Below are 283,813 nucleotides of genomic sequence, written 5' to 3'. Positions count from 1 at the left end.
GTTTTAAATAATACATATCTATTAGGAGATACAGATATGCATCTGGTCGTCCTCTAGGCTTATCGTCATCCTAAAATAATATACTGTAAATCAGCTGCGCAGGGTCCAGCGGAGGTTACAGGTCGCACTGCTTTAGAATAACTGATGTATTTACTCTGTTGCTTTTTAATGCATAGTACACTGTGGTTGTTTTTGCTGTGATTTATTTCTCAGGAATGTGATTAAGGCCTCAAACTCAAGGGAGCAATAAGGCCTGTGAACTGAATGCCAAACGTCTGATCTCATCTTCAATCAGAGCGAACCCAATATCTAATTTTCCTGACTAATGTTCCCTATTGATTTTTCTTTGTCTAAGTCCGCTACCTCAGAAAGGAAACTCATGACACAGTAATATATTTGTGGGCCGCAGAATTTCCTGTGCGCTCGAAATATTTCATCAGATTGAAACGCTGATTGCTTTTATACGTGGAGGACAAAAAACGTGACATCATCACTAGCGGGGTAGGTGTCTCGAGAGTCAGGATGAGCTGTAAGTGTGTTTGAAGGTACTTTAAAGGGTCTGAAGAAGTTTGTCCGATAAATCATAAGTAAAGTAAAGAAATGTTTAAGCCATATGAAGCTTTTGTATGTCGTAACCTCTATTTTATTTAAGATACACTATTACTTTTAAACTTGGGAATAATGTGATCAAATAAGCACTATGTGTAAAGGGTCTCGATTCAAATTAACCTCAATGAGAGAAGAAACCCCAGGCAAAATAAAAAGGACTAGAATATGTGATAGTAGACGATAAATAAAAGATCTGTAATCTAGTTCCATTAAACTCTCCTTTACCTACTTTTCTATTAAGGCCGGGCCGCATGATGGGTTCACCGTGTGATGGCAGAAATGTTTAAATGATATAACATTTATACTGTGGTAGATAGAGATTTGAGACAAATTAGAAATGAACAAGTGCCCTTTTTTATTTCAAATGCTGCACATTTGTTTGTAAAATAAAAATATATTTTATGTCAAATAACAAAACAAAATTTTAAATTTTAAATTAAAAATGAATAATACAAATGTTTCTTTGATCCAAACAAACTAAGACTTTGTCTGTGAAATATTAGCATATCCACGTTTCCCAAGTTTGCAGCATAGACTGTATAAAAGATGCACAGCGTGATGCCGCTTCCTACCATTGTAATGAATTGATCGTAAAACTTCAGACGATGGGCGCTGACGCTACTCAAAAACGTCAGTTTGGAGCCTGGGCATGCACAGAAGGAATCGTCAGTGGAGCCGGAGTCTGCGCAGCAGTGAGCAAACTGCCCATATTCCCTGATGACTTAATCGTAAACGAAGAAATCATGTTACCGCACCCCTTTTTTATAACATCTTATAACTAACTAAAACTAAACTTATTCAAAAAATGAACACTTGGACATAAGTCAACCTGAAAAATCTAGAAACGTGGAAAAATACCAGAAAATACCAGAAAACATCTTTGTAAAAAAATGATTTGAAGTGTAATTGGATTTTATAGTGTGGCTCATGTCCCATTTGTTTACATGGAAAGGGCGGGGTTTATGGCCTGTACTGCAGCCAGCCACCAGGGGACGATAGCTTCACTTTTCAGGACATGTGAGGCACCCCTGGTTTGCAGTAAACACAACGGCCCTGCTGTTCAAAACATGTATTGCGATTCATTTAACATCTCAACAGGCTTGAATCACACACATTATAATTGATTTTCAACCGGCTCACGGTGAATCGTTACATCCCTAGTGGTAGATATAAAAGATGTGACTGTACTGAACCTGTTCTGCACAATGGTCTACCATTTTATGACATTTCTAATCTAAATTATGATATTTATTAAATAATGTTTAAAATGTTTAAAAAATATTTGGGAACGATCTCTTACTCTCTTTCTATCCATCCAGGTGTTCCTAAGAAACCAGAGATCAATGGATTCACTAAGCCTGCAATGGAGGGAGATCTCATCACTCTGACCTGTGTGACCTCCGGCAGCAAACCTGCAGCAGAGGTCAGATGGTTCAGGAATGAAAAAGAGATCAAAGGTGAGAAAAGCTCAACGTGTCAAAGATTTGATCTGCTTTTGTGTCATTCTTATGACACTACTTTAGTCATTCCGTAAATACAAATGTTAACGTTACAGCACACTATGATGTTCTATAGAACTGTGTGCTTCTAATTTTATAGCAACCGTTTGGTCAGGGCCCTTTTCTATTCCAACATGACAATGCCCCTATGCAGTGCCAATCCTAGATGTCTGGGGGCCCTATGAAAACCTTTGTGAGGGGCCCTTGTCAATAGTTAAAATTAGATAAGCATAACTAAACTATAAGAAATAAAAATAATAAATTAATTAACTGTAACACTACAGATGGTCAGAAGGATGATGTCACACAAAGGAACTGAGGTGCAAGATGTAGGTTTAATCCAGAGGTACGAACAGGTGAGTAAAATCCAAAAGTAACATCCACAATAAACGAGAAGCATCCAATGACAGGTAAACATCCACAGGTAATTATAACAAGCACGGAAACAGGTAACATCCACGGGAGGGTCAAAGTATTGCAGACTAGGAAACAGTACAACAACAAGATCTGAAAGGGAACGTGTGAACCAGGGGGAAGGTGCAGATGCTGGGGGAGTGGCTGACGACCGAGGAGAGCTCGTTACAGTACCTCCCCATGGTCCGCTCCAGCGGACCTCACGATGGGCTTCGTGGAAGTCTATGAGAAGAGTGGGGTCCAGAATGTCGTCACGAGCCACCCATGATTGTTCCTCCGGTCCGTACCCCTCCCAGTCCACCAGGTATTCTAGGTGAACACCTCGCCGCCTGGAGTCGAGGATGGACTCAACCCGATAGATCTGTTGGGAGATGTCGAGTGGTGGAGGAGGAGGTGGCTCAGCATCAGGTTCTGTGGAGGGAACAAAGACAGGGTCATGGTGAGGTTTAAGCAGTGATACGTGGAATGAAGATGATATACGGTAGTGAGCGGGGAGTTGAAGACGATAGGTGATTGGGTTGACCTGGTGCAGTATGGGGAAAGGGCTGATGTATTTGTGACTCAGCTTCCTGCAGGGCTGCCGCAGGCGGAGGTCCCGGTTGAACAACCAGACCAGTTGTCCTGGCTGGTATTGAGGAGTGGGTGAACGTTGGGTGTCCGCATACCTCTTCTGCCTGCAGATCGCCTGCTGCAGGTGTTGGTGGGCTGAGTCCCAGACCCTCTCCCGAAACCAGTGATCCACTGCTGGCACCGTTGAGGGTTCACCCAACCAGGGAAACATATGGGATTGGTAGCCAAGTATGCACTGGAAGGGGGTTAGCCCGGTGGAGGCCTGACGGAGGGAGTTTTGTGCATACTCGGCACAGCGTAAAAGACGGTGCCAGCCCTGCTGATGATCGTGACAGTAGGATCTCAGGTACCTCCCAATATCCTGTATCTTTCGCTGAGCTGGGCCATTCACTTGCGGTGATATCCAGAGGTGAGACTTACGGTGATGTTGAGGTGTTGGCAGAAAGCCTTTCAGACTCGTGATATAAACTGGGGACCCCTGTCCAATACGATATCCTCAGGCAGTCCATAATTACGAAATACTTGATTGAAAAGAGCCTCTGCTGTTTGGAAGGCTGTAGGGAGACGATGTAATGGAACCAGTTTGCAAGCTTTAGAGAATCGATCGATGGCCACTAGGATGCAGGTATATGTTTCGGATAGGGATAAGTCCGTTAGGAAGTCTACTGCAATATGGGACCATGGGCGATGAGGAATGGGCAATGGCATGAGTTTACCTTCTGGACTTCGACGTGGGGTTTTGGCGACGGCACAAACTGAGCAACCTTGGACGTACTGGGAGATATCCTGAGACATCCTTGGCCACCAGTATCGTGCAGACAGGAACGTTTGGAGGGTTTGCTGACTGCCTGGGTGTCCTGATCCCGGAACGGAGTCAGCCGAGTCGGTGTTCCTGGGGGAAGTAGATTTTATCCTCAGGACCTCTCAGCGGAGCTTGCTGGTCACTTGCTGCTATTTCTTCGTCAATCTTCCATAGGATGGGATTTAGGATCATGTTTGAAGGAAGAATGGGATCAGTCTATGGGTTCAGGATCGGGGTGAAACTGGTGAAAGAGGGCATCTGCTTTATCATTCTTTGTTCCTGGTCGGTAGGTAACTGTGAAGTGAAACCGTGTAAAGAACAGAGCCCACCTGGCCTGTCGGGGATTAAGGCATCTGGCGCTCTTCGGGTATTCAAGATTCCGATGGTCCGTGGTTACAAGAAATGGGTGATTGGCCCCCTCTGCCAGTGCCACCATTCTTTCAGCGCAAGCTTAATAGCCAGCAGTTCTCGATTTCCGACGTCATAGTTTTGCGCCGCCGGAGACAGCTTACGTGAGAAGTAGGCACATGGATGGAGACGCGGAGGACTCCCCTGCCGTTGAGACAGCACGGCACCCACTCCAGTGGTCGAGGCGTCGACCTCCACTTCGATGGGGAGTGCTGGGTCCGGAAGACAGAGTGTGGGTGCAGTGCTGAAGGCTCTCTTGAGTTGACAGAAGGCATTGGGGTTCCAGGACAGAGACTTGGACCGTTGACTTATCATGGAAGTGAGGGGTGAAGCAATGGAGCTGAAGTTCAATACGAAGCGTCTGTAGAAGTTTGCACATCCAAGAAATCGTTGAAGTTCTTTAACTGTATTGGGACGTGGCCAATGTTCAACAGCGTCCACCTTCCCCTGGTCCATACTGACTGAGTTGTTCGTGATGTGGTAACAGAGGAAGTGGATGGAGTTGGTATGGAATTCACATTTCTCTAATTTGAGGTAGAGATGGTGTTGTCGGAGACGCTGTAAGACTTGAGAGATGTGGTCATGCAGGTTGCAGGAGTATATGAGGATGTCGTCGATGTAGATTATAACAAATTGATTGAGCATGTCTCGGAAGATTTCATTCATGAAACTCTGGAAGATAGCGGGAGCATTAACTAGTCCAAATGGCATCACCAGGTATTCGTAGTGTTCAGAAGGGGTAATGAAGGCGGTTTTCCATTCATCTCCGGGTCTGATGAGGTTGTATGCACTACGGAGGTCAAGTTTGGAGAAGATCGTGGCGTCGCCGAGTTGTTCCAAGGCCGCTGGAACCAGGGGAAGAGGATAGGCAAACTTACGGGTGTGTGAGTTAAGTGTCCGATAATCAATACACGGTCTCAAGCCTCTGTCCTTTTTGCCCACAAAGAAGCTGGAAGCAGCCGGGGAAGTGGATGGTCGAATGAAGTTTTGTGCCAGTGCCCATCTCACGTACTCATCCATGGCCTTCCGTTCCTGGACCGATAGTGGATAGATTCGTCTTTTAGGAATGACAGCTCTAGGCAGCAGCTCGATGGTACAGTCCCATGGCCGATGAGGTAACTTGGTAGCAAGTTGTTTGGAAAACAAGCTTAGACGTACTGGACTAGGCACTCTGGTTGGTCGGAGGTTTCCGGGATCATGTTTGGGGTTGAAGGGCTCGGAGACTGGGGAATGGAGGCATCGAGATCGGCAGGATTCTCCCCAAGGAAGGATTTGGATGGTATTCCAGTTAATGTAGGGTTGGTGGAGTTTCAACCAGGCGCGTCCGAGGACGATATCAGAGGTTGAACCCTCCAGAACCCAGAAGGAGATGTTCTCTTCGTGCTGGTCCCCTACTTGAAGGGAGATCGCTGGAGAGTGATAGCATACCCGACCTCGACCCAATGGCTTTCCCAAGATGTTATGAATCTGTAGGTTCTGAGAGTTCTTTTGGCGTGGGAGTCGAGGGGTATTTAACATGGAGTGTGAAATGAAATTTCCTGCAGCACCAGAGTCTATAAGGGCCTTTGCTGAAACAGAGAAAAAGGGGGAAGTCACTATAACATTAACTTGAGTCAAACAACAGGAAGCAGCTGGTTGCATCGTACTCACCATGGGTCGAGGTGGGCGGACGGGAAAGGTAGCTATCAAATGACCTGTTCCTCCACAATATAAACAGAGTTGGTGACGGATACGGCGGGCTCGTTCTTCACGAGATAGACAGGACTGGTCTATTTGCATGGGTTCTGGGTCTGGAGGATTTGGGGTTGTTCGGGTGGGATTGCGTGGAGGAGATGCAGTGAGTTTTGTCAGAGGCACAGCTGCAAGACATTGCGACATGCGAACAGTATACTGGATGAGATTCTCCAAGCCAACTGTGTCATCGTGTATGGCCAGGTGGGTACACACGGTGGGTTCTAGACCTTGGCGAAAGACAGTGATGAGGGCGGTTTCATTCCAACCGGATTTAGCTGCAAGGGTTCTGAACTGGATGGCATATTCCGCAACAGATGCCCATCCCTGCTTTTACCGGAGTAATTGATCTTGAGCTGAGAGAAGAGTAGCTGACTGTCCGAACACTGTCTTAAAGTGCCCAAGAAAAGCTGTCAATGTTTCTGTGAGAGGACCACTGGCATTTCGAAGAATAGTTGGCATTGGAGAACAAACCCCCTGCACTCCTCCGCGACACCGGAATAACGGCTAGGGACGGCCATGGGACTGGACACTGCACCAGGTTGGGGAGGTGAGGAGGGTAATTGAGTGCGTAGAAGTCCAATGAGTTCGATTAAGGGATCCGGGTTCGGTGCAGGTGAGGTGGAAGAGGATGGTGTGGTCATCGTTGTTTGTAGGTCAGATCTACTGTAACACTACAGATGGTCAGAAGGACGATGCCACACAAAGGAACTGAGGTGCAAGACGTAGGTTTAATCCAGAGGTACGAACAGGTGAGTAAAATCCAAAAGTAGCATCCACAATAAACGAGAACCATCCGATGACAGGTAAACATCCACGGGTGACTATAACAAGCACGGAAACATGTAACATCCACGGGAGGGTCAAAGTATTGCAGACTAGGAAACAGTACAACAACAAGATCTGCCAATGAACATGACAAAACACAGGCTATAAATAGTGTCCAGGCATTGATGATCAGGTGCGGGTGCAATCATGGTGAATGGCTGGTGCAAAGGATCATGGGAAGTGTAGTCCATGAGAGTCAATAGTCCGGTGAAAGGGAACGAGTGAACCGGGGGGAAGGTGCAGATGCTGGGGGAGTGGCTGACAACTGAGGAGAGCTTGTTACATTAACACACTTAAATGAATTGAAACTGAAAGACAAAAAACATCAAACTGACAGTAAGAACAATTAAGTATAAAATTAAATTCACATTTTGATTCGCATGTAAATAATCCTTTACCTAAAGTACCACGTGGCTCTGGAACCATCTAGCTTTTTACTAACCAAATGAGTGATTAAAAAAAAAAACATGATTCATATAGTTTATTCAAGAAAGCTAAGCATACGAAAACACATCAGTAATTCTCTAAATGTGATGACACAAAAATTACATATTATCATGGGCAAACGAAATACAGTGGATTGCAGTGGTGTGCATTTTAGCTGAGACTCAGATGAACATTGTACAGCTGGTTTTGTGACTGTAAGTCATTCCCTGTAAATGTTATTGAAGTTAGAATATTAACGTGTATGTAACTTTGGAGACAGTCCCAAAATTCACGACTATCGAATGTCCATATTCCAACCAACTGAATGCCAGTGGACAAATACTGAATTTGTAAATCTGTACTTGCATAATTTGGCAAAACTAAATAAGACTTTGAAATAGTACAAAAACACATGCCATCTTGTTATTTTGCTTCACGTTGTTATCGTATTTTTCTGCTACAAACGGATAGCTTCGTTTTAAAGCCATGGCCAGATGCGTGCACTGCATGATGTCTGAGTATGTCACAGTAATTAAATAAATTAAGTATTAAAAAGGACATTTGATTAATGTAAATGATTCCTGTAAAGTTTGTAACAGAACACTCCGTAGGCAGAAAGTTGAACCCACGTCTTGTTTACATTGTAGTGTTTTTGATTGGGTACTCGAGGGGGTCCCCTGGTGGTGCAGGGGCCCTACGCAACTTGCGTAGTTTGTGTATAGGAAGGATCGGCTCTGCCCCTGTGCACAAAGCAAGATTCAACAAGAAATGATCGATTCATTCTAATGTGGAAGAACTTGACTGGTCTGTATAGAGCCCAGACCTGAACACCATTGAGCCACACACACTCCTCATCCAAACCCATCAATGACTTGAACACAGGGGTACAAAATAAGCCCTTTCAAAACAGTTGCAACAAAGATGGAAACAATATTATTCAATATGGTATTGTATGCTATGTATAGCATTAATGAAATGGGTACAATAGATAAACATGTTTATTGGAAGGGGGCGTCCCAATGCTTACAGTGTACTGTAAATCCATCAGCATATACAGTAAGTGATGTTCTCTCTCTGAAGAACACAGGAGGAAAGAAGTTAAATGCTTTCTTGCAGCATTGCATACCGTGCAGATTAATTTTATGTGGCTTTGTCGCGAGCGTGTGTATGTTTGTCGTACTTCTAAAAATACAGCAACTCTAATTAACAGCGAGACTGTGTTTCCCACGCTGAATGATTACTGTGTCTCTGGCGGACAAAATCTTGGGGAGAAGACTCCACGGTGAGGAACGAGTGAACCCCAGACGATAAAGCAGAACTAAATCGTTTCTCATGTCTTTCCAATGACTTTGTTAGGTGAAGTAGTTTGTTTCTGTGTATTGTTGAATTAAAGTGTAGTGAGGAGAATGAAGTAAAACAACATGTGACCCTGTCTTTGAAAATCATGCAGTTAAAGTCTCAAAATCTAAATATGAGATAGTGAGCGTCAACGTTTGATTTTAAACATTATGATTTGAATCTCTGACATGGCCTTACTCTGTCAATATTAAAGATATCAAGAGTATATTTTTACAGTATGTTTTTTACATTTAAAATGAAAAAAGGCTGGAATGGGGGAATGAAATGAAAAAAGGGGAATGAAAAAAGGCTGGGTTTTCACAGACGTGTCTATGTGTCATATGTGTCTAAAGTTTCAGGCACTACAGAGGTCCATCAGTAAATGAGAGGCAGATCACTAAAAAATGAATATTCTATCATAATTTACTTTTGTGGCATTCCAAACCTGTTAAATTAAAATTGATAGGTGCTGTCAAGATCTGAAACAACAAGGAAAAAAGCACTTTTATGTTCATTACATAAGCCATTATATTCCAGGTGAGAAATAGACAGAAAATGTTATTCATTGAAAATCTCACATCTATTCAAATATGCCACAAGATATGTCACACCATCTTAGACGTCAGTCACAAGCAGTGTTGGGTGTAACTAGTTACTAAGTAATTAGTTGCTGTAATTTAATTACTTTTCCCTTGAGAAAGTAAAGTAAGGGATTACTCTTATTTTTTCTGTAATTTAATTACAGTTACTTCTGATGTAATTAAACTAAATACTTTGTGTAATATGTGTGTGCAATAGTGGAATTGACATCAAAATTCAAAGTCTAAATTTAAAATCCGTGCTTTAATGTATAATTCTCACATTTGTAAAAAATTGGTCAGTTAATAAGAGTACTTTATGTAGTTTAATATTATTTATTTAAATGAATTAAAAGAGCCGTTTCATGTCTATCCTTGAATCACTTAACTAATCAAGGTTGATATAGGATATAGAAAGTAATTAGTAATAAGTAACTAAATACTTTTTGGAGAGAGTAATTTGTACAGTAATGTAATTACACTATTGAATATGTAATTAGTAACTAGTAATTAATTACTTTTTGAGAGTAATTTACCCAACACTGGTCACAAGACATGGAAGATCCAATGGTCCCATTCGAGAGCACCAGTCCCCATTTACTTCAATTGGTGCAAGTGGACATACCGACCTGTCATGGCTCTGCCTCACTTAGTCATGTTTTTCTTGGTCCTGTGGCAGAGCCATGACAAAGCCTTTGGTTATGTGTGGAGAGAAACATATTATTGTCCTTCTGACAATAATATGCGTTCTCTCCAGTGTCTTGTCATTGGCCCCGCCCCTCTCATTTCATGTATTGTCTCCCTGCCGTGTCTTATGTTTCACACCTGCCCTCGCTCGTTATCCTTCGTTTGTCTTACCTATAAATGCCCTCATGTTTCTTTGTCCTGTGCTCGTGTATTGTACTGTGTACGTTCTGTGTACCTGTACCTGTACCTTGTGCCTTGTCTTTTGTTTCGCTCCATGGTTGTGTGCTTCGTGTTTTTCCTTGCTCCCGGATACCATTGTCTTACCTTGTCTAGTTTTACATTTCTTGTTTATTTAAGACGTTGTGTCGCTGGTTGTTTTGTTAGTTTATTTTTGCCCCCCGTGGGAAGTGTTTTGTTTCAGTTTTTATTTTAGTTATAGATCTGGTTGTCCCCATTGTGGGTTTTGTTTTCTCGTTTCGTCATTAAAGTCTTGTGTTTAACCCCTTCACTCCCGCCTGCCTGCAATTGGGTTCTTCCTCCACGCAATCCGTGACACCGACCAACACCTTCCTTTGTGTTCAATGAAGTAAATAATGTCTTTCATAAAGGGATACTCCACCCAAAAATGAAAATTCTGTCATGAATAACCCCACCCTTCAAAGTTGTTCCAAACCTGTATAAACATCATTGACAACCATAGTAGGAAAAATTGCAGTCAAAGGTGCCCTAGAACAGTTTATCTCTTTAACAATATAGGAGTTCACGACAAAATAAAAATCTTATTGTTGAGTGCAAACAATTTCTGGATTAGCCATAGCAACAGAGTTGTAGTTTTATGTTTGTCAGGTGTGGGAACAGCCTGTTCTCCTCATTCACACTTAAGAGTTCGAATGGCTTGTTATTCACTTTATGGAGAGAAACGCTCAAGCAATCAAGCGCATTAAAACACACCGCATCCCACGACACTCCAGACATGCAAATCACGCCACTTTAAAGTCGAACTCTCTGAAAGTGGAGTTGCAGTGGAAGTGGATATCTCTCGATTTGTCAAGCCACTCTCAGAGGCTTTTCATAACTCCGCATTCAGCAAAATCCATCAAATCAGAGCTTTAATCTGCGACCGAAAGAAAGAAATAAGAGCAGAACCTAAAGCCTGCGCTTGAAAGTTTAGCCTCTTATCAAAATCTAGTCAAGGGTTCTCATAATTTTGACTGGGAACTGGATCCTGATTAGACTTGTTATCAGATATAACGTCTGCGGTCGATCCTTCTGGTCATGTGAATTTGCGAGCGGGGCAGGATTGTCAGAGCTTATTTCATTTCATTAAGGGATCAGCGATGTTTGCCATGAGAATGAGGAAAATGTAAGCTGCTTTGTTTAGGATTCTTTTAAGGAACGGATGTGCTTGTGTGTGCGTGGTTGCAGATTTCTGATACGATCTTTATATTCATTAACAATCGCAGTCTCAGGTTAGCACAGATGTATCCTTTAATTAACAGTGATTATTTAAAGCCAGACAACAAAACAACAGATTTGTATATGTGTGTTTAATCTTGGTGGATATGAGAGAAGTTTTGTGGTTGAAAAAACAATGCAACTTTTTGAAGGTTTTTGTATGCGTTTAGATTTCTTTTTAATAAAGCAAAAACTACAGTTTGGTCTTTAACACAGGTAGTATTTCTAGTAAGACTATACAATACTGTACACATTTATTACAACCAAACCATTCACTTTCCACATTTATTGGGCAACCAGGTAGCAAAGACTTTTAAAAACGCGAAAGCATTTTTACCTCACATGAGTTTGCGAGTGTGTCGTGTGGTGAATGTTTATATAATGCTGCATGTAGCGGGTACAGTGAGGTTTTACGCCGGTTTACGCCAGCCCCCCCCCCCCCCGGTCCACAGTCTCATAAACCGTGAAGTTTATGGGCTCTCAGTTGATTGCGAAGTGTCAGACGTAGATGTTTTCATCATGAATGTGTGCAGTGATGGATGAATCCAATAAGACAATAACACTTTTCAAGGATGCATAAAGAAAGTGGATCAGAAATAGACGAAACACACACACTTAGGATGTTTAAAATTTAAAACAAAACATTATAGATAAAAGGAAGGTGGAAATTCCGTCATGTCATTCAATATAGCTTTGTGTGGTTTGGCTGCTCGTCTCGGTTTCATTGTCTTGGTCTCATGACAGACCGGCTTTAAGTAAACTAAAGGATATTGCTTTCTGGCCCTTCTCTCTCTGATTGGTCAGCTGTTTTCCTGTAGTGGCCGCATCTGTACGCTTTTGTGTTTGTGGTGGTTGCGTCGGCATGTTTGCGAGCAGCGACAGCTGTTGTCGGTCGCTGTTTTCTACACTTCTTCAACGCAGCGTGTGGTTGAACTGTGATAAACGCATTTATTTTTTAACCCTGGACTGGGAATAGCAGTCGTGTGATCTTTGGGAATGAAGAGACATTCAGCACGGTATTAAATTTGCACTGGTCTCAAAGAAGCAGAACATGTCACACTTTCTCCCCCCTGAGTGTGCAGCCAAAGACACCGTGTGTGTGTGAAATTGACAGTTATAATGGAATCCAATATCCCCACCTCACACAATATCACATGCCTCACTCGCTCTGCTTTTGGACGCTTTTTCTCATAATTGCAGAAAAAAATCTGTTTGCATGTTCAACTAATCTGCAATATCATCTTCTGCATCAAACATGTGCATTTAAGGTGGGGTGAAATAGTCTGAGACCACCAGTGCAAATATTTATTTTTTAATCTTTCAGATTTTTCTTTAAAAGTTTTATTTAAAGTTTAAAAACATTATTTTAGTATAATTTAGTATTCAATATATCCCACTTTTCTTCTGGAGCTGGTCTGGCATCACAATTTAAGAATGTTTGAAAGTGCAAGAAGATCCTTTGTACAAGGAAGTTAAAGTGGTAGATAATCCTAAAGTGTGGCCTAGTATTTATATTAGAGATGCACCGATATATCGGCCGATAAAAGCAATTTTTAAAAACTGGGTATTGGCCAAAAGTTTGAAAACAGACAATGATCAGGGCCGATATATCCTGTCAATCAAGTAAGAACAGGAAAATGCACTGAATCTGTGATCTTTGTGTAAAAAGTGTCATTAAAATGTTAAATATTAATAGTGGATATGAATTATTAATATTCAGAAAGTTAAGAAATATTAACTTTATCTACCATACGATCGTTATCGGGATTGACAGATATCACTCTGAATAATTGGCTACCGGTATCGGTGGAGAAATTTAATATCGGTGCATCTCCAATTGATATATAATCATGTTTTTTTTCTATTTATTTTTACATTTTCATAGTGGTCCTTTATTTTTCAACATCTCTATCGAAAGTGAATGTGAACATATTTGCAGGTAGCATGAGCACAGGCTTCATTCCCCCACAGCTTTTTCTTACATCATATTGAGAGCAATCAATCAATAGTCATTAAAAATGTAATTCTAAAATGCCTCCCGTGTCTCGGCAGCAGCATGAATAAAACATGGACCATAACGACATTTTCCATCAGCCTTCATCCCAAAACTCTGACACAGCCCCTCTTCCCAAGTCTCAGAGCGGAGTCTACACATACACATGAAGATATAAATATGCTTTTTTAATTTGTTATATTCATGTCATGTGTGCTGGGTGGTTTCAGAGAGTGGGAATATTTCTCGCCCGGTTCCTTTGGGATGATGATAAGGGTGCGAATCCATCCCCAGACCTCCCTAAGGGAGGATAACTCCCCGGAGGAAAACTATGAGAACGTGTAACAGATTAGCTGACAGAAAAATCTTCAGAGCCGATGAAAGAAAGAGAGATTGAGACCGTTCCCTTTCTTTCTCCTCCGGAGATCGTCTGAAAACTCTCATTTCTTCTCGCCGAATACAAAATGACAGAGTAAGGCATCGTGTAATGTTGATTTAATGATTTTATTGTGGTATCTATGTGGTCACAATAGTACAAACAGAATGTGTTTAAAAGGACATGTAAACGCAATATTTTCCTTAAAACAGTTAAACAGCAAGTATTACAGTTGCTATTAGGTTTTGGATTTAAACACTTTTTAAAAACTTTTTGGCCTGTAATATATTTGTTATGGACATAATACAGAAGCAAATAACTTGTTTATTTTTAAGTAACAGCAACTTTCTTTGGCTGGCTTTTCTGCCGTTTCACACTGTTTGGTGAAGCTTGGATCAAGATGCACACCTCCCAAACATCTGCTGAGCACTGGCTGGTGTAAATAACAAACGCCCAGGTGTCAAGATTAAAGCTCACAGCCAAACAAGAGCGAGAGGGTGTGATAAAGAGAGAAAAAGAAAAGTTCTTAGCACTGCTTACAAGACTGACGGCGACCACTGAGTCAGAACACACAGTGATCCTCGCTGTTTAAGCTTCCTCTTTCATCCGACCTGCGGGGGCCAGGAATCAGAGTCCAATTTCACAGCGGCACACGAGCCGGCTAATCTCTAATGTTCGAAGAAGGAGAGGTCATTCAGAAAGTGGGTTCTTCCTTGTTTGTGCTGTTTTTATCTGATCAGTTTTATGATGGCGTTGACATAAAACAAAATGACCAGATTACTGTGGGCGGGGCTTCTCGCAGATTACGGTATGGGGACTTTTGACAGAAGTATAGGCAGGGAATGTGACAGATTATGGGGTGGATCTGTGAATAGATTACAGTGGGTGGATCTTTTTACAGATTTACTGGGTGGGACAGAATGCGATGGGCGGAGCTTTTGACCCTTAAAGCCTGAAGTATAATAAAGCAATAAACCCCGCGAAGCAGTGGGTTACAGTGCATTTTATAACAGCTAAGGGCGTTGTGGCACGAAGCGGAACGCCTAAAACCCCCTTATCTGTTATAAAATGCACTGTAACCCACTGCTTCGCGGGGCTTATTGCTTTTATAAAACGGTTATCCCATATGCATAGCTTTATCTAATAAAGTAGATAAAATGTTATTTAGGCTATGTAATGCGGTCAGCCCTTATAAATCGGGGTATTTTAATAACGGCTTAGAACTCGGCTCAGCCAATCAGAATCAAGGACCAGAACTGACCGCTTTTAAATTCCTTTTTACGCGTACGCGAGGGACAGAGTACAGTGCGCGTGACGCAAATTTCGTCATCAGAATAGTATGCGCGTACTGTACGCGCACTGCCGGAATTTCGCGCATGCGTATTCCATTTCTTGCAGTAATTAGTTTAACCACCAGGTGGCAACCGTGTCCTGGGAACATCGATTCAAGGTAGTAGAAGAAAACCTGACCCCTGTAGGCCTGGAGAGGTATTGCAATATGTCATAATGCGCATGCATCAAAACCCATGTGTACGCGTATGATTTGAAGGAAGTATACTTTGCAAGGCTGTGCGTTGGGCTGTACGTACACTTAAGTATTTCTGTATAAGTATACGTGTATTTCTGTCATCTGTGTCAAGTCCGTAGTACCAGGACTGATAAAACTTTTTTCCAGTGAATGTGCCGTCGCACAGTCGATAACACTGTCAGCAGTCAGTCGGTGTGTGATGATTGATGTGCGTCTATGTGTCTGTACAAGATCATTAACTCCAACCAGCCTGAGACAATCGCATCAACAAATCCCATCTCAGTCTGCCGTATCTGACCCCAGCGAGAGAACCGGCAGGGGAACGACCGTTTGTGTGGATTAGAGAGATAAAACCACTCGGCACCGGAAGGAAAATTGAACGTGGAAACCCACAGTGACCAGATAGAAAGGATATTTGAACAGACAGCGAACCGCAAGGGGGTGTAACTGATATTTATAGCAATTTAAGTGGGGATTGGGAGGCGTTTGTTGAAATAATATTGTCGTTATCGGTTCTCGTGTCTCTGGGACATGAGGATTAGAGTTAGATAGATGAGATGCGCTATCAGTCACTCACTCGCTCTCATGTGGAGAAACTGGTGGAGAGCGGCTCACCACGGGCGGGAGATTACAGTGCATAAATAAACATAAACCCACAATTTTTGGGAGGGAATTGAAAACTGCCGCCTGGAATTGAAGCTTTCAACATGCAAACACGCAGCCAACTGCCGACTTTAGTCACAAACACATATAAACATCCATCCGGCCACTTGGAATGACCACTGTGTTTAGCCTGAAAGCGGTTCATGGTGATAAAGAACAATTGGCTCGCTCGCTCTCTCCATCGGTCTGTTTTGCTCATATCCCTCTCGTGCTCTTTCTAATGTGCTTGCAAATTGCTGTAGTGGCGATGGAGATGAGCTGCACCTTCGTGCCTCCTGTTGTTCTTACTACTCTCCTTTTAGGTGGAAAACAGCATTTGAATTCAGAACTGCTCACCGCTGAAATGAAATGCTAATCTCTCCCCACGTTTCATTCTTTCCTGTTCCCGCTTGCTCTCTGGGCTCACCATATGCTGCGGCTTTCACAGAGTTCCAGGAAAACGTTCCAGTTTAAGAAAGTCTTCTGGTCTTCAAACCGAAATTAGCTAAAATTTTGTGACGATAAATTGTACATAATTACACGTGCCCTGTGTGTCTAATGAAGACTGTTTTAACGTCGTTGTGTGCTTTATATGGGATCTTGCATGTGTGTGGTTGTGAGCGATAATGTTTCTATTACTGGTTAACGTCATAAATATTAATGTAAAACATGCTGACCTTAATTTCAATTCTGTCTGCTGGCAAATCTCTCCCCTCTCACCCACACAGCTTAGTAACTGTAGGAGACAATAGAAGTCGACAGTGATGATAAATCCTCATCGTGCTGGTTTTGTCCTAATGGGTAGTTGAATGGATGAGATGATTCATTAATATATGATAATAAATGGGCATAATTTATTTAGATACAATCCAGATAACGGATTACTAGGTCATTTTCAGTCATCACATCTCTGCTGTCCTTCTGAAACCTCGTATCGCCATATTTCGTGATTTTTTGTCATAAACCATTATTATTAGTCACCCTTTATGTTTGTCACTGGAATTTGAAAATATATAACCAGTAAGAAGTATTAAAAAGTGCTTGCCAACTTTGACAACACAGTATTTAATCATTTAATAAGTACAGTGTTTTTTTCCATTTCCTGAAAACCAGCGAAGTTGGACATCCAAGGTTTCAGAAGGACAGCGCCAATAAGACACATGACACAACTAACAAACTAAGATTTAATTAACACTGTCCAACAGTGACATTTTTAGACCCGAGTTCTCAAAAAGGTCCTTCTAAAGATTAAAGTAATTTTATGGGTGGAGTCATGTGAGAGGAGGCGGAGCCGCCACTATATTGACTGTATTGGATTGATTCTCTGTCAATGACATTATTCCCCCCATCATATTCATATTTGCAACCAGTCTACAAATTGGTACATACAGGGCAAACTGGTAAATAGATATCACCAATTACCATTCTAAAGTAAATGAACTTGATATTACTTCAAATGACAACCCGTGGGTTTATTTTTTTATTATTTTTTTCTAATCACTCAGCTTGCTTGAATTGAAGGTGTACCTCCATGCCTGTGACCTTCATTTCATATCTTTACTCCATTTTATGACTAATTGATTCATTGATTCTTTGAATTACTAGAATTAAACTAAATTCCCTTGTCACCTTGTTTAAGAGCACAACCACACGACACCACTTTTAACCAACTGTAACACAAGCATGATTTGAAGTCGATCTAAAGAAACTTTTAAAGCATGCTGGGAATCTTCATAAGCTCAAAGCGTGAGGTGGAACGATTTCTCACTTCCACATTTAATTGCTGAGAGTGTTCCTCTGCTCTCAAACAAGCTTTCCTCGCTTTGTTCACAACCATAGAGAGTGTTATTCATCTGAATGCTCTTATGAACAGACTAACAGTTTGTTTGTTTGTTTGTTGTATGTCAGAAAAAGTATAAAAAATACCCCCAACCTCATGACTGGATCTCACAAGTATCTCAGGAGTAAGAATGCCCATATAACTGTACTTTTCCCTCTGTGTGTGTGTGTGTGTGTGTGTGTGTGTGTGTGTGTGTGTGTGTGTGTGTGTGTGTGTGCGTGTGCGTGTGTGTGCGTGCGTGCGTGCGTGCGTGTGTGTGTTCTGCTTTCTAAATGATATCTTCTGCATGCTCAGATGCTCCGGAGCGGGTGGCGACACCCCCAGAGGAGACTGATTGACAGCTTGGCAGTGATAGCAGGAGCAATGCTGTGAGCAGTGAACGCTGAGGAGAGCAAATGGAAAGAGAGGGAGAGAAAGGTCTAGAAAGAATGCTTTATATAGGCACCAATTGTGAGGGTTTTGTAGGAAATAACATTTTGCATGTGGTCCTTGTCTTTGAATAAGCAAAGTCTAAACTGAATCTAACGTGAATCTGTAAAGCGTTCCCGTCTAGAGCAGGAAGTGTTGCATAAGCATCATTGTGTTTTTCATTTCATTATTTTTTGCTAAAAAAGCCATTTTTAGCCTATGTGTGAATTTTTTAAAGGCATTGTGTGAAGTTTCTCTTACAATAAGGATTATCACATCTTATGATTCTTGAAACGTGTTGATTGTGTGAGAGTGTCTTATACTACTGCAGTTTACATTTGCTTTGCTGGTGTGTAGAAAGAGTGTGTTTTTATTATTTCAATAAGAGGTAATAATACAGTTTTGGTGACAACTCAAGCATACGTTAATATGCTTCTTTTAAATGCTTTTAGTGGCTTAAGTTTATTTTGTAAGTGCTAGACAGCTGCATGTGGTGCATACGCTTATAAACGTAAAACCCATTAACACGCTGAAACAAACAAAACACAATCTGTTGTTCTATTAATAGGTTTCATGCAATTGCAGGAAAATTAGAATATTTTCTGTCTCACCCACAATACTGTACAGTACATCAAAACTAATTCTATAGTGGATCACATTTAATACAATTTCTATTTCAAACTAATCGAACTAACCCATCATTAAAATAAAAAATAAAAACTTGTGCTTAGACAAGAATCCGAACCATTTTCTGACTATTTTTTGTAGCCTAACAGTCCCAGTTTCACTTTCACACTTTTATGCAGTTTTGTATGTGAGAAAAGATAGGCAGATTTCAAGAACGTTCCAAACTCAGTGATATGCGTCAGTGACTGGAAGTAATGAATGCAACCCAACACTGCCTTCACTTCACTTCACTTCAACTAAACTTTTCTATTGAAACAAGTTTTTTAAAGCGAGAGGTGCATCTTTCTGCTTCACAACTGCTGCATTTCACAATACTTCAAATTCAGACTGCCGCTTTGACTGTACCGTGCGTGTGGATCTAAAATGCATGACAAACGCGTTTCATCTTTGTTATGCAGCAAATGTCAAAGTCATTCTTACCTGCCTTTCCCAGGTGCCAAAGAGGTGAATGCCAGTGGCAGGACGTTCACGGTAAAGAGTTCTCTGAGGCTCCAGGTGGACAGAAATGATGATGGGGTTGCCTACACGTGTAAAGTGGACCATGTGGCCCTGACGGCCACCCCTCAACAGACCACAGAGGTGCTGGAGGTCCACTGTGAGTACAAGGGCCCCAATCCATATTCCATTTTTTATACGTTTTTGAGAAATGTTAATGCAATTTTTGACAAACAATCACTTAAAAATAAATGATGATAAAATAGAATATTTGACCTCTTTGCCATATATTGTATAATATTTCACCACCTAAATGTGCAAGACACTTTCCAATTGAGGCTTCCTTTTTTTAAATTAGCATTATGTCATAAAATCTATTAATGTTATCATGAATTGTTACCCAAAATGTATATTGGGCTCTTTTTCAAACTTGAAATGCGATGGCCTGCAAATAATATAAAGTAGTTTAAGCTTAAAATATGATATGCATTCTAAGATTATGCATGACAATTACACTGAGAAATAACAACTAGTTGGATTTACTTATTTTTTATGTTAATTTTCTTAATTTTTGTACACAGTAAAAAAACTGTGTATATATATATATATATATATATATATATAATATTTCTTAAGTAAATTTACTTAATTTTGTGGCAAGTTTTTGCACGTTATTTTTCATTTAAATTTACTTTTCACCAAATGAACATAAAATGTAAAAGTAAATCCTCCAAGTTGTTTTTTCAGTGAACAGTCAAAAACCAGTACAATCATTTCACTGTTACAAGAATTGGTTTAACTTAAAAAAAACCTGGTTACCTTTACATTTAAGGTTATTAGTTAATACAATGACTTTGCATCAGTTTCATTGAGTCAACTAATATTTTAAATTGAATTAACTCAAAATTTTAAGGCAACCAGCTACAAATCTTTTTTATAGTAAAACTTTCTCTCAAAGCTATAGTATTATATCAATCTGCAGAATTGTTTGAGCTTAAACAACAAATCACTGCATTGCACTGCACTGTCGTCAAATATTTAAACAATAGCAATATTTAAGGTTGGCGGAATGATACCATTCTGGGCAAGCTCTCTGCCTGTCCAGCCTTGCATGGACAGAGCGGGAGCTCAGCAATACATGTCGCCCCACCTGGGCAACCAGAGCAGTTCATGATGCGTAACAGGATTCAATTAAAATTATCTGACAGATACAGGCAGATTTGTGGAGATGGGGATGGAAGTGGGTTTTGAGAGCGGCACGATTAAGCAGCTGATAAGGAGCAGAGAAAGGCTTAAACTTAAACTTAAATAGGACGCAGATTGGTTAACGTTGATTAGCTGCACCTGATGTAATCAGCTGATGCAAGCTTGACTCACGTGACCTGCCAGAACTGACGCTACGCTTGATTTTTGTGATCTTTACACTGTTCTTTTTTATCATTTGTGGCCCCATCTGTTCCTTCAATTTTCAAAACTTTAACTAAACCAATTGAAAAATGTAGATGCCAAATCACTAAAAAGTTCTTAATTTCTTTACTGTAAATATTGTTATCTAAAACAATATTTAATTTCTTTCTGTTTGTCTCTCATAGATGCTCCCCGCGTGGAGATCAAACACTCCCTAACCATCCCCCAGGAGGGGCAGTACCTGAAACTCGAATGTGTATCTAAAGGAAACCCTTCGTAAGCATCCACTATTTATCAGCATCTTGCTGAATTATAATGTTTGCAGAGCTTTGGGAAGATGCATTGCATATCTGTAGTTCACCGAGTAGGAAACAGCCCTGTGGGCAGGCCTAAGGCGAGCGACTTCAAACCATCATGTTCGCATTAATGTGATGATTCAAATGTGATTCTGTTCAAATTAAACAGCTATGAATATGTAACCGGTCCTACTCGCCCCGCTCTGCGCGGGCCTCGAGCCGGCGTCGGTCCGGATGGAAGACGGGCGCTCTAACGAGGAGGCTAAAGACCGCAGTCTCTAGCGTCTGTCGCTAGAGCGTCTCTGTTGGTCGGGGAGTGAGGTTTACACACTGCACAGCTCTCCACTAGCTGGCCTCCGTTACACTCACCCCCCTAAACCTCACTCCCATCCGGGTCACGGCACCAATGTAACCTGTCCCACTTGCACCGCTCTGCACGGGCCTCGAACCGGCGACGGTCCGGATGGGAGACGGGCGCTCTAATGAGGAGGCTACACTAGTGTAACGGAGGCCAGCTAGTGAAGAGCTGTGCAGTGTGTAAACCTCACTCCCCGACCAACAGAGAGCTCTAGCGACAGACGCTAGAGACTGCGGTCTTTAGCCTCCTCATTAGAGCGCCCGTCTCCCATCAGGACCGTCGCCGGTTCGAGGCCCGCGCAGAGCGGTGCAAGTGGGACCGGTTACAAATATATAACCATAAATTGGGGAAAATATGAAAAATGTCTTTTAGACTTTAAGGCCCAATCCCAATTCTATTTTCTACCCCTTCGCCTACCCCTCGCCCCTTCCCCTTGCCTCTTGAAACAAAGTGGCAAGGGGAAGGGCTACAAATTTTCCGCTAAGAAATGGGACACCACTACTACACTGTTATACGTCATCATATACGTCGTTGCTAGCTCGTCACGTCAGAGGACATGTGCCGATGCACCGGGTATATGACATAAAAATATATTTTCTAGTATCGTGCAATCAGTGCTGTCCGCTAGCAAACTTTAGCGATTTTTTTGCAAACGTTAAAAGAACATCACCGTAAATACTAACACAAGATTGAATGTAACATACATAAAAGGAAAAATTGTCATAAAAATCCTTATTAATGGCAAAAATTACTTACATTTATGGGTCTGCTTGCTCGAGTGAGCGGCCATGTTGGAAATTTCTCTTAGCCCTTCGTTTGAAGTGAGGTCCCGAAAAATCTTCGTTTGAAGGGCTATCTGGCCCTTCCCCTTACCCCTAGCCCTCCAACCAAAAGAGAATTGAGACACCACTACCCCTTCACGTGAACGCGCCAAACGGAGGGGTAGGGGAAAGTGTAGGGGTAAGGGGTAGAATTGGGATTGGGCCTAGATATAGGGTCAATATTTTTTGAAGAAAGAAACTGCATAAAATGCTGGTGTCCTGAATTGTTTAGACAACTTTTTGTAACTAATCATAGGCGTAATTTGCGGGTGGATGGGTGGGTCATGTCCCCACCACTTTTTGCCAAAGTCAATTTTGTCCGCACCACTTATTGGAAGAAATAAAAAATACGGAGCGTCTATTTACCGTGCAAGTAGCCCGCTTTGTAAGCAGAGGCTATTTATACTAACTCCGCCCATCAGTTTCAGACTGGAATAGACAAAATGTAAGAAAGGCACAAAAAATTCAACTGTTCCAGTGGCATGGAGCATAAAGCATGTGTTACCTACTTCATGTCGTCGTGGGTTCGGGACTGCTGTTTGCTGAACTTTTTCCCTGTCACATGTCAGATTGTAAGGTATTTATTTTTAAGAAAATGATGAAAATATTTGAAAATGGCTCTTCAAGTCATACATGTACCAAACATTTTGCGCTTAATTGCACTTTAGTGCTATATATTCGTCCTTATTGTTCTCGACATGCCGTTGCTATTGTCTATTGCAAGATTAATTACATTTTGATACTTGATAGAAAACTCCAATAAATGGAAAAAGACACAACTTTGTAGTTTCATGAGTTCAAAACAAAATTTAGAAAGTTCATTGTATATTTGTAGCATATCTGGCATTGCCGTAGTAATAAGTGAAAATAAGAATTTTTTAAAGATATTATTTTTCCATCTGTTTCCCCTGTATACTTGAATGTTTGTCCTTATTAGCAGGGGGTTCCCAAACGTCTCAATCCTTGACCAACCGACACGTAATCTGTGTCAAACACCAAATTTTGAACATGGGAAAAACACACATTCGTTTCAGTAGTTTTTATTTTATCACAAATTAATACGTTTAATTACGTACGGCAACAGCCACCCTTACATATAATAAAGCACAACATGCTTTAAATTATCTATTGATGAAAACATGATATAGTTCAAAAACAAATGGAAGCAGATCTGATATGTGATGTGAAAATTTAGAATAGTGAGTTCAGCGGATTCGAACCTGCTTCACGGCAGTGTCAATATTATTTGTTATGCGTCTTTCGCACTAACATTACACCACTGAAGCCGTCGATAAAGCGGCATAGTTTTTTTTACTGTTTTCTAGAGGAGGAGTCACCTCCATATTTCGCGCGCTTGTGACGCCCATGAATATTCCCAACGAGTTATTACAGAAACAATTTATTAAAGTATCGTTTGTGTCGTCTTTGTCCCCACCACTTTTCAAAACAAAGTTACGCCACTGTAACTAATGTAGCCTTTCTAAAGATTTTAAAAGTTAAATTCCATCAGTGAATAATACTCTCACAGCAGTATTGTCTCACTGCTGTATTGTCCTTTCATTGATTTTATCATTATGAGAGCTTCATTAAACTTTAGAAAAACATTGAAATATGTCCATTATTAGAAGCTAAGAGTCGGCGTTGTTTCACCAGGCCAGACCCAGTGCTATGGACTAAAGATGGAGGAGAACTGCCGGATCTGGACCGCATGATTGTTGAAGGGCGAGAACTTACCTTCACATCACTGAACAAAACAGACAACGGCACCTACCGCTGTGAAGCCACCAATCATCTGGGCACCAATCACGCTGAATATGTGCTGTTTGTTTACGGTGAGTGACAGACAGATTACATTAACATCTCTGTTATGCTAACACATCTCTCGCGGCTGTCTTGGAAAACATCTGCATCTTCTGCTAATCAAACTGCTGTTCGTTTCTGGCCTGCTAATAACTGCTGTTTGGTTTTGAAGCACTTTGAAACACTTTTGAAAGCTGGTTTGATGCATAAATGTCTAGCTTTATATTCAGACACTCTGTAATTATCTCTGTGGTTGAAGATTACACAAAAGGTGTGATGGAGAGACGGGGTAAGATGTGTCTTTGGATAAACGCTGTCTTCCCCTTGAACCTGCAAACGTCTACATGAGAAAAGTTATAAGGCTGTTTATGCTATAAGCTATGTTTTGCATATCAATGTATATTTATATGGCAGACAAATATATTTTTTGTGATAACAATTGTCAAAACAAACCTCTGTCACGCTGATCTTTGCTGACTGAACATGTACAGTAATACGCATGCACACAGTATATGAGTCTGACGACTCATCTATCGAGTTGAAGGAACAGTTCCGCCCAAAAATAAAAATTCTGTCATCATTTTCTCACCCTCCAAATCTGTATATATTTCTTTGTTCTGATGAACACAAAGAAAGATATTTGGAAGAATGCTTATAACCAAACAGTTCTTGGCCACCATTGACTGCATAGTAGGAAAATTGCTTTATAAATGTCTTTGTTCTGTTGAACACAAAAGAAGATATTTAGAAGAAAGTAGGAAAGCAAACAGTTCTGGGGCACTATTGACTGCCATTGTAATTGTTTCTACTATGCTAGTCAATAGTGGCCAAGAACTGTTGGGTTACAAGCATTCTTCCAATTTTTTGGGTGAACTGTCCCTTTAAATTACATCATCATTTTCACAAATTCCTTGTCATTTTTAAAAACTTGCAAAAACATTTTCAGGCCCCCAAAACACTGTAAACTGAATTGCCAAAACACATTTGTTGAAAACCATTGTGTAAACACCATCTTAGTAAATTGTTGTTTTATTTTTTCATTTATGCAAACTGTCTTTGAATTGTTTCAACATATCCCTTCACATGACACAGCTTACCCCTAACATTCACATTCCCTGTTTTCTGCATTTTCTTGTCGTCTCAGTTAATAGCGGACATCCTAAAATATCATTAGCTGTGTGTTTCACCTCTATTTCTCCTTGCCTAGAGGACAATTTACACAAAGCATGGCACAGCTTACCCCGTTCTCTCCACACCACCTAGATTCTCTGTGTCCTTCCGTGACTCCTTTAAAAGCGAACAGGTTCCACTCCCCACTTAACACATAACTGCAAAGCACGATGGGTCTCTCTACACCCTGAGGTTCAGAGGCTACGCTGCGTCCACATCTGCCATCTCTTTCATCAGAGCCCGCTGCGTGGTTACGCTCACAGGCTCAGAACGGATATGACTGTGGGCATCAAGCGGATGAGGCAGACAGCATCTCTCCATCACCACCAACCTCCCCCCAACATTCCTCTGCCTTCTTGACTCTCAACCCCTCCAGGCACCAAAACACTTCCTCGCCCTCTCAGTTCCAGAAGTTTCTTCTCTTTCTCACTTTCTGTCCTCCTGTCTCTTCTCCCAGGGCACCTTAAGAAGATTTAATTAGCCGTTATGGTGCAGTGTAGGGGTCCAGCCATTGGCTCATTGAAATGTCAAGACTCTGTAACAACAAGAAGAAACCAAAGCCCTTAATGATGTTGATGCTATAAAACTGACACCTTCTCCATAGGAATAAAAAGCTAATTGGGTGTCACAAATATAAAGCACCTTGTCTGAATTAATTACTGTCTTTCTAAATGGCAAAACATGATGCAGTCCTTCTACTAGTGATTAGCGCAAAAGCAGAACAATATAATGGTCGCCGTCCTTGATCGCCCGATCGTTTTTCTTTTATTGTGCCCACTGCAAACGTAATAAATCTTCTCGTTCAATATGCAGCCAGTCACTTGATATTCCAGGCAGAGGGGTCGCCATGTGAGTTGGGTACTTGAGAGAGGTATAGTCAATATTATTTTCAAATCTCACCCTTAATTAAAAATAGGCCATGACATTTAAATAAGATATTAGAGCAGGGCAATAGTATCTAGAGTGTTTGAACATGTAATAACACTTTATTAAATCACAGTATCCCCATGAAAAATCAAGACTCCAAATTTCCCATGATGTGCTGAATGGTACATTTTATTAATACATTAAAAACACTTTTATGTGTATATATATATGCGATAAAGTATGCCACAAGAACCACCTAATGGAATTATGATTATGATGACTTTCCTGAACACTCTTGTTTTTTTTGTTTTTTTTGTGGGGGTGTGGTTACACAAGGCGTTTCAGGCAGGTCTGGGTGAGCATTCGCTTTTAGATAGAATGCATCTTTTGTTCCGACACTTTAATTTTTGCAATTGTACATGTCTAATACATGCATGGGCAACTTAACACACCAAGACACAGAATTATCTTTAATTAATAATTTCTTTACAGATTGCAGGGTTGTAAACATTTCTCTGTGAGGTGAATCGTTTATCTATATCCCTGGGCAATAATCTATTGATGTGATAAACAACTTATGTTTATCTAGTAACAACACAAAATACCCTAGAGACCGCATAGCAACAAGTTAAAACCAGAACACTTAAAAGGAGAGTTCACCCCAAAATTTTAATTCTGTCATCATTTACTCACCCTAAAGTGGTTCCAAATCTGTATAAACGTCTTTGTTCTGCTAAACACAAAGAAATATATTTGAAGAAGAAGAAAGATATTTGACCAAACAGATCTCAATCGACATTGACTCCCATAGTATTTATTTTCCTTACTATGGCAGTAAAAGGGGGATGAGATTTGTTTAGTTACTGACATTGTTCCAAATATCTTCCTCTGTGTTCAGCCGAACAAAGAAATTGATACAGATTTGGAACCACCTGAGGGTGAGCAAGTAATGACAGAATTAGAATTTTTGGGTGAACTAACCCTTCAAGCCCTATTTAAACCAGCGGCTAGCATTGACAGAGCAATGGGAACATAGCGACTACTAGTGTCATGAACAGCATTGACTGTTGATGACACGAAGTGGGCGTGTCCACCGATGTGACAAATTTCAACGTTTTGCAAATGATGAACGACTTTCGGGAACAACTACCAATGGAAGTGAAGTCAGTACCACATATCAACACTTTAAAAACCACTCTGAATACCTTAGCAACCATATAGCAACACCCTAACAACAACCCTCAAAAACAAAAATGGGCCTGCTGACCTGCTGTTTACTATCTGATCCTGAGACCTGTGGTGTGTCTAATTTCCAGGTAGCTGGAGCTGGTTGTCGCTGTGTAATTCAGAGCTATCAGTTGGATTACTCTGCTTGTCTGCTGGACTCCATTAGTGCGGAGGCAGACCGGTGATTTAGCTTATCAACCTGAGTCCAACTCTCCTCTCCCGTCCTTATCACAGCACCAAACGTGCTTCACTCATGCAAAACAGCTGCCAGTGTTAAGCTGATTGTGGAGCCAGAAGCACGACGAGGATGCTTCGGCTATACCTGCCGTATTGAAGAGCGGAAATAACGTGTGAATCGTACGTCACAGTGATACGCGATTGAATTTGATAGACTTGAATTTAGACATTCTTTCACATCTTCGCAAACAAATTTTCATTTCAGAAAAAAAGATCTAATACGTTTTTAAAGCTGCATTAATATTAAGCCCTGATGATTTACAAGCGTTTATTATCAGGAATAAAAGCTTGTTAGGGTGATGCTGTTTCCCACATTTTCTCCAGCATGACGGCATTACTGACTGCTTTGGATGGTTCATCAAATATTGATGCTTGTCTCCCTGCATGCGGCCGGCTTTTTTGACCATCTCGAGAGCAAAACTGTCACTTTACTTTCATTGTAAATGTTTTGAAATATCACACACAATCCAAACAGCCATTACACGTAAACATCATAAACAAAGACATTTCATGACTGTCGGGTGCACTGCACAGTTTATTACAATAGTTTATTCACGTCTGCATTGTTGAATTAAACCCACTTGGTTTTTATTTGCATTGTGATGTCAGCACATTACTCGTCGTGATGTGTTTCATTTGTTCCATTGTTATAATCTTTTCTTCCCCTTGTCATTGTGTTGTCCGTCTTTTGTTTACGTATTTGTTTTCATTGTTGTTTGTCGCGTATGACAGATGCCAACACCACACCGTCTCCATCCACAACTCCCCATGCACCCACCTCCCCAGACACCACAGGCCCCTTAGACTCCAAGCACCTCAATCCTGCTATCACCGGTAAGAGAGGTACTGTATAAACCCACCTCCCGTCCTTCTTGTTTTCCTTTCATTCCTCCTTTTTTCATACATCTATCACACTTTGTTTCTCAGAGCTGGTTTTCACAGGTCTGTAACTCCAAGGACAGTCACAGGCTGCATCTGAAAACAAAAAGTGGTTTGGAAGCTTATGGTCCCTCTGCACCTTGGTGTCTTCGGATAGATCCTGTCTCTTTCTATATTTTCTCTATCCACACCCCTGAGTTCTCGCTGTGGTGTCTGTCATCTTACTGGTGTCCGTTTTATCTTTGGCACGACTGTTTAAGCTCCGTCTGGAGCTGTTTATTAAAGCAAAATTGTACTAATTTCCTCAATTTCAAGTCATTCAATTTCCAAACTGTACGAGTGAATACATAACGGCAACATTTTTGTGAAGTACTCTTTTAAAGAACCTTGTGTGACTTTTACTTCCCTGTATTAGATGCATTTATGGTCAGACTAATTATCCCGTATCCTGGGGTTATGACAGTACATCTTTAGAGTTACTTCCAGTAAAAACGTCCGCTGTGAGTGAGAGAGAGAAAGAGAGCGGCAGAAAGTCGCGGTATAGTAATATTGGTATATATTGGAAAAATTAAAAGAAACCTGTTTCTTTAAAAACAACCCAATGCAAATTGCATGTCCGCCCGAGTGATGGATTTTTGTAACGTAACCTCTGCGGGAATAATATCTCCACGGTGTGACCTGACCCTTCTTTCGATCTTTGCTGTGAATACATGGTCTCGGGGGTATCGGGGTTTGTTTTGTTTATGTATGTCTCAGCTAAATATATAGACAGCTTGATTTATAAAGTGTGGCTAAAAGTCTTTGTACTCCCGGTAGACACACATAAGGACTTTATAAGGTCATTTGAATGGCTATCTATTTTTGTGCCACACGTGAGGGATACAGCACTTCCTGCAGCAATGATTTTAGCAAAATTTGCGGCTGTGATTTTAGGGTTTGGGGTGAAGTAAGATGTTGGTTAGCCACATCCTAAAATATGTATGACTTGTTTTGATATCAGGTTAAATATAAATGTAAATACATATGCAGTCTGTGTATTGAAAGTCGTGCATTAAAAATGTGCTCGAAACATCACACGCCATGCGAAAGTCTTTTAATGAATACATTCTTGATATTTTTGGAGCTTTGGTGTGCTAACTTCATATACAATTCTTTGATTTCATATATCAAATTACTTTTGTAGACAAAATATAATTGTGAAAACACAATAACATATTTCATTAGACTAACATTTTTGTCATGGTTCTGCCTCTTCTTGTCATGTCTTGGTCTTGTGGCAGAACCATGGCAGAGCCTCTTGTTTTGTGTGGAGAGAAACATATTATTGTCGGTCATGACATAATATGCGTTCTCGTTGGTCTCGTCTTTGGCCCCGCCCTTCTCGTTTCCTCGTTTAGCTTTCCATTAGTGTTTCATTCCCCACACCTGCCTAGTGTTAATTATCCCCTTCTTATACCACGGGGCTGTGGAATGCTTGATTCTGATTGGCTGCCGAAGGTTCTACAGGTGTGCATTATTTTTCAGTCAAACGCATACCTATGAGGTAATTCCAGATCTGTCGACCGAATTACAGTTCGATATCACTGCGCCAAGTTTTACTGTTATAACGGATTTATACTGTAGCTACAGTCCACCACAAACAACATGGAAGACGATTTAAATTTCCAGAAATAACTTTGAATAATTATGGAAAGTACGATAATTTTGACAATTGGGCGAAAGCTGTACTTGACAGTCAAGAAAAGAAAGCGAACGTCAAAGGCAGCCAGCATTAGCAACGTCATAAAACAGTCACTGAAGATCAACTAGACAAGATTGAAGGTGAAAAACACGAAGAAAACACCAAAAAGACAACAGCTTGGGCAGTAAATGTGTTCAACGATTGGCTTAAAACAAAAAATAAGTTTGCTGAAGAGGTAGAAAGAGAGGGGGCAACGCTTTAAACAACCACCTGCGAGCTTTCTATGCAACTGTGAGAACTGCAGCTGGCACTAAATGAATAAATAAACATCGATTGAATACTTGTTCCGTTTTTTTACATCATGCTTATAACTATAAAATACCAACAAAGTAATTTATACATTTTGACAAGCCTACTTGTTCACAGGGTTTTGTCATTACTACAATCACATGTGCATGCGCGCTCTCTCTCAAGCCTTTAAAATGACGTCTTGGAATTACCGGCGGCTTCGGATGAGAAAATAGTCCCCCACTCACAGTAGCATTATAAGCGCGGCAAACATAACAAATCTCTTGAAATAAAACACCTGAAAAATTACTTGTGATGTGGTAACCGTGGTATAAGCGGAATAATTGACTCCGGTCCTTTCAATTATCGAAAGTTAATGCACTAATACCCGAGGTGTAACTCCGCTTCGCGTCGTGACCGCATTACCACATCGGGGTGTGCATTAACTTTCGATAATTGAATGGCCCGTCGTTAATTATTCCTTACTTAGTCTCCCTATATTAATGCCCTTGTGTCTATTGTCCTGTGCTTGTTTGTACTGCTTGTATCCTGATGGTTTGTTCCCTAAAGGATTCCTTGTCAAGTTCCTGTTTCCTGACACGTGAGTTTTAGTCCAGTCCAGTCCAGTCTAGTTAGTGTCAACCCTTGTCATATGTTGTCTTAGTCTAGTGTATTTTAGTTAGTGTTCCTGTCTTGTCTGTGTATTATACTCCCCTGTTTGTCGTTTTACCCCCTTGTGGGTTTTTGCTTTGTTTTTGTTATAATAAAACTTTTGTTGCTGGATGCGCTTGGGTTCTTCCCTTCCCCTATCGTGACATTTTATTGAATACATTTTTTTATATGGATGATTTGCACTAAATAAGGAAAAGTCAGCCAATAAGAGCCCAATATAGATGGGAACTACTTCAATACTAGTTAAAAAGCATCTCCGGGTAAGATCTGATGAAACTGTCTGATAAAATGAAAATTTTGAAAATTCTTTGGAAAAAAACCTTTAAAGACAGAAAAATATAACATAGCTTTGATTTGTTTTCGTTTTCATTAGTCACAACTAGACATATGCCCGGTTAACCGAAAATATCTATCACGTGATTTATGCACAACTTGTGAGTGAAGTACGGTAAAATGCTGCTGCATCCGAAAGCCAGAGGACGCTCTCGTGCAGAAACTCCAAATACGCACTGCAGAAGAAGACCATAACACACGTAGTTCTAGGAAATGCCTAAGGCCATGTTTTTATCACTGTTCCTCAAGCCTCCTGAGGTATTTTCATGATAATAAAGTATATTTATAATGATCATGTTTGACGGGTGCTGCTTTTTTAAATGCACGTTATAAGCGACTCAAACTCGCACTGCTTTTAGATCGAGCAGCATTTCCTACTGATCCCAGAGCTGTGCTTCATGGACAAGCTACGCATCAATAAAATAATCGATACCTTGCATTATCGCAGCCAGCTCGGTTTCAGCAGGATTTGGTGGTAACCGCGGTTAACCGGGCACATGTCTAGTCACAACATCATTCTCATCACATTTTTGTTTTGATGATTTTTTATTATTCTACAATATAGAATAAAATAATAACAAGGAATGAATAAGTGATCCTAAACTTTTGAAGTTATCTTCAAGCTTTTCTTGATAGAGACACAGCTGCATATGTTGTGTTTAAACAAAACCTGTTTCAGCTATTTGCAAATAACATCCACCCGACATCAGCCCTCCGTTCAGGTGAATTTCTCTTTAAGGTTATACTGTTGAAAGGATACTGTTAACAGGGCTTATTTCTCTAAACGCATTAGCAGCTCATTCCCTGCCTGCGATCAATGGGGGTGTAGCAGTCGCGGTCTGGCCTCATCGTTCTGCCGGCCTTAATGGGAATAATAAGTCTTTCAAGAAGAAGCACGGGGCTCAGACGATGCCATCAGCGCGTCTCACGTCCCCGTTAAATCTGCCAAATGCATTTTTATGGCTTGCAAATTAGCTGTGACCTTATGAAGCTGAAAGGTTGAATAAAGTACTAGGGATGCTGAGGATTTTTAAATATTTACAGCTCACTTTTCATAATCAGCATGAAAGCGCCCTCCTGCAGACCTCCACGCCATTATTGTCCCACCGAGACACTTTTACAGGGATAATGATTGGTCACAGCTTTTGTCTCTGGATTGGAAGAGGAGAGTGCAGAAACGTATCTGTTTTAGGGAGGGCTGGAGTTTGGGTTCATTAGCCAAGGCCAGGAACAAGAGGGGAAAACAAAGCACAGCATTTTCGCGGAATTGTGGCAGAACGTTTTTTATTTATTGTCCTACGTCTGCCAAAAATGATCCACTTTAATTGGATTTAACGCTGCGACATAAACACAGAAGGAGGAAACTGTACTGAAGTTTTTAGGTGTTTGAAATGCGTTGGCTAAAAAAACTATTCTTTTAAAGGATTTCTGCCCTAGGTGACTGGGAATTCCTCAAAGCCATGGAAGAGAGGTTATGCATAGCAGCTAGCGTCCTGCTTGAAATCTCACAGTGTGGAGTAGAGCATATGTTTCTTGAAGCGTTGACCAGAAACCCAGCGATTACTCAACATGGCCACGCCGCAGGAGCATAATGGGCAGACATGGCCTGTCAGATGTAGGTTGGACACGGATTCGTTCGTGGGCTCTGGTCCCAGTAAGAAGCAAACAAATGAGCAATCCTCAGAGAATCATTTGCAAGTTTCAACAATGCCAGATAAGCTTTCAGTGTTTTCTGAGTGAAGTCAAAACCATGTTTGGGTGTCTTGAGTTAATTCCTCGAATCAGAAGAAACTTTCATGAGATTTACGTTTGAAGCTACCAAAGTTAGACGTTTGTACAGTAAGAAAGAAAAACCACAGATGTAATCTCTGTTACTGTATTACTTCTAGATATCAATGAGATTAAATGGAGAGCAAAGGGGAACTTTTCCTTGAATCACTTGCGTCACTTGCGCCAGTAATCTCACGTATACATCAGATGATCACAAACTGAGCTCAAGTTTGCTATTAAAAGACATTATTAATAAAGATTTCAATATGAACTCAAACATTTATTAAATTTTGCAAATCCTAATGTTTTACCTATGATCCACGTTCATTTTACAGCAGGGCTTGTTTCTGTTTTCATTTCAGTTTTAGGAGAAACATCTGAGACCACGTTGAAGGAACGGTTCATCCAAAAATTACATTTAACCCAGAATTTACTCACCCTAGGTGTATAATACTAATATTTCTTCAGCCGAACACAATCTGAGTCATTGGATAGATTTAATGGCATTGACATTGAAACTCAAAGAAAGGTGTCAATCCATCATAAAAGCAACTCCAGGGTGTTATTACATGTCTTATGAAGCGAAACAATACGTTTGTGGGTGAAACGCTTTATATTTTGAGCTATATTTTGTTACGGTTGAATGTAAACAATACATCACTGGAAACTGCATGCAGACTCCATGAATCTCAACTTTGAACTTTGTTGGTTGTCGCCTGTCTTGTAACCACAAGAACAGTCGGTATCGATGTTATGAAAAAAAATCAAAGTGTTCGACAAAATTTCCAGTCACGTGGAGAGGTTCGGACAAAAATTCTGATTAGCATGAAGGAGATTTGCATCACTTTTGCTTAGGTCAAGGCGCTAGATGTCATTTATTCTGCTGCTGGACCTGAATAAAACGCTTAAAATCATTTTTAACTAAACATCTGCGAATTATTGATTTGAACCTCAAGAGAGGTGCTAAGAGACGTTCTTAAAATGAAAAAGCACTTCCTCTCAGGGTCTGCCAGAGGACACCTGCTCTGTTTAAACGAATGAGGCAAAGTTTTAGCTGCCGTGTCCCTCGAGGGTCAGTTAAATATTGAGACAGCACTCCTGACCGCCCGCCTCTCTCTCCTTCCTGAGATAGACGTAACACAGGAGGAATTAAAATGTAATGCAAAGGTCTTTTTCCTCAGTCAAGCAGCGCAGTTATTGATGATCTGTCAAATTAAGTCATGTCGCGGGAAGACTTATGGTAACAATTTAAAATAAAACAGAAAGGAAAAAAGAAAAATCATTAAACTCTGCCACTGAATATGAATTACGAATAAGTCTCTACTCATTCGTTTTGTTTCAATGGAGGAAGACACTTCAAGTAATCCTCTGGAACCCTTGAGCTGCCTATACCTTTGCCAGAGTGAACACATCGTGCCGTGTCCCACAATTCACTGCAGATCAACTTTCAAGTATGATGGCCTATGAAATGTTGCAGTGTAATGTCTTGAAGTAAATGTCTTGGCGTCCGCGACGCAGATTCTGAATCACCTCAGTAACCTGCTCATGACTCTCAGCGGATAGCACCTGCATTTGTTTTCACTCTATCCAGGTACATCCTGTCTCTCCGCACGGCCCCTTTTTTAACCACAATTAGAAGGTGTAATTTGTTTTGAAAATCTAATTAAACTGTGCTGACCAACTCGGAGGCTCCGCTGGCCCTTCTTGGCTTTAGATCAGCTCTCATGAGCGTCCAGTATGTAAATCACCCCTCACAGGTCATTTCAGAGGCTGCTGTGCTGTGCGGAGGAATGTGGAAGACAGACAAGAACCAAATTGCTGTTTAATTTTCACGTACATGGAAGAAGGGACAGTACAGTTGATTTGGGTGTTTATATACTGTAGATCAGGGGCACAGTCTGATAAAAGTTCATTTCCATTAAGGGAATATTTAATTTATTAAAAAGTGCATTAAGCTGATATTTTTTTTGAAAGTTTGCGAATTGCAACCAACGGCTCAGTCCACAAAGATGTCGTCACGTGTTCGCTTCTTTGGCCATGGAGATAACGTATTTACGAAATGCGCTCTGTTGAGCAGTTTGTCCCTTTAGGGCTACTGTAGAAACAACATAACAAATTCCATGTAAGGGCACCCGCGGTGTACGTAGATAGGAATAGCTCAATGTAAGGTTTTCCTAAATAAGCTTATACATGGAGTAAAGAACAGAAACAGTCAAATGTTTAAACACATGGCACAGTAATCTTCATTAAGTGGGAAAACAGCCAACGCTGAAGTGAAATGGTTTACATTTTTGAGAGAGACAATAAAATAGTCATAAAACACTCACAACTGTACTTCTTAAATGATTAAATACTGTGTTGTCAAATTTGACAAGCCCTTTTTTTTGGTTATATATTCACAAAACCCAGTGACAAACATAAAGGGTGACTAAAAGTCATGATTAATGGCAAAGATTAAAATCCTAAAATATGGAGGTTTCAGAAGGACAGCAGCGATATATAGATAAATATACAGTATTTGTGTTGTGTCATTTCTGCATCGCAAGTGTCTCCAAACAGAGTTAAGATTTGGTCAGGATGTCCCTCAAAAGAAATAATACAAAGAACCTTACTGTTTACACATTAAGAAAGAATTAACCAACAAAATATAATTTCACACATTACTTTTTAATACACAGTATGTACATCATTTATAAAATTGAATAAAAATTTTTAAGGTCATTTAAAAATGTATAAAATCTAAATATAAAATGATCACATTTGTAAATTTGGACATACGCACATTTTCTATCACACCCAGACTAATGGCTCAGAGTAATGTTGATGTATCTGACGGTAAACAGCTTAAATATCCAGCCGAGTTTCTAATCAAGTCTAATGAGCTCACACTTAAACTCATAATTTGGTTAATAACGCCATCTTTCCATCCCACTGCATTTTACAATTTATGCGTAATTTGGTTTGCTTCTGGTTGATTGTGGTGGAACATTTGAATCCAAGAATCGGAGCAAATCATGCATGCCACAATCAAATCACAAATACCATTGAAGAGCTCGTGCAGGATTTTCATATTACGATATTTGTTGGGAAGTTTTCATTCTGTCTGCCTCCTACATATACTTTTGCTCATAGGTTGTAATTCTTTCAGTAGGCCAACCATCATTTTTCACACCACTGGTAAACGTATTTACGTATAAAACGTGTAAACTGGTATTTACGCCTGTAAATGTGCATTTTCAAGTTCGATTGTACCATTAAGGTAAAGCTTTCAGATTCAGCACTTCTTCTGTCGCTCACCTTCAACAGCTCTCTGACGTGTAGAAGATCACTGAAGCGTTCATCCATTCTACACTCAGCCCGCGCTCGCTGTCGCCTTTTAACACATTTATATAAACATCTCCACAATTACTGTAACAATAATATCCCAAACAACACACACTCAAGGGTCCGTGTCCCGGGAGTCTGCATCAGCATGCCGTGTGGAGTTAAGAGTAATGCTCACCTTGAAATGTCATCTTTGTGAAGGAGCAACATGGCCGCCCCTGCTGCTGCAGCCCCCCGAGGGTTCTTGGTAACCCCCCGCTTTGTGGATTTGTTAAGAGAGTGTTTCCTACACGTTTTTCCTCTGTAAGTGTTCCTTTAAGAATGCATGCGGCTGCGGGGGTTTGCGCTCGCTGGGTGCTGTTGCCATATTTAGCGTTGTTTAGTCGCAGCTGGATTGAAAGCCTTTTTCTCTGATGCGCCGTTGGTGGGTTTATACCGCACTTCCTTTAATTTGTTCAATTTGCCAGAGCCGCACAATGGCGGGGACGGGGGAAGAAATTATAAATATTAAAATAGGAAGTTGCGTGTGGCGCTGCAATATTGAATCAGGGGGGAAGGAGTGTAGCAGGCGTTATTAAAAGATAATGTGTGCTGGGGGAAGAGGAAACATATCATTTCACCGCGCGTGAATGCATCTCACGCCTAGTGCATGTTTAGGTGTAAAGATATCTGATGAGATTGCATGTAACTACAATGCTGACCAAAGCAGATAATCGACAGAAAACAAGAAACAAAAAGAAAAAGACAGGGTTTGAATTACAGGAAGTCAAGATCTTGGAAAGTATGCAAATTTCAAACATTCAATTTAGAAATCTAATGCCCATTTGAACCGAGGGGGCAATCATTTTGACCTATAATTTGTGCAATTTCATCTCTTTAAGTGTTAAAATGACTCTTCATATAGTTAGAGATTATTGGGTCCCACACAGTGTCAGTGTACTTGCCCCAGGACGGCTCTCAACACGGCAACCCCGTTGTGCGTTGATAAAAATAGAGCTAGCATAGCGGAGGGCTAATTATCACGACACTGAGGGGATGTACTTGAGATTCACAGCCTAATGTTCAGGGACAGTATCTGAGCACACCAGTACAGATATTCTGAATAAGAATGGCAAAAATGTGTTTTGTCAGAAAGCAAACCCACCCAAAAGATTTTTTAACGGACCCCGACGCAGCCAACCTCGTGACGGTAGACAAGGAGTTAACTCAAGTTAGATGCACCGGTAGCGAGGTACTTTTTGGAGCTTAAGTTTGATTTATCGATGTCATAAAAATGTGTAGAATTTAATACTACAGCCTTTCACTGTTGGAAATTCAGAAACATGCGCCTGTCAGATACGAGCACCCCTTCCACATTTCAAATTTCGGCGAGCCGATAAACGCGTGATAGAGATCTGCACATATTTCGCTTTTTATTGTGATTGATAGTCACGGGAAAGTCAGACGGAGCTTGTGGGTTTTATAGTCCACCTGTAAACACAAACAAGAAAGAGAAGCAGCAAGTCTATGATGATGTCCATTAAAAGGTCGTGAGGGAGACGCCTCGGCCGACAGTGGGATTCTCCGTTAATGAAATGAGATGTGGTGTGTTTGAATGTCTCTCTGGCCTTGAGTTTATTTTGGCTTTGTGTGGTTGATACAGTAATAGCAGACAGTGATTAGGTGGCTCCCGCGGCTCAAAGCAGAGCTCGGATTAAACGCACACGCTGTGGCGGATGCTATGCGCACTGTCAATTATAATATACCACTCCAAATAGCACTAAGCGGAGAGATAATAAAGAACCGCAGCTTACAGATCCAGAGAAAAAATGAGAGGTTCATCTCATGAGTCGGTGTTTTTCGACCTGTTTGTTGTACATTTTCCTTATAGGGCTCAATTACGCCCTCATTGAATGCAAAACGGAAATGTGTCTCTATTAACTCGTACTGGATTTATTTAGCAGTAACAATAATAAATACTGTTGGTGAAAAAAGGAACAAGAACCGTACTGCAGAAACGATCTACATCTCGTACGATAGAACGACAGAACGATAGGTAGGTAGACAGACAGACAGACAGATAGAATCATTCTGGATGGACGATAGATAGAATGGAAAATGTAGCCTTAGAAGGTAACACAACATGATGAGCCGGGTAAAATAGTTATTAACTGTACTTTTTGTCGGTCTATATTTCTCTCTTACAGATCCTAATGCCCTGGAGCAACGTGGGCCAGATCACGCTCTGATTGGTGGAGTAGTTGCCGTCGTCGTTTTCGTTACTTTGTGCTTAATTATTGTATTGGGACGCTACCTGGCGCGACATAAAGGTGAGCTTTTCCTTTGAGTTGCATTGCCCCACTAGATTTTCTCTGGGAAATTCCAAAAATGTCCAGCTGGTAATTAAAAAAATTAACATTAAATACTTATTTAATAAGTATTGTATTGATTGAATGATGATCTGTTCATTTAATTACATAAAAACGTAAAATTATGCATGCAATGAACTTTTATTATATTACTAGAAAAATGGGTGCCAGCCTAGGTACCGGGCCTGATAAAAAAAAATCAGCACTGATACTAAATTTCTCCACCGATACCGATAGCCGATGATTCTGAGTTATATGTGCCAATGCCGATACCGAAGATGAATATTTCTTAACTTTCTGAATGTTATTTATTCATATAATCACTATTAATATTAAACATCAAACTGGTGATGTTTCTTAACATTTTCTACAGTATATAGAATATATATGTCGTCTTTTGATTGATAGGATATATCGGCCCTGATCATCGGCTGTTTTCAAACTATCAGCCGATAGTGTGAAAAATTGCCTTTATCGACCGATACCGATTATTGGCCGATATCGTGTATCTCTAGCATGGGCTTTGTTTTGCAAGGTGTTGGGATGAAATATACAGACGTTACGACAATATGCCGATACTTATTTTTTTAGGTCGAGAACAAATCATTTTGAACAAGACCTTTTACTGTTTTCATAAATACACTGTCTATAAGATGTATCGATCTAAGCTCCATCACCAGATGGACAAACCAAAAAATTAAAACTGCTAAAAATTGGACTACTAATCTTTCTATTAGTGCTGGGGACAAAATTAGTCGTGGCACTGTGAAGAACAAATGTTTGTTTTATACAATATGCAATCATCATCTATAAATATTGGAGTTCAATTTTGTTACTAAAAGAGACTGAAGAGACAGAACTAGCTAAATAAAACTTCAAAAAATAGTGAAGCACGCCAGTAATTATCCAACACAGACTTGCCATTAAAAGTTTCTTTGACTTTGTAAAAAAGGAAACAAACTCTTAAGTGCAGAGTGCTCATAAATAGGAATCATAAAGTTTTAGTGACATTTGCAAAATCATGATCTTGTGTGTTATTTCAGGCACGTATTTGACAAATGAGGCCAAAGGAGCAGACGATGCCCCGGACGCAGACACAGCCATCATCAACGCAGACGGCAACCACGCGCACGCAGAGGAAAAGAAAGAATATTTTATTTAGACTGCGAGCGGTACTCCATTCCTTTCCTCCTCTCGCTCCTCCCCGCATCATGTAGGAACTTCTTCAAGACAGCAGAGGATTCTTTTCCCACATTTCTCCTGCATTTTTTACTTTCGCTTCGGTTCCGTTGCCTTCTCCGATAACAGCTGATCTCACCCGCTACTTTTAACGAGCAACTTATTTGCTGAAGATGTCACATTTTGTAACCATTGTATAGCTGTAAAACACCCCAGAATAGTACAAGAATCTCCAAATCTGAAAAAGAAGAATAATCTGCAGCCATTTTTCAGTAAGGACTCACCTCCATTTTCTCACAGTGCCTATATATACAGACGTCCATTGAGTTGATTCAATGCCTTTATGTGTGTCAGTAGACCTCTGATTGGTTGTTTGCTTTGTATCTTCAGCGTTATGATTTTAAAAACCTTCTGTGCTCTAGTGTTGGTTTCATTTTTTTCTATACTTTTCACTTTTTTGTTTGTGATTCATGCTGAATCCATTTATTGTGATGTTCCTCAAAAAAAAAAAAGATGTACAGTAGTCGAAATATACTCTGACTTGAAATAAGGGAGGTTCCCTTTTTATTCTGCAGATTTGTAGGTGTTAATAATGTTATTGGTACGTAGAGATGCTCCATTCTCCGGCTGACCATTACATGGCGTGAAACTGACAAGCTCACACTATGACTAAAATCAGTATTTTGTACTTGAAATGTAGATATTGGTAAGTAATTGAATAGTTCCACAGAAGGTCTTAGTGAATTACACACAAAACTCACTTGGTATTTTAGGTTAACTGAACTTTATCACCGGATAAACTAGCAGGTTAGTGAATTTGCAACCAAGCAGGAAAGAAAGAATTCATGACGCATCTTCGCTTGGTTCCTATGACGCTTGGTTCTGTCTGTATATTCCTGCACTGATTGGCCCCCCAGCCTGTGAGGCTTTCCATATAGAGCGTTGTCATGGTAACACATCCACGGCCGAGTGAGGGGTGGGAATCAGTATGTCATCCTTTCAGCTGTTTACACAACCGTTGTGCCGAAGATTCTCATAACACCAGGAAAAAAGTGAAACATTCAAGTGCAACTATATTTCAGTGCTGTTCAATTTGCATCACTCCGAACAATTTATAGGTCCCAAAAACGTATGCAAAATTTCACACATACAAAAACATTGCGCAAAAAGTGTCGCCCATCTGCTCACTATTGTGTGAGTTTCGGTCGAACGATAAAACAAGCACAAGACATCTTATGAACGAGGTCTAATGCGCAGATAACTCTGAGAATAACGATTCAATTGTCGTTATCCAAACCGTATCGATACCTGTCCTACACTCACTGACATTGCAAATTATGTTGATAAATGGTTGGAAGTGTTTCTGAAATTACGGTATCTTTTTCTGTTCTTACGTTGATTTCTACAATGAATAGACAACCTTGCTAAGGCTGTATAATATATCTGCTAAATGTGGTAACTAGTGAAAATTGTTGTTAGACTTTGGGATCCCTAATTCCATCAAGTTTGTATATTAGCTGATTTAAATATTGGTGGGGAATTTTTATTTTATTTTATTTGTCGATTAAAGATTCTTAACTTCATGGCTTTTCTTTTAAGCTCAAGGCATGTATATAATGTATAAGTATCACATTTTGGTAAAAACATTTTTGAAAGAATTTCTTTGGTTCTGCTCACAATGTAAGTTATTTAATTTTGCTTATTGAAAACCACAATGGGTATGGCAGCATTTGTGAGTAACGGATTCTTGTTGAAACGGCGAAGCTACACATTTGTTTGAATGGGAGAATTCACACATTTTCAACCTGATATTCATTTCCTGTAAACGATTAGCGTCCGTGGCTACCTGCATTACTCTCCGTAAAGTTGTTTATTATCATATTCTCACATAGGACGACATCACTGAAGCTTCTAAAACCAATAGCTCGAGCTTTAATTTTTCAATCTAAAACAGTTCGTTTTAACCACAATAAACTACAACAACACATATCACAACCATATACAAGTTTCAAATATAAGTGTCTTGTCACATGTATCTTTCATTTTTGCGAATATATTAATGGTGTGGAGAACGGTCGGGTTCACTGGGCTGTGATCAACCAGATTACATACTTGTTTAGGGTACAAAATAAAATCAATCAACTTGAGTCTTATGAAACGAAACGCTGACATGCTTACAATACATCCTACTGTTATTTATTTCTGTTTTCCTCATGCTCTATGTACGGTCGATCGGCTCGATACCATCTGTCTCCATAATAATCACAACAATTTTTGATCATCTCTGATTGTGATCTTGACTTGACGCTGCCTTCTGTAATCAGTAAATCACATACTATTATCAAGACAATATATCTCAGATTTTCGGTTATAGGATGGGCTCAACATTTCCAGCTATTAATAAATCAGCTTCTTTTATCACCATGATTGCCTATGTGTTTGTAGTGAGAGCTACACGTTGAGTTACGTCAGTACTGCTCTTGACTTTCACAATGCCTAGTTCTGTTTCTGTTCTTTTAAACTCACGTTTATACATTACATGGTATATTTTTACCTCTTTTTTGTATACTTCATTCACTTTTTCTTAGAATGCATTTCCAGTTCAGTGCTTTTTGTTCAGCTGTGATTTAGACAGTGTTCATAGCTACAGGGCAATAACTATCATATAATTACGGGGGCATGTCTCCCCCCATGTTTAGATCAGTGCTTTAACAAAAAAGAGCTCAAAATGTTTCGTTCTTAAATGATTACATTGGCCCTCAACAATCCTGAATATGCTGATGCTTAAACAGCTGAAACAAAGCCACAGGTCAAATTTGACCCTATTTCCTGTTTCTTAAAGTGATAGTTTACCCAAAAAGAAAAAATCTGTCATTATTTGTCATAATTCTGCATTTTATTTCAAACCTGTATGACTTACTTTCTGCTGCGGAACACAGAAGAAGATATTTTGAAGAATGTTGGTAGCCGAACAACAGCGGTACCTTGCATTTGTTTTGAGTCCATACAATAGAAGTGAATGGGTACCACCATTGTTTGGTTACCAACATTCTTCAAAATATCTTCTTTTGTGTTGTGACAAGAAGGTGGGTAAATGATGACAGAATTTTCTTTTTGGGGTGAGCTATAACGCACGTCATTTAAACATAACAGGACCTCCAAGTCCCACCTAAAATTTAGCTAGGTACAGTATGTGTGGAAAGACCACAAGAAATACACAAAATACAAAGTTGTTTGTCAAATGTAAATGTTTTGCATTTCTCGTACATTATACTAAATACATACTGTACTAGAAATTTTGTGTTTTAAGAGAATCATTTTGACAAACTGGCAATCGTGTACGCGACGGAAACTGTAACACTGTAAATCCAAAACAGTTCAAACTGTAAACGTATGTCGAACACTGACAACCAATCACATCGTTTGCATATTTACACATCTCAGGTATGAATCAGGTTTTATTTCGATTTTGACAACACATACGAGTACCTCATACTTGTTCATTGCTGTCTATCTGCATCTCTGTACATGCATTTTTCCCATTCACATATCTCCAATATACCAACCCTACACAAACGCTTTATCTCTCCGTCACGAATCTTGTTACCACGAGTTTGCGATCCCTTGCGAACTTTAGAGCAGAAAAATACTTGGGCTAATTTAGCTTGTAATGTGTTACACTGAAAGGGCAGCTGTCATAGCGAGGACAAGTTCCATGTAGGTCAAGATCAAATAGTTTGAGGGAGACTCTAATTTCACAGTTTTTCGCATGGCGTTGCTAGAATTAGCACCTGCACCGCCGACACCACAACACGCACTGTTCCAGAAACTTCTGTAGTTATAAAGTTGAAAAAAGAAATAAATGCTACTTAAATTTCTCTCGAGCACACCATGTTCCTGTCGCGTCTCAAAAACATTCAGAGTGCCAGTGAAACAGATGTAGTGGGTAGCATATTGCGCTCTGGTAGAATCGAGTACCCGGTTTAAAGCGAAACGGCCTCCCTCGCTCTTGAAATGATAGTGGATTCAGAACACAAAGGGTTTTGTGCTTCTTGTAGCAAGCTGAATAAAAAACACCTCATTAGGGTTTCTATTTCTTTTCTTTTTGTGTTCCTTGGTGTATTCAGTTGGTTCAAGATTCGACTTTAAGCCTAATTCACATGTATGGAATGAAATTGTTAAATAAATGAATACCAAAATCTCCTGGCTGTTTTTCTTGCTGTCTTAATGACATCATTAATCTCCTTCACCCTGTCAATTTGGTACTCAAAACTGTGATTTTTGTTCCTAAAACTTTGTATTTTGGTCCTTATATGCCTAACGTATATAATCATCTCCATAACATATTGCTTATGAGATATCAAAGACAAAAGTTTGTTATTTCCAAATTGGATGAAAAATGAGGTTGTACCGTTACTTGAGAATGTTCTGGATTGTAATATAACAGCGATATGGCTGTTGCTGTGGAGACAGACACAAACTATGAAAGATAAAGCATGCAGCAGACCCCTGAGGGGAAGTGAGACAGCAGCCCTCAGGACATGAAACTGCCATCATTGTGAAATCACCACAGGGGCATGACTCCACACACACAAACACACACACACACACACCGAGGTCAACAGCACCACAAAAAACAATCGCTTCCATTTCAAAACCACTTCATAGTTTGGCTTCGACTGTTATGATTAGACAGATATAAGGATGACACAGTCAACATAAGTCAACTTTGATGGGGCTTGTTTTACTTTTATAGCTGGCGCTACCTTGGATTTGATGATTTAGCCATGACATTTTTTTGTTTGTGGACAAGAACAACCATCAACGAGCCAAACGAAACACGTGCCATCACAAGAATCGATTACAAAAATATTTTGAACAACCTAAATAAATGTTCCCAGTGCAAGACAAGTAAAGCCCTTAATGGCTGTTTATGTCACAAAGCCTTACACCCGTTTCAAATGTATGGCCACGAGACAAACGTTATATATGTTAACTACTTGAGACTACTGTGATAAAACATGCTAACCTTGTCTGTGCATGACCATGACCGTGTAAAGACATATTTCTCATGGTGAAAGGCAATGTTTATGTGACGAAAAATCCATAGGTAAAAAAATGCATAGGTAATACAGGTCTCCATCTAGAAGAGTAACAGTTTCACCACTATAAGTTTACAGGTTAAATAACAAACACACTTATGTATGTTAGCGTTTTTTAAGAAAAATAAAAGTCACACGTTTGCTTTTTGCACACTCCAGAATCTTGCCCTGAAAACTTCAATTGTGAGCAAATTACTGTATATTTATATATACACATAAAAAATGGTGCTATATAGCACTAAAAGTGGTTCTTTACTCGTAATCATAGGGGAACCACTATAGCACCATATATTGGGGCTTCAGGGGTTCTTCAGAGGTTCTTTGGGGTGACTGATGTGCTATATAGAACCGCTGAAGAACCATACAGGGGCTTAACAGGTTCTTTGTACGGAAAGTATAAGAGCCACTGAAGCACCAAAATATGGTTCTATATAGCACTAAAAGTGGTTCCCCTATGATTACGACCCAAGAACCGTTTTTATTGCTATATAGCATTATTTTTAAGTGTATATATACATACATATATATGGGACTATATATACAGTACATATATATTTAGATACATACAGAATGGGTCCCTATATACAGTATACGTATATCCATCATTTGTAAGCAATTCAAACAACCCCAGCTCATTTGGATGACTTTTGTGATTGATGTATGTTTTCTTGAACTTTATACTGTATGCATGTAAAGTGAAATATTTTTATAAGAAATCTTTGGGTTTGACTGAAGGATGGAAGTAATATACATCTGGGATGACATACTGTATAAGCATGCTAGGATGAGCATAAGTAATTTTCTTTTTAAGAGATTTTAAAGAGAATTTTATCTAATTTTTTCTGTGAACTATACCTTAACAGCAATCCACAGAAGCCGACAACAAAACTTATTTTGAACCCAGAACATGCCTTAATTATCCACAAGTTGCCAAAGTGGGAATCAACTACTTTTTAATTAAACAAGTCAAATGAACTCAATTACTTAAAATAATTGTCATACAGGTGAAGAGTAATCAGCATGTCATCAAGTCCCTCCAAATCAATAGAGTAGAATTAAACCCAGCTGAATGCAATTGTGATAAGAGTTTCTATTAAATAAAGGCTCCTTCCCCATCTAATTTTCAACAGCAGATAAGATCTAATCCTGCATGTCACTCAGTAAACTCAACATGTTCATCCCTGTCCTGAAAACATTAGAACTGAATGTGTTTTGTGTCAGGTGTGAAGAGAAATGAATGATGTAGTGTTCGAGCTATGAGACTTTCACCTTTCTTATCAATCATTTACTGGACATGTGACCTTCTCCGCTGGTATTTTGAAGTGATGGGAATGCCATCCACGTTCAGAAACCTTTTAAAGGGGTTTTAGACACCCACAATTTTTGGACCTCAATGCCCCTTGATAGGAGTACAGCAAAAAAAACATATATATATATAATAGTCAATCAGTCAAAATAACTTAAAGGGATAGTTCACACAAAAATAAAAATTCGTTTATAATTTACTCTCTTGTCATTCCAAACATGTATGACTTGCTTTCTTATGCAGAACACAAAAGATATTTTGAAGAATGTTGGTAACCAAACAACACTGGCATCATTGATTTCTACTGTATTGACACAAAACCACTCAGACATTTCTCATCTTCATTTGTGTTCCACAGACGAAAGAGTCATATACAGGTTTTGGACAACTCGAGAATGAATAAATGATGGAATGAATATTTTGGGGTTTCGTCCCTTATTCAACTTAAATAATTATCTGAAAATAAGCCTTATATCTTCAAGCCTCTCATTTTATGGATGTTTTACCATTTTAGATACTAAAATTTCTTACTTGGGAAAACGTTTTTAATATTTTTACTGGAAAACAAGACGCGATACTTAAATGATTATGCGCTGATATGAGCCTTGTTGTGAAATCTCTTATTGCATCTTTAGTTGATTCATTTGGGTTTAAACTTGCATTGTGTCTATTGTCGAATCCATCATCTTCTGAATCTCTATGGCTCTGTGTGATCGTATTCACTGACACTGTTATCATTCATCCAAGGCAACCTCAAGTATAAATACAGGGGCCGCTTACCTTGAGCTCAGTGCTGCGCTAAAGTGCCTTATTCAAAAGCACAATGGCGATAGAGATCTTTCAATATCTCTCCAATTCACAAGCTGACCCAGCCTGAGTCACCTCCTCCCAACCACATAGCTTTCCACCACCCTATTCTGCAATCGAAGCTATCAATCATACAGCATCTTTCTCCAAGGCAGTCATTTACAAGGCACATCATTTTTAACGTCCCTGAAATTAAATACGGTGTCAAGAACAAAAGAAAGCGTCCTTCTAGACTCCAAATAAGGATGTATGCATTGATTCAGTAATCCAGTCATGTGTCCCCGTGTGAAAGATGAGCGCATGCTCGATGTATGAAAAAGGCTTTTGATTGAAACACTTTTAATGCATATTTTATTCGCATCGAACATGCCAGCATTGAATTGAGAAGGCAGAAATGGAGAAAACATGCATTTAACATGTTCACGAACTAGGCACGGGGAATCTTTCAAACCGATTCAACACTGTTCTTTGTCTCTGTGGCGTGAATACATTTTGCCAGAGATTGTGGTGTGCCTGTCTGAATGTTTGTGCACACTATGGTAATGTACTCATTTGCCTGCCAGAATTTGTGCCTCACTTGAGTCTGAGTTTAAAGGAGTAGGTTGCCCGAAAATGAGAAAAGGAAATATTGTCATTATTTACTTGCTGCTATTATTTTTCAGTGGAATGCTAAAAAACAATGCATTTATCATGACCAGGGGCTGTCAAGTTTAGAAAAGGACAAAAAAGACAATGGTAACATTTTACAATAAGGATGTATTTGTTAACATTAGTACATGCATTAGCTAACATGAACTAACAATGAGCAAGATAGTTTTTTTTAATTGATTAATCTTTGTTAACATTAGTTAAAGGGATACTTCACCCAAAAATGAAAATTCTGTCATCATTTACTCACCTTCGAGTTGTTCCAAATGTGTTTACATTTCTTTGTTCTGATGAACACAGAGAAAGATATTTGGAAGAATGCTTGTTACCAGACAGATTTTGCCCCCCATTGACTCCCATAGTAGGAACTACTACTAATGCTACAATAGCATTACTTTGTTCTGTTGAACACCATTATTTTTGCACTTGTAATCTTTAATCAAAAACATTAAGCTCCTCTCCCCCTCTCAACAAAACTCTTCACCACATAACGTCAGCAACAAAAAAGAGGTAGGCCCTCCCCTCCAGGTCCAACTTACAACCAATCAATCAAAAAGGGAAGGGCAAAATAAAGCCCGCCCTACATTTTTTCTAATTTCAGAAGCCTTTTCACTCGGATATACATCACGATACTAAAAGAAGTCAATGGCAATGAATGAGTGTAGCTCATCAGCTATGCTCACAATAACCCGTTTTGGTGCATGTCTCTTTAACTGATAAGTGATGAGTTACAGCGAACCCCACCCCCTTCTGTCTGGTGTGTCAACACAACACGTGTAGTACTGCCATGGCAATGGTTTACCTAAATGATATTTCCTGAAATCATCTGCGGTTAGTTTCGTCTTAAACGTCTCAAATTATTCATCCGGAGACAAAAAATCAGTCACAGCAAACAGCGAATCCTAACGCAGTTATGTTGTGCGTGTATGCTTACCTAAAATCCACGGAATCCACTGCAGATCTCAGCGGAAGTACATGGATTTTAGCGCTTGTCATTGACAAGTTATAACGTTACACAGAATACACACACAACGTGAGAGCTAGTTTGCTGTGACAGATTTTTCAGCCTAAGCACGAATGATTTGAGACGTTTAAAACAAAACTAACCCTAGTGTTCGCCCCGTTCATTAGCAAAACAAACAGCTTGCCGCAACTAAACATATTAACGCACAATGTATTAACATTCATAGAGCTAAACTCCAAGTGTCCATCTGCACTTATATACAGTAAGTTTAACACTGGCTTTGAATGTTCTATTTAGCCCGTGACTGACTTAGCTCCCTTCGCTATCATATGCTAACGTTATCAACCTATATATACGGTACATTTACGTCAATTCAGACTGTTGATAAATATTACTTACATCGGCAGTTTTGTCTGGTTCAGTTGGTCTTGATCCCTCTTGAGGAACAACTTTGAAGCTAATCTTGCTTGTACTGTCCCAGGTTGAAAAAGCACTCCGGTTTGAAGTGATTCGCGCAAACAAGCAGGTTTTTACTTATGGTTTCTGATGGATTCGCGCAAACAAGCAGGTTTTTACTTATGGTTTCTGATGGATTCGCGCAAACAAGCAGGTTTTTACTTATGGTTTCTGATGGATTTCCACTAAAAATAAAATAAATCCACTCCTGTCTCTTCCTAGGTTTGGACTCTGTGCAGCGACTACATTGCATGTTGTCCACGAACTTTAGCCCTGGCGTCACGTACACCGCTGTCGCTTGTGAAAACAACAATGGCAAAGCGCGGTCGGTGGAACCGTGTAGATTAAGGGGCGGTAACATTATAATAAAATCCACTTTGGACGTCACAATTGGAGCGAAATCTGAACGGCTCGATTTCTCACATGCTTGCAGAGAAAGGCACACCAAAACAAACTCACTGGGTTCTTATTTTTCACGTTTTCTGGGTTGCTAGATGCACCGGGGACCCGATTATAGAAAATGTGGGGTTTTCATCTGATGTCTCCTTTAAACACAAAAGATGATGTTGTGGTGTTAATGACATCACAGGTACACAAAGTACTTTGGCAGGACAGAAGTTTATTTGTGGTATGGAAGTGATCGTATGGTGTATTAGTCATACAGACTACTTTTTGATTTCTTCTGTTTTTCAGCTTGACAGCCCCTGGTAACCACGAACTGTCATTGCAGGGCAAAGCTGTAAAACCATTCTTCAAATATGTATACTTTTGTGCTTTACAGAAAAAAAACATGAGAGTGAGTAAATACAGACAATACTGTCAGTAAATACTGACTTTTCAGTGAACATTTTCTTTAAAGCAACAACCTGGGTTTTTTTAAAGCAACAACCTCAGGGGGGAGGATTTAGTTAGTACCTGAGTTTTTTATGCACGGACAATGAGGTAGATATGTTGCTGCAGTAAGTTATACATTTGCAAAAGCAAGTAAAATGTCCTCGCACGCAAACATTCCCTCTCCTTTAAAGAGATGCAAAAAACTTTTTGTTTTTGACAAAAATGCCTTCTCAGGCGGGAGACTGAGATAAAAAGATGCAATTTAAAACTAAACCGTATTAGTGTGGACAAGGTCATTGAATGCGTACAATCAGTCAGGTGATGATATATAAAGTATATACATATTCATTGAATTTTCACACAGTCGTGATTTCTTTCTTCATACTAACACACTTCAATGACTCCCCACAGTCATTCACAAATTTCTAAAAACACTACAGCCAAGCAGAAAAGCATTAATTTACATAACAGTCTCTTTACCCTCTCATTTGACTGACGCCATCTTGACACAGTCATTACCCTCTAAAGGGCGTGAGAGATGTAACCATTAATATTAAAACAGTCCAACCTCATTGAGCGTATGTCTACCTCGTTCACCTTGGGAGCCAGTGCCTTATTTTACATTGATATGTATGGCATGTCAGAGTTGAGCAGATGGTATCTGTATGAATATGGGCGGCTTGTCACCCTTTCTTATCCCCTCACACCTTTACCTGACGAATATCACTTCCTGAAACAAGACCCCCTGCAGGAAGTATTGGCAGAGGGCGAGAGGTGTCAGCCTGTGCTCGGTTGGAAACGCCCAACCCAGACGTAACCTTCAGAGTTAACTCTCACGACTGTCTCTTGAATGCCATTTTTTAAGACGCGAGACACCGAGACACCACGTCCGGATGGTTTAGCATTCAGAGCCGAGTTCGGTCAAATTACCGTGAAGCTGCTTGTTAACCTTCTCTAGCGCCCATGTTCAATCGAAGCCAATTTCAACCATTGGACCATTTTTATTCCACAATGAATGTACGCCAATAACAGCTGTTGATTCGACATTGATCCAACTAGTTTTTTACCCTGAAGGAAAAGAGCCAAAGTCACTTTGATCTTTGGTAAACACATGCTGATGCCATGGAAGGTGACGTTAAAACTGTAGTATTGGAACTACTCACAGAAAGTCCATCATGTCCTGTTTCCAAGCATGCAAGTGTGTCAGAAACTCCAGCACAGTCTGGGATGTCATTGCCTTCCCAGGGGATCAAATGTAAAATACCTCATTTTGGCCGTCCTTCTCAGGACAATTTATTCTTCAGCTATTCTTCGCTTTCTCTCTCAAGCATTCCTCTTCCTGCCTTCTGCTTTAAGGTCAGTAATCAGACCATTGACACTGACTCATTGGAGGGCAGCTGGAATCCACTCGCACTTTGATAGATCCTCCCTCTTGATTTTCCATTTCTTATTCGTGGTGTCAACAAGATAAAGAACTTCCATCCCCTCATCTCTATATTTAAACTATTCACCAGCTCTTCCCAATTTATCATGTACTTGCAGGTTCCTTGTTGGGAGCTAATGGCTTTGGTTTAAAAGAGCATGTTAGTTCATTTCGAACGGGTTTGGGGTGTAAATGCATGAACTAAGACAAAAGAACACAGAAATAGCAAATAGAAACAGAAAAAAGAATGCAAATCTATTTGGTAAAATGAATGAATGCTCATTTTTGAACTTTCTATGAAAGGTCCAGTGTATGAAAGTTAGTGGTGGGGTTGTGAATTGCAACCAACGGCTCACTCTACCCCTCCCTTTTGAAGCACTACGGTGGCTGACACAGAACTAAGATGTTCGCTTCTTTGCAGAAGGAGATAACGTGCTTTGTAAAGCAGTTTGTCCAGTTAGGGCAACTGTAGAAACAACATGGTGAATTCCATGTAAGGGGACCCGTGGTGTATGTAGATAGAAATAGCTCATTCTAAGGTAATAAAAAAACATAAGGTTTCTTTATGTAAAGTCTTTATACACCTCTGAAGACATCCTTGTGTATATTATATTGCATTTCTATCAAGAGCATTCAAAAATGACCTTTAACTTAATTCAGTTAGGTAGTTAACAAAAATAAAGCAAGCAAATGCTTTTTTCTGATGGAAATTGTAAATAAAAAAATAAAGGAATAATAACCTACATTTCTTTACCTTTCATATAAATCTCATTTTGCTACATTCTAGCTTTGCCTCCTAATGCCTCTTTAAATAAAATTTACCCTGATATTGTATTTTTACAACATTACCTACATTTAACAACAACATTGTTGTTGTTCATTACCTAAACAAAAACATCTTAACATAAAAAAGAATATAAACGTGAATGCTGTGTTAAGGTCACCATCATTGAATTCTGAGCAAATCAAGTCATTTGCATGTGGAAAGACTCTTTTCCCTCTTGTATGTAATTACATTGCTTGTAGCTCTAAATGACGGCTCTTTGAATCCTCAACCCAATGCACGGTGGGTTGGGTAATTTTAGAAGAAATAAGCGACTAATTTGACATAACATAGTTCTCTGCACAAACCATTTGGGAATATTTCGTTTTTGCCGGTCAAGCGCAGGCTTGTGGTAAGTTACTGCCATCTATGGTTAGAAAGGCTCAAAGACGTTCTTTTATTCAATAATACATGGGCTTATCACATTTCTGACTTATCTGTCTGTCATGGTGGCTTTGTTTTGAGGGAAGCTTGGTGAAAATATGAGATGCATGTCAAAAAATGTGAACTATGGGTAAAGCATATACTTTACGATGAGAGACATAGGTTGTACAGAGAGACCACAATGCTGCACCACATGTAAGCAAACGCATTTATGATTCAGAGAGAGGACGGGTGTAGTCACTTCTCTCAAGTGCCATTAAATCGTTGATAACCAGAACACTTCCCATACTGCACTTCCTAAAAATATGCTTGTCATGAAAGAGACTTAGAAAGGAAAGTGTTTCGAGTCCATATCCTAAAAGCATTGTTTCAGTACAAGCTGTCATGACTCATGTGGAAAAACAGTTTGGAATCACAGTCATTTAAATTGATAGTTAACTGAAAAATTAACCCAGGTAATTTTAAACCATTCCAAAACACAAAAGAAGATATTTTGAGAAATGTCTTTGTGGTTTTCTGTCCATACAATGGAAGTCAATGTGGGCCAGTGTTGTTTGGTTACCAGGGTTCTTCAAAATATATTCTTTTGTGTTCTGCAGAAAGAAAAAGTCATACAGGTTTGGAAAGACATGAAAATTCTTCAACCAACCACACACGCCATCACTTTTGGGAGATACGTTTTAAGTAAACACCAACAGATTTTGAGCTGAACATTATGTTCAAAGTGTAATTCAGAATGTTCAAGAATCAAGTCTGTTGTTGGTTTTGTCATATTTGCCGGCTTTCTCAAGCACCTGCAACAGTAATCTGAATTAGAATGAGTGGCACACAATTGAGATCGGCTCCGTTCTAAATTCTCTGTGTCCACCTGCCTAATTTCAGAGGCAGGGGTATCTATCACACTCCGATAGCATCTACATCCAGCAGGCGTTTATTCTGTCGCTAACACTCTGCAAGCTAATGAATCAAGGGTGGACCAAACTCTACAAAGAGATCCTATCAGAGCCTGCCACGGTGAACACAGGAAAAATGTATGCGGCCCTTTATTATAAGACAACCCGGCAGAGTGATGGATGGCCCAAATTTAGCCTCAGCAAACTTCACTGAGGTGGTGTTGATACAGGCTGATTAATGACCATGTGATCCTTTCAACAAGCGAGGAAGAGGGGATGAGATGAGATTGAGTGAAATGTTTCCAATATTAGGTTTTATTAACTGGAGCTTAAAATGACGTCTGTAGTTCGTACGAATAGGTCACAATAATTGTCGTCCGGTTTGTCAGTTGAGTACGAAGCCTGTCCAGAAATGCTTCTTCGTAGATGGGGAACCATGTGGCTTTTTTGAAATGTAAGGAGAATAAAAAGATCTCCAGGGGTCAGTCAGAAACGTTTTTAAAAACTGTACAACTTTTGGCTGCCCACATCAATCCAATGGGGTTTGTAATACCTGAAAAGTCAACTGAAAGCATTCCCGTTCATCTTAATAGTAGCTGCTGACTGGTACATGCAGCCCCAGAGAACCTGCATGCTGCCTTCTTTGCTCATGGCCACTCGATTTTGACAACTGTTTAAAGTTCGTTTTTATAGTGCTATTTACTATTTGTATTGTATCAAAGGAGCTGTACGAGACAAAAAACAAAAGAAAGCACATGTTGAACAACACACGTAATAAATAAAAATAAAGATATAACCTTAAAACTAAAGTGAAATAGAGAACGTATATGGAGTCAAAGTAGGGTCACATATATTTGCAACAAAAAAAGATTTGCAAACAAAAAATAAGTTTTGCAAAATAAAAATAAAAATTGAGCAAAAAAATACAACTGCAAACCAAAATAATGAATTGCTAAATAAAACTTGGGTATTGAGAGAAATAAAATATGTTTTGCAAACAAAAAGAAAGTTTTGCAAAAAAAATTAAGTGCTGAGAGATAAAATATTTTATTTCCAAAGAAAACCTTTAGCAGCAATGATTTTGCAACACATATTATCCTTTGCAGTACCTACTAATTCATTTGCACTGCCCCTTTAATTCTGCGTTTCAGCCACCAGTGCTTTTGCAACTCGGTTTTTCCTTTGCGCTTCTCTTTACTCTGCGTTGGCTTTGTGGCACTGGTTTGACGTGGGGGCGGAGTCAACGGATTGGGGCGTGTATAATGGGTCTGGGCATGCCTTCCTCGTTACGTCATCAGTGTGAGTCACAGTAGACAACAGTGAAACGGATCGATCATCATGGCAGAGCAGAGGAGGCAGATCTCAAGTATGTCTAGGTGATTGTTTTTACAATTAAACCTGTGTTTTGTTTGTTAACTAAAATGTATATTAACACGTTTGCTCAAGTTAAAGAACTTGGAGATCAATAAATGTGGTGGTTTTTTAAGCAGTATGAATGGCTGCTACATGTATTCTACAGGCCAACAGACAACGCAAGTGGTAATCAATCTGCCAAAAACAAAATGGTTATTACACTTTCAATGTATAAAATGCTATATATATTTACCTGTTGTATTAACATAGTTGTAGTGCATATACCATGGTTAAACTATGGCTCCTGTAGTAAAACCATGGTAAATGGGTCGTATAACTTCACTCACTAGACTTATAAAATATGACTTGCTTTAACTTGCTGATTCTCTGTACTCAATGCACATCCTTGGCATTGTTGTGCATGTTTATATTAACTCTGTTATTTGCTCTTTACTCTGTGTCTCATATGCAGATGCCTCTGTTCAGACACAAGACACTTTACATAGCTTAGATATTACAGTAAGTATCTTTATGGTTAGAAAGGTTCCATGATTTGTGTAAACATTTTAACGCTCATATAAGGAGTTAATAATTCTGTTGTTTTTCCTCTGTTTTGGCTACAGGTGCTCTGGAAGAAATGCAACGAAACATCCAAGGCTCAACTCACACAATCATTCTGTTTGATCATTACCTGTTGCAAATATATATTTTTTTGTTGCAAATATATGTGACCCCACTTTGACTCCATAAACGTAAAGAAACTCAAATTCATTCGCTGCAGCAGGCCGTTGCTAAGAAACAGGTTTGTTTTAACGCTCTCTACTGGCTTACCACTGTAATGACGTTGTGAGAGCAATGAGAGTAGATGAAACTGAAAGCGGAAATTCTAAGCTTTACATTGATTCAAGATACCAAACTTGAGTGGGTAATTCCCAGAGCGGCAGAAGCGAGCAAAGTTTGTAGGCGTGTTTCTGACCATTTTTGTTTGTGATTGCGCTGCATCCACTCACAAAAATAAAGTTGATATATTTATGGTAGAAAATTTACAAAATTTCTTCATGGAACATGATCTTTACTTAACATCCTAATGATTCTTGGCATAAAAAATAGATAATTTTGACCCATACAATGTTTTGTTGGCTATTGCTGCAAATATACCCGTGCTACGATATTTGGAAGAATGTCACTTTCCCTACTATGGTAGTAAATGTGGGATGAGATCTGTTTGGTTACTGACATTCTTCCATATATCTTCATTTGTGTTTAGCAGAACTGTCAAGTGCAGTCCAGAAACACAAGAGAGAAAATGGATCTAAATTCAGCTAACGAACGTTTAATAAATCCAAAACATGTAACAGAAACATGAACTTGGCAAGACGATGCAAAAACAATAAACAAGACGAAAAATAAACAACACAATAAATACATACAATAACCAACAAGGACTATGGATAACACAGGGGTATAAATACACAAACTAATGAGGGCTAACAAGATACTCCTGGGAGACAATCAACTGGGAGCCAATGAACAAAAAGAACTACAACATAACACAGGAAACAGGAACTAAGGAATACAAACTAAAAGTCCACAACAACCAGGGAAAAAAAGAGACAGATACGTGACAAGAACTAAGAAATTTATACAGGTTTGGAACAATCTGAGGGTGAGTAAAGGATGACAGAATTTTTATTTTTGGGTGAACTTTAATACAATTAATGAATATATAATAAACTATTCATATAAATCAACATTACATAAATTAAATATGAAATAAGTTGTTATATTATATAACCATATACATTAACTTCCGGCCAGGCACGTGCGTCCAATGAAACCATCTATAAAGTACAGAACACATGGTATTACTGCAAGTCTTACGAAAGATGAGTTGACCCGTAGATGACATCTGACCGAATACTCTGGATCTGCCAATTTTATCAATCTGAAAGTGTCATTATGGGATCTACTACCAGCATGGACTAACTGCTAGACCTAACCAGCCCAACCCTGACGCCTTACATCAATCACGTCCTCTTTACAATGGCCTCACGGCCAACCTGCAGTCGCCAACGAGTGTCCATTCCTCTTCAAGCTCTACTAACTAATCAGATCTTTATCAAGTGGGTTTTTTTAAAGGGCATTTGAAAGTAATGTTTCTATAATAGCCTCCCAATGGCTCTTGTAAATATTTATAGAAGATGTCCTATTAAGATCTTGTATGAGGGTGTTAGGTCCACAGAATCTGTAAACAATTCTTGTTTAACCTCAGTAAATTGGGAGGCTGCAGCGCAACCAGACAACAGCAGATTTAACGGACACATCTCTGACCAGTCAATTCTGTTTCATTACATCAGATCCAATCAGATTCTCAGGCTAAGACCAAAATATCTTCCCTAATGGTTCCCAACAACCAAACTAGGTGTTTTTCAGAAAGTCAAAGAAACTTAGTCATATGACTTCAAAAAAAGTAATCTGCATTGTTCATAAGAGTAAAAACACTGAAACATATAAAGACTATTAAAGGGGTGCTGCAACGGTGTCATGCATTCTGACTTCTTTACAATGTTAAACGTGCTGTCTTCTCATGCTTAACATGGTCAACTTGTCAAAAAACGAGTTGGGCGTATTACGTAGTATTTCTGTGCTCGATACACTCCCCCAGCGATCGTACAGGTAAAGTTTTTTTCAAACATATAAAACTGTTCCGTAACAATTTTTCTTAGTTCCTTATTGGACAATTCTCCCGGAAAAGCACGCGGCAGCAAGGAGAGCAGGAGAAGGAGCATGAGCAGACGTCACTTTCACTGAGAGCATACGTTTGTGAAGTTCAGGTGTTTGTTTGTTCACTGCATTTGGGTGATGAATGTTATATAAATGGTGGACATAACGCTGGATTTGGAGATCGTTTGAAACTGATATATGGAGCCGTCTCAGCGCTAAAAGATGCCGGACATGAACCGCATGCGGTAAGTGAAACTGATGTCTGTGTTTTGTTAGCAATGTGCTTTAGTTCAGCCTACCCATCCCCCCCCACACGCGCCGTATGATTTCGGAAATACTCGTACAGCTGTATCTATCTTTTATAAATGTGATCAAACTAAATACTCTTCGAAGATACGAAGTATGCAATACTACTCTATAGGTACTCAAGATTAATATGAGATTGGCAGAAACCGCGTGTGTTAGGGCCGCTTTAAAGTCTACATCTTGATATCAGAATCATGTATCTGATTAACTGTAATTGTTTTGTTAATTTAAAAAATTACAGAACTGCGTTGTGTATCCCCTAATGTAAAAATTATTTTGGTTATTTCATGTAGGTGTATAATTAGTATTTTGTTCAATCATCAATAAAAAAGCTTTTTCTGTAATTATATGTTTAAATGATGGTCGTTTAGAGGCTGACTCTGGTCCCACATAAATGAAGTACCTTAACGCTTGCCAACTAAGTTATTAGAGGAATTAGGACGATGTTAATGGGGAGCTAATAATAACAACACTTAATAATACAGGCATTTATGAGGAGAGTGACCAGGCACACATTTTCCTAGATACAAGAGACACCTAATTGTTAGGCAGTCTTTTGTCAATGATTGACAACCAGATGTACATGTACATCAAAAGTACTTGGAATTTCGTTAAAACCATGAAAGAGAAATCATGTTGAAACTTTCATATGTAATATTATTTTTTAACCTTTAATATTATTAGTGAAATTACTAATAAGGTTTAAGCTGAACATCACATGCAGAAACAAGAAAACAGGTCTCACTGCATCTGGTTTAAGTTTGTGTGTACTTCGTCACATGAGCATAATCGATGTCCATAATGTATGCAGATTGATTACTTAATTATTTTTATTCTCACTGAAATTTGAAAATCGGCGGTAAAAACCATGGCGTCGGATTTTGGTATAGGTTTACGTATACCACAGCCAGCGATACAATAATCGTACGTCAAGTGACCTGAAAATGCGAAAAAACTGTTTGCAGTTTGTGACCTGTACGAAAAACTGTTTCCATTACAGTTTTGTGAAATATTTTCTTTTCAAATTGCCTGGAAAACCACTTTATGCGAGCGTAAAAACATTTCTGCAATATATGGGATTTTTTGCAAAATTGACATGTTTCCATTGCATTTTCATATTTTCAATTCTCGATTTCAAATTTGCGGGAATTTGAAGGGGAATGGAAACACAGCTACTGTTATATTACAAACTGCATCTTTCCCATTCCAAGGAGAGTGAAGCCAACACACCTGCGTACGAATTATGGCCAGAGGAGGAGAGGGGTAAATTTTGGTAATCTTCGACCTCTTGTCTATGTTCAGTCTTTAAAATCACGGACGGATAGGTGTTCATCTTTACAAAGCTGTTCCGACAACATCCTAACGATGGCATTGGTGATTGCAAGATCTATTGTTAATAAGACTTTTTTAATTAATGACTTCATTTTATCTCATGGGTTGGACTTTTTGTTTGTGACCGAAACATGGATTAATGTGAATGAAATTGCTCCCCTCTTTGAGGTGGCCCCTGAATCATTTAATTTTTTAAGTAGTTCCAGGGAACATGGCAGGGGTGGAGGGGTTGCCACGTTTTTTAGAAAACATTTAAATGTCGAATGTGTCCAGTCGGATTGTATACTAGTTTTGAGGTACAGGTGTTTAAGATGGATCTAGTAAAACCTTTCCTTTGTGCGCTTATTTACAGACCACCCGAATACAATAGTGTTTTTATAAATGAGTTTTCAGATTTTTTATCAACTGTGATTTCTATTACTGATAGTCTTTTAATTTTGGGTGATTTTAACATTCATGTCTGTTGTCCTGAGAAACCTCTGGCTAAAGAATTCTTAGATCTGTGGACTCATTTAGTCTTGTGCAGTCGGTATTGGAGCCCACTCATAGTCATGGGCATACTCTAGACCTGATTCTATCTTTTGGTCTTCCCATAAACAACGTGAACATTGTTGACACCACTCTATCAGATCACAAACCTGTCATTTTCAATGTTTCTTTTAATGTATCTTTGTCTGCTAATTTGCAGAGCTGTGATACTGTATGGAAATGGCTGAGGGCCATTAATCCCTTTACTGTAAGTCATTTTGCAGAGGCATATAATATTTCTGTGACCTCTAGATCATCTGTGTTACATTTTGGTAATACGTGTTCTGAAGAAATTATTTTGTGGTTTAACACAACATGTACATAAATTTTAGACTGGTGTGCCCCTGCAAAAAGGGTACTGCCTAAAACCAGACAACAGCCATGGTTTAACGAAAGTACTCGAGTCATTAGACGTGAATGGAGGACAGCTGAGAGGCAATGGAAAAAAAATAAACAACAAGTATTTTATGAGATTGTTAAAGACCGTATGATTAGTTATCAACGTGAGGTTAAGGCAGCTAAAGTTTTTTTCTGATTTAATTAATAGATTCTAATAACTCAAGAGTTTTGTTTAGCACAATGAATTCTGTATTGAATCCATTAAAACGCAGTTATCCAGATCCTATTAAAGAAACCTGTAATAGGTTCTTACAATTCTTCACCTGTAAGATTGAGACAATTAGAGCTAGTATCCAGCCTACTTTTGATCACTGTCCAGATTATTCCCAGAGATCAGAAATCTTTTCCGACTTTGAGCCAATTTCATTCCTTAATTTAGTCAATATAGTTCGGCATTTAAAACCTACAAAAACTTATTTATTCAAGTTTTAGATGTAGTTGGCCCAAACATTGTCAGCATTATCAATAGCAGTTTAGTAAACGGTATAGTTCCATCTTGCCTAAAGCACGCTATAATACAGCCTCTTTTGAAAAAGCCTAGTTTGAATCCGTTGGTTTTAAATAATTATCGTCCTATTTCTAAGCTCCCTTTTTTTATCAAAAATATTAGAGAAGGCTGTCTATCACCAGCTGATCACTTTTTAAAATAAAAATTAAGTTTTTGATAAATTTCAGTCTGGATTTAGATCAAGACACAGCACAGTGACTGCCCTTTTAAAAGTACACAATGACTTAATGCTTGCTGCTGACTCAGGAAAGGGAGCTATTTTGATTTTCCTTGACCTTACGGAGCATTTGACACGATTGATCACTACATTCTTTTAAATCGATTAAGTCATCTGGTGGGCATTCAGGGAAATGCTCTTAAATGGTTTTGTGCTTATCTAAAAAACAGAAGTTATGTAGTTCAGCTGGATAATAACTTTTCTGATTCTGCAATCTCTTTTTGTGAGGTCCCCCAAGGATCCATCTTGGGGCCTATCTTATTTTCTATATATATGATCCCGCTTGGCTTCATCTGCCGTAAATTTAATGTTGCATATCATTTTTAAGCAGACGATGTACAACTTTATCTTCCACTGAAAGTAGGTGATGACTACGAGTTGAGTGATTTGATGACATGCTATCATGAGATTAAGCAATGTTTGGCTCAGACCTTCTTACAATTAAATGAGGCGAAAACAGAATGCCTAGTATTTGGTTCTGCAACACCATCTTTACATGTGCTATCTGCTTTAGGTCCTATTGCCTCAAACCTGCATAACCAAGTTAGAAAGCTAGGAGTGGTTTTTGATACTGATCTTAAATATGATAAGCAAGTAAACTCTGTGGTTAAGGCGGGATATTTTCATTTAAGAAATATCGCAAAAATGTAACATTTTTTATCATTTGATGATTTAAAGTATGTTATAAATGCTTTCATCATGTCAAGATTGGATTATTGTAATTATGTGTATTTGGGGATCCCTTCTGTTCTGATGAATCACCAGCAACAATTACAAAATGTAGCGACTAGACTGTTGACTGGGACTAAGAAACAGTCTAGTGTTTCCCCAGTGCTAGCCTCGTTGAACTGTCGCCTGTTAATTTTAGAGTTCATTTTAAGATTTGTTGTATGTTTTTAAAGCTTTACATGCTCTAGCACCTGAATATATCTCATGATCCAGCCTTATTCCACGACACGGACTCTGCGGTCATCACACAAACGTTTATTAAATGTCCCGAAATCCCGTTTAAAAACCAAAGGAGACTGTGCCTTTTCGGTTGCGGCACCTCGTCTCTGGATTGACCTGCCACTGGAAATCAGATGTTGTGCATCACTAGAGCATTTTAAAGTACTTTTAAGAGGACATTTACTAGCCCGGGCATTTGGCGTGACATAGTCTATATGATGGTGATGGTCTTGAGTCTTAGTGTTTTGTTATGTTGTTTATGTTTTTACCTCTTTTACCTTTTTCTTGTCTTAATCTTGGTTATTTATTTTTACGCTGTTTTATTGGAAAGCACTTTGGTCAACATGAGTTGCTTTTAAATGTGCTATATAAATAAATAAATAAATAAACAAACAAACCTAAAGCGCTGACATTTGATGGCGGTCTGAGTTTTATGAAAATGAATAGCACAAGAAAGCACCACTTTTGCAGCTTTTTGGCCTCCACTGAAAGCTCATATTTTATAGATGTCTTAGCAAAAGGATACAATCAAATAAAAGGTTCCATTGAACTGTTTTTATATAATCATCACTTTAAAAGTTTTAAAAACTATAACTTTTGTACCACTCTCCAGGTAAATGCACACCTCAGATGTCATAAAGTCCACTTTCAGCTCCGTCCTCATTCTGAGCTAGATACAGGCGTACAGATTCGACTTACCCAACACGGCCATGACAGGTACAATAACCAGGTCTTCCTCTGACTATTGACAATTTTCCCTAACAATTAATGCACAATGCGATTCATGTTCCCGTTTCTGGGTTACTGAGAGGGCTGTGTCGGTGCTGAAGCCTCTCCCTCCAGGTGTGCTCAAACCTGCCAGGGAGTGTGTCAGGAAAAGGAAGCCCATGGGAGACCATTAAGCTGCAGCCTTTCTCCCTACCGAGTGGAACAGCAGGTGGGGGTAAAAATAGTGCACCATCTGTTAAAGCAGGAGAGTCGGAATATCTTTCCCGACACTCAGTGGGGACTCAATTAAAATGTGCATTTTCCACCGAGGCTGAGAGGAGAAATGTGGCCACCCCGGCCCGTGCGAGCGCAGCTACAGCAGGGTTCAGGTAAAGCTAAAGGCCCCCCAGGCAGAGCAGGGTCCACATTTACTGTTCGGGTGACAGAAGCGTAGAGAACTGGGCCGTTTGCTCCTTCCAGCTAATGTCTCTTTGTTCTAATTCTCAGTCCTTTAAAGCGGTGAAAAGGATACGGCTTTTTTAAAACGGAGAAGCATAAATGTTTCAGGGAAGGAAAAATGCAAAGGTTTCAAAGTGGCTCTCCAGAGCTATGTAGCCTATACACTTGTGTGAGTCTGTGAACATGTAAACATATACACAAAACACAAGCAAAGAAAGTTGTTTAAGGTGTTTAAACGCATCAAAAATAGCCCATTCCAAGTCTGATGATATTCTTGCTTTTCAATAGAAATAGACCAAATGCCCACCAATATGTGATTGGAATAGAGAAAGTGTAAGAACGACCCCATATTAAACAGCCACTCCAGTGGCGTGAGGTGTAAAATCTGTATATCTTTGGCACTGGAGACACGGGGTTCTAATCCACCTCTTGCTGAAAACGCTCTTTTAACTTTTTCTATCATTACAGATCATAACGGCATTTGTTTTCAATAAAATTGATTTTAGACAAAAAATTCAGTTTTATTCATAAAGTTTAGGATTAGGGTAAGGTTAGGGGTAGGTGTAGAGCTTTAAAATCTCAATAAGTTGTCATCATTTTAATATTTTTTATAAATACAGTATAATGATTTACACGCTGTTATTATTGCATAATGTTTAATGCACAACAATACTGAGGTGCAAATAGTAACGTTATCTGCCACTATTTATAAGTACCAAAAGCATCTACTTAATCCAAAGAAAATACAGCTATTTTCAATTAGTGTAACATATTGCTAAGAAATGCTGGTATTTTCACTTAATGTAAACAGGACCCACTGCTATTTAAACTTAGTGAAAATACCGACTGATGCTATTTACTCTTAGTTTTTTCATGCAAATAGCATTTGGCATCATCATTTAAACACAGACATTTCTTTTGTTGGTTGACTACTTGTATAATATCCATTGGAATAGAGCGAAGGACACTTGGAAAATATATTTTAAATGCATCTAATAATAGCAAATAATATTAGTAAACTGCTTTTAGTGAAGCATGTGGTGTCAATGAGCCACCTTTGGTAATGTCAAACACTTTTGCCGGTAGCCTTGATCATTTGATGGCACCTCAAAGCACCTGAAAAACATCACAAGGATGTTTCCATAGCAGCCAAGTCAGCCATATTCAAACTCAACTGTTCTTTACATCCTTCACATCAGTGTGAAACGAGACATGCCGGATACCAAAAAAGACCAACTTTTCTGACAGCTCCACTGAATAACATGAAATCATATCCCGTTACAGCCGTGCAAATTTGAGTGATGTCGTTCACATGCCTTGTTTTGCTAAGGATGGGGACTCATCATAATATGCTTAATCACATTTGCATGTTTGCAGAGAAAAGAACTCTGTGTAAACTAGAGCAGGTGCGATGATGGCAAGCACATGTGCGATCGCGGGCGCTCTGCAAGGGCTTAACCATTACCCACTCCAAACTCCCAGCCAAATTAGTCTGGGTAGTGACACAAGTTCCACCTGGCATATGGATCAATCAAAGTAGCTCGATCTATAGTCAAGAGACCACCTGCCAACCAACAGTCTCTAAACTCGGTTCTTCTTACTCGTGTAATATAACTTGATTGGCCCAAGAGTTTTTAAATGTTGGTATCTCTATAAATTAGGACTGTCAATAACTGATGCTGATGGTTTATTTTATAGTCAAGTTGTCTTGCAGTGACTTCTGAAAGCAAGACAAACTTTCCGAAATTCACACTTTATAACACTTCAAGGCTTTTATTTTAATGTAATGCACCAGGATGAGATCCAGGCGTACATTTCAGCAATGTGTTTGGGCTCTTGTGACTCTTGTTCCTGAGCCACCGCTAAAATGCACTGCATAAACACAGCAGAGGCTGTGTCCGGCAGCTGAAGATGTGTCTTTGCCTAATCCTGCTTTCTGGAAACAGTCTCCGTATATCACCTGTCAACGGGACCATTATTGCTCGGAGGGCTTCACAGAGCGGGAACCCAAACCATGCAGGAGATATCAAGCACTGGTTGGACTTTTATTAAAAACACCGCTTACTCACAGATAAATGAGATCACCACAGGGGCACGGCAACAATACTGGACATTTTTGGGGTTTGTAAATAAATTACACTTCTATGTGATCTACGCCAGAAATGGTTTAGACTGGTGTGTCTGGTAAACTGTAATAGACTGAAAACAATTGAACACGCAAATGGAGATGTACTGTACAGTATAAGAGTTTGTTTGGAAGCATATCAAGACCCACCTTTTCTGGTGCTTGTTTGGTGTACTCCAAGGTTCAGATGGCAGTATTTACACTAAGAGAGCAATCACACTGAGTTTGTTTTAATCTAACCAAACCTGCCAAGTGTGAACACACCCTATATTTATAGTAGAACATTGACATGCGGCATGCTACACGCCACAAACTACACACTCAATACTGTACAATCTGTAATCCAACAAGTCAAGAAAAGATGCTTTAGTTCCTCCAATTCATTCATGATACTGGGAACAAAAGGTCAAACACAGTACATTTCAACACACTGCATCACAATAAGCTATCGGAATGAAGTCACAGGTGTCACCAGAGAATTAAGCACATATGGCTGTTTGTTCAATTACATCCAAACTGTCTAACAGAAGACAACATCACCTGTTAAACCCCACGGCCACATTTACTTTCATAAAAACAGATTGCGTTGATAATGCTTTTCCACTCCGCCGAGCAAATTATTTCCTGTTTTCACACCATATGGGCTGTGGATTTAGGGCCTAGTCCCAGAGGTTTATAGACTTTAGATGCCTGAAAGCACAGCATGTGAGATCTCTGTCTACCATTGACATCATACATCTAACACAATGAACTTACTGTGATCATCAGGCGGCCCAGGCCTCGGCCAATAGAGACACGAAACAATAGTTGTGAAGTCATGAAATCGCATTGTAGCTGATGCCTTGCTATACCGAAAGTCACTAGAGCTTCATGTGTCTGTCAACTGTAAATCAATGCAAGAGAGCGACTCCTCTTTCAATATTGACCACCAATAAACTATGTGACTGACATTTTCTCATTCTGTAGAGTCCTGGGCCCATCCAGCTTCCATCAATCTCAAAGTTGCCACCTCGCCTTCCATCTGATACTTTCTGTGAAACACTCCGGGTTGCCGAGCTGGGCGAGATTATACAAAAGTAATAACTGACTGGCTGTAAAAGTCAGACTTTATAGACAGTTTTCTCTTTCATAAAACAACGTGCAATGCTCTTTCAGTGAACTTTACAACTTGTTTGGCGGGCTTGGGCTTTCTTCTTGGACACAGAGGCCAGTTACCTGGGGTTTTAATTACTGTTTTTCAATTAGCGCGTGACTACAGACACCTGCTGGTAGGTCCACTCTGCCATGGCATAATGGCTTTCGGTTAAAACTAATTAGGACCTGTGGAGAGGGAACGTACTTGGGCGAGAAAACAACTGTCAGGTTTCTACGTTATAGCATGGGCCAAAGTCACAGATCCTGTTGAGTAGACCAACTACCAAACAATGATGTAAAGGTACAAGAACCTGATTTGTATTAAGTAGGGCGAGTTCCTCAAAATTCATAACTATCAACTGGTTTGTGAGAAGGGTGTTTATGCCGTAAAGCTCTTTTGGTCATTTCTTACTTTAATAAACATGAAATTTACTATTATAGATTTACCACATAGAGCAGAACAAAGCAGAAACACAGCTCCACAGCTTTCTGTGGAGAAAGTCTTTTGTTTTGGCCTGCAGGTTTTGACCAAGCAGCTGTGACTAACTTGTAAATTCGCCATAAAGCATCCATAGCATTTTTACTACATTATTGGATTTATGGATTTATTTGAACCTTCACTTTATAAGGTTTCTGGCTTTGGAAAAGAACAACTTAAACATAACAGTAACACTTTAACAAGGTTGTTAATGCATTAGCTAACACAAACTAAGAATGAACAATACTTCTACAGCATGTATTAATCTTAGTTAATGTTCATTTCTGCATTTACTACCACATTTTTAAATCAAAAATTTTAACTGTTAACATACGTTAATGCACAGTAAACTAACCTGAATAACTGTATTGACATTAACTAACATTAAAAAAATGTGTCCCTGGACCACAAAAACAGTCATAAGTAGCACGGGTATATTTCTAGCAATAGCCAACAATACATTGGCCGTTTCTCAATATGCGTTCTTCAGCGGTCTTGTGTCCTCCTGTTCTCGCTCTACGTCATCAATAACCATCAAAGTCCGGTTCCAATACTCGAGAACAGAGAACGCATGAAAGTACCCGGATGTGTTCTCGATATCAAGGATGCATCGTATGCAGCCTTGCGCGCCTAAGGAATCTGCTTGAAGTCCCAGAAGTCACTGCAGCGCATCCATCCAAGTTCGTTCTTCCGAGGCTGCCTCGCAAGACTGGTCTCCACAAGAACACAAGTCTGTTCTTTGCGTTCTTGGAATTGAGAAACGGCCATTGTATGGGTCAAAATGATCTATTTTTCTTTTATGCCAAAAATCATTAGGATATTAAGTAAAGATCATGTTCCATGAAGATATTTTGTAAATGTAATATTTGTAAAAAAAATAGTAAATATCAACTTTATTTTTGCAGCAAAATCATGAAAAATGGCCAGAAACACGCAAACTTCACTCGCTGTCGCTACTGCACGCTCTTTTGGAATTACACACTTTTGCAAACTACAAGTTTGGTATCTATGTAAAACTTCTATGTAAATATTTCTGCTTTCGGGTTCATTAACGCTCCACAATGTCATTACAGCTGCGGTAAGCCAATAAAGAGTGTTTCTTCTTAGCAACGGCCTGATACAGCGACTCTGATGGATAAATTTAAAGGCTATTTTCTCAATATTTTTGTGCACCCTCATATTTCAGATTTCAAATAGTTGCATTTCAGTCAAACATTGTCCCAAATACGGTGAAAAACTATATTGCTCATGTTAGCTAAAGCATTAACTAATGTTAACAAATTCAACCTTATTGTGAAGTGTTACCAGTATACAAATTACATAATACATATTCCACAATACATATGTTTAAATAATATTTAAAATGTGTTTTTAAAAGACACCTTGACATCAGTAATGTAATATATAATAAGTTCAATATTAATCAATACTAATTTATTTAGCACAAATTTTACTTTTACTTAAAAATTCTTTAAAAAATTGTGATTTCCCAAATGTACTTTTAAAACTCCAGTTATTATACTTAATAGCACAAAATGGGAAGAAAACAGACGAGAAGAACCACATAAAATGTGTAAGAGAAAAACCCACAGCTATCTTACAGCTTGAAGGTTGTTTTTGAGCCAGTAGTATATCAGCAGAATAAGTTGGTCTGTGACAGCGCTTTGCCTTGGAGCACCTTGGATATCAAACCGGCAACATGCATCCAGATTTCCTGGGCCGCTAACACGCTAAGCATTCCAATAAGCCGATGAGAAATGCTGTTTGCTTCAAGCACCCGTATATCACTCTACGGCCTTGCTACTTGTTGACAACTGTGACCTTGTTAGAATCTATAAGTGAGACATCCACTTCCAACCCATAAAACTGCAAAGCCTTGACGACAGACATGTATATAGAAAGATGAAACGGACCCCATCACAGAGCAGTTTGACAAATGCAAAACAACAAGATCTAATTTTGTTGTCTCTCCTTTTTTATCTTGGCATTAGCATTTTAAGTGATTTAATGGCGTACTCGTCATGTTTATGGTTTAATTTGGCAATTCAAGAGATGTCAGATTGCTCTAATTGGAGATTATGCATAATTATTCATCTGTGCGAAAGGTAATATCTTGTCTAATCAGCGTTTTATTTCATGCTGCATTCTCTATGTTCAGCATAAGATATGCTTACTAAATGTGTCCACAGCTAAACATTTCCTCTTAGACTTTATTATACCAATACAAACAATGAAGATTGTTTAGTGCAAATTAAACAAAATTTACAAAACAGCCACAATGATACGTATTCCTTTTTTAAAGCGGCCCTAACACATGCGGTTTCTGCCAATCTCGTATTAATCTTGAGTACCTATAGAGTAGTATTGCATACTTCGTATCTTCGAAGAGTATTTAGTTTGATCACATTTATAAAAGATAGATACAGCTGTATGAGTATTTCCGAAATCATACGGCGCGTGTGGGGGGGGAGAGGTAGGCTGAACTAAAGCACATTGCTAACAAAACACAGACATCAGTTTCACTCACCGCATGCGGTTCATATCCGGCATCTTTTAGCGCTGGGACAGCGCCATATATCAGTTTCAAACGATCTCCAAATCCAGCGTTATATCCACCGTTTATATAACATTCATCACCCAAATGCAGTGAACAAACAAACACCAGAACTTCGCGAACGTATGCTCTCTCTCTCTCTCTCTCTCTCTCTCGCTCTCTCTCCTGCACACAAGTGAAAGTGACGTCTGCGCATGCTCCTTCTCCTGCTCTCCTTGCTGCCACGTGGGCGTGCCGCGTGGGAGAATTGTCCTATAAGGGACTAAGAAAACTTGTTACGAAACAGTTTTATATGTTCGAAAAAAAAATTCTGAAACCTGTACGATCGCTGGGGGAGTGTGTCGAGCACAGAAATACTACGTAATACACCCAACTCGTTTTTTGACAAGTTGACCATGTTAAGCATGAGAAGACAGCACGTTTAACATTGTGAAGAAGCCAGAATGCATGACACACCGTTGCAGCACCCCTTTAAGAAAGCAATTACCATGGTCATTTACCAAAGCGCCATTAAATGAACTCATGAATGATATTTTAGATTATAAATCAAGGTAATTGGCAATTAAGAATTGCCTAATGGTATAGAACAAAAAACAAGTAACAAGTTACTTGGATTATCCGAATAATTCTCATTTCAAAAGGATTCCCCACCCTGATGACTTAAGCTGACTTTGATATTATTAGCATCTTATACAAAGTGTTTTCGCCGCTTTGACAGCCAACAGCCTTTCTGCCACCGAGCATGTCCTAAACAGGGCCTTATCAAAATAGTTTTAAGCATAACTGTCATGTAAGACAGACCTCTACCTTCAGCTCCCCGTGAGGCGGCCGCCTCGGGCTGCTGCTCGACGCTGAGACGCTCTGATCTTGAGACCTAGAGGCTACGACCTCATTAGCATAGTAGCGTAAACAAACTACGCTTTCCATAAACAACAGCCCCGCACAGCCTGAGCAATAGGCGGTGCGGACAAGGGTCGCCTACACCTGCTGATTTCGTTCGTAATGAGTAACGGTTCAAATTAGGGGCTGGCGCTTGCGTACAACCTCTGCTCAGCTTTCTGTTTACAAATCCGCCAGGCTAAGTGGCGATGCATTCGCTTCGGATGAATTTTTGGCGTCTTGTTATGGCCTATCCACTCTAGCCCGTGGCTGTTTCTCCACGCAGCGGCGTACGAGCCCGAGTGTCGGAGAACTGCTGAGATTCGGCGTTAATGGCCCCGCTCTTAAAAGGCTCTTAGTCGTGTCGTAGTCTTAAGCCTCTCCCTTTTCATTTGTTCTACCTCTGCGGCCCAGTCACGGCAAATAAACAACCTGCAGCATGGAGAATGGCAGCTCCTCTCTCCTCTCCTCTCTAATTTAGATATCCCGGATTCACAGCTGAGGGAGATTAAAGAGTAGGCGCAGGGGAGTCGGCCTACAGCCACAGCGAGAAGCCATCTGGGTACATATCACAGACACTCCAACCCTCTCGTTCCCTTCCTCCAACCCCAAAATAAATAAATAAATTCTAGACGGGCAGCATTTGCTGACAAAGACGACATATGAGACAGCTGCAGCGAACGGGACGTTTGGCAGAATGTGTTTGTAATTTAAAAGACAACTTTATTAAATAACTAGTGAGCCTGTGCATTTTTACACGGCATGGTGCGAACCTTTTAGCTAAACCCCCCATGTTTTTAGCAACAGCTAATGCAATATGATAAACACCACCGAAGTTTAATTTCCAGGCATGATTTTATAAGGTAGGAGAACGTACTTGGGCGATAAAAAAAGGTTTCAGGTTTCTACATTCTAGCGTGTACCAAAGTCGCAGACACAGGTTCTGTTGAATAGTCCAACGTAATGGGACACTAGCAAACAACCAAATTATGTAAAAGGACACAAATCTGATTTATATAACGTAGTGTGTTCCTAAAATTTCATAGCTATCAAACAATCACTGTGGACTTGGTTTTCCATGTAGTTGCTATGCAGATCCTAAGGTTTATTATCATAAATTATTTATCAGCACACATCTTTTTTTTATTCATTTGACCTTGTAATCTTTAATCAAAAACGTAAACCTCCTCCCCCCTAGAAACGACCTCTCTTCACTTCTGGTCACAAGGAACGGCACGAGGGCGGGGCTTCAATTACTGACAGATTGCAAACTGGCTTGCAAATCTGACTCCATTTTGTTGGCAACGCCCAACGTTCAACGATCCAATCAGTACTCGACGAACGAAATCAAGTCCCGGCCTACATTTTTTCTCATTTCAGAAGTTGTTTCACATACGCCACGATACGGTAAAAAAAAGACAATCACTACTTCCGATCCATGCCGCCTTAAGTATGAGCCATAGTTCTAGTGAGCTTTGCTTTGGCTTGGTCACAAGTGAGTGACTTTGAACGTGGCTCATGCATTCAGATTTTAGAGCCGAAACCTCTGTTTTATTACGTGCAACAGCTTTATACAGTACATGCTGAAAGCATTTTCTTCATGAAACGTTACTGATTGACAGTATTCGTACATACCTCTTGCTAAAGTACAATTTTTAAGGAATGGACTAAATCAACTTACATCAATTTAGTGTGAAATGACATTTTCACAAATGGGTTCACTCATGTCAGCTAACAGCACTAACTGACTCCATGACAAAATTGAATAAATTCTCAAATTTCTTCCACCAAAAAAAGCGTGTGAAAGGAAAAAAGTCACCCCGTCGTCAAAAAAAGGTCATTTTGTTATATGTAGCCAAAAGTACAACCAGACAAAGAAAAATGAAAGCCAGAGAAGAGAAGAGCACATCTCCACTAGAGGTCAGCCAAACTGCTGGCCATGCAAATTGGCTACTTTAATGGCAATAATGAAAGTGGAAGGAGGAGGAGGAGAGAGTCGAGCTGGCCTGGTTTCATTGTGCTGGCAGAACAGCAGTGACATGCTGCTATTTAGAGAGCTGAAAAGAAGCCTACAGCACTGAACTGAGCCATGACAACTCTGGAAGAACCAACAGCCCTCAAATGGGTCAGGATGGACTGAATATTAACTAGGCCCTGCAATGCTAGATCTCGCAGCAGCATTATGCTATAAACCGAACATGCGTCTTTGGCCCTGCCTACACTTTCTGTAAGTTACACACTCTGAAATGCATTCAGTACAGATTTTTACAGAAATGTGGACAGGGTTCTGAGACATAGTGGTTTTTGGTTGCAAAAAGCGCATAAGTTTGGTGATTCATAATGCACTGTTAAGGACCACTATACAACATCAGTTCACTCTGCATTCATAAGCAGTGATGTGGTCAGACGTGAGACGACAGCAGGACATGGACAAATTTTAAAGGAATAGTTCACAAAAATATGAAAATTCTCTCAATTTACTCAGCCTCATGCCATCCCATATACATATACAGTATATACATGTACAGTATATGTTTTCCTTTCTTCGGTTAAACACAAACCAACACGTTTATATTAAAATACTGTGATGTTATCTTTATATGAATACAGGTATGTGATGTATCGATGGCCAAATAATCACAAAATATTGAATTCTCTCACAAACATACCATTTCGCTAATTCTGAACTGCATGTTTTTACATTTTTGCAAACACATAAAGCAGAGACAAACAGATACGCAAAAGGAAAAACAATGTTTTTAGAGAAAGTAGATAGACAGAGAGAAAAACAGACTGACAGAAAAGACTGAATTGGGTGATCCTGTTCATTGGTGCTGATGGCATTGGTCAGTTTTTGTCAAGAGCAATAACCTCCACTGAATAAATTAATAAAACAGTCTGAAAATGGATACAAAAGCATGACAGAGCCCAGATCCCACAAAACCCTGCAATGATTCGATCTAATGCTGCCACCTAGTGGTTTAAATCAACCTGTAAGCAAGTTTACAGTTCATAATATCAGCTTTATTCATATATATATATATATATATATCAGGGCTTTAAACGACCACATGCTCAGGCCAGACAACAAAAGTCTGGCATGTATAATTGACTAATGACTTCCAAATAAAGCTTCCATTAGATCAGAATATTACTCAAACGGCAACGAAAGTGACCTGAGACTCGATAACCGCTGCCATTTTGGCGCCAGCCGCAGCAGTCTAATTGGTCGGGTTTCCAAGAACTAGCAGCAGTGGGGTTAGCATTTTATAGTAACACTGAAATTACTATTGGCATTGCAGGCCTAATAAATCAGATAAACGGCTTTTCAAGAGGAAATCAACAGAGTTTGTTGTGACAGAAGAGAGCTTGTGTGAACCCTGCAAAACTTTCTCGACAACTTCCAGAATGTTGACCTTTTCTGCACTTCCGTTTTCCTCTTCATTTTCACTCACAGACATTCATTACCCATAAGGCATTCCTATTAGTGCAAGAGGAGCCATGTAAAATCTAGAAATGTCTACATTTTCTCATGTTTTGGGTAATAGTTGTTATATTTTAAGATACAAGCAATGAGCACGTAAAGGAATATACAATAAAACCAATCAGAAGCAACAAACCAATTGTTTCAAGAGTGAATTGATTGATTGATTTATTACTTATCTGTTGTTCAGCAAATTCCTCTGCAAGTGCAGGTATAGGGCTGGGAATCGATTCCAAACAGAATCGATTCCTCGATTCCAAGGCGTTGAGAATCCAAGGTAAACGACCAATCACAAAGCAACATCCTAAGTGAATGAACCAATCAGAAGTAGGGGAGTCGTAATCTCACGGGGAGTCGAATTTCGGTACAACACCTGTAATAGTCCGATTAAGGTGTGTACGTGTCTATACCGCACTTCGATAATGCGACTAAAATAGGAGTACTCCACTTTCTTAATTCAATTTGTGTTTACTACGATTATGAGTTTAGACAGATTAAGCTAATCAAAAAGCTCTGTTTACATGGTCCATTCTTAAGCAGAGTATTGTCTTAATCGTGTTAATATCGGATTATTGTTGTAAACGTGGTCAGTGATATTATTAATGATACATTGGAATTGCAGGACAAGATCGACATATTTGGTTAAGGTTTTTGTTATAGAAACAATAAACGATTAATAAATGTAAAAGTGACAGTTTAGAAAATTGTATTGCATTAAAATGTGTACATTTTTTAATTACAAATAAAAATCAGTATTAAATAAGGAATTGAGCAGGAATCGAAAACAGCAGCTAGGAATCGATTCTTGGAAACGATTCTTTCGATTCCCAAACCAGGAATTGGAATCGGCTCCCAAAAAATCTGAATCGAACAGCCTTAAGTGCAGGTGGAAGTAAGAGCGTGCCAAACGGAAGAGTCTTTTGAACGAGCGCGAAAGTAAAAAGGCGGTGAAGTCCCCTTGAACCGGAAGTTGCATTCGTCTTCTATATTCTGACGAATTTCCGAGTGAAACGAAATAAGACACGCTAACATCCCCAAACTGTGATAATGATATTAATATAAAAGTAACTTCGGAGCTTAATCGTTAAACTTGGAGAAACGACCAATGATAAACCTTTCAGCCCATTTCTTCGACTTGCGGCTATCCGACTTCTACGCAAATTTACATCTCATTAATATCCATGAGTCAAATTGATGATAACATATGCGATCCCGCCCCCACATTCACATCGTTCCTGCACCCTTGAAGACACATGTACGTTTTCCTCAAGAATATATATCCCTGAGACCTCTGACATTCCTGTTCGCCCGGTGCTCATTGTAGTCTTTACCACTATCGATTTTGATCATAGATAAGACTGTTAAATCTCCCCAAGAGCTCTAAATCCCTCCTATCCTCACCCAGAAGCATTAACTTCCTCTGCATGCAACAGAAAATGATATTTTCTTCTGGTTATGTGGAGTGGGACCTGTCACCTGACCTCTCTCAGGAGATTGAGCTTCTGTCATGCTGCAGAGGTGATACTAACAAGTGTATGCATTCAAGTCATGATCTCAGGCACAGATAGAGAATTTAAATGTGAAATTAGACAATGATCTTAATAATCAAAACAAGTCCGTGCATGTGTCTTTAAATGTTTGCTCTTTCTAAAAATTGCTTTATTGATTTTATAATAACAACACAGCTTGGTTTATATATAAAAAGTTACAAAGAGCACTACACTTATGGTAGTAAAGCTTTCTGCCAAGTTTTGTTTGAATGAAATATACAGACTTCTGGCAGCCAGTAAAACCAAATGTGTCAAAACCATCCTCACAGTCGTGTGGTGGTTTGACACCAAAACACGTAAGCCACTCGGTCACACTATCCACTTATGTGGAAGAAACCCACAGCCGTATATGGGTTTGAAGATAAAAGGCATTTTCTGTCTCACTTGTCATGTACTGTAATGTTACAAACATGAACTGGTTTTAAAATTTAAACACGACCAGAGGACATCATGTTTTCATTTCAGGTAGTATCTGAAGCATGCAATAAACATGCCTTTTCAGTGGAAATGTCTGAAATATTGATAATGGAACAACACGTGGATTTAGATACGCTTTGATCTTAACCTCTCAAATTGTCCTTTATCGCATGTCTCTGTGTAAATGCAAAATGTAGCAAACCTCACTGAACCCAAGAGCTTTAACGCGCAAAACTGAGGCAACATGACGCTCTGTGATGGACAGACACAGAAGTATAAGAAAAGTCTATATTTCACAAGCACAGATTGTGTTTGTCTATGACATCCGAAGATCAAAGCAAACAGAAATGGCTGTGGCGTACAACATTATGTATAATTTCAAAACGTATCATCAAGATGAGATTAAAAGCCAAAACTCAGTACATTATTTTTCACAGGTCACCAAAATGGTCCCACAGCTATTGGAGCAAAACACATTTCCCATTTCAGATGAAGCTGTAATCATAAAAGTACTACTGTAATTGTGAAAGGTAATTTCCAGTAAACAATTTTGTTACAATCTTCCGTTCTTGGACATTTTAAGCAAATTCAAAGAAATAGTTCAGCCATAAATGAAAATGTGCAATTATTTACTCACCTTGTCAATAAAACACCAAAACGTAATATAAAAGAAGTTTATGTGGCCGTGCTACAATTTAAAGTGATAGTTCACCCAAAAATGAAAATTCTGTCATCATTTACTCTGCAGAACACAAAAGAAGATATTTTGAAGAATCTTGATAACCGAACAACGATGCACTGCTTTTATGTCCATACAATAGAAGTCAATGGGTGACGTCACTTTTCGGATACCAACATTCTTCAAAATGTCTTTTGTGTTCTGCGGTCAAACAGTACAGGTTTGAAATGACAAGAGGGTGATTAAATGATGACAGAATTTTCATTTTTGGGTGAACTGTGAGACATTCACTGCTAATCTTTCTCTTCCCTCCAAAACTCTAATCAAATATGGTGGAGGTCTGATAACATTTGATCATGTGACATGCAAGAACCAATTAGTGACATCTGATTAGAAAGTGTAAGGCAAGATTTCAATTAAATAAAATGTCGACAGTTTTCCCTACAATATGGGACACTTCACATATATTTTATGCTTGACACACAGTCACTATAAACTGTCATTGTTAAAAGATTCATCTTTTTTATTTGACCGAAGCAAGTAATCTGGGTGACCTATTCCTGTGAATCCATGAATGCATTCTGTAGAGGCACACAAGCTTGTTCATCGTTCAATGCACGATTCAGTTTCTGATCTTTAATCCGGTTTGGTGCAGAACTCCCTATATCCAACGGCATTGATTCATCCCTCTCTCTGTGACAGGGGTTGTTGGGTTCATCTTCAAAGTCAGAAACTAAAAGGCCACAGTCATTTGCAACACTGCAAAAATCATGTACAAACAAACGAACAGAACGTTTCTGTTCGAGTCAGCTGTTTGCTCGCACGGGACGTCACTCAGCCATTATTTATGTGTCCATGGAGACAGCGCTCAGAAGAACGTCTCTCGGCACAGAGGACACGTGGATTTGTTGCTGGATGTGAACCATTTATACTGTGGAATGAAAGGAAATGGAAACAACCAATCAGTGAGGAGCGAGGAATGTTCTAGAACATTCAAGGCTGCACATTTTGCTGATTCTGAAATATCTGCAGAATTGCGGTAATAAATTGAGACGGATTCACGATTCAGAACCTCAGTAGGGAGAAAAATGACCATTCAACTCCTAAGTGCGTCCCTGACCTTCTGAGGGCTTTTAAAGCTTTAGAGTAAATGGGGTGGATTGTCACAACCAATAATGGCCTTTAAAGTCAACAAGAAATCGAAATAGACGCTATTATTTCTCTTAATACACATTTCTGGCTTTACTGTCATTGTGATTCTAAAACAAATAAAATGTCTTTGTAATCTCTTATTAAAACCTAATAACTAACTAATAATTTCTCATTGTTTAACCCATACTCACAATAGAAAACTTATAAGATGGCAAGATATATATGGTTACTTCAATCTTGAACATGTACTATTGGTATTATAGCTATAGCAGCCATACCTTTATTTTATTTTATTTTTTGAGAAATTTTGGCTTAAAAAGCAAATATATATAATATTTATTTTGTCAGGTGTTAGTTGCCAAATTTATTGCCACATAATCCTGACAAACCGTTTTGGACTTTTCAAGAACTAAGAAGCTGTAATTGAGCATTGGTTTTCTTTGTAGGCAACAGACATACACATAAATACCAAATAATATCAAATTACAGAGTTTTTATGTTGACTTTGAACTTTAGATATTATATATTTTGATGTAAACTCATATCCTCACAAAAGCTCAAAACTACACTTATTACAAGTTATTTGTCAAAAGTTTGTGTTAATGTGTGTGTGGCGCTCACCAGACAGGCAGAGTGGAACTTTTTCTTGCAGGTACGGCAGGCTTTCTTTGGCAGTGAGTAATTGGATCCGTGAATGACAGAGAAGCAGATCATACAGTCTTCAACCCCCTCAAAACGCTTGTCAACATTGTTTTTCCACAGAGACAGACCCTCCAAGATACTCCCATTCTATTCACAACCACAACACCAGATTCCAAATTAGAGCGTTTCAGTTTATAGCATTTATTTACTTCACTCTTGACAAAAAGAAACTTTTACGACATTAACATATTGCAGAATTTTTGTTCATAGTACCCTGTCTTAATAGTTCTGTATTTACATTAAACTCCACAGTATCTAAAAATCGTTAAGCATTTATAGTTTCTGTCAGGAACGTTGAAGCTTTTTTTGAAGATTTCAAAAAGAAATGAAGAATTCTGGGACAAATATAAAGTAGGTTCGGGTTTGTATTGCAATTATCGCAAAACCTCTGCACTTCCTGTACCTGGTGTGTGAGGTAAGTGCTCAGCTGAAGCATCCAATTGCGCCACTGCTGGACAGCCACGCCCACTCTCCGCCCACTCTCCACTGAGATTGATCCCAGAGGGTAATTCGGAGGCAGCTGAATCACTAGTTCTATGAAAATATCATCCACAGAGTACGTAGCGATCACCTCCCGCGTGGTAGAACGTGCCTTTACCTGAGAATACATGCAAAACAGATCACAAAACGTACTCCTGCAGGCTATCAGAATTTGCCAGAAGCTTTTCATCATGCTCACCGTCATGTTTTCAAAAGTGAAGGTGCTGGACTGCACAGACACGATCTCCTGCGCAGACAACACGCCACTGACGTACTTGCTTGTGAATTTATCCACCGTGCTGAAGACACGCTTCTCCTGGCTGTTCCACCACAGGCGCACCATCGCCGGCAGGTCCTTCAGTGCACCATAATACACTGAACACGCCAGATGGGGCACTTCAAACTGCAGGCCTTCGGTTTCTAAAACACACATACACATAATGAGACAAGAACTAACTAACACTCACAGGTGTGAAATACAGGAGACTATTTGAGATATAACGCACTGCGGGGGGAGAGAGACAGGCTCTCTGTGAAGAAAGTCTTGGGTTCTTTGCTGGAGGGTTCTGCTGGCTGGCCAGGCAACAACAGGTTTTCGGGCATCAGACGAAACAGGTGCATCAGAAGTTTGTGAAGAGAACGAGTCTTTTTCAAATGTAGTGAATACTGAGCTCGCAGCTGGAACACAAAGACAACGTTTGCGTCACAAAACCACTTCCACATCACTGTTAACAGCATATCAGAGAGGATGGGGCAATAATTGAAAGTGTATCCAAATCACTGATGGCTAAGATTTAACTCACATGCGATGAAGAAGCCTTAAAGAAGGTTAAGAGGAGTTTCCATGCCAGCAGATATCCCAGAATGCAGCAGTGCTCCACACTGAGAGGCTGAACCACGGCAAACTCGCCCACCTGCACACCGCCGAGAATATTCTCCAGCAGCTCTTCTGTGCCAGTAAGCATGTTCATCAATGCTGCCGGAGGAGACCTTCACAATGTGCGCACATTTACGCACACACAAACGGTAAACATTAGAGAAGGTATACAGAATTAAAAAGATCTGTAAAAAAATGCAGATTAAAAAATGGTCTTTTGTGTTTCACAGGCTGTTCTTCCACATCTATTCTGTGCTATTCTAGTTTTATGAAGACAATTAATGACAATGAACATGTTTTACATAAAACAACGTGAAACAGTATCTACGACCCATTACATTTACATAATGCGTATTTCTGAACAGGACATTCAATAGGAAAAATATTTTTTTATTTTATCTATTAAAAATGATTAGACTACCCAAAATCTGTATTTCCAGAGGGGATTATGTTGTAATATTTGGTCATATTCCATATTGAATTAAATACGTTTTTTTCAACCTAACATTAAAACAGCAACATTCTCAGAAATAAATAATCTTACTAATGTAGTGGAGGCAGGGAGAATAACTCATTTTTCTTAACGATTTTACCAGATTTTAAACAAGTCTGTCCCTCCATTTTACCCTACACAATTTCATTGTCTATTATTTATGATCTATTATATACTACCACAGAATTTTCTCTCAACTAACTAGGACACAGTTTCCCAAATGAGATTTGCGAACCCCTGGTGGATCGTGAGGGAATTGCAGGGGGGTTGTGAATCGGCACAGTGTGTATTCTGGTTGTTTGACTTGTTGTTTCCATTAAAAAAAATGTTGATTTGCAAAGAAATGTTACAGGTTTATTCAAAAGTAATGTCAAAACTTAAATGTATAATAATAATCTGCTGATTAGGAACATTAAAAGATTTAATTACATTAGATATAATTTTTCAATGTAATAATAACAATGGCTATGTAAAATACTACTGATCAAAGCTTAATGTTTACAATGCAGCGGTGCCATTAAATTACTGAAATATCCATCTACCTTAAGTAAATAATTAAGGTTCGACTGACAAAAAAAGTGAAATGTATACTCCACCCAAAAATGAAAATTCTGTCATGATTTACTCACCCTTTATGTGTTCCAAACCTGGATGAATTTCTTTGTTCTGAACGAACAATGTTAGCAACTGACTTTTCTGGGGTAGTCAAAAAATGCCCCAGAACAGTTTGTTTTCGTAAATTCTTTAAAATATCTTCTGTGTTCAACAGAAGAAAAATCTTTATTTTTTTCTACTTGGTATTCAATGGTGCCCCAGAAATCTCAGTTGCTAACATTCATCCAAATATCTTTCTTTGTGTTCAACAGAACAAATACATTTATGTCCTGACCTTATTACATAAACAGGGCTGTTGGTCCAGAAGGCAGTTTTGTCTCTGTCTGCGTGTGTGTGTGTGTGTGCGTGCGTGCGTGCGTGCGTGCGTGCGTGCGTGCGTGCGTGCGTGTGTTTGTGTGTGTCTTACAAGCAGGGCTCCTCCCCATCTTCAGCCTCAGATTTAGCCCTGGCGCTCTCGCTGTCGCTCTCCGGTAACAGAGGCATCACCCTGCACAATATAAACACATCACTCTCATTTCAGTCTTTAACACTTAAACTCATATATGTGCTTGAAATAGATAGAACGTTAAAGCAAAAGCTTAGAGAAGATCTCTGTTTTCCAGCCCTGTGAAAAACAAAACCGCTTCACTCCCAGCGGCTCACGCTCTCAATGAAAAGTATTTAATCAACCGAAAACAAAGCGCATCATGAATTAAACTCCTGCCGTGTGACATGACCTCAAGGCTGCCTGAACTGGCCGCCCTGTGGAGTATTCGTTTCTATTACGCTCACAATTATGTCCTTCTTTCCTACCAAAGCAACTTACAGGAAAGTCCATTACTGTATTTCTGCAGAACAAGCAGAAAGCAAAGGTCTAGCTGGACCCTGGAGTTTTAACTGCTGATCGAGACACTTTTGTATTTTTCTTTAAACACTTTTCCAGTTATAATGGTAGTTAACCGTTGTAATTCAGTTTTGATGACCATCACACATGACCTCCCTACCCCCAAACCAAACTGTATACTGTATAAAAGGGAAAGTTCACCCAAAAATAAAACATTCTGTCATTATTTACTCACCCTTATGCCATTTTTAAAACCTGTATGACTTTCTGTCTTCTGCAGAACACAAAAGAAGGTATTTTGAAGAACGTTGGTAGCCAGACAACATTGGCTCCCATTGACTTCCACTGTATGTACACGGAACCGCTTAGACATTTCTCAAAATATCTTTTGTGTTCCACAGAAGAAAGACTCATATACAGGTTTTGAACGACATACGTGGGAATAAATGATGACAGAATTTTATTATTGGGGTGAACTGTCCCTTTAAGATTTAAACGTAAATGACTTTATGACAGATGATTCTCCCTTTAAAAATCCAGATTTGGACACAAAAAGAAGAACAACATAAAAAAGACAAGATGGTATGATTTACTTGTGCAGCAAATGATAGACGGCGAGCTGTAATGGTCGAGCTTTGAAGAGCAGCAGGGGCGAGAGGGTGTTCAGCAGGGTCTGCATGGGCTCTGGCAGACTGCTTTTCTGATCCGCCACAAACCGAGGTGGAAGCTTATTCTGTGTAAGCAGCTCCACAGGAATGTAGGTGAGAGCTTCCCCAACCGCCCTCAACGCCGGCAAGGGAAACAACGGGTCGTCTGGCTCCGTAAAGTCAACTGAAGGGAAAGAATGACATGTAAACGCCAATTTTAGTTTTAACACTATATATGATCTCTTTCAAACTCACTGGGAATCCTGGTGAGTAGTGGAAGCAGAAGATTGTAAATTCCCTCCATAAAGAACTCTTTCCACTCAGATGTCAGCTCGGGAGGCAGTTGCTCCGCCACACCAGCAGGGGGCGATGTGAAAAACCGATTGAGCCTCACGGTCATCTTGCAGTTCTCGCACACAAACAGCTGCACCCAAGGGTTCCAGAACACGCTGCTGTTTTCACAAGCCGTCTGGCAAGAGACACAATAACACGTCGTACTGATTAATAACAATATGCGTCTGTGCGCACCGTGCATCTCAGGGTAAACGTGATTATTTATGAGATCAGCCGCTTGTGTTAAGCATCTCAGATGTCATTTACACCTGGTGTTAAAATGCGATCTGTTTAAAATGCCGATTTGGCACCGGGGTGGAATTCTCTAGAAGGTGCAGAAGTGTCACTGTCTGCATACAAACAATATGAATGAAGAAATCCCACCTCGAGCCATGCCAGCATGGAGCAAAGCAGAAGATCCCAGTGGGTGTTTCCTAAAACGGCGGGAGAATAATCCACCAACCAGCACAGGAAACGCATCATCTCTACAGCCAATGAGAGGCCTGAGGCGGAAACTTTTCCAAGGTCACTACAAATCAACACAATGAAGATATTGAAAGAATACATTTTTAGACACTAAAGGGAGTTTTGAAAATCAGTTATTAGTGTTTTGTTTTTTAGAAAGAAAAAATCATTTTGATTTAGGGCGGTCAAATGATTAATCGCGATAAATCGCATCCAGAATAAAAGTTTGTGTTTACATAATATATGTCTGTGTGTGTACTGTGCATATTTATTTTGTTTTTTATAAAAACATACACATACATGCATCTATTTAAGAAAAATATCAAATATAATAATTAATAAACATTTATATATAATTTAAAGGAGTAACTACTCCTTTAAATTATTTGGAAATATAAATAAATACATGTAAATATTTCTTGTATGATATGTATGTGTATGTGTTTATAAACACAAATTTAATATGCACAGTACACAGACACTATGTAAACACAAACTTTTATTCTGGATACGATTAATCGCCCTCTCAACAATTTTACTGTTTGTAGCACAAAAACTAATATATTGTATTTTTTTTGTTTCTGTAGGTGTTAAAAATATACATTTTAATGGAAATGTTAATGTCCATTTATTACATCCAGTTAATCCACAATTAACTTTGTAAAATAAAAATATAAGGAAGCTTAGAACACAAGCAAAGCTTGTATATAAAATAACTATAACAATTTATGAAATTGTATACAATGTATACTTTATTTTTTTGTTTCTTGCTTAATAAAATAAATTCTAATAAAACCATATTCCCTTATATAAGGTAGTTTGCTATTTGGCTAAAAATATATATTAATAGCTTAGTATTTTGCCTATTTACACAATACACAATAACCAGCATTTATTTTCTGTTCTATCCTGTCCTCTCTTAAACAAAACAAAAAATACTAGCCAAGTATACTGTTTTTGCAAACTGTGTTCAGTTTTTGATACACATTTTACTGTTGTGATTCCTTTCATTGGTCCTTATTTTGTAAGTCACTTCGGATAAAAGCGTCTGCTAAATGACTAAATGTAAATGTAAAACGTATTTTGTCCCACAGACCTTATATTTTGTTGTTTTAATCTAAGCTTATGAGGCATTAAAAACCATTTCGGACATCCCAACCACAACTGTCAAAATCAAATGTACGAGCACCACCGCTACACCTAAATCATGTGTGCTATGAAAAGCATTACTGTCTTTATAAGACACACCTGTTGAAGAGAAACCATTCCTCTCTGCTGTTCCTCCATTCAGCCATCGTAGCTACGACAGCCAATAAAATCTCCTCCTCTGCAGCCGTATCAGCCTGCAGACAGCAGTGCAGCACAGCCAGACACGCCCGCACGCCTACACACACACACACACACACACACACACACACACACACACGCACACACACACACACATCAGTTCGATTGAGCATGATTGGGATTGTTCAGTCTACATGACTCATCATGTGCAGTGTGTGTATGATAAAAATCTCACTGTCAATGCAGTCGCTCTCTCTGTCCTGCCAGTTAAGAAGCTCTGCGACACACAGGGCCACGAGTGATTCTTTCTCCTCATTGGCTAGATATGGACACAGGACCTGCAATGTGCTCACGCTGTGATCTGTGAGGGGGAAGAAACTGAAACGCACACAGAAACAAGCCATAGAATTAGCACGTCACAAACTACCTCTGATTTTTTTTATAGACACAATAATATCAACAAGATAAAGCATATTGCTGAATTTTATGTGACATTAGATTACAAAATGTGTTTTTTTATTTAGTTATTTTTATTCATTGTTTGTGTTTGTTTACCGTTTATATGAATCACATTGGACTATAACTCAGTGGTCCTTAAACCTTTCCTTACACCAACACTCAATATTTCATACAGATTAACAGAGCTATCGGTCCTTTAAAGACATGCTTATCTTTTACTTGTATACCCTGACATAAGGAAGAAGCTGCTTTTAAATACATACATTTTTATAATATTACACAGCTGTGTATTATAAAACTTTTTGTCAACGCTTTTGCATATTTATGAACATAATCCTACAAACAATTATTTTTACAGTTAGTACAGCTAATGTATATTTTTTTAAAAATGCAAGAATATATTCTGTATTCTATACAAAATAATAATAGTGTATTCTAGTTTCTTTTTAAACTTTTTTAATTACTAAAAAACAACACGTCACATGGTTCTGGGATCTTTGTACCTTTCCACATTGTTGTACAAACTCTTGATGTCACTTGGGTCCAGTTTCTTGTTGTGAATGCATTTAGCCAGAGACAGTGACCAGAGAAAGCCCTCTTCATGTGACCTGTAAACAAAGCATCATTCAATTTAATGATCTGGATCTACACTTTTTTTATTCTTTCCTTGTTGCTAAATGATTTATGTACTGTATAAAATAAATATATTTATAATAATTTTATTTTGCATCATCATAACTAATCAAAATAGTCAGGACTATTCATACATATTCAAAATAACGCAAAAAAAACATTCATATGTGGCCATCTAAATCTGGGTGTCTGTGATAAAAACAGATGCAATAAAAATACATAATAATCTCAAATAAATCATGTAATTTAGTTTTTTATTTACACATGTGAATGAGTTCACCTTGTGAAAAGTGTGTCTATAACAGCGGTTCTGATCAGACTGTTGTTCTGGATTTTCTCCTGTAAACTCGAGGACTGCAGGAGGTTGTGATATTCTGTCACTATATGTGGTGACAGTTCCATTTCCTCACACCACTGGAGCGCATATAGGATCTCTGCAACTATACGCGACAAACACACATGGTCACAAACGTTTTACACATTACTTTTAATGTTTAGGACAGCTAAGAGCAAAATGACTGAATGAAAGATGGACTAAAGCTCACCTATGTGTTTAAGATTGGGAATTTCTGAGAAGTCTGCTGCCACCTGTTGGTCATCAGGTGATGTTACAGTGTGGATGATTTTGCCAAGTAACGCGCTTGCACAAAGGTGGGCAGGCAGCCTATTAGACGGCCTGAATTTCCAAACATCCAAGCTCGGATATTCACCTGTCACTCTGAGACGCCCAGACAGGAGAGGGTGTTTCACCCACTGCGGAGATACACACAGAGTTGGCCTCTTTCATTCAACACAGAAAACCAAAGAACTTTTCATAATTCACTTAGGAATAAATAAAAGCATTGACTCTGCAAGAGTTTGCGCTTAAGTGTGCCTGCCTTATGATTGGCCGAGTACCTGAGGGGGCAGGGCCTGTCTGATGTGGCTCCATTCCTCATTTGTAGGAGCAAGACAGCTGATAAACTGAGGCAGGATACAGCTGCTCTTCTGGGCTGAGGTGATCGTCTGAGTCAGGCTCTCTACTGCTTGAACCAGAACCTGTAGGCTTTTGACGGTCAATGGTGCAGTGAGTAGCTGGTTTTTAACCCAGACCGCGACACTGTAGAGGAGGGTGCCCTGTGTGACCCCGGCACCCAGATGAGTGATCAATGAATGAACTCCTGCAGTGTAAGCATGTTTCAGCTTCAGGAGGAGAGCATCTGTAGATCAGTTGAGAAACACAAGCAATTATTGGGTATTCAGAAAATATTCAAACAAACAATTGACAGTAACTGTGAAGTGTGAACATATCTAGAGTAAAGGTTCAATTCTCTGTCACCAATATACAGCCACGGAAAAAAAGCAGATGACGCAGGCGTGTAAGTTCCGGTGACGAACGCTGCATTTTTTGTTTTGTTCCAATCGGATAGCGTCTTTTCTGGTGGGAGCTTTTTTCACCGTCATTTGCCGAAAAACCAGCCTCTGATTCACGTGCATTCGAGAGATGACGGAAGCTAGACATCAACGTTAATAGCGCTGTCAATATGGATATTTCTCTTAAACAAACGCATCGATTCGCTTCAGAAGACCTTTGTTAAGACCACGGAGCCGTGTCGAGCAGTTCTTTGATCGATGGATGCACTTTTTGGAGCTTCTAAAAGTCAACACCCATTCACTCCCATTCTACCGCTTGGAAGTAAAATGATACGAGGTATTATAACTCTGACTGTATTGTTCTTCAAGAAGAAAACCATATTCAGTTAGGATGCCTTGAGGGTGAGTAAAACATGGGGGAATTTTGATTTGCTAGTAAAGTATCCCTTTAATCATCTTTTCTGCATGTATTGTGGCAAATTTTATTAAAAGGGCAATTTCGTGAAAATGTCACAGCACAGATATCAACATTTGGTGGTTCAAAAACCCATGTGAAAAACCCATTTTTTTTAAGTTTCTAAAGCATTTATTTTATTTTTATTGCATGATTTTTCATAGTCAGGTAAGTGCAATAAATCCATCCATAATGGTACATATTCCTCATAAATGGGCACATGGAAATTAAAATAAACTATTTCATGTTTAATTTCTGTGAAGAGGCATCTCTTCTGCATTTGTTGGGTATAATTGCTTCAGGTTTGTGCATTATAACTCACAGAAAAATTCTACAAAGTTTGTCGTCTCCCAAAAACCTTGTCCATTTTTTGTCACATCCCTTTTTTTAAATAGAAAACTTGTGCATAGACTGATATTTTTCTGATGTTTAAACTCTATCAATAAGGGTTTAGTCAAATATAAACAAATGGATCAGTATATTGGTAACAAATACATTCCCTGAGTGTTTTTATGTCACATCCATAACACTGGAATTGCCCAAAAACATTATTTGAAATTAAGGAGAGTTAAGAGTTAAGGATGACTAGTTCACAGAATGAAACAAAAATGATCCTTTTACTTAAACATGCACCTATAAATAGTACATTTGGAAAAAACGAAAAAGTTTTGCAGTGGTCTCTTAATTTTTTCTGTGCTATATTAAAAGCCACAATTAGTCTATTAAACCATGATTATTGTATTAATACTATACATGTGATAATTTTGCAAATAGTTCAGCACCTGTTTAAAATTTAACTTTAAGAGGCCGCCCTACACTACTATCTTAAGTGTGATTCATTACGCAAAAAGAAAAACAAAATAAACAAAATTAAAGATGATTTTGATTTACAGCATTATTTATTTATTTTCCAAAAACTTTTTACTAGATATCTCAATAATATTGTTATTATGAATTATTTTGAAACTTATAACAGTGTAGCGAAACACTGATATTATGACAGCAATAATATCTATAATCCATTTTTAGAATTAAAGGTCCAATGTGCAATTTTTGGAGGATCTATTGACAGAAATGCAATATAATATACATAAATTTGTCTTCAGAGGTGTATAAAGACCTTACATAATGAAGTGTTATGTTTTTATTGCCTTTGAATGAGCTATTTATATCAACATACAGAGTGAGTCCCCTTACATAGAATTCGCCCTGTTGTTTCTACAGTAGCCCTAAATGGACAAACTGCTCTACAGAGCTCATTTCGTAAATTCTTCGGCAAAAAAAGAGAAAAACTTGACTACATCTTACTTCTGTGTCAGCCACTTCGAAAGGGAGAGGTGGACTGAGCCGTTGGTTGCCATTTGCAACCACGCCGCTAAATTTCATACACTAGACCTTTAATATTTATAACAAAATTATATATTGTTTTGCTGCGAGAATTCAGTGATACAGTTGACAGTTTACAGCAAGTTAAGTTAAACCTAAACAATTTTAGAGCAATTCTGGAGTGGTCTTGTATCTACCTGACAGGTGAGTTATGGTTTGGTCCTGTGCACACAGCTGGAAAACAGTTATGAGAAGCTCCTCAGCAGATGCCAGCAGCAGACAGCCCTTAACTGAAGAGAAGAAGGTGGCCGCCACATCAGAGATGAAAGACACCAGAGGTTCCATGTTCCCGGCGTCAGACAGGCCCTTCGCTTCTGACAGCGTGCCATGGAGCTTGTCAATGATCTGTTCCACATACACCTTGCCAATGAGAGGCTCTGAAAAAATAGAAGAAATATATTATTCGTTGTAAAATTCAGACAAAGATTTAGCTTTGTTTAAAAATAACAGCAGTTATAAGTCTGAAAAATAATGAGAAAAGAAGTAGGACAGGAGACTTTTTTTTGTACATGGGGAACCAAAAATAAACTTATTTCAGAGGAAGTTAATGCATTTTAATGAAATTTACATTCATAATATTAAAATGCACTGTTCACAGTAAAACCAGAAATGTAAACAAGGCACATTTAGATTTCATGTTCACTTTAAAACAAGACGACATGTGACCCTGGACCACAAAACCAGTTATAAGTCGCACGCGAATTTTTGTGGCAATAGCCACCAATACATTGTATGGGTCAAAATGATCGATTTTTCTTTTACACCAAAAATCATTAGGATATTATGTAAAGATCATGTACCATGAAGATATTTTGCACATTTCCAACCGTAAATATATCAAAACTTTATATATTAACTTTATATATATACTTAACTTCAGATGGTGTATACATCTCAATTTCAAAACATGTACCCTTGACTGGTTTTGTGGTCAAGGGTCACATAAGTAAACCTGTGGCTCACCATTATTGTGCTGCTGGGACAGAGCAAGACTGATAAGAGTCCAGCCATGTGTATGATGGGAAGAATGAGGAGAGGACGAAGAGGATGATGGAGGGGGTCCACCCAAACCCATCGCACAAAGCTCTCCAGCCAGACCCACCAACCTTTCCCCTAACACGGGCCCTCTCAGCCAGCCAGCACACACCTCCAGACGAACAGAATCAACACACGCCTGGGAAAAAGATATTTAGTTCATCATATTTGTCAAAAGCAAATGTATCCTGATAAAAAAAAAAACGAAATAAAAGGTACCTTTTGAATAAGTTGAAGAGTAACAGCCCAATTCAAATCCCTCTGTGATGAAGAAATAAAAGTTATTCAATGAATTTTCATTCCAGTTGGTTGTTGTTATAAATATAACATTTAGGATCCAACACACGTAAAATAAAACCCAACGCACGTGACTCTTACATTGATGTGATTGAGGATCAGCGTCTTGTCAGCACTGGAGCCGCAACACTGCAGGGAACTGAACACCATGTCCACCAGGAAGTCCGTGTCCTCCCTGCTTTCCTGTTTCAACCATACAGCTACTTTCTCCAGGAGGAAGTGGACGGCTGGGCTCTCAGCTAGAGGCCCGAGCTCCGACCCCATTTCAGGCTTCATTTCCTCCAGCTTCAGCAGTACCAGAAACACCTGAGGGTTCGGAAAAGCCCCAAGAAGCCGAGACAAAAACCGCAAGTGCCTTTCAGAGTCACGTTCGCTCACATAAACCATGTTGAGCTCTGCCAGCTGGCACACCAAATCCAGCAGATGTCCGTTTCTTAAAGCACAGTCTAGTTTTTCTTGCCCATCCGTGGGTTTAGCCACCGGGGCATCCCTCGGAGGAGCGTCCCCCTGGCCTTTTTCTTCCTCGTCCATGAAGCAGATTTTGACAGATTTCTTCTTCTTGGTCCGTTTAATGTCACTGCTGTTAGGGTTCTGCATAATCTGCAGAAGCGACGCAATGCCTTCCAGGGCAGACTGGTGGGCGTCTTCGCTGTCCACGTAACGCGTGCACAAGTGACCCAGACCGTCCCAAAAGTCCGACAGCAGCCTCTGGAAGACGCCAGCCTCTTTCCCAGCCGCACGCTTTTCCCAGGACAGCAGCATATCAGAGACCTGAGAAAACAGAGGGCCGGACTGTAGCGACGGGTTCTCCAGAGCTCTATCGATCAAAGGCAGGAGCTGTGAAGAGAGAATCCAGTGCATAAGCGTTTCGCTGTCGTACATAATTCACTGTTTCAAGAGCAGTCTGGCAGCTACGCAAGAATTTTCTGTTCCATGGAGAGTCACACATTTTAAAGTCAAGCATTTTACCAGGTAACCAGAGTTATTCTGGTATTCGGCTACATTCAGTTGTTCTGATATTCAGATTTAGCATTACTACAGCAGGTGACTCACAGACCTGTTCTGAGATCAGCATGTTCTGGATGCTTCTCTGCTCCAGCTCATCTCCGGCATTTTGGAGCATGATAAATCGCAAACACTCCATGGTAGCAAAAACAATAGCAGCACTTTCTGAAGGACTGGATGTGGCACGCTCGCTCGACAATCTGAATCAAACATACACATAGAGAATAAAAACAACTTAAAAAGTTGAAAAATATTTATTTTGATTTTACAAATCTTAAAGGTACAGTTCACCCAAAAATGTAAATTCTGTCAGCATTTACTCACCCTCAAAATGTTCCAAATCTGTATCAATTTCTTTGTTCTGACGAACACAGAGAAAGATATTTGGAAGAATGCTTGTATCCAAACAGTTCTGGGGCACCATTGACTACCATAGTAAGAACAATTACAATGGCAGTCAATGGTGCCCCAGAACTGTTTGCTTACCTGCGTTCTTCAAAATATCATCTTTTGTGTTCAACAGAACAAAGACATTTATAAAGCAGTTTTTTCTACTATGGTAGTCAATGGTGGCCAAGACCTTTTTGGTTACAAGCATTCTTCCAAATATCTTTCATCAGAACAAAGAAATTTGTACAGATTTGGAACAACTCAAGGGTGAGTAAATGATGTCAGAATCTTTATTTTTGTGTGGACTGTCCCTTTAAGCAGAGCCTCATCACTGCAAACACTTGATACAGATAAAGATTTCTTTGTAAGAACTTGCAAATCTTCACCCCTGAATGACTGATGTGAGGAACGTTCTGGAGAAGTCCAGGTAAGGTTGTGTGACCTCCGCTGGCAGTTTACTGATGAAGGGTAGCAGATTCGGGTGCAAACTTGTTGCCAAACCTCGACCTCCTTCTTTAAGTAACACCCAAAGCTTTGGCATCACACCTTTCCTGGCATTGACATGCGTCCAACAATTCTGCACCAACCAAGAATTTATAGAGGTGGACAGTTTGAGAAATTGAAGGTGGGTCACAATACGATGCAAAAACATGGCAATTATATCACAATTAAGGATGAATGTGGCTTACGTTACAGCTCTACAAATAGGACCTGTTAGTATATTCACAGCCATCTGTCTTCAGTCTCACCTCAACACAGGAGAGAATATGAAGAACCGCCTCCCACAGAGGAGGCAGTGCCATCGGGTCGGTGTCGTCGATAGACAGCAGGACAGAAGAACACGCTCGGGCCGCCTCCGCCTGGATCAGCTGCGGCGTGTGCTCACACATGGTGGCTATCAACTCAAAGAAAGCACCTCGAACCTGGAAAACAACGGCAAAAGGAATCCTGTTGAAAACACTGAAATTAACTTAAGATAACAGAAAATTAGACCAGTGTATGAAATTTTGCAGCATCTAGTGGTGAGGTTGCGAATTGCAACCAACGGCTCACTCCACCCTCCCCGCTCCCTTCTGAAGCACTACGGCGACAGACGCAGCACTAAGATGTCGTCACGTTTTCGCTTCTTTGCAGAAGGAGAAAACGTATTTACGAAACGCACTCTGTAGAGCAGTTTGTCCGTTTAGGGCTACTGTAGAAACAACATGGTGAATTCCATGTAAGGGGACCCGCTGTGTATGTAGATAGAAATAGCTCATTCTAAGGTAAAAACACAACGCTTCATTATGTAAGGCCTTTATACACCCATGAAGACAAAGTATATTTTATTGCATTTCTGTCAATAGATCTTCCAAAAACTACACACTGGACCTTTAAAGTATGTGACAAGCAACAAAATTCAGTCAGAGAGTCCTTGATGCTTTATGTACAAATAAGAGAAGTGGAATTTTGGTCCAATGAAATTTAATTGCAGGTGGAGTTAAATAATCCAGATGTGTAACTCACCTGTGGAGTTTTGTGTTTGCTGTACTTCCAGAACTTTCCCTGTGCAATGAGCTGGGCCAACTGCTCCAGCGCCTCTCTGTCCTGTTCAGGTAAAACACTCAGCAATCTCTTGAGGGCCAGAAGAGAGCTGGTCAACAGACGTACATACTTAGCCTCTCTCTCCTCCCCGGGCACACTCCTGCACAAATAAAATACACAAAATATTTTACAAGATACATGTCCAATATATAGAGCAAGTCACTGACAATTAAATATAGGATAGTATTTATACTATATATGTCCAATATATAGAGCAAGTCACTGACAATTAAATATAGGATAGTCACAACAACATACAGGGATAGTTCACCTAAAAATACAAATTGACTCACTCTCATGTCATTCTAAACCTGTATGACATTTACAAAAGAAGATATTTTGAAGAATGTTGGTAACCAAACATCATTGGCCCCCAACGGCTTTCATTAAACAGACACAAAACCTCTGAGAAATTTCTCAAAATACCGTCTTTTGTGTTCGACAGACGAAAAAGTCATGTACAGGTTTTGCATGACATGGTGGTGAATAAATGATCAGGGCTGCAAACTCTTCAGGGGTGAAAAAGGTGACAAACTAAACCCCGCCCCGCTAGTTAAATGCCAACGTAGGTAAAGGCAAGTTAATTCACATAGCACATTTCACACGCAAAGGCAAGTCAAACTAGTTTATAGGGAGAAAATGTAACACACTGCAAAAAAATGCTTTTCTTACATTTTGGTCTTATTTCCAGTCCAAATATTTAATAATTCTTAAATCAAATCTTTTTTTTTCAGAAAAAAATAAACCAATCGTCAAAATCTTGTTTAAGATTATTTTGTTTACCCCATTGGCAGATTATTTTGCTTGTTTTAAGGTAAAACTCACTTAATTGTGACTTTTTTTCCTGAAAACAAGACAATTTTTACTTGGCTAGAAAATGCTTCTTGATTTAAGAATTTTCAGATATTTGGACTAGAAAACAAGACAAAAACTCTAAGTAGGAAAGCATTTTTTGCAGTGCACCATTCAAGGATAAACACCTTTATATAATTAAAAAACGTTTGAGCAACAACTACGGTCTAAAATCAACAAGGATTGTTGTTAAGATGTTACATGAACTTAGTCAGGGCAAATAAACCACTGTAAATCTTCATTTCAGCACTCAAATTTTTGAAGCGGCTGACGGGCTAAACGTGAGGTGTTTCTCCGTCATGAAACAGGCTGTTACAGGCTGACACTTGAGCTGAGTGATACTAATATTACTGTACATTACACGCTGTGCTTTACTTGTAGGTCGAACAGTTCTCGAATCGACTTCATGTCAGAGTAATAGCTTACTGATATGTGAGACAAATGTTAAGGTCGAGACTGAGAAGCATTTTTGCAAAGGGTAACGTTAGCGAACTACTGTAGCGATAACGTAACTTACAATCTTCATAGCCATCACAACAGCAGCCTCGCGCCAAAAAAAATAAATAAATAAACCCAGCCTCACGCGGTAATCTATGGAAGAGTATTAGGGCCAAGCAATAAAAAAATATATAAAACCGTTTTGAGATTAAAGTCATTATAATGCGAAATTAAACCCGCAGTTTTTCGGGGAAAAAAGTCGAAATTAAATGTTGAGAATAAACTCAATAAATTTCGAGAATAAAGTCGTTGTGTTTTGAGAAAAAATTAGTTAAATTTCGAGAAAAAAAAACTCGAAATAAAATGTCGACAATGAACTCACTATACTTTGAGAATAAAGTCGTTGTGTTTCGAGAAAAAACTCTTTGAGAATAAAGTCGTGTTAAAAACGTGTTAAATTCTTCTAAAGAGACCCAGCCGCTGATAGTATTTCTTTGTTACTGAAGGAAAGCCTAACGTATAGCTTGACTAAGTGATACAACTCTGCCATGTCCTCATTCAGTACTACGCAATGAACATGACCCTGATATAGGATAAATGTTTATTCTCGATATTTTATTTAGACTTTTTTCTCGAAATTTAACGCGTTTTTTCTCGAAACACAACGACTTTATTCTCAAAGTATAGTGAGTTTATTGTCGACATTTTATTTCGAGTTTTTTTCTCTCGAAATTTAACGAGTTTTTTCTCGAAACACAACGACTTTATTCTCAAAGTATAGTGAGTTTATTGTCGACATTTTATTTCGAGTTTTTTTCTCTCGAAATTTAACGAGTTTTTTCTCGAAACACAACGACTTTATTCTCGAAATTTATTGATTTTTTTTACAGATCTACACGATTCACGTGAATGACCTATTTCAAGGTGAAAACGGCGAATTTCGCCGAAAGGTGACAAGTTTGCACCCCTGAATGATGACAACATTTGTATTTTTGGCGAACTGTCCCTTTAAGTGGATCATCGCATGTACACATTTCACACTTACTGAGGGTCACTAAGTGTGTCGGCTGTTTCTTTCAGCAAATTGTCTTGAAGAACCTAAAAATCAAAGCACATCATTTTGATCAATTAATCATTCCTGCAAAGTCAGTGTCAATCAACAGTGAACTGTGATTTGCTCCAGTCTCAAACAAGCTAAACATCATCTTACGTTCAAAACTTCATCTTTGCAGAAGCTGACAGCCTCCGGCTGTTTGTTGAGGGGAAAAGCGGCATTGAAAGCAGCGCTGGCAGCCGAGGCTGCGGGAGAGTACGTGTCACACTGAGAAATGAGCCAGTGACCCATAATGCTTTTCAGGTAGGGAGCGAGATTCCTCTTGACTTTTAAAACCAGCTGCTCAAAGGCCTGCTGTGTGGCTTCTCGCACGCGACGGTCATGGTCCTGATAAAAAAAAAATGTTTAGATAGAAATTGACTACAGCGCATTTGCGTAAATACACAGCTGTGTGCCACTGTGGTGTTGTAGAGATATTGTTGACTCACCACTGATACTCGGCAGTATATGCGTGGCCAGTACGGAAGAACCCCTTTTACAATATCAGGCTCTCGCTCTTGACACATCACTCCAAACTCTTGAACTGCCTGAAATACACAGTAATGACATTTATAGGCCAGTCAAGTACTGATTCCACAGTTTACGTTTACATTGGCAAGATATTTACAGTGCATTCGAGGATACTTTGTGTAGTGTGTTTGTGTGTTTCTTGGGAATCATATCCACAACCTTTCGCTACCAATGTAATACTCTAGCAGAAACACCAAATTCATAACGCTTTACCTTTAATTTAGTGACTGCATCTCTCTTTGACAGCTTTCGAAGAACCAAGCGAAAGTCTGCATCAACCAGATTGTCGATCTCTTCCGCCCCCTGCACAGCAGGCACGTATCCTGGATCACTGGAGGTCGAAACACCGAATCCGACAAACCCAGGTACGACCCCGCTCTCCCTCGCCAAAAGATCAGCGGCTCGGCCACTGCTGGAGGGCTAGAAAACACAAACACAGAGCTCGATGTTACACACGCATCTGCTTGTGTCATTTCACACGTCATTTCACGTCTCATACAGAAGTCCTATGATGTCATCATCAGGTTGTATTACATCACAGCTTTACCGCCCAATTGCTTTATTTTAGAATACTGGACTGATGCACAAACACACGTGACTTTACACGTGACTCACACAATTACACAACAGATAAGTGAAGTGACGTCAACGATTTACAAATTACATTTGCCATAAAACATCGAATAAAACTACTTTAAAGTATATAAGACAGAAGACATCCGAATGATTTATGATAGTGTGTCAGGTGGTGTAATAGATTGTTTACAACATTTGCCAAACACGTAAGCGTTTCGCTCAATAACCTATAATCTATTTGACTTAACTTATAACTAGCTGTGAAATATGTTATTTCTTGAACATCATGTTTGTCTTACCCGAACATTTCCTTTCGTTCTCTGTTTATTTTTGCCACCCATGCTGATGTAGGGTGAGCGTCTCTTCCGACTTCTAGTACGGTCACATTGACGTCGCCCGGTTATCGCGTCACGATTACGCACATTTTGTGCGCCAAGAATGCAGCACGAAACACGCGTGGATCATCTCTTAGTAAAGTGAGGCTTGTCATTTTGCAGTTGCTCTTGTTTTGCGCATATGTACTCTTCTTGTTTATTTTTTAATGTACGATGGTTTATTTTCGTTTAAGATGTTCATTTTAACGGGTATCTAAAACTGTTGTCATGTGTTTAAAGGTAAAAATGAGCGGGGACGTGGAGCGTGTGTTGATTCAGCTCCAGAATGAGAGCGGTGAGGTGCTCGGATCCCCCTTCGATGTGCCGCTGGACATCAACCCGGATAAACTGCAGTTGGTCTGCAATGCGCTTTTACAAAAGGTCAGACAGATGGACTACAGTTCTTTACATTGATGAGTTTTATAAGTACGACAGACCCTTTTAGCCCAAACAGTGAATTGAAGCATACGTTACACTTTTGGTACGTTTTTATGTATGTTCCCTGGGCTTCGAACCCATGACCTTTGCTGAAGATTATACATATAAATGTACTGTAGTGACTTTGGATGAATATAAATACATAGATGTTACTTTTACAGCTATGTTTTGGCAGATGACCATGCATCAAGTAGTTACCTGCACTATCACATGTGTCCTAACTATATATTATATTAATCAAAGCGACCACGTGAAATATTCTGTTCTGTCCAAAGGAGGAACCTGTGCCCTTCCTGTTCTTCGTGAAAGATGCGGAGGTGGTGTCGTCTCTGGGCACTTGCGTACAGGCTCTGGGTCTGGAGACTGAGCAGGTGCTTCCTGTGGTGTACCAGCCGCAGGCTGTGTTCCGTGTGCGGGCCATCGCTCGATGCACCAGCTCTTTGGAGGGTCACACTGAAGCAGTCATCTCCGTGGCCTTTAGCCCTACTGGGAAGTAAGTTGAGCACTTAATACTGTTACAGTCTGTGTTCTTTTATACAAAATGATACCTTTCGTGTTATTCAGATATCTGGCCAGTGGATCTGGGGACACGACGGTGAGATTCTGGGATCTGACTACAGAAACTCCACACCATACTTCCAGAGGTCAGTTCATCCCTGAACGTTATCAAATGCAGTACATCTGTAACTCGAACCATTCACCTGACATTCGGTCTGTCGTGTCTTAAAAGGTCACACACACTGGGTTTTGTCTATTGCCTGGTCTCCAGATGGCAAGAAGTTAGCATCAGGGTGCAAAAACAGTCAGGTGAGCTTGTTCTGTTGATATAGTCATTGGCATTTCGGTTTGCCTTAAGTAACCGTGAGGTCTCAATGTTTGCTACCTTTGTAGATCTTCCTGTGGGATCCAGTCACAGGAGGTCAAATAGGAAAGACTTTGACAGGACACACAAAGTGGATCACCTGCCTATGCTGGGAACCACTGCACTTGTGAGTCTTAGAATGATAGTGATTTATTTAGTTAATAAGAGAATATGTAATCAGATTAAAGAACCATAACTAATGATATGTTCACTCTATCACAGGAACCCAGAGTGCCGCTATTTGGCTAGTTCCTCTAAAGACTTCTCTATTCGGATATGGGACACGGTTTTGGGCCGCTGTGACAAGATCCTGACAAGTCACACACAATCCGTGACATGCGTGAAGTGGGGGGGTGATGGACTCCTGTACACTTCATCTCAAGACAGAACTATTAAAGTGTGGAGAGCCAAAGATGTAAGAAATGAAAAAGGTTTACCTACCTTAAAATAATACAATCGTATTGCAGTATATGCAGCACGTTATGTCACAAGCATGACTAATGCTGGGTTCACACCAAACGCGAACAATCGCGTTCCACGCTCTATTACTTGTGGGAAAAGTTCGTTATTTTCGCGTGAGTGACGCGATCTGACAAATATTTTCAACCTTCGCGGAAGACAAATTGACGCGCGTTTGGTGTGAACCCAGTGTAAAGCCTGTTTATGCTTCATAAATAGTGCCTGATATACACTAAACCTTTTATGTCATATTTACAAAAGCATTACTTGAACTCATCACCCGACTTATGGGTTGTTGTTGTTTTTTTAGAATTTAAAAGGTTTTTGAAACAATGGCTTTGTCCATTTTATAGGGGGTTCAGTGTCGCACACTGCAAGGTCACGCTCACTGGGTGAACACATTGGCCCTCAGCACAGATTATGTTCTGCGCACAGGAGCGTTTGAACCAGCCACCGCCACTGTAAACCCACAGGATCTTACTGGCTCGTGTATGTGTTTGTATATAATGTACACAAGATCGTCCATTGTTTTACCATTAATGATGCTGGATTTGATTTATATGTTCATGTAATTTGTATGAGAATGTTTCTGTTTCCACAGTGGAAGAGATCAAGGAGAAAGCTTTGAAGCGCTACAACAACGTCAGAGTAAGTCTACAGTGAGGGAAATAAGTATTTGATCCCCTGCTGATTTTGTAAGTTTGCCTACTTACAAACAAATGAAGGGTCTATAATTTTTATGGTGGGTTTATTTTAACTGATAGACACAGAATATTAAAAAAAATCAGGGGAAAAAAATGTTATATAAAGGTTATAAATTGATTTGCATTTCAGTCAGTGAAATAAGTATTTGATCCCCTACCAACTAGCAAGAATTCTGGCTCCACAGATTGGTTATGTGCCTATATGGACCACAGATTAGTCCTGTCACTTTAAGAAAGTACTCCTAAATCAGCTTGTTATGTATATAAAAGATGCCTGCCAACAGAATCTGTATCTTCCAGTTCAACCTCTCCAACACCATGGTCCAGACCAAATAGGTTTTAAAGGATGTCAGCGACAAGATTGGAGACCTGCACAAACCTTGAATAGGCTACAGACAGAAGCTTGGTGAGAAGGAGACAACTGTTGGTGTGATTATTTGGAAATAGAAGATATACAAAATAACTATCAAATGCCCTTGTTCTGGAGCTCCCTGCAATATTTCCCCAATGGGGTAAAGATGATCATGAGAAATGTTAAAGATCAGCCCAGAACTACACGGAAGAAGCCTGTTAATGATTTCAAGACAGTTGGGAACACAGTTAGCAAGCAAAACATTGGTAACACATTGGTAACACGCTATGCCACAGTAGACTGAAATCCTGAAGCACCCGCAAGGTCCTCCTGCCCAAGAAGGCCTGCCTGGCTCGTCTTAAGTTTGACAATGAACATAAAAATGATTCAGAAAAGGCTTTGGCGAAAGTGCTGGCACTGCTGTGAGACCAAAATGGACTCCTGTGTTTGGAGGGAGAGAAATGCTGACTATGAGCCCAAGAACATCATGTCTACAGAGAAGCACAGTGTTGGAAACATTCTGCTTTAGGGCTTTTTCTCTGCTACAGGTATACAGGATGACTTCACCGCATTGAGGGGCTGAGGGACGGGCCCATGTACCGTAAAATCTTGGACGAGAACCTCCTCCCCTTAACTAGGTCACTGAAGATGGGTCATGGATGAGCCTTTAACATGACAAAGACGCAAAACATATTGCCAAGACAACCAAAGAGTGGCTTAAGGAGAAGCACATTAAATGTCCTAGCCAGTCTCTAGACCCTAGTCCTATAGAACCTCTGTGAAGGAGGCGAAAACTCCAATTTGCTGAGCGACAGCCAAGAACCCTTAAAGATTGACAGAGGAGTGGACTAAATGTATCCGGACACATGTGCAAACCTGCTGACCAACTATCAGAAATGTCTGACCGCTGTGCTTGCCAACAAGGGTTTCTCCACAAAGTACAAAGTTATGTTTTGCTTGGGGATCAAATACTTATTTCACTGACTGAAATGCAAATCAATTTATAACCTTTATATAACATTTTTTTCCCCTGATTTTTTTAAATATTCTGTGTCTATCAGTTAAAATAAACCCACCATAAAAATTATAGACCCTTCATTTGTTTGTAAGTAGGCAAACTTACAAAATCAGCAGGGGATCAAATACTTATTTCCCTCACTGTATATAGTGTATAGATGGCTTTAAAGCAACAACATAATCAAATGTTACTGCACATACTCGCTTTTGTGGTCCAAACTTAACTTCCGGTACACATCCACAAAGAATAGTGTCCCCGTTTCTGATAACAAGTTAAAGAAATAATAAGCAAATTACATTAGCTAGCAAGTTAAAAGCATGTCTAGTCAGTGTTGTTTTGGGTTACCAGTTGAAGAACCGTTGTTTGGCTAAACTTAAAGTGCGACAAAGTTACACGACCCATACAACAAAATGTTTAATTACTAATATAATATACTATAAAATTCAATATTTTTTATTATACAATAAAATATTCAGATAAATTAACATTATTTTAAATAAAATGTAAATAGTTATATTATTAGCCAATAGTCAGACCAATCAACAAACACAGATCAGAAGTTAACTTCGGGTCAAGTGCATGCGTTCGATGTAACCATCTATATACGGTCTATATTCAGAATACATATACAGGATGTAAAACTACAATTTTCGGATCTTTTGACTGCAAACATGTTTTTATGTCTAAAGGGTGAAGGACATGAAAGACTAGTGTCTGGTTCAGATGACTTCACCATGTTTTTATGGAACCCGGCAGAGGACAAGAAGCCCGTGGCCCGTATGACGGGTCACCAAGCGCTTGTCAATGAGGTGCTTTTCTCTCCGGACACACGGCTGATTGCCAGCGCTTCCTTCGATAAGTCTATCAAGATCTGGGATGGAAAGACCGGCAAGTAAGGAAATGATTAGTGATTTTGTTTATGTTTGGAATAAACATTCTTGCATTACCATATATCGTATTAATACTGTGTGTCAAATGCTCTTTATGCTAGAAAACTTGGATGACCTACTACACTTGCAAAAACTGTACTGCAGTTTGCATGAACTGACATTCCCATTTTTATTGTGAATAATGGACAGGAAATATCAATGTATTCAATGTTCTTTATGTTATTCTTGCCTCCTTATTAATCATGCTGCCAAAAGTCTAGATATTAGTAATGCGTTCATATTTTTGTATTTCCAGTATCAAACACTAGAGGGCACTCATGTGACATCTATATCTTGTTTCTTAGCAAGTGGCATTTTGAAAACATGAAAAATAATCAATATGTAATTATAGACATGATGAAGAGAATACGTGTACAATATGATATTCTCAGATCCTAATTTATTTTGTCCTTTTGCTGCCAGGTACCTGACTTCTCTGCGGGGTCATGTAGGGCCGGTGTACCAGGTGGCGTGGTCAGCTGACAGCCGTCTTCTGGTAAGTGGGAGTAGTGACAGCACTCTGAAGGTTTGGGACGTCAAGACAGCCAAACTGAACGTGGATCTGCCGGGCCATGCTGATGAGGTAAGACACTGAATGGATTTTGTTCAGAAGTTTGCAAATAAACCCAGTTTTAAAATTAAATGTTTTTTTGCACAATTTTATTAAAAATGGATCAGAGCCATTCATAGTTGTGCCAGTAAGTAGGGCCCACCAAATATATATATTTTTTAATTACTTTTTTTATTGTTTAGGTTTTTGCCGTTGACTGGAGTACTGATGGGCAGAGGGTGGCCAGCGGGGGGAAAGACAAGTGTTTAAGAATGTGAGTGACATCAATGTAGCTAACACATTGTTTAAATCAACTCCACACATGTACAGTGTTGTACAACACACCACCTTGTAGAAACACCTGGCACATCTTATCTTTTTTCCCTTTAGATGGAGGCGGTAGCCACAGAAACCAGAGGTCCTTGGCTCTGCGCTCAACAGCCAATCAGGCGCCTCGATGCCATACTTGATGGCCCGCCCCACAGGACAACAAATTGCATTTTCAGAGCAAGAAGCCTTGACTGAATCACGCAACAAAACAGCCCCGAAAGCTTCATCATAGCAGATATACATAGCACTCTCTGATGTTGTCAGCCAGATGGCGAGAATAAGATAAAATGGCGTCTTTTATGGCCTGATAAAATGTCCTGTCACCCGCTCGTGCGCGATCGCCCGGTGGAATCTGCAGCCAAGCTGGCCCGGTTTAATCTATGTAATCTTTTCTACACACACCTTCTTTGTAATTAACTTAATCCTTTATGCTGTGATACAGGCGGCATTAACTGGGTCTGCTCCAGCACAGAGAGATAACCAGCTACGTCACCGTCGCTCACGCTACGTCAGCCGAGACATTTTCTCATTAAACTAGCAGTAAAAGTAATTTGATGTGATCCATGTTGTGTGTGTGTGGGTTTCTTATCTTGAATTAGATACTGTGCACAATACATTTAGCCATGTGTTGTTTAGATATTTATGCTGTTCAAGTTGACGTTAAGTTTTTGGAATTCAAAGGGTTGATTTATAAGACATATTTCAAAGAGTTTTGATTAGGGCTGTCACAATATCGGATTTTTACAACTTGGTCACCGTGTGCAAATGTGATATCGCAATATTTGCAAACATATGGTGTTATCAGTCAATTTCATGATTCTTTTGTTTTTGTATTTACTCTTTTTTTTTGGTGGGGCTATGAATCACACACGAAATGAGTTTATGGAGACAGAGAAAGAGTTTGTAACCACTGAGACTCATAAGGCAACATTTTAGACAGGTGCTCAATTTTATATTTAGTTAGTAATGGTATATTGTTAAGACATTGAACTTAAATCATGTCTTGTAAGTTGATCTGAACTCTTTCAATTACGTCTTATAAACTGATCTGAACTCTTTGAATCATGTCTTACAAAATGATCTAAACAGTTCAATATAGAGTTGCGTTAAATACTTTAGACATGATTCAAAGTGTTGAAATCAATTTATGACGCATCATTCAAGTTTGGATGAATTCATAAAACATGATTCAAAGAGTTTCGGATTAATTCATAAGGTGCGTTTCAAAGTGTTGCGATCAATTTGAGACATGATTCAAAGAGTTAAGACCAATTGATTTCCGTTCAATTTGGATGAATTTATCAATTTAGGCTTTTATAGGCATTATGCCACTACTCGGCATGATCACAGTGACAGAACATGTAACCTATTCAGTTTATTGAATCGTGAAGTATTCCACAATCCATTTGAGCATTGTTGATAAAGTACCAGTAAGGTATCTCTGACATAAGCACAACCGTAGAAGAACTAGTATGTGTTGCTTTGGTAGATCGAGTACCTTTGCCGCCATTTACATTGACAACATAAAAGCACAATATACAAACAAATATTGCGCAACTAAAAAAACAGCTGCCATTTACATCATGGATAAAAAACTAACCGCTTAAGAGTTACATTGTAAGATTACATATAGCATTATGGAGCAATAATACCACAGTTCCCAGCTTGGCACGATTCAGTGAATCTGTAATTGAGTCCGACAGCTTTCCAAAGCTATGACGGCCTGATCCTGACAATAACACTCATGCACTTTTAACATCAATATGGATATCTAGATTTCAACCAGCTGTATAAGAACATCTAGATTCATTTAAATGTTTCCAAAAATCACATTTACTTTTTTTTTGCAATTACGTGGAGCACTTAGAAAACTAAGACAAAATGTGCATTTGAGTGAAATTTCTGGTGTACTTTGTTTTGCTATTATGTTTATCGTGCCACGTAAGCGGACCATCTCACAACAATCTTTGTAAAAGCATGGTGATGAGAAGACACTTGCATTACTTTCTACAAGTGAAGAGTGCAAATGAATGACATGCTTTCATCCTTGAATTTCTCAGAAATGTTTTTGTGCAACGCAATAAGCTACAGCTTTCTTCCCGTGACTCCCACCTTTCCATCTCCTTCTGAACTATACAGACACAGATAGCTAGTTTAATCCATTCCTTTGAGCCAGAGGCCACAGTTAAAGTCTGGATCTTTTCAACTTGATTGACGTGACCAACTGTGTTTGGATAGTCCACCCTGTCAAAGTCAGTCCCGTGCAGATTTTGACCAGGTCCATGCTCAGTCTGTCCTCCAAACATGGTTCAGTAGCTTCACAACTTCTTCGTAAAGAACGAAGACAATGGCCACGTCCAGACAAACCCGACCCAGTCGCGGGACTGTGCCTTTGTAGAATCTGTAACGAAAGAAAAGAAGGATATAAGACAGAAAAACAGAGAAAGGAGTGGATGTTTGAACAAAATATAATTTGAAGGTAAAACGTACGCCTGAGGACCCTCGTTTTTCAGAATCTGAAAAGCGCAGTCCATTGTGCTCTTGTAGCGATGGGCCTCCAAACCCTGAATTAAAAAAGCGGATTAAATCATTTTCTAAAATGTAATACAATTTTGTCATTTACATACTCCCATGTTGATCCAAACATGCTTTTATTATGTTGTTTTTCCATGGAACACAAAAGGAGAAATTCTGCTGCAAAGCTCAAAACAGGGTCAAAATACATCATCAGCTATCGTATGGCTTGAAATCTAAAAACTTGAAATATCTAGTATCTCCATATTTTGTGATATTTTTCCTGTTTGTCACTGGGCTTTGCAAATATCTAACCAATAAAACGTATTAAAAAGTGCCTAACAAAACGTATTTAATCATTTAAAAACTACAGTTCTCCTGAAAACTGAATTTGGACATCCGAGGTTTCAAAAGGACAGCGGCGATATGGAGTTTAAACACATTTCACGTTTTCATTTCTGGAGCTTTTATATTTTATATGATCAAATGTCTTAAAATGAGAGATGTTTTGTCAATGTTATGTATAAATTTTGGTTCCTGCTAACCTGCATCCTGGTCTTCACCACATCAAGCGGCGTGTTTCCGAAAACGCTCGCCGCACCGGCTGTCGCACCAAACAACGCTGTAACCAGCGGGTGCATGTCACGATTTGGGTCATCGCCTGAACATAAAGGCAAGATGACTTTTTTGATACCAATTTTTCACCATCGAGGATCATAATTGGATATAAATCTGTTTGACAGATTACTGCTGAATACAGGAGTGATGTAATATAATACTCACCTTTGTACCAGTTGCGCAACAGGTTCATAACATAAAAGCGAATTGCCTGGTTGCTACCCTGTTTCAGAAGTGTAGCAGTCAGCCCTTGATACGTCCCTCGAAAACCTGCGAACAAAGCGGGAACATCGTGAAATCATGTTTTTAAAAACATAATTTACTGCATTAAATGCGTATTATAGTCCTGACTGAGAAAATTACTTGACAACTAACTTTTGTAAAACAGTGTATGACTAAAACTATGCACTTGAGAAATGTCCATGTTGAATTACTTTTAAATATTACAATTATTACATGTCAGAGTAAAAAAATGAATGTAATGACTGATGTAATGTAAAGCCAGTTTGCTCTTTTAATTGAAAAGCAGGACTTTCATATCAATAGATGCTATATTGAGTGTTGGCAATTCCAGCGTTATGGATGTGACATTTTCAGTCAAAACTTGAAATATACATTTTTAGAGAATTGATTACCAAAATATTGAATATGTTTATATTTTACTAAACCCCTGATGATATATCACAGACATCAGAAAAATATGAGCTTTATATTTTAAAAGAGAGAAAAATGCATGCGTTATGGATGTGACATAAAAAGGATGCACGTTTTTGAGAGACAACATACTTTGTAAGATTTCTGTGAATTCAAATCTACAAACCAGAAGCAATAATACCCAACAAATGGAGAAGGGATGCCTCTTTATAGAACATAAACTAGTTACTTTATTTAATTTTTTATGTGCCCATTTATGAGGAATATGGACTGTTATGGAAGTGACAATTCACTTACCAGACATTGGAAAACTATGCATTAAAAATTAAAACAAAAGCTTTAAAAGACACTTCACATGGGTATTTAAAGTCCCCGTGAACTGGAAGTTGCAGTCGTTTTTACTTCCATATTCTGGCGCATTTCCGAGCGAAACAGAATTTCAAATAAAAACAATAGTGGGCGTGGCTTGCGTTTTTCTCTGCGAATTGATTAGATGTATAAAAACAGCCATTGCATTTTGAAATGGAACTGGCAGCAGATGGAAGGGGAGGAGGATGCTCAGCCCAAGCTGTCTAACTCACATCATTTGACATGGACAGCCACTGGAAGTGCATTTTCAGATTTTAATTTAAGATTATGAGGGCACATGAATTTTAAAAAGAGAATGACACACATTGGTAAGCTATAGACAATAAACACTGTAATATTTCATGACAAAATAGGTATTGTCATTTTTTTTTCACTGGGACTTTAAATCTGACCTATCAGTATGGTAAAACCTTTGGTAAAATCATCTTAATGTTTACATTTGTATAGAATTGACCTGTTGTGATTTCTGCCATTCATTTTTCTAAAAGTAGTCTTAAATTGTGTTGGTGTCTAAATCCAGTACCTTGATCTCTGATGATTTCTCGAACACCGTGAAAGAACCCTCGGTAGCGTGGCCTCATAGAGCACTGGTCATGAATGAACTTCACCTGCGAACAAAACAAAAACCAAATTTTGTTGTTTTTACTCATATTCAGATTTATTGGAATGTACTGTATTCCAGAGGGCTAGTTAAAGGAGTAGTTCACTTCAAAATAAGCCCCCATTGACTTTCCGTACTAATCTTTATTCCTACAGTAGGAATAAAAATTGGGGGCTTATTTTGAAGTGAACTACTCCTTTAAGGTCACATCAAGTATGTAACAAAAGTTAAGTCAACAGTCCAACCTTGACCGTCTCCATTGGACAGACCACCAAAACCGCCTCTGTAACTCCTGCTCCAAGCCCACAAAGCAAACTTGCTTTGTTGTCAAGGCGACCCGTGGCATCTCTCATGGGGTTACTAAGTAACTCGAATGTTCCGAACCTGCAATTATGCCAATAATAAATGTTAACCACTAATAAAAAGACACAATAGGAAGGTGTGTGCTTCTTACCGTACTGCTGATTTCGGGATGGAGCCATACAGCAGAGAGCTAAGACCTCTGTACAGACCTCTCAACCCATGATCTTGCACTGTCAGTTTAACACAGTCTCCTGCATGGAGATTTACACGATTGTGTTATTTTTAATCAAGTCCCGCCCATTCAGACAGGAAAGACATGCAGATCCAAACTTAATATACTGTTCTGCTCAAAACAATGAGCTCCTCACCTATGCCTCGGTATCGAGGCGGGTTCGCTCTTTCGTCTAGCTGTAGCTGCGTCTTTACATACTCCGTTGGAAAGGTGATGCAGATTTCAATGCCGCCTGCAATGCCACCTGGGAAAAAAGACATGATCAGCAGGGCCGGACTTAGGAGGATGGGGGCCCCTGGGCTTGAGTTGTTTTCGGGGCCCCGTACCATTTAAAATCATGTGTTTGTTAGCATTAGTAAATGTTTTTTTTCTCCAATGACCAACAATGACACTTGTTCATTGGTTTACACGTTTATAATGCTTGTTTTGACAGTGGGAGCCACAAGTGGTGCGTTTATAGCGTGTAGGAAGTTTCAAACATACTTAAATGTAAAATCCAATCAACATTAATAATCAACATTACAATATCAAGGGGACTAATATAGTTTTTGACATAATCATACAGCCCTACCATTATGTATTTTAAAATTAAAATTAAATTTATTGATCCATAATAAGAAAACTACTAAAAAGGAACAAATGTGTGTGTTCTCCCTGTATTTCTGGAGGATGTTGAGAGATTATACGTCTTGGATCTAAAATTTGAGAACACCTGCATTAACATGAAACCAACAATGAGCAATACAGTTGTCAGCATTTATTAATCTTGTTTATTGTTAGTTAATGCCAAATACAATTGTTCATGTTAGTTCAGGTGCATGTTTTTAAAAATATTAGTAAATACTGAAAATAAAGATGAACAAATGCAGACATGTAATCTAATGCTTAACTAATGTTAACAAATGCAACGGTGTAAAGTGTTAAAAATATATTAGTATTCTATTGAAATTCCATCAGTAAAGCATATGACAGATCTATGAGTTTGAAATGCACATTAAAATTGTATTCATATAATGAGATGAAACGTCTTATTATGGCTTAAATAGTTTCATAATAATGAGATGGGTCCATAGTTTTGTCAAGTCTAACTGAGGTTGTGCAGTGCAAATCGGGCACCCCTCTGTTATAAATCGTTTTAAATCTTTTAATTACTTTATGACTAACATAACATAATTTTCATGTCAAATTCTTAAATGTAAATCTAAGAGACAGTTTAATGCAGCTCACAGGCCAAGAATCCATGAATGGTATATCTGCAAGGTATCATCTTAATTTAGCATTTACATTTTGCCAGAGATCTCAACGTCAGACATGAAATAACTATCTAAACGCAGTTTGAAAAAGCACGAGCAGTTTGTCCCTTCACGCGTCCCGTAGTTCGGTTGTGTTAACTTTGTTTGTTAGTTAGCAGAATGTTTTCATTTTTTATTTACATGGATGGACTTAACAGTGTTTGCATATTATTTACAAGAACCGTTTATGGCCACAGAACGGGAAATATTAGAAATAAACTCTATATTACCTGTTTTTATTCAGAGATGTCTGCAGAACACAACACTTTTCATAACACGTTTTTTGTAAAAGCAAAGAAAGTGTAACAACAACAACAGCTAGTAGACTATACTGCATCTACCTGTGGATGAAACAATCTGTCGTGTTCAGTGAGCGGACACAGACTGTGAGGAGCGAGCGTCAAATGGAAAACGCGGAGTGGAATCATATAGCGGTGTATTCAGAGACAGTTTTTCGCGGGGATGTGAATCCTCTCTACTTCGGCTACCGTTCAATTTGCCTACCAAAGACGGGCGCCAGCCTGTGAGGGCAAATGGGCAGCGGCTCAAGTCACAGTGCCACCCCGTGAACGCGTTCCGGCTCACGTCGGTCCGCGAGTTTCAAAGGAGAAATAACTGAAATAAAACCGGAGGGTGGCGGCCTGGCGGGAGATGGTGACAGGTATGCTCTGGATTCTCTGCCTAAAGATCAAGGTGTGGTGCCATGGGTGTAAAGAATCATTATTTCCTAAATGCTGTTCTTTCGCGTTCTTGTCTCTCAGTTTTTGGTTTTCTTTAAGCACGGCACTGCGATTGCGCTTGTCAGCCATTAGAACAAGCGTCTTAATGAGCAGACACGTTTCAACTGCGGTAAACGTAACGGATAGAATCCACATATGACCAATCAGGAAACGCCAACATGACTGACGGAACGATTAGCCAATTAAACGACATCGTTCCTTACATAAGGCAGTGCTATTGAACATTGGTAGGCCAATGCACAAAGTTTAAATGAAAAATAAAATAACTGGCATATAACTAAACAAATCAAATTAACGACAGCAGGCGGGCCCCCTGAAGGGCGGGGCCCCTGGGCTGGAGCCCAGTCAAGGCCAATGGTAAGTCCGGCCTTGATGATCAGTAAACAGAACTTCATATCAGCGTGTCTAAATTCCATTTAGTGACATCAGCAGCAATCTATGTGATTCACTCGAGCGTACAGCCGTTTCGGTATCAAGGACATGTTTTTTATTTTAGAAGTTGTACTGTGTGTGATATTTTCAACATGCAATTTTACATAACACTGCAACCAAAGAAGCGTTTTTGTTAAGGTGACAATGGTGGCATGGGATTACACAGTAAAAGCTGTTGTTTATGATAATAAAGAACTATGCATTTATGTGTACAAACCATTATAAACTGGTTTTAGCTGAGTCACAATGACTGTAGCATTCAGCCAAGCCAACAAACCCACTAAAGACATGCAGGTCAGTGAGCTTTTATAGTACCACAGATACCAAAACTAGGAGGATTAAAACAAAAAGACAAAAAGTGGAATATAGAATTAAAATACAGTGTAACATTTATACACTGACATGACAACGTAATCTGAATGCAATTTTACTGTTTATTTTTAACATGTGTAATAAGTGTGTAAATGTACATTTAAAGCTCTTACGCTTTGGCCAATGATGCTATTTGAATCATATGGAAGGGGACGTGCATGCAACTGCGGGCATTGGACTCGACACATATGATCTACGACCACGCATGACTGTTGTTGTGCGCTCGGGCATAATGGGGTGTCGCATGACCCACCAAAACATTAACGCTCGTCTGCTTCAAACGCAAACCCAATGAGACATTTACCTGCAAGAATAGCTTTCCACGGATGTGTGATTTTTCTCCCTCCGATGGCAGCGGCCGCTAAATTCCTTTGACCTGGATAAATGTTGGGAATTGGGGTAAAAGTGCCCGTCGAGCACGCGCCACCAGCTCCAAAACACTGCGCTGAGGGAATCCGGGTCAACGGATGCTGTCGCTGCGTTGTGCATCCTCTTTTCGAGATCGCATTTCCACACGGCCCTTCCGAAACAGAGAAGGGCTTGTACAAAGAAGACATGTTTTAATGAGATTTTACCCCTAAATAAAGCGAAGAATTAACAATGCGTCCTTTTTTGCCCGGTGCGGGATGACGACACGTACGATGCGCCTGCCCAATAGGACGGAGCCAATGAACACAATCACAGACGGACCTGAGGCGTGGTGCTGCGGGGCTCATGAATATTAATATGGAGGTCAGGAAGTGAGCTCAGCCATTGGTCCGTTTTCATAATTTGGTTAATTTATTACGCTACACATCTTCTTTAGTATTAAAAAAAAACAAAGAACATGTATGACCAGCACATTTCTTTCTTTCTTTCTTTCTTTCTTTCTTTCTTTCTTTCTTTCTTTCTTTCTTTCTTTCTTTCTTTCTTTTAGTTTGTTAAAAACGAACATATTTATTTAATTACAAAATATCTATATCTATAAATATCTATCGATCTATGTAATAGCCTATAATATAATATAATATAATGTGAATGTAAGATATGACTTTAAATTTAGGGCTGTAAAACGATTAATTGCATCCAGAATAAAACTTTGTGTTTACATAACATATGTCTGTGTACTGTGCATATTTATTTTGTATTTACTTATAAACTCTTACACATACATGCATATATATGAGAAAAAATATATAACAATTAATAAACATGTAATTTCAATTATTGGTAAATATACATAAATAAATACATTTAAATATTTCCTACATGTATGTGTATGTTTTTGTGTTTATAAATACAAAATTAATATGCACAGTACACCGACATTTATTCCGGGTGTGATTAATCACGATTAATCATTTGACAGCCCAACTTTAAATAAATACTCTTTTCTTTACTGTAGTTGTAAGTAGTTGTCATGTAAGTCTGTCCATTACAGTATACACGTTTTTATGTCTTGCTAATTCTGAATGTTGTGAGTGTCTGTGTTTGGTAACAGTTGAGTGACTGGTGTGAATTGCTTCTGTGTGTTTACTGGAGTGCAAACCTTATTTGCAGTCAATTTAAATTATACAAAACATGGATGTTGAAACCCATTGTACCTTAGTCCAAATCTAAGCTTATTAAACTGTGGCATCCTCTCAATAAGTACTTTGAAATGTGCCTCCATAATGTGTGTTTGGGTGGGTGGGTGAGATCTTGGCTTTTCTTGGCGTTTCTGGACTGAACAGTGTTGACAATTCCTTCCACGTCTACGTGAACTCTCAGCTCGAGGCAACTTTAAGATTTTGGCTATACCTCAGATAACACCTGCATGTGGGGTTTGTGCTCATGGGGTTATGAAGACATTCACCTCTCCACACTTTATTCTTTCCTCAGTGGTTGCCTGAAATCATAAACTAAACACCAGGTCTGTTGTTTGTGAAAGCCACCTTCAAACTTTTATATTTACAAAAATATAAAGTATAAAATGAAGATGACTTCGCTAAGAAAGCCTTGGCTGGCCCGAATATATAACACACTCTTACAGATTTTTTCTTTGGCATTTAATTCGCTCTGTACTTTGTAATAACAATGTTAAATCTAATCTCCTCTTGTTATTCCAGTCCAACTGTATTCCTTAACCGTTTTAGGGTCACATGAAGGGAACAGGCTAACAAACTTGTACTCTGAAAATCCTGAAAATCACAGTTCATGGTTACAACCTGAAATTTTGCTACGAAAAAATGTACTACATAACAATGACATTAGTTTATTAAATAAGTTAAATTGAATAAACACACTGTTACAGTAGAGGTTCAAGATTTTAAATGTACATAGTGTCTACAATTTTGCCACAACGTATTTGTACGAAAAAGACTTGACTTGTTACAGATATGCTATTTGACAACAATGCACATTATACATTAGCATCAATTTAGGTTTATAATATGAATAAAATTCATTATTAAATCACTATAGTGAAAACCAAGGACGAGAAATCTATTTATGTTCATTCCAATATTGGTATAAAATCCAGTACTTTTCAGAAAGGTGTCCTTAAAAAGGTTCAAATTCCTCAAGACTGAAAATTGAAAGGCATGTAATGCAACTTGTGAAATGTGATGCGTTTCTTTGAAACAAATAATTGGATTTAGCTGGGTAACAGAAAGCACTTATGCTGATCCTGACCTCAAAGAGATGTAAAACTGTGTTATTCTATTCAGTCACACATAGTCCCTGAATTGTTTACAATGATGTTTCTCAACTGGGCGCCAGGACACGCTAGGGGGTCTAAAACAAACAGAGGGGGCCTCAAAGAGGATTTACAATTGATTTAACATATAAGACAAAACCTGCATTAAAATAAGCTAAAAAATACAAGATATTTCTAAGTGATAGTTCACCCAAAAATAAAAATTCTGTCATTTTAAACATGTATGACTTTCTTTCTTCCGCAGAACACAAAAGAAGTTATTTTGAAGAAAGCTGGTAACCGAACAGCACTGGCCCAGTTAGATTTTAGATTTAGATTCAATTTATTGTCATTGCACATGTACAAGGCAACGAAATGTGACCTCTGCATTTAACCCATCCAGAGAGTAGTGAACACACATACCCCCGGAGCAGTGGGCAGCTATCACTGCAGCGCCCGGGGAGCAAGTAGGGGTAAGGTGCCTTGCTCAAGGGCACCTCAGTTGTAACCCGCCGACCCTGGGAATCGAACCGGCAACCTTCTGGTCATGAGTCCGACTCTCTAACCATTAGGCCACAACTGCCCAGTTAACAGTTTCTTAGGATGCTTAACAAATATATACATACTTCTATTTATACCTAATTCTAAAATATTTTAATCGGTAGAAATTGTAAGTGCACAGTGGAGGCTGGGAACGATTTTGTAATACATACAGCTAATTAAAAAAAAATATTATAAACTATTTCATTCCGAAAAACAGATCAATAAAGTTTGCCATAGTGAAAAAAAAATAAGTTTTACATCTTGTAGTCGCAACCTTTATATTGAACTGTTTCTCACTCCTTCAAACAACAGACACTTTCCCTGCACAAGAAAAAAGAAATATAAAAAAATCATAAATGACAGCACTTTTATATTTATATTCAATTTTTGTTTTGCTATTATGATGCTAATTATTCTCATAACTAGTCCCATTCACTTTTTAATAGTGCTGTAATAAAATAAAGCAGCATGTGTGTATGTGTCTAGTCACCTCATGCCAGCGCAGTGTATCACGTGGCAGCCCAAGATGGCAATGAGGACAACAGCTGACAGAATCCACGCCCTTCTCCTCCTCATCATCCTCCCCCTCCTTAATCTCTCTCGGCCGATCACCGTCCCACAGCGGAAACGATACAGACCGAGACGAGTGAGCGACTCCAAAATGAGGTCGGGGGTCTCGCAGGTATTTCACACGCTCGCCACTAGAGGACAGTATTGAGGCTTCGTTTTCCACCTGCAGTCGAGACAAAACATTGACGGCACTTCGCCATCTACTGGACAGATACGGGAATGAAAACTTATATTTTGCAACGCTACATAATTTACAGCCAGTTGAAATGGTTGCAACAAGACTCTGAATGCATGCCAGGTCAATGAAACCCAATCTTAGAGAGAACCAAGTGACAAAAAGGCAGACAAAATTGATACTTATTCTATTACAGCATGGCCTGTATTTGATATCATGCAGTTGGAGAACAAAAGAGAACTTGTCACTTTACCTGAGGTATGTTTAGCTCCTCGATGGAAAAAGATTTTAAGCAATACCAACAGAGTTCAAGGGCAGCTCCTATAATAGTGTAGAATAAAAGCTGTCATTTTAATAAAACAATGCACACTCGATATAGTATATACTGTATGTGTATGCCTTTAGAAAAGATGTATCATTTCATTTGAAGTGTTTTTCTAGACTGCAAAGAAATTAAATTGAGAATAATATTTCCAAAGCCATAAAAGAGAGCAACAATCTGAGCAAAAAAAGTCCTCTGGAGGTTAACTAAACACTGGCTGTGCACCCGGTGCCTTGTGCCAAAGTGAGAGCATTTTAATCATATTTGACTTTTCTTTACGCTGTTTTATTTTTGGACAAAATACCCCAGTAAATCAGGCCTGGGTGCTTGGCAATTGTTTCCCTTCAGCCATCTGAATAAACAGCATTTGGATTTCAGGTCTGAATATTTGCACAGGCACAGATTACACAGCACATTTCATGTATGTTATCTTTGTTTATCAGCTGGGTGACAGTAACAAGGTGCAGACATACTCTGTGTGTCCAGAGGAGTAGCTGCCAAAGCTTGGGTGATGTTTGGATTCTGGTCGGATTCAGATTTGTCCTGTATCACACCCTCTTTAACACAACAGTTCTCTTCTTCACATGGAATGGCCTGTTCATAATTACAATATGAATAGAATAGAATAGAATAGAATAGAATAGAATAGAATAGAACACTTTGCAAGATGTAAACACTGGTCCAGAAGCACTTCCGGTTTCAGTTTTTATTTTATTTTTTATCTTACATATATAATTAAATCTCAAAGATATTTGTATAACATTTTAAATTGGTCATAAATGTTTTTTTTTGTTGTTGTTGTTAAAACGTTTGTGTAGTGAAACTGGACCAGCGTTAAACTGGACCAGTGTTAAACCAACATTGTTTACGTCATCCAAAGTGGTCGGAAAGAACAGAACAGAATACATTTACATTAGAATAGAATACTGCACAGTCAGCTAGTCATTGCAAAAGATCCAAGACATCAAGCAAATAGGTCTTTTATACGGTGAATGAGTTTATATTGAAGTAATGATCATTTGATGGTACATTATCCTTTTTATTAAATACCTATTTAAATGGACTTTGCATAAAGTTTAAATTATAGTTTTTATTATGTGAGAAGAGATCAGAGACAAGAAACATAAAACTACCACAGTTAAGAAGTTGTCCACACGACTATGATCAAATATACAGTTTAGGGTTCATTTAAACCCAATATTTTATCAAATAAAAAACAAGGAATTAAATATTTTAGATAGTTAGAGACATCTTTTGTTATTGATTGATAGTGGTGATAGAGAGCAGATCTGACCTGTTCATGTTGATCCTGTGGAGAGTTTTGCTCCTTGTTGCTGTTGTCAGAAGGACTCTCTCTGTATTTGTGCAAACGTAAATATTAGAGAATCAGAATTCAAGACACGTGTATATGTTGTTTTTGATAGTTTTTCATTTTTAAATATACATCCTATAAACTTTTACGATTTGTCTCATCTAAAATTAAACAATCCACTCTGTGGCATTTCTCACTGTAAAAATGACAACAAGCTAAATGTTAAAAGCATCAAATTATTTTTGTTTGGCTTTAGTTAAAGGTCGAGTGTGTAATTTTTTGGAGGATCTATTGATAGAAATGCAATATAATATACATAACTATGTGTTCAGAGGTGTATAAAGACCTTACATAATGAAACGTTATGTTTTTATTATCTTAGAAGGAGCTATTTCTATCTACATATTGTACACCGCGGGTCTCCTTACATGGAATATCATGTTGTTTCTACAGTAGCCCTAAACGGACAAACTGCTCTACAGAACACACTTCGTAAATACGTTATCTTCTTCGGCAAAGAAGCGTAAACGTGACGACATCTTAGTCCTGTGTCAGCCACCATACGGCTTTGAAAGGGTCGGGGGTGGAGTGAGCCGTTGGTTGCAATTCGCAAACCCGACCGCTAGATGCCACTAAATTTCCTTTAAGAAAACATACATTATGTTCGCAGAAATACTGTAGAAAAAAAATGAAGTGTCTCTCAGATATAAATCAGTGATGTTGACAGAAGTAATCCACCCAGTTACTAGAAGTTTGGACCAGTTAGAAGAATGAATTAAGAGGTAACCGAGTAAGAAAACAGAAACCTGAGAAAGTAAAAGAACATTAGAAACTTTACTTTAAAGCCCAGCTGTCTTTCTCACCATCAGTTTAGGCTACCCCTCATCATGAGGTTATCAATTAATCCATCTGCAATTAATCCACAAATTACACACCGAGTGGTTTGACTGTCCCCAGCCGAGACCTTTTAATGCACTCTGAGGCTAGTCAGAATCCAAAGCAATTGAGACTTGTATTCACAAAGATCTCACTTACCCCACTCGGACTGCTTGGCTGCGGCATAGCGTCCCGGCCATCTCCCTGACCTCTCGTTTCCTTGGGAGTATTCTCTTTTGGTTTAACCCGCTCTCTCTTTCTATGTCTCTGTGTCTCTCTCGCCCTTTCTTCTCACTGAACGGAAACTCTGGCCGTTCAATATTTGATGGCTCTCAATGGCTCACAAGCACATTTGCTGTAAAGAGTGACAGCAATGGAGCTCAGGTGTCAGGCCTCACGTGTCAGAGTCAGTCAGCGGTTTGGACCTCCCAGCAGAGGATAAAGACCCCTGAGGGACATTTTACCCCATCTGCCACAACAGCACTCATGTACGCATCAAATGGATTACACCCTGGAGAAAAGAGGACTGTTTACACACACACAGTGTGAACCTAATGTAGTACCAGAGAGAGTGAAGTGCGTGGAGCAATATTTATGCATGGGCTTTTCTTCAAACAGGGGCACATTTGGCCCTTTGGACTTTTCGAAATGAAACTCCTACTTCATATGCACACTATTAGATTTCAATTTGTCGGCTAATGATCGCCAGCAGCGCGCATAAATGCATCAAGGGAGAATTATGCCATAATGATCCACCACCACATTTGAAATGACGTATTGCGTTTGATAACTGTGATGTTTTGAATTATTTTGCCAGAATCCTTCATCTAGATCAGGCTAATTGTGTAGCCTGTGTGCTACAGCCAGCATCCTAAATGCACATAAACAATCATGTTTTTGACATAATTTGACGAATAATTTGCCCGCGTTTGTGTGTGTTCTGTTGAGGATCTGGCAGGCAATGAGCTTGTTACTCAGAAGGCGGTGCCACTTCACAGAGCTGGCGGCTAAGTGCTTATAGAGGGTGAGTCATTCAGACCTTCACCTTTATTCTCTCGGTTTCATTCTCTCTGACTTCATCAGCCCCTCAACCCTCTTCACCCTTTTACTTTAAATGCGCCACCGACCCCAACAGCAGATGAATGAAGTGCTGATGTTGTTTTCCGCTCGCCGTGGTTCCAAACGTTAACCTTCTGCAGGTGTTTTAGCGGAGCTGATTGTGCTCAACACTTTTCAGGAAGAATTGGCGAGCGTGAGCACTATTAGCGCGTGGGCTTGCGTGTGTGCGTGCGTGCGTAGGCTTGGCTGTGTTTGAGAGGGCCAATTTTTTTAAAGAATGTTCTCTTGAATAAAGTGCAAATACATGACTTTTGAAGTGCTCTACTTGCGTTAGCTGAAAGTGTGTGTGTGTGTTTGTGTGTGTGTGTGTGCGCGTGCGTGCGTGCGTGCGTGCAAAAAATGTTTCTAGATAGCCTAGCTAGTTAGATTAATCAGACATTCTAAACACCCACACAACGCAGGTATTGCGTCCCTCTTGTTTTAGTGTCACCGTATTCAAAGCTCTTTAATGGAAACATGACGGCTTGTGCACGCAGGGAACAGAAAGCCCAACGGCCGCCTCCCCTCCCCAGTGCTGTCAAAGAGCGTTCCCCCCAGCGGGTGAAATGGAACATTTTTAATTGATTCAGAAAGAAAATAATTTCAGTCTTTAATGTGAACCCTCTAGCACGTGACATTAAAGCCGCGCGCCACGTACACCTTGGAGCGCATTGTGACCTGCCGGAACAGGTACATTTGAAATCAATAAACGCTGTTTGACACTCAAATCTGACGTAAATGTAAAAACATCCAGCTCGTCTTGCGAGAAAGAACGGTAGACATTGGCAATCAGCTCCTCGCGAACCCACTGACAGCTCTTACGGGGAAAGCAGAGGGTATAATTGAATGGTAATTACACGGCAATTATCATCATGCATAAAGGTTTGGCATACCGAAAAGGATCGGGGGAGAATTTTTTATTTTATTATTTTTTTAACAACCTCTCTGCGATTTCTGTTCAATTATGGCTAATCACTGAAATCCAGGGAGGGCATAAATGGTGCTGTCTATCTACAAAGGCAGCGGAGAGCTTCAAGGCGCTTTGAAGCACCTTAGCGCGCGCGTGTCACGGAGAAAGTTTTAGCGAGTGTTCTCGCCGTGCCGTGTTGGTTGGCTCGGCAGAATGCATCATTAGAGCTGCCATCTGAGTCACAGTCATTATGAGGCACTTTATTTACCTCTGAAGTGTTGGAGGCTCTGTTATCAGTGCATCAGCCTGTGTTTACGGCTGATTTTGACGTGCGTGTGCGCGCGCGCGAATGAGCAACAGATGGAGAACGGTGCGTACATTAATGACTTGGAAGGCTTTGCATGTAAAGCTTTTGAACAGTCGGCCGTCCATTGACAGTGATTATTGGAGTAACTTAACAGACTCCCTGTAAGGAAACCGTTCAAAATGGAGGTAGAGCGTAAGTGGCCATGACTCACCAGCCTCGGACTGCAGCGCTGCGAGATTTCTCCGCATTTACACCCATTCGCGGCCCTTTGAATTACAACGCAGAAAGAAAAGAGAGAAACACACAGGCGACTCGTGAACGGCCGTCCCCGCAGCCCTTGCACTTTGGTCACTAATGGAACATTTTCCAGCAGCCGTCTGCAATGGTTAATTTGCAGCGGGACCGTCCACTTAGGGCGATTGGCTCGAAAGCAGTAGACGTTTAGAGAGCATCAGCATGACAATGAACGTCAATTTGGGGTTAAAACCTAGCGTTATTGCCCGATGTGAGGTCCCAGCGGTGTCTTAACCAAATACACGGAGAGCGGGCTCCGCCGCAACGGGCGCGCGCAAATGTGTTTGCATGCGTGGCGGTTGCCTAATTCAAGTGTTTTTTGTGAATAATTGAGTTCTGCAATGTGTCCAAAGTCAGTGGGGGAGTGGGCTGCTGTTTGTGCCTAGCGTGAGAGAGAAAGAGTGAGAGAGAGGGGTGCTCGAGGTTCTGCAGTGGTGCATGGCAGTAGATGACTCACCCGTCAATCATGTGACTCATTAATCACTGCAGCTTTCTCTCTCCCCACCCCTCGCTTTTCATTTGGTCTGTGTCTCTTTGCCTGTTCCCTTCACATTACTCTCTTTTTATTACAGATTCGATTTATTTACAAATGACTTTCATCCACCACTTTTTTTCTGAATGAATGGCATCCATTTCAAAAGGTTGAAAACATGTTTTTGGTTACAGATGACTATGTGTATATGAGATGTGTTCAAGCACGTTTGTTTGCCATTCTGTATTTATGCTTCTAATTTATAAAACGAAAAGCTGTTTGGCTCTGATGTTTTGATAAATACGATTCTTTCAATAATCATAATTACACTTGTTTGGATGAATGTTATTGATGTGTAAATGTTACGAGTAATGCAGACGTATGTGGATATGCGTATGCACCTATTTTAATGATGTTTATCATTTTTAAGAGATGTTGTAACAACTAAGAACACTTTGGCACCTAAAGTCAAAGATCAAACACAGATTAAATGTTGCATTTGGCATGCTGCTTCAAACTCTGACTTCAAATGCAATTTTTGTTACAGGTGAGATAAGAAATGGCATATTGCTTTGGCATTCACCATCTGTGGTAGAGAAATTAATTACTTTCTGGCTCGGACTCTGATCAAAGATATTCCAATAAGACATTTTTAAAAAACTGACTTTAATAAAATAATTGCTTTTATTTTCAGCATATAGCAAAACTAGTAATCGACATGCTGTTATTTACACATCGCACACACAATTGTTTATTTGACTGTACAACTTACAATCTGGAAGTTGACAACAACAAATTCCTTTCACAAGACGGTTTAACTGATGAAAACACTTGATATAGTAATTTTGAGTTCATTCTTTTTTTCTTCTTTTTTTAATAATCACAGTTTGTTTAAAGAGGCGATTTTCCCCAAATTTGTCAGACTTTTTTTTTTTTAAGATGCAAATACAGATAGACGTGCAAACTGTTCACCCTCCGATTATTCCTCACAAACCTCAGACATTTTAAAACTTGTTTTAGAACGAAGAACGAACATTATTATACAGCGTTCTGTCAGGTCTCGAGACAAACATCCCATACTCAGTGGTTGAATGTTGGAGGTAACCCCCAGCAACGGGCATTTTTAAAATCGTACATTTTGGCAGGATGTCAAGTTTACATTGAATCACATGTGTACAGGTATAGAATTCCACCAAGCAGATTGACAGGGCACCGACCTAGCAAAGATTTTCACCATTTTGCATTTCTGTGAATAAAATGGAAGATTCAGTTTCAAGCATTGTTTACAGCGTGCGTGAATCATTTTTAGTGGTGCAAGACCTGCATGCACATGGATGAGCTAAAACAGTGATCAGTATTAAGGCAATAGGAACGTTGATCAAAACATTCCAACAGACCCTCAAGAAAAAGCCTGTAATAATTTGACTGTTACTTGTTTTTGTAACAATTATTACTGTGCCCTGCAGTATCAAGAATCCGAGCTTTGCTCTTCAGTTAATCAAGTGTTTCCTAAAGAAAATAAATCTTTGTGTAAACTCTTGCAATTGGCACCTTTTTTGTCTGTTTGTTTGTATGTTTTACCATTTCATTTAGTTTTTTAGTTTTCTTTTTTAACATGCAAGAGAATCAAAAACATACCTGAATGAAACCTTACAAATTCACCTGTGTATTCTCTCACCAAATTAAAATGTAAACTGCGAGAGAAACCAAATGAGTGCACGCAGAGAGGTTCTGATATAACAGCACCGTCTCTTCCGTTCCTGATTTGGAATGTATCAAAAAACAAGAGTGGAGAAGAAACACCTAACTGTCTTTAAACAGCCCTGTCGCTCAAAACTCTCCGTTTCAGTTTATACCCAGAATTCTCCTCACTCTTTCATCGCTTTCAATGCATCATCGCTTGAGAATATCCTGAACTCCGACTGACTAATATAATCTACGGTTGTAATAAATCTTCTCGATGAAGTTCTCCAGTTCCTCGTCACTGTCCTGTGGAGACTCCGGCTCATCGTACACATAGTCTGGTGGGTACAAGTAAGGGGGGGCTCTCCCGCTGGGAGGAGAACGAGGTTTGGGCATGGGGAGGGCTTGGTAAGTTCGAGGATGGGGCAGGATGTAATTAGATATGACAGAGTCCGGTTGTGGGTAGGGGCTCTGGGCGCGTTGAGGGGCTTGGGACCATTTCCAATCCCTTGCCTTTGCCCTGTCTCTGTACCTGCGGTTCGGAGGTTTGAGGGCATAGCCCATGGAGCCCCCAAAGTTGTAGTCAAAGGAGAGAGCAGGATTTGTGTAGAACCGGGGCTTAGGGGGAGGAAAGTAGACTGGGTAATACGCTCGATATGGCTTTTGGTAATAAGGGAACGAGGGATAGGCCAGAAACTGCTTTTGGGGTTTAAACCAATAGTCCTGCTTGCTGAGCTTCACTTTGTTTTTCTCCTTGTACCATTTCTTATACGGATTGACCGCATGAGAGGATTTCTTAGGTGATTTAGGATATTGATATGCCTGAGGCCTTGGCTTGGCTTTCAGAGGAACCAGAGGGCGGAAACGAGGGGCGTTATTGGGAAGTAAATCCTTCCTTTTTTTCTTCTTCTCCTGAACGTCGCTGATTATTTCAACCACATCATCGGCAGGCAGGTGGAGCTTGCTGGAAATCTCAATCAGCTTGTCAATCGTCTGAGGATCCATTTCATCATCGTCATCACTGTCCTCCACCTCATTAGAGCGCTTGTCCTCAGCCACGTTGCTTAGAAGAGCCGCCTCCTTCATGTAGGACGATGCTTTCTGCTTTCTTCCCATGTACTCCAGAAGCATGTCGGAGGCGATGTCGGCCAACCTCTGCTCCTCCTCGCGTGCCTCCTGTGCCTCTGCCTCCTGCCGCCTCACCTCCTCCTGCTCTGCCCGTGCTCGCGCCTCCTCCTCCTTCTGGGTTATAATCTCCTCCTCTTCTTCCACAAAGTCAAAATCATCCATGAAGTTTCTTTCTAGCTGCGATGGGTTCCTAGTTCTCTCCTCTTGCCACTTAAGCTTCTTGGTGGCCTGGGCCAGCTGCTGGTTATAGGCTTTGTAGCCTTTTAGAGGAGGCAGAATCTCATTGTCTTGGAGTCCGAGGTCAATGTTTTGGAAATAGCCTCTGGTTTTGCGCTGAAGGAGGGATGCCACGTTCGACTGGCTCTGCGATTGCTCGTCTTTTGCTCCAGCCGCGGTTGCCACGTCCTCTTCGTAGCCCTCATCTTTTGGCCACTGCTCTTTTGATTCTGCCTTTTCTCGTCCTCCATTTTCCTCCATCTCTGACTTCTCTGTGTCGTCCTCCATTTCTTTGTTCTGCTCATAATCATCCTGATTTCTCATTGCCTCCAGTGGAAGTTCCTCTTCAGGATCCGCTTTAATGGCCATCTTTTCTCTGGCTGGGTGGTCAAGAGCCTCGAGCAGAACGGAAGCTAGAGCACTGGCAGAGCCCATATCTGACACACGTTCCTGTCCCACGGGTTTCTGGAGCAGGTCGTCCACATTCCTGTGTGTCCAAGCAGCTCCTTCTGCTGCCCCCGGGTCCTCTTTTGCCAAGTGGAGAGCCTCATTGGTGGTGCTGCTGACTGGGGGTCTCTGCTGAAGTGCAGGGGCAGCCAGGGCCAGCAGGGGGGTGAGGCTGAGGAGGACTATCAGGAGAGCTGAGGTGCTGGAGGGGTAGCAACAGCAGAACATGACCATGCAGAGAGAACGGGATGGGGTGAGGGGGAGTGGGGAGCACCTGTAAATATAAAAATGTAGTGATTAATATCTGCGTTGTTGTTTTTTTTTTCCTTTCTTTATCTGAGCATTAATAGAAATTATGCTTCGATGTTTAACTTTTTGAACGTTTCAGAACATTATTGTACGTGGGTGGCTGAAATATGTTTAACTTAACATCAAAGCATGTACATACATTAATATGCATGACAAAAACACGACCAACAAAATAGTTTCTTAGTTTTTAAAATAAATTGATTGTTACGAATCCACATAGACTACATAGCACCACAAAAAAATCCTAAATGTCGAGCGAATTCCTTGGACACCTAATTAACGTTCCTAATCACTTCTTGTGTCGAATCAATAAAGAATCACAACAGGCTGGCATGTGCTGAAGGTAAATTAAAAATACACTTCGAAAGTCAGTGTGTGAACATTTTAAAAAGACACACGTTGTGCCGATTGTGTGGTGAAAAGAAAAGTGTTATTTGATTTGGTGCGAAACGAGCATAACGCGTGTAATAACGAGAATCGCTCCGAGCAATTTTTATTTATTCATATTAACACTTGTCATTAACTTATGGCAAATTTATACGTTACATCTGCTTCTTTTTGTCAATGAAGTCAATAGAAAAGTCTCAATATTTCAAAATTCTTCTTCTCCAAACAATTCATACCCAGATATCATTTCTTGCACAAATTTTAAAAACGGGCTATAACAGATTGCATTAAAATTTTCCAAACACTAAGTTATGGCATCAAAAACATAAGTATATAAACAATTATTTATGTCATATTAAATATTACGCGTTTATTAATTTTTGCGCCAAACGCTTGTTGATCGGTCGACCTGTATCTCTTCTTGAATGACTCGCGCTTAGATTCAACGGCGTGCAATCTCAAGATAGCAAAATATCACCAGTATCATCAGCTGTTTAAAACTTCATCATGTCAAGTTATCTGAAACCTTGTTTTTATATGGTACATAGCCTATTCACAAATTATACAGCACATTCATTTAAAGAATAGCGATGGACAACTCACCTGCTTTCCTGAACAAATTAGCTGGAACTCAAAGCTTGTGCTTCTTGGTCTCTAACAGACGAGCATTGGAAACAATCGCTCTCCTGAAGTTCATTTAAAACTTGAGTCAAGTCAGTTTCGTTCCCACAACACTTACGAAGAACACACTTCGGTCTTTTTCGCACAGTTGAGAGATGTCATTTGCTCCACAGATGAACGCGGTGCGTGATTTTTTTCAGAACCACGGACAGCGCATCACCAATTTGTATAGACTCGGCCGAACACGTGACCCCCGAGTCATCGCGCCGCTGCTGACGTCAGACTCTCCATTGATAAGAATTTCGTGTCTCGTTTGAACTCACAGGGTACGCTACGGTGCTCTGATGAATGAACAGAGATTGTATGAATGAAACAGTCTCTCCATTAAGAACGGAGAGCAATGTGGTGCACCCGCGAAACCAACACTGTTAAATGAACTCATAGACTAAACTTAATTGTAACTGAGTAATTGTGTTTTTTGGAACCTTAAGCATGTTAGGTTTAATACACAGACTGTATTTAGAAGAGACGGTATGACCAGAGTAATGTGAGTCTGTCAACTACTTAGTAGCCTTTTCAGTGTGCGTTTGCCTTTTGGCCCGTTAATTGTTCTGAGGTGTCCTCATAATCAGAGCCGGAGAGAGACCGAACGACTGCACCCACCGTGACGCAGGAGGTTCAGCTTCACTGCTCTACTTCCGCTCAATTTCCCGAGCTCGTTCAATTTTCCGCTCTTTGTCTCCTGCCGCCCCTGACTTTCATCCATCTGTCTCAAACGTCATTCTCATTTTCACATTAACGTGTATTTTTTAATCGTATAAAGCAGGTAAGCGGTTGGCTCTCTTGACCTAAACAATCCAGAAAAAAGTTTCATGTCTAGATTTAGCTACATGTAGCCTATGACGGAATGCAACCTATACTTTTTCAATCTCTCTCCTGCAATTATCGTTTAGAGAGAATACGTCTCTCTGACGTGGTTTAGGACCTTCACAAGAATACTGTAGGTTTTAGGACTAGGCCTAATTGGAAAATGCTCGCGTGGCATTGGAGCCAACAGCAATCCCGCCAATCACAGTTTATGATTCGTGTAATTGGATTAGTTGCAGTGCGGATATTGAAGTCCCACGAGCCACACTCGAAATGGCAGCATCAAAGCTGTCTCATTACAAAGTGGGAACCTTATTTCAATATTTTAAAAGGTTGCATCCAGTAGACCCGTGTTCTTGGATTGCCATGCCAACTTTTGAGACCCCTTTGTTATAAATTATCGCGAGTGTTTGCTTTTTATTTGTTTATAAATTAATGTTTTTCATAATCAGGCCGACGAAATCCTTCTCATTTTACGCTCCGGAGTGGTGCATGAGCGCCCTTATAATACAAATATTTCCTGTCATAAGAAATACATTATTTTTCCTGTTATTCAAGTTGGTAGGACAACGACCTTTAATTCTGTATATGCGATATACAACAAAGGGGGCGAGTTAAGAGAGTGAGTGCGTGTCCTTTTCTCTCTTGGTGGCAAATAGTTTAAGAGCGCTGAGGTCCGAGCTATGGTCAAATTTTGATACGGCTTGGCATTATCGACTGCCACTCAGCATTAGCGCAGTTGCAACCCTTAACCAACGCTCTTCATCCCCCGCGCTGACTCACCTCCTCCCTAACTATCCATGCACTTAATGCAGGACCCAAAATGCCCACAGACCATTTCGCGCAAGAACAGAATGAATATATTATCTGTTAAAAATCTAAGAAAAACAGTCCAAACATAAAAGTACTTTACAGCTTGCGTTTTTTTCTTGGGCCCTTGATGGGAATTGTTGTGCACCCACATTTCCACCCTCACAAGCCAAGAGAAGATTCGTCAGGTTTTTGAGGGTGCTGTAGACATATTGGCTGCAATTATGAAAATGTATGTTCAAATACACTCAAAAAAATCTGCACCGCATCAAGCGCCTAATGGAAGTGACATAACATGCTCCTCATGAATAAAAGAATTCCTACTCCCACGAGACTGAAAAAAGCATCGTCCTGGGATCGATTAAATCTCCCATTTCACATTTTACTCAGCTGCGGCTCAAGCTTAATGGTGTGTAGCATACCCCAAGCCTTGCGCCCACACACGAGCACCGCATCTGTTTTGATGGCAAATTCTCGTAAGAGACTGCTCTCTTGAGGCTATAAGCTCTTATATGGCGAAAATGTCGTACTGTAAGGTGCCTCAGTACGCAACAAGCCCGATATTTCATATAAACCAGTTGCATATTTAGTCACTTAAGGTTTTGGTTCAAACCGAATAACATGCGCTGATATTCACGATGAAGGACCGTCCCCATCGAGACAGATTATTGCGTGTCAGCACGCGCTCTTTGACCATTGCCACTGGAACAACTTGCAGTGGGGTATAATCTGCTGTTTGTTTTATTTGATCTGTGCATCGGTTCCACGAATGGCGAGCCAAGGCAAATGTTTAAAACGTTTATGGCGGGCATGTTTGATCTGTCAATATTTACAGTTTAAGGACGTGTTCCGTCGTCGCGTGCGTCGTCATTCATCAAAGCCACCCCGCGCGCGCTGAAGATTCGTTTGCCAAAAGTGTTGAGCTGTATTTTCTCGTTTTAAATCAACCTTGTGAGCCATTTAAAATATTTCAAGGCTAAACGGGGTCATAGCAATAGCAACGTGTCCTCTTAATTCGGTCGCAAAAAATCCGATCGCACAATTTTCGTAATAAACACACACTGTAGCGCTCGCCTGCCCAGTTGTGCTGAATAAAAAGCCATTTCATGCGAATTAAACGAAAAGCAGTAATCAAAAATTCGTAAAATTATATTCATTTACTGTTAATTGTTTCCCCCCAAATGAATTGAGGAAATACGATGTTGACGAACATACATGCGTTTTTGTTTGGAGAAGAGACCAGTGTGCAATTTCCCCGAATTCTGTGATGAAAACCTTTGGTCCTTGACATATTACGTCGGAGGTTAGCTTCGTATTTGGAGTTAATGAGCCGATTGATATCAGCGAGAGTCATCGGTTCCCTGCCATCAATCTCTCTTTCACCGAGAGAGGACGGATAAACTCGCCCATAACATTTTGACTTGGTGCAAGCGGTGTTCTAAAAAACTGTCATTTACATTTGTTCTATAGCCTATTGTGTTTTAAAAAATGTGGAGAGGTGTTTCCACAATTTAAGACCGAAAAAAACCAAATCGATGCGTAATGAGATTAAAAAAGCTTTTACATAAATGTACGCCTCTTAAATACGCTCTAAATAAATATCTCTGTAAACTGGTCTTTAGAATGCATTGCTATAAAACATGCCGTGAATATTACAGCAGACTTTTGACACGACAATGACTGGAAAACAAAATACTGTATAGTGTTATAGATAAAGTGTCTACATCTGTTAAGTATAACAGTAATTTTAATTCCTAAACGTAATCTCCTATATATAATGAATTGCATTAAGATTTTTTTCACTAAAACACCGATTATGCACGATATACCACAATGTAAAGTACTACAGCAATTGCCGAAAGTCATATTAAATACAGTATAAATTGTTTGTAATTATAAATGTACAAAAAAAACTGCTATGTTTGGCCTTCCCAGAAAAATAAGAGATGGTGAGGAAATGATATGCAGCGTAAAGGACGTGGTGTAAATAACTGGATTTTCCCACATTTTGTGTAAAATCTGTTGGTCATTCAGGCGTACTACCAGTCGTATAGATTATTATTTTTCCATTTTTGTTATCAGACAAGTAACATTACATAAAACACTAGTTTGTCTCATTAAATGTTACAGTTTAGATTAGATAAGGAGTTACACAAGTAGACTACAATTTGAATTTTTACCTTTGTTATTGTTAGGCGAGTAACTTCAAAGCTATTTTTAAGAATTTAATATATAGAAAATGTAATGCATACGTGGGGAAATTTAATAAAATGCTTGGTGTTATCCGGGATGCATGCAGTTTTAGCAAAGGTAAGTCCAGAAGAGGGCGCTATAATTACGGGATACCACGCTCTGTGTGTTACGTTTCCTCTGCCATGATGCCCATTTCAAATGTAAAGTTGGCAGAAGGCAAATGTTGCAGGGAAAGAGAGTCAAAAAGAAACAAAGAAACGACCTATCAAACGTTGGGAAGATTTTAAAAAGCATTCGGCATCTTTGAAATAGCCTTTTGAAGATTACATATTTAAACGCACAAACAAACAAGAGTACGCATGCTACCATAAAATCAGTGATACAAATCAAAGATGAAACGAAACTGCTAATATTTTATTAAAAGTCATAACCAAAGTCCTTTAATGTTTTTCTTTTACAAATCAGATCGTGTCAGAATAACGTCTAAAATCTTCTCCAGTCATCGCTCGTGTTTTCACCGCATCACTTTCCAACACTTTTGGCATTCGCGGACAGCGCGCCGATTGGGACATGCGCAAATCAGCTACCGTAAAACGCGCGCAACAACACCAACGGACGACGAATGTCCTCCAAAACTCCTTGCGAGAACGAAAACCGTTATCGGTTATCAGCACGGTACCCGACTGGAAGGGAAGTCATTTGAAAGATGCTTTAAACTGGGTAAATTGCTGATATGACTCATCCAAGACACCCACGAGCCTCTGATCCATCGAATGGGAGGGAGGGGAACGAATCTGTGTGTGTGTGTGCGCGAGAGACAGAGAAAGAGTGAGTGAGGGAGGAGGCAGATAGAATGCAAAAAGATGAATGAAAACAGATCGTGAGTATGCTACATTCCCCGAGCCAGAAAATAAATGTTTGTAACTGTGCGAAAAGTCACGCCCGGTGAGAGAAACTCGAGACAGATGTTTCCCCTCCTTTCTCGTCACCCCTGACACTTTCTACAGACTGTCGTAGTGGCACGAACACGTGTCACTGAAACATCTGTCATTCAATCTCTGCTAGCGCGTACCTTCCGGCCAACTGTGGAACATTGCGTTGCACCTCTAATGTTATTGTCTCCCTGTGATGAACTGTTTGTGTTGCGATAGTAAGCCTGTTTGGATAGAAGCATGTGCAACATGAATAAATGAAAGTAGACATGCAAGTATGTAGTACAATATCTACTAAAACACCTCTTTCAAGTCAATACATAAGGATGCTCTCAGTCTCAACCCATTTTATTTCTGTATTGTGACGCATTTCTGAGTGAAACAGGACTATCAATGAAATCGTCTTTCTGTTAATTCTAATGTAGATGGGTTTAAAAACTGGTGAGATCTGTTAAGAAAGTAAAGAAACTTCAGAGGAAGTTGTTTTTTGATGGAAAACGTGCAAAGATTTGGAATAATAATTTCTTTGGAATAAAGTGCGTTGATAAATCATGTAGCCTACAACAATTCGACTATTCACAATAAAGTATTCACCAAGAAAGGAAAATTAAATAGATTTGAAATGAAATGAAAATTCTTCCATAATTTACTCACCCTCATGCCATCCCAGATACAACCTATATAGATTTCGTCTACTAGAACACAAACAAAGAATTATATTAAAACTTGTTATTTTCTTATATGGCGCTCACAATGGTAAAGCTCCGAATAACACATCCATACATCATTAAAGTAATCCAAATAACTATAGTGGGCCATTTGAAAAAAGAAGCATTATGTTTGTGAGTGAAAGAAATATTATTTTCAGCAAAACTGAAACTGAATTTGCTAATATTTAGCTAGATTAAAATGTAAACAAGCAGATCAGAGCATATTAATGCAAATATGGTGGCGCATCAATAACTTTTAATTGGTTTTCGATATGACTATGACTAGACATGACACACAAAAAACTGAAGACACAAAAAAGTTGAAGTTACCAACATGCCACCATATTTAAATAACATGATGGTATTTTAATGCCAGGCACATTTTTGGGTGAACTATTCCTTCAAGTCTGAATATTATCATCCAAAGTCTTTCACGGGTGGGGGACGGGAATGCCCTCCCAGTCATAATGGTGTTTATGCACCAAACTCTGAATGCAGAAGAGCAATAGGTTTGTTTGTTTCAGGCTTTTGCATATAAAAAGTCGACTTGTTGATCGGATCATAAGGACAGCAGCACATTATCATCACCATTATCTGTTTTATGTCATTTGACATTGGTTTCGTGTGTAAATGGAAACAGGCAAGCATCCTTACCAAACACTGATTGTGTGTCTGTCTGCAGGCGGGGAGAGAGATAACATCTGTGTAATTTCAACATGATGACGGGCCCCATGGGAGCCAGAGACGGAGATGATCTGAGTTGAGCTAAGTAGTATTAATCGTTTAATTACCACAGGCTGATTCAGTCCATCAAAGCCCCCTCTGCATCGCCTCATACAAATTCATCCATTATGAGGTCATTCATGCTCTCGTCAATCATACCGTACCACCCCTCGACCAGCCGTCGTACCAGCTTGTGTTTTTACAGTGTGCTACGACTAAAGTGACATAAAAAGAACAGTAGCTCTTGTCCTATTCAGTGCTATACACTCGCCAGATGGCTATGTTGGTTTGGAGCAATATGTTTAATAATGGGACCTATTATGATTGGAGATTAGCACATAAGCCTTAGCACATGGACAACAGATTCACTGAGGATATTTAGAAGAAACAGACGGAGGCCAACGTGTGTGAGGATGAAAGGATGTAGTTGCCGTTTCCTTTGTGTCTCATCTGTTGACTAAGTATTACCAATCGGTTTGTAAGAGCCACATTACAAAACATAAATGATGTTCCATCGTCATTCATTTCAGTAATATCGCCTCCTTCAGTTGGCTTTGTTCTCAAAATCCAACATATGCAATCGCCAATTTACAGCCTTTCAGGATTTGTAATGGATGGATGTGCTTTTTGGAGCTTCGCCATGTTGGTTTCCAAGTAAGAAGATACCATGGTAGTATTTCAATATAAATGTATTAGTTTATGCAGATGAAGAAACAAATATACTTATATAGCCTAATATACATCTCAGATGGCATAAGGGTGAATCAATTATGAGAATTTTCATGTTTCTGTGAACTATTCTTTTAAGCAGAAAATAACGAAAAAGCAGATCATAGACTTCTGAGCCATTCGGTTCAAATGAAGGATTTTAGCAAGCATTTGTTAATGACGTGGTTGCATTATTGACATCAACATGCGACAGAATATGCTCCAATTTTCTTCCATACTGTGACACAGAGTGAAAAATGAATACAAAAAAAAAAACGTAGAGTGGGATTTCATCCATCGGACGAATTGCAAAAAATCTGTTTGTGAATGTACACCGGTCTGTACTGTGGGGACATTTAACGACTCTAAACATGATGCGGCATGTGATTGGTTGATTTACCTGTCAGTCATATGGCCCCTTGGGCGGGCCTTGGCTGATGAAAGCGGCTAAAATTTCCGCGAGACTAGTCGAAAGACAAACCTTCTCTTGCTTTACTAACAACACAAAAACAATGCTCAAATAACTTTCTGGTTAACATTATTTTTCCCATTCCATAAAACTGTTGTAAGTGACTTTAGCCAAAAAACAAAGTCGGATAGAGAAAAACCTGCATAATGATTACATCTTGATGAAAAGTTACCTACTTTATTTTATGGTTAATTTTTATAAACTGTACCCACAGTGTGGCAACATTGTATTCACTCTGATGCATTATACGTGCTTTTCGTCCACTTGTGTAGTCAAAATGAATCAAAACTGTCTCTTTAAGCGGCTTCTTGGTAGGTTTTCTGAGTACAGGAAGGGCCAGGCGGTGTCCTCTGGCGAGTGACGACCTTGTTGTTGAAGATAATGTTTTGATAAGCTGTACCTGCTACTCTGAATCCCACCATCATCCACTAACCCTCCCACAATGCCTCTCTGTTCCAAGCCTCTCATAAAGACCAGATTTCACAACCACACAATGGTCACAAATTAACAGACTTTGTCGTCTAGGTTACATAAAGCATGTACTAATTAAATAATTGCTGCAATTTACTCCACAAATGAACCATAGTTTATTAAACATTATTATAATAATACTGTATCAAAAATAAGTGTACTTGTCACCTTCACTCAACAATCTAATAGTACCACTGCACTACAATTGCAAAATTATTGATATACATTTAATGTACACAGTTGCTTATATGTATGAAATGATTGCAGATGTAGTGAGAGTACAGAGATTTTGGAAAGCGTGTGAGCGCGAGTAGTCATCGCACAGCTGCAATGACAGAGTAAACCGAATGACTCAGAGCTGTAATCGCTTCACGAATTCAAAAAGTTAAATTTCTTTTCATTTGCACGGGTACGCATCTCTCCAGTCAGCTACTATTTTACGGCTACCTTTATTTTAATAATAAAAAAATGATTCTATTTCATCGGTTGTTTCAGCGCCGTTTAAAGCATTTAAATGGCTGCTGACATTAGTATGTTGCTCCCCATGCACATCTGCTTTTAAGATAAAGCTAATTGTATAACTACGGCAACTTAGGTGCTAAATTGCTTTTTTCTGGGAGATGAACTTCTTTTCATAGTCAAAGCCAACCAGGGCAGCGCTTACAATTATATGACTCATGTATGCGATCGGCCTTCTTCCCACTGCAGAAGACAGAATTGAGGCACATGAATCTCCACTGTACTGTAATTTCTGATCAATCTGTAGTCACCAACGGGCCGGTTTGTGCTTGCGCAGTTGCTCGTACACTCTCCTACAACACGCCTTGCTTGTTTTAGTTGCGGCTGTCAACTTCTGACAGATTGCATGTTGGAAAGTAGCGATTATTTAATGAGTCATATAATGAATCAGGTTTTTGTTTGGCTCTTACGGTTAATCATGTTTATCTGTCTAACGTTTATATACATTTTATCTTCCGGGAGGATCCTTTTATGCTACATTTACTTGCCGCACAAAGCAATTAGCGTAAACACGTACGTAAGATAAAACACAAATTTCCTCATTACGTTTCGTTCTTTGGTGCCATCTGCCCTTTTTGTCATCTGTTTGACTTTGTGAAATACTTCAGAGGTATGAAATGGAAGAAAAATGGCAAAACGTAATGGGGACTGCGGGAATGATAGAGTGACTGAGAAAGACGGAAGATGAGAATCTGAGAGAAAGACAAACGCAGAGAAACTCGCGTACGGCAGGGGTTGTATTAGAAAACCATGTGACTCGAAATGTCAGGGGGGAAGTGGGTAAAAGGAGAAGAGGGATGGAGTGGCAGGGAGTGAATGGAGGAGGGTAAGCGAGACAGAGGTAAAAGGGGGGACTGGGGAAGTGGGGGATATAGAGATAGAGGGAGGGCTGGTGATCCTCAGGGCTGGATGACTCACTTTTCTGCAGCCGCTTGTGCGTCACTGGCGCAGGGCTGGAGGAGGAGATAGTGGAGAGGTCTGCACATTTAATTACAACCTGCCAATTTATATACAGTGTACACACACACTCTGTCTCTCACGCTCTCTCTCTCTCTTTGTCCCTTCTAATGCCAACATATGATAACATGAACGTCTAAAGGCGCTCACATTGACACACGTGACGGGCCACAAAAATCTCTACATTTGAATTGATGTGTATACACACACAGCCACTCGTGGATGCGACTGTTTGGCAGATCGAGATTAGAGAGACAGATGTAGAGAGAAAGAGAAAGAGTATGGGGAAATGTCTCTCTCCGTCTCTTTGCGTCTCGCCATAAATTAAACGAAACTCTGAATGGAGAAGCCAGGAAAACAAATCACAGTCGACACAACATCTGACAGTCGCTCTTCAAATGGAGTAAAACCACAAAGATCATCACATTAACAGATAATGTCTTTTAAAAACATGGAACAGACAATTGTCTGAACGTTTCCGTGTCGCTGCTATCGCCTCAAGCGCGGCGAAGACACAAATCATGGTGAGAGATGAGAATTCAGCGTATGAGCCGAGTTATGCACACAATAGGGAAACCGGAATGAAACCCCTTTAGACTTCTTTACCATTTTGAAATGATGCCCTTCACAGAGTACGTGTGACTTTCGGAAAACAATGAAGGCGTATGTTAGTACAGCTTAGTTTAAGAGTCCCTCAGGGGGGGTTACTGACTAGAGACAGAGAGAGAGCATTGTTTCGGAAATTATCCTAAATTATAAAGCGAACCCCTTTGCGACATCATTGTAACCTCGGTCCTCATCCTCATTACAAACACACTTGCTTGCGCTCGCACACATACAGTCTCCCCCTTCTGCGTACGCCTCAGCCTCCTTGAGCGGCAATTACCCCCGTGAGTGCCCATGAGCCACACTCGCTAAACAATAGCCGCAATCAGCCGCCCTTTCTCGAGCTGCACGTTCCGTTCCGTTCCGGCTTTCGTGTGCAAGAAGAGAGCAATTTAAGCAAACAACAGCATTCCAAAGAAATCACAAAGTGAGAGACTGCACGCTGCGCCAATGATTGGCCAATGCGGCTACACGCTCTCAAAGAACACGAGAGCAAAGCATAACACACCGCCATTTCGTTTTAGCTCTAATATGGCAGCTGCTGATTGGGCTGGAGGGATCGTCGAGCTTTGGTATAAATACCCCAATGGAGCAACCTCCAAAAGCGACTCGGGTCATTGCTCAATCAGAAACGACCGAACCGAGCACACGCCATTGGTCTGTCGCTCAAAAGGTGGCGAACAAATGTCAGGCAGATTTAGCTGCGAATCGTGGGGGGAAAATGACCTTTTAATTGCGAAAACAAGCCGCTATCTCAAAAGGGATCTGCCGGGCCGACGTGCAATTTCACAAAATACAGATTTGAAACCTACAGAATGAGTCAGGGTTTAGGTGACATCATAAACAGCTTGCCATTTCCACGCTTCAGCTGCGCTCATTTTCAGTCAAATGGCTTTGAAACGCTTCACCAGTCACCCCTGGGGCATTTTCTCTCCTCTTAAAATAATTTTTGATAGACCACCGAACAGACGGGTCGCACACCAATATAACAAAGCTGATTACAGACCTACACCGTGTATTTGTGGCACGCAGCCCTTTTCGAACAATTCGCTCTTGCGTGGCTTTGTGACGCATCTTCGTTTTTCAACTCTTTTCACTTCCAGGCTGTTAAAAGCGCTGGAGTTTTTTGTAAAACAAACAGCACAGCAAGCCCGAGGTGCTATAATACTGAGAAAGCTCCAATGAACAATAACAATCATGTAGACGTGATGAATGGGAAAGAGATGAAGAGACTGATAACGGAAAGGAAAGAAATAGTGATGGAGACGCTGAGCAGACGAGCGAGAGATGGATGGCGAGAGACGCAGATGGGGGGAGAAAAGTGATGATTGATGCGAATGTGGCGTTAAACGAAAAAGAGGGCGGAGTGTCCAAAAAAAACGAAGCGGGCGACACTCACAATAAATCTCAGATTTGAGTCGATGCTCCGCACTGCCGCGTGCCCACTCGCTACGCAAGGCGCTTACACGCACACCCCTGTGACATCATCGTGACAGAGCGAGGGGCGATGCGTTTTGTCCACCGATTGGATGACGGGTTATTCCGATGCTAAACACGCATGTGAAATTGTGTCTTTTCACATTAGGAAAGTGACCTATTGGGGGCGTGCTCTCTTTTTACATTCTGAGGGGCAGAAGCAAAAAAAACGGTACAGAAAAAGAGGCACAGAGACACAAAGAAACAGACAAAGAGATGTGAATAAAGCAGGTGAGTCACCATCAAACAGTCAAAACAACACAACGTCTTAATGTTCTGATTGCAAAACACTTATTGTCATCATTTTGCTGCGGTACAACAGAACTGGGACGCTTCATAATAACAATAGAAGAGTACATTAACAGTATCTACTTCCCTCTTAACAAAATTTTCTCCCATCTGAGTCCTCTTTATATAAAGGGGCCAAAATGTGGAGGTTAAACAAAGAATAGAGATGAAAGAGGAAAACATTATCCCACACACACATAAATATATAACAAACATAGTTAGGCTATCGTACGCTTTGAGGAATAGCATCAAACCAGGATTAAAGCACACAACACACATACAAACCTCTGTGAGCAATAAACGCACACAAACACACTTCCCTATCAGCCAGAGCACATAAAAGGGACAGCTGTCAAAAGATGTGATGGAAGAAAGTGACGTTAAACGAATAATGCTGCTCGTACACGCCGAACTCACTAACACGGGCCGGCGGATAATGTAAAGAGACAAACAGGAAAACTGCAACTATAAACTAAGACATACACATAAGCAGTCAGCCATTTGGCAAATCCTGGTGTACACAGAGGTTTTATTCCCCCCTCTCCCCCTCAGTGAATGGTTAATGTGTGGTGTGCACAGTGGCGTGACACAGCTGCAGTGTGTTGGTCTGTCATCTCTGCTGGTTATTGTGTCTGAGATTAGCTTCTCCCATTCTGCCTAAAACCCTAAGGGCACTAGAGCCGAGACGGCCGGCGTTATCGCAGCGCGCACAGTCTTTATCTGGGAAGACAGGATGACGAGTAAGTGCTGTCACGTGTGTGTTTTGCACATGTGAGAGCAGACAGCTAAGGACTTGGAGTTTGGGGTGTATTTGCTAAAAACAAAAAAACGAATGATCAATAAAAAATCGAAATGCCCCCATAACTAGATATGCATACAAATGTGTACTAATGTTCATCAAAGACTGGAAGGATAAATAACACTGGATGTAATAAATATTTTTGATAAAAAGAGCTGGAGTTGGAACACACACAAAAAAATGACTCTTTCTATTTTTAGAAATGTCATAGTGGTTTGTGTCCACACAATGGAAGTCAATGGGGTCCAATGTTGTTTGGTTACCAACATTCTTATAAATATATTCTTTTGTCTTCAGCAGATGAAAGAAAGTCATACATGTTTAAAACAACATGAGGTTGAGTAAATGATGACCGAATTTTCATTTTTGGGTGAACGATCCCTTTAAATAAAGTAGGAATGTTACATAAACCCAATTACTCTGTTAGGTGACGACTGAATGAAATTTACCGTAATGTTACAAAAAAAATCATCAGTGTTTTTTTACTCCCTAATCCTTCAGCAAAACTAGAAACTAAATTGCAAACAAGTCTAATTCTCCAGAACAAAGGTGCATGAATTAAAACTGAGCAGATGATTATCATTAAACAGGCAATGTGACTCCATTGGGACTCGGGTGTAATGGAACACTCGCACATGTTTAAGAAATGCTCAAAGGCAGAGCGGTCATGATAAACATCTTTAATTTACAGAACACCTCATTCCTAAATGTTTGACTGGTACACTTCATTTGGCTGCGGCTTCATTACTCACCATTTCCAAACTGATGGAGCCTCCCATCTTTCTCTTCACCTCCTCCAGCTTGGCCTTGTCTTTTTTCTCTCCATCGCACACATGGCCCTCACCGAAAATTAGCCCAATTTAGCACATCGCTAATGGCCCCAGTGCCCTACAACTAATGGCAGGTCTTTTCCTTCATTTATGACCAGTAATTAAGTCTCTGTTGTTTCAAAGCAAATTTGCACACAAAGAGCCCCAATTTTTAACAATTAATTCCGTTCTGCTCCTACGACGTGGCTTTTAATTACTGTAGAAATAAAGAGAGCACCTGGGACTCTAACCTCCTCATTGATTCATGATGATGAATCGGTGAGGAGGCAGGTTCAGAAAAGCACAAATAGGGTACATTGCATTTGCACATGGATTTACGTTGATCTCCGTGTGATTTTTTATTTAAGACACAATCTAGACCTCCAATAAAGCACGTAAACAAACATATACACATATTATTGTATCACTACCCGTAGGAATATTGACTATTTGTCAAGTGCCTTTTATTGAATGTTTTTATTGAATTTTCTCAGCTTTTTATTTGCACTGCTTTAGTGTTACGGGAGCAGTCCCTCTGGAGCAACCCGAGGTTAAATGCCTTTATGATAGAATTATCCTCTTGAGACCCAGCAATTCATTCTGTGTTAATATCACTGAGACCCTGCCGCAGCTGAAGTCCAGCAGCTGGTCGTGCGAAAACCCCCGGTGACAATACAACTACAATTACATCTAAGGGTTTCTTAACGCCCAATATCCCTGAAAGAAAACATTGTAGATTTTTTGCTGTAATACCAAATATTTAGAGGTGCATTAATTGAATGTAAAATAGTATATAAGTGAATAAAAGGTGGCTAGATGTAACACAGAAAGCTCACATAAAGACTAAATCTCAATAACTAAGACTATATATAAAATGAGTCAAAGTCCAAGTGCTGCTTTCATCCAGCAGTGGTTTTATATTTTGGTTATAAAATTAGAATATGTTTTGTGAACAGTGTGCACCAAACTATACCAAAACATATAATATACCGCTGCTGTCTTTCTGAAACCTTGTATCTCCATATTTTGTGATCTTTTTTAGGTTTGTCACTGGGTTTTGCAAATACAATATAACCAATAAAAAAGTATTGAAAAGTGCTTGTCAACTTTTACAACAGTACTTAATCATTTAAAAAGTACAGTGTGGTTTCTATTTCCTAACTTGCAGAACATTTGGACATACAAGGCTTTGGAAGGACAGCAGCATTTTAAAAATATAAAACAAAAAATAGGCTTTTTTTAAATAAACAAGTGAACGCAGTTAAACAATGCTAGCACACATTCAGACAAGGCTCATTTATATAAAGGTTTATTTAAAACATTGGACTGTGTATCTCCTGATCAATGTATGGTAAAAATGTTTTTGGCAGCCAAAACAATAAAAGACCTTCAGAATATATTTTAACACATAACTTTCAAAAATACACTTTGTATTGTTTGGTACATGTGAAAAACTATCACAGTGACGTAAATCTGTTCAATTTCAGGACTTATGACGGAGCTGGATTCTGATCACATTAACTCTCCAATTTCTGCATTACACCTGTTTGAAAATCTTGGCAGCGAACTACTAACTAAAAGTAGCATCTGCGTATTTACATATTCAAAGAAAGCTAATTATGAAGCCAACAAACATTCTCTCCACGAAATGCCAATGCCGACGTGCAACCTGCGTTCGTGTGTTGTTTTACTGGCAGCGTTTTTAGACACTATTCTTGGAAATCAAAGTCACTTTAAAAGCTCAAGTTCCAGCTTAATTGCCTTAATTGCTTCTCCTCAAACCTTAAAATTATCCTGATCTTAGACCAAAAGTCCTTTCTGTGCATTTGTGTGAGGAAATCGAGGATGTCATTTTTAGTTACTGAGTCAGAGCATCCAAGTCATCAGCATATGAGACATGACAGGAATACCAGTGAATGTGCAGCGAGGCAATAGATTATGAGTAGGACTCCAAACACAAAGCATATAGAGCAGCTGAAAGACCACAATCCTCTGCATTTTCTGTGTTCTGTTAAACCGCATTCATGATAAGAAGGCAGATGTTTTACCAAAGCGGCATGCAATGCAATACAAGTACCGTGCTTGGAAAAAAAACATACCCAAGTAGGCAAGGATACGAGTAGAATCCTAGGATAAAATATCAAAGAGCAAACGAGAACCGTAATCATAAAACAGCAATGCTGGACGCAAGTCTAATATCAATCAAAAATTGAAGTGCATTATGTAATTTACTTTGGTAAAAAATACTGTGCCAACAGTATGCATGTAAATGTGAGACTGAACCATCCATTCAATCATTCTCTGAACCTGTTTAAACTTTGCAGGGTCGCAGGAGACCTGAAGTTGTTCCCAGTATCTTGGGCCACAGGCAGGGAACACCCTGGATGGATGGCCAGTCCATTGCAGCAAACCGAACCAATAAATTGACTGTGGGATATTGTACTGTTGACCATTTGTTATAGCAAAATAAACCCTGCAGTGAGATCAGGACTTTATGAAGGGATTTATTTTGCAACAACAACTGGCTGAAAGTAAACTTATTACACTGTCTGTTGCTTTAAAAAAAAATTGATGTCCACTATATTTTGTGAGCTAAAATTATTTTACAGATAATTGTAATTTATATTATTTATTTGTGATAAAACGAAAGATTGCAGAGTGAGAGACACCAAACTTGCTCAGTTATGCTGAAAAACTGTATGGAAAATAATAGTTGTCTTTTACTTTGTTCAGGTATACAGTTTAGTGTTCATTAAAGTTATAGTTCACAGAAAAATGAAATTTCTGTCATCCTTTACTAGTGCCTTTTCAAACAGGTATGACACAAAAGAAGATATTTTAAAGAATGTTGATAACCGAACAACGGTGGTATCCATTCACTTGCCACAAAATAGAAGTGGTACCGCCGTTGTTTGGTTACCAACATTCCTTAAATTATCTTATTCTGTGTTCTGCGGAAGGAAAAAAGTCATAAAGGTTTGAAATGACATGAGGGTGAGAAAATTTTCATTTTGGGGTGAACTATCACTTTAGAGCAAAATATCTGAACACAGATTTACAAACTGGAATCAAGAATCCCAGACAGAATTGTAACAAGAGGCAATAAAAATGCAGCAACAGATCCAATACAAAGATATAAGTTAAAACATATTCATGGGTTTCTGTTCCATTTGTCATTGCTTTCATTATGAGCAATGTCTGTTTCCAAGTCGTTTTCTTTGTGAAACGTAATGAGTAACAGGACCTGCTGTACAAAATGTGCTCTGTTCAGCAGATAGATTTAATACTATCTGTCCTTCAGATGCACAGGTCCAACTGAATGTTCTCTAAAGGTAAAGAGGGTGGGTAACTGCCCACTCCCGACCACCCTCAGAAGTCACATGTCAGAACAAAACCTCCGGCTGAATGGGCCGCCGACCTCAGGCTGCAGTGTAATCGATAGGAAAGGGGAAAGATTTGAGGCCATCACCACATAAACACACACGTATGCACACACAAATGCACGTGCGCACATATACACCCGCACGCTCCAGGGTACCGCAGCATCTCCACTGCAGTGTCAGAGTGTCTGATAATCCTAACGCATAAGCAGCCGGCAGGACGAGAGCGACATGGGAAGTTGGTTATTACTGTTATCATCATAACTATTATCATTATCAGCCCGAGCAGCAGCAGGTCCCCTTCATCTGGGAGCGGTGCGTCATATGACTGGGTCGAAACCATGAAGTTCCAGGAAGCGACCTGCACTGAATGTAAAATACAATGACTGGGAAAACAGGGTTGATTCACTCCATTCTTGCGATTTCTCTGCCTCTCCCCATTTCTCTCTCTCTCCCTCCCCCTCTCGCTGTTCTTGCCCTTCTTCTCAATTTTCTGTTTTTCTTGCTCTAGTATAGAACCATTTCTCTGCTTTTTAAAGGGACAGTTCACCAAGAATGAAAAATCCATCATCATTAACGCACTCTTTTGTTTTAAAACCTGTTTTGGGGGGATTGTTAAAGGGACAGTTCACCTAAAAATAAATTCTTTCTTCGTTTACTCATCCTTGTGTCATTTCAAACCTTTATGACTTCCACAAAAGAAGATATTTTGAAGAAAGTTGGTCACCAAACAACATGGGGCCCCCCATTGACTTCTATTATATCGACACAAAACCAATAAGACATTTATCAAAATATCTTCTTTTGTGCTCCACAGAAAAAAAGTGTCATATACAGGTTTTGAATGACATGAGAGTGAGTAAATGATGACAGAATTTTGGGGTGAACTATCATTCACTTTCATTGTAAGGAAAGATCAGCATCCTGCTAAACATCTCACACGCTCACCATGACATCATAAAGCACCTACATGTCGTCTCATATAGAATTTTCTTTGTTATCTACGAACACACGCCCCCTCGCCATGTACATCACAGTAAGGCCATGTCACCGTAATGTGCCTCACCACATAAAACATTCCTGCCAGGCTCAAAGCCTCCATTGCCTCTCAGTGTCTTCTCCATTCCTCCCCCACCGAACAACATTGATACCCCCCGCCTCTCTTGAGACTAGCATCTTATCTTCGATTGGCAAATATAGAGGGGCGAAAGGGACCGTCATATTTGTTTGTTTTTTTGGACGTCTCCCACTCTGACAACCTACAGCTTGCCGCTGCACACACCACACACAAAGCCCGTCATCACGCTTTAGGGCACCAAACCAGAGAGCCTGACTTATTGCTGCCATCAAGAGGCCTCCTGGGAAAACTGTAACCTGTTGCTTCCGAGGCTTCGTAGTGAGACACAATTAGCCTGAAGCGCCCTGTTTTCCATACGCTGACAAATTGCCAACATGTGATGTTTTATTCATTGGCCTTCTGCATATGACTATAATCCGACAGACGTAGTTGATTTATGTAAGAGAGGCTTCGGTAGAACTCAACTTCATAAAATACACAATAACTGTATAATCTCTTCATGCTATTAGGTTGTATGATGTTTATTTACTTTCAAGACAAAAAAAAAGAATTATACTCACCGTTGTTGAGTTGCATCCAAGGGTGGTTGTTTGTTTTAACAACAGGGTCTTCCGGGGTTTCAAGTAAACACACTGTTCTCTGGTGGGGTAGGCAGTCTGTAAATAACATTAATGATTATGGATGTCAAGTACATAATTGACTGAGGAGGTGGACGCAGGAGGTTTATCTTTCCCTGTGGGGTTAATCAGGTTAAGTACAATGTTGTCATGTGTGCTGGATGCTAAATCCTGACTAATCTAAAGACATTATCTGGATACATCAATAAGGTGGAAAGATGAATGCTTTGGAAACAAAACGCAATAGAAAGATGTGACAGGAATATGTTATCTGGATTAAACCTGATTTAATGTTCTCGACCCACTTGCCTCCTCATCTTAGGGGCCCTCATCAATCTGCATTGGATGTGACTGTTCAACAGCCTCACGGCTCTCGGCTACTACACGTTTTTCTCCCTCAATCTCTTAAATCTCGCTTTCATCCTGTTGTTTTGTTATATATCTAGCAGCCATGCACTTATAAGTCTTTCTAAAAGACAGCATGAGTGTATTAATGGTTAAGGGAGTGGGCTAGATCATTCTGTACAGTAGCTCAAAGAAAGCGAGCGGTGAACTGGAGCAATATCTGCAGTATCACCATTGCACCAATATTAAAGGAATAGTTCACCCAAAAATGGTCCCCATTGACTTGACTATAGTAATTTTTATTCCTACCATGGAAAGTCAATGGGGACCATTTTTTGGGTGAACTATTCCTTTAGGACATTAAGCTCCATCGTTTATATATTTTTAACAAAATATATTGCCAGTCAAGTTTCAGTCAATTAACTTCAATATTAAAGGGAAAGTTCACCCAAAAATAAAAATTCTGTCATAAATTACTCACCCTCTAGTTTTTCCAGAACCTGTATAAATTTCTTTGTTCGGTTGAACACAAAGAAAGATATTTGGAAGAATGTTAGCAACCGACATTTCTGAGGCACCATTGACTAAAACTGCTTGCTTTCCTACATTCTTCAAAATATTTTCTTATGTGTTCAACAAAACAAAAAAAAGTTACACAATAATTGTCCTATGGTAATCAATGGTGCCTCAGAATTGTCAGTTGCTAACATTCTTCCAAATATCGTTCTTTGTGTTCAGCCCAACAAAGAAATGTATACAGGCTTGGAACAACTAGAAAGTGAGTAATTTATGACTGAATTTATTTGGGGGTGACCTATCCCTTTAATATGCAAATTTGACTCCTTTTAGGGTTTTTGCTAGAACTTTCCTACAGAACTGAATGAGATGTACTGTCAAGCTTATTTAAACATGGGTCTAATATAATCAAGTAGATCTACTTTAATTATGACTGCATCAGTGAATTGTACTCATTTTTAATCATTACATTAAAACTTAATGAAATATAATTCAACTTAACATGATCAATTTCCCTTCGGTAAATGTATTCCTGAATTCAGTAACGTAAATGTATAGTTGCTTACAGTTATAGGACTTTTTCAATTGTATTTTGGGAATAATAATACACACTGATAAAAAACGTACAGTTACAAATCTGACTGAAAATGAGTTTTACACCAGAATTATGAACACTTCAAGTGTTACACTTGCCCGTGTGGTATTCCACGTCAGTTACGTACATACTACAGCACATAAACATACTAACCATTATAAATACCAAACCCATAACGTTGTTTTCTGATTCTTTCACTATACAAGGCTTTTTTCGAAGTGTTGCACAAATGTTTCAATAGAAACTCTAGCTACCTAAACTAAACTTGAACAAGACTGTAGACTTTTAAACCATTTTATCTTCCTTTCGTTTTACAAAGTACAAAATGGGCTTGTGCCTTTATTTTGAAATCATTGCACAGTCTTATCTCCCCTGCAGCCACTCAAGAAAACAGGGAAATGTACTGCAAACGTTATTTTTGTATCTTTAAAAAGCCACAATAGCATATAGTGTGTGTCGTCGCTGATAAGAACAACTGACAGTTATAAAATGAGGAAGATTTTCCCTTTCAGCCAATGCAAACAACGAAGGAGAAGAAATCCATATTGATTGGAGGCGACAGACTCAAAGACATGACCGAAGTTCACATTAGTGACACATTACTGAACTGTTGTGGTGACCATGCATTTCTAGCAGAAAGGCCTTCAAAATGGAGGATTATGTACGCTAAATCTCCACAGGAAACAGCTTTGTGTGTGAGCAGTGATTACCCGGCGTTGAGTTTAAGTTTTTCCGATCCAGAATTGTTTCTGACTCATATGAGATCTGCAGGTGGACTGATAAAGAGCGACAGTGCGCATGCGCACATTTTGTCCAAACACGAAACGTACGCAATATATTATTTACATACGTTTGCTAACGTATGATTATAATGTACATAATACAATGATAGTTTTCATTCATTTCAGTTGTAGACGCTTTCATCCAAAGCGAATGTATTTAGCTATACATTTTGAATGTACCCTTTGCGCTGCCACGTAAGTTAGTGCCAATGCGCATTGGCACATTTGGACCAATCAAAACAGTATGCTGTTTCTAAATGTTTTATACGTTTTTTATATTCTTAAGGAGTTTACAGAATGTGTGTACCCTGGGGGTCGAACCCATGACCTTTGCACTAGCAATACAATGCCTCACTATGCGATACAGGATTACTGTTATTTATAAATGATATATAGTTTTGAACAATGTCCCTTGTTAAACTCATTTAGTCATGCAGATTTATTTCTGTACCTTGTTTTCCCACACAGATCTAAATGGGTATTCGTGTAGCTGTCATAGGGGCTGGAGCTGCAGGGCTCTGTGCCGCACGACACATCCTGTTTTGGCCTGACGTTTTTGACTCACCTGTGGTGTATGAGTTGACAGAGCATGTGGGTGGCACCTGGTTCTATGAAGATCGAGTGGGGACCTATGACAATGGCTATCCTATCCACAGCAGTATGTATGGGAACCTCAGGTAAAGAGCAATAATGTGCAAATGTATTTGATTTGGTTTCACTTTGCAGCCCTTTCCTGTGGGATTCTTTATCTGCTTTCAGAACCAATTTGCCCAAAGAGGTTATGATGTTCCCTGATTTCCCCTTTGATGATCACCTGCCTTCTTTTTTGCACCATACATCAGTTCAGCAATATTTGGAAAAGTATTGTGAGAGCAGGGATATAGCTCCTCATATCAAGGTATGTATGTGTTCAGGGAGAAACATTGAAGTGGTTATGAGATCAACTAAGCTCTCATTTGAGTTCTCTTATGAGTTGTCAGTCAAGTTTTAATGATTTTTAATGGAAAAATCAGATAAGTAGAACGCTTAAAACAAATCTCAGTTTTTTACCAAATGGTCTCATATTTATCTAGGATGAGATTGTAATGATATCATAGATAGAGTTCACATTTTTCCTCCTTCCTGACTGATTTTCAAGTGACATGGTGTGTCTGTTAAATCAGATGGTAAACAACAACAACAACAAAAAAGCCTGTAATGAAGACTTATCAGTCATCAGCCCCCTGCTGCACTTTCGCTGTAGAGCAAATTATTCTGTCAATATAAGAAGCATGGGTTGACAATACATTCAGCTTTATTAAACAAGACATCCAGGGTAAACAAATCCAGGTCAACATCAAAGTACACTCCTGTGGCTGTACAGGAGCAAAATAATTTTAGTCTTTACACTATATATCTAAAAAAGGTCAAACTTATTCCTCTTTAAAAGATACTGGAATTATATACCTTTAGTAGTGTACGTAAAATACTCTTAAATATGTATTTTCTTTCTTATAGTGGGAGTCTATATGTTGTTTGCGTACATAAAAAAATGATTTATGTTTGAAGGTAATTGTCAAAGACAGAAAGCTAATATGTAATCATGTTTAAAGATATTTCATGTTGTAGAGCCACTAGTGGCCGGACACTCAAAAATGGTCTTTAATCAGGGGTGTAGGAGCCCCTTATTGTCAGTCACCATAGATGCCTCACAAAATCGAAGAAACCATCAAGGACGTTTCGAAAGAACAACAAAGAGATCTTGACATGTTCTCAGTATTACTTAGTAATAATATTGCTTATGACAGACTGCTTTGTCCCTCACAGTTCAACACCGTGGTGGAAAAGGTGAAGCCCGTCTCCATGGAGACAGAAACAGGGGGAGCTGTGACGTGGGAGGTAATTTCGCGCGACACATGTGGAGACCAGAACACTCAGACGTTCGACTCGGTGTTTGTGTGCAGTGGGTGAGGAACGGCATCTGAAAAGTCCTTTTATCTTCCAGACATGCTCAAATGGTCACAACTACATCTAATCTCAGATTGCGGTTTTGCATTGATGTTCTTAGCGAATGGCATTATTCAAATAGTGGCATGTTCATTTACCCCATAATATAGCCTGTGGCTTTTATCTCTCCAAATGGAGGCGACGTGAATGGGTATTATTTTATGAATTCACGTGGCATTTCCGTGAGGGAATTCAGAAGACCACAGGAGCCTTTTAGCGTCTCAACGCTGACTCATATTTCCTTCCTCTTTCTGCAGGCATTATTCCGACCCCCACCTGCCCTACATTCCAGGAATAGAGGATTTTAAAGGTACATGTTCTCTGATCGCTGCAAATGGATAACCCTAAAATCCCAAACCATTAGTCTCATTACACCAAAGCATCTCTCCTTTTATCTCTCTGTCTCTCATCTTCCTACATTTAGCTTTGCCTTCCGCTGTTGTTTTGCAGGAAAAGTGTTTCACAGTCACTGGTACCGGCATCCAGAGCCCTTCGCTAACAAGTCGGTTGTGGTCTTGGGAGGCGGAGCTTCTGGAGTGGACATTTCCATAGAGCTAGCCCATGTCCACGCTCAGGTTTGTGGTTTAGATAACACTTGCTGTTTTATTAGCTGGGCCAGCACTTAAAATGACGTTTCTTTGAGTCATTTAAAAAAGCTAATTTTATTTAATAAGTTCCCAAGATTTCCACTTATTCTCATCTCGTAACATTCCATATCATTCGTCCGTAGACCACAAAAGGATACATCAGGATGAATTTCCCGCTATTTGATCCTTTTTTTTTTTTAAAGAATACAGTCGAACATCACATTACCAAAACAGAAAAATGGTCTCTTTACATCCCCTTGTCAGGAAAAGTGTTAAAAACAGCATGAACTAACAGTGATATCTATATGAATGTTATTTAGGCAAAGTAGGTCGTTCTTTTATTTTTAGTGTTTATTCTACCTTAATATGTAGGTCAGCAGAAGAAAAAGAAATAACTTTTTGGGATCAATCTGCATAAGAGATGGAAATCGATTATGCTCATATTTGCTATCTCTTGTGAAGGCATTTTTGATTAAACAGCTTCATATGAAGGCACATACAAAAGTCCTGAATCGGATGCGATGACATCCGGTATGAAGTCTATGTAAGTGTATGGGGACCAAAAACTGTAAAGTAACAATATTGAGTTTTTGCATCCATTCGATTTTATTGTATGGAGACAATTCTGTATAAACATACAAGTTTGGAACAACATGAGGATGAATAAATTTCAGTTTTCTTGTTGGATGAACTGTTCCTGTAAATGTAGATCATTGTTCAGAAACGTGTTGTCCTTCCTATCCTATGTATATTTGTATATTTACTCTGTTCTCTCTCTCTCTCTCTCTCGCTCTCTCTCTCTCATACACACCTCAAACTCTAGGTCATTTTAAGTCATAACAAACCATCCCTGGCCTTTCCTCTTCATTTGGGTATCCAGCAGGCTACACCTGTTGTTAAAGTCTCAGCAGATGGGTCTTTACACTTCCAGGATGGATCAGTGACCAAGGCTGATGTTCTTCTGCTCTGTACAGGATACAATTTTAACTTCCCCTTCCTCTGTCTGTCAGAACTGGGCCTGGAGATACGGGATCATATTGTGACTCCACTCTACAAATTCTTGCTGCCCCCTGCCTTCCCTTCGATTTTCTTTATCGGCATTTGCAAAATAATTTCCCCTTTTGTACACTTCCACTGTCAGGTAAGCAGAGAGCAGCTAAATGAAAACAACATATGTTTTAGAAATGGACCGTAAATCACTATTTTAATCTGCAGGTTAAGTTTGCTCTCGCCATCCTTGAAGGTTCTGTGAAGCTGCCCAATCAGTTGGAGATTGAGAAGGAGGCACAGGGAGAGATGCAAAGAAAACTGGAGAAAGGTGTACAGGTGAAGCACTTGCTCAATATGGACTCTGAGCAGTGGGGTTATTACCTGGAGCTGGCCAGGATGGGTCGATTCACACCCCTAAACCCAGTGATTCAGAGCCTGTATGAAGAGGTGGGCAGACAGAGGCGAAAACAGCCACTAACATACAAACAGATGAACTACAGGCTCATTGATGCCACACAGTGGGAGATTTTGGAATTTCCACCAGAACAGGCCGATAAAGTTTAAGTAAAAATGTATGAGATTTGCAGTTTAGTTTGTAAGGTAATATTTTTTAAGGTGACCTCATAAAAGGATGTTCACGTTTTAACATTATAATATCACAAATTTTAAGTATTCAGACATCAGTGTTATACATTGTATAACATATTCTAAAGCTTGTATATACATTGAATATAAATGTAAACTTTAAATATACAGTGGGTTTCAAGTGTGAGAACACTATTATCAGCATAACAATTTGACTGAAAATTTACTTAAGAAAACCTAAAACGTTCTACGTATCTTCGTGTTTATTTTACATTGTAAATGTAAGATTGTAATTGTGAAGTCAGACTTTTATTCGGACTTTTATAATACAATAAAATTCGAAAATATAATGCCAAACGTAACCTAATAAATTAATAATTAATAATAAACTTCATTTAACATTTTAAGAAAATATTAAATGTATGTGCAAAATGATCTACATTATTTCATTTCGTTGTAAACATGTTTTAGTTGCTGATACATAGTTTCGTTCATTTAATAAACTACTTTAAAACTGCGTCTTCACGCGTTGCACACCAGCATCCTAAAGCTTGCACACATGTAAATATTGATATAAAAATGCCACGGTATGTTTATGTTACGGTTTAAAGAGATTTTTTACATTGTTGAAGCATTGCATCATAGCTTTCTTTCATCAGAATTATGAATAACACGACACGGTGCCGCAGACTGTTCCCATCTGTTCCCAGTCATCTCCCTACATGAAACCGGACACCTCGACCCTTCCCAAAACAGCCTTATCTGCCTAATACAGCCGTCACTTTACATGTATACGAAGCATACACTCATAATTTACCATTTTACCACGAGCAACTCGCCATCGAAGTTTACGAGAACGATTCAAAAGTCGCCACAGACCATCAAACTTCTAGCGGCGGTTTAAGAAAACACAGGCGAGAAGAAACCCACGGAGGGCGGGAGGAAAGAGAAAGCCAGAGGGGTGTTTCCTCTCCGACAGAGGAAGGATTGAAGTAGTGAGAAATAATTCATTAAACAGCGTGAGATTTCTAAACGCATTAAAGTTTATGATCGGGTCTAAAGAGTCGCGATGTCAAGATCGGTTTTGCGATAAAAGGTGAGTGAATAACTTGCATGTTATCTGCCCCTTTTCAGAAAGAACAAGAAAACAACAGGAACTGTGGAGGCTTGTCGTGACACAATGCAACTTTTTAACTTCTAAAAATAAGTTGAAAGTATGAGATCAAAGTGAAAAACATCTTGGTCCGCACGTAAGACTGAATGAGATGTTTAAAGATGCATTCACGCGTTACGAAGCAAAGACAAATAAACTTCACTTTGTAGTGGGATTGGGCAACTGAGTTTGTTTCTCTGACAGCAGAGGTTTTCATGTAGAAAGGATCACATTAAAGGTCTGAAAGAGAGTTACTAGTCTGTTTTTTTCTGAGCAATTTTTCTTTAGTAATATGGAAGGATCATATAGTCTTGTGTGTATTGAATAAAAATGTGCTTTCAGCCTGTCTGTGATAGAGAATCATCTCTCTCCAACGGATGGAGGAGGATCCAGACAGCAACAGGCAGAATGAGAGGACCAGTGATGACCCCTCACCCTGTGACCAGGGGACCCAACAACACAGTGAGGACGCCCCCTTGGGTGATCGCGACCTACCCATCATGCATTGGGAGGATTTGAGTTTGAGAATTGCAGAGCTAGAGAGGCAGGAGGAGGAACGAAGAAAAAAAGCAGAGGTTTGTACTGTGACAGAATCTAGCTCTCTGGATTAAGTAATCTGCAATTAAATGGATTTGTAAGGCTACAAAACACATTATTATACACTAATAGGGTGTGTTTGCCATTTACACATTACTGATTTGATTCTAGAGATGAAAATTCTGTCATCGTTTACTCCCCCTCACGTTATTCAAAAACTGTATGTGACTCTTTCTTCTGTGGAACACAAAATAAAAAATGTTTTAAGAACTTTCAGTGGCTTTGTGTCCGTACAGTGGAAGTCAATTGTGGCCTATGTTGTTTGGTTACCAGTGTTCAAAATATCTTTTGTGTTCTGCGGAGGAAAGGAAGTCATACAGGTTTGAAATGACATGAGGGTGAATAAATGATGAAAACATGATCATGTTTGGGGGAAATATCCCTTAGTTAAAGTAAATGACACAAAGATTTTCTGAAAAGAATTGAATGAGTCGCTCATTCTACAATATCTACACCAACTGTACAACTAGTTAATAACCCCTGTTGTTTTAGAGTCTGGATTTACCAGAGCGAGACCAAGTACTTGGATCCTGGACAGAATCAAAGCACCATTCTCTCCACAGGGAGCCATGGCCAGACGAGGAAGACTACAGTCCCTGCCGCTTCCCTGTCGTAACGTCACGGTATTTCACACGCATGATCGTAATGTTTAGAGAACGTGTTTTGAAGCTTTCATTCAGCCGTACATAATGTATTTCCATCTTTGCAGGTTTAATAGCCCTAAAAATCTCCAGCTTTGTTTCATCAATAACAGTGAAAGTGAAGGCGATGATGAAGAAGGGGCATCTAGCAAAGAGGTGGGTGTGGACATTTATGATAGTGCTTTTTCTTTGTATTTTGATTTTTAAGCTCAGGTCATGATTCTTGTGGTTTTAAAAGGCGTTTTATCATCAGAGCTTGTGTGAGGCAGATGTACGGGGGAGTTACTCTCCGGGCCTAAAACAGGAAGTGAGAATCGCACTCAGGTCTCTCAGAGACAAGCTGTTGGCCGAACAGAAAGACACAGAGGTGAGATGTTTTAAGGAACCCATGACCTCTAGACCAATGGTTCTAAGCAGGGTGCCCGTGGCCCACAAGGGGGATGTCTAATAACTCAGGATGTCTAATAATTTAAAATGAGACAAAATTAGCATTGAAATACATTTTAAAACAACTAAAACCAATATATTTCTTATTATTTGTCCATTTTTGTATTGACTGAACACTTTTCCAGTTAATATAAAGCTCTGAACTATTTTATTGAGTAGAAATTGTACGTTTTTGTGAGCAGGAGGGGGCCTTTAAATATTATTGAAGGGGGACCTTGGAGCCAAAAAGGTTGAGAACCCCTGCTCTAGACTGCTTACGTGATGTACCATATAAGCCTCAGAAATTAATGGTTATAGTTTGACTTTTGTTAACTATATATCTTTTTTCTTTTTAGCAAGAAACACACAACAACATTAGCATACAAAGAAAAATTCTCAGCCTTACTGATCTTCAGACATGCTCCTTGCTACAACTAAATGCACTCAGGACCTCACTGAATGAAGATATTCAGGGTACGTTGTCTTCAAGGACACATTGCAATCTGTAATCAACAGCAACATTTTCAATCACCCTTCGCCAATGTGTTTATGATTTCCATGCTTTTTTAAAGTTGTCATTTTAATCAGTCGATCCTAACCCATAATTGGGCTTCACCTTTTCCTGGCATGCAAGACATGCATTCATTTTTCTCATGCACTAATTTGATTTTTGATTTTAGATTTTAGCTCAGAACTGGTGAAACATCTCGTAATAAGGGACCATCTTCGGACTAAGCAAGATGCTTTGCTCTTGGACGTACAGGATTTGACATCTTTTTGAAAGATCGTTGTTTGCAGCGCTGCGTGAATTGCGGTTCAACGTCGGCACTCTCTGAAAGCAGTCATTTACTGTTACTCATCCTGTGGACTAACAAAGACCAGAATATCCTGTTCATTCTTGAATAAATGTAGCACTCACATACACACACACACACAAATATTTTTTTTGTTTATCAAAATGTGAGTCACATTGTTTAGAGTCACAAGTTTTATTGTGAAAGCTTGGCCATATTAACAAACCCTTAACGGCTCTGATTCATGTCATATCACCTGTGGTTTAATTTTCGCTTCTATGCATAAAAGCTGCTGTCAAAGCCATATGTGATCAATAACTGTGATGTATTAATCATCGGTTAAATTAAGCATTCCATGGAAATACAGTGTAAGTAACTGTCATGAGAATATTAGCAGCATGATGCTGTCTGTCATGAATGTGCCTTACGAACTTTGTATTAAACTTGTAGGTAGAAAGAAGTATATCTCAGTGCTAAATATTTACATTATTTAATAAATCATTTATTTTATATGATATACACAGTCACCAGCTTTTTTGTTTGTTTGTTTTAAGGAAAAAGCAGAGTTGGTTTATATCGGGTTGTGGAACTATGGCAGTATGGCACACAAATATGCCTTTAAGGATTTTGGTTAACTTTCAAAATTCTGAGAATTGCTGAGAATTTTTAAGTATGATTAAAAGGAAAGTAACTAATAATATACTATGTGTCAGAAGTTTAAAATTATATAAATAATATACTGTGTGTAGGTAATTGACAAATATACCATTGTGACCTATGGTTAAAGAATTTGAAAACAAACTGTTAATAATATATTATTTTCTATTATTAATATTTATTTTAAGACTATAATATAAAATAACATAAGACAGATTTATCGTCATTGCTATTTTTTTTTATTTTAGCTGTCACCATAGGACACATTTATTTGTCAACTACCTGTGTTTCATCCCACAATATTGTCTTTTTTAAGAGGCTTTAATATTAATACAATTATTGACAGTTCAAGATATCGACTATAAAATGAATTAATAACAACATATTTTTGGTTGGAACTCAATAATGGATTTACTAAAGGGGATATGAAATGCTGCTGTCTATTTCCAGTATGTTTGAGGTAATGCACAACCTGTATGTATAGGTGCTGAACATGAATGTATCCGACTGCATGTACCTCAGCTGACTGACCATTCATGCAGAGAGAGAGAGGAGCGTGAGACGGGTGAACTTCTGATTGAGAAAGTAATTAGTCAAACTTGCCGATGTAGATAACAAATTGAGGAAGTAGTAAATAGAGTTTGCCGTTGTTAAAGAAAAGGTCAAAAAGTGCAGTATTATAAAACTTACAAGCACTGAACTTTTCGTCTTGACCTTTTATTAAATGCATGAGGAAATGAATGAATTTCGGCCGCCTGTTGGACTTACTCTTTTTGTTGACCTTTAAAACAGGTAAGATTTCATATAGATCTATTTTCTGTGTGTGTATCATAGCAAGCTTTGCTTCTACTGTATATTTAGAAAAAAGTGAATGACTGTAAAAAGAAATGTTATGAATGAAAAAGGTTATCTTTAAAAACCCGTTCAACCTCAATACGTTTAAATGTTTAAAGTTTTAAGAATCAAAATCCTACCGTTTACAATTTATATGCACCGTTTTTGTGTTGAACTATATGCTGTATTGGGTTTCCGCTCACCATTTCTGTCTGAATGAATGGGTATTAATTATTTACTGGAACATACCTGCAATGACACATGATATTGTAATACCAAAGCTTCCCTGTAGTACACAGGCAATATCCATTAATAAACAAACTCGACTAATCCACCGACCAAACATAGGCATTAGGGCTACATGTTATGGCGGTACTGTGCATATAGATGAATGCATCAGACATGTCCAGACATAAATTATCTTAACACACACACTTTAAATGCAGCCAGAGTCAGCCGGTCAGCAAATGACGTGTGTTCATAATATGTTATTGAAGACAGCAGAATGGAAAAAACATGGTTGGAAAGATGAATGAAAGGTTTGTTACTGATTGATGAGGTTATAAACCAGAAGAGGCTGAATCAGCACAATATGCAAATAAGGTTGAAGGGCTGAGTCATTGGTCAACTTGCAGTTTGCTTGAAAAATACTACGGAGCGGACTGCAAATTTGAAAGTAAAGATCTGAAATACAATCATATCGTTGTTTGTTATATTGGACCAAACATGTATTGCTCACCTGTTTTCCATTCTTAGTTTTCATGATGTCCAAAAGAAACTCTAAAGGAATGTGGGGCTTCTATGGTATGGAAGAAGTGGATTATGTGGCTCTTTTGTGATCAAATAAAGAACAGCTGAGGACCATGAAGACCACGGCTTCCCCCAATATCATCTCCAGTGCATTGGCACAACTGGTCACCAATGCTACGGATGTTCAAAACCGCACCTCGCCGCACACCTGCAGCATCGAAGAGTCGTACAAGTACGTCACTTTGCCTCTCTGCTACTCTCTAACGTTCTTGCTCAGCATCATCCTGAACTCCACGGTCCTCCTGCGTTCCTACCGCTGTAGGGGAGGCCACCAGTGGAACACTTCTCTGATCTACATGGTCAATCTGGCATCCACAGATCTGATGTACAGCTTCTCTCTTCCATTCCTCGTGGCTAGCTACGTGATGCGTGACCATTGGGTCTTTGGAGACTTCATGTGCAGACTGGTGCGTTTTCTATTTTACTTCAATCTTTACTGCAGTATCTTCTTTCTTACCTGCATATCCGTGCATCGCTACATGGGCATCTGCCATCCGATCAGAAGCATCACTTTGGAGAGCAAGCGGGCGGTTAGAGGCATCTGTACTGCCGTGTGGGTCGTGGTGTTCATACTTACCTGCCCCATCGTCCGATTTGCCAAAACCGGTGATGTGACAAGGAAGTTGGTGGATGGCGTGAACGAGGGGGTGGAACTTTGGTCAGCAGGAAGTGTGAATGCAGGGAAGGTGGAAGTTTACAGGAACTGTTGGGACGATGCCATAGACAGCGAGTTTTCTGAGTATGTACCCTACGGGATCGTTCTGCACGTACTCGGCTTCTTTTTTCCTTTTATCGTCATTGCGTGGTGCTACTCGCAGGTGGTGCGTACTATTTTTCAGACGCTGCACTCACAACCCCGCACACAGGAGGAAGGAGGAATGTGCAGCGGGACAGAAGGGGTCAAGGACAGGACGTCCGTCTCCATCTCTGGCTGTCAGCACGCTCCGTACATCAGCAGGCGCCGGAAGTCCATCAAAACCATCATCACCATCACGTTTCTGTTCGCCCTGTGCTTTCTGCCCTTTCACATCACACGTACGCTCTTTCTCATCCTCAAAGAAACAAAGGCAGCCGAGTGCCAAACCATGAAAATGGTCTCCATTTGTTACAAAATCACTCGGCCTCTGGCATCCTGCAATTCGTGGCTCAATGCACTGCTTTATTTCGTAACTGGGGACAAAAGCTTGGCCTGCTGCGGACGGACCAGCACCGCTCATAACACCCACCTTCTCTGGCCCTTACAGATTCTAGGAGGACAAAAAGAAGCAGATCAAGAGCACCAGAATCAAAATAAAGCGGATGAAGGGCATGAGAGTGACTCAAAATCCTCAGGAATGACATAGATTGACTACTGGTGGTCAGGAACACAGGAAAGACTTTCTCAAAGGGACTGTTTCAATGCTCTAAATATTATTTATTGTACATTAATATCCAAACAATTTCATAAAATCCTAGGTTTTGTTGCATGTATTATATTGTTCATATTAATATTTAATCTATAGCATTTAAAGCCTCCCATCTCTTTAGAATATTTTTGTTTGTGTTTGATTACCAAAAACTTTTAAACCAATAAATATAAATAAAAGGAAAGACAAAAAAAATTGTTCATGTAAATTGCTGACTGACAAAAAGAGTTAAGAGGTCAAAAGAATATACAAAAGAAACAGGAAGCAAAAAGTTACTAATTTACGTCTTGTCACAATTAAACCGATTAGCTCCAAACTATTAGCTAAACATATGCTTGTAGAGATGCTAAATTTGTGCTAACATTGAATATCATCATTATTTTCTATTTAAATGTTTTCAAATGCAGTCATTTTTTTAACTTTTTTTATTTGTTTTACTGTTTATTGTTTTATTTAGTACTAATTTACACCTTTTTGCAAAAGATGATAAGGTCACGTGTCGGCATCTCCCAGGCAGTCAGCGGTGCATACACACGTTCAAACTACCACCAAGAGTAAATACATGGACAATTCCAACGTTTTATCAATACATATCAACACTAAACGTGTTATATGGATGTTTTTCTACGTGCAAGTTAGTTTTACTATATTTCAGATAAGACATGCCATTTTCTTGTAGCTGCATGTTTGGTTTTGAGTGCAAATAGTGTTACTGTTGGTTGGTTGTATGAATGTCTGTCATTACGCAAGGTGACTCTTCTGGCAATCACCAATGAAAAATAACCTTATATTTTACATTTTCACTTTACGTAATTCTTATAACTTTTACATTAATCAAGTTAAGATAGAAAGCGAATAAATGTATGTTGTACACAAGGGCGAGAAATGTGCGCGAGAAGAATGAGTAACAGTAGAAAGATGTCACTTGGTCACTATTGGGCTATATTGCGGTGGTTTATCTCTACGTGCAATGTTTTTCTCCACCAGGACAAGTCGCTGTTGTACAAGGGGATGCACAATCTCAATTTGCTTGCGGGATATATTTTTTATTTTCTAATTTAAGAAATGACCGTAAAACTTTTAAAGCATCTCGTGTTTTAGGCAGTACCGGTGTAACTTAGACGTTTAGTTGACAGGGCTTTTACTGACGGATCCAGCGATTGCATGTTGGTTCGGGACTGGGTTGTCATTTTTCCGACAGCTTTATAAACTAGCAGATAAACTTGAAAGAAATATAAGCCGTGCCAGAAACATTTATCGCGACGTTAGAGCTAAAAGACTTTAAAACATATTTGTATTTTGCTCGATGTGTGTTAACTCTTTTACCTGCTGTTTGCTCCTTTCGATGTTTTGTTGTTTGCTCTGTTTGGATAAATTGGTTTGGATTAAAAGCCAAAGGACGCCGTCGAGTTGGAAGCTTTACGTTGAAGATAGTGCTGAATATTTACGATTCGTGGTTAAAACGCAAAGCTATCTTTAATGTGGATAAATAACTGTTTTCGGTTCACGTTTACGGCAACGAAATCAACCTGAGGAGTTTATACTAAGTTTGTGCGCGAACTGACAAACCAGCTGTAGTGAGAACTCACGAGTTATTAACTGCATTTCTGGATCAAACTGACACTGTTTTCATTTGAACATTCGTAAAAATGCGATAGACCCAGCAAAGCACTTCTTTCGAGTTAAATTGGGTGGCTGTTTTTGGCGAGAGGCCTGCTGGTCGGGCTTTTGCCGTGTGGGATTTGGGGCTCAGGCCGCGTCAGGGCGCTTTTAGCCCGGCCGTGAGTGACGCGCAGTGTCGGTGCCGGAGGACGAGCTATGGAAAGAATGGAGGTGGACCAGTGCGCAGGCGCAGGAGGAGCTCTCCGAAGGTCGAACAGCGCCCCCATGATCACGAACGTCAGGTAGGAGATCTGCACTGAATATAATGTCAGGTAGTATAACTATGTATTGAACATTAAATAAAATAGAATGTTAGGTAGAATAACTGTACTAAATATTACAGTAGAATGTATAGTAGTATAGTATTATTGTATTGAATATTACATAGAATTGAATTTTTATTAAAATAGAATTTAATAGAGTGTCGGGTAGGATATTGTACTGGATATTAAGTAGAATAGAATAGAATAGAATAGAATAGAATAGAATAGATAGAATGTTAGGTAAGAAAACTGCACTAAATACTTAATGGAATAGAATAGAACAGAACAGAATGGAATACTAGAAGAATAGAATAGTATGTCAGATAGAAGAAACTGAATAGAATGAAATAGAATAGTATAGAATGTCAGGTAGGAAAACGGCACTAAATACTGAATGGAATAGAATAGAATGTCAGGTAGAAAACTGAATAGAATAGAATGTCAGGGAAGAAAACTGCACGTAATACTGAATAGAAAAAAATGGAATAGAATGTCAGCTAGGAGAATAGAAGAGAATGTCAGATAGAAAAAACTGAATAGAATAGAATGTCAGCTAGGATAACAGAATACAATACAATACAATTCCAGGTAGAAGAACTGCACTGAGTAGTGAATAACATAGATAGAATAGAATGCTGAACTGCAATTATTACAAATTGAATAGAATTTATAATGTACACTACGAAACTGTACATGTGATAGTGATAAGTGTATAAAGTTATTATGGAAAAACTGTGGTCATGTTATCCAACAGTGATGGGATGACAGTATTCAGCTCTAATAATTCAGCTCGGTATCGTCGGAGCAGTGTGTCTGTAAATCCCAGCTGTCCGTCTCGGGTGAGTGTACAGTAGATTTGTGCACATCAGGGTTAGGCATTTCGACGGCACAAGTCAGTAATACATTGCCCTTATGTTGCAGATCCTTCCGCTCTCACCATTCTCACTGCCATGTGAGAGATCAGAGCACAAGAGACAGGTGAAAGACTTTGAAATAAATGTTGAATTGTGCTCCAGACTGCAGGTTGAGTACTAACATGACTATTCCTCTCCCAGATAGAACAGAGAACCTTACAGAGACTCAGGTAACCAAACTACACCTGACATACAATGAAAATATGTGCAAAAAGTAAAAAAATACTAAATTGATTTTGGTGTTGTCTTACGTTTTAAGTTCCTCTCATGTCGGCCCCTTTCCTCCTGTGAGTCATTGGCATGATCATTTGTCTCCAGTGAGTATTTTACCTTCAGTAGGTTTAAGCAAGTTTCAGGTAAACAGTTCTGAGTTTCTTTGTGATTCTGTTTATTCCCCTCTCCCACTCTCTGTTTGTCCCACACAGGGATTTCATTCCCAGGACAGCGGTGTCACTCCAAATTCCTCACCCAGTCCAACTCGAAGGTTTCGAGGGTCAGTTTCTGAATAAGGCAACAGTATTGGAATCATTATTTAAAGGGGTCATATGACATGGCTAAAACGAATATTATGGTTTGTTTTAGATGTAATGCAGTGTGTATACACGATTTAAGGTTCAAAAACGCAGTATTTTCCACATACCGTGCATGTTTGTATCTCCTCTTTGCCCCGCCTCTCTGAAACGCGCAGATTTTTAACAAAGCTCATCGCTCTGAAAAGCGAGGTGTGCTATGATTGGCTAGTTAACCAGTGCGTAGTGATTGGACGAATAGTGCAAGCGTGTGACGGAAATGTAACGCCTCTTACCATATTTGGAACATCAGGTTCCAGAGCAATTGTACTGACAGGTACGCCCACCTTACTTGCGTATACATTTGGGCGGTCTTAGTCAACTCAGACCACGAACTGACGTAGATTTGTGGGGGTGTGGTTACACGAGGCGTTTCAGGCAGGTCTGGTGAGCATTCGCTTTTAGATAGAATGCATCTTTTGTTCCGACACTTTAATATTTGCAATTTTACGTGTCTTAATACATGCATGGGCAACTTATAACACACCAAAGACACAGAAAAACACGTGTTCGCGCCATATGACCCCTTTAATATATAGAAAGTTACAGAACAATTATTGATTGTACATAATAACAGCTGTAATTTTTTTAGAATTTATTCTAGTTTTATTCCTTAAATAGTACCGATCACAAATGGTTTTGTTAAGCGACGCTTTCTGTGGTTTTCGGTTTTGAACAGAGGATCTGTAAGCTCCGGAGTGAGATGGCCATCAGTCGTACCTTTGAAAAGAAAAGGTAAGAGCACAGTAAACAGTTAAAATGTAAGCCTCTTAAATTGTATTCATGGGACCCATTGTAGAAATAATAAGAAATAATTTAAGGTTTTTAAATGCACTTTAAGTTGCTCAAGTGAGACCAGTTTATTTAGAAAAGATTTTTATTGTGTACTCTTAATTATAAATATGTATACAAGAAATGCATGTCAATAGCAATTTATGTGACATATCATTTTTCAAACTTTTAGTTCTGTGTTTTTTTCTTCTCAATTAAGGTGGAGTGGAATCAGATGGTCCGCCCAAAAAGCTCTTCGTCGCCGGAGTCACAGATCCTGCTCACGTAACCAGTTACACAGTCAGGTGAAGATTTGTAATGCTGCTTAGCCTTAGATGATAAACTGATTACAAAATAATCTCATACACCTTGTTAGTATTGGCCTATATCTTGTTAAGCGCCTCTAAAAAATTGTGTTTAACCCCCACATGCAGTGTTTCTCAGTCAATGGACTCTTCTTCCGGGGCTGCACCCGTTGGTTCAAACACCCAGGCCAGCCCCCTCTCTGTCTCCCACCCCCCACCTTTCTCATCTCACCACCCCAGCATGTAGACAACAGTATTCGTCACATCTAGACCTCTGGACACAGGTGTTTTTAAATGAAGACCAAGCTATACCTATTTCTGAATTTTGCGGGTGCTTTTGACAAGAGTCTTTCAATTCTCAGTCACTTCTGAAGGAAATTCATCCGAGTCACGACTTTGATTAGGAAGGAATCAAAGCACAATATGAAGACAGTGTCAAAGTATTGGATGTAACCAAATTGACAGCAAAAGCTGTCCGCTGTTGTGTAATTTGCGAATAATTGTTCTGCTAGTGTAAGGATCTTCCGTGCCTATGGAATAGTACCTTGTGTATGAAACAGTATCTGCAATAACAGATTGCAATGAAAATCTGGGCGTTCTTTACACAAGGATTATAATGTGTTTTTACTTATCTCAATGTTGTACAAACTGAAGAAAAGCCAGACTTGCACCTTTGTTTTTTGGTACTTCTTCAGCTTCCATTAATCCGGTCCAAAGGTCTGGAAACTTATCCAGAGCAAAAGGTATCTTGAAAACCTGACAGTAAGGAAAGAAAGTATTGAGATCAGTTGGCTGTAGCGGCCATCTGTTGTTTATATGTGTATAGTGTATAAATATGTGAATAATCAAATGTTATTTTAGTAGGTATTAAACCTACATTTCTTTTATGTTTGTCCCAGGGGTCTGATATCTGTAAATATGTTTCTTTTTACATGTTCATGTTAGTCTGGGCTTAAGTTTTAAGTTAAAAAATATACTTCAAAGTAATATCAGAGCACTCACACAATTCCCACAGTTTGATTGTTGAGTTTTTAGATAAGTCGGACATTCGGATGACTTAAATTTCTGAAGATAAAAATAAAATGACTTAAAATAAATAACTTAAAAGGTGTTTGGTAAAGAGTGGCAGTTTGACACCGTGTCTACACTGTGAGTGATGTGACAAAACTAATGCTATTGTGGGAATGACAATTTCATGTCATGCAAATAATGTCACGGTGCAAAAGTAAAAAAAGGCTTTATTTTCTTTAGGTAAAACATCTATTATTTTCTATTGGTTTGGGGTAAAATATAACTTGACAATTTTATAACATTTAACAAAGATTAAAAAAAATAACATCTGTGACTATGACAGTGACATTCTAGTTTTGTTTCATCACATGGCTTGCTAATGTTCTATAGATTGAAGGGAGGTCAGTGTACACAGAAATTCACACCACGAATGAATGTGTTTTCCCCAATAACAAAAAATCTCCCAAAAACTTGTGGAGCAGAGCTATTGAGATGCTTGTGAATTATGTACAAAAGTCAAGATTTTAAAACGCTTGCATGGGATGGGCTATTGTAGAAATAGGACACAAGAGACCATTTTTACATTCATGCAATCAATCATAGTTTTAGTGATATCATGTTTCTTTTAATATTTGCACAGTGTTAGACTTTGTTGTTAATCGATATTGCTGTTACATGAGTGGGATCATATTCACTTTTATTGTAATGGATTTTTTGTTTGTATGTTTTATTTGTTTTACTTGGGAAGTGTTTGGATTTAGCTAAACGTCAGACACAGCGGTTCTGGATTGTGGCTGGATGAATTGTATTAGGATCAAAACAAATTGTTACTCACATAAATGATATAGTCCCTAAAACCACATGCTGTTCTTACAATAGCCCTTAAGCAAACACAACTGGAATCCCTTCACTAACATCAACAGATTTCACATAAGACTTGATGGCATTATGCAATTCACATTGACTGTGGCACATGTTATTCTGTTATCTCTGGTTACAACCCGTCGAAACTTGCAGAACTTACTGTAAAATCGGTGTAAAGGTGTTTGTCAACCGTATTGTATCTCCCAAAGTCATCATTTTAATAGCAGCATAGCTTGTAGGTCTGTAGAGCTGTGTATCATACATTTAACTCTGTTTTCTTGTTAAATATTGAGTGGAATAGATCATTGCCTATCATCTTCACACATTTACTGTTGAACTCTCAGTAATGTGATGAAATTGCCTTACAGGTTTTGAATTCCAAAGTTACTTGCACTGTTTGTCATTTGCAATTTCTGGTTGTTGAGGTCCTTGAGATTTTCAAAGTTTGATACTAATGTTTATGGGTCTTTATGTTAAGTGATTACGAAGTGCAATACGCATTGTATAGTATACAAATAGCTGGAATTAGTATTTGTCATGTTTCTTAAGATAATCAATGACGTTATTTATAGAAAACCCAAATTAAGACTTGTTTTGAATGTGAACAGGGTTGTTTTCTCGTTAAATCATTTTAATTTACCATGTTTTTATTTTTCAAACCTTACATGTGATCTGTTTTGTGGGCCAGAGATGAAAGTCAAGGATGTGTGTGTTCCTGTTACAAAGTTGTTTAATAAGATATGAAATGGGATGAATTTTGTAAGCACACTAGAAACATTCTAAAGAAATGCCAAAGCCAATAGCGTCTGCTTGTAGATTGTTCAAACTATATTCAGGAAGCCAGAAAAATAAAAGTGAAAGATAAATATTTTTCCAAAGTGTTGGTAGCAAAAGTACATTTATTCCCTCTGAGTCAGAAATTAATTTCAGTAAAGAAATTACCGTTTCATTACCGTGGAACTATGTATATTATACCATATAATCTTATGAACAAGAGCATAATAAAAACTTGATTTTTATGCTGTCTCTTTACACTGAAGTAAGACATTACATGTGAAGCTTCAAATTGTTTGTATGGATTTTATATAAAACCAGAGTCGCTTCCTACATGTTTGCTGTTAAAACGGCTTGTTTAATTAGTCCTGTTTAATATATACATATTCCTATATACTACATACAATATAAGCTGTATGTAGCAGTGAAAGAAAACTGTATGTTGTTGCTTGCAAGGTGCCACATATGCCTACAATCAGCATCTCACTTCACAAAAATCCCTACTGAAATACAAAAAGCTAAATGTTAAAAATATTTTACAAGTACATGTTGGTTTAAGCACAACACCACTGTCCTGTTAACCCCCTTTCAACTGTGGGCAGATCAGTTTCCATAAACACAAAAAAAATTCCATTCCACTTCTGATCAAATGTGTGCGTCCTAATCCACAGTCGAAAATGAGAAACAGGTGCCTGCAGCCTTTACAGTTCTGTAAAGCAAAACATCAAACTGTAGCTTCTTAAGATGGGCTGTTCTTGGCTGTTTCTCTGAATGCCTTCATGACCGATGGGTACATCTCAGCGGGACAGCAGGGGCAGATCACTGGAGTTCATTATCAGACTGGAATCCAGATTTAAGCTCTCTGACAACAGAAAAAAACAGCAACAAGGTTTGCTCAAGTCAAAATATTTCTGCACATTAAAGTAAAAATTTCTGGTTGAACTTATTTTCATCATAAAATGCATTTAATCTCCGTTCACTTGAGGATATGGACACTCACCCTGATCAAAGTTTGGTTTTTTAGTGGAACCCTCTCCAAGCCCTTCGATATCCACCAAATCACTGTTCACATCGGAGTCATTTAGAGCACTCAGCGTCACATCTGATAATAGAGAACCAGACAAAATATTAAAACCACACCACTTGCATTGGGAGAGCTAATAAATACTCTTAGCACAAGATTTCAATTTTTTTTAATAAAAGTGAGTCACCTGCTGGTTTTGGATTCTTTATTGCGGGTTGTAAAGATGAAGATCTCTGCAATCCTGTCGTCACAACAACCTGAGAGGTTGGCATGGCGATAACAGTGGGGGCCACTGATGCTGGAGGGGGTGGTAGCATCACAGTGGTTTTCTTCATTGTTTTTTTAGGGAATTCTGAGGTGAGGGGTACCCTACTGTCTTCATACAGCTTCCTTTTAACTGTAGTCTTAATCTGGGCACTACAAAATCAAATAACAACACAGTTGTTAGAATGCACATATCAGAATGCATTCATCGATGAAGGGGGGTTGCTTTCTGCTAGTCTATATCCTGCATGACACTTTGAAATTTCATGTCAGCCAGATGTAGAATTGAGGTGTTAGATTAAGGATCTTACACAGTGCGTTCCTTTATGACAGAGCTGATGCTGTTCAAATCTTCCCCAAACCGCCGCACTGCCGAACGCAGCATCTCAATCTCTGTGTCGGTCCATTTGGCTCTGAGAGATGGTAAGAAGCAGCGTACACAAGAAAATATCTCAGTTTAGACACACAATCAAATTCCCTATTTTTTTAATGTCATATAAAATATATAATGATTGAAATATAAATGATGAATGAACAAAAACATAAAAAATGGCAGAAGGTGAGAAAAAATATCATCTGTGTGTGGACCGTCTGATGATCATCCGATCAAGCAGACTTTAGGATTTTAACCAAGGAATAAAACTAACCCAAGACCTTTATACACATCTAACAGCTAAAAAGCGAAAAGACGCAAATATGAAATAGTGTAGAAAATAGGTTTTATAAACATCTAATAGTGATCTTACCCAGCAGGAGATGAGTCTGCCACTGGATGCAGCTGCATTGTCAATTCACCCAGTTTGGTGAATGCAGCGCCTGCAGCCGAGAAGATCTCACCCACCTGACGAAAATGTAAATACATTACTCTTCATACATTTTATAATAAACAGATTTTAATTGAAAATGTTAAAAATACAGAACAGGTAATGCAAATAATTCACCTTTGTGGAAGCTGAAGTCATGCTGCTGGAGTGATGATTTTAGGTAAATAGAAATCCAAAACAATTTAATCCCGCTTTAACCTGACGACCCCTAGCTAAAGCGTTCAAAGTACGGATTATTTGTGCATCTACCGAACTATCGTACGAATATGTTATGTTCTTTTTATTATGTATAAAATAGAAAACCTCTATAACAGTATGAACGCACGATAATAGTTCGAACTGAAAACTCCCAGAGTACAATGCGGCTCGAAGACGAGCCGTGCAATTGGTCAGTACTCAGCCAATCAAATGACTACGCAACATCCACGACGATTGCCGAATGCCGAGTAGTAGCGACAATAGACGAATATAACCGACTCCAGCCGATATACATCGCAGTGATTGTCGATAGGAAGAGAGAGGCTTGCCTTTCATCTCGGATGTAGCCTCTTCTTCTTCCAAATTCGAAAAGAAGAATCGGTGGTTGTTTTCGGGGAAAATGCCGTCGCTTTTATTCTGTGGGCCTAAACTGGCCGCCTGTGGAATCGTGTTAAGCATATGGGGTGTCATTATGCTGGTAAGGATTATAAGCTTCGTGACATTGCTTGCTAGCTGCAACGTTGGATAATGTGAATCATTTGCAACGACAGGAATCTTGTTTTGCCTTAATAATCGTTAGTTTGATTGGCAACGTTTGAATGTGCATAAATAGTCTGTTCAGTTAGCTATTTATCAGCAGAATAAGCAAACACCTCTAGACATAGAGAATATTAACAGCAGGTGTTATAACCATGGGATGGGATGGCATGGGATGTGAAGGCCTGAATACATCATCACCATACTACCTTAATAATAACATACCTTGTAAAAATATTTTTCATAGGTATAAATAGACCATATTATCTCGTTTGAATTCAATTTCATATCTAATTCCACCTCATTATATATGAATAAACATAATATTTGCACCTAATTTTGTGAAATTAAAGATGCACAACAAAACCCTGTTATTCTGCACTGATTTTCTGTTAGACAATGTTGGGGATCTTCTTCAGTGCAAAATCTGCTGTGTTGATCGAAGATGTTCCCTTTACTGAGGAAGACATCCGTAATGAGTGAGTAACTGTACTTTATGTTAAATCTGTTTCGTACTGTCTGTCATGTGTCAAAGGACAATGTGATCAGATATCTCTTAATAAACAATTGACTTGTGTATTATATAAGAATTATGTTGGTTACATATTCACCATATTGGGAATTTTTCTAAGTGCATTGAGTAAATTGACGTTTTTTTCGCTAAGACACTTTAACACGCAAATGTTATCTTGTTTTGAACAGCAAAAATCCACCACAGACGGTTTACGGACTCTACAATCAAGTTGGCATTAACTGCTTCATCGCTGCTGCCATCTATGTAGGTGTTGGCGCTGTGTCTCTGTGTCAGGTTCGCCTTAACAAACGCCAAGAGTACATGGTGACATAAACCCAGAGGATTTGATCTTCCCTCCAGTTATCCCCAATTATTTATTTTGAAAAGACTTGTGCAATGTCAAAACTGTAGATTTCCTTTTGTTGCGTTTACTGAACTAGGTGCATTTAAGCTATGACTTAGAAATGAAAACAATACTGGAAAAGAAGTTTTATCGTAATTAATGTAAAGTCAAATAATAATGGACAGACACACGCTGTGTGCACATATTTTATGTACTGTAGATGCATGATTTATGGAATAGATATTTTCCTTATAGAAAAGAAAATGCGACTACGTATTGCTTTTCTGATGAATAAGACACAGGAACTATGTCTTGATGTGTGTAAAATGTGGGTGTATGGTGGATAATTTTATGTTCAATATGTAAGTGTTAAATGTGTGGTAAATGTGATTTTCTTTTATTAAAGTATGCCCTTCAATCATTTTCGTGTATGCTTGTATAATATGTTCACCTCAATAAAAAACTGGAAAAAATCTTTATTTTTAGACTAAATTAATTAAATAGCAGTAACAAAATAGGTAAAAACCCTTAACACAACAAAGGCTTTCAGAAAATTTCACAGCCAATGTTTAAAGCTAAACACTTGGTTGGTTATCTGAGTTTTTCCATACAACATGGAAACGTTGTTGACAGCGTTGGAGGCAGTATTCAAACTCTTGATATGTAGTTTGGCCTTTACCATCAGGATTACAGTCAGATTTTACAAAACCATAGTCCATAAAATGGTTGCCTTTATGTCTGTGGATCAAGCATCATTTCACAGGTCCGTGCCAGTTCTCCCAGTTTAACACGGGCGTATTCTGCTCGGTTTAAGGCCATCTGGCAGTCCTTTCTGGCTGAGTATGTCGATCCTTCGTGAGGCTGACCTGTTGCCACCTTTACTCATAAGCAGAAAAGAGAACGCAAAGTTAGTTTAAATACATGTAATTCTATTTTTATTTTGTAATTAGAAAAGATTAAATGAGTTCCCCTACTTTAAATATATTTTGAGCATTAAACTATATACAAGAAGCATGTCATTTCAATACAATTAAAATATCTCAGATACTACAAAGGCGCAGGTTGCTCTTTCTTTGTATAAATCTTCTCAGATACAGATAATAAATATTCTCAGATACAGATACTACATATATGACGACAAGTAAAGACACACTCGCCTGTGTCAGATATCTGATCTGTGCACTGAGTTCATTCTCCACTCTATTGATGGAGGTCTGGAACTGATTCAGCTGTCGGTCTAACAAATTTGCATTCGCTTTTTCTTTAGAAAGCTCCAGCACAATAGTTCCTGAAAAACATATTATGGATTAATTGAATGAACTGATATTGCTTGATTTATCCGGACCAATGGCATATTCGAGAATGATTTATTTACGTTTGTGTAACTTAGCGAATTGTAAAATATTTCAGATGAGACCAAGTGAATACAGACCAGCGCTCTGCAGAACTAACGCGATCTCCTTTTCCACGTCTTCAAGTACTCTTAATCGGTCATTAGCCATTTTAAACACAACCTGTAAACATAAGGTAAAAGGAAAAAACACACTCCGATAAACACACAAGCTAACAGAAGTTAGCTAATAACCAAACAATACGTCTGCTCAGTAACAAAATATAAATATACTACTAAAAATAAAATGGTCGTAAAATAATCTTAAACTACTTGCATTAACGCAAAAAGCTGAAGATGTGGGAATATTTTACACCAATTCGTACACAAAGGAGCGCCAGTAGGTGCAAGACTACGGCAAACGCAGAGGGTCATTCTGACATAAACGCGAAGCGTGCAGAGTGCCTATCAGAGACAATCTTTAACCAGTAATCATAGCGGTTTGCTTACCAGCTGGAAGAAAACTTCGCACAACAACGAGTTATTTAGAGTTGGTCTCAATACCCAATGTTAATATACTAAAATAATCATTTTTAAAAACTGGGCCGAAGGAAAGTTCTCTATGTCTGTTACAAACACAGTCATGGAGTCTTGGAAGAGTCACGTGCGGTTAGAGCTGTTTCACAGGGACTGCAGGGAGAGAGATCCTTTCTCTGGCCTTTATGGCAAGGGTATGTTTCATTTTAGACAAGCAAAGACAAATAACCAAGAAGTACTGCTTGTGCTTTAACAATGACCATCTCCTGACAGTGTCCAGGCTGGAGGAGATGCTGGACTTTCACATGAAGCTCTGGAAGGACATGGATACATTCAGGTAGTGCCTGACAGCATGTCAATTATTACACATATTCACTTGATTTGTTGGCTTTGTAAAGCACTTAAAATGACATGTATATTGGGCAATTCAACCTGACCATGAAAAATAAAGGTTTATTTCACCATACAAATAGCCCAGATGTCAATGTTTGGTGGTTTCAATACCCATGTGAGGTCTTCTTCTGATGTCTGGATAAAATATAAGCAAAATAAGGTTTGACTGAAATGTCTCATCCATAATGCTGGAATTGCCCATATCAGGTGCATTATTTTAAAGCTTATGTATGTTTTTCTTTCTTTTGAATAAGGTCCAAAACCAATAAGAGATGTCCAGATGAAGGTGGCACGCTTTATCTGCGAGTGAATGAAGTGGAGTTTCTTAATCAGCAGGTACCATCCCTGATAAACTGCACCCTTAACCAAACCGGTGTTCTTCTCACCAGATACCATTTTCTAAAACTCAACATGGTAGTTTTGTAATATGTTGTAAGCTTTTTTTTTAAAAATTGTGCTTCATTAATCAGGTTTTTATTTTTAACTTTTTACATTTTTATATTAGTATTCATTTATTCTCAAAACAAACAACATGGTGTCAAATAGGATACTGTAGAATTTGTAAAAGGGTATAAAAGAGAAATAACAGTTCTGCATTTTGATCATTTTATATTTCTGTATAGCTTAAGCAGACCATCTCAGAGCTGACCAGCAGTCTATACCTGAAGGAGGCGGAGTTACAGTACTGTCATTCCCAGTAGGTCAACTTTCAAGGACAGCTTGACATTTATAATAAATAATAAATAAGGCTCTTAACTTACATTGAGTTCTATATTTTACTGCGGTAGAATTACCCGCTACAGGACAGAAGCGGTTGTGTTGGCCCAGGGAGCTTCTTCACTACAGGCAGATCTTGCAGCATATGAGTATCAACTGGAGTGTCAATCAAAAGAACTATCAGCCCTGAGATTGGAGCACCAGACAGTGAAGGAGGAGCTTACTGCTGTGAACCTACAGAAAGAGCAGTTTCTAGACCGCTGGTTAGAGGAGAAAAAAGAAGAAGCCAAGAGGATTAACAAACACAATGCAACACAAGAAAGGTGAACACAGACATGCCATTTATATAGGGTTTAAAATCGTTTTAAACGTGTGTATACTAACTTGCACCTTCAAATGAATTCGTTTGCTTGTGTCCACTAGGTGGCAGCGTTTAGCCTGTCGACTGAAGAAGCGTTATCGTGCCCGGTCTCGTCCACCAGCATGTGTAGCCAACAGCACCTCAGAAATTAAAACTATGGAGTCTCAACATCAACGTCTGCCTTCTTAAGACTTCTCTGTGACACATTCTCTGTACAATCTTGGGAATTGTTTTATTATAATCATTTAAAGTGATAGTTCATCCAAAAATGAAAATTGTGTCATCAATTAACTCACCCTCTTTTAATTTCAACCCTGTATGACTTTCTTGCTTCCCCATAACACAAAAGATATTTTGAAGAAAGTTGGTAACCAAACAGCATCGGACCCCAGTCCAGTTAACAGCATTTTTCAAAATATCTTCTTTTGTGTTCTGTGGAAGAAAATCATACAGGTTTAAAATGACAAGAGGGTGAGTAAATGATGACACAATTTGTATTTTTGGGTGAACGATCATATCAAGTATAGGAGAACGCTAAAATAAAACCCGAGCATAACATTTATTTTGAACAGTTTGAACCCATAAGCTTATTCTTAATTTAATAACACAGCCATACAGTTTTTTACTTTTATTAAAAAATTAAATAAAAATTCAGTTTTAAAATAAAATGGCAAACAGTGTATCCTGTGATTATGAAAATTGCAATAACACGTTGACGATGTTTTTTGTTCATTTCCCCTGAGGGGTGTTAATCTTCACACATCCTTTAGTTGAATTTTTACATTTTTTAAACAAATGCAGCCATTCAACAAATCAAAGCAGCACTATCAAATATTTACAACCTGCAGGAACCGTATGCGTTTAGTCACATATCACCCTAAAACAGCAGTACTTGGAAACATGCACATCACCAAAACCGACCGTCATTGTGTAAAGCACAAAGGAGCTATTTTACACACTTCACAGGAATATCATGAATGTCCCTGTAAAAGAATAAATACATGGAATATATTAAAAATTGCAATCAGGTCATCGTTTCAGACTGCCTTGCCATTCTTAACATTACAGTTGGCACATTATAAGAGATACAATTATCACATGCCAATGAAAAAATTAACAATTCCCTGGGATCCTTCATTAGCTTAAGTTATATTATCCACCCGTTTACATCTCTTTCCATAAAATACATGTCCAAATACTGCTTCAACCTCAATGAGATGAGAAATACTTCATTGTTAGAGCGAGGATTATTCTGGGTATCGCGTAATGTTGATTATTTTGCGGAAGGCTTCTGTTCCTTGTGAGCGAGATGTTCATGTTCAGCAGTCCTCTTTGTCAATGATTCCTTTTAAGCGCAAGCGAGCGAAGTCCTCAAATACGATGTCGTCGTCTGCTATTAAACTGCTGTTAAGAGTAAAAGAAAAACTTACAATCCAAAATACATAGGCATACTCTATATATGAACATATTTAATTTAGAAAATATAAAATTAGCCTCACTTTGTGTCAAATTCTATCAGGTTTGTGTCAATTGGTGGATCCATCATTGGAGCAGCTGTTAAGGAAAAGGACAGGTTAGAGTTCGTTTTGCATGTTACTTTATAATGAAGTACTAAGTTAATGATGACATTTATCCTGTTGTATCCTGTTTGTATAGGATTCTGGGTTCATATATCCAATAGTTTAAGTCGCTTACTGACATTATTACTATTATTCTGACAGTGTCAAGAGGTGAGAATCTGCCATGTGCACATACCTGAAGGTGAACTGGGAAGGATGGAGTCTGTGGGCTTTGGATGCATTAGGACAAAAGGCAGTTCCACAGACACATCCCTGACAAAAAAACATTTTTTGCATTATTTTGTGCAAATATTCACATTCCAGGATTTCATTGCAAAATCAAAACAAGAAATAGTTTTGCATACAGAAAATCCAAACATTTCCATGGCCATTAAGATTTCTATATTGAGACTTAAGCACATTCCAATTTCCAAACTTTATTTATAGTACATTTACGTGTTCATTTACGCATTTGGCAGACGCTTTTATCCAAAGCGACTTACATTGCATGATACTATACATTTGTATTGAGTATGTGCAATCCCTGGGATCGAACCAATGACCTTGGCGTTGCTAGCACCATGCTCTAACCACTGAGCTACAGGAAAGCTAGTAGCTTTGTTTTCTTTATGCAAAACATAACTTTTTTTGACTGCTGTTTATTTTGGCTAAAATATGAGATATCAGATATGCGAACTGAGGTTGGTGCTCAAACTCTAGAGTTATCAGACAGGAAACATCAGGGTATTGACGACCATAGCAATGAACACATGCACATCTCCTTTCACTGTAAACCTGAAGACACAGAATGCACAAGGGATGTATTTACCTCTCCAGCAAGCTGCTTAAAAGCCTGATGCGATAGACAGATGGAGAAGGAAACAGACAGAGAGAGAGAAATATAAAACAATGGGAGAGTGACAAAATGATCTGATAACCTGAACGATGCGGCAAAGAGAGGCAGAGGGTTTAAGGGGAAATATAAATCACAAGAATACTGCAAAGCCACAGAAGGATCTACACCAGCGGTGCTCAGTCCTGCTCCAGAAGATATCTGTTCATGCAGAGTTCAGTTCCAACCCTATTATATAACATCTGCATTATTTTCTAGTAAAAGGAAACTTAGATATGAATACCTAGACGCTGCATTCGGCTAACAATAAAACAGCACCATCATTTTAAAAGGTCTGTATTTTATATAATATATTCGCCGAATGAATGTAATCAATATTTATAAGTAGTCACAGTTTGTCAAAAAACCTCAAGGAACACAACCAAGCACCCCTGAGCTACACCAACAGTCATCCGTATCTAGAGGCTCAGGCAATACAGCATAAACGACAAGTGTTTAACCCTCAAAGCAACTTTTGTAAGCAAAAACAACATCAAAACGTTTCACGTGTGAAGACATCGAACACCAATCACAAATGATTCCCAGTATGTGGATAGGAGAATGTTTGACGGACCACTTGACTCACCCTCCACGAGATACCACCAGTTTCACTTTCACCCGATATGACACCAACACTCCCAGAACTTCTTTATTACTGGCATCCTTCACACTGCAAAGCCCATATACAGAATGTAGTGATAATTGAGTCACATGTCTTCTGGATTTGTAACTGGCTCAACGTAACACTCACATGGTGCTAGATGCGAGGTTGGTGTCTTCATGTTTGAGTTTTCCATCTAGTGCCAGTCCCCTCTTCTCCCGATTGTTGTTGAGGGTGGGGGTGAGCGTGTAGACTTTGCAGAACGTAGAGCTGGATGCCACCTGATCGCTGCAGAACATAAAGACAGATCCAAAGGATCAAGGTAATCCACAAACATGAAGAAGCGAGCGTGAGAGAGAGAGAGAGACTTACTCAGCCTCTATCTGAGCCACTGGACATTTGTACTGTGCTGTACTGAAGAGACAGATATCAGCATATTGTCGAACTGGAGAGAGAAGGAGAGAGAGACATTATATACAATCAATAGAGTAATATTATGCAAACATTATAGAGGTAAATAAATCAATGTCAGCAAAACAATCTCTCACCTGATATTTTAACTCTTTTGACAGTCTTGGTTGAGTTATTTGTGACATGGACATTAACACTGATGGGTTCTCCGTGGTAATACAGCTGTTTGATGAGATCAAACCATCTTACAACTTGAACCATAATACTATTAAATACTCATCTGTGCAAAACAGTATTGTACCTCTTTATCAAGAGAAGCCTCTAGATGTAAAGATCGGTCTGACATAAGGAAACTTCTTGTTGTCTCCACCATCGGCTGTGGACCGGGCTTCTCTGGGGCATATTGGACTTTACGTATTATAAGCCGAACTGAATTCCTGTGAATTTAGAAAACATGCCTTTTAAAAAAATAACACGGACACAGGAGATGCATGTTACTACCAGGTGTAAAAAGTAATGTGTCTCAGAAAACATGTAGTTTAAACCTTTTGTGATTCTTCTCTTCCATCGATTTGGCACAAAACGCCCTGATCTCAAAATCCACCCCACAGGCCTGAAGTTAGGTCAACAAACATTTGTCAAAACTTGGAAAGCAAAACATGACGTGAAACTGAGCTACGAACCATAAGGTATCAGATTTTTAAGTGTTAAAAGGAAGGAAGTGATATCACCTTTCCTGTATCCTCAGGCCCAGGCTGCAAGGTAACTGAACATGGCAGGTTTTGTGGTATCTGACAAAAACAGATTAACATAGAATTTAAATATAATGCTCACACACCAAGAACTAAAAAATGTGTTTTAGCCAAAACAGTTCCTGCTCACAGTGAAATGGAAAGGATAAGCATTTTGGCCCAATTTCTTCAAAAGTCTCTCCTGTAGCCGACTTCCAGTCCTGGCATCCTCTGGGATGGGAGGATAGGCTTGAAAAGTGGAGATGTAAAGATCTTTCCGGAAGGAAAGCCCTAGGACGTCAAGGTCCTCACGGCCATATCGAAACGCGCATGTTAACGTGACAAATACTGGAATGCGAAAAGAAAAAATGTCATGTATAATATATAACCACAGCAACATGTACAGCAAGATAAAACGGCATGTGACAATAAACACACACACAATGATATAGCTTCTGGGAAACTAAGCCAAAAATGAAATCTTTTCTATTTGTGAGCTTACCTTTTCTATCTTTGAGATATTCAGGGTCCATCAGGATCACACCATCTACAACAGACATATAATCTCCTCCATGTTAACATAGTTTCATTTAAAAAACTCGTACTTTTAACGTTTCATGTTGATGAAAGCAAACTGGCAAATAAAAGTTAAGTAACTCACCAACAGGGTCCACGTGATCTAAGTGATCTACAAAATCTCTTTTCCCAAGGTATACCGTTAGCTGCAAGAAAAGACCAAATATGTTAAGGCAAGTATAGACCACTTCTGAAGACGTAAACAACGCTGGTCCAGAAGAACTTCCTGTTTCAGTTTTTTTAACACTGCACAAACATTTGAACAGAATACAACCCACAAAGCATTTATAACTGAACCAAAGTCTTAAACGAATATCTTTAAGATGTAAAAAAAACAGGAAGTGCTGCTGTACCAGTGTTTCCATCTCGCGAAGTGGTCTATACCCTGTGCTTGTGGAAACCACAACTGATGCAAATTATACAAATACAAAAGCAATAAACTAAAAAACACTTCATACAAAATGCAATCCACAAATACACAGTCTTACTTTGCAGTTGGGACTGGACTTCTTGAATACCCTGTGGAAGATGGAAAGCAGTCAATGCATGAACTCTACAGATGTTATCAGAGCCAAAACGCAAATGAAGGCAAACCTATCTGATATTGAGTATCTGAAATATGATAGATTTAGATGCTAAAGTGAAGCAAATGGTGCAGAAGTTGCACAGGTTTGTTTTGCAGAAACAGGCTGCAGGAGTGCAGACTAATGGTGGAATGCAACAAATGGCATGCTAGGAGATCTAGTTGCTTGCAAAGTCCAGCATTAATACAAGTGCATGTTTGAAATTACTAACAAAACTGATATTTATGGCTTATGAGGTAGTTTGATGCAACATATGAATTTTGCACATGTTTTATATGAGCAGCTGTTGCTAGCTTCCAGGCTATCCGAAATGCGTGATAAAGAATGAAGTGACTTCTAACTAAGCCGTGGGAAATGCTTATGAAAATATTATTTTTTCCTAACAAAATGATAAACATAAGACAATTAAGTATACTATACGCGATAGTTAAATGCAGTTGTGCATCATGCTCACGTTATCCCTCTAACGTTACGTCCATTAACAATCCAGCGAATATTAGCTGCGCTGCAGTTAACGTTAGCTTTATAATGATAACTGTAATGATAACCGGAAAGATTTCTTTAAGATCTGAAACGTCAAAACACTCACCGGGTTCCTGCCTTGTCCCCCATAATGAGGGAGGATTTGGCTGTGGAAATTCGTGCAGAAAAACAGAGATATTGGCACAGAGTGTAAACAGCAGCTTCTGTGGGTGTTGTGTCGCTGCCTGGCAGCTGGCGGTAGGAGGAAAGGTCACGTGATAATCCACCCATACAACCGTTAGCAGAGCATCAGTCGATTCGCGTGTGGTCGACTACGTGCGGCCCAGCGCAGACCGATGGGTGCATGACATCACAGTACCGCGAGAAGAACAGTGCTCGCGGTATTTTGATGTTATGCACCGATCGGTCTGCGCAGCGCCTAAAAAGTTGAACATAACAGACCAGAATCAGAAAGAGCTTTATTGCCAAGCGTGCTTTACACACACAAGGAATTTGTCTTAGTGACAGAAGCTTCCAGTGCACATATAGTTGACAAGACATGTAACACAAAAGTAAAAAAAAAGAAATATGTGAAGACAGTACACTTTTAACAAAAGACAACATATGACAAAAGAACAGTGTATATTGTATGTACAGATGTGCTATATACAAGCTGTAATGATACAATTTATGTAAGGAAAACCGATTAAATTGAATGCATATGAATACATATTTGAACAAAACAATTAAATCAGTACAATTTGAATACAACAATTGTTGAAGAAATGTAATTATTAAAGTATTTTTCATTGTCACATTATATCACATCCCGTTCAAAAACGTCAGTTTCATAGTACTTTTGGCCAATCATTTCCCAGTAATGGTAAATAAATCACGGACATAAAACTTGATAATACTTTATTTAACAAATATACTGAACGCAATACATCAAGCGCATAGCAAATACACCAGGCATCATCCTCTTAAATTAAAAAGACTAAAAAAGTTAATCTTTTTCAATACGTTTAGACTAGAATCAATTTCCATTTTTTAAATCTGAACAGCAGTTCATGACATCATCAACCAGTAATGTTGTGTGTTTATACAAATTGCTCGTTCCATCGGGTCAGATACGTATGGTGTAGGAATCAGAATGAGTGACATATCGAACCCATCGTTGTGACAGTCCTGTCTGAGTTGGAGAGAGTCTGAGGAAGCGGATCTGAAGGCCGGTGCATGTTTGTTTGGGCAGTTCGAAGGACATACTGACAGGGCCGACCTCGAGCAAAGAGGCGGAGCTTAAACCTGGAACATCCACCTGTGGGTTCAGAAAATATATGATCAGTGACCAGAACCAAGGTAGTAGTTTTCAGTTTTCATTTCTTTTATTTCTTATTTGACTATTTAGTTTTCACATTATACATTGTTTCTACTAGATTTACATTTTAGATGTAACATTTTTGTTTGTTTGTTTATTTCATTTTTAATGTAGTTTTAGTAGGCCTGTTTCAGGGATGCCAAAGGTAATTTTTCAACTAGAATAATCCATACCATAACCGTTCTTAGGGCCATCTAGTGTTATCACTACAGTATGTACTGATTGTAATATGTTTAATTAATTCGAGTTTGAAGGTTTTAGTGTATCAAAAACGAACTAAAAATTCTAATAGTGAACCAAGTTACCTTAAACAGTGCTGAGAGTTGTGCTCCTCCTGGAAAACGTGGGATCTCCCACAGAAGGGCTTTGTTCTTAGGCTGCAGTTCAGCCGTCTGGTCGGGACTACTGAGTTCCTGAGACATACTGTACAGGATGGCAAATCAATGAGCTATTGATCTTGAACATTAAAAGATTAGTTATTCTGGAAATGCATCCTATCTGACCTTATAGCGCCTTTTGGCACAGGTACAGTGACGGAGACATTCAGGGCCGTACTGCAGCAAAATGTAAAGTATAAGTGTTGTGTACTGTTTTACATCTGTATGTTCTTTATTGGCATTTATAGATTAACCTAACATTCTCCCCAACAAATGTATATAAACTGACCTTTTCGGTGGAAGATCACATCTAAGTTTAAGGAAGATCAAAACCCTGCAAAAAGGCAGCAAAAAGCCATGGGAGGCAATACATTATTATAATAATTTGCAATATGATACATGAACATAAATACGACTAATCCATTTAGATGTCTTTACATTTTTTGTAAATCTTTTTTGCTGACAAGCTATTGGACATGTATCAGGACACAGACCTGTTCACATAATCTTTTTCTACAGAAGGGAATAACTGAAATGGTGGTGGGCACGGCAGGTCATCACACAACTGATACTGCATCACTGTTTGCTGTTAGAAAGAGACATCAAACTATTAACATACACATTCTGCAATGCAATCTGCCAAGTGTGTGCCGTGGTAATTTACCTCGCCTTGGCTTGGACAAACTTTTAGTATTCTGAAAGTATCGAATTCATCCAGCTTAACAGCCTGGTGGAATCTGCATTCATCTACACACACAGCAGAACTGTAGCCTGAGGAAGAGAGGAAAAACGCGTTTATCGTAGCTGTAATGAAGGATATGGTGTTTGGACTGATCTGTGTAGATATTTAACCTTTTAGCTGGGACTTTCCAATATTGAGCTCCTCGTTCAGCCCAATCCGCATTTCTACAGAATAAACGACAGTCATACAGTCATACAGAAGAAAGGATCTCCTTACAATTTACATCTGCTAAGAAGAGCAGTCGACCCACCTGAACAGGACGGGAGAAAGCATTTTATTCTAATCTCTCCCTGAATATCTGCTTTCATTAGAACACCCTTTTTGAAAAGAGAAACAAAAGATGTACAGTAGGTGATCAACGGGTATATTTTGAAATGTTACTTAACAAGATTATATTTGTACTCACTTTGGAGCCCATAACCACAGAGAGCCTTTCTATAACATCCACAAAGATCTCATTCTTTCCGCCCTGCAGCCAGAAAGATGAAAATGTGCGTATTAAGATAATCACAGTAAACTTTCAACTTAAATCAAAGAATGTAGAAAACACCCACTTGCTCTCCTCTGCTGGACATTATAGGACGACTGGCTGCAACACTAGGGGCCACTTTACTTTGCTGGGTCTCTGCACCAAACTAGAATATAACAAAAAAAATGATTTGAAGGTGCAACATTGTATTTACACTGAAAGCAAAGGTTATATTGAAACAAAACTACATAGCTTTCATTTTAACTTAAAAAGCGGATGCAGAATAAAAAAGCGGATGCGGATTAAAATTTCAGCAATCTAGTTCTGTCATAACAACAGTCACTTGCAGTTTAAACACTGATTATGTTAGATAAAAATTTTAATAAGAAAATGTCATTTGAATTCATATTAAACACGGTGCAACATTCTGATTTACACTGGGTCAAAGTATCTATAGCGATAAAAGAAAAATAATTTACCAGGCCAACATTACTGAGGTCAAAGAGACTGAAGGGTTTGGATGTTACAGCCTCTGTCTGGATGAAATTTTTAAGCATGTCTGTTGAGGTCGTCTGTATGTAGCCATAGTCCTGATGAATAGAAAGACAAATATGGAGAGTGGGTGTGGCTTTATGACTGTCAAAATAATTTTATTTGCTTTCATGAGTGTGTCAATAAAAGAGAGAACGCTTACCACCATCTCATCCAGCAGCTCATAAATGAGTGCAAAATTCATCCGCACTGATTTCTCTGACAGACTGCCGCAGTAGTCCTTTGTGAGAGCTGCTAATCTGTGACACAAAACATTGGTTTTTAATTTTTTTTACATTTATACATTTCATTATCCAAATTTGAAAGCTATAGCACAATAGTCATGGGTTCAAATCTCTTACTGAACAAATGAATACCTCTAATGCACCGTCAGTCATTTTGGATGAAGTCATCTGCCAAATGTAAATTTTATGAACATGCACATTCACTACGAATTGAACCCAAGACCTTGACAATGTAAGCAGTATGCTCTACAAGCAGTACTACAGGTAAGCATTTAACATAAAGAGATAAGAATAAAACTAATTAAACTGTAACAAGACGCATACAGCATAAATGTTTATCTTTACATTAAGAATAAAGTGTTTTGTAGATGCTGTTTATCGGACTACTTATCAGCAACGAAATATATGCAATTACCATGAAGATATTTACTATGCGTTAAGAATTCTGTAATATAAGTATAAAATAAATGATAAAATGAATGTTTGTTAACCTGTTAAGGAACTCGATTATGGTAAATGGGGATGGGTTTGTCTTGGTGGACGCCACCCAATAAAGTCCACCCTGCCTTACATGGATGAATTGGAGGTCTTTGTGTGTCTGGAAAAAATAAAAGGCACGTTTAAAACGTCACTAATTCTTGGATTTGCCTTTGAAAATAAATGACAAAACATTATTACAGTGCATTCTCAAATACAGTCATGCATCATAGGAATAAAGCTTGTGTTACCATGACTACCGGAGGCTGATCACCACTTAGAGCTGTGACCATTTCATAAAAGACATTAATGGAGTCTTTACCTGCCTCTCCTCGGACTGAGATGCAGAATTAAGCAACATAAATCAACAGAACAACATGAAGCACAAAATAACGTTGTTGTGAATGAAGTTTAAACACTACACAGAATTTTTGCAACCGGACAGACCGAAATACACAAGTGATATGTCAGTAGGAAGGATACAGTCTTTATATATGAGGTGATCTCCCTTGGATGACAAGATAAAAATTTGACTGATCATTTTAAAGCGCACGCGAGCCTTCTAAAAATCTAAACGTTATATCATTTTAAAAACAATTTCTCATCCATTTCCGCTGTCAATAATTCTCTGCACTATTACAGAATAAACCTGTCTGACTGCATTTAATGTCTTTATAAATGTAGGGTTTCATTACTGCTTCTATCATGACAGTAAACACACCGGTTTCGCTTCTTCACGAGCACTTTGAAATTCACTGTAACGTTTACTGCCCTCTAGTGAGCTGGAATAATAAATGCAGCTAACAAATAACAAATGAAGGCTAATCGTATAAAATATAAATAATGTCGTCTTGCTGATAAACTGTTAGTTAATGTGCATCACTTTATAAGCAGCTCTAAACTTTTCTTGTACTTGTTGAAAGTCACGTGATCTCAAATGTCACACGTAGACGTGAAACTTGCAAGTTTCAGAAATAGAAAAAGAATAGAAAAAGAACAAAAACAGTTTTTGTGTGAAGTGTGTGTTACAACCACCAAATGATATGGACATGTAAGTGTTTTTGGATGCTGCTCTTCATTGTAGACTATTTCTCTAATGACCCTTTCAGACAAATTTTGTTTTACTATAGTGAAAGTGTAGTAGCAGTGTGACTTATAAACACAGTTTTGGGGTTTTATCTGTAGTGGTTAGTTTTTCATAAGCAGTGGGGGAAAAACTAAATTAAACTGCAAACATTGGTCATGTGGTTAGGGTTGGTTTGTCTGTAAATCATTTAAAACTGATCACACCATTTCCAACGCTATAAGCATCTCTAGTGTAAGACATGACACTTGTGCTAGAAGTATTTCAGAATTAAGCATGTGACCCAGAAGAAACCTTACAAATGTGATGTTTAAGTTAACATTTATTAACAATATTTGTTTAACGTTGTTATTGTCTGCTAAAGGATTAAATGTAATGTGTGGTGTTAATGTTAAAGTGATGCACATAATAAACTACAGCTACAGTGAAGAGATCTACACTTCTTCACACGTTCATTCTCAGATCAGTTACGTTATGTTGTGTCATCCAGACAAAAAGCGTACAAAGAACTACACAGGAAATATATTTATCATTAGCACAGTTTACTAATTGGACTGAAGACTTGAAATGTATTCTTATGTTATTTACCATAATGTGTCTAGAAATGTGATTCAGGGAATGGACAGAGAGGGAGAGAGTGGAGGTGATGGTGGAGATCTATGAGAGTACAGATGACTTCAGGACACAAACAGACTCCAATACAAACAGACAACAACCACTTCAGTGTAGCCTACCGGTAATGACAATCATTTCTTTGCTAAAAAAAAAATAGAGAGAAAAAGATATGAAAATCGTAATCTTTTCACATATGAAAATCTGTATGTGTTGGCTAAACGTGTAAAATAGGTTCATATTTAGTTTTTCATTGCCCTAAGAGCAATAAAAACATTGGAAAACATCCTGACTGAAGTTGTCATAAATCATACATGAAGGGTTAACATAGCCTATGTCTGTCACCTTCAGGAAGTGAGTGTGTGAGGAACAGAAGTCCCAGATCAGTTCTAGTGTGTTTGGTGGTGCTGTGTGTTCTTCTACTGACTGCAGTCATAGTGCTGTGTGTCCTGATCTACACAAACAATCACCAGTTTCACATCAACTACAAAAACATCACACAAGACAGAGACCAGCTACTAACCAAATATACCAAACTCACAGAAGACAGAGACCAGTTAACCCAGCAGATGAATAGAATGTGGAGGATTCTAAATGAAACAGGTATTGAATTGAATTACACTGAAAATACAAAGAATGTACATTTGAGCAAAAAACATAAGTAACAAAAAAAAACTTTGTGAGTGGGATTAGTGGGATGGCTGAACTGTTTGTTTGTACAGATGGATCAATTTACTATCAATCCAGTTTTTACTACATTTCATCTGAGCATAAGAGCTGGTCTGAGAGCAGAAAAAACTTTAGAGCGAGAGGAGCAGATCTGATCATCATTAACAACAAAGAGGAACAAGTGAGTTAAACATGTTTTGTAGCTGTTGCAGTTGATAGAAGTTTGATTAAAATACATTTACCTTGAAAATGTGTTATTATAGACTTCTTAGGATTTCATTAAGAATTCCATTAAAGACAGACTCTGGATTGGTTTGTCTGACAGTGATGAGGATTCCACATGGAAATGGGTTGATAAAAGCACACTGACCTTTGAGTAAGAATTTTAATAAATGTATCTGATGATTATCAATAAATGATTCCCAGTATTATAACACACAGAAAACAAAATATCTATTGCTCATGTTGTTTCAGCTTCTGGAAGTCTGGAGAACCTAATGGCAAAACAAAAGAGAACTGTCTTATTCAAAAGAATGGAACGATGAATCATGTGGAACGGTTCTAAAATGGATCTGTGAGAAAAACATTTTCAAATGAGTTGCTACATAAGATTGCATCCATGACTTTCAGGTAATTTTACGTAAACAGTCTGTCTGAGCAGACTAAAATGTAATAAGTGTTTTAGGTCAAACTTTTTAGTGGTCTCTAAACCTTTTCTACTGAAAAACGTTTGTTTACTAATTTCTACATTGTGTATACAAATAACCTTTTGTTTAATATAATGCATTCTAATAAATAAAGTCTTCTGCATATGTGTTTTGTTCTATTTTATTTACTTTTGTGTGTGTTTGATACTGTGCATCAATATGCACAAATGTGATGGAACAATTGGTATTGTTGTGCAGACTGTAGTTTACATCTATCTTAAAGGTGCTGTGTGTAATTGTTTGGAGGATCTATTGACAGGAATGCAATATAATATACATAACTATGTCTTCAGAGGTGTATAAAGACCTTACATAATTAGGCGTTTTTATCATCTTAGAATTCACATTGTTGTTTTACAGTAGCCCTAAATGGACAAACTGCTTTACAGAGTGTGTTTCGTTAAAAAGACGTGAAGACATCTTAGTTCTGTGTCAGACACCGTAGTGCTTGGAAAGGGAGGGGTGAACGGTGGAGTGAGCCATTGGTTGCAGTTCGCAACCTCACCTCTAGATGCAGCTAAATTTCATACACTGACCTTTAAGGCCATAATGAGTTAATGTGAGATCAGCTCAGGCACCAGAAACACAAAAATCACTTTATGTATCTGCAGCAGGTCCTCTTTATGTATTTTTGTGCTCAATCTGTTTATACAATCAATCACACAACAATACAGATAACGGTAAACACGGCTGCATTCAGTCTTTCTGCCACTCAGTGGGCGCGACTCGCTTGACTTTCGTGTGCCGTGACGTCACATGCATACCCTCTGTAAGATCCATGTTTTATTACTAATAATACCATGGTTAATTATTTTGGTTACCTATGCAGAGTTAAAAACATCACTGCAACCAACAAGTTATTAGCATCTCATGCTATTCTCTGTAAGACCAGACAAGCTAAAATATTTGCATGTGGTGCTGATGGCAAAAATACAAATCACACACTACAGCTAAAATAAATCAAATTTAACTCTTTATGTTTTTATTGGTCACATGACTCTGGACTTCACACATTGATCTCAGATCAGTTCCGTTTTGTTGTTTCATCCACATCAGTGTTAAAAACAAACAGCCACTTTAGTGTACAGGTAATTCAAAGCCATCTGATGTCAAATCTGTAGGCTACAGTTTTGTGTTATGTTATTTGTAAAGACAGAATTGTAAAAAAAATGTGTCAACATAAACATTGCGATTTTTTTGGTAAAAGAGTGTGTGCAAAAAATTGATTATCTTAAACAACGTGCAATTAAACTATACAGATTTGTTAAGTATAAGATGTCAATATCTATTAAACAGCCTGAAGTTTGACTGCGGCCCTTAAATCTATCAGCGTTTATAGAGAATTCAACCAAAGAACACCTCTTAACCGTAGTCATTTTACACATTTAGGCTTTATACCTACTATATGCCATTAACCAGGTCTCACCTCATCCTACTACTTCAAGAAACTAACTATACAAATAATTTTTCATAATTTGTCAAAATATTTTCTTGCATGCAAACAGGACATCACACCTCTCGACCACAATACTACAGGAACTTCTAAAAGCCCAAAAGCAGAACACTTCAAAGCAGCGTAGGGCATCTTAACATAAAGCACACAAGAACAGCTTCTTAAGATATTAACTCCAACGGGATGTTCAAAAAAACATTTGGCGATAGAAACTTTTCTGGGACACCAGCAATTGACACAGAAGATGGTGAGGAGATGAATATCTATGCCAACGCGGACGAAATAAACAGTCACGATGTCTGTAGAGCAACCGAAGACACCAGGAGAAACCAAACTTTTCAACACACAGGTACAGACACTCCAGTCATTATTACAAGAAACACATGCACAAATATTCTGTTAGAAGAACAACAATATAAATATTTATCATCTTCAGGAAGTGAGTGTGTGAGGAACAGAAGACTCAGATCAGTTCTAGTGTGTTTGGTGGTGCTGTGTGTTCTTCTACTGACTGCAGTCATAGTGCTGTGTGTCCTGATCTACACAAACAATCACCAGTTTCACATCAACTACAAAAACATCACACAAGACAGAGACCAACTACTAACCAAATATACCAAACTCACAGAAGAGAGAAACGAGCTACTAACCAACAACATCAAACTCACAGAAGAGAAAGACCAACTATTAAACAAATATACCAAACTCACAGAAGAGAGAGACCAGATGCATTTTAAATACATAAACATGATAAAGGAAAAGGATGGCTTATTATCCAACAATGACAACTTAAATAAACAAAAAGAGCAGTTAACCCAGCAGATCAACAAACTGCAGAGAATTCTAAGTGAAAAAGGTACTCTTAAACTACACTAAACTATGAAAAAATAAGTGAAAAGCTGCATAAAAGATATTTTTGTACAACAATAAACTGAAACATTAAATGTGAGTGGGACTAATAGCTAAAATGTTTGTGTTTACAGATGGATGGATTTACTATCAATCCAGTTTTTATTTCATTTCATCTGAGAAGAAGAGCTGGAGTGAGAGCAGAAGATACTGTAGAGAGAGAGAAGCAGATCTGACCATCATTAACAACAGAAACGAACAAGTTAGTGAAAGATACACTGTGTGTGTGCGTGTGTGCGCGTGCGTGTGTGTGTGTGTGTGTGGACATGTTTTATATCCTGGTGGGGACCTGAATGCACACCAACACCAAAATTGAGGTCCCCATGGGCAAAAAAAACTTATAAATTGTACAGAACAATATTTAAGTTTTCTATGATCTTTAGGTTTAGGGGATCAAATATACAGTTTGTACAGTATAAACAACATTACGCCTATGGACTGTCCCCACGGAGATAGTAAACCAGACATGAGTTGTTCTTTCATCTTGACAGGATTTTGTTAAAAAGTATTCTGGTTCCGAGAACCATCCGATCTGGATTGGTTTGACTGACAGTGAAATGGAAGGCAGATGGAAATGGGTTGATGGCAGCACACCGACCTCTAGGTGAGAAATCACTAAATTTGACAGATTATTTTCAATAAGTGATTCTTTCTCGTATCATATCAAACAGAAAGCATCTAACACTTATCCTTTTTTTCAGCTTCTGGGGGTCTCTAGAACCCAATGGCCAAAGAAGAGAGAACTGTGTTATAACTGATTCATCAGCTTGGGCTGATTACCCATGTAATGATGCTTTTAAATGGATTTGTGAGAAAAACATTAATAAATGAGTTGTTAAATGAGACATGTTAATTCAGTTTTTGTAAACACCAGGACCAGACTGTCTAAATGAGAACGTAAACATTTTTGTGATTTCGATTAAATATAGAGGTACACATTATCTTTCACAGCAAAACTTCTGTTTAATCGTTGCCATGTTGTGTGTGGGCAAATAATCTTTTATTTCACATGATGCATTCTAATAAATGAAGCTTTTCAGTAGATTTGAGTTTAATTTGATTGTGTTGTTATCATTGGTGCGCAGGCTGTAGTTTAGAAGTACACAATTAATGACTTATTTAATTCACACCTACACAAAAAGTATGTTTGTGATACCAGTACAATTATGTTAATGTTGATTTTAGGTAAAATATTCACTGAACACTGTAAAAACTGAAAGAATGAATAAATATTAATATAATGTGTACTTTTGTCTTTTGATGTTTTTTTTCTTCTTCATTATTTCTCTTGAACATGGGAGTGTACAGAGGTTGTGCAATAACACCTTGATACGGCATGTTGCTTGATCAGTACTTTCAGTTACCCTCTGTTTTTCTACATATCTCAGATTCCAGCTCTGCCTCTTCACACCTGTTTGACAAACCATCTACTAGTCCACCTTCTGCTCTCTTAAAGCCTCATGTGCAAAATAATCCTATATGCTATAACTAGAACCTGAAAAAACCCCAAACAGATAAAGACGTGCATAAATCTCATAAATAACATAAATCTCCTTTCATTACTTATCGTTTGAATCAGATGTTTTTATCCTTTAAATGATCCATAGACAAGCACAGAAGATCAAGAAGTCCAAAGGTACCATAGTCAGAAACTAGACTGAACTCCAGCTGTTTCTGGTACGGTAAGGTTCAATTTGGTGCGGTGTTCTCTAAAGACAGGGGTGCTTATGTTATCATCACCTGAACACACACACACATCTGAAGAGTTTTTCAAAGCAGACAGCAGATGTTGAAACTATCTAAGGCTTAAGCAAGGACTTACTGACCCAGGACGAAAGCATGCCTCAGGGATTTGATTTATAACATGTCGTATAAATAATAGATTCCTAATGATGTGATTTATGTTATGAGTTCAGTCAAATGAAGAGCAGAGATATGTTCTGACTAGTTTAAAAAACTTATAAAAGAAGGTCACTGAATCTGTACAGGAATAATGCACGAGGACAATAATAAACCTGAGGATACTTCATGCTCTCTGTTTCAACTCTTATAATTTAAGCTTTTATTATTTTCAGTCCCCCAAATTGGCAATGTATTGTTTTAAACAGTTGTAAAGTTTCAGATAACAAGGAATAGGGTCGTGTAAAAAGGAGGAGCTACTTGATCTCTACGACCAATAAAACTGATGCATGAAATTGCCAGTATTGTGCCTAGTATTTAAGAGCTTTTCCTTCTGAAATCTTCATAACTACAGTGACCTAAGATGACACCCAAGGTGAGTCATTTAGTTTGGTTTTTTGTTTTGTTGTAATCTCTTAAATTTAAAAAGATAGTCAATTGCATGGGAAACAAAACACTAAGAAACACTTTAATAACATGAAATTGTTATCATTATGGTGTATATATTCGTAATGTAGACAATTTATCAGAATATACATACTAACACCAAAGGTATCAGTTCATGTTGTTGTTTCCATTTACATGTGTTGATTTAGCAAATGTTTTGACTCAATTACTTATTAAAATACAATTAAAGTATAGCGAGCAAATTATTTTACTTTGTCACTAGTTTATATGACTTTTTTACTAGTTTAAACCTTGACGACTAGCCTAGTCCACATCGTTGTATTTGATATGTAAATAAATACACGTTTATGGTTTTATTAATCTGTTTCAGGTAATGTTTCTGGCTTGCCTCTTGGGGGCGCTGCACTGCCTCTCATCTCTGCCAGGTATGTTTCTTTACATGCAATCCAATCGAACTCTTAGCTCCTCGAGAAATTCATTTTTAGCTCAATAACCCTGTTTTTACCTGTATTTGACTAGTATTGGAGGCCACGTCTCTTGCAAAAGTTTCACACGACGTAGGTAATGACGCAACACTTTTAGCGCAACACCATTAGCAAACGAAGCTGAAAACTGCTTTAGATCACATCGTCATAGAAGTTGTTTTATATTACACATGTGTATACATCTGCTTTGTTAAATATGGCTTAAAATTTTTAGTATCTGACCCAGCTGTCAGTATTGACTCTGAGCAGGCCAATAACTTTCTGGCACGACCTCGCCTGAGAAGAGAGGCCGTCGCTGATCCAAACTGGTATCGGAAAAATCCGGACTTCCAGTCGTATTATCGTTACTACAGCAGTATTGGACACACCGAAGGGGTAAATTATTTTTTATTTTTGTTCCCTTATGAAAATTGATTTAAATGACCAAATTTGCATCTATGTGTCACATTCAAGTAGTGCAAATAAGATGAATGTAAACATATTTTCTCATCTTAAACTTGCAGCTCTATGAGATAGACAAAATTAGAATGCTGTACCAGCAGATGCGTCACTTGGAACTCACCTATGGCCCCGATGCATCCAAATACCAGAATACCCTTGGTCTAAAACTGAAGACGACAGCTGCACCAACCTCACAGCCTCCACCCCTCACCTTGCCACCCATCTCAAAGGTGGATGTCATTTACTTGTGTAACGCAAAGGACCCACAGTGCAAGCCACGGCTTGTGTACCTGCCCACCGGCGCTGTGCCTGTGCTTTGCGATCCACGTTACCACCCAAACTGTAAACTTAGCACAGTTCAGGTGAATTCTCCATCTGTACTAACCTCAGAGTTGGTGGCGTCTCCACCTACCATCCCAAAAAAATCCACTCCACCACCCCCTCCAGTGATCATCAAAGGGATGGAGTATGACTGTGATCCCTACTGGGATCCTGACTGCCTGATCGACCACCCTCCTAGACCAGTAGAGATGCTTGAATCACCAGCGAAAGAAAAGGAACCAGAAATCAAGGTCATCTTAAATGATCCATTTCCCACTTATGATCCTTATGATTTCAATCAAGATTTATATGATCCTTTCCGTCATGCTGCTCCAGTCCGTGGTCCAAAGTAGGGAATCATTTCAACAGGTTTATTTTATTAATACATATTTTCACAAACATGTTTACTTATTGTTGTAATGTGACATACAATATTTAAGAGTTAAGTTAAACTATATAATTTTCGCCATAACTACAGGAGTGGCCTAAGATGACGCATAGGCCTATTTGTACAATATTTGTATTTAAAAACCACACAAGGTTGAGTTACATTTTTTTTAAGTATGTGTATTTTTATATAGTAAAATGGACAACACACTAACTGTTAACTTTTAAAGCATTTATTGGTTAAATAACAGCATCGGGGAATCTGGTATTGATTCGCTTATACAGATATGCAAAAAGATGCTCGCAGGAAATAAAGCACAATGAGATTACTATGATTTTATGTGATTTTGTTGATTCTCATTTGTAACAATTTTCTGTTCGATACTTGTGGTAGCGTGGCCGAGCGGTCTAAGGCGCTGGATTTAGGCTCCAGTCTCTCTGGAGGCGTGGGTTCGAATCCCACCGCTGCCAATACTGTTTTGTCTTAATTGATCTTGACAGATTTTACTACGAATGAACCAAAGACCACGTTTCTTTAAATTCGAAACCTCATTCTCTACGTCGTTAACACTCTTAAAGGGTAGAAATATGACGTTAATTTATACACGTTTCAGAAAACGTACGTTCTGTACCCTTCAAGGTTATTTGCTCTGCTCAATCACGCGGTTATAATTGATATTTTATCTGTTTTTAATTAACTTTAAAACCTTTTACGAATTTACACCTTTTCTTATTTTTGAAAGGCACCGCTGGGATTCGAATCGAGGATCTCCTGTTTACTAGACAGGCGCTTTAACCAACTAAAACACTGACAGCCAATAAGATTGAAGCATTTCAGCCACCTGCAAATGATGTCACAGCCAATCAGAGTTTTTCACATCTTTTTTTATGTTCGCTTGGACGTGGGTTCGAATCCTACTGTAAGCAACTCTGAAACATTGTTTTACAGTAATTTGTGCGTTATTTATGACATTTAAGCAAGCTTTTAAAATGTAGAAATAATGACAATGCATTAGAATTAAAATGATTTAAAATGAAGTTGTGTTTAATGAAAATGTTGATAAGCATATAGAATATATTAATAAAATGAACGTTTTATTTATCAACACTAAATGTTTATTTACATTTAACATTACTTCGTAACAATAAACAGGTAATTGCAATGTAAATTTGTATGTTTTGACAAAATAGTCTTAATGTCAGTGTAGAAAGTTTTTTTTTGTTATCGTTTTCATCACTATATGTTATTATCCTTAGGATTATATATAGGATAATATAGGATTTTTTTGTAAAATTTACTTAATGATTAAATGTAGATGACTTAACTTATTAAACATAGGTAAAATAATAAGGTAAATGGCACCAAATGTGCATACATTTATGAAGAGTATTTGTATCTAAACTAATTACAATACAAAGGTAAGAAACAATTGTACAATGAAATGTACATAGTTATTACATTTATAATTCAAATATATTTCACGTCAGGTTGAATATATTTGCTATTTATTTATATATTTATAAATATAAAAAACAAAGTACAAGATAAATCAGTGTTTTTAGTAGTTTTTATTGTTTTCTCAGCACTTTAACAGGCAGAACAAACACAAGCAAAATATAATGACATGGGGAAATTTCTCATTTACTTTTTTCTGAAACCCATCTCTGTCTTTCCATGTTGTAAAATTGAGACTTCTGAAACTCTTTCCATGTCATCTCCTTCTCCATACCCTGCTCTCTGTAAATAGAAAAGACTTTAGGCAGATCAGAGACTGTGTCTATCAGCTCAGGCTGAGGAGGTAAACACCACAGTGACACGGTCTTCATGGGGTTGCTCACAGGAGGAGAGCCTGACCACAGACCGATGGATTCCAGCTCGGTCTTCATCCAGATCATCTGTTGATGAGAACACTTCCACTGATGTATGTCATGATCGTATCCAGGAAGCTGTGGAGCAGGAGCTCTAGGAAGAGTTGTGTGCCTGGGTGTGATTGAAAATTAGAAGAAACGAATAAAGAATAGCCACCGATATTAAATATGGTAATTCTATCCACAAAATACTCTCTTACTTTGCGCTGTCTGTCGCAAAGGTGGTGGGCTGCACACTGAAGAAGCAGGAGCAGAGGAACATGGTTCTGAAAGCACAAAAACAATAATTAAAGCTGTTCTAAACAAAGTAAAACAAAACAAACAAATAAACTACAAACTTACCATGCGATGCCTCAGCTTTGTGTGGGACGCTATGGGATGAGGTTTCTGAAGTGTATAAAATTAATATTAAAAAAAATAATTCAAAATTTCAAACAGAAATGATTCAACAATGATATACACTCACCTAAAGGATTATTAGGAACACCATACTAATACGGTGTTTGACCCCCTTTCGCCTTCAGAACTGCCTTAATTCTACGTGGCATTGATTCAACAAGGTGCTGAAAGCATTCTTTAGAAATGTTGGCCCATATTGATAGGATAGCATCTTGCAGTTGATGGAGATTTGTGGGATGCACATCCAGGGCACGAAGCTCCCGTTCCACCACATCCCAAAGATGTTCTATCGGGTTGAGATCTGGTGACTGTGGGGGCCATTCTAGTACAGTGAACTCATTGTCATGTTCAAGAAACCAATTTGAAATGATTCGAGCTTTGTGACATGGTGCATTATCCTGCTGGAAGTAGCCATTAGAGGATGGGTACATGGTGGTCATAAAGGGATGGACATGGTCAGAAACAATGCTCAGGTAGGCCGTGGCATTTAAACGATGCCCAATTGGCACTAAGGGGCCTAAAGTGTGCCAAGAAAACATCCCCCACACCATTACACCACCACCACCAGCCTGCACAGTGGTAACAAGGCATGATGGATCCATGTTCTCATTCTGTTTACGCCAAATTCTGACTCTACCATTTGAATGTCTCAACAGAAATCGAGACTCATCAGACCAGGCAACATTTTTCCAGTCTTCAACTGTCCAATTTTGGTGAGCTCGTGCAAATTGTAGCCTCTTTTTCCTATTTGTAGTGGAGATGAGTGGTACCCGGTGGGGTCTTCTGCTGTTGTAGCCCATCTGCCTCAAGGTTGTGCGTGTTGTGGCTTCACAAATGCTTTGCTGCATACCTCGGTTGTAACGAGTGGTTATTTCAGTCAAAGTTGCTCTTCTATCAGCTTGAATCAGTCGGCCCATTCTCCTCTGACCTCTAGCATCAACAAGGCATTTTCGCCCACAGGACTGCCGCATACTGGATGTTTTTCCCTTTTCACACCATTCTTTGTAAACCCTAGAAATGGTTGTGCGTGAAAATCCCAGTAACTGAGCAGATTGTGAAATACTCAGACCGGCCCGTCTGGCACCAACAACCATGCCACGCTCAAAATTGCTTAAATCACCTTTCTTTCCCATTCTGACATTCAGTTTGGAGTTCAGGAGATTGTCTTGACCAGGACCACACCCCTAAATGCATTGAAGCAACTGCCATGTGATTGGTTGATTAGATAATTGCATTAATGAGAAATTGAACAGGTGTTCCTAATAATCCTTTAGGTGAGTGTAAGTAGTGCAAAGTCCTCATTCTTACTTTGTTAAATTCCTCAAAAGAAAGTGTCCTGCACGCTCGAGAGATACTGCTCTCTGCTGAAGAGACGCATTGTAAAAGAGGTGATAGATTATAAATGCATGTTTTTAAAACGATAATTCAGTGTATCCATAAACTTGACATTAAAAACACACCTGTGGCTGAAACACTTTTCTTTGTTTGTGTAGAAGCCGATGGTTCCTGCACAAGAAACATCAGCTCTTTAGGAAGGGGCACAGGCGTTTTCAGGGCTGGTGCTTTAAAAAGGAAGACACAAAAACAAAATATTACCAAGTTATATGGAAGACAATTATTTGATCAGAGAGGCGGAAATGCAATATCTTTACCATCCACAGGAGACAGATGCAGTTCGTTTATAGTGCCAGTCAGTGGTTTTGAAAGGACAGTAGATGGTTCTGCAAGACATAAAATCTTAAGACTCTTAAGAGATCTGCTTACTCAAATAGAATGAATGAAAAGGATGCATTATGCCTTCTCAAAGAATGTCACAAACATTACAAACTAAACAGGGAATGTAAAACATTTAAATGCAAGAACATGCACGTCGTCTTGTATTAATAAACAGAAATATTTATAAGTTTACAGTAAAAGTGAGCACTTACCCAGAACAGGGATTTATCAGTTCATCTTCATCACTGATGAAGATTGTGCTGGCGCTAACAAAAAGTAAAAAAAAGATGGAACATTTATTAAATATATCAACTAATTTAATACAAGGTGTCATTTAAGAAAAAAACAAACACTTACATTGCACCAGTAGCTTGGAGGGGGTGATGTTCAGCATTGCACTCTCCAGCTCAGCATCTTCATCCATCTCTGTATGGTTAACAAAGAAGAGTTAAAGGTTGCTTTTATGCTGCACTTGGATTTTTTTCTAATGTAACTGTGCTATACAAAGAATAAGGTACATATACAGTACTTATTGACATAATTGTAAAGATTCTCTTCTGAAGGGCAAATGAGGGAAAATAAACAACTGACCTGTGGGCTCAGATGTGGCACTTGAGGCAGGCACACGCGGACGGGCAGACTGCTGCTGCTTCAGCAGGTATTGTTGCAGTTTATACACCCGCGTCCCTCGGACACATTTTGCCCCCATTATAAAGGAAGCGTAACCATCAGCTCTGCTGTCCCAAATCTCCCTCCATGTACTCTTGGCACGAGCGCCGAAACCAAGCAGCTGGTCGTCCTCCGATGAGGCCACTGGTGCAGCTGGAGTTTTAGACACATAGCTTAAAAGAGACTGGAGAAATCATTCATTCATTAGTAAACATTAAAAACTTACAACCAATGATGTCCCTTACGAAAATTAGCCATGGTTTTATTGCAGTTAAAACAAAAAAAGTTTACTGTAGTAAAACCATGGTTACCACGGAATAACCATGGTTTTAAAAAACATAGTGAAACCATTGATACTGTAGTAAAACCGTGGTTTTGACAATAGTTATCAATACACGAAGAAAATAAGGTTGCTACCCTTTTACAAAAATATAAAAAAACATGCTTAAGGGTTATGATAAGGAAAACCTTTGTTTTTATTTAAGGTTGCAAAAAAAGGTAACTTAAACGTCCAATAACTCCCTCAGCAAACAACACCCGAATCTATACGTAAACATAAAAAAACATTACAAAACAACTGAAATGTACAAGCATAAACATGAATTATGGTCATGTTCATTCATACGTTAGCCTGCAAATAACCCAGCGATGTGTTTTAGAGAGAAGTTTGGGAACAAACAAACAAGCAAACATGTCATTGGGTGCTTACCGGAGTTTTTGACAAAAACCACTCTGTTGTAAAAATCACCCGGAGGTGCAAGACGCGAAAGTGCGCCACAGAGCGTCAGTGGCCAAAATAATATTGCATCCGTAGTGTTTTAGCACTACCATTGAAAATGAATGGGAAACGGTTTAGGGCCGTTTAGCGAAACAATCCTCGGCTCTGAAAGATTACTTTTTGATTATATATATATATATATATATCATATTCCTTTGTTACTTTACAGTTTTATGCAATACTAATAAGAATGGAATTCACTCACCCACTGCCCTCGTAATAAAAAGCCGTAAAAATCTCGACGAGGATGGGATTCGAACCCACGCGTGCAGAGCACAATGGATTAGCAGTCCATCGCCTTAACCACTCGGCCACCTCGTCATCATTCCATCCAAATCCCATAATTAAAGCATGTTAATAAACCAAAGATAGATAAATAGCTAGAACCACAATTAAGGCATTTTAATACTAATAAGCACAGCGGCAAGTAAAGGCAGCGATTCTATACGTATGTTCATTAATAGAACGATGGTTTATTTCTCATACTAAACACTCCCAAATAACTAATACATTATTAACAGCACTACTTTTTCTGAAATTATAAACCATATAAGTGTGGCTCAGAAAGGATCGTTAAGGGGTTGCGGCCCTTAACAAATACGGAACATAATCACGTATTCATGTAATCCAATCATCATGCTCTGAAACCTTATTTCTAAGGTAACAGGTAAGGATGTACCTCACTAATGCAACGCCTTGATAGGCTCGAAACGCATTTGTAAACGGAGCAAGTATTTCCAACGATGGTTGTCTTTTTANTCTGTTGATGAGAACACTTCCACTGATGTATGTCATGATCGTATCCAGGAAGCTGTGGAGCAGGAGCTCTAGGAAGAGTTGTGTGCCTGGGTGTGATTGAAAATTAGAAGAAACGAATAAAGTATAGCCACCGATATTAAATATGGTAATTCTATCCACAAAATACTCTCTTACTTTGCGCTGTCTGTCGCAAAGGTGGTGGGCTGCACACTGAAGAAGCAGGAGCAGAGGAACATGGTTCTGAAAGCACAAAAACAATAATTAAAGCTGTTCTAAACAAAGTAAAACAAAACAAACAAATAAACTACAAACTTACCATGCGATGCCTCAGCTTTGTGTGGGACGCTATGGGATGAGGTTTCTGAAGTGTATAAAATTAATATTAAAAAAAATAATTCAAAATTTCAAACAGAAATGATTCAACGCATATATATGTAGTGCAAAACATTCTTACTTTGTTAAATTCCTCAAAAGAAAGTGTCCTGCACGCTCGAGAGATACTGCTCTCTGCTGAAGAGACGCATTGTAAAAGAGGTGATAGATTATAAATGCATGTTTTTAAAACGATAATTCAGTGTATCCATAAACTTGACATTAAAAACACACCTGTGGCTGAAACACTTTTCTTTGTTTGTGTAGAAGCCGATGGTTCCTGCACAAGAAACATCAGCTCTTTAGGAAGGGGCACAGGCGTTTTCAGGGCTGGTGCTTTAAAAAGGAAGACACAAAAACAAAATATTACCAAGTTATATGGAAGACAATTATTTGATCAGAGAGGCGGAAATGCAATATCTTTACCATCCACAGGAGACAGATGCAGTTCGTTTATAGTGCCAGTCAGTGGTTTTGAAAGGACAGTAGATGGTTCTGCAAGACATAAAATCTTAAGACTCTTAAGAGATCTGCTTACTCAAATAGAATGAATGAAAAGGATGCATTATGCCTTCTCAAAGAATGTCACAAACATTACAAACTAAACAGGGAATGTAAAACATTTAAATGCAAGAACATGCACGTCGTCTTGTATTAATAAACAGAAATATTTATAAGTTTACAGTAAAAGTGAGCACTTACCCAGAACAGGGATTTATCAGTTCATCTTCATCACTGATGAAGATTGTGCTGGCGCTAACAAAAAGTAAAAAAAAGATGGAACATTTATTAAATATATCAACTAATTTAATACAAGGTGTCATTTAAGAAAAAAACAAACACTTACATTGCACCAGTAGCTTGGAGGGGGTGATGTTCAGCATTGCACTCTCCAGCTCAGCATCTTCATCCATCTCTGTATGGTTAACAAAGAAGAGTTAAAGGTTGCTTTTATGCTGCACTTGGATTTTTTTCTAATGTAACTGTGCTATACAAAGAATAAGGTACATATACAGTACTTATTGACATAATTGTAAAGATTCTCTTCTGAAGGGCAAATGAGGGAAAATAAACAACTGACCTGTGGGCTCAGATGTGGCACTTGAGGCAGGCACACGCGGACGGGCAGACTGCTGCTGCTTCAGCAGGTATTGTTGCAGTTTATACACCCGCGTCCCTCGGACACATTTTGCCCCCATTATAAAGGAAGCGTAACCATCAGCTCTGCTGTCCCAAATCTCCCTCCATGTACTCTTGGCACGAGCGCCGAAACCAAGCAGCTGGTCGTCCTCCGATGAGGCCACTGGTGCAGCTGGAGTTTTAGACACATAGCTTAAAAGAGACTGGAGAAATCATTCATTCATTAGTAAACATTAAAAACTTACAACCAATGATGTCCCTTACGAAAATTAGCCATGGTTTTATTGCAGTTAAAACAAAAAAAGTTTACTGTAGTAAAACCATGGTTACCACGGAATAACCATGGTTTTAAAAAACATAGTGAAACCATTGATACTGTAGTAAAACCGTGGTTTTGACAATAGTTATCAATACACGAAGAAAATAAGGTTGCTACCCTTTTACAAAAATATAAAAAAACATGCTTAAGGGTTATGATAAGGAAAACCTTTGTTTTTATTTAAGGTTGCAAAAAAAGGTAACTTAAACGTCCAATAACTCCCTCAGCAAACAACACCCGAATCTATACGTAAACATAAAAAAACATTACAAAACAACTGAAATGTACAAGCATAAACATGAATTATGGTCATGTTCATTCATACGTTAGCCTGCAAATAACCCAGCGATGTGTTTTAGAGAGAAGTTTGGGAACAAACAAACAAGCAAACATGTCATTGGGTGCTTACCGGAGTTTTTGACAAAAACCACTCTGTTGTAAAAATCACCCGGCGGTGCAAGACGCGAAAGTGCGCCACAGAGCGTCAGTGGCCAAAATAATATTGCATCCGTAGTGTTTTAGCACTACCATTGAAAATGAATGGGAAACGGTTTAGGGCCGTTTAGCGAAACAATCCTCGGCTCTGAAAGATTACTTTTTGATTATATATATATATATATATATCATATTCCTTTGTTACTTTACAGTTTTATGCAATACTAATAAGAATGGAATTCACTCACCCACTGCCCTCGTAATAAAAAGCCGTAAAAATCTCGACGAGGATGGGATTCGAACCCACGCGTGCAGAGCACAATGGATTAGCAGTCCATCGCCTTAACCACTCGGCCACCTCGTCATCATTCCATCCAAATCCCATAATTAAAGCATGTTAATAAACCAAAGATAGATAAATAGCTAGAACCACAATTAAGGCATTTTAATACTAATAAGCACAGCGGCAAGTAAAGGCAGCGATTCTATACGTATGTTCATTAATAGAACGATGGTTTATTTCTCATACTAAACACTCCCAAATAACTAATACATTATTAACAGCACTACTTTTTCTGAAATTATAAACCATATAAGTGTGGCTCAGAAAGGATCATTAAGGGGTTGCGGCCCTTAACAAATACGGAACATAATCACGTATTCATGTAATCCAATCATCATGCTCTGAAACCTTATTTCTAAGGTAACAGGTAAGGATGTACCTCACTAATGCAACGCCTTGATAGGCTCGAAACGCATTTGTAAACGGAGCAAGTATTTCCAACGATGGTTGTCTTTTTAAAATAAGTTACAAATCATGTTTTGTCCATGTAAGTTATGCTATATTTAATTCATGATTAATGAAAAGAGCCCGGGAAATGCCGTTTTTGTAGTAAATTTTACATATTCGATTAAGTTTTGTTGGGTCCACATTACCATGCTGGTTGTTTCTGCGGTCCTATTGGTGGATTTGAAAACCTTTTTGTAGTTAAAATTTACACACTTTTAATATAATTTTGACAACCGTAATATAAATAGATGGATACATATGTTTTAAACCTTGCCTAAATTTGTGAAATCATTTAATTAAATATTTAACATATGCTTTAGAAAGAAGGGAATGATCCACACATAATAAATGGGGGAGGGGCTTTGGTTGTCTGCCATTGCAGTGTTTAAAAGTGCAAACAAAACGAATGTGTCTGCCTTTATTGTGAAATTTATTGTGTAACTGTTAATAACACATATTTCTCTATACCATTACCATTAAATCGAATAGGTAGCGTGGCCGAGCGGTCTAAGGCGCTGGATTAAGGCTCCAGTCTCTTCGGAGGCGTGGGTTCAAATCCCACCGCTGCCAAAAATCTTTTAACTTTTCATAAAGTACTGAGTCGTTTTTATTGTCACATTGGCAAAAATGTGGCAAAAAAAAGACACTCAATCAGGACATAAAGAATATTTGAAAATGATAAAACTGCATTGGAAGCTTGGAATTGTTTTTTATAAAATGCTCTCAGTAACGTATACCAGAAAACTGCATCAGAAGCTTGGAATTGTTTTTTATCAAATGCTCTATCTTAACATGACGTACAAGCAAACTAACGTTAAACAAAACGAGTGGGCTCAATTGTTCACACGCAGGCTGCTCCTTCTTCTCTTCATACACCGCCATTTTGTTTACGTTTGAGCAATCGTGACTTATAAATAAACGAACCACAGGCATGTGGAGCGAATGAAATCCAAACACTATGTCCTAACGTCGTTCAGTAGACGACGAGCCACTTACATATCCAAAGTCTGTCCTACTCTACCTTATAAAAATGCAAACAAGCAATGAGCATCCTCCATCTCCTGCCTCCCATGGTCACCACTTGCAGCTTCCCGGATGACCAGTGACGTCAACGAGCCATCTTTGTTCCTCTAATCCTAGCATCTATTTTTAATGTGTACATAGTGACAGAAGCGAGTAGCGGTAGAGCGCCTTTATTATAAAGGGAATAATAGCGAGGCGCGGCACGCATTTAAGGCGCACATCACATCGTAAAAACCCTTAGAAAATACAGGAAATACCGTATCGCTGGAATAACCTGGAGAGTGCATCTTTTATCCCGGAGAGGGAGAGAAACGCCTGAGACAGCGCGTTCATCTATACGCTTCTTGTAGACGCACGCCAAGACCGGTTCAAAATGTAAGTAAATACATTTCCTTAACTAGGTCAGTTATCGGTTGTGAAAAGCGATTCTTTGCTGGATTATAAAAGGAAGTAGGCTCTCTTTTGCATCGGAAGATGCAGTACAAAAGAATACAGTACAAAATATATAAAATGAACAAAATAATACCGTATTGGCGGTTGTGGTTTCACATTTATTTGCAGATATCGTAACACATTTGCGTACATTTATTCCGTATTATCCGCGATCCAACGTTAGATAATAATACAGCCAATAAATAGGCTACTAATGACCAACATTTATTAATTTCTTGTAACGTTACCACTTTTAAAACATTTCATTTACCACTGCCATAGTAAATTGTCACGGATCTATTTAAATTGTAAACTAGATGCTATTCACTTTAATCTGGTGTGGAATGAAGTGACAGTGACTACAATCACGCCTAAACACCGGATTGGACTGGTTTGGCTGGAATTGGTGACACGCTTTTAGAATTAAACATTTCGTGATATTTGTTGTAGTCTATTTATCTATCCACCCACATCGATGTCGTGTTAACAATTTTGATCAAAGTTTTTATAAAAATCCACGAGTTTTTTTCTCAGTTAGCACAAGGCCCACGTTGTTGCACGCATGCATGGCCCATAATCGGTTTTCACGAGTGACTTTCTTGACATAAAATGAAAAATACGTAGAATTTCTGAGTCATCGAGCTCATCGACACTGTACAGTCGAAGCGTGAGATTTCACGCGAGTTGTGGGGGTTGGTAAACGCGCGCTCGTATGCTCTTGGACGGCAAGGAAACACGTACTTTCACATTCTAACGATCTTGATCTGATGTTGTAAGATACAGTAAAGCAAAAGCTGTTTGCTGTATTTGGTTTGGGTTTGGCTAATGGCAAATGGTTTGTACAAAGGGCACAGGTGTTCATCTGCTGGAAAAAATGGCCGTGGCATCTTTTGTGCGCTTTTCTAGACGCGCTCGTTTAACCGGTTTAACTAATGGAAACGATGCACATCCTCAATATCACGTGCATCATGAACTCTTTCTTACTGAATACTTTAATAACGACATCACTGGGCCTACAGCGCGATTCATGGTGGGTTTACATCGCAGTATAAGGATCTATTGCCTACCTGTAGCATAAAATAAGTTTCGTCATTTCATTTACGTGAGGTTTAACCTGGTAACCTTTACATATATAATCTGACAGCATATAAGTGTTGATCGTGACGCCACAGTCACAGAGACACGCACGCGCCTAATGAAGGCCTTGTGTGGGGGGTGGGGATGTTGTCCCCATCATTCATATGACCCTCACCAGTCCAATGTAAAAATAAAACAAAAGAAACAATATTGTAAATTCGTCTTTAAACTAGATTGTACTATAAAATGCCAGTAAATTGTGTTTCTTACTCACATGTTAGATGTTAACACGTATGTTTTATTATTTGTCAGTGAGCGTATGAAAAATGGCCTTGCGTAACCAGGCAGATGTCAAGACACAATACTGTGTGGGCATGTGTTTGTTTGCTCTTTACTAACTCTGTGCGTATAATGCATTTTAAGTTTTAAATGAGAATTCTTGCAGCGTATTTTATTATGTGCAGCCATCACAGCCTTAATGATAAAAACACTGGATTTTGACTACTCTCAACTTGGACAGTGTACATCCTTAAATCTGTTTCTTCACATCACTTCCTATGCTTTTATATATAACTAGTTATTGATATAGGCCTGTAGATAAATAAATAGATAAAATATTGTTTAAATAAACAGAGAATTAGTACAATTTCTGGTTCTTTCATTGGATCAGAATAATGAAATGTATGATTTGATTTTAGACATGGATTTGTGTAGATAAGATTCTGACTTCCCTGAATGTTAGAGTCTGACCACCAGAACTTTTAATTTAATAACCTTCACCTAAATCAAAGCGCTATTGATGCTTCTCCTCCGAGTAAAGATGAGAGCAAGCAAGCTTTAATGTTTAAATATAGTCTTTTGTAAATGGGAGTGAGGGGAAGTGACATGACATCATAAATATGATCATCTTGATTTTCAGTTCATTCACCTCTTTTATTCATATAAAAATGCGATATTTTTGATCTCAGTGAGAAAACGCCCTGCATGAGGAGGACTGTCAGGGATTAGATGGGGGGATGTTTCAGAGGTGACCTCCAGAGTTTTGTCTTCCTCTGGTGGTTAAGACTTGTCTTAGCAAGGAGACACTGTAAACCAGCAGAAAAACAGCAATCGATATTTACTGTTGCTTTTCTTTGCGTTACTAAATGCAAAATGTTAGGATTTAATCCAGATCCAAATTCATGTCCCCCAAAAAACAGTAAGCGTCATAGTAAAATCTACATTTAATGGTATAATTGTATCTTTTAATGCTACAGCTAGCCAACATTTTTAAAGCAATAATACCCAGAATGTCAAAAACCGACCAAGTTACAGATCTGTATATGCAAGTATCTACTGTCACGGTGGTTATTGTATACTTTCCTGTATAAAGCATATTGATTATTGCTTGTATGTTTGTTTTTCAGGTCTGCCCCAGCCCCTGGCGGTGCCCCTGCCCCAGAGGGAGGTAACCAGCCTCCCAACCTCACCAGCAACCGACGCTTACAGCAGACACAGGCTCAGGTGGATGAGGTGAGTGAACCCCATTCCGGCAAATTACGACATCTTCGCCTCCATTCAAGAAACATATAAATTAGTCAATTTTAAGAACCGACGTGTGCTTTTGACTTACTAAAGAACCTCTATCTATTTTAAGGTGGTTGACATTATGCGTGTGAACGTAGACAAGGTTCTGGAGAGAGACCAGAAGCTGTCCGAACTGGATGATCGGGCTGATGCCCTGCAGGCTGGAGCCTCACAGTTTGAGACCAGCGCTGCCAAGCTCAAGAATAAATACTGGTGGAAGAATGCCAAGGTAAACACACATTAAGTGTCTCAAATATAGCATACAAATCAAGTGTATAAAACCAAAGGAGCTGATGTGATTCTTTAATTATTGATACAGTAAAATGTATGCGTAAAGGCAAAAAGGATTTGCTTGTATTAGTGGTTAAATGTACGCCAGTTAAAATGACAACATATCTTCAAAACAGATCATTGAAACAAATGTATAAATGTACGATCTGAACAGCTGCTCTTTTTTGCCATATTTTCTTTAGATGATGATTATCCTGGGGATGATATGCGTGATTGTCCTCATTATTATCATCGGTAAGAAAAAAACCTGCTTGTGAAATAATTCCACACTGATATTATCGCTTTTAAACGTTGACAATAAACATCATCTGCTTCTCAACAGTGTACTTCAGCACCTAAAGTACGATGTTCCTACCCCACTGTGAGCTCGCGAACGCCCGATTCGGAGCCACAGAGAAATCCCTCGGAAAAAAAGATGAGAAAATGACTTCTCGCAACGATCTATTTATTTGCCCTCAATCAGTCTAAATCTGCCCCTTTCCCCCTGTCTCCACTGCCTCACAGCTGGACCCCTGTAACTTCTCATCCGTCCTGTAAGTGAGTGTGTGGCCATGTGTCCTCTGTAAATACCTCCGGCTTTTCTGAACTACTGTTCATATTCTAAACTCTCGATTCCTCGTGAGAACAACAACCGAGAAAAACACAACCCTTAGAATATGATAAGATTATACAGTATATATTTAAAATGGTCTTTGTAGAGTTTTATTCTGATAATGGTTTTTTGTAGTTTGTGTGTGAGTGTGCGTTTGTATATTTTTTAAAGTTTTGTAAGACTTGTTTTGCTTCAGGTTTAAACTACTGCCTCTTGATCTGGGTGTTTGTATCTTGCACGCTCTATTTCACTCTTTCTCTTACTCTCGCTCATGTATTGGTGTAGTTTTGCACAAGTGATAGACTCCATTATCTACTAACTCAATATTTCCAGATTTTTCCCTTGTCACATTAACTCTGTCTCTGAACTACACATTGCCCCATTTCTTTCTTTCTTTCTTTCTTTCTTTCTTTCTTTCTTTCTTTCTTTCTTTCTTTCTTTCTTTCTTTCTTTCTTTCTTTCTTTCTTTCTTTCTTTCTTTCTTTCTTTCTTTCTTTCTTTCTTTCTTTCTTTCTTTCTTTCTTTCTTTCTTTCTTTCTTTCTTTCTCACCAACAGTACTCACTCTATCCGTGAACTGCCACTACAGATCGGACCAACGACTGTAGATGTTTATCTTCATTTTTGATGTCTTTAGTGTCTTATCTCTTAAACATTCCTCTACGACAGTGTAGATTTATGCTGTTTTAAAACACATACAGCGTAAACTAAGTGTGTTATCTTAAGGAATTAAAACGTAAGTCTTAACCTCAACAGACCGCACAAAAAATCACTTGGGTTTGTGAAAGTACATTGCGCTGTACGTTAAAGACAATATTTAAAAGTGATACTAAAATGACAAATCAGGGACAAAATTGGCGCTGAATCATTTTTGCTTTTTTAAAGGCCAGAGAATCTCCATACAGAGAGATGTGTGAGTGTGAATTTGACAACGAATGGGAAATATTATCATGCACAAAAAGCTTGTTTTCGATGGCGCTTTTTTAACTGGTTAGACTGCAGGTGCAATGTGAGAGAACAATGCGTTGTGTTACTTTCTCATATCAGCCTCTGTCAGAAGTACTGCCAAACCAATACATTAACCTCAAATGAATTCACCCGTCTGAAAGCACACTGGTTTATTTTACGACATCAAAGTGAGCTTGTCTTAACAGTCATGGTTATCTCTCTTATATCTAGAAACTGCCTTTTTAGTTTTTTCTCTTTAAATTGTAGAGATAGATGTATATTATATTTTTGTGTGAAGCAGGCAAAAAAAGGGACCAGCTCTTTCGCTGCTGTTGCCATGTGCGCAGCAAGTACTTTTTGTCACTCGCCTCTCTGTGTGCCTGTTTATTGAGTTCAGCTGTAGTTTACACACTGCCGAGCACCTGAGGGGACGTTTTTTTTCCTGATTTCGTTTTCATCGTGCCCTTGCCGGTGTGCTATTGTGCATGTACACGCCTCCATCACCATCACCCTTCAGTCTCACCCACCCAATCTGTCGACAAGAAGCAAGCCAGGCATGAAGTGTGCACGTGATCACCCCCCTCCCCTAGTTTAGTCGTGTGTGTCAGTTTTCAATGCACTTTAATTTCTCTGATTAGCTTTTCTCTATTTGTACTCTGTGAAGAGTCTGCATGCGTGGATTTTAAGACTCTTGTTGTGTAGTATTCCTGCTTCGACCTGACAGATTAGACTGCTTAGAGTTCTGTAGATAAAGAAGGGCTGTTACCACGGTAACGTGGTTACATGAACGAGAGGGAGGGTACAGATTATCTGATTAATTGTGACAGGAGGCGGAGCTATTGTGAAGGGGCAGTGCTAGAGCAGTCATCCCGATTTGAAGCATTCATTCATTCATCATCATTTTCTCTTTTTTAAAAGGAGACGGCCTTAGTACATTTCATTTATTTTCAGTATCTCATTTATCCCACTCATGTTGGCCTGATTTAATAGACAACGACCAAAGACCATACTATATCTTGCTTATACTGCCAACTGCCATCAAAAACAGGTTTAGGGACAAAACATTTCCCTCATTCTCTGACAGATCTCTGGTTTTTTTTAAAAAGGGAAAAATGCAAATACCCCCTCTCTGTATTTTCAGGTCTATCTTTATTTACTTGAATATTTTTATTGGTATAAAAGTTGCTATGATTGCGGACAGGAAAATGAATTTACACCCAGGAGACTGATGTATCCCCAGATCTGAACCAGATAGCACAACCTTTAAGTCTGTCTTTGTGATGCTCAGTATAAAACATGAAACGTAACATTTCTTTGCAGCTGTTTGAAGAAAAAAGACAAAAAAATCTATACTGTTTTGTGTTGTAGTGTGGGGTTCATGTGGGGGAAGGGGGTCCTATTTTGTTCAAGATTTTACTATCCTGAGAATTCAAATGTAAACACTAAAATTAGGATAAGTACAGCCGATATCAAAATAGAAAAACGTACAAAATGATATATTATATTATGCACATTCAAAGATTCTTCTCCCAGGGGTTGTCAACATTGTAAAGGGGTCTATGTTATAACTAATTCACAAATGCAATGGGGTAGGATTCTAAAATGATTAAAAATGCTTCACAAAAAGGATTATAATAGGGAGCTAATAAAAAAACGTGTGTGCTTTTTGTGACTGTGCGAAGGTATTTTTTGTTTCGTCTTGGCACTTTTGTTTCGGTCAGAAATGTGTGGGCTGAGAGAGATGGTGGGAGAAGTTTTGTCACGCCAGCTTGTTAAAAACATTGCATCTTTCTAATTGGAGGGAACCAATGAAGATGCAAAACAGACAGTAATTTCTCCATTACACACATCACACAGTTGTTTAGATTTAAGTTTTGTTTACTTTAAGCAGATATTAGTTAAGGCTTTGCGCCGATGCTCTGTGGCACAGTAGTCAAAATATTTTTTTAATATATACTTTAAGATAAGAACGGTGACCGAAGATATCGAAGTAATACTGGAAACTGAACCCTGCCTTAGTAAAGGTTAGAGTTTTTTCTTCAGAAAGCTTGTATGTACAGAGTATGACTGCAAATACCAACTTTACATGGTTGCTATCAGTTCAGAGATGCGCTGTTGTTTATTGAAGGTTTTTAGGGACGTAACTGAGAATATTCATACGAGCAGAATTTCAGAGGTTGGTCCTATAGAGCTTTGCGCTGGTCTACTAGAAATGCATTGAAGCGATAGCCAAGTTGTTGTATTAATTTAACAATTTTCATATTTTATTTATTTATTTTATTTATGGAGGTTTGTGTAGAAAATGTTCTAGATTGGTATTACCCCTTTTCCTCTGGACTTTTTGGAGGGACTAGGCTGGAGGGTCACGGGTAATACAGTCTAAACACAATGTTATTTTTTATTTTACGACATAAGTAATAATTGATTGAATTTTGAACAGAACCAAGTACATTGTAACAGGGAAACATTTGGCAACCAGACATACGTAAAATCAATTGTAGAGTAATCTGTCAATGTCTATTATAAGGATGAACATCTTGGGAAAATATATATATATACATATATATATATTGCAAAAAAAGACAGTTATAATGACCTGTGTTTATTGTTCCGACTTAGAAATTAAAATGGGTGTGTGTGTTTGAAAACAATGACAACATAAAAATAAATATATAAAACTGTTCTGTGTCGATCATTTTTTAAATGCCACCTAAAAAACAAGGTCATGTGATTCTCTGAAACATATCTTTTGTTCTGAGAGGATGTTTACAATCATGATCCCTTTTGATAACATGACAACAGACTTGATTATAAGTGAGATTGGTGTGAATAAAGGTGAAAGATATGAAACAGCAAAGGCTCACAGTCACAGAATGATTCCTGCAGTCATCTGTTGAAACAGATGGTTATATGTTTATACTGCAAAAATGACAAGTAAAGTCAAAACGCAAAAGCTGTATTTATTACAGTTTTTTTTAAATACAGTTTATCATGTTTTTCTCAGAAAAACACTGTACCATATGGGGGAAGGAGTTAGCCTATAAGCTGATTCGATTTTTGTTGCATAACTTTTCCTGAAGAGGCAAAACTCATATTCCTAATTTCAGAACGTCTGCTATTAAACAGGAGAATTGAAACTCTGAAATATGGCTACTGGAAAAAACGTGAGACAAGAGGTAAGTGGAAGATTAGCTGAGGATTTTAGGAAATAAGCTTCATGTATTAATTGATTTAGCATTTAGAAACAACTAACAGCAATTTAAAAACAACAACAACAACAACAGTCTTTCACCAGTCACACGCAAATTCCTTGTTTGTGTAAAAGGCAAGTACACTTGGCGATAACGCCTTTTCTGATTCTGAACTAGGCAATTGTCTTGTGGTAGTGGATACATGTCTAAATCCACAATTTAAAAACCACCCATGTTTGTGTGTACTTTTTCACTAAACATAAAATGTTCTCCAATAAATGAAAAAGATTTGACTGCAGTCTATCTAACAAAGTAACTTTCCCTACCAATAAAATATGTGTAGAGGTGAGCAGGGCACATCCTAACACGAGGTTAATTGTAACACGGACATTTTACATTGTTAACGTTATACAGCTTTGCTTCGGGTATTTTTCTCTCACTGCCAGAATACGATCTCCTGTAAATGTATGGAAAGTCTTGATTTGTTTTCGTAAAGATACTGGACAACGAGTATTTATCTTCCTTTTTTCTGAGCTGGGTGTTTAAGTCACCAAATCCAACATTATATTAGTCTCAAAATTTTTACCATTTAAAACATCTCATCAGGTCCTTGCACCTTTGTTTGCTGGGCTTGAAAACTTCAACACAGCGGGATTCGTTGTAAAGGTCTTACAAGCCTTCAAGTGTACAACGACAATGAAATGAAAACTGTTATTATCCGCCATCTACTGGACGCTTTTTGTACTGCTACTCTACTCTTTGAAGTGCACTTATTTGCACTAATGCAGGGTTTTTTTGTCAGCCGAACCCCGCTGACATAAATCATTTACTTGAGGTACTCCCCCTGAAAAAGTAAATATTTAAATAATAATTTAACTTTTTTTTCAAAGTTGGAAACCACTTGAATGATCACTGGGAGCTTTCCTGTAGCTCAGTGGTTAGAGCATGGCGTAAGCAAGGTCATGGGTACGATACCAGGGATTGAACATACTTAGAAACAAGTGTACAGTATAATGCAATGTAAATCTTTTTAGATAAAAGCGTCTGCCAAATGCGTAAATGTAAATGGTAGACATACAATGTACCTCACGAATTCCCTCGTGTACAACCAGGGGTTCGCGAACACCAGTTTGGGAAACCCTGCACTGAGGAAACAGATACCAGCTCGGCTTCAAGTATAATTGGAATTCAATATACAAACTGCAGTAATCATAGCAACGTTAGCATTATTTAAGATGTTGTTTGCATGTATAACAGTAGCACGATTTCCATAAATATAAGGAAGCACAAGGTACTGCGATAAATAATCCATAAACCGGATGCAAAATCACGATTGTGTCGATGTACATACCTTTAACATGATACTATACTGTTACAGTATCGTGGTATTAGCTGCTAAAGAGATATTCAGTCATGTGACATAAAGATGCTGCACAGTATTCGTTTGTTAAGTGGTGACGTAAGGAATACCGGGTCCAAGGGGCTGCAGCTTGAGCTGTTAATAAGCACTGTTTACTCACATCGCATATTTAAGCGGAGCATTTATTTACTCACAGTATAACGTTAGGCTTACGGGATCTCCGACATCAATATTTGAATAAATTATTAAAAATTAATCACTGACTGGCCATGTGGGATTTCGTGACGGAGATAAAGGTTAAGATCGTGGTTTTCCGATAGTTTTGCAGCTCGCCATGAGCGTATTAACATTTTTTGTTGTTTGCCTATATAGGCAAACAACAAAAAATGTTAATATACGTTTGGACCCGGAACAGTATATGACCTTCCATAAATGGCGGTGCGTGACGTCAGACTAAACAACCGAATTGTTTGGTATCGCCCTCAAACACCCACATGTGTCGGTTGCAGGTGGAAAGGCGCGTCGAGTACGCTCAGGCACGAGGTAGCATACGACTCTGGTAGACTGTGTTGATATCGTAATGACTATAAATAATGCGCAACAAAAAAATCTACAGCAAGGACAACTGCCAACGAAAAATAATTAATGTAGGGTAAACATAATTACATAATTTACTGACTAGAAACTTTATTGATTGACTTTTTAAAATAAAAAAGACTTTTTATTAGCCTACTTTAGCAGTGGTAAAAGAGTACAATGCTCATCTACAGTAGTTATTACGGCTTTGGCGAGGTCGATTGAGGTCACGGTGTTCTTTCACGTCCACACAGTTCAGAGGGAAATTCAGCTTCAACGTGACAGCACAACGCTCAACACCTAAGACCCGCCTACTTGCCCAATAGAAGCGTTAGCCTCTCAGTTATGGGCGGGGTTTCTGCACAACAGGCGGAGCTTTTGTCCAATATGGACAAATGAGAGTGTACATTGTGTACACGTGAAATTTGTTCCCGAAGTAAGAATGATGGTGATGTTCGCACACGGGCAGACAGCCTTCGAAACGGGAATTGTGGTACTGAAATGTTGTGCTGAATAGGCGTCTGTTCGGATACCAGCACTGCTTTAAGATCACTGTGCATTCAACCGAAAAGCATTCATGAGGTAAGGAAAGCTGTAGATTGTCATAATATTTTGTTTTATATGTTGATGCGCTTGCATCCCATGTGTACAGTGCCTATGAGTAATGCACTTCCTAAAGAAGAGAGTTTTTAACTTTTAACATATAGTTTGGCTTTTTATTGTCATTCCCTGAAAACAGCACCATCTCTGATCTTTAGTCTTACCATAACATCATTGACGTTACATGAAATGAATAAAAATTGTAAAAAGGGAAAAAGGTCAGAACTGAAAAAGGCAAATAGGTGTCAATATTTCCATTTCATGTTTAATAACATTACCTCAAAATCTCAGTCACATGTGGCACAGCTAATGTATAAGATTGCATACAAAGAATGATTAAATCACATGTATGGTGATGTATTTTCATAGTCTTAAATTTCTTAGAATATATAAAAAAAAATTGTAAAAGAAACACATTACTTATTATAGTGCTATACACATATCTTAATACGGTACGAAAAGTGAGAAAGTCATCCCAATATTACGTCATTATTAAAGCATTAAGATAAGCCTGACCAGTCTGAAGCATTGATCATTTTAGGAAAGAACAGCAGGTTCAATTTTCTACACTGCAGTTTTGTGGCTGTCTTATTTTCCGTAAATGTATTAATAAATAGAACGAAATACTAACTATAAAATGGAAGTGAAAGTATGTTGAAAACTTTTGTCTTGCTATTTACACCACACAGTGGCATCTATACTCAAGTCAAGCCAAATGCTGATCTTTAAAAACAATAAAGCATGCTGCAGTAATCCCTGGCACAGGTATGATGTTTCTAAAAGCTTCTAAAACAAATAAAAAGATAAAAGTTAAGATTTAAAAGAGAAACAGAATCAAAGAATTAAAAATATGCATAGAACATTAAAATAGGCCATAACTGTGCAGTACAGCTATGCTGTGTGTAATTCATTACGTCATACAAGACATATGCTGTGTTGAATGCCAACTAACCAGTCTATGAAAACTGTGTTTATGTGATTATTCAGCAGTGGCTGTCAGTTCTTCTGGCTGTCATTTCAGACCTGTATGACTCACTTTCTTCTGCAGAACACAAAAGAAGATATTTTGAAGAATGTTGGTAACCAAACAACGGCGGTACTCATTCACTTGCACTGGTTTTTTGTCCATACAATAGGAGTGAATGGGTACCGTCGGTAGGCGGTGCCACCATTCTTCAAAATATCTTCTTTTGTTTTCTGCAGAAGATATTAAAGTGGCCCTAACACACACGGTTTCTGCCAATCTCATATTAATCTTGAGTACCTATAGAGTAGTATTGCATACTTCGTATCTTCGAAGAGTATTTAGTTTGATCACATTTATAAAAGATAGATACAGATGTACGAATATTTCCGAAAGCATACGGCGCGTGCGGGGGGGTTGAAGGGGTAGGCTGAACTAAAGCAAATGCACACCCATTGCCAACAAAACACAGACATCCGTTTCACTCGCCGCATGTGGTTCATGTCCGGCAACTTTTAGCGCTGGGACGGCTCCATATATCAGTTTCAAACGATCTCCAAATGTAGCGTTATATCCACCATTTATATAACATTCATCACCCAAATGCAGTGAACAAACATACACCTCAACTTCGCGAACGTATGCTCTCTCACTCTCTCCTGCACACAAGTGAAAGTGACGTCTGCGCATGCTCCTTCTCCTGCTCTCCTTGCTGCCGCGTGGGCGTGCCGCATACTTTTCCGGAAGAATTGTCCAATAAGGGACTAAGAAAAATTGTTACAAAACAGTTTTATATGTTCGAAAAAAACTTTCCGAAACCTGTACGATCGCTGGGGGAGTGTATCGAGCACAGAAATACTACGTAATAAGCCCAACTCGTTTTTTGACAAGTTGACCATGTTAAGCATGAGAAGACAGCACGTTTAGCATTGTAAAGAAGTCAGAATGCATGACACACCGTTGCACCACCCCTTTAAAACAGGCATTCAAGACAACATAATAATACAATTGTTTAGGTTAAGAACCCTTGTCTATTTTATGATTCCCTACATTTTTGTTATATGAACCACAGAGGAGTTTTTGGCATCTGAGTATCTTATAAACCTTTTTGTTATTATTCCCCAACAGACACCTCCAAAGTTTCTGCACTTTGAAGAATAATAAGCAGATCCAACCAGGACGAATAGGAGATGACAATTCTACAACTCTTTTTCTCTCTGCTGTGCCCATTTTTTTAGGACAGCAGTTGTTTTTGGTCAGAAATTGCTTTCTTGTTCAGATGCACAAAACACATCTCAAAATCCAATTGTTCTGAGTCACTATGAGTAATGACATATTTCAAACACCCGAGAGCAGTGGCAACAGTCTAGTGAGGGGAGCCATACATAAGGATGAAGGAACAATCGCATCCAATGCTTCTCCTGGAATGATTGACAGCTCCCTCCGCAGTCACAGCCAGGCTGTTTGTCCCAGACTGTGTATCTCTGCGGTTCCTCAGCCATCCCACTCGGATGACACTGATGCACACTCCAGCGGAAACGACTCGGCCGAGAGAGAGAGCGAAGGGCACATGGGTAGAGGAACATCCACCTGCGGCTCTCACAATGGAAAGGGTTCAACCACTGAGACTACAGAAAGCAAGAGGTAGAAATTCAAATCAGTTCAACATGATGTTAGTGGGGGTGATAGATCAATTGATCCCGGTCAATTATATATATATTTTTTAATTAAATATGGTTGCTTCAGTTTCATGTCCTACAAATAACACAGATAAGAAGTTTTGTACATTCCCAGAGATCCGTCTCACTGTTTTATTTTGAAAGATCATTAAAATGTTCTTTTGTTATTGGTCTAACCTGTCTCAGTATCTAGGCTGCTAATTCAAATGAGATATGTTATCTGTTTCATAACCTTGACCCTCGGGCATGGCACTTAACCTGATACGTGAAACACAGGGAAGATGCCACATGTTTACAATATTAATCATTCAGTTACTCGTTCTGTTTAGGACGTTTAAAGGAGTTTACTTCGAGTAGGTACCTGAAGTTTATGAGAAACCTTTTCAATTGTGAAATCTCTTTAATTGTGTATTGGCACAATTGACACTGTGTAATGGTGTATGGTCGATTAAAGGGATAGTTCATTCAAAAATGAAAGTTCTCACATTATTTACTCACCCTCTTGTCATTTCAAACCTGTATGGCTTTTTTTCTTATGCAAAACACAAAAGAAGATATTTTGAAGAATGTTGGTAACTGATCAATGGGGGTACCCATTCACTTGGATTGGTTTTGTGTCCATACAATGTAAGTGAATAGGTAACGCCGTTGTTTGGTCACCAACAATCTTCAAAATATCTTCTTTTGTGTTCTACAGAAGAAAGAAAGTCATACAGGTTTGAAATGACGGAAGGGTGAGTAAGTGATGACAGAATTTTCATTTTTGAATGAACTATCCCTTTAATCGACCAATGATGATACACCATTACACAGTGTCAATTGTGTCATTTTACGAACACTTACATCTGTTTACTACAGTATTTGCTACAATTTATCCAATAACTATAGTTAATAGTACAAAATATTGTAGTGTACAGTAAATAAATGTGATAATACTGTAAAAACAGTGACATTGTCAGCTGGCAGTTGAATTTATAATATTGGGAATCACAGCTGACAATACCTAAGCCTTGTCGCAATTTTAGTGAGCTTAAATAAATATTTATTATCTGCTGTCAATAAATAGTATTGTATTGTCATAAACCAATTTAATTAAAAATGTCAAAGAAATTTCTAATTTTTTTAATGACGTCTTTAAAGATCTAGGCTGCTTATCCAAACAAGAGTGCAGCTGTTTAATAACTGTAACCTTGGGCGTGACAATTAACCTGAAATGTGCAAAGAAATAAGAAGTAAAGATTGATGCCACATGCTTAAAGTATAATTAACTCAATCGTTCAGTTTTAATAAGGAAATTAAAGTAGTTTGCTTTGACTAGGTACTATCAGATCCCTGAAAAGACTGTTAATTTTTGATTGGTCCAGGTGTTGGCGTAATTATTCTTCACTCTGTGTCGACTAACATAATGTGTCATTTTAAAATCAGCAATTTAGCACCATAATAATATCCAGGGTTTTTACTTCATAGTGAAATTGGAGGCGGCCGCCTCCGTCAAATGTCGTGCCTCAGGCTCTCGCCCAAATTATGTTGCGAGTCTTCACAAGAAATGCTGCGTGCATTTAACAGACTGTCATTTGTAACTGCTGTTGCGACATTACGCCACAGTAGAGGCGCTGTTTCGTTATCAGCACACTGAGGCGCTAAAAAGAGTTGCAGAACAAGAGCCAGCCTGTGTTTCACGGCTGTTTGTTTTGCATCCAAGTACGTTTAATTTCTTGAAATTTCTTGAATTAACATGACGTACATCATTGTAATGTCTTTAGCAGTGCAGTTGGATCGTTGAATCAGCGTATACTGTACACAGAGAGTTTGCCAGTATGAACGCACATTGCGTTCAGAACGACTCGCACACGAATGACTAATTTGAACCGATTCATTTAAACGATTGAACTTTTCAGTCACTAGCGAATATAAGAGATCATTGAATCATCTAAAGTGAACCACAGAGAACGCAAGATGTGAATGAGCTTTGCTCATTTAGAAAGACTGGTTCATTCAGTTGGCTACTGTGAGCTGAAAAGTTGTGTGAAAAGGACTTGAAAATGATAAAAATGCTTTATTTGATTAAAAAAACATTTCTGTTTGGTTGAATAAAAGTAGTGTTTTATATCACTTAATAATTGTCATTTTTATCTAATTTTATTAGAACTTTTAATATGTCAAACTCAAAGTCACTTTGGTTGGTCAAAAGCTCAGGATGGCACCACCTCCACCTCATTTTGAGCCAGGAAAAACCCTGATATCTGTTGTGTCATTTAATGTTCTGTAAGATTACATTGATCCTAGTCATCTGACCACTACTAATAACATATCAATACTATAAATGACCCTCAGTATTGATTTTAGTCTTTTCATTCGCAGCTCAAATGGAAACAGTCCCTCACCACCTAGCAGCTCAGTGCCGTATAGCCTTTTGAGTGGCAGCTCGGAGCTGGATCACCCGACCTCGCAGACGCCCAGCGGTGACCTGCCTGCCCGGTTGCAGACCCAGAGAGAGCTGCTGAAGGCCCTGCACGAGCTGAAAATCCGCATGCCGGCGGATCACCGCAGAAAGGGACGATCTAGCACACTGGCCTCGCTGCAATACGCGCTCAGCTGCGTCAAACAAGTCCGAGGTGAGCGATTTCAAATGAAACACATAGAAGATTGGACTGAGATATATTCATTCTACAATCCTAAAGTGGAGATGTTTTAGTTTTAGACTAAAATAAATTGCGCTTATATAAAGTTGTGACACCATGATGTGGCATGTTCTGCTAATAAAACTGTGCGTTCTGCTTTTTTGTAGCGAATCAAGAGTACTATCATCAGTGGAGTGTGGAAGAGAGCCACGGATGTTGTTTGGACTTGTCCTCATTCACTATCGAAGAGCTAGACAACATTTCATCTGAGTATACGCTTCAAAACACGGTACATTTAGATAGTTACCTAATACACATCAGGCCGTACGTCTTATTTAGATATTGTGAAGTAACACATTTATTTCATTTGATTCATATTTTTTTCAGGACACTTTCTCTGTGACAGTTTCCTTCCTCTCTGGGAGAGTAGTGTTCATCTCACCCCAGGCGGCTTCTCTTCTGTATTGTAAAGCAGAGAGGCTGCAGGGGGCGCTGTTTTCCGAGCTCCTCGCACCTCAGGATGTCAGCACTTTTTACAGCAGCACGGCTCCCTGTCGCCTGCCACCATGGGCTTTATGTGCAGGAAACAGTACGTGCAATGATTTATTTATTGTGCAAACAAAGTAAACACTGTGAGCTCGGGTAGTACTTTTGTAACTCAATTTCCACCAGAAACATCAGGCTCATCAACAAACTGTGTTATGCTCGCAGCCTCACAGGTGGACTGTGCCGAGAAGTCAATGTTTTGTCGGATCAGCAGGGGCAGGGACAGCGACGGAGAGGTTAAATATTATCCCTTCCGGCTGACACCGTATCAGCTGACCCTAAGAGACTCTGACACATCTCAGCCCGAGCCCTGCTGTCTCCTCATCGCAGAGAGAGTTCACTCTGGATACGAGGGTAAGAGAGAACAGCATCGGTCCAGTGTGCTTGCCATTCTTTCAGTATTCTTGTTTCAAAGGATATTTATAACTGTATTATATTTTTATACGGTTCTGGCCAGTGATGATATTCCATATTACAGTATGTAAATCAAAGACGACAGCCACCTAAAACTAATAACATCATCTGGGTACTGTGAGTCATCTTGACCATAAAAATATATTTTTTTACAAACTAAATAAATATAAATAAGTAATATATATTTATATAAGAGATATATGCAGCCACAGAAAAAATTAAGAGACCATTCCCAATTTTTATTGAATCAGCATTTCTAGGTGTATTGTGGCCATTCCAGTCCAGTGTCTGTTGAATTTCAACAAAATCAAACCTCAGGAGTGACATAAAGTCATCCAACAGCAATGTGAAAGACAGAGCATATTTTCTGTTATTTTGACCTGTTTCTCCAGTTTTCATTTTCTGAAAATAAATAGAAAAAGAAACAATATATTTATTTAAAAATGAAACAAAAACAAACACATACTGTAGCTATAAATAGTAAATTCAGAAAAACTGAAAATAACTTGGAAATGGTCTCTTAATTTTTTCTGCGTCTGTATATAAAAAACAAAAAAGTTTTACATTTTATAGTGTGATATTAGTTTACGTTTGACTCAGTTTTGAGTTTGAAAGGTCAAGTTTGCCAAAATGTCACTGTTTTGTCTCCCAGCCAGACTTATCATGTTCCCCGCTCAATAAATTTATAAAAAGTGTATGTTAGTGTGTTATAAAAGTGGTCCTTTTTTACCAATCAGGAAATTCCCTGTTAATGGACAAATAATTACAGTTCATTTACGTCGTTTTTATCTTTTTTACATAACAGCACCCCGTATCCCGGCAGAAAAAAGAATTTTCACAACCAGTCACACCCCAACCTGCCTCTTCCAAGAAGTTGATGAAAGGTTAGTAATCCTACCTGAAGTTGTCTCACACTTTTACAAAACCGTCCTTTTTCAAACAGTTGTATAATCCTCCTACACTCTCCTTTACAGGGCCGTTCCTCTTTTGGGTTACCTACCTCAGGACTTGGTTGGTAAACCGGTGTTGGTTTATCTGCATCCAGAGGACAGACTCCTCATGGTGGCCATACATAAGAAAAGTAAGATGGCTACTCTTGATACAGACATACAGAAAAATCGGAATAATTGTATTTTATTGATCCACTCCATCCTTCTCCCCATCAGTTCTCCAGTTTGCGGGGCAGCCATTCAAACACACTCCTCTGCGAATGCGAGCGAGGAGCGGGGAGTACCTGACTCTTGATACAAGCTGGTCGTCCTTTATTAACCCTTGGAGCAGGAAGGTGGCATTTATCGTGGGGCGGCACAAGGTTCGAACGTAAGTGGCTGCTTATAGTTTTGTCCTTCCTATACAATAACAATATCTAAACATTTCTCTATTTTATCTGATAAACATAATTATCCATTAACAAATGTCTCTAGTCAACTAGAAGGTGACATCACTAAATTTAAAGAGCAAACGAATGATGTGTAACCCATGCTGCACTATTTGTCCTACGAACATGAATCATACCTGAAATTATGTGACCTGTTGAGGAGAGGTGTGCTACAATTTATTCTTTGAGATCACTTGCCTAATTTTTATCTGATGGATGATAAAACTGGTAAAAAAAATCCTATATATCCTATCCGATTTAAGGAGTAACCCAAGACGTATTTGGGGACCAGAATGCCTAGAAACTTTAAAAATTGGACGTGAAATAGTGATTTGAAATAGTTTATTAGCTCATTTGTAACTAATACAAACCATTTATGAGGAAAAAACATACATATCTCATTTAAGCCAAGACTCCACAACACTAACCAATTTGGTTAAATCGTTTGTAAATATAATCTCATATATGTTATTTTTACACATCTTTAAACCACACAAAAGCAGTTCAGCAGTCCCCTGGCAACCACTCAGAACACCATAGCAACCACCTATGACACCCAAGCATTGAGACAGCATGTTTTACTGCAACAAGCATCACATGAAATTGTTTTCAACTATAAAGTAGTTTCACCATGCTTCATTCCTTTTCACAGGATTCCTCTGAATGAGGACGTGTTCACAACTCCTGAGGGTGGGGAGGTGAAGGCCATGTCCCCAGATGTGCCACAGCTCAATGAACTCATCCACAGGTTTCTGGTGCAGCCAATTCACAACGGCAGCTCGCAGGGATACGGCAGTCTGGGCAGCAGCGGCTCCCATGAGCTCCAGCAGAGCGCACATTCATCTTCTGAGAGTAACGGACACACTTCAGAGGACCAAATCAAGCCCAGGAAACCAGTGAGGACTTTTATGTTTACAGATCCAGATGTGCACATAACAACATTTGAACACAAATAGGCAATATTGAAACAATATAACTGCATGACATTACAAACTGATTAAGGTTGAGTAACAATTACACAGAAATGCACCTCAATGCTGCCTAAAATTTGTTTTTAATGCCAATGTTATTATTGACACCTGGCAGTGGTTGGAGTGATGGAACTTGCATGTGAATTACATGTTTTGAGTGAGAATTCGCAGGGACATGTTATTAAAATGTCTGTATTCTTTATACCCAGATGACATTCGAGCAGATTTGTCAAGACGTGCACATGTTGAAAACCAGCGGACAGCAGGTCTTCATCGAATCCAGAAACCGGCCTTCTCCTCTCAAACAGGATAGCTTGGGTAAACATCACCAAAATGTCACATCAGCTGGCTTTATGTCTTAAGCCTTGCTAACAGATTTTACGTGACATGACTGTTGTTGTTTTTTAGTAACTCTGGAGAAGGCAGCAGAGATGACGGAAGTATCCGCTAGAGAAGGTCTGGCTGGATTGGCATTGTCCAGTCCACCCAGGAAAGAGCTGCCCCTCATGTATTCATACCAACAGATCAACTGTCTGGACAGCATCGTCCGGTGAGCATCTTACCTGTGTGTTTATCTTGTGTTGTTGAGGGAATGGGTTCGATTCACAAACTCAGAAAATGTTTTTCTTGAATGCATCTATGTAACTTTAATCAAAAATTAAAATCGATTCAGACATCTGTGGTGTAATCTCACTTGATGCCTTCTTCAGATATCTGGAGAGCTTTAACGTCCCTGGTACAGTAAAGAGGAAGCGCGGCTCATCTTCCGGCACAACCTCTTCCACTTCAGATGATGATAAACAACTGGAGGCAGTCGGAGCGATGGAAGGTCAGTGATAGTTAACTGAAAGATTATTGTATATTTAATCTGCATCCCTGATAAATGAACACTGGAACAGGGAAGCAGATTCACAATCATGTTGCATAGCTGGTCGACAGCATTACTTGATGTCGGTGAGTATGTGTGTCATTGTAACAGACACTCTCGTGGTGGCTGAGAGGTCAAAGGTCATCCCTGCAGCCCCAGCACACCCCCTGACTCCTCTCGCTCTGCACTGTAAGGCCGAAAGCGTCGTCTCGGCCACGTCACTGTGCAGTTTTAGCAGTATCATCGTTCACGTCGGTGACAAAAAGCCTCCTGAATCAGGTCTGAATCTTTTCTATAAAATATTTTTGTGCAGTGTTTTTCATCTGGGTTTCATCTTTAAAATGTAATATTGAGAAGTATTAAAATTACCATGATCAGCATATGCAAAACTGTTGAAATGACAAGCTGATTTGAAATATTTGAACTTTTTTTAAAGCGTATATGTATTTTGCTTTGTATTATATTTTGAATTTTTTTATTTATTTTATTGCATTTTATTATTTACATTTAATATAGTTTTTTTTCTTCTGTCATAATCCTAAAGAGATCATTTTTGGGTTGATGCACCATTGAAAATTTATTTTATACATTTATTTAATATTGTCGCTGTGGGGCGGTACCTTTTGTCTAAAATGATTTTTATTTTTTAATGAATCGTTACTATTGGTAACCGTTTGTCTGTGAGTTTTGCGAATATTCATCCAATTAAAAGTATTAAAAAGAGCTTGTCAACTTTGACAACACAGTGTTTTATTATTAAAAAAAAGTTTTTTTAAAGGTTACCTTTTTTTCAACTTTGTTGCACTTTTTTTTTCATTTTTGTTTATACTATTTTTGTATTTTAAACTTATTTCAGTTTATTTCAACAATTAAACAAGGTTTTTCAATAGTTTTCAGGCCGATATTTGATTTGATTTCCGTAAACAAACGTTTTCAAAGTTTTCATTTGAGTAAACTGAAATAACCTAGCTCTGGTAACTTGATTCTACCCAAGCTAACTTCTTTGTATGCTGCTTATCCAGACATTGTTATGATGGAGGAACCGCCAACCACCCCAACACCTTCCACCACAGCTCTTCCCACTTCTGTCACCTTCCCCAAGCCTGTGAATCCCCAACCGACGCCATCTCCCACCACTGCTTCCCATGAAAATGAAAAAGAGAGAAGAGGATCAGGGAAAGGCCTCACAAAAGCTGTCCTATCTGCTCACACCCAGCAAGAGGAGCAGGCCTTCCTCAACCGCTTTAGAGACATCAGCCAGCTGCGGATGGTGCAGCCCACCAGTCAGCCTCAGCGCAAACATATGTCTACGCCTGGCAAAAAAGGTAACATCAGACAATACCAACAGTACAGAGACATTAGTATGGATATATTCATATTCTATAGATAATTCTTCTTTATCCTCATTATTCTGCTTGTGCCATCTAGGAGTAAACAGCTCCCAAAACTATCCATCAGGAAGCAGCAGTCGTCGACATGGCAGAGGTGGAAAAAGGAGAAAACACCAAATGGATGGAAATGTTCCTGATTCTCCCTCTCTTGCTGGGTCTTGTCCCTATAGAGCACCCAGACCACCGTTAGCATCTGTCCAGCAATCTTCCAACTCCTGGCCACCATCTGTGGGCTCTCAAGGCGGCGGTGCTCCAGTGGAAACGTCGTTTCCTCCGGGTTACATGCCCATGTATCCCATTTCATCCCCATTCCATGTGCCCCAAATGCGTTCGGATCCATCGATGCAAGCAGGTGTTCCTAGATTCCTCATGCAGGGCTCTCAGATGTTCCCTCCAGTGATGCCCCAAGTAATGACTTTCATGTTGCCCAACTACATGTTTCCACAGATGGGTAACCCGGGAACACATTTGAACACACAGCTTAATGGACAAATGAACCCGTTGGGCCAGTTCTCAACATCCATTGGTCAATTAAACCCTGGTGTACCTTTTAATCCGGCGGTGGGGCAATTCAACCCACTGGGCTCCCAGGTTAATCCTTCCATGCCTGCAATGATTCCCCAACAGTTTTACAACCCCAATCCCTTGTTTACGTTCCCCTCACCAATGCCAGCTGCAAACGCCACCGCTGCAGTCCCAGGACAGTCTCGTTCCAGCACGCCACACTCCACAGGGCAGCAAGCTGAAGAGAGGGAGGGGGCTGGCTCCCCTCTTTTCCAGTCCCGATGCTCCTCGCCACTCAATCTGCTACAGCTCGAGGAATTCCCGAGCAACCGTACGGATGTCACTCAACAGACCCCACCCCCAGTGGGTGGAGCATCAGCGCAGGGGGGCGGGACTGGAGTGCAGAATTCCAGCAATCGTGGAAGCACCACAGAAGGCAAACTGAACGACAGCGTGAGTGCAATACTGTAGTTTTTGTGTGAACGTTTTTCCAAAACTTTGGTTCCTGATTTAATTTTGAGTACATTTCCTTTAGACGGAGGTCAATGAGTCCAACCAGGACAACATGTCGACCTCTAGTGACATGTTGGACCTACTGCTACAGGAAGACTCTCGGTCGGGCACCGGCTCAGCCACCTCAGGCTCCGGATCATCCGGATCTGGTTCAGGATCATTTCACTCTGGATCTAATGGCTGCAGCACATCAGGAAGTGGCACTAGTGAGTTCTTTACTGCTGCGGCATTGTAATTCTTAAACTCTCCTGTAATACACATTGCTTGATTCTGTTTTGTGTTTCTGATGTCAGGAAGCAGTAATACCAGCAAATACTTTGGAAGCATTGACTCGTCAGAGAACGATCACGCTCATAAACCAGCATCATCTGGAGATATGGAAGGGGAACAGTTCATGAAATTTGTCCTCCAGGATCCCATATGGCTCCTTATGGCCAACACAGACGACAAGGTCATGATGACATACCAGATGCCCATCAGGTAAGACCTCGTAAATATGGTTTTCAAAGGGTAACATTTGGCATCCCTGAATCAAAATTACAATGAATGAGCAATGAAATGAAATGATCTCAAATAAGTGATAACATTTGCATGTGTGTGTGTGTGTATGTGTGCGTGTGTGCGTGCGTGCGTGTACAAACAGGGATAGAGAATCTGTACTGAAAGAAGACAGAGATGCCCTGAAAGCTGTTCAGAAGTATCAGCCTCACTTTACTGAGGATCAGAAGAAAGAATTAACTCCGGTTCACCCGTGGATCCAAACTGGCTGCCTACCAAAAGCCATCAATGTTATGGTGAGGAGCTCTTCACAAAAGCTCTATACATAATTGTAAGGTATTAGATGCTCTCATGGCATAAGGGCTCTATAGATAGATAGATAGATAGATAGATAGATAGATAGATAGATAGATAGATAGATAGATGCTTTTTCTTATCACAAATGTTTTGGTCATGGAGTAACTGTTCTACTATCACTATTATGTGAATAATTGTTTGCAATCCTCCTTCATGTAGTCATGTCATATACTTCTTTCTACAGTCATGTACTGGGTGTGGGACTCCCACAGATTCCTTGACTCCTCCATTCGATTTGGACTTTTGTGAGATGGATTTCAGCATGGTTTTAAGAGCGGAGCCTAAACAATATGATAAACTATTAAATACAGTTACGGCAGCAACAGCTTTTCCCTTCAGCCCTCCAGCATCTGATACTGAGCAGAAAGACACTCAGGCCAACACACAGGACTGGGCAATGGAGGAGGTGGAAGTGACATCATCAGCGGAGGTCAAGCGAGACTAACGACTGCTGGACAGTGATTGGTTGTCTTGCTTGCTGCCTCTGCAAGTTTGGTGTGAATCAATCAGAAGTGCATTTTTAAGACTTGACAGCTTATGTTTGTTTTAGTTTTTATGTTATTCGAACTTGATCGAGCAAAGACCATGGACTAAGGTCAAAGGGTGCAAGTTTTATGGTGATATTTTTTCTTACATTTCAGGTCAGTCAGTATCGATGATTTACCTTTAAACAATACACGTATTATGCATACTTTATACCATTAAGAGATTTTGCTTACAAAGCTATAAAGTCAAAGGAAAAAATAAAAAATATGTAATTTTCGCAGCTTAAAGGGACGTGAAATATTAATTCACTTTTTTTTATTTTGATGTTCAGATCAATTGCACAAAATGGATGTTAGCATCCATTAAAAAACGAGTTGCACCATTTTCTGCTTCCGGGTTCTTTTAATGATTTAGAAGACTGTGTGGGCTTATCCAGTGACAGACGTGCCTAGTATCTATATACATGATAAGGATATCTATTGATATTGTAGGCACTTCTTTAAACAGTAAGCTTTTGGCGAATTGAAAGATAATTCGCAAATGTAGCATGAGGCAGAAATAAAAAGGTGTTACAGCTACAGACAAGGTATCTGTAGCTTTTTCATTGAGTTTCTAAAATTATTAAAGGTGGACCAGGGATTTACTGATCACATGCACTCTGTAGTCCATTTAGCATCAAATGCGAGACTGCATTGACCACGCTTATTTAAGTTTTAATGTCGCGAGGCAAAAATCGCATTGTTCCCGTGTACTTTTTGGATGTAATTGTGAAGGGTTTGCAAATGCATGTCTGTGAAAACAGACACGCCCAATCAGTTTACATGCAGTGTAAAGATTTTTGGTGTTCTTGTCTCTTTTTTTTTTTACATTGTTTCAACAATTATTACCTAAAATGTGCTTAGGCTCATGCAAGGAAGATAAAAATGTTTGCTTTGAAGCCAAATAAATGTACATTTTTAGTAAGTTATAACTGGACATTTGTATTTTTGTCTGCTAAAATGAATAACTGATTTTGCATTTATTGCCACAAGAGGGCGCAGTAACATCTGGAAAAATGTTTTTATCTTGACCCTGATTTTAAACATCTTCACAAAATACTTTTTTACAATATTTTTAAGATCTTTCTTAAGCTATAAAGCCTTAAACCATATAATTTACACAAGAAGTGTGTGTTTGTGTGTATCTAAGAAGACAAGAAAAAGTGAACATTCCACGTCGCCTCCCAGCTCTGACTGTAATGGCTCTCGTCTCCATATCACAAACTGTCAAGATTAGCTCACACTAAATCCTGCTTTGAATTTTTATTATCTCTTTCAGAGACTGAGAGATAAGAAGTTTGTTTGTTGTTGACATTGTGTGATAGAGGGTTTCTTATTCGAGCCATAATGACAGAGCAACAACCAGTCTGTCTTTTTACTTATGGCCTCTGAAACTCTTATCGTTTTTTTATTTAAACATTTTGACATTAAAGTGATAGTTCACCCAAAAATGAAAATTCTCTCACTCTTGTCATTTCAAACCTGTATGACTTTCTTTCTTCCGCAGAACACAAAAGAAGATCTTTTGAAGAAAGTTGTTAACTGGCATTTGCTTGCATTGGTTTTGTGTCCAGAAGGGAATGGTGCCGGCGTTCTTTGCTTACCAACATTCTTCAAAATATCTTCTTTCATGTTCTAACAAGTCATGCAGGTTTGAAATGACAAGAGGATGAGTAAATGATGGCAGAATTTCTATTTTGGGGTGAACCATCCCTATAACAATTCATTAATAACTCACCCTAAACAAGCTGTTTATTTCCAAATCTGTGTGATTTTCTTTCTTCAGTGGGACACAGAAGGAGAATAAGAATGATTACATTGCTCTTTTTCATATAGGAATGATAACTCAATTTAACTTAATCGTCGAGATATTCCTTTAGCATATCAGATAAATGTTTTTTGTTTGACCAGAAGAATACCACTTCATTATTCATCATATCTGATTCAATATTTTTTGCCAACTGACAATTTCACAACGTTCAAAATCATCTCCAGTGTTTTTCCTCTTAAGACCTTCCCGAAGACATCCCCCACCAAGTCAGAGATCATTTATCAGTTAAATTACCCCTTCATTCTGTACTGTCCCTCGGCCAAGAATGTTTCTTGATAGATTGTTTGCACTGTAATACTCAAACCCTTGACTTTCTCCCAAGTTTTTAAGCAAACGTTGATCCAACAGCGCTTCCTCCCCCGTCCCCAGCAAACTCCCACGTCACCACATTCTTGTGCCGTTGTCTGTCAGCAAAACTAGTAATTTCCCTGAGACTTCAAACACAACCAGATGCATAACACAACACACAGCAGCATCCACATTGCATCATGTGAAGATTTTACTAAGCTTTCAGTCTTTATCAATCTACATTATAAAAATCGTGGAGACTGGATATCCCCATGCTATCTCTCCGAGTATCTTGGTGTGTGAGCACTTAAATCTGTGATATGTCATGAGTAGTGTAGCATTGATTATAGAGAGATGAAGGGATGCAGATGGAAATACTTTGGGTTAGTGTGTTTTCAGGGTTAAATCTGGTTGACTTGTCCTACACCAGATCCAGCCTTTTCGGGCTGGGAGATTTAAAGCGTTTTTCCTGAAATACATGTTTATACTTGAGCATTCTGACTGGGTGACATCATTATAAGAAGGTATTCTGGAAAAGTCTTTTCTGTTAGCTAAGCTGTCACAGTTAAAAGAGTAGTTCACTCAAAACTTGTAAAGTACGTCATCATCAATACATTAACAGCCAAACCTGGTTTTCAGAGGATAGATGTATGTTGCAAAATGAGTAGGTTGTCTGAAGGTTTTAGTGCTTGTCTCCCTCAACATGCCCCTGCAACGTCAGGCGGAAAGTAAAAACTGTACCAGAACACCATAAGGAGTGAACTTCTTTGAACAACATAACTCATTCTTTACTCTGAGCGGACACAGACATAGAGTATGTCCGCTACACCAAATACGAAATTTTACAAAGCACATTGCATTAGGCGAATGGAGCTAAACTTGTTTTGAACCCAAAACATTCTTTCAAAACTATTATTGGCATCTATAGTTGCGGTCTTTAGTTAAGTTCATAATTAACTAAACATGCTGATATCAACAGACGTAATCATTGTTACTACAAATGGTGAGACATGTAAACATAATCTCTTAAAGGGACAGTTCACTTTCAAAATTAAAATTCTGTCATAATTTACTCACCCTGTTGTCATTTTAAATCTGTGTGAAACACAAAAGAAGATATTTTTTTAAATGTTGGTGACCAAAAACCGTTGGTCCCCATTAACTCATGGACACAAAACCAATGCAAGTCAATGGGGGCCAACGGTTTTCTTTTCCCAACATGTTTCAAAATATCTTCTTTCATGTTCTTCAGAAGAAAGAAAGTCATACAGGTTTGAAATGACAAGGGGGTGAGTAAATAGTTACAGAATTTTCATTTCGAAGGTGAACTATCCCTTTAAACTCTGGGACAATGAGACGGCCCGTAAAACTCTGACCCCTCAGGCACTTCCTGATAACACAAACCAGCCCACAGTGCACACCTGAAACCTGACAAACTGTGTGTGAGCTTCTCTCGATTGATCAATTGATTTTTTTACTTTAAAATCCTATAACAGATCATTTTTTTATCTTTCGTGTCCACAATTCCTAAGCTCAGTTAGCGCACAACAAGCCTCACATTTAACCCAAAACGAACATCTGGTTTGAATTAAAATCCCTCCTATAGTCCCCCGACAGAGTGAATTTCCCACTCCCTTTATTCCCTCTTTCAGCATCCCTCCCTCCCTCCACACCTCCTCTTCTCTGTATCGTGTGTCGTGTGGCCGCGTCTCTCAGTGCTGTGGAATATGGAGCGTTGGACTGGTGTGTGGAGTTTGGGGCTGTTGCTGTTTGGGTGTTTTGGAGGGACGTCATGTCAGACGACCAACTACACCAGGTGTGCAGTAGGGTTGTGGATGAAGTGTGCATGTCAGGACAGCTCTTTGGCTATGAATGATCTTGTTGAGAAAATACCTCATGGGATTTTAAGAGCTGCATGCGATGGAGGCCTTTTGCCTCCTTTTTGATGTTTTTTATGTCTTATCTCTTGTAAAAAGTATATTTTGAACGTTTTCTTTTTTGTAGTCTTAGTAAGAATGTATGGTTTGGTCAGCATGCATTGATTATAGAGAGATGAAGGGATGCAGATGGAAATACTTTGGGTTAGTGTGTTTTCAGGGTTAAATCTGGTTGACTTGTCCTACACCAGATCCAGCCTTTTCGGGCTGGGAGATTTAAAGCGTTTTTCCTGAAATACATGTTTATACTTGAGCATTCTGACTGGGTGACATCATTATAAGAAGGTATTCTGGAAAAGTCTTTTCTGTTAGCTAAGCTGTCACAGTTAAAAGAGTAGTTCACTCAAAACTTGTAAAGTACGTCATCATCAATACATTAACAGCCAAACCTGGTTTTCAGAGGATAGATGTATTTTGCAAAATGTGACATGCGACATGTCTCAAACCTGCCCAAGTGTAAAAAAGATCTGGGAATGGAATTACAGATGAGGGAAGGATTTTGTTGTTTTCATTTTTTAGCAGGCCTTGACTTTCCAGGTTTGAATTAGATTTTCACAGATTCACAGATTTTCAAAGGGTCTAAGACTTTGGTCCCCATGTGTAATACAGTATATACCAAAACCACTTTATTTCCTTTCTCATCTCAATGTTCTTTTAATATTTGAAAAGGTCACTAAAATGATGAGATTCACATAACGCCCTTGTTAGTGTTTGTGGATAAACTGAGGATCTTAGGATCCTGTGGGTTTTATCTGAGATGACTGAAATTCTGACTCGAGAGTAGCCTACATCTGTGTTATATTTCATTTAATTTCTTATTTTCCTGTTCTTATGTGTATTCATTTCATTTCATTTGATTAATTATTTGATCATTCATTTCATTAGATTAGATGTGTCAACAGAGTTGATATCTTTGAGTAATGGACAGAGTTATTTTCTCAACAAAAAAAAGGTCTAGAGAGACTTTGTCAACAAAGTCAGTGAAAGTTGGATTTATCACTGTAACCTGTAAATCTGCATGTGCCTCTGTCTGTAGCACCATTACTCTATAAAGAGCTTTGTTTTATTGTAAAAGTCATCAGGTTTACGTCTAAAAACAGATGTCGCTTCAGACGTCAATTAATGTGATCGGAAAAACAGCTCTGGAGTGCAGAGAACGGTTCAGGAAATCCAAAGGTTGATGATGCAGAATTGGCCTGTGATGTTGTAAACACCCAATACATTGTTTACTGCTGTGGAACATCTCATAAGTATTAAAAGCCAATACTTGGTGGGGGGTGGGGGAGAGGGTGGGCTTGGTGGGATCAAATTTTCCTTTCCTGATTATGAAAATAAGTCCTGCTTATAAAATGACTAACGGACGCCTCCTCACTGGTTTGCATCTTCTTTGTACCTATTGTATAACCTCAAAGGATATAAACCCTTGTGCTCATTTATATAAACACGTTCAGTCAACCAGAAATCTCTCTGATTTTCTCTGTTTTTCTCTCTCTCTCAGGCCTGAGTTTAACTGTGGGGGTGATTTGAACGGAGAGTCTGGCTATGTGGGTAGCGAAGGATTCCCGTTATTCTACAAACCCAACAGCAAATGCACTTGGCACATCACAGTGAGTTTACTCACAATATTCTACTATATAGGGACCCATTTGGTTTGGGGAATAATTCTCATTTATGTACATCACACACACAGATCATTCCTGGTGATGTAGATGTCTGTCTTGAGCAATTTGACTCATTTTCTTACGATAGGTTCCAGAAGGCAATGTGGTGATGCTCTCCTTCAGGATTTTTGATCTGGAGGCTGACCCTCTTTGTCGCTATGACTACGTGGATGTGTATAACGGACTCTCTAACATGGTACAGAAGCTTGGGCGGTTCTGTGGAACATTCCGGCCTGGGGCTCTCATCTCCACATCAAACTCCATGATGTTAGAGATGGTGTCAGATTCAGGAACAGGAGGCAGAGGGTTCCTGGCCAACTTTAATGGAGTAAAGCCGCATGTAGATGGTAAAATCTGATTTTATACAAGTAGCCTTTTGTTTGTTTAAAACCATCCCGACACTATGAATATCTGTAGAGGGGTGTCGTAATATTCCGCCATTGGCAATAACCGTAATATGAATAACTTTGGCTATTATGCTGGTCTTAATGTTATGAATATGATAATATTGTAAATAAATTACCCATTTAACATTTGCCTTAAGAGACACAATGGTTACACACTGTCTCTGCCTCCATACATTACATTATTATGTATAGCTGTGGAAAAAGTTAAGAGACCATTCCAAATGTTTATTAATAAGCATTTATAGATGCCATTTCAGTCCCGTGTCTGTTGAATTTCATTGATGTAAAGTCATAAAGTCATCCAACAGCAATGTGAAAGACTGACAGCATGACAAGACACATGAAAACTGTGATAAAAATTGAGGGTTCACATAAAAAATGTGGACTTTTCCTAAAAACATGTAGAAATATTACTGTTGTATTGCTTAAAAGTGAATATAAACTTGTTTTCATGCAGTGTTTGAGGTCTGAAAAAATACAGAGCATCTTTTCTGTTTTTTTACCTGTTTCTTCAGTTTTCATTTTCTGCAACAAACAAATTTATCATTGCACCATTCAAAGTAAAATCTCACTCGTCAAAAATCTTTGTATTTATGATTGGCTGTGAATGTGATGTATTATTGTATTTTTATTCACCTGTTCAGTAAAGAATTTCTTATTTGCAGCCCTGATGGCCTTCCTTCTTCAACTTTTTCCTCTTATGATTTTTCTTTCATCCAGAGCATCAGTTTTGTGGGGGGAAAATGACAGAATCTCAGGGCACAATCAAAACTCCAAACTGGCCTGAGAAGAATTATCCACCAGAAATCAGCTGCTCCTGGCTTATCACAGTGGAACCGGAAATGGTCAGGAAAAATTTAACACAGCAGTGATGAATGTTTTCAGTTGATATTTCGACACTGAATGATGGCCGCACGCCAAACGTCTGCAGTCTGTTCAAGAAATGATAAGAAACAGACATGCTGGACTTTTGTAACCTTAATCTGGGAAGATTTCCACAATAGTCTGCTATATAACAGTGTTCCCAACATATCAGAGTACAAACTTTTACTCTTTACTTTTAAACTATTTGCAATATTTTGGGTTAATGAGTATACTTCTAGATTAATGGTTATAATTTGTGTGTTTGTCTCACAGGTGATTGAGATGAAGTTTGATAAGTTTGATCTGGAGTCTGACAATTATTGCCGCTTCGACTATGTAGCGTTTTATAACGGAGGAGAAAAAGACAACTCACGCCGTATCGGAAAATACTGTGGAGACTCTGGACCTCAGTCAGTAACATCCATATTTTTGACTTCCTTAAATTGTTTAGATTATTTCTTTTCAAATTGACATTTATATTGGTTCTAATATGCGATACAGAATAAAGGATATAGTGCATTTGTACAGAATTAACAAATGGCATTATATGGCATTGATCTTTTTATCATTGTATCTCCTCTCCAGGAACATTGTATCCAATGGTAATGTGCTCCTGGTCCAGTTTGTGTCTGACCTTAGTGTGACCTCTGATGGATTCATGGCCTCATACTCCAGTATGCCACGTGGCCAGCGCACTCCAACTGAAGGAGGCGACATTGGGTCAGGACCTCCAGTCGCATCCACACCCACAAGAACCCGTATTACCCCAGTCAAACCAATGAAACCTGTAGTCATGGCCACAGAAGTACCAACTACAACCACTAGTACACCAAAGCCACGGCCCAAACCTGGCCAACCTGTAAGACCGACGATCCGTGAACCAGAAGCAGAGGAATCTGAGAAACCCAAACCCGGTGAGAAAGAGCAACATGAAGCAAACTTGTTATGAACTGAACTTGTTAAATATTGTTCGATGTCATTTTCAGCCTCAGATGTAAACCTGTGTACAAAGGCATGTAAAAGAGATGGAACCATCAGGACCAGTTTTTGTGCTAGTGAATTTGGTAAGTGAGCTTGTATGGTAAAAAAAAGCTGTTCTTTTCATAGTTATGCTTATTTCCAATCTTTTTGTCAATCTCTCTCCCAGTGATCACTGGTATGGTGACAGCAATGAGCCCGGGGCCTAAAGGAAGTCTGCAAGCAACTGTTTCCTTAATTAAGGCTTATAAGACCGGCAGACTTACAATAACCCAAGTTGGAGAGACCATGTCTGTCAAACTCATGATAACATGCAGGAAATGTCCATTGGTGCGCAGAGGTATGCCCACTTATCCATACACAAACACATCAACCAATTACCTTCCCCCCATTACGTCACTTTTTATTGACATAACATACTGTGTACCAGGTCAAAACTACATCCTGATGGGTCTGGTGGATGAGGAAGGACGTGGCACTCTCGCTCCTGGTAGTTTTACTGCTTTGTACAAAGCTCCCCATCACAAGTTATTGACCACCATCAACAACAAGCCATGCTGATTGCAAAAATCTAAAGATGGCACTAGATGAAACTAATCTTCATTGACAGCTAATAGAATGTGACCAAAGGGTCAATGCAGTCCTGCAGATATGCAGAAATGTGTTTTTTTTTGGCATTGTTAAGTAATGCTCAGGAAGCTACATTCTTATGTATTTCCACAACTATGGAGCATTTAAAACTTGTCAGCTCTCGAACATGAACTTTACAGAAAGTTTCAAGCAACTGTTTAAATTTACACACACTGAGATGTCACAAAGTATATTTGTAATTTATGGTGATGTCTTCTAATACAGATGTACACATTATTGCATTAAACTTTGTGTTGTTTTATTTGAATGTTTTCTTTTTGGTCCAGAATACACCATTGACACTATTTGAACATGAGGACCTATTTATGTTAAAAAACACGTTTTATATTTGCATACTATTATAGTCATCATTTAACTTTTATTACAGTTTTTTACAATTGCTTACACACTAAAATTAAACTTTTCCCACAATTAGCAAAACCTTACACTCAAGGAGCAAAACACAAGGCTAGATTTGCAAAACTGTAAGCACATTGTCAGCTTCACACTATTTGCAAAACATTACACACAGTGATTTGCAAAACACTAAACACACTTGTATACATCAGACACAGAAGTATATCATGATGTCACTTCCTTGCAATTCCAAAGCACATGCTGTCAAATTACCACACCTATGAGCCAATCTGTTAAACATAGCCATCAGGTGCACAAACACATGATTGCTAAATTGTAGACGCACCAATCAGGTTTAAGCACTATAAAAATGCAGCAGGCAGGTTCACCTGCCTTCAACCAAAATGGAAGGAGTCAGAAGAAGGAGGAGTACACAGAGGAGAAGGAGGTGACATGGTACAGTAAGTTACATGTATTACAGTTTTTGTCCATTGCTTGAACACTTTTTGCAACACTTCGGCTCATTGTGTCAAAACTTTACACACAAGCACACAAGACACAACACTGGGAAGTAAATCATTCACATCTATGTCGAATTGAAACTCTGCTATCAAAACCTAACAATCCTTTGTCAAAATCTCACTCTGATGGCAAAATGATACACACTTGCATCATATGAATACACTTTCAGATTAGCAGCAACACACTAGTGTACTTTATATAAAACACTGCAGTCTTTAATGTTCACTGTTTTTATTCAGTTCATCAGTTATCATTCTGTGAAGCTCAATGCAACACTTACAGTTTTTGTTATGTTTCTTCTCCAACAAAGGTTTTCACAACAACCAAAAATGAAAGTACCGAAAGGTTACAAATGACATCACCTCAATACTGTACATCACAGTACTACACTTTACAGTACAGTACAGTAAATGCAGTAACGCAAAAATAAAACCAAAAATACACTACTGTAAATGAAAAACAGGCCAATTGTGTGTGGGTGGGATTATGGATCCTGCCGTCTGTTTGGGTCTGGCCACGGGATCTCATCAACATCACAAGCGATATTTTCTCCTGCTAAGCAACGGGGAAAATATCGCCTTGTGTGCCGAATCCATCCATGGATTGACCTTACCTCAATGTCTCCGCATGCCTCTTCCATTGCCTGTAGAAGAGGCGTGCGGGCATGTGGTTGGCGGTCATATACGCGCCATCTCCAAGCGGAAAAAATAGGGTTTAGAAATGGTCAGAATAGAATACAGTCTGGAGTAGAGAGTTGAGGACATACCTGTTTTCCAGTCTGAATGTCCTTATGATGGATGCAACTGTGAACCGGCTTAGATGTGGGTGGACTCTCTGCCCAGCTTCCCTCATTGTCAGGCCATGATTTGTCACATGATCCACCAAAGTTGCTCTAATATCATCTGAAATACTGTTCCGTGCATAGCCTCTTCGACCACGTCCTACTCCTCTCTCTGTTTGTCTTCCTCTACCTCTTGCTCTCCCTGCCTCCATGCTTGCAAAGTTCTCAAAATGGCTCAACTGAGGCCTATTTATGGCTGGCTGATTGGTGTTCAGTTTTGTAAGTAAGATTTTTCAGGTGTGTGTCTAAGTGTTTTCAATCACCCAATGTGTTTTGTATTTTGAATAGATGTGTTTTCCCAATGGTACCCATGAGATTTCATTTATGAACGAAGTGTCTTATGTGTGAAATAGTGTGTAGTGTGCAGAAGCAAGTGTGTTGCAGAATTGCAACTAAAGTGCAAAGCAGTGCTTTTGTTTAAGGTACGGTTACACTGTGTTTAAGGTATAGTAACAAAAGCTTCAAGTTTTGTTACTTTGGTCTAAGCATGTGTCTATAGTGTTCAAGCAATGGGCAAAAACTGTATTCTCTACATAGGATTGAGGGTCGGGAACGACAAGGAGGAAGGGGGCCCATATTCACGCAAGAACAAGAGAGAGAGAGATAATAAACATGGTTTTGGCCAATAATGCTATTAGACTCAGAGAACTACAAGGAAACATCATCGGTGACCATGCCATTTTCAATAATGTCCATCAGGTCTCTGTCAACACTGGCACGCATCCTGAAAAGACATCAGGTTCAAATGAAACAACTTTATCGAGTGCCTTTTGAGCGGAATTCAGAGAGGGTCAAACGGCTGCGGCGTGAGTATGTGGAGGTTTGTATTGTTCACTTTAGCACTGTGATGTTGCATACTCCACACATTACTTTTTTACATTGACTGTAATATTCTAGACCTATCCTGAACTACACAATGTTGTCTTTCACTGTATTTCAGAGAGTTTTGCAGATGGATGCTGAGGAAATTGTGCATGAATTCATATATATTGATGAGGCAGGGTTCAACCTCACAAAAGCAAGAAGGAGAGGCAGAAATATCATTGGCCACAGGGCAACGTGGGGGTAACATCACCCTTTGCGCTGCCATTTCACAGCATGGGGTTCTCCTCCGTCATGCCAAAATGGGCCCTTACAACACCCCTCACATTCTCGCATTTTTGGACCGATTGCACCACATCGTCACAGCAGGAAATGAAATTCACCAGATACAAAACTCTGTCATCTGGGACAACGTGTCATTCCACCGCTCTGCTTTGGTCCAGAACTGGTTTCAACACCATCCACAGTTGACCGTACTATACTTTCCACCATACTCTCCGTTTCTAAACCCTATCGAAAAGTTTTTCTCTGCATGGCGGTGGAAGGTTTACGATCTCTAATTGCACTTTCTCTGTGTACTTCATTTCCAGTACTCTAATCACTGAGAATTAGATTTGCTAAAAGTGTTTTAGGTTAGCAAAATGTGTGTGCTTCGTATGGTAACAAAATATTGTTTTAAAAAAGTTGTGGATGGTTTTGACAGAAGTGTTCCATTTGGCAAATGATCTGAAGTATTGTGCTACTTTGGTGTAGGGTTGTGTTAATTGTGTGTAGTGTTTTGACAAACCGGGCCCTGTTTTCAAAATTGTGCTTACAATCGTAAAAAACTGTAATACACGAATAGCGCCATCTAGTGGCTGAAGTCTGCAGTTCCGTATTCAAATCCTACAGTAGCATTGCCATCTAAACATCTGCATCACGTAAACTTGTGTTGATAGGAAAAAGCAAGCTCCAGATTAATTTATGACTATAATGACAAACATTACACGCATTACAGACAGACATCGACGTCAACGCTTAACTAAAGCGGTTCAAGTCAATGAAGTTAATTCCCATCCTATATCTGGCAACCAAGGAATTTATATTCGGCCTTGTCCTCAGCGTGTCCTCCCTGACGACGGAAGCCAATTGTGCCATCTCTTATCTGAAGTCTGGATAATGGTTATGTGTTTACACTGTGAAATTAAATTGCAGAAATGGGGAACACGAGTTCCTCATAGACAAGTTAAATATTTTTCCAGGAGAGAGAATACATTTAAATTGATATATTGGCAAACACAACAGCTAGTTATCAAACATATTGTTCTCCGTCTGCATTACTGTTTGATGCTGAGACCAACACATGATGGTGTAGGCCTATTGCGTTTTGATAGAAGACAAGTATATAAGTGATTTCTTTGCTGTGTGAGTTTGCATTAAGTAAGATTTTCACCACTTTACAATCCCTTTTTTTCACAAAATGTACGGATTCTCTCATTTAAATGCCAATGCAAAACTGGAGGAGACAAAAAGGCATAGATCTACTATAATATATTATATTAAAACCTCAAACGACTTTGAATCGAAAAACAATAAACAAAAGTTATAATCATAACATGTATATGATTTGTATATCATCAGTTCAGTATAACGTTTCTTATGCCTGAATATAATCATGAACCTCTGAAGAACAAAGCAAGAAATCATACATTCAGGATCATACATAACAAAACATGCACCCTTAAAAAATAAAGACCCTTTACGATGCCACAGAAAAAACATTTTGGGCTGAATGCACTCTTAAAAATAAAAGTGCTTAAAAGGATCTTCACAACGATGCTAATAGAAGAGCCATTTTTGTTTTCACAAAGAACCATTTAGTCAAAGGTTCTTTAAAAAAACATTTCTTTCTTACCTTTTTATAATCTAAAGAACCCTTTTTCACCACAAAGAACCTTTGATGAAACAGAAAGCACCTTTACTTTTAAAAGTGTGGTTCCATAAAGAACCTTTAAAATCATTAAAAAACATTTTCCTTCACAAAAGGTTCTTTATACAGTAGTAGTAGGAAAAGGTTCACAAAAGGTTGTTTTATAGGAACTTTTGACAAAATGGTTTTTCTATGGCATCGATGTGAAGAACATTTTGCAGTTGAAAAATTTTGTGGTTGAAACATTTGTATTGCACTTCTATTTACAATATACACTCACCTAAAGGATTATTAGGAACACCTGTTCAATTTCTCATTAATGCAATTATCTAATCAACCAATCACATGGCAGTTGCTTCAATGCATTTAGGGGTGTGGTCCTGGTCAAGACAATCTCCTGAACTCCAAACTGAATGTCAGAATGGGAAAGAAAGGTGATTTAAGCAATTTTGAGCGTGGCATGGTTGTTGGTGCCAGACGGGCCGGTCTGAGTATTTCACAATCTGCTCAGTTACTGGGATTTTCACGCACAACCATTTCTAGGGTTTACAAAGAATGGTGTGAAAAGGGAAAAACATCCAGTATGCGGCAGTCCTGTGGGCGAAAATGCCTTGTTGATGCTAGAGGTCAGAGGAGAATGGGCCGACTGATTCAAGCTGATAGAAGAGCAACTTTGACTGAAATAACCACTCGTTACAACCGAGGTATGCAGCAAAGCATTTGTGAAGCCACAACACGCACAACCTTGAGGCAGATGGGCTACAACAGCAGAAGACCCCACCGGGTACCACTCATCTCCACTACAAATAGGAAAAAGAGGCTACAATTTGCACGAGCTCACCAAAATTGGACAGTTGAAGACTGGAAAAATGTTGCCTGGTCTGATGAGTCTCGATTTCTGTTGAGACATTCAAATGGTAGAGTCAGAATTTGGCGTAAACAGAATGAGAACATGGATCCATCATGCCTTGTTACCACTGTGCAGGCTGGTGGTGGTGGTGTAATGGTGTGGGGGATGTTTTCTTGGCACACTTTAGGCCCCTTAGTGCCAATTGGGCATCGTTTAAATGCCACGGCCTACCTGAGCATTGTTTCTGACCATGTCCATCCCTTTATGACCACCATGTACCCATCCTCTAATGGCTACTTCCAGCAGGATAATGCACCATGTCACAAAGCTCGAATCATTTCAAATTGGTTTCTTGAACATGACAATGAGTTCACTGTACTAGAATGGCCCCCACAGTCACCAGATCTCAACCCGATAGAACATCTTTGGGATGTGGTGGAACGGGAGCTTCGTGCCCTGGATGTGCATCCCACAAATCTCCATCAACTGCAAGATGCTATCCTATCAATATGGGCCAACATTTCTAAAGAATGCTTTCAGCACCTTGTTGAATCAATGCCACGTAGAATTAAGGCAGTTCTGAAGGCGAAAGGGGGTCAAACACCGTATTAGTATGGTGTTCCTAATAATCCTTTAGGTGAGTGTATGTGTCCAGCTCCGTTCATGTTTTTAAAAAAATCGACTCAAAAAGTACAATACACGCATGTGAATGCCAGGTCTGGCATAACGGTGGAGGAACTAGAAGATAACACTTTATAATTTTACCAAAATATAAAAGATTTAGTTTAATTACACACGACTGAACAGTCTAATAGTCTTTTAAGTGTCCACTTTATATTCTGCTCTGGTAGTCTACAGACAGGTAAAAGGCGAGGGATTCTGGGAAAGGAGCCCAGAGGTCAGCAGGTGGCGTCGATAATATTGCCGTCCATCTGGTAGCGATAAGCCACTCGCGCTTTATGGGAAAAATAGACAGGACGTGCTGCGCCCTCCTCTCCATCATAACCCCAGGATACTGTCGGAGAAAAGCCAGGTTGCACCTCAACAGATGGAACTATTGAAGCAAAAAGAGCTTAATGTGGCAACTTTCTAACATATTGCATAAAAAAATAATATTAGGACAGTTTAGTTTGGTAAACAAGGCAACTTACCAGCCTGAGTTGGACACAGCCTGCCCTTACTCCTGTCTTTACCACGCTTATACCAGGGAAAACACTGTAAGACTTTCTTACCCATGGGTGTGTGTGGAATAAGAGATCTAGACAAAAGAATATGGCGAGTATTTATCAACAGATGAACATGGAGCTCCACTGGCATTGCTGGGCCATTGTGTTTGGTACTTTAAGCTTATCTCACTTCTTCAACCGGAACATTAGGCAGAAAGGTGAAGGCAGGAGATTTCTAATAATGGCACAAGGAATGGAAACAAAGACCTCATTCATCCTGACTGGATTAATCCTCAGTCATTGCAAGGGTTGTTAGAGTACTATATCACTAGAGCGGGACACATAATTGTGTTCCCTGACCCACTTCGGAAGGCCAAAACACTCAATCGATGGCAGCCAGCTCTTTCTATATAAAGTCACTGTTGTGCATAAATCTTAACTAAGGGACAACAACAGAGCACTTCTATTCTTTCAGTACGAATGAATACAATATTATTAATGAGTCGTGATTTTATGTCCATAGAAAGCACATTAAATGTAAAATGTCTACTTTATGGTTTCAACTAGTTTTTGGAGAATAAAATGTTAAATTTTGGTTGAAATAATGTTACATTGTCATTCAGTATAACACAATATTTATGTACAAATTCAAACACAAGAATAAGGGAGCATATTACATTTTTCATGCTTTATAAGTAAAAAATTATTATTGACAAATGGGCACAAGGATAGTGGCAAAAAAAAAAAAAAAGCATTTGTGGTGAAAGTAATTAGTCTTTTAATGTCATAAATTGATTTTTGTTGTAAATATGCCTGACAAGATTGTTACACTGAATGACATTTTAGTGGGCGTCTTCTGTAAGGGGAAAATGTATATTTATTTTTTGCTCATAAAAACAAAAATGCAATTAAATTAAACAGTATTACACTTATTTGCTTAAACCCTTTTTCGTCTTTGACCCTAATAAACTATGCAAAATACATAAACGATAAAAATAAATATAAACTATTTTTATTTTAATTTCCACCTGGCTTTTTACATTACGCCACCAATGGATGACCGTTCAGAAATGTTGATCAAGGATTTCTAATCCCTCGATATTATCACAGGAACGATCCGAGAATGTGAAGCTTAGTCGTTCTTTGAAAAGTATCTTACGTAAAACTGAGCTGAGGTTAATCCCTTATTTAATTATATTAAACTACAGCCGTACAGACTATCATGACGATACAAACTTCTCTCCATCAAAACTGAAATAAACACTTATTTAGGCTTTAAATAATTTTTGCTTTACCATTCAACATGTTTTTATCAAAATGTTTAATAGCCTGTAATAATAAACATTTAAATGTGCAGACCTTTATTTTATATTCTCCGTATCTACTTTCAGTGCTTAAAATGTTATTTAATTTATCTTGCAAAAGAGGAAAAAGAATAATGTGCACGTTATAAAATAATATTGTACCTTGAAAAGTATTTTATTATTACGCACTACTAAGCATAACAAGTTTATTATTTTGCTCCATATAACACAATTTGTTTATTTGATCGTGTGCCTACAGCACGCATCCTCCCTAACAGTTCACACACTATTTACACTTTGCACAAACTCACCTGTAGAAATACAAAACGATTCGTGTCTTATCCTGTGATCGATAGGATATGCTGCGTTTGAAACTGTGGCTCCATGAGATGGTTTTCTTGATGGTCCCTATAGAGATGATGTTAGAGCAGCGAGCAAGGCGCATTCCCGGCGATACTGATGCTGTAATCGACTGCTCTATCTGGCACCAAGGTTGCGTCGATTGAGCGTGCGCGGAGCGGCGTGGGAAATTTCCACCGGCTGATGCTTTAAATAATCCTGCAAACAAAAAGCTCCTGTCCTCGGAAATGGGTGAGTACATTTTATTTATCTCTCTCAGTCATAGTCGCGGGAACGTATTTTGAAAAGGGGGTGCTGGATTTTTTTTGCCAGGGCAGAAGTTATGACTGTGCCATGGGCGAGCTAAGTTTAATGTTAATAAATAACGGAGGCAAACATTAGTTGCTAAAGGACGCCAGTGTATATACCGGGCTATTCAATTGATGTAACCCTCGATGTAATTTGTGCCGGCCCTTCAAGTAGCATAGTGTAAAAAAGAATCTCTAGAATAAATTTAGTTCAGTCAGGAACGGACCCTACAGTACTGAAGCGCCTGTTCCATTCCGCACGACTCGCAAGCAGTCTCTCCTGTGAGACGCGGTGAACAGGACGATATGACGGATGAGAACTTTTATTAGTTTAATTTCTGACATTTTGCTAGCACAAATAGGACAACCATTTCAAAAGTACAGAGGCAAGGGCGGAGAATAGCGTGTCGGAGAACAGCGCCTGCGTAAATTAATATTGTTTCAGTAAATGTCCCTTTTTTTGTTATGCAGTTTCAAAATACAACAAATAAACATTTCAATGTAGAAAAGTCTGCTCGGGCGTTTTACAATGCACCGATGTTGTTGTTGTGCAGTTAAAAAAACAACATCAGCATGTCTAAATGTAGGAACAAAAACTTTGGGTGTCTTTTGGGGCAAAAACATAAAAATACAACATCGGGCTCCCCATATTTAGGGCCCTACGATTGAAACGCGGAGATTTTGCTGTATAACGCGGAATGGCACAGAATCTGGCAAACGTATTATTTCTTGACCAGAAAGTATCACCGAACAGCTAAAAAATTAAAATTGTGCACGAATAGCTTTAGAAATATCCAGATGGTGTTTAAATATGTAATCTGCAATTGTTTTGCGTGTGCTTGTGGAGCTTTCAGAGAACTCGTGCACATGGGCTTTGACTAGAAGGGATACAGCTACCTCCACAGGGCATGCGCACTTCAATACCGCATAATTTTTGTAACGCTGAAACAGTTGATTAATATATTTTTATTATTGTAAGGTTAGGTATAACGTTGGGGTATGTGTATGCGACTAGGCGTTAGCTAATGTAATGTATTGTAATTATATGGCGAGATTTTGCACAACTTCCGGCCGTATCTGAATCCCTTCTAGCAACAACGTGCACGTTTAGTTTCATGTGAGAAAAGCAACTGTCAAACATCCGTCAAAATAAAAGTCCGGTTAATTTGAACAAGTTATAACACACCCACATTTTACCACACCATCCCTCTAGATTTTTTTATAATTCAACCATTGAGTATATTATTTATTTATTATATTATTTAGTAAACTAAAGTAAATGTGCTAGTTAAATTATAAAAAAATAGAATTTACTATAAAAAATATTACTTACATTTAAAAGTCCAGTCAGTGAAATCTAGCCTCAAGGTTGCAAAACGCATTTATTTTTGTGCATGCTCCTTGACATTACTGAGAAAAAAGTTGTTGTGAACAGAATAAAATAGTATCAGTTTGGTAGTCTTTACATTTTTGCTAGAATTAGCTGTGGAGGTGGATTTAAGAGATGGAGATCAATCAAGATGCAGCCTCCCTGATAAATGAACCAATGAGAAGTTGGGTAACCAAAATCTTCTCTCGGTGAATGCATTTTCCATACAACTTTGCAGGAGGGTGAGAGAAACCTGTTTGTTTGATAACTGCAAAGCGTACAGACATAAACTAAAGAAATAAAGAAAAAAATATATATATTGTTATGCATTTGCAAATAAGCGTTTTTATTTTTATAGACTTACCACAACCTATAAACATACTTTCAAAGCCACACAGTTTACCATGTTTTAGCGAAGGTCTGAGAATGATTTAATGAATTTACTTGATAACCATTGAATTTATTCACAATATGCCCACATTTATTCCTAATCGTTTTGTAGTATGCATTAGTGGATACTATCGCTCAATATTTCTATTGTTAAAAAGTTTGTTTTAAAAATAATTAGTGCTGTCAATCGATTAAAAAAATTAATCGGATTAATCACACATTTTCTGTGATTAATCACGATTAATCGCACATAACAATAATATTTTAAAATATACTTTTACATTTTAATAATTTCACATTTAATCTTCAAATTGATGTAGAAACAACATATTTCTTTAACAGCGTCATTTTATGAATGAAAGAAAACATTTCGATATTAGTACTGTAACTGATGTCTCTATTAAATTGATTATTTTAACATTAATTATAGCCATTCAACAATATAATTGAGAGCTATCATGAAATATACAGAAATTGAAGGAAGTTCTCAAACACTTTACAGTCTTTAATGCTAAATTATAAATTAAATGCAGAAGAATTCTCATTAAAGCTACAAAATTACATTGATTTCTTCTTTTATTTTGTTCTTTGATTAACATTAGTGACAGGAGTCACAGCAGCACGTTTAAGAACGTGGCCCCTTTAAGAGCTGTCTTAGTACGCAGATCTGACCGTCACCGCACTCCCATTTTCACAACTCATTGCATTCATTTAAGATTTTATTTTACACTTTGAAGTCTTGCTTAAGAAAATGCTAGACAAAACGGGCTTTCTGACATAATCTTGTATGGTTTTATCCATTCAAGCACGAAAGAGAACTTAACACGGATGCGCTGTCTGACAGAGATTCACCGACGCAGCCTTCAGCACATGACTGTTTACACCAGACTGGACCTCGCGTTGCGTTTTGCCGCGTCCCACAGTTTAGAAGCTGTCTATCTTCATTGAACGCGTCAAAGCAACTGTTTCAAATCGCGCTTAAGTGGTTTAAAAGCCTGTACACGAATAAGAGCGTGATTACATAATGTAACGCTAGACAAGGGATGTCAAAACAAACGGATGCTGCGTTAATTGCGTTAAATATTTTTCACGCGTTAATTTGAAAACATTAATCGCATGCGTTAACGCGTTAACGTTGACAGCCCTAAAAATAATGTTTACTTAACTGTCTTTTTTAATTGGATTTTTACAAATACATTTCTATACTAAATGTACAGTTGACACCTTAAGTAAATAAATAGCTTAATGTAGTCAGTTTAATTCTTTTAAAGGGACAGTTCACCCAAAAATAAAAATTCTAATCACTCTCAAATTGTCAAATCTGTCTGAATGTATTTGTTCTGATGAAAACTGTCACGATCACAGAGGAAGAACCCAGATGCAGGCAGGCAGTAAGGGGTTAATGCACAAGACTTTATTTATAAATACAAAAACGTAAAACAAAAACCCACGGTGGGGAAAACAAGACACGATAACAGGGGGAAATGAAATAACAGGAAAACAGGAACATAAACTGACTAAACTAAACCAACAAAGACTAAGCACAACACAAGACCAAATACAATAAACTAACACTAACTAGACTCACCGAAAACATCACATACAAGAACACCAGCATGGAACACGAACTTTACAGCACAAGGCATACACCACATACACATGCAAAACGTAATCCAACAGCACAAGACAAAGAAACATGAGGGTATATATAGGGAAGACAAAAGAGGGATAATTACATGGGGCAGGAGTGGGACATTAAACACTCAGGGAAGGATAACGAGGAAACGAGATGGCGGGAACAGAGACGAGACACTGGAAAAAAACATGAGAGGCATAAACATCTCATGGTCTTCCCACATAAAACCCAAGAACTCTGTCCCGATCCCACCACACGACTAGAATTTCATAAACAAGACGGTGGGACCGTGACAGAAAACAGTCCCTGTGTCTCAATCAACTCCCTAGTTCGGTAGTCAGGCCACTGACCAGGGAGTCGGCCATTTTAAGGGCTGTCTCATTCGCAAAATCCTTCTAGTGCACTAAAACGTTCGTTTCCTAAAAATTCCCACAATGTACCGCTAAAACCAGGGAGCATTGATGCTCCCTATGTTCCCTTACTGGAAATCACGTGACAAGTTTTGAAGACGTTTAACTGAAATCGCACGAGCCAACTCAATGAACTTCATGAAATGCGAAAGAACACGAGACACAATCTACTTAACAGTTCAATTTAATAATCGACCAAATTTGTCTGTTAAACACAAAATAAGATATTTTGAAGAATGTAGGAAGCAAACAGTTCTAGGGCACTTTTGACTAGGATTGTAATTTATCTGCTATGGTAGTAAATGGTGGCCAAGAACTGTTTGGTTAAAAGCATTCTTCCAAATATCTTGTCTAAGAACTGTCTAAAATCATTAGATCATCTAAATCAACAACATGCATGCTAGACCCTATGCCTACAAATCTACTGAAAGAGATGCACCCAGAAATTATAGATCCTCTTCTTGGTATTATTACGTAACTCATCTCTGACATTAGGACATGTGCCTAAAGCATATAAGGTGGCTGTTATAAGGCCCCTTGTCAAAAAACCCCAACTCGACCCTAGAGAACTAAGGAACTACAGGCCTATATCGAATCTACCTTTCATATCTAAAGTTCTAAAAAAAGTAGTTTTAATTCAATTATGCTCCTTCCTCCAAAGGAATGACATCAATGAAGAATTCCAGTCTGGATTTAGAGCATGTCAATGTACAGAGACTGCTTTGATCAGAGTTACAAATTATCTGCTATTGGCGTCTGACCGAGGTTGTATCTCGTTATTGGTGCTGCTAGACCTTAGTGCTGCATTCGACACCATTGACCACAGCACACTCCTACATAGACTCGGAAATTACGTCGGCATTAAGGGAATAGCTTTGAAATGGTTTAAATCTTATTTATCCGACCGTTTTCAATTTGTAGCAATAAACAATGAGGTGTCACGCAAATCGCAAGTCCAGTACGGTGTACCACAGGGCTCAGTCTTAGGGCCTCTGCTCTTCGCATTATACATGCTACCTCTAGGAGATATAATAAAGTGACACGGAGTTAGCTTTCACTGTTGTGCTGATGATACTCAACTTTACATTTCCTCGAAGCCTCATGTTAGGGCTGTGACGGTGGCAGTTTTGTTACCACCGCGGTGGTAATAGACAAATCGACCGCGGTGAGGATGAAACATCCGTCAATGTTTAACACGCAAATCCATCAGTGAAACGGCACACAACAGCATATAAAACATTTAAATAAACATCAGTAAATAATGAAAAATTAAATGATATAAGAAAGCTAAATACTAAATAAAAAAGCTCTTGTTGCAGTAACTTCAGTCAGTGGCGTATTAACCCTTACAGTCCTTAACAATTCCATTTGAAACAAACTGTTTAAACCTACATTGGCTTTCCTATTCAGATTGCCATAAAAACTTTACTTTTTCCGACTCGTTGATGTGAAACTTACTTGTTGACATTGTCCAGATTAAAATGTGTACAGCTGCACTAAATGCGCGTTCAGAAGATGTGCACAGGAGCTCAAATGAAGAGATGTCTCTCTGCAACCGCGGCAAAACCTGCGTGCGCTCCGACAATAAGCAAGCGGGTCATAGCCAGTTTTGATTTTACGTATCTGTTCATTTCACAACAAGATCCATTGCAAAACCCGCAGAATAACCTGGGTTTTGCCGTGCAGGCCCGCACTCGAACGCACCAATGGAAACGTATGCCAATAATTTCTGTTAATGTAAAATCTTTTAAATAAAACCACCCACAACTGAAAGGCTACAACTAGCAATCGTTATCACAACTCTCATATTTATTACACCTATATTTGTCAGAGTGACGTGCACTACCGCCTGTGGCAGTTCTCCACCGTCATGGCACTTTACCACCGCGGTGGTGCAGGTGTCATGGCCACCGTCACAGCCCTAGTTTAGGCTGCATTAGTTAGATCAACCGGAACCAGGAACACTTCCAACAACAACTGATGTACTTGTTGCATCAAAGAGTGCAGAACAGTACTCTACTCTCAGCCAGTCTTGTCTCATTGTTCCAAGGTTACCACAGCGAGCAGGATGCCCAGACCTGATGGTAGAGCGGAGAATGGGAAGCGGCAACCTGACAAGAGCTGAGATGATAGAGCTGGATAAAGAAGGACGCGGCGACTTGACACGTCTTCACTACAAAATGTCAAATGCTATTAGATTATTAATGATAATCTTAAATCTATAATTTACCTTATTAGTAAATCTATTTATTTTTATTTAGCCTTGTTGTGCAAGCAGTGTCGAGCTTGTGCAGAGGCAGCAGCTTTTGCCAAAGGGGAACTGGAATCCCCTGGTTGGGCCTGGGTTCTCCTGAGGTTTTTTTCTCGATTGGAGTTTTGGGTTCCTCGCCACCGTTTGCATACTGTTTACACACCATTTGCCTGGCTGGGGGGCTGCTTTACCATTAGAATTTTTAAGTTTTACATAATTTATATTGCATATAGGAATTTATAGTCTGTTTAATATTTGACCTGTGTTTCTCTCTCCTTTATCTTAAACGTGTGCTTTCACTGTGCGTGTGTGTGCTTGTATGTGTGTGTGTGTGTGTGCACGTGCGTGTGTCTGCACATCCGTGTGTGTGTCTATGTCTATGTGTGTTAGTACGTGTGCATATTGTGTGTGTGGAGTGTTTTGTATGTGGGTATGTCTGTCTTCTGTGTTTTCACCTTTTTCTTGTTTTTACAGGTATAACTTTAATTGTTTTGCTTATAGTCAACATGTCATGTACAGCTGCTTTGCAACAAAGAAAATTGTAAAACGCGCTATATAAATAAAGTTGAGTTGAGTATATTATGTAGATAATATACTAAATAAAACGTTTATTCATTTAACAATTAATAAGATGTATACAATAATAAGGAGAGTTTTAAGAAAACTTCATATTCAAATAAGTTCATCATTCATGTTGTTAAAACACTTACAAAAGAAGCAACAATAAACCACACATTTCATTGACAGATAGTTCCCCATTTCAAAACACCCTTAAAGTAGATCCAGTTAAACAAGTGACTGAAACACTGAAATGCAAAGGCACAGATACAGTATGAGAAACTGAATAAATGAGCAGCTTTTAAAAATACAGTTTAAACTGCTGAGAACATGGCACTGCTTTTACTCAGTCTTGTCTTGGCATGATTAGGTGGTCTGTATGTAATCTATTACCATTGATATTCACATTAAATTCACCAGGTCCTTTTGTAAGACAGTTTTTATCCCATACTGCAATGCTGCTGTTGTTCAGACCCAAACGCTTCCCTTTCCCTCACTCTCTCCGGCCCCCTGTTGGCCGCAGCAGCCTCCTATGCCTCGATGACGTGACGCAGGCAGGTTCTTGTAGACGGCACGGCTGTATGGTATGAAACACAGGCCCAGCTGGAGATGCCGTGCCATCCTGCAGTAAGCAGCGAGAGCTAGAACCAACAGCGGAGCCAGTAGCAGGAAGCCCACAACCAGCAAAGCCACACAGCCTCCATCATCCAAGAGATTTGAACAGTAGATGGAAGTGCCGTTGCGCTGAACCTTTGGAACGGGCAAAGAGGGGAGAGGGAGACTTTATCTTAATTTGACCATAAAATTGTGTGTTGTTCACACATTCAAAAGGAGATAAACCAAGTAGATTTTAAAAGCACCTTCCTTTATTTTGCAGTATGAAGGAAAAAAAACCTCATCATCCACAAAACTGTGCCTATACAGTAACGTTTCTTCCTCTAATAATTAAGTTGTTAAAAAGAGTAATCCAGGACTACCATATGTGTGTGACGTCACTGATTATTTAGTTTACAATGTCAGATAAGATAACACTATGATTAACGAAAACATTCACATATGGTCCAGCTGTGGGAGTGTGTTGAGAGTGAGGCATCTTTGTTGGAGGGGAGACGGTCGATGATAAAGAGAGGATTACTTGAGAGGCTTTATTTCCTCTGCTCACAGGTGTTTTGTGTTAGGGTCTCAATGAACTCTGGGAAGTAGTCATCAATGCTTGGATGACACTAGAGTATATTAAGCTGTCTTATTTTTTCAGAGAGAATCTGGGCAGCTGTGATTATCTGAGGAATCGTGGCATGTGAGGACAAGTTTAAAGAAAGAAAATGGTAACCCTATGAAGGCAAGTGGACATTTCTTTCATTTTAACAGAGCTATGCACTGCAACAGGGGTATTTGCCCAAAACGGACAAACTGCTCTACAGAGCATGTTTCGTAATTACGTTATCTCCTTCAACAAAGATGCAAAAATGCAACAACATCATTGTCCTGTGCGAGCTGCCGTAGTGCTTCGAAAGGGAGGGGTGGAGTGAGCCGTTGGTTGCAATTTGCAACCTCACCACTAGATGCCGCCTAAATCTCCACATTGCTCCTTTAAATCAGGAATTTGCATGGTCAGATTACATTTCCTGTTAATTACGTGTAAAAAAATCACCCCACACTTACTGTCGAATGGCAAAGGAAGCCAAAAAGGACCATAATCAGCGACGGCAAGAGGATGAGGCCGAAGATAATTGCAGCCAGACCAATGTTGAGGGTAGCGATGATCAGATTCTGAGCTGTCACCAGAACAGAACAAGCCCAACAGTCTAAAGAGCCTCTCAGCTCCAGAGTAGAATCGTTTGCCACACTGCCCGCTATCGAGTACGGAGGAGGAACCACCACCCCGGAGCTGGACGCATTTGCTGGACTGCTTGAGGACATGGAGCCGGTGTGTTGGAGACGGGGGTGAAGGGATTCAAACTCCCCCCGGTCAACGGAAGGCTGCTGGGCAACAGGTTTCTCCAGGGTCCCGTTCCGAGAAAGACTCATATTTCCGTTCATCTGCTGGTCGGGTGTTCTCCAGTTGGGTGATATCGGGAGTGAATCCAGTTTTTGGCTGGTGAAAATCATCAAAAGAAATTCTCTTTAGAAAATTGGGTTCGCAGTACCTATAAATACAAACCCAACAGCAACAAATCCTAAAATCGCTTTTAAGCCTAGCAGACAGCAGTAAAATGACTATTAAAGACGTTTTTTCAGAGCAGTCGGGGATATGTATATATTTAAAATAATGGTCTCCAATGGTCAAGGGAAGGGAAGGTAAACAGAGATAACTAAAGTTGAACGGTAGGAAATGAACCCCCCTCCCGATCTCCAGGATGACTACAAAATACCAAACAATAACTGTGGAACTGCCCTTCCAGGAAAGCCTGTGTGCCGACCAGATCACATATACTATAAAACTGAAATCTCAGGAGAGCAACATCATAAAGAGATGCTCATAAATAGCCCATTACGACTTTTAACAGATCCACAGTGAACATTTATAGGCAAAAATTCAGGAAGGTGTTCATTTGCCCATGATTTACGCAGTTTAAGTTGCTGTCAGAGTGCATTACATTTTTTTTATTTCATTTAAAACAGAGCACTAACACTGAGAATAAAAACACAGTTTTTACATGAATCCTTAAATGTTTAATATTATTTTTGTTTTTACGCCTCACGTAAAACAGAACATCTCTAGCAGATTTCGATCACATGTGCGCTCATCCTTTCTGGGAACAGGTCTTCTGTTTAAAACTTGTTTGTTTGGATCGGGCCCAATTTTTTCACTGAATTCAAGTATGATATCATTGACATGAATAGATCAGATGTTATCTAGAGTTTAATTTAAAAACCTTTCCCACACAATTGGCTCCTGAGGTCTTCTAAAAGCAATTTGCTGTGACCTTTAGGAAGTCTTCAATGGACAGTAAATCCCAGAAGTGTCTCAATGTTATTTAATAAGTGACTATAATTACTATAATAACACATATGTAAGTTTTAATAAAGATATTGATTGAATGTTATTTTGTGATCAGACATGTAGATCAGGCCAAACGTTACTGTAAGTCATTTTTAGACTGTGATTTAGAAGTTATGGGATAGATTTTATACAAGGTCGAGGTTAAAGTAAGTCATGATCATCGTGATTTTGATTCAATGTAAAAGATCCAGAATAGACAATTACGCACAAAAAAAATATATAAAGAGGACAACAGGACATTGACAGACTGATAAAACTGATGAAGCCGTTTAATTGTTAGTTAACTTACAAAGGAACAGTTTTAGTTGAACAGCTTAAGCTAAACCCGTGTAAAAGTTTAAATCATATGCATTTTAGAAGATTAAACAGTAGGCTAATATAAATAATAATTTATAATAATATACATCATAAATCAGAGGTATGTATGCAAGTTCAAAATCATTCTACTTTAGGGAAATAAACGATTACCTTTTCTCCTGGAGAAAAACGTTTAAAACGTTTCCTTCACACGCTCAAATCCCTTTCTTAAAGAAATGTAAACAAATCCTTGAGACTGAAACAAGTTCTTTGAGCCTTATATGAGTTTTCTTGTTTCTTTAACTTGTTAATGGAGAGCAACCTGCAGTATCGCTACAAGTTCTGTGTGAAACTGAACTGAACTCAGTGGAACATTCTTCTAATTCAGCTCTCTCTCTCCTCTTTTCCTGCCCTGCTCTTTCCTTCCTTTGAGTAAGATGTCCTGTCTCTGGATGTATCTCTCCACTCCCCCATCTCACTTTAACCACAAATTGCTCTGGCCGGGGAATTTAGTATTGTGGGTTGGGGGTTGTTGGAGTGGGAATGTGGTGTTGCCCTGCAGTTTTTTTGCCCAATGGGTCATGACCCTCTCTCCCTTTGGATTTGCACACTCCACAACGAGTGTTTTTGAACATTATGCACAGTATTTTGCCTCCCTGACCTTTCCTGTAGATTATCTGGTAGAGCCTGATGCTAGCAATGCCAAGGTCATGGGTTTGAATCCCAGGGAACGCACACACTCATAAAACATATGGATGCAATCTAAGTCAATTTGCATTACAGCGTCTATGAAAAGACCAGTAACAAAACGTTGAGAAATTAGCTTTTCAGACATTTTTACTGTTTAAACTATGCATACATGCACTTTCTTAATGCAATCATTATTATTAAATGGTCACATAAAACTTTCAATAAAGACCTAAAAAGACTTTTCACAGCCCTTCATGTGATATTTCCCACATCACTTTCAGTTCTTCTGGGCCACGTTTACATTGGGTGGGGAGGGAGTTGTCTGTTTTTTATCTCTGAGGACATGTCAGAGCTGTCAGGGCACGAGGGGGTGATGCGTGGAGGAGGGGGGGAGAGATAGGATGCTCCGTAAGGATTTTTGTTTCCTGGACAACTGAGCTGAGGGCATGCAGATGTGCTGTGTGTGATAGAACACACAGCTGATAAGAGTGAAAACAGGATAAAGACTTTATCTGTGAGTTAATACGAGTGAAATATGAACATTTTACTGATTCTGGGACTTTAGAAACTTGCAAAAGAAATGGAAAAAATGTTTCTGTCTGCCAAAGTTTAGGAATCATATTTGTTGTGTGATTTTATTTAACCTAACACAAAAAGTAGAAAAATAGTGAGAAACACTTTGCAATAAGTTTATATTTGTTAACATTAGTTAACTTAACTTACAATGAACAAGACTCGCACAGTATTTACTAATCTTAGTTCATGTTCATTTCTGCATGTACTGATACATTTTTTAAATCTAAATTTGTAACTGTTCACATAGTAAATGCAAAGTGAACTAATATGAACAATTGTTTTTACATTAAAGCGATAGTTCACCCAAAAATGGAATTCTGTTATCATTTACGTACCCTCAGGTTGTTTCAAACCTGTATAAATGTCTTTGTTCTGCTAAACACAAAAGAAGATATTTGAAAGAATGTACTATGGGAGTCAAAGGGGGATGAGATCTGTTTGGTTACTGACATTCTTCCAAATATCTTCTTCTGTGTTTAGCGGAACAAAAACATGTTGCAGGTTTGAAACAACATCAGGGTAAGTAATTGATAACAGAATTTCCATTTTTGGGTTAACTATCGCTTTAACCAACAATAGCAAAGATAAATGTTTGTTTTTATTTATTTAGTATATGCTGACTACTTTGCTTATTGTAAGATCATCTTAGCTAATGCATTTACTAATGTTACAACCAATGTGGTGTTACCATATTGTGATTTATATAAACACAGTTAACTTAGTCAAGCCCAGGGGTTGCTTATTTAAAACAATTTTAATAAATCCTTACGTAAATGTTACTTTTTAGTATTTACATATTACAATACAGCACATTTTCAATAATACAATATTACTATTTATAAGTCAGAAGTCTTAAGGCTATCTAGTGGCAATGACTTGCTATTCTGCCCAAAATGTCTTCAGTTTTTGATAGCGCATGCTCAGTTTGATGCTCTATTTTCAAAAACAAATAAGCAGGTATATTTGTTGTGCTGGTAAAAAAAATGCATGTATGGGCTGGTGAGAAACGAGAGATATCCTGAGTCATAAAAGAGGGAAAACCTGTCTTCCTGTCCTTGGAGCCAGGATTTCCGCTGTAAAGTCCACAGAGAACGCTGAGGTGTCACAGAAACATTACTCATGCCCATGACCTCTGCTGACCTCAGTTCCACCATACAGACAGACAGGAGACGTAGCGGTCAGAAGGAAACCTCTGTGAATCTGTAACCTTCCTCTAATACACTTCCACACACGGCCACAAATCCATAAATAAATTGCATGTAAACAGAGACGTGAATTTATCAGAATGATTTATTTTTTTATAGTTATCATTATATCAGTTATAACACACAAAAATCACAAAATGTTTTAGACAAGTCTGGCTCAGATCCTTAATCTTTTTAATTTTCTTTTTTTGTCATTTCTTTTTTTTGTACAGTAAAAAATTGGCCATGAACCTGAAAACAAACTTTGAGAGGTATTGATGGAACAAAAATCTGAAAACTCTCATGTTGAATTCATTGACAATGATACAAAGTTGAAATAATCATAACAGCTAGCATGACTGGAATCATACACGTGTCACAATATATCGTATCCCATGTAAAGCAAACAAATTGTATGTGTTAAATATACAGTACAAAGACATTCAGTTCATAAAAGTGTACTGATTCTGTTCTAAGCACCAACTTGTAAGATTAACTTATGTTTTCAAGCCTACAGATCATTTATACAGACAGAGAGACTCAGGTGGGAGGGGGTAACCAGCACCATTTTAAATCAAACGTTTCCCCCATAAGCCGCACCACATCAGCACAATGAAAAGATTTACAAAATACATACGTGAAAAAATGAGGAGCATCACAAACAGTCAATAAATACAAAAGAAAAGAGAGCTAAATAAATAAGAAACAAAACAAAAAACCCCGATTTGTATTCTTTTCTGAATTTAAATCATAAGTCAATTGGACTGAAAAATGCATTAAAAAACAAGTTTGCAAGAATGATTTTTTTGTTTTTGTACAAAAAACACAAGGTTTTCAAGACAAATGCAATCAAATAAGTTGTATATTAAACCCGTATTTTTTAAACAACTTTTACATTTGCTGTATCTCGCATGATATTTTTAATGCTCTAAGAAAATGTCATTATTTACTTAATCAAATACCACGAAATCATTTGTCTAAATGCAAATCACAAGGCCAAAATGGTGTTAGTCTGGACTGTTAAAAAAGTTTTTTTAATTACTTTGAAAACCTTTGAGAACTTAAAAAATAGCACCCAGTCAAATATGTAAATACCATTTACAAAGGTCAGACCTACGTAGTAAATATGACACGACCGAAACAACAGAAATAACTTAATGCCACTGCGATGATCATCAGCTACAGGAGAAATTCATATCCTGCTGTTATACGTTGTATCAAAGCACCGCTTACTTGAATAAACCAGAGACATGGAATAACTGGACCGGTGAAATCCTCTTCCCCTTGCATAAAAAAGGAAGTCACATCAGTACCTGAATTAATGCAAATGTTCGACAAGTTGACCTTTTTTTTTTCCAAAGGTATCACAGCAGTTATCCATTGTGGATGAATGACCTGATAGCCAAGTTACACATTATTAACTCGAGTTCAATGATGTAGCACCACTCTAGTCATTCTGTATTCAGATGTCCCTCATTGGCTGGCTGAGGGGAAGACGAGAGCTGGAGAGACATCTGCTGTAGTATTGTAAACAATGTGAAGTAAACAGCGATTTGATTGGCTGTTTCATGAGTTTGCAGTAGTGGTTTTGGTAAAATAAAAAAGAACGAAAGGTTTGTGCCACTGCTTTGGGGCAGGAGATTTGGTTATGGCTGTGTAGTTTTAGACATCAAGTTCACCTACAGCTCGGAACTGGAGCCTGGGAAGAGACAACACATGTGATATAAATGGTGTGTTTCATGTTAAATTGAATTAAGTTTTATTTTTCTTAACTTAAGTACTAGTGGAATTTTGACATAACTTTGAAAATCAAGCCTATTTTCACTACACACGAAAGTGAAAAGAGAAACACAAATTCTCTCAAATATTTTTTTAAGACCAATTTGTAAGACATGAACAACAGCTGGTCCAAGAACTTGTTTTAATTTCTTAACACTACAAAGTTAGATCAAAAAACAACCAACAGTACACTTAGAACTGAATCGAAACGTTACAAAAAGACTATTATATTCGTTAAATAAAAAAATGAAACAGGATGCGCTTTTGGACCTGGTCTATAGATTCTTTTTATTGTGGTAAAGACATTTTTACAGTAATTCTTTATTTAAATTAATATCAATTTAAGAAAGTACAACAAATATGATCATCCTCTACAATACACTATAAATAAATTCAATTATTTATTAATTTTGTATAATTTATTACAATATATAATTTAAGATTTTTTCTGCATTGCGGTAATAACAGTGAACCATTCACCCAACGACAAGATTGGTATATCATCACTCTGGTGACTGTGCTAAAGCTAAAGCAGCATGTGTTTGTGCATCAGTGTTTTTGTCTCACCAGGGTGAAGTTATCATACGTGTTCATCAGCTCATCTATGCGGCACTGTTCCAGCACCACAAGCCCTGTCAGACTGGGGTTCCGAATCCGAGCGCAGTCCTCACAGTGAACCACGTAAGTCTTCCTGCTACTGTTCTCACTGGTCACGAACAGCAGGTTAAACACCTCCAGCTGTTTACACATGCACACACACAACCACATACATGTGAAGTAGATGCAATGTGCCACGATGGGACATTATTTGCGGATATAGATGATGTTTCTCACGTCGCATTCGTTGCAGTAGTACGCTGGCTCGTCCTTCACCCTGCTCTGATAGCAGATCTTCTTCCCTGCAGACACCAGCTGGTCCCTCAAAATCTGAATGTGTTTGATGGACTGAAGGAGACAATGTCTGAGGAAAAAGGGGGGTAAAACAGTAAAACTCACTTACTGATATGGTGCTGACGAATACAGATTATTCAAACAAGGGAGCGTCAGTTAGCGAATTAGCGTAAGACATGACCAGACCATCTTTATTCATGGCCAGTAAGAAATATTTATGGTAACTATTTACCCACCATTGACAGATGTGGGAAGAAGTTCATTTTAGATCCAGTGCAAAAATCAAACGGGTCTCAATGACATAAACGCGTGCATGCGACTCACTTTATCATCTTGAATGTGTTTGGGTCTGTGATTTTAATTGTGCGGGCGACGTTCCAGGACACATGAATCATGGGGACGATCGATTTGACTTTCTTAATCTCATTCCACTCAAAGCGCTCAAGAGCCAGCTGGTATTGATAGGCTGGGAGGGCAGACATTGAAAAGGAAGATTAGTTACTTCTGTTGGAAGTCATAATATGAGGCATGTGCCATATACAATTACTGCAACTATTAAGCAGGGTCGGTCTTTGGCGCCCTCTACTGTCACACTCGGACTCACCATTTAAAGGGCCCACATTCCATGCGATGTTGTTGCACCAGCCCACAGCCTGAACCCAGTGCACGGTGCCAGCGTTGATCCACACGAGGTCACCGGGTCGCTGAATGAACCGATAAACAGGGATGTTCGACCGATAAAGATCCTCCAGAACTGGCCACCACGAGCCCGTCAGATAGTCCACGCCATGCCTAACACACAAAAGAAAATGTAAATGATTCATTATGGGTAGTCTCAAGATAAAGATTTCAGATGAGGAGTCGAAAAGCAGAATTTAGTGTTTAGTGAGTGGAACAATAACTCCCTCACAGCTTGGGCTGATAGCCAATGACGTGTGATCAAAGACTCACTTTTCACAGAAGTCACTGATGGCTTTCCAGTAGTGTTCATGGACAGCAAACCACTCACAGTCTCCAGGGCCAATATTGATATTTACAGAGCAAAAGTTATTATTCTCCTGATGTCCTAGAGAGAGAACGACTTGCTTTAATATTTTGTGTGTGGAAGACTGCAAGCTGGCTTTCTAAGGCACGTAAAACATGTGCACAGTCAAATAAAAGAAAACACCTCTATACATTATTTAAACCCCAAATGTTTTATGGGTAAGGAAAAAGATGGGAATACACATTGTATGTGTGTATGAGCACCAACCTGGGGTGCGGCTGCCAGGGACTTTCATATAAAGCTGTACTGTGTTCATGCCCAGTATAGTGTGACCAACATGACTCAGCATGTTTCCACTGGAGGACACACGCATGAACGCTGGTAACTTCAACAACTCCTGCATTTGCGCCTTCCACCTGAATACAAATATCCACCATCCTAAAGTTATACGGTACCAATGTAGTAAAGAAATAGACAGAATGTTCTTCCTACAAATACAAACATTATTTTATGGATAATATCTCAATGAATGTCTCACCTCTTGGGGTCAGACAAGTCAATGTTGGTTCCAAACTTGATGATTTTTCCAACAGTTTTCTGCTCTAAGCTGTTAAAACAAGATACATCTGCAATATTAAATTGTGTGTATTTTATCATTTCGTCCTTAATTTAATTACATTTTTTAATGCACTATTCAATGTTTATAAGTTTGCTCGTTTCCTTGTGGGCAAACCCATGACCTTAACATTGCTCATCTTTTACAAACTCCTGACTCTTCAATTTTTGTTTATTAAACATTTTTGGCAATTTGGATTATGCACTTTCTTAAAAATATTCAACAAGTTATTTTTTCAAAAACATTGCGCAAAATGTCTGCAACTGGTAATAGCAATACAGTAGTCATGTTAATTGAGTTTAACTGTTGTTTATCGACCTTACCTTGCTGTGGATGTCCCTATGGTGACCTGTGGGTTGGATTTTGTCGCATTTTTCTTCTCCGATTTCTCTTCCATATCCTCATCTTCACTGTCCTTTTCTTCCTACAAAATGTAAACAATGAACAGAAACTTAAAGAAACGAAATGTTTATTTTGCATTGGATTTTGTCACATTTTTCTTCTCCGATTGCTCGTCCTTATCCGCATCTTCAATGTCCTTATCTTCCTACATAATGTACACAGTAAAGAGAAACCAAAGGGCAGTTCACATTATAATGATAACTATAACGATAACTGTAACTATAACTATATTTGTGTCCACACCAGGGGACGATAATGATAACGTTATGTTGCCATATCATTCTCGGTTTCTTTATTGTTATAGCTGTGATTTTTAAAACTTTATTTTTTAAAGTTATGTTACTTTATTAATTGTTATCATCCATAGTGTGAACAGCCCTTTAAAGAAACATAATTAGTTTATTTTGAGTGTGAGCCGTGAGATTCTGTTGAGTGTTTTGGTTTGTACTTAGCCTCCGTGCCCAGGTGAGTACCTGGACTCTCAGCATCATCAAACTGCAATGCCCCTCCCCTGAAGGGAGAAGGGACGTTTCAAATAGCCATTTCATTTCATTTCTGAATATGACCTTTGGGTGAGGTGAAATATCATCACCACAAATCTTTTCTTGTCGAGAGTTCTTCATGCCAAAAAGATTTGGCTCTTGGAGAGCAAGATGTCTTTTTCTGGTGCCAGTGAGGCACCTGTAGTTGCGATGTCTACCTGTAAGCTCTCCTGGAAGCTAGACGCTTGGTACTGGGCATATTTAGCGATGGTGGTGTGAGATCTGCTGCTCTCGCAGGGCCACGTCTGGGAGGATCCGGTGTGGTTCCAGTTCTCATCTGCCGGCTGCTGCACCTGAGTTCTCACTTCCACTGTGTGCTCTGCATTAGCTTCTACCAGGGATTTAGTGGAAAACAGACCCAGATCTGACCAGAGAGATAGAGAGAAAAGGCGATGTAGGCATGGGATAGACCAGTAGTTCTCAACATGGGGGCCCCAGATGACTTCCAAGGGGGGCCTCAAGATTACCAATATTTGAAAAATATGAGCATTGATGTACATTTCAAAACCTAAAAACTAAGATTTTTCTTATTATTTGGCCATTTATATAATGAATAAACATTTTTCCAGTTAATGTCAAGCTCTAAAATATTTTATTGGGTAGAAATGTTGAGGTTTTGTAAGTGGGAGGGGGGCCTTTGAATATTGTTGAAGAAAATGAGAGGCCTTGGAGTCAAAAAGTTTGAGAGCCCCTGGTATAGACAATATTGAATTTGATACTTCAGGAAAGCTGTTCGCTGTTATGCAGTAGTGCGTCTGGACTTGACTGATAAGATTATGTCATTAAAGGGGGCGTGCAATGGTGTTTCATGCATTCTGACTTATTTACAATGTTAAACATGCAGGCTTCTCATGGTCAACTTGTCAAAAAACTAGTGGGACGTATGACGTAGTATTTCTGTGCTTGATTACACTCCCCCAGCACTCCAACTTGTTTCGGAAAGTTTTGTAACAGGGATCCTATTCCTTTTATTGGGCAATTCTCCCAGAAAAGCATGGCAAGGCAAAAGAAATAGCCCGCCCACGGGCCAACCAATGAGTAAGAACCGCATACCATCAAGATTGGCTGTGCTGTGTCAAGATTGGCTGCGCTGTGGGCCTGCAGCTGCAGTTCGTTACTTTTGCGAAAGTGAAGTTTAGGTGTTTCTGTTTGTTCACGGCATTTCAGTGATTAATGTTATATAAACGGTGGATATCACGCTGGATTTGCAGATCGTTTGAAACTGATAGATGGAGCGGTCCCAGCGCTAAAAGATGCCGGACATGAACCGCATGCAGTAAGTGAAACTAAGTCATATGTCTGTTTTTTGTTGTCAATCGATGCGTACTGTACGTGCATAATATAAACAACAGGAACTTATAGTGAATCAATAGTTATGCAGGGATAATGCGATGATGTTATTGTGTGCCCGTGATTTTGTTCCTCCCCCTGGCGCACACCCCAAGGAGGTCGTATTTTTCCAGAAATAATCGTACAGCTATATCTATCTTTTATAAATGTGATCAAACCAAATACTCTTCGAAGATACAAAGTATGTAATACTATTCTTTAGGTACTCAAGATTAATATGAGATTGGCAGAAACTGCATGTGTTATGGCAGCTTTAAGCAACTTGATTAAATGCCCTCCTTTACAGTCATCAGCCTGTAAGAATGTGTGAGTTAGCAATTGTGGTAACTCACTAAGACGAAGAGATCCAGCCAGTCCTCTAATGACAGTTACAGCATTCTTAGAGTCTGTGCAAAACTGCAGCAGTACAGGAGAGAATGCATCTCTCTTACTCTCCAGCTGAAAATGCAAATACACAACATCAGAACACGCACACAAAATGCGGACACAACATCAGAATCAAGTGACAGTCAATGGGGCACTCACATAAATGCTTGGTGTGGGAGGGTTGAGTTTCTCAATGGGGGTCTCGCTGGAGAGATTGGGCTTCACTGACAAAGCAGGCAGCAGGTACGACTCCCGAAACTTGGCCTTAATGTTTGCCGCTCTGAAACAAAAATGGAATGTAATCCAAATGAGACGGTAAGTAAGGCATTAGAAGAATATTCTGAGTGGTTGCTAGGGTATTGCTTCATGGTTGCTAGGTTATTTGTGTTTGCTTGCTATTTTATTATTAGCTTAAGTCAAAATGCCCTGTTCAATCAAAATTTGCTCACTTGCAGGCCTGTATGATCTCAGTTGCGTTGTTTCTAATGGTGATGGCGTTCAGGGGGATGCTCTTTTGCTCCATCTCAGACGTGATGAAAGTCTTTCGATCTCCACACTTTAACTTGATCACTCTGATCTTCAGATCTTTCAAAGGAATCTTAGATAACGCATTTGGCTCAAGAAGATTGACGCGAACCAGCAGTGGAGATCTGCCAGATGCAGTTATAGGACAGGAGGTTTGCGTGCTGGTTATGGGAGATGCCATATGGCTTGTTGTACCTGCATTTACTGTGTCAACATTCATGCTCTTGTTAATAACAATTGTCTGTTTTTCTTTGTCTTTTCCTTCTGGTTCTGCTTCTGGCTTATTCTTGTCATTTTGTTGGCTTTCTGGGATGACCTGTTTGACTCTGATCTTCATTGATTGCTTATCTGAACCGTCAGAGCACAAGGTATGTGTCGATGACGTCTCTGTCTCCTTTTGCGTTTGAATCTCTTGTCCCTTTTCCTGATTTTCTCCATTTGCTTTCCTTTTTTGAGTTCTCACACGGTCTCGCTTTCTGATCCTATTTTGGTTTGTTTCTTTCTTCTTGGACGAGGACCCACTTACTTTCACAGCTTTCCGCTTTGCTACTGACACAGGGCTGGAGGTTAGATTGAGCAGAAGCTCGCAGCTGTGAGCAAGTTTAGCCTGCAGGGTGGCGGGAGACAGAGGTTTCTTCTCCACTAGTGATGTGCAGGTTGGTTGCTTAGCTGATTCATTTGCGTAGACCTCCATATATTCATACACTTTTTGCATCTCTCTCTCCTCCTCTTTTTCTTTCTGTTCTTCGTCTGTTACCTCTTTTTCATGCTCTTCTCCCTCAGTTTTCATTTCTTTGTATTCCTCAATGAGAGGCGTGACCTGATTTTGGATATCCTTGGTTGGAGATGTGGAAGGTGGACTTTGCTGGTCTGGAGGGTGGATCGCTGGACCCAAGGACAGAGATGATGAGTACTTCACACCTATTAAAGCACCAGGCGGTGGCCGACCAAATGGCCCGCCCCTGTAGGTGTACCTATGGCCGCCCATGGCTGAGTTTGGTGACGTGTCCATTTGGTGGAGGTGTGGCTTGTTGAGCTGAGAGCTAGATGCATCAGGACTGCCATCTTTCTGATCACCTTCTTGCTTTTCATCATCTTCTTCCTCAACCTCCATTGCCTTTGAGGGCTCAGGAAGACCATACAGCTTGGCCAGATCACTGTGGCAGTAGTCAATCTCGGTGCTGGTGTCCACTGTGTCTCTGAGTGGCGATGAGTGTGTTGGACTAGGCTGTAGTACTGGTCTCCTCAGCACTCCAATGATTCCTTCCTGGTTGTCATCTTCAACATCTTCATCCAGGTCTGACACCGGTGAGCCCTGCCAGCTTAGAACAGGTGGGCTTGTTGGTGGGTCCAACCTTAGGAGCTCCTCACTATAACTGCAGTGAGCCGGGAGGAGATCTGGAGCACAGTGGACACCCTCCTTGCTGTTGGCGGGATGTCCTCTACAATTCTTCTGCTCATCTGGACGAGTTTGTGTCGAGCCATCTTTATCTAAATTTGTGTGCACACTGTCTACATGGTTAGGTTCAGAACAATTTGACTGGTCGTCATCTTCCAAAGTTTTAAGATGGGTTTCTTGGATTGAGTGGCTAGGAGAACAATGGTTGTTATTGGCAGGAGGAGATGAAGAGGTTGGGATGAACCATGAGGTATGTCGAGAGATTTTTTTCCCTTCCTCTCTGCGTTTGAGATGAAGTGACGATGGTTCGGACATTAAAGTTTCAGAATCACTAGGGTTTGATATTCCTAAATCAGGAGATGCTGATTTCTTAGTGGGCATCTCACTCTTTCTGTCTGCATGTTTCTCTTTTGCTCTTCTTTTCATCTGAACCAACTTCCTCTCATTTTGATGTGTGTTTTTCTTTTCATGTCCCTTTCTTCCTTCCCTCACCTTTTTCTTTTTCTCTAGTCTTTTCTCCATCCGTTCCCTTGCATCTATCAGCTCTTCCTCCTCTTTTCTCTCCTTCCTCCTCATACGCTCCCTGTGCCTCCTCTTGGCCTTAATGTGTTTCAGGAGTTCAGTTTCCAGCCTGCTGAGGGAGCTCTCATGGATGGACTGGTGTTTAGAGTGTCTGCTCTTTTTCATTTCTGACCTCTGCACCCTTTGGCTCTTGACTGAGGTGGTAGCCTCAGAATCTGAATCTTTCTTTAATCCAGTCTCTGGACTCCTCCATTCTCTCCCAGTTGGACCGCTCGCTCTATCATCTGCACTGCTGTGCGACTGAACAGGACTCCGTTGACGGCTGAGTCGCTTTCTGTCCCCACCCACCGACTCCTGGGATTCCAGGTTAGAGGGGGAACGCCCAATCTCCTGTAAATAAACACAAAATAAGGCTTACAAGATATTTTGAAGAACCTTGGTAACCAAACAACATTGACCCCCTATTGACTTCCACTGTATGGACACAAAACCACTGAGACATTTTTCAAAATATCTTTTGTGTTCCACAGAAGAAAGTCATACACGTTTGGAATGACATGAGGGTTAATAAATGATCACAGATTTTTTTTATCTCTTTTAACTTAAACCTAAACAAGGCAAATTAGATTCATGCTGGCGATCTAAATGCAGTTGATGTACACAACAATAAGAGGAGACGAAGGTAAACGTGTCCTTAGAGACTCACACTGCTGCCGTGTTTTCCAGAGCGGCTATGTGTTTTCCAGTCAGGCTGTGCTGTGTTTAATCTGGGCTGAGGTAATAAGGTGGTTGGACTGCCTGAGGGGCTGGTGTGCCTTTGTGGTGGAGGAAGCTGGTGCTGCTGACTGTAAGGCATACTGGTGAGGTTTGCTGGTGATGGGAAATCCCAGCCCCCTTTGGCCTCACGGGGATGAGGGCCTGGATGGTCTCGGACTGGATGATGAGGTGGCCCCTGTTTGGCGGGTTTCTTACCATGGAGGCCCTGGCCGTACCCACTGTTGGACAGTGATGGGAGGGAATAGGGTCTGTAGTTGTAATCTCTCATGATGGAATGATGGGACTCCTGTTAAATAATTTTTTTTTTAAAATCATGACAAACCAGTACTGTACGTAATCATTGTGATGGGATTAATTTTTTTTGGGAATTACAAATATAGCATGAAAGAAAGAGACAATGAGAAAAAACAGACACAGAAATATGATCATGTGTGAATACAGTGTGTTATTAAAAAACTCAAGTATGCATACTTCTTTGCTATACAGCAGTGGCGAGCGGTGACTTTTTTTAAACGGATATGCTGAGTGGTAAGACCATAGACATAATAAATACCTAGACACCGCATTGGCCACTTTAGTAAATACGCATTGTTTTAATTTTTCCCAGGATTTTAAAGTGAACGAGATGTGTTTTGATAATGTGCATTTAATCTACCTTAAATTATTTTACATTAGCGATGTGTACACAATTATTAAGCCTAAATGATTGCTTGACAAGCCTGAGTTTTAACAGTTCCGTATGACAATAAATACATTTTCAAGTCTATAACCATGGGTTGATGTACGACCCAGCGGACAATGAGGTGTCTAGGTAATATATATGTCTATAGGTAAGACCAGTAGCGGCCTTTGCTATGTTTCACATGAAAACGTCCCCAAAACCAAACAACCAAACCAGCAGCTCAACGGTTGCAGGTCTTTGAGCAACAGACAGTGGTGTTTCCTATTCTTACTGATTGAATCAGGTGAGTCAATGATTCAAATGCAGTTTGAATCAATGGGTGGAAATAATGACTCATTAATTAAAAAAGGCCTGGAGACATCATCACCTGCGCGCACTGCATGTCCGAATATGTCACGGTAATTAAATAAATTAAGTATTAAAAAGGAAATTTCCAAATAATTCATGTAAAGTTTGTAACAGAACACTCCGAAGGCAGAAAGTTGAATCCCCGTCTTGTTTACATTAGTGTTTTTGATTAGGCACTCAAGGGTGGTGCAGGGGCCCTACGCAACTTGCGTATAAGAAGGATCGGTGTATAGACCGAACGCCACTACTATACAGTATGCACAAGGCAGCATCTATTTATAAGCAAAGTCATTTTAAATTCTATGTGCAAATTCTATTTATATTTTAAATTAGGGCACATACAATAAAAATAGGTGCATTTAGATGTATCTATAGCTTTTCCTCCGGGCATGTAGAGAAAATCAATAGCACAAAAACAGCCCTCTGATCTACCTGAAAGTGGGAGGGGGAGGATCTCTTCTCAGTCCAGGGCATTGAGCTTTTGTACGCTGGACTCCACTGCCGAGGTGGATGTGATGGAGTTGGGCGGTTGATGAAATATTTCTCTCTCTGGTGGAAATTCTGCAGCATAAAGAATTCATGATGTTTTCACTCCAACCAACAGATGGTGCTGTATACTACTAGAAGGAATGCATTAATGAGCCCTATGATTTTGAACTTTATAGCTAGAGGTACTACTTCACACATTTATTGATGAATAAACATACATACATTTAAAATTACGACAAGTATCCTGTTTTCCCCATTTAAGTTGTAAGGGTTTAGCAATATAAGAAAGAGCAATTGTTTTAACAAACTGTGGCTTCAGAGAGTACGACTCCTGACCTGGTGCGAGTTGATGCTTCTATTCCTCTTGTTGGGACAGTCATCTCGTGACGGGGATGAGTCACGGAGGGAGGGTGAGACATTGTGAGAAGGTGCTGGCCGTTTGAGAGAAGGCCCTTGGAAAGTCCTGGACTTAGCCGATTGTGTATATTTCTCTCCTTGGGGTTGCGAGGGGCGCCCGGTGGGATGCTGCTGCTGGTGCAGACCCCCAAACTGAGAGAGCGACAGGAAATTACATCAAGCCATTTAGAGTCTAGTTAATTTATGCTTTGCTCACTTCAGCGGGTACTTTGGGTAGGTTTAAATATAGATGTCTCTTACCCTATATGGCTGGCAACCGTGATTGTTGCTGCTAGAGAGGTGTGGTGGACACCCAGGGTTGTGATATTTGTTCTGCATTGGTCCGCAGCCCCGCGGGACCCTCTGCTCCTTTTCGATGCCTCTGTCTCTGGGGTGAGTGTGGGGCCTGTCCCTGTTGAAACCTGGAGGTCTGTTAACAAACAAAGGTGAATGTGACTAACAGTTAATAATGAAAGAAAACAGTGAATTGTTTAAATTATTTTGTTAATGTGGAAGAGACCTGTTGTTATATGTTTTGTTTGGGTAGTTTCTTCCTGCGGTGTAGTTTTGTGATTGGGATTGATAGGTCCCTCCACTGCATATGAAAACAGAAGAAATCATTATTCAACAGCTATAATATTCATTAGCCAAATACTTGGACACAGTATTGAATTAACTGTTGGTTGTTTTTTTAGTATGAGTACTTCAGACCTGGAGTGGGGGGCCCAGTGTTGGTTGTTGCCTGGGGCCCATGATGCTCGGTTGGGCCCAGAAGAGGGGAAGGAGTCCCACGAGTTACGTCCAGAATACTGCTCTGCTATGTGATACATTCAGCCTGAGGTGAGACAAACACATAAACACGCACACACATACAAAACCAATTATTGTAGCTGAGAACACTCCTGCTGTACTTTGTTCTGGTTAGAAGAAAGAATCGTGTGAACACTCACCACACTGAAGAAACCCTTCACTGCAGATATCAACAGAGACCACCAAACTTTCCTTTGCTTCCAAATTGAGCTTCTCTGCAAAGATAGAGAGATGAGTCAGAAAAACATGAATGAAAACATTTGGCTTTTAAAACAGTAATCTCTGAAAAAAGACTGGTCTGTGCAAAATGTGCTGTCACAATACTAGGATGTGGGTGGCTGCCACAGCATTGCTATATGGTTGCTAAAATGTTCTGAATGTTTTTATTGTCTTTCTATGCAGTTTCTAGGGTGTCCCATGATATTCTGATCCTTATATATGGTTAGATTCCCACCTATGATTTGTCAGTCTGTACGATTTAGTCCTATGCAAGTCAACATGCCACAATATTCATATTCAAAGCACAAACAAAATGGGAAATATTATGAACTAAATTTGGCACAATGAAAGCCAAGTGAAATTAAAACAACGTTTTAACATGTTCATTTATAACACATTATGGCTCAAAAACCTCATATTACTCAGTACAGTACAGAACCTCGTGAGAGCCTATTTTGGTGGTTCTGTGTCTGAGCTATAAAGTACAGACCATCATATGCAGGAAGTCAGACACACAAAGACAGCAAGTAGGAGAGCGAATCAAGGAAAGCTTTAAGATGTTCTTTGGTAAATGACGGTCAGTATAAGTTTCCTAAGAGACAAGACTACTTGGCTCCATGGTAGCCACAAACAAACTATAGCTGCATTACGGTACACAACCATCTTTATCTGCCACTAAAGAGGTTATTTCTGGTCCTGGGTGCTGATTGGTCAATAACCAAATGTTAACACCTCTTCACAGCTTAAAAAACTTCCTCACCCAGCTACTATTTGTATAATTGTAGTTGGTTATTTTTGCCGCACAGCAACATTCTGTTACAGTCTAAATTTAAGGAACTATACAGTAAAGGAACAGATAGCACAGGTAAGATGTCTGCTAAAGATCTGGAGGTCTGAAATACATCTGCTATGTAAAAACATCTGCTAAACGTCTTAGTAAGAGCAGACTTAAATACATTTTAAATCATAAACATCTTACAGACATCTTCTAGATGCAGATGAGCCAACAATAAAAAAAATACATCTTGCAGATATATATGTAAATGCAGTCATCAAATAGATGTCTGCCAGATGTAAGTGTGCTATCAGGGTATACACCATACATTCGGGGCAAACATGGCATTTTACTTTGACAGCTAAAACACTGTCTTTAAAATGTCTTATTTGTGTGTGTGTAATTGTTTAGCTTTCTTTATATGTGACTATAAAGCAAAATATCGAGCATGTTGCATTGGAATAGGTGTAACTTACAATGTACTCAGCATTTCACAGGCTTTTCTCTGTGTTATCTTTGCCTCACAAGCTCTTCACCACCCAAGCCAGCTGTCCTTTATCATACAGTAGTAAAGAGCGCATGTGAGGTTCCAGGAGGGCATGTGCACTGTTTCAGGGCTGTGAGTAATATAGCGCTGCCAACATACTGTAAAACTCCAGTTGGACTTCCTGGTTCAGATCAGGACACATTAAGAGCAACTGTTTCTGTCTGAGCTCGGTACATGTCTGCAGCTCAAAAACATTCAAGTCCGTGGTTTTATATACACTTTAAGGTCCAGTGTATGAAATTTAGCAGCGCCTAGCGGTGAGGTTGTGAATTGCAACAAACGGCTTACTCCACCCCTCCCTTTCGAATCACTACGGTGGCTGACACAGAACTAAGATGTCGTCATATTTTCACTTCTTTGCAGATGGAGATAACGTATTTACGAAACGCGCTCTGTAGAGCAGTTTGTCCGTTTAGGGCTACTGTAGAAACAACACAGAGAATTCCATGTACGGAGACCAGCGGTGTATGTAGATAGAAATAGCTCATTCTAAGGTAATAAAAACATGATGCTTCATTATGTAAGGTCTTTATACACCTCTGAACACATAGTTATGTATATTAAATTGCATTTCGGTCAATAGATCCTCCAAAAAGTGCCTGAAGATTTTCACATTTGTTTATATTCAATTGTAAGCATTTCTCTTACTTACACATGCATGCCCTAGCAAAGAATCACAAACCGATTTTTTAGACAGCAATGAGGAAAAAATGGAGCAACTGGAGATTTTTGGTTATATCTCCTGTTTCTCGGATTCTGCTCCAAAAGAAATTACTGCATTATTCTCATACATCTAGAATTTCAAAAGATCTCAACACAAACCGTCACAAACGGTGCTCAATGTTTCCAAAACACCAAGTTTGTAATCCGAGATCCTTAAACATAAAATCTACATGAACCATAACTGTGAACCGAAAGAGCACATTTTGAGCAATAAAACACGTAATACGCACATCATCAAATTTCAAGCGGTATAACAACGCATCAAACAGGTTGAGTTATATCAGATTACACAAACCTATCACACCAGTTCAGCTCAAAGCGGACCTCTACACCAGTGAGAATGCAAAACACAACTACGCAAAGCTGATGCATGTGTGTGGGTTTTGAATGCCAACGTTTTACACCACGTCCGTAGCCATGGAAACCCAGTGCACCGTTCTGTTGGAAAGGAAGTGGTTCTAACTTCCTGTGGAAACGTGACTCTTGTAGTGCACTTGTGGTCGTGACCTTGCTCTGCTGAAAGATATCTTGCTTCTGAGCATCTGATACGTGGGAGGTTCCCCTCAGTTCTCTGTATCGGGTTGTGATAGTAGTTGTTATCGGGATTATTGTTACAATGTTGTGAATTTACTCGCACACAATGCAGCTTTTTTGAAATGCATTTAAATGAAGGATTTAGAATCACCAGAAGAGGTTCTCTTCACAATAAGACATGTTCCTTTGTTTCTTACACGGAGCATTAGAAACAGCCTATGCAGTGCTATTCGTCTTAATTTTCAGTTTCCCCTAAGCCTGCTTTTCTTAAAGGGGCAGTTCACCCAGATATTTTGAGAAATGTCTCAGTGGTTTTGTTGCCCATACAATGGAAGTCAATGGGCTCCAATTTTGTTTGGCTACCAACGTTCTTAAAAAGATCTTCTTTTGTGTTCTACAGAACTAAGGAAAGTATAGTGAGTCACTGAGTCCACACTGCCTTTTAACTTTTCAAAGAATTTTCAGCCAGGAACGCAGCCAAAACAAAAGCAAGTGTGCAGTGACTGTCTGTCTGAAACGCATATCTTACGCGGGCAGCGGGTGGCCACAGCGGGAATCAAACAGCCAGAAAGAGAGAAGGAGAAGATAGGGGCGCCAGTGCAGTCGGGAGCAATGAGATTGTGTTACTGTATGATATGTGAGAGAAAGTCAGACTCGATATTCAGTGAAAAACCCTGTGCACACTGCAGACGTAAACAAAAGCGACCAGGTCGAGCGTACCACACGAGGGGTTTCCTGTTTTAGCAAGCTAATTATGTTTGTTGTGTCTCTTTTTTGAAAACAAACTTATAGACATTAAGTGTCTTGAAAATAATCGCATTTAAATATGTACAGACCACTTCAAACTTTTTATTCATTTTCATGTTTAGATCATGCCTGCGTTAATATGTCGTCGCATAGCGGAACTGTTAGAATTTGAGGTTTTCACAGTTTGTTTCGGTTTCAGAAGCAGAACGACATCTAGTTTCGAAACCATAATCATCAATACCTTTTTTATTTGCATATTTCACCTCAAGAGGGACTTTGTTGTGGAGAAAACATTAGAATTGAGCTGATGTGGGACCCTTAGTTTAACCACATAAAGTCTCGACTTTACTGTCGAACATCCAGATCTTTTTTTCTTTGCGAGTGATTCTCACAGCTTTTTATGATAAAGTCTCTAAGAACCTACGTACTATCGCAGCTGCTGGAGTCACGCTGGGTGGATTTGTGGGAGTCGATATCCAATCTGAGCTAGATAGTGACTTGTACACACATTTCATATTACTCTAAATAAACAGATAGAGACAGATCTTGCACATGAGGCTTATGTCAGATCAAGTGTGTGCGGTGTGTGTGTTGCAACAGGCGGAACATATTAGGATGGAGTGAGGCGCGGGGGGGTTAGGTCATTAAACACGGACTGGCCAGGGACTCCTTTTATAGCAAAAAGTTTAAAAAAGTCAATATGGGGGAAAAGAATACAGTATACCTCTTAAAGGCATAAAGGTGTGTATATATATATATATATTTTAACACCATATTTACGCCTTCATTCAGTTCAAACAGTTCAAGAGCAATGATGACACCAATGAGGTTAGACGACCTTGACCCCAAAGCGTGTTTTCAGCTGCCTAGATTGGCATAATGTGCAAATAGAAGCTTCATTTTTTCCCGAGAATAACACATTTTTATTCTGCTCCTCAACCTAGTAACGTACAGTATGACTGCAAATGTAGTGAACAAGGTGTTATGAAATACTTTGTCTTTGAAAGCTCCTGGTCACGGTGAGGTTTTATTATATAAAAATTAGGGATTCCTCATTCCTTTCCGCTTGTTTTCACTGAAGAACAAAAATGATACAGCTTTGGAACAATGTTAGTGTTCGAATATATTGCTTTATGATCCGTCCCTTTAAAGTGATAGTTCACCCAAAAATGAAAATTCATTCATCATTTTCTCACCCTTTTGTCATTTTAAACCAGTATGGCTTTCTTTCTTCCGCAGAACACAAAAGAAGATAATTTGAAGAATGTTGTTAACCGGCATCCATTCACTTGCATTGGTTTTGTTACCATACAGTAGAAGTGAATGGGTACTGCCGCCATTCGGTTACCAACTTTCTTCAAAATATCTTCTTTTGTGTTCTGCAGAAAGTCATACAGATTTGAAATAACAAAAGGGTGAGTAAATAATGACAGATTTCTTCATTTTTGGGTGAACAACCACTTTAAAGGAGGGACTGTAACACATTTAAAGTTCACGTCTGGGTAAGTTTAAAGAGAAGCATGTCATTTTAAGCCTGTTATTCACACAAAGCTAACTCAGCTTCTTCATAATATGCTAAAAAATAAGGCAATAGGGACTTCAGGTGACAGAGGGGCACAGTGGAGGGCAATGTAATCGCTAACCTGCGTGTACATGTTTTCTGTAGTGAATAACAAACCATGGAAATTTCTCTCATACATAGACAGTTATTGGTGATAGGGAGGTGGTCCGAGAGAGTTCACTGGAAACACACACAGCTAGGCAGCGGGCAGTGACGTTTATTAGATCTGTGTTCAGCCATAATGGCAAAGATCATGATCACCAGCTATAATAACCACACTTCCTGTAGAAAAGAATTCACTAGAGCCCGGCATGCTATTATATTACGCACACGCACGCACGCACACGCACACGCACACACACACACGCACGCACACACACACAATTGCATTAAGTACAGAAGGATCTCCTCTGTAGCCTACTTTTCAATTTAATTCGAGTTGTAGAGACTTGCATGAGACTCAGAGATTTATTGCAAAACATTCACAATCAGTCACAGTACAACATTAAGAATATGTGCAAAGAAAGTTAGAAAGAAACCACATGGAGCACAAGTACGGTGAAACGGGGAATTTAAACTTAACATTTATTTTCTCACGCAACAGGCAACAAATTATTAGGAATTCCTGGTTAATGCATTTCTAAACATGTAGAACTCAATATGTCAGAGTTTCGGGAGAGACAGCCAAGAGTGAATCCATTAAAATATTGTTAGCCAAGCTAATAGTCTACTATTCTATATTTGATAAATGATTTATCAAATGTGTTTTGATTTATGCAAAATTTGTTAAAAATAGCCTATACTGTTCATGTGATATTAACAATAGTTTCCCTTACGTTTTTTCTATAAAATGGTACCAAAGCCGCTAAAGGCTAAGCTGCCATCAAGGCTAAATGAAGCTTAATGCAGAAAAGGGACCAGTAGCACGATGAGCTAAAACGTTTATTTAAATTGTTATAAGAGCCTCGAGTTCTCACTATAGCTGTCCATCAGTTGCACGCGATTGGCTACAATGCTCAACGCTGCAAAGCGCGCTGTGATTAGAAACCAGCTCTTCAGACAGAGCTTGAACACAAATAAGCAGAGGACCGTGTAAAAGCAGCTTCGTATCAGCTGAGGTGAGTCGAAATAGTCTTGGGTACTGGATCCGTGTTCTGCCCTCGCGTATTAATTCCCGAACCGCAAAAGACACATGAATAACGTAATTATTCCACCCGTTACATCGTGCAGGCCTCTGTGAAGCGGTCATGTTCCCAAATTGGAATGTTTATCATGAGCACATCAAAGAGAGCGTTTGTCGAGATTTTTAGTAAATACTAAACTGCACGACGTTCCTATGGCTCCAGAGGGCTTAAAGGGATACTGCACCCAAAAATGAGAATTCTTTCACAAAATGAGATATCTTGAAGAATTTAGGAAAACAAACTGTTCTGGAGCACATTTGACTACCATTTAATTTTCCTACTATGGCAGTCAATGATGTTCCAGAAGTGAAAATTACTATCATTCTTCCAAATATCTTTCTCTGTGTTTATTGAAATGTATGAAATTACACGAGGGTGAGTAAATGATGACAGATTTTCACTATCCCTTTAAAATAAAGTGCCCACGTCATTTGAACCACTTTTAAGACATTACTATGGTTCTCTGCATTCTTTTTGCAGCTTGAAAGTCTCTGCACACTGCAACTGCAAGCAACTAACAACATCTCCACATTTATACGACGGTAAGAAACAGTAAGTCTTCTGGTTTGGAACGATTTGCAAGAGATTTACTGCAAACCATTCGCCATCAGTCACGTTCGTGCACAAAGAATATGAGTGCAGGGAGCGACAGGAATATCAAAGAGAAACAACACAGAGCACAAAGACAGTTAAAGTGAGCCGGAGGGGCCGGTATTTAAGTGTCTCAGAGTGTTTCTCCCCGAGACTTGGAAGAGTTCTTACCTTGCAGGTCAGAGAGAAACGCAAGGGCAAGGCTTTGTGTTTGTCCACCGCTCAACCTACTAAGTGCGTACTGTACCTTTAAAATTTTTAACCTTAACCTTTTAAAGCACCGGATGATAGCTCAGAGAAAACATGCACACTCTCTCGCAAACACACACACACACACACACGCACACACACACACACACATAAAAGAGAGAGAGAGAGCAAGAGGACTTACTCACAAAATGCCACTGACAGTTCGGAAGTGAGCTTCTATTGTCAAAAAGGCGATAGTGTCTGGTCCATTTTGCCTTCTCCTCGCCCTGTCTCTCTCTTTTACATTTGCACCCTCCTCTCTCGCCTTTCCCCCTCAGTAGACAGACAAAGAAAGAAACGGAATGGTCTGGTACGAGAAGGCAGAAAGAGAGATAGAGACGGCGAACGAGAGCAAGAGTGGTGTTGAGTGAAGCTAGCCCAACCCCCTTCTACCAGCCAGCCTGTTTTTTTTTTTTGCTTTTCCCTATACTACCCCTCCCCCCACCCACCATCACCTCTCTCTCCTTCTTCCTCATTCCCCCCTCCTCTCTCTCTCTCTCTCTCTCTCTCTTCACACCTAAAGAGTACAGTATGTGTTTCCTAGGAAACCAGTCATAAACTCTGCTCACCGCACGCTGGCTCGGTCCTACAGGAAACGTCCTCCAAACAAGTCTTTGACCTGACTTGCACGACCACAGAGAGTAAAAGAGTTTTCCTGAGGGAGGTTAAGTGCACTTGAGTCATTTCATTTGCATGGCTGCTTACAAAGATGTATCCGTAAGTCTGCACTGTATGGGGTAACCGATTTATTTAGTTGTTAGTTTTGTGACCGTGTACGTGGGGGTTTACGTGTTGTTTAGAGTACTTTCCTGCTTCTGCATGTACCGCATACAAACATTACACTTGGAGTAAATAACAAGACAGTCTCCTCCCAGTGGAAATCACAGCTGTCTGCGTGCTAACAAAGGATTCCTACTATGTGTCATTAACACTGAAGAACACATGCCTTGAACGAAATACTATGCAATAATTGTGCCCCGTATGGCTAGTAACAAACTCAAATGAATATAAACTGCATCAGTGATTCCTTGTGGGTCGATTTCTTATAATTGTTAGTGTTACTTTTTTCACTTTTTTTATTAAACTGTAACGAATAATTCCAACCTGACAGACAGTACCTATTCACTTCTATTGTATGGACACAAAACCAATGGGTACTGCCGTTGTTTGGTTACCAAGTACCAACATTCTTAAAAATATTTATCATTTGTGTTCGGCAGAAGAATGAGAGTCATACAGGTTTGAAATGACAAGATGGTGAATTTTCATTTTTGGGCGAACTGTCCCTTTAAAATCTGAGGTTTGAGATCAGACTGTTAAGATGTTCACTTTTCAGCTTTAAGGTGAACCCATTCTGCACCAGCAAGCTCCTCAACCAACTTAATACACAGTTAGCTGAAAATCTCTGAAATGATGGTGGTCCAGTAATGACAGTTTTCTCCGAACCGCAGATTCCCATATGAGGTTGTGAAGTGCTTGGGTTGGCAAAACTTTGAGATGTTTCCTAAACCAAGTTTCCTTCACTCCCTCACCATGATAACCACCACCAAAGTGTCTCACACAGCTGGACCACCGTGGTCCAAACCTGAACCAAACATAATGTTTCAATTTACCGCTGAGCTGTGAAGAGAAAGGTGCACACAGTGTAAAGGAGATGTTTAAAACAAGAAAGCCTAGATGGTTTGTTGAATGTGCATGGTTATAATTAAAGGGATAGTTCACTCAAAAATAACAATTCTGTCATCATTTATTTACCCTCAAATCCTCGACTCCTTTTTTTCTGTGGAACACAAAAGAAGATATTTTGAAAACTGTCTCAGTGGTTTTGTGTCCATACAATGGAAGTCATTGGGGGCCAATGTTGTTTGGTTACCAGCATTTTTCAAACTATCTTTATTTGTGTTCTGCAGAAAAAAGTCAAACAGGTTTGCAATGACATGAGGGTGAGTAAATGATGACCCAAAATCATTTTGGGTGAACTGTCCCTTTAAGAGATTATTTACACAGATAAAAAGTCTAGATTTAGCACTAGTACATGCAATAAATGAAGGACAACGAGTGAAAGTTTTTATTGAGAGGAGAGGAATTTTTATTCAGTTACTCAAGTAAACCGTCACGTTACAGTAGACGCTTGTGAGAAAACAGTTGTCCTGACAAAACTGAATCTCATGTCTTCACAGATGTTTAATTCTGCAAGTATACAAAAATACAAGAATGACTTCCTGTTTCTGTGTCATCCGTTTGCTCAGGTTCACCTCAGCCGACACACGCTGATCTCCTTGAACTGACATCACGGTTTCATTCATTACAGCTCTACCTAATAACTGGAGTTAAGAGTCTATTTTTGGAAGGATGTTTAAGCAGCTCATGGTGTCTGCCTGTGGTAAAGCTCTAGTGAATTTAGGTCAGTATGTGGATATGGCACGTGAGCCATTAAACCCCCTGCAGGACTGAGCAAACAATAGCCTTTTAATGCACATTTTTTATGGAGTATGGAGCAAATTGTGTTTTTACATAAACATGGTGCTGTTCAGAGCAGCTTTTTCTGTGCAAGATGTAAGATTGTGGTTAACAAAAGGGTTTTCTAAAAACCGGGTGTGATTTGTAGGGAACCCCTTCTGTGACAGTCCGAGCCAAACCTAACAGGACGTGGGGTTTGTAATCGCATGCTGGCATTTATTTCATTGCACGGAACAATAAAGGCAGTGTAAGCAATACGCTTAGTTACAGTTGCCGGCCATGATGTGAGGTGATGCATCTGTAATGCAACACCACGCGCATTGCGCTCACACACACACACACACACACATGCACGCAGACACGCTGTTGTCACTATAATAAATGACTGCTTCACTGCCGATCCATGTGCACGTTATACACGCATACAGAACACATGCAAATACCACACAAAACACATGTTCATACCCTATAAAAAGTAATCATGCCTTTCAAATTCTTTTCTTACCTCCTCTTCTTTTCTTCCACCTCCTTATCGTTTTCTTTTTTCCCTTTCTCCCTCAATGTTATTCAAACCTTTCCTCTCCCTTCCCAAATCAATCCTGTCGCCTCTGTTCCCAACTTCTCTCCTCCCTCTTTCCTCTCCTTTCTCTGATGCTCAGATGTTCACAGCAGACTCATCCACGTGCCGAGCCCAGGGGCCGGGCCGCTGCTCATACGCCGTGCACGACCGTCAATCATCCGGCCTCAGCCAATCGGAAAAGAGCAGCGTGTGTCAGTCAAAAGACACCAGCAAATATGAGCAAGGGAGGCGGGACAAGTGTCGAATGAAGTGGGAGAGAGAGAGTGTGTGCGTCTGCTGTGTATCTGTGTGTTTTGGAACAAGGCCAACACACTATGTGCTATTTTTAAACCTCACTGTAGGGTGGCACAAGACTCTATTTTATGGAAGAACCGGGTGTATTTCCAAGCTTCAAAAAGATCAAAATGCTCAATAAAACCAGATTAATTTAAGAAACAGGAAACTGTAAATGTGGTCGCTACAAGATTTGATCATGCACTGATACCTCACTAACAATCCAAGCTCAACCTTAAACTAAAACAATTTATAAAAATGTTCCTTTACAACAATAAACAAATAAAAGAGATTACTTTATATTGCATCAGATTACCCAACCTGATTAACCCAACAGAGAAATATTTTTCACTCCAAATATGAATGATGCTTGACCATGCATAGCTTGCCGACACGCTAGAGTGTTCTGGGTGGTTGCCAGGGCATTGCTATCTGGTTGCTATGGTGTTCGCATACTGGTCCATGCCAAATTAGCCCACTCACAACTCTATATTATATTCTGGTTCATCGTTCGTTTATCAATGGGATTTTTCATCTACTTTCTCATCCACCGAAATCATAATTCTGATCACTTTGAAAAAAAAAATATTACGCTTTTATTTAACAAGCCACACCATCATTCACATTCATAGCGCAAATTGTGCGGGAGGAGTACAACGACGCAAAATTTATAGCAAAAAGATGAATGGTAATGCTTAGCAACCTTCGTAATATAATAAAAACAGAAGATGGAGAAGGGAAGTGAGGAAAGGAGGGGATGGGAGAGGAGAGGAGCGATGACTGCATAGGAGAGGAGTGAAAAAGAGGAAGAAAGGAGGGATGATATATGAATAATAGACGTACGGGAGGGGACGCAAAAGCTTGTGCAATGTGGGCACTATCTGTTCACAGCTGACTAGACCCACCGCTTGAGACTGAGGCAGTAAGGCAGTGGGTGAGGGGGGGTCTTGCCTACGTGACTTTCTGTGCATACCACGTGTCCCATCTGCCTTTCTGCATTCCTCTTTCAAAATAGGAGAGAGAATGGAGGGGAGAGCACGCATAGTAAGAGGGAATACTATTTTGACAGACAGACAGAAAAAGTGCATCACAGAAACATAAGAAATGAGAAAGATTCCTGTCTGACTGCCCATAGCAACAGCACCGGTGCTGCTCAGTCTCCATTGGACAAGGGAGCCGGCTGCATGATACACTAATGTCGGCATACCAGCCAATCAGAGGTACCGTCTGGCTGAGCTGGATTCCATGCTCACCATGGTAACAGAACTACTCACTTGAGTCAGTAAAACATGAAGTTTGACATTCATGAACCACATGTGATCGCTGGCTCCATGCGAAGACAATAACCAGATGTCATAAATTCAACAGTGTTTCTGTGTGCATGTGTGGTTTAGTAGCACATACAAAAGACAGACTCACGCTGTGTGATGCGTAAAATAGCTTACTGCCATTTCATTGATGCCACAGATCCATAAAAGATTAATCTAGTTTTGATTGACAGTTTACAGTTTCATATCTAATCTATGGCTTTGAATGTGTCAACTGGATTTTAACATTTTCTGAAAGAACTGCTGGCATGATGTTGCAGGCAATTGTCAGGGAGTTGCTTTGCAGCTACAAAGGTATTGTGAGAACGTTCAGTATCTACCTATGCAGTTGCTAGGCTGTTTTGGGAGGTTGCTAGGGTGTTTCTAGGGTATTCTGGATGGTTGAGTAAGTGTCAGATTCATTTATCATTCAAGGTTTTGCACAGATTTCTTTATCTATGGGACTTTTTAAACATCTGCAAGGTAAGATTCATGTGCAGTTGCTTAGAAATGGAAGAGCAGTCTCCTCAAGACAAATGTCAGGAGGTCGTGTCATAGCAAAATGATGCAGGATGAGTTACACACTAAACCTTAAGGGATGGTTTCCCGGACCGGGTTTAAGACTAGTCCTAGACTAAAATAAATTCTGAAGTCTAAACTGAAAACATTTTGCACATTACTAACAATAAATCAGTGCAATTGTTTGATCTCAAAATGCACACAAGTAATGTTTTTGTTAGACATGTTTGTAAAATCTACATCAATGTCGTAATTTAACTAAGGCCTAGTCATGGTTTAATTTAATCCCTGTCTGGGAAACCGCCCCTAAATGTGAAATGCCTTCTCTTGACAACCACCATTAAATATACTAGACTATTCGTCTCTTATAATAAATGCGTGCATAATAATTACTGAAATGTCTCCTTTCTCCGGTCATGCATGAACATGCACAACAGACGAAACATGATTTCCAGGATTATCATCTTTTAACCCTGATGAAACTGTGACTATTGGTCAGGAGAGTTAAAGACCCACCTCTTCTCTATGATGATTGGTTCTCCCAGCTGTTCAGCTTTCTCTGCTCCATCGGACAGAATCTCCTGACAGGTTATGCCATGGACACATTCCCACTGGCTGCAGATGCATTAGATTTAGTGACATCACTTTCCATCCCACTGCAGGAATAAAGGAAGAATCACAGCTGCTGGACAGCTGGGAAGATGTAAATGAAAAGTGAGAGTGAGTGAGAGAGCGAAATAGGGAGAAAACCTAAAGTTTTGCTTCAGTAGAAGTGATCTGATGGCATGAGAAATACACAATTCATAATATTTTAATATATTTTAATAAATAAACGAATGATAACGAATAAACAAATAATGGCAACAGAAAAAAATCCCAATAAAAAGATACGACAATGTCTATTGCATTCAGAATGTGCACGCACTATTTGATACCCATAATAAAAACTTGCCACTATTTAAAAATAACTATTTACACTTCCGGGTCAAACATGTTGCTAGAAGGGATACAGCTACGGCCGGAAGTGGTGCAAAATCTCGCCATATAATTACAATAAATTACATTAGCTAACGCATACACCTACCCCAACCCTAACAGTACAATAATAATAATAATAAAAAATTAATCAACTGTTTTCAGCGTAACAAAAATGATGCGTCATTGAAGTGCGCATGCCCAGTGGAGGTAGCTGTATCCCTTCTAGCAAAGGCAACCTGGGCAAGTATCACCGCCCTTTTTTTCCTGTGGTCAAATACTGCCATCTGGTGTCGTGTGCGTTAAACATCTCACAACACACTATTACAAGTAGGATGTTGTTACTCGTTACATTACATAATAACTAAACTCTGAGCACAACTAGTTAGTTGTCAACCCATCTGCTCTAAAAAAAAACATTCAACATCTTACCTGCGGAAGGATCTACAAAACAGTTCTTGTCCTTGTTTGCCGATGAAGAAACGCATAACTGCGCAGTTTAATTCCTCGAAGGACACAAGCCTCCCTCCACCTGTAACACCTCCATCTGTGTGTTTATCCTCCATCAGAGCTAAAACTAGAGGACGTGTTACTGAGTGCTGCTTTACTTTAACTGAGCACGAGCTGCGTTGAGTCACTAAATGACGCCAGTGCGATTCATCCCACGCGCGCGAGTGTTACTTGGTCTCGTGATGATGGGCTCAGTGCACGAGCTCCTGCTCCTAAGGTGCGCGCATGTTCTTTTATAATTACTGCATGACCCCGAATACGAATAAATGAATGAATGAGGCTTTTGAATGAATGAGGGGGGGGGGGATGGGGGGTTGGGTCTCCTCAACCACCACCAGAGTGCAGAATCCACCTGGATACCGGTGCCAAATCGATGCTTTTAAACGGTGCCGGTGCCTCAATCGATAAGAGCCACAAAACACTGGTGGATGACATTAAAGAACAAAATGTTCAAATAAAAAGACTTATTAAATAATAAAAAATACACATCAAATTCACAATTAAAGTTGTAAGTGAATGTGAAATGAGCTTGGACACTAACATTGCTAGAAAGATGTTATAGTGTTTACTCTGTTTACCTTACCCTCCAGCTACAACTAACAGTTCACCATAGTTGTATTAAATATGGGCAGAAAATGCGTTGAATATATCAACAGATTAAGTCCATTTACAGAGAGTCTTCTAGGCTACATTATATGTGCATTATTTAAAAAAATGCAGTATGTATAATGAATAAGTATAATTATATGCCTATATATGCAGTCAGAGTAAAAAGCTCGACGGACTGAGCATTAAGCAGTAGATGTTTGTAATGCAACTGCTTATGTATATTTATTTATTTATTTATCTATCACATGTGCATAATGTGTTCTTAATATGCACGTATGTTGTTCTACTTAACATTTCTGTGTAATGCAGAAGCTGTGTTGTTCTGCTTTACAGAGTCCAGAGACCATTATAAATCTGTCACGGTCCCACCGTCTTGTTTATGAAATTCTAGTCGTGTGATGGGATCGGGACAGAGTTCTTGGGTTTTATGTGGGAAGACCATGAGATGTTTATGCCTCTCGTGTGTTTTTCCAGTGTCTCGTCTCTGTTCCCGCCATCTCGTTTCCTCGTTATCCTTCCCCGAGTGTTTAATGTCACACACCTGCCCCATTTAATTATCCCTCGTTTGTCTTACCTTTAAATACCCTCGTGTTTCTTTGTCTTGTGCTCGTGAGTTGTACTTCGTCGTGGATGTGTATCGTGTCAGTCAGTGTTCCTGTGTAAAGATCCCAGTCCAGTCTTTGTAAGTGTTTAGTCAAGTTTGTCAAGTTATGTTTAGTCAAGTGTAATGTTAGTTTAGTCCAGTCTAGTTTATTTTTCCTGTCTTGTTTTTTACCCCCTCGTGGGTGTTTTGTTTCTGTTTTGTCTCTTGTTAATAAATATATATTACGTTAACCCCTTCATTGCCATTGCCTGCCTGCATTTGGGTTCTTCCCCTTACCATTCGTGACAGAACTCACGAGCCATCACTGAACCCAGCAGGCAGCATGAGCACCGAGCGGTCCCACGTAGCTCGCCTCCTCTGCGGACTTCGCCAGGGGAACGAGAGCGTGGATGAGTACGTGGACAGATTCCTGGACGTCGCCGAGAATGGCATCTTCGGGGAGGAGGAGCTCGCGGTGCTATTGAACTCCGGTCTCAGGGACCCACTTTCGCGGGCGGAGATGAGGGCATTGAGACCGTTGGACTTCGACGCCGTGTGGCTGACCGCCGCGGAACGATCGGAGTCCACGGCCTCAGCAATTACCAGCTACCCATCTCCGCTGGTCACGATTCCTGAGCATGGTTCCCTGCAGATCGGGGTTGTGGGCACCTCCACTCCATCCTTCCCACTCTCGGCAGCCTCTCCACCATCCACCAGCCTCGTTGGCAAGCGGGGGAGGCGAGCATCCTGGGAGTCCACCTCCGAGGAGTCCCAGCCGGAACCAGCCATGCCTACTACATCCTTCCTTCAACCGACCTCCAGGCGGGTGGCTCGGCTGAAGAAGAAGAGGCAGCGGCGGGCAGCGCGGGCTCCTTCCAAGCCGGCATCCAGTCCGGTGCTGCCGGCATCCAGTCCGGTGCTGCCGGCATCCAGTCCGGTGCAGCCGACATCCAGTCCGGTGCAGCCGACATCCAGTCCGGTGCAGCCGGCATCCAGTCCGGTCCAGCCCGCGTCCAGTCCGGTGCAGCCGGCATCCATTCCGGTGCAGCCGGCGTCCAGTCCCGTGTCCAGTCTTGTGTCTAGTCCCGTGTCCAGTCTTGTGTCTAGTCCCGTGTCCAGTCTTGTGTCTAGTCCCGTGTCCAGTCTTGTGTCCAGGCCTGTGTCCAGGCCTGTGTCCAGTCATGTGTCCAGTCATGTGTCCAGCCCTGAGTCCAGTCCGGTGATCCAGCCGGCCTTCCAGCCGGCGTCAAGCCATGTCCAGCCGGCCTTCCAGCCGGCGTCCAGCCATGTCCAGCCGGCCTTCCAGCCGGCGTCAAGCCATGTCCAGCCGGCCTTCCAGCCGGCGTCAAGCCAGCGCTCCAGCGTATCCAGCCGGCGTCCAGTCGGATCCAGCCGGCGTCCAGTCGGTATCCAGCCGGCGTCCAGTCGGTGCCAGCCGGCGTCCAGTCGATCCAGCCGGCGTCCAGTCCGGATCCAGCCGGCGTCCAGTCGGTGATCCAGCCGGCGTCCAGTCGGGTTCCAGCCGGCGTCAAGCCATGTCCAGCCGGCCTTCCAGCCGGCGTCAAGCCATGTCCAGCCGGCCTTCCAGCCGGCGTCAAGCCATGTCCAGCCGGCCTTCCAGCCGGCGTCAAGCCATGTCCAGCCGGCCTTCCAGCCGGCGTCAAGCCATGTCCAGCCGGCCTTCCAGCCGGCGTCAAGCCATGTCCAGCCGGCCTTCCAGCCGGCGTCAAGCCTGTCCAGCCGGCCTTCCAGCCGGCGTCAAGCCCTTCCAGCCGGTCCCTGGGAGACCCAGGGCAAAGACTGTTCCCCCCGGACTCCTCCTAAGTCCCAGGACTCAGCGCCCTCGAGCGCAGCCGGGGACTGGGACTTTCCCCACCCCCTGGTGCCCCCTATGCCTTGTTTTGCCCCACCCCCCCTCCCATGTTTGTTGTTTTTGTTGTCCCACCCCAGTCCTAGTCTTGTTGTCTGTCTCCCCTTGTCTTGTTCACATGTTTGTCTGGTTTTGCTTTGGTCCAGTC

General features: G+C 39.2%; 22 protein-coding genes, 4 long non-coding RNA genes and 6 other non-coding genes across 52 annotated transcripts in view; 16 read left to right on the top strand and 16 right to left on the bottom strand.

Moving 5' to 3' along the window:
• Positions 1–44,112, top strand: part of cadm2a (cell adhesion molecule 2a) — a 375,584-nt gene extending 331,472 nt beyond the window's left edge. For 2 of the 4 annotated variants that reach the window (XM_057321794.1, XM_057321796.1), the window contains 7 exons: positions 1,929–2,066; positions 19,253–19,414; positions 20,847–20,937; positions 23,790–23,968; positions 28,170–28,280; positions 38,571–38,693; positions 39,776–44,112. In XM_057321794.1, coding sequence (XP_057177777.1) covers positions 1,929–2,066; positions 19,253–19,414; positions 20,847–20,937; positions 23,790–23,968; positions 28,170–28,280; positions 38,571–38,693; positions 39,776–39,894 — 923 coding nt within the window. In that variant the 3' untranslated portion in view covers positions 39,895–44,112. The remainder of the gene's footprint in view (positions 1–1,928; positions 2,067–19,252; positions 19,415–20,846; positions 20,938–23,789; positions 23,969–28,169; positions 28,281–38,570; positions 38,694–39,775) is intronic. The other 2 variants (XM_057321795.1, XM_057321797.1) reach the window with 2 other exon arrangements.
• Positions 44,113–75,928: 31,816 nt separating this feature from the next.
• Positions 75,929–96,691, bottom strand: ltn1 (listerin E3 ubiquitin protein ligase 1). Its single transcript, XM_057320584.1, has 29 exons — positions 96,593–96,691; positions 95,931–96,137; positions 95,636–95,734; positions 95,304–95,534; positions 95,139–95,191; positions 92,726–92,903; positions 91,969–92,142; positions 91,606–91,796; positions 90,882–91,029; positions 89,906–90,661; positions 89,747–89,788; positions 89,456–89,666; positions 88,630–88,869; positions 86,197–86,498; positions 85,845–86,052; positions 85,580–85,739; positions 85,170–85,274; positions 84,443–84,585; positions 84,169–84,304; positions 82,840–82,984; positions 82,378–82,591; positions 82,069–82,306; positions 81,059–81,139; positions 79,471–79,657; positions 79,174–79,345; positions 78,867–79,087; positions 78,591–78,785; positions 78,107–78,274; positions 75,929–77,264 (listed from the first exon to the last, which is right to left on the bottom strand). Exons 1-29 carry the CDS (start codon positions 96,632–96,634, stop codon positions 77,202–77,204), a joined length of 5,310 nt encoding a protein of 1,769 aa, XP_057176567.1. The 5' UTR covers positions 96,635–96,691; the 3' UTR covers positions 75,929–77,201.
• Positions 96,663–102,878, top strand: nle1 (notchless homolog 1 (Drosophila)). The gene is made up of 13 exons (XM_057320585.1): positions 96,663–96,769; positions 96,908–97,048; positions 97,381–97,598; positions 97,670–97,749; positions 97,836–97,912; positions 97,997–98,094; positions 98,190–98,382; positions 98,780–98,915; positions 99,028–99,074; positions 101,190–101,392; positions 101,853–102,012; positions 102,183–102,253; positions 102,370–102,878. The coding sequence occupies exons 2-13, from the start codon at positions 96,914–96,916 to the stop codon at positions 102,380–102,382; spliced, it is 1,431 nt and encodes a 476-aa protein (XP_057176568.1). The 5' UTR covers positions 96,663–96,769; positions 96,908–96,913; the 3' UTR covers positions 102,383–102,878.
• A 753-nt stretch (positions 102,879–103,631) lies between these two features.
• slc25a1a (solute carrier family 25 member 1a) lies at positions 103,632–111,269 on the bottom strand. Its single transcript, XM_057320586.1, has 9 exons — positions 110,741–111,269; positions 107,737–107,844; positions 107,520–107,619; positions 107,311–107,449; positions 106,988–107,072; positions 105,607–105,711; positions 105,369–105,484; positions 104,800–104,873; positions 103,632–104,710 (listed from the first exon to the last, which is right to left on the bottom strand). The coding sequence occupies exons 1-9, from the start codon at positions 110,991–110,993 to the stop codon at positions 104,596–104,598; spliced, it is 1,095 nt and encodes a 364-aa protein (XP_057176569.1). The 5' UTR covers positions 110,994–111,269; the 3' UTR covers positions 103,632–104,595.
• A 9,367-nt stretch (positions 111,270–120,636) lies between these two features.
• On the bottom strand, positions 120,637–124,978 carry si:dkey-175g6.2 (uncharacterized). The gene is made up of 2 exons (XM_057321280.1): positions 124,745–124,978; positions 120,637–123,719 (listed from the first exon to the last, which is right to left on the bottom strand). The coding sequence occupies exon 2, from the start codon at positions 123,677–123,679 to the stop codon at positions 121,898–121,900; it is 1,782 nt and encodes a 593-aa protein (XP_057177263.1). The 5' UTR covers positions 123,680–123,719; positions 124,745–124,978; the 3' UTR covers positions 120,637–121,897.
• A 19,753-nt stretch (positions 124,979–144,731) lies between these two features.
• On the top strand, positions 144,732–149,884 carry LOC130546336 (uncharacterized). 2 transcript variants are annotated; one of them, XM_057321536.1, is made up of 8 exons: positions 144,732–145,456; positions 145,881–146,089; positions 146,172–146,310; positions 147,219–147,358; positions 147,656–147,708; positions 147,849–147,973; positions 148,809–149,126; positions 149,201–149,884. In XM_057321536.1, exons 2-8 carry the CDS (start codon positions 145,887–145,889, stop codon positions 149,537–149,539), a joined length of 1,317 nt encoding a protein of 438 aa, XP_057177519.1. In that variant the 5' UTR covers positions 144,732–145,456; positions 145,881–145,886; the 3' UTR covers positions 149,540–149,884. The 2 variants fall into 2 exon arrangements, with proteins under 2 accessions (XP_057177519.1, XP_057177518.1); XM_057321535.1 differs by having other exon boundaries at positions 146,139–146,310.
• A 285-nt stretch (positions 149,885–150,169) lies between these two features.
• Positions 150,170–153,782, top strand: im:7136398 (schwannomin-interacting protein 1). 2 transcript variants are annotated; one of them, XM_057321460.1, is made up of 7 exons: positions 150,170–150,656; positions 151,056–151,288; positions 151,803–151,933; positions 152,020–152,107; positions 152,190–152,318; positions 152,734–152,851; positions 153,058–153,782. In XM_057321460.1, the coding sequence occupies exons 2-7, from the start codon at positions 151,091–151,093 to the stop codon at positions 153,156–153,158; spliced, it is 765 nt and encodes a 254-aa protein (XP_057177443.1). In that variant the 5' UTR covers positions 150,170–150,656; positions 151,056–151,090; the 3' UTR covers positions 153,159–153,782. The 2 variants fall into 2 exon arrangements, with proteins under 2 accessions (XP_057177443.1, XP_057177444.1); XM_057321461.1 differs by having other exon boundaries at positions 150,172–150,656; positions 152,205–152,318.
• Positions 153,783–155,525: 1,743 nt separating this feature from the next.
• LOC130546433 (P2Y purinoceptor 3) lies at positions 155,526–156,903 on the top strand. The gene has a single exon (XM_057321699.1). It carries the CDS (start codon positions 155,526–155,528, stop codon positions 156,813–156,815), a length of 1,290 nt encoding a protein of 429 aa, XP_057177682.1. The 3' UTR covers positions 156,816–156,903.
• A 966-nt stretch (positions 156,904–157,869) lies between these two features.
• LOC130546466 (P2R1A-PPP2R2A-interacting phosphatase regulator 1) lies at positions 157,870–164,256 on the top strand. The gene is made up of 9 exons (XM_057321748.1): positions 157,870–158,782; positions 159,558–159,642; positions 159,725–159,781; positions 159,859–159,887; positions 159,977–160,034; positions 160,143–160,210; positions 160,966–161,021; positions 161,278–161,362; positions 161,492–164,256. Exons 1-9 carry the CDS (start codon positions 158,697–158,699, stop codon positions 161,607–161,609), a joined length of 642 nt encoding a protein of 213 aa, XP_057177731.1. The 5' UTR covers positions 157,870–158,696; the 3' UTR covers positions 161,610–164,256.
• A 119-nt stretch (positions 164,257–164,375) lies between these two features.
• Positions 164,376–166,473, bottom strand: lg22h17orf49 (linkage group 22 C17orf49 homolog). Its single transcript, XM_057321749.1, has 6 exons — positions 166,241–166,473; positions 166,046–166,140; positions 165,611–165,712; positions 165,223–165,452; positions 165,012–165,113; positions 164,376–164,873 (listed from the first exon to the last, which is right to left on the bottom strand). The coding sequence occupies exons 1-6, from the start codon at positions 166,259–166,261 to the stop codon at positions 164,809–164,811; spliced, it is 615 nt and encodes a 204-aa protein (XP_057177732.1). The 5' UTR covers positions 166,262–166,473; the 3' UTR covers positions 164,376–164,808.
• Positions 166,474–166,588: 115 nt separating this feature from the next.
• On the top strand, positions 166,589–168,136 carry rnasekb (ribonuclease, RNase K b). The gene is made up of 3 exons (XM_057321110.1): positions 166,589–166,799; positions 167,255–167,337; positions 167,561–168,136. Exons 1-3 carry the CDS (start codon positions 166,722–166,724, stop codon positions 167,703–167,705), a joined length of 306 nt encoding a protein of 101 aa, XP_057177093.1. The 5' UTR covers positions 166,589–166,721; the 3' UTR covers positions 167,706–168,136.
• A 109-nt stretch (positions 168,137–168,245) lies between these two features.
• med11 (mediator complex subunit 11) lies at positions 168,246–169,484 on the bottom strand. 2 transcript variants are annotated; one of them, XM_057321108.1, is made up of 4 exons: positions 169,383–169,484; positions 169,148–169,229; positions 168,873–169,003; positions 168,246–168,591 (listed from the first exon to the last, which is right to left on the bottom strand). In XM_057321108.1, the coding sequence occupies exons 2-4, from the start codon at positions 169,215–169,217 to the stop codon at positions 168,448–168,450; spliced, it is 345 nt and encodes a 114-aa protein (XP_057177091.1). In that variant the 5' UTR covers positions 169,218–169,229; positions 169,383–169,484; the 3' UTR covers positions 168,246–168,447. The 2 variants fall into 2 exon arrangements, with proteins under 2 accessions (XP_057177091.1, XP_057177092.1); XM_057321109.1 differs by having other exon boundaries at positions 169,432–169,450.
• A 75-nt stretch (positions 169,485–169,559) lies between these two features.
• On the top strand, positions 169,560–171,475 carry si:ch1073-143l10.2 (uncharacterized protein LOC565165 homolog). The gene is made up of 6 exons (XM_057321107.1): positions 169,560–169,776; positions 169,856–169,919; positions 170,230–170,311; positions 170,599–170,672; positions 170,764–171,015; positions 171,116–171,475. The coding sequence occupies exons 1-6, from the start codon at positions 169,668–169,670 to the stop codon at positions 171,240–171,242; spliced, it is 708 nt and encodes a 235-aa protein (XP_057177090.1). The 5' UTR covers positions 169,560–169,667; the 3' UTR covers positions 171,243–171,475.
• A 203-nt stretch (positions 171,476–171,678) lies between these two features.
• Positions 171,679–177,204, bottom strand: arrb2a (arrestin, beta 2a). Of its 4 annotated transcripts, none has more exons than XM_057321102.1 (16): positions 176,997–177,204; positions 176,312–176,342; positions 175,909–175,969; positions 175,750–175,794; positions 175,399–175,595; positions 175,248–175,307; positions 175,062–175,129; positions 174,818–174,953; positions 174,654–174,738; positions 174,478–174,550; positions 174,256–174,393; positions 174,091–174,174; positions 173,442–173,465; positions 172,809–172,885; positions 172,553–172,607; positions 171,679–172,478 (listed from the first exon to the last, which is right to left on the bottom strand). In XM_057321102.1, the coding sequence occupies exons 1-16, from the start codon at positions 177,158–177,160 to the stop codon at positions 172,373–172,375; spliced, it is 1,404 nt and encodes a 467-aa protein (XP_057177085.1). In that variant the 5' UTR covers positions 177,161–177,204; the 3' UTR covers positions 171,679–172,372. The 4 variants fall into 4 exon arrangements, with proteins under 4 accessions (XP_057177085.1, XP_057177087.1, XP_057177088.1 ...); XM_057321103.1 differs by having other exon boundaries at positions 171,686–172,457; XM_057321104.1 differs by lacking the exon at positions 173,442–173,465.
• Positions 177,205–177,770: 566 nt separating this feature from the next.
• Positions 177,771–181,826, bottom strand: ap4m1 (adaptor related protein complex 4 subunit mu 1). The gene is made up of 15 exons (XM_057321106.1): positions 181,572–181,826; positions 181,340–181,425; positions 181,103–181,209; positions 180,530–180,626; positions 180,315–180,425; positions 179,921–180,001; positions 179,773–179,835; positions 179,617–179,683; positions 179,477–179,530; positions 179,289–179,395; positions 179,119–179,210; positions 178,914–178,958; positions 178,751–178,801; positions 178,553–178,670; positions 177,771–178,187 (listed from the first exon to the last, which is right to left on the bottom strand). Exons 1-15 carry the CDS (start codon positions 181,627–181,629, stop codon positions 177,996–177,998), a joined length of 1,329 nt encoding a protein of 442 aa, XP_057177089.1. The 5' UTR covers positions 181,630–181,826; the 3' UTR covers positions 177,771–177,995.
• A 992-nt stretch (positions 181,827–182,818) lies between these two features.
• On the top strand, positions 182,819–187,729 carry LOC130546432 (uncharacterized). The gene is made up of 10 exons (XM_057321698.1): positions 182,819–182,837; positions 183,136–183,445; positions 183,478–183,634; positions 183,726–183,829; positions 183,928–183,971; positions 185,780–185,962; positions 186,050–186,469; positions 186,597–186,724; positions 187,014–187,126; positions 187,224–187,729. Exons 1-10 carry the CDS (start codon positions 182,819–182,821, stop codon positions 187,351–187,353), a joined length of 1,608 nt encoding a protein of 535 aa, XP_057177681.1. The 3' UTR covers positions 187,354–187,729.
• A 1,056-nt stretch (positions 187,730–188,785) lies between these two features.
• Positions 188,786–190,538, top strand: and3 (actinodin3). The gene is made up of 5 exons (XM_057321696.1): positions 188,786–188,797; positions 189,200–189,254; positions 189,349–189,390; positions 189,529–189,689; positions 189,818–190,538. Exons 1-5 carry the CDS (start codon positions 188,786–188,788, stop codon positions 190,427–190,429), a joined length of 882 nt encoding a protein of 293 aa, XP_057177679.1. The 3' UTR covers positions 190,430–190,538.
• A 314-nt stretch (positions 190,539–190,852) lies between these two features.
• Positions 190,853–190,934, top strand: trnal-uag (transfer RNA leucine (anticodon UAG)). The gene has a single exon. It is a non-coding gene; the product is annotated as a tRNA-Leu (tRNA).
• A 3,105-nt stretch (positions 190,935–194,039) lies between these two features.
• Positions 194,040–195,809, bottom strand: LOC130546449 (uncharacterized). The gene is made up of 6 exons (XR_008961772.1): positions 195,039–195,809; positions 194,805–194,873; positions 194,660–194,713; positions 194,384–194,452; positions 194,192–194,293; positions 194,040–194,095 (listed from the first exon to the last, which is right to left on the bottom strand). It is a non-coding gene; the product is annotated as an uncharacterized LOC130546449 (long non-coding RNA).
• A 324-nt stretch (positions 195,810–196,133) lies between these two features.
• Positions 196,134–196,215, bottom strand: trnas-gcu (transfer RNA serine (anticodon GCU)). Its single transcript has one exon. It is a non-coding gene; the product is annotated as a tRNA-Ser (tRNA).
• Positions 196,216–196,453: 238 nt separating this feature from the next.
• Positions 196,454–196,584, bottom strand: LOC130546636 (U8 small nucleolar RNA). Its single transcript, XR_008961796.1, has one exon. It is a non-coding gene; the product is annotated as a U8 small nucleolar RNA (small nucleolar RNA).
• A 70-nt stretch (positions 196,585–196,654) lies between these two features.
• Positions 196,655–197,015, bottom strand: LOC130545690 (uncharacterized). Its single transcript, XR_008961693.1, has 3 exons — positions 196,970–197,015; positions 196,828–196,893; positions 196,655–196,739 (listed from the first exon to the last, which is right to left on the bottom strand). It is a non-coding gene; the product is annotated as an uncharacterized LOC130545690 (long non-coding RNA).
• Positions 197,016–197,107: 92 nt separating this feature from the next.
• On the bottom strand, positions 197,108–200,809 carry LOC130546300 (uncharacterized). Of its 2 annotated transcripts, XR_008961760.1 has the most exons (7): positions 200,731–200,809; positions 198,107–198,368; positions 197,873–197,941; positions 197,728–197,781; positions 197,452–197,520; positions 197,260–197,361; positions 197,108–197,163 (listed from the first exon to the last, which is right to left on the bottom strand). It is a non-coding gene; the product is annotated as an uncharacterized LOC130546300 (long non-coding RNA). The 2 variants fall into 2 exon arrangements; XR_008961759.1 differs by lacking the exon at positions 200,731–200,809 and having other exon boundaries at positions 198,107–200,180.
• Positions 199,202–199,283, bottom strand: trnas-gcu (transfer RNA serine (anticodon GCU)). Its single transcript has one exon. It is a non-coding gene; the product is annotated as a tRNA-Ser (tRNA).
• On the bottom strand, positions 199,522–199,652 carry LOC130546638 (U8 small nucleolar RNA). Its single transcript, XR_008961798.1, has one exon. It is a non-coding gene; the product is annotated as a U8 small nucleolar RNA (small nucleolar RNA).
• Positions 200,198–200,279, top strand: trnal-aag (transfer RNA leucine (anticodon AAG)). The gene has a single exon. It is a non-coding gene; the product is annotated as a tRNA-Leu (tRNA).
• A 61-nt stretch (positions 200,810–200,870) lies between the features above and the next one.
• vamp2 (vesicle-associated membrane protein 2) lies at positions 200,871–208,318 on the top strand. The gene is made up of 5 exons (XM_057321485.1): positions 200,871–201,107; positions 203,648–203,753; positions 203,878–204,036; positions 204,281–204,332; positions 204,421–208,318. Coding segments are annotated over exons 1-5 (336 nt in total). The 5' UTR covers positions 200,871–201,105; the 3' UTR covers positions 204,438–208,318.
• Positions 208,319–211,178: 2,860 nt separating this feature from the next.
• On the top strand, positions 211,179–225,983 carry per1a (period circadian clock 1a). Of its 2 annotated transcripts, XM_057321059.1 has the most exons (21): positions 211,179–211,345; positions 212,053–212,128; positions 213,456–213,971; positions 216,368–216,621; positions 216,795–216,916; positions 217,015–217,216; positions 217,339–217,527; positions 218,393–218,471; positions 218,562–218,668; positions 218,754–218,907; positions 219,618–219,861; positions 220,146–220,254; positions 220,345–220,486; positions 220,647–220,765; positions 220,916–221,083; positions 221,827–222,129; positions 222,233–223,152; positions 223,235–223,418; positions 223,506–223,692; positions 223,856–224,006; positions 224,252–225,983. In XM_057321059.1, the coding sequence occupies exons 3-21, from the start codon at positions 213,649–213,651 to the stop codon at positions 224,510–224,512; spliced, it is 4,218 nt and encodes a 1,405-aa protein (XP_057177042.1). In that variant the 5' UTR covers positions 211,179–211,345; positions 212,053–212,128; positions 213,456–213,648; the 3' UTR covers positions 224,513–225,983. The 2 variants fall into 2 exon arrangements, with proteins under 2 accessions (XP_057177042.1, XP_057177041.1); XM_057321058.1 differs by lacking the exon at positions 212,053–212,128.
• A 2,416-nt stretch (positions 225,984–228,399) lies between these two features.
• On the top strand, positions 228,400–233,449 carry pcolcea (procollagen C-endopeptidase enhancer a). Its single transcript, XM_057321260.1, has 9 exons — positions 228,400–228,526; positions 230,146–230,254; positions 230,397–230,655; positions 231,436–231,560; positions 231,853–231,989; positions 232,165–232,493; positions 232,566–232,643; positions 232,727–232,897; positions 232,988–233,449. The coding sequence occupies exons 1-9, from the start codon at positions 228,438–228,440 to the stop codon at positions 233,116–233,118; spliced, it is 1,428 nt and encodes a 475-aa protein (XP_057177243.1). The 5' UTR covers positions 228,400–228,437; the 3' UTR covers positions 233,119–233,449.
• A 14,519-nt stretch (positions 233,450–247,968) lies between these two features.
• Positions 247,969–252,950, bottom strand: tmem88a (transmembrane protein 88 a). 2 transcript variants are annotated; one of them, XM_057321262.1, is made up of 3 exons: positions 251,692–252,950; positions 249,882–250,314; positions 247,969–248,969 (listed from the first exon to the last, which is right to left on the bottom strand). In XM_057321262.1, the coding sequence occupies exons 2-3, from the start codon at positions 250,257–250,259 to the stop codon at positions 248,688–248,690; spliced, it is 660 nt and encodes a 219-aa protein (XP_057177245.1). In that variant the 5' UTR covers positions 250,260–250,314; positions 251,692–252,950; the 3' UTR covers positions 247,969–248,687. The 2 variants fall into 2 exon arrangements, with proteins under 2 accessions (XP_057177245.1, XP_057177244.1); XM_057321261.1 differs by lacking the exon at positions 251,692–252,950 and having other exon boundaries at positions 249,882–251,671.
• Positions 252,951–254,058: 1,108 nt separating this feature from the next.
• Positions 254,059–280,792, bottom strand: kdm6bb (lysine (K)-specific demethylase 6B, b). Of its 8 annotated transcripts, XM_057320629.1 has the most exons (23): positions 280,526–280,792; positions 279,635–279,811; positions 274,549–274,634; positions 266,990–267,064; positions 266,751–266,874; positions 266,560–266,634; positions 266,301–266,469; positions 265,980–266,192; positions 265,587–265,715; positions 264,054–264,410; positions 261,351–263,737; positions 261,061–261,181; positions 260,868–260,973; positions 259,344–259,549; positions 258,565–258,665; positions 258,164–258,232; positions 257,893–258,041; positions 257,592–257,706; positions 257,245–257,432; positions 256,965–257,106; positions 256,584–256,710; positions 256,317–256,487; positions 254,059–255,669 (listed from the first exon to the last, which is right to left on the bottom strand). In XM_057320629.1, exons 5-23 carry the CDS (start codon positions 266,867–266,869, stop codon positions 255,646–255,648), a joined length of 4,968 nt encoding a protein of 1,655 aa, XP_057176612.1. In that variant the 5' UTR covers positions 266,870–266,874; positions 266,990–267,064; positions 274,549–274,634; positions 279,635–279,811; positions 280,526–280,792; the 3' UTR covers positions 254,059–255,645. The 8 variants fall into 8 exon arrangements, with proteins under 8 accessions (XP_057176612.1, XP_057176608.1, XP_057176613.1 ...); XM_057320625.1 differs by lacking the exon at positions 274,549–274,634; XM_057320630.1 differs by lacking the exons at positions 279,635–279,811; positions 280,526–280,792 and adding an exon at positions 276,945–277,084.
• On the top strand, positions 272,689–278,672 carry LOC130545832 (uncharacterized). 2 transcript variants are annotated; one of them, XR_008961708.1, is made up of 4 exons: positions 272,689–273,073; positions 273,620–273,681; positions 276,229–276,383; positions 277,099–278,672. It is a non-coding gene; the product is annotated as an uncharacterized LOC130545832 (long non-coding RNA). The 2 variants fall into 2 exon arrangements; XR_008961707.1 differs by having other exon boundaries at positions 272,689–273,681.
• Positions 280,793–283,813: the final 3,021 nt, after the last annotated feature.

Source organism: Triplophysa rosa, linkage group LG22 (assembly GCF_024868665.1).
Source record: "Triplophysa rosa linkage group LG22, Trosa_1v2, whole genome shotgun sequence".
In the NCBI taxonomy this organism is placed as follows: Eukaryota; Metazoa; Chordata; class Actinopteri; order Cypriniformes; family Nemacheilidae; genus Triplophysa; species Triplophysa rosa.
The sequence above is the reverse complement of the archived record's forward strand: the minus strand, read 5'-3'. Positions and strand labels throughout refer to the sequence as shown.

Excerpts from the sequence above, each read along its gene's own strand:
- ltn1 (XM_057320584.1), bottom strand. The coding sequence starts at position 96,634 with ATGGGTGGCAAAAATAAACAGAGAACGAAAGGAAATGTTCGG. Across the intron at positions 82,985-84,168 it reads GAATGGTTTCTCTTCAACAG|TGACCTTGGAAAAGTTTCCG; the intron begins GTGTGTCTTATA and ends GTTGATTTGTAG. Across the intron at positions 82,592-82,839 it reads CCATGCTGGCATGGCTCGAG|ACGGCTTGTGAAAACAGCAG; the intron begins GTGGGATTTCTT and ends GTCTCTTGCCAG.
- nle1 (XM_057320585.1), top strand. The coding sequence starts at position 96,914 with ATGAGCGGGGACGTGGAGCGTGTGTTGATTCAGCTCCAGAATGAGAGC. Across the intron at positions 98,383-98,779 it reads AAGTGTGGAGAGCCAAAGAT|GGGGTTCAGTGTCGCACACT; the intron begins GTAAGAAATGAA and ends TCCATTTTATAG. Across the intron at positions 98,916-99,027 it reads ACAGGATCTTACTGGCTCGT|TGGAAGAGATCAAGGAGAAA; the intron begins GTATGTGTTTGT and ends CTGTTTCCACAG.
- slc25a1a (XM_057320586.1), bottom strand. The coding sequence starts at position 110,993 with ATGTCTTCTTTGTACAAGCCCTTCTCTGTTTCGGAAGGGCCGTGTGGA. Across the intron at positions 107,620-107,736 it reads GCCTCGATACCGAGGCATAG|GAGACTGTGTTAAACTGACA; the intron begins GTGAGGAGCTCA and ends ATCTCCATGCAG. Across the intron at positions 105,485-105,606 it reads GTTGCGCAACTGGTACAAAG|GCGATGACCCAAATCGTGAC; the intron begins GTGAGTATTATA and ends CTTTATGTTCAG.
- si:dkey-175g6.2 (XM_057321280.1), bottom strand. The coding sequence starts at position 123,679 with ATGGTCATGTTCTGCTGTTGCTACCCCTCCAGCACCTCAGCTCTCCTG.
- LOC130546336 (XM_057321535.1), top strand. The coding sequence starts at position 145,887 with ATGGGTATTCGTGTAGCTGTCATAGGGGCTGGAGCTGCAGGGCTCTGT. Across the intron at positions 146,311-147,218 it reads ATATAGCTCCTCATATCAAG|TTCAACACCGTGGTGGAAAA; the intron begins GTATGTATGTGT and ends TGTCCCTCACAG. Across the intron at positions 149,127-149,200 it reads TTGTACACTTCCACTGTCAG|GTTAAGTTTGCTCTCGCCAT; the intron begins GTAAGCAGAGAG and ends TTTAATCTGCAG.
- im:7136398 (XM_057321460.1), top strand. The coding sequence starts at position 151,091 with ATGGAGGAGGATCCAGACAGCAACAGGCAGAATGAGAGGACCAGTGAT. Across the intron at positions 151,289-151,802 it reads AACGAAGAAAAAAAGCAGAG|AGTCTGGATTTACCAGAGCG; the intron begins GTTTGTACTGTG and ends CTGTTGTTTTAG. Across the intron at positions 152,852-153,057 it reads ACTGAATGAAGATATTCAGG|ATTTTAGCTCAGAACTGGTG; the intron begins GTACGTTGTCTT and ends TTTTGATTTTAG.
- LOC130546433 (XM_057321699.1), top strand. The coding sequence starts at position 155,526 with ATGAAGACCACGGCTTCCCCCAATATCATCTCCAGTGCATTGGCACAA.
- LOC130546466 (XM_057321748.1), top strand. The coding sequence starts at position 158,697 with ATGGAAAGAATGGAGGTGGACCAGTGCGCAGGCGCAGGAGGAGCTCTC. Across the intron at positions 158,783-159,557 it reads CCCATGATCACGAACGTCAG|TGATGGGATGACAGTATTCA; the intron begins GTAGGAGATCTG and ends GTTATCCAACAG. Across the intron at positions 159,782-159,858 it reads GATCAGAGCACAAGAGACAG|ATAGAACAGAGAACCTTACA; the intron begins GTGAAAGACTTT and ends TTCCTCTCCCAG.
- lg22h17orf49 (XM_057321749.1), bottom strand. The coding sequence starts at position 166,261 with ATGACTTCAGCTTCCACAAAG. Across the intron at positions 166,141-166,240 it reads TGACTTCAGCTTCCACAAAG|GTGGGTGAGATCTTCTCGGC; the intron begins GTGAATTATTTG and ends CATTTTCGTCAG. Across the intron at positions 165,453-165,610 it reads GTCATAAAGGAACGCACTGT|TGCCCAGATTAAGACTACAG; the intron begins GTAAGATCCTTA and ends TTGATTTTGTAG.
- rnasekb (XM_057321110.1), top strand. The coding sequence starts at position 166,722 with ATGCCGTCGCTTTTATTCTGTGGGCCTAAACTGGCCGCCTGTGGAATC. Across the intron at positions 166,800-167,254 it reads TATGGGGTGTCATTATGCTG|ACAATGTTGGGGATCTTCTT; the intron begins GTAAGGATTATA and ends ATTTTCTGTTAG. Across the intron at positions 167,338-167,560 it reads GAGGAAGACATCCGTAATGA|CAAAAATCCACCACAGACGG; the intron begins GTGAGTAACTGT and ends TGTTTTGAACAG.
- med11 (XM_057321108.1), bottom strand. The coding sequence starts at position 169,217 with ATGGCTAATGACCGATTAAGAGTACTTGAAGACGTGGAAAAGGAGATC. Across the intron at positions 169,004-169,147 it reads GTTAGTTCTGCAGAGCGCTG|GAACTATTGTGCTGGAGCTT; the intron begins GTCTGTATTCAC and ends TATGTTTTTCAG. Across the intron at positions 168,592-168,872 it reads AGATCAGATATCTGACACAG|GTGGCAACAGGTCAGCCTCA; the intron begins GCGAGTGTGTCT and ends TTATGAGTAAAG.
- si:ch1073-143l10.2 (XM_057321107.1), top strand. The coding sequence starts at position 169,668 with ATGTCTGTTACAAACACAGTCATGGAGTCTTGGAAGAGTCACGTGCGG. Across the intron at positions 169,777-169,855 it reads CTCTGGCCTTTATGGCAAGG|TGTCCAGGCTGGAGGAGATG; the intron begins GTATGTTTCATT and ends ATCTCCTGACAG. Across the intron at positions 169,920-170,229 it reads AAGGACATGGATACATTCAG|GTCCAAAACCAATAAGAGAT; the intron begins GTAGTGCCTGAC and ends CTTTTGAATAAG.
- arrb2a (XM_057321102.1), bottom strand. The coding sequence starts at position 177,160 with ATGGGTGGATTATCACGTGACCTTTCCTCCTACCGCCAGCTGCCAGGC. Across the intron at positions 176,343-176,996 it reads GGGGACAAGGCAGGAACCCG|GGTATTCAAGAAGTCCAGTC; the intron begins GTGAGTGTTTTG and ends CATCTTCCACAG. Across the intron at positions 175,970-176,311 it reads AGTCCAGTCCCAACTGCAAA|CTAACGGTATACCTTGGGAA; the intron begins GTAAGACTGTGT and ends CTTTTCTTGCAG.
- ap4m1 (XM_057321106.1), bottom strand. The coding sequence starts at position 181,629 with ATGATCAGTCAAATTTTTATCTTGTCATCCAAGGGAGATCACCTCATA. Across the intron at positions 179,531-179,616 it reads CTTTCTCCCGTCCTGTTCAG|AAATGCGGATTGGGCTGAAC; the intron begins GTGGGTCGACTG and ends TTTATTCTGTAG. Across the intron at positions 178,959-179,118 it reads GAAAAAGATTATGTGAACAG|GGTTTTGATCTTCCTTAAAC; the intron begins GTCTGTGTCCTG and ends GCCTTTTTGCAG.
- LOC130546432 (XM_057321698.1), top strand. Across the intron at positions 183,635-183,725 it reads TTAACAACAAAGAGGAACAA|GATTTCATTAAGAATTCCAT; the intron begins GTGAGTTAAACA and ends TAGACTTCTTAG. Across the intron at positions 186,470-186,596 it reads GAGAATTCTAAGTGAAAAAG|ATGGATGGATTTACTATCAA; the intron begins GTACTCTTAAAC and ends TTGTGTTTACAG.
- and3 (XM_057321696.1), top strand. Across the intron at positions 189,255-189,348 it reads CTGCCTCTCATCTCTGCCAG|TATTGGAGGCCACGTCTCTT; the intron begins GTATGTTTCTTT and ends GTATTTGACTAG. Across the intron at positions 189,391-189,528 it reads AAAAGTTTCACACGACGTAG|TATCTGACCCAGCTGTCAGT; the intron begins GTAATGACGCAA and ends TAAAATTTTTAG.
- vamp2 (XM_057321485.1), top strand. Across the intron at positions 203,754-203,877 it reads CACAGGCTCAGGTGGATGAG|GTGGTTGACATTATGCGTGT; the intron begins GTGAGTGAACCC and ends ATCTATTTTAAG. Across the intron at positions 204,037-204,280 it reads ACTGGTGGAAGAATGCCAAG|ATGATGATTATCCTGGGGAT; the intron begins GTAAACACACAT and ends TATTTTCTTTAG.
- per1a (XM_057321058.1), top strand. The coding sequence starts at position 213,649 with ATGAGTAATGACATATTTCAAACACCCGAGAGCAGTGGCAACAGTCTA. Across the intron at positions 213,972-216,367 it reads GAGACTACAGAAAGCAAGAG|CTCAAATGGAAACAGTCCCT; the intron begins GTAGAAATTCAA and ends TTTCATTCGCAG. Across the intron at positions 223,419-223,505 it reads CACATCAGGAAGTGGCACTA|GAAGCAGTAATACCAGCAAA; the intron begins GTGAGTTCTTTA and ends TTCTGATGTCAG.
- pcolcea (XM_057321260.1), top strand. The coding sequence starts at position 228,438 with ATGGAGCGTTGGACTGGTGTGTGGAGTTTGGGGCTGTTGCTGTTTGGG. Across the intron at positions 231,990-232,164 it reads TGTGGAGACTCTGGACCTCA|GAACATTGTATCCAATGGTA; the intron begins GTCAGTAACATC and ends TCTCCTCTCCAG. Across the intron at positions 232,898-232,987 it reads ATGTCCATTGGTGCGCAGAG|GTCAAAACTACATCCTGATG; the intron begins GTATGCCCACTT and ends ACTGTGTACCAG.
- tmem88a (XM_057321261.1), bottom strand. The coding sequence starts at position 250,328 with ATGATTTTCACCAGCCAAAAACTGGATTCACTCCCGATATCACCCAAC. Across the intron at positions 248,970-249,881 it reads GCTTCCTTTGCCATTCGACA|GTTCAGCGCAACGGCACTTC; the intron begins GTAAGTGTGGGG and ends CCCGTTCCAAAG.
- kdm6bb (XM_057320629.1), bottom strand. The coding sequence starts at position 266,869 with ATGTATCACATAGCAGAGCAGTATTCTGGACGTAACTCGTGGGACTCC. Across the intron at positions 259,550-260,867 it reads GGCTGGATCTCTTCGTCTTA|ATCTGGGTCTGTTTTCCACT; the intron begins GTGAGTTACCAC and ends CTCTCTGGTCAG. Across the intron at positions 256,488-256,583 it reads ACTACTGCAACGAATGCGAC|CTGGAGGTGTTTAACCTGCT; the intron begins GTGAGAAACATC and ends ATGTGTAAACAG.